The sequence below is a fragment of the Poecilia mexicana genome, unplaced genomic scaffold, assembly GCF_051168715.1.
Source record: "Poecilia mexicana isolate PSO_F unplaced genomic scaffold, ASM5116871v1 scaffold_7, whole genome shotgun sequence".
Taxonomy (NCBI): Eukaryota; Metazoa; Chordata; class Actinopteri; order Cyprinodontiformes; family Poeciliidae; genus Poecilia; species Poecilia mexicana.
In genome coordinates this window covers 3,275,156-3,563,513 of record NW_028263376.1, presented here as the reverse complement: position 1 = coordinate 3,563,513, position 288,358 = coordinate 3,275,156, and the positions used below count along the sequence as shown (strand labels likewise).

The window sequence follows — 288,358 nt, the reverse complement described above, 5'->3', positions numbered from 1 at the left end:
GCAATAAAATGGCACTAGGTGCCTAAAAAAAACACATAATACTACCCCTTTGAAGTTAAAAAGCAGGAGCAAAAAAGCTCCTACTTCCAAAGCAGTTTCACAAAAAAACAATGTCTCAACTAAAAAAACAGATAAAAGTCTACAAAACTAAATCAGAACTAAAGTAACCATGAGTAAAGCAGTTGTAGACAACAGCTTGAAGAATATCAGTTCTAGAGAATTAATGGGAAGATGAATGAAGAAGAAAGGCAACCCTGAATGTGGAGTAGGAGCTACAGTGTAGCATATTCTTGTGTTAAAATGAACCAGTCAAAGATCAAATGTTTGGTAGGAAATTGATTTCCACAGAAACTGCCCATCCAATCTGAACAGACTTGAGCTACTTGGTGAAGAAGCGGACGCTAATACACACATCTCTAGATGTGGAAATCAAAATAATACATAGCGGAATATGTGAAAAAGTCTGAATATTTTTGCTTGGTACAACTACGGAAACTCACTTCAAACAAGACATTTGAGAGTTTCATCTTCACCTTACTGTCTTGTAGCAGTGAGCTATCACAATAACACTTCTGAGACTCCAACAAGCCACTTTAATGGATATTTTACCTTATTTAAAACAAAGTGTTACCATTTTTATGTTTGCTTAGGCATGTATGGATACTTGTGCATTCATATCTGAAAAACAAGATATTCAAATCTTGTTAGGGATTTTCTGCTGAGAAAAAAAAACAAAGCAAGGAAATAAAAGACCCACAGTTAAAAAAAAACACATCTTTGCAGACGTACACAAATATGAATAATTAAATCAACAAATATGCATTAATGAATGTGTCGGTTTGCACAAATACACACAGATCTCATGAAACTAACCTCAAAGAACAACGCCGCATAAATGTGCATCAATAAATAATTATACTCTTCATTAGACGCTGCAGGTCAGTGGTTTGTGAGTGTGCAGCAAAGATTTGTGTCCAGAACGACCAGCGGTTTTTTGTAAAGCATGCAGTTGGCTTTTTGACCTACTTAAACAGCTGAAAAGAAATTTAAATTACCCTTTGGTAACATTGTTCCTCCATAGAAGACATCTTGGGAAATCATTAATTATACTTGACAGAGAAAGATTAGGTTTTAGCAAAACTGCTATTCTAGGTGTAATTCAATATATCTTTGAGAAACAAGTAGGATTCATTCTAAATGTGCAGCTAAAGTTCTCAAACTGAGGGATATGCGGAGGCTACTATTTTGTTTTTTCTTTTGCTGTTGTTTAGTTTTTGCCAACTCAGATTTCTTTCAGACTGCCGGTGGTTTTCTGGGAGAAAAAGGTCACTTAGGATCCAAGTCATACAGCTTAAAGGCTAAAGCAGCCACAAGCTGCAAAACACTCCAAATCCACAACAAGCCCACCCTCTCATGGGCCTTTTAGCGGCCATTAATCTATTCTGTCATGTGCTCTGGCTAACAATGACCACCACTGTTTCTAAAAAAAATCTGAGATTACAAGAACCGCTCAATCTGCTGGATTTAAGAAATCTTCCAATTGTGAGTGCATTGCTAATTAGGAGGGTTTCTAGATGTCAAATGTAGCCGCCTGAAGCTAAAAAAGCACTCAGAGGAAAACTAAAATTACAATAAAAAAAACATATGAGTGAGCTCTGCAGCTTAAATCACTGAAATGCCTTTGATTTGTGAGACATTTTGCTGTGTCATGCATCAAAATGTCACACAAGGCAGGAGGGACATGGTGGAAAAAAAGACCTCTTTGTCAAAAACTATTTCCCTTTTGCGAGTTTTGTAGAAAGTATTTGACAGCAATTTTGTGTAGAAGGTACATTATTTATCAGTGTGCTATAATAATAATAATAACAAAAAAAATCCTCCCCCAAAGTCTCTGAGTCAGAAAATCTTATATAATAAACAAATCTTAGTCACGTTTAGCATGGCTTTCTACAACGTCTATGAGAAGACAAAAAATGCACAGTTTAGGTTGTGTCTGGTTTTAAAGACTCTATTTACAGTAGGGAACAACTTTCTAATTATGTTTTCTGCATAAAACGATCCTTAGCTACCAGTTAAATGTGTACATTTTTTCTTCTTGTTCCATCTAAACTTCTGGTGATCCTGTTTTTCCCTAGCAAGATGTCCCATCCTGACATCTTCAGTAGAGTGTTATTTAAACGCCTCAGGGTTTTATTTTAATGTTGAATATTATCTTATTTTTTAAATGGCTTGATTTTGGCAAAAAATAAAAAATAAAAAGAAAATCATTCCATTACAATTTTACGTTTATAAAAATGTTTCATTGCATGAAATAACCATCTGTATGCATCTTGCAAATTTAAATTTAAAAATAAGAAATTTTTAAACCCTTTGACCAGTGTTGATCCCAAAAGGGGGCCAAAAGGGGACCATGGCTCCTCGCAGAGAATCATGTTTCATGCAAAGGCATACGAGGTAAAGTTGTTGTTTTTTCCAATCAAGACTTGCTGTTTTAGTTTTTTTTAAGTTGTGCCACCCTTAACCATTGTGCGTGCGAGGACTGAGGCAAACGTAGAGGACTATGACAAATGATACAAGTTTGTGGGGTCGGCTGGACCCCATTTCCACATACAAGGATTAACTTGTTCTGTATAGCAACACCACAGAATCTTACCAAGTATTTTTGATCTAGTTTCTTGTGTGAATATATCTTAATACAGTCATCCCCAAAAACCAATTGATACTGGGCCGCACAACAAATAATTAAATATTTCCATTTAATGTATTGTCTGAGTATGAAGGATCTTTTATTTTGAAAATCCTTTAAATAAAGGATTTATTTAAAGGATTTTCGTAACCGATTTTCTCGGTTACGTCTTGCGTGCCAACATTGAGCCCACAAGCAGCAAAATGAGTAAGAAACAGATGTCCTTGGAAAGTTTATTTGCGAAGGGGAAAAGGCCCAGAGAAGAGACATGAGAATGGATTTATCCCGGACTGGTAGGTGATTCCCACATCCCAAGCCAGCTCTGTATAATATGCGGCGACCGGCTCGCTAATGAGGCAATGAAGCCTTCAAACTGCTTCACCATGTAGAGACCAAGCACCCCGTGCTTAAGCAACACACCTCGAGTGTCATTGTCTTCCATCACTCCCAGGTGGGACCGTCTCGTTGCAGACAAATAAGCTCAGGGTTCCCATTGATTTATCATCGAGATTTAAAATTTTCATGAAAATAAAAGGTTCGTTTTTGTGGCATGTCTGTATCTTATTTTGAAGGGATGTGTAAACGTTACCACAGCGACCAGAGTTAGAGAGTGTGAGGGGAGTGGTCGAGAATAGAGGAGCAGAGCTGTGAGTCTTAAGTCTGGTTCAATTGGCATGATTTAAGAAATGTTGGCCGATATTCCAAACCTCGGTAAACGCACAAGAAACGAGCCGATAAAAGTACAACAGGTTCCATCGGTTGGTGTGTCCAGCCACGCAGCAGGAGCAACACACCACACACGAACCGATTCCAGTCACGAACATCCTGGTTGCAGAAGAAAATCCAGTAAAATCCCCAACATAACATGAAATTAGAATGAACAAACACGGATGACGATGTAGAAACAGTGATAGTTTGTGGGCTAATTTTAAGCGATAAAAGACGTAACAAAAAGATAAGGCGTTGGATAAATGACGCTGTGAGCAGCCACTCTATTTATTAAGCACTAGACCGGACTCTCAGTTGCACGATGTCAGCTGTTTGGGATTCCCCTCTGTGCTTAGGTCACTGCGCTGTCTGATTGGCTACCTGTCACATTTAACAGGTTCTCGCTCAGTCAGGGAAAACCCCACAGGCTGCAAAAACAATGTTGAATATACCCAATTTTAGATCGCAGCGGTCCCAACGTTCTACCGACTGGACCAGATCAGTCGTGACACACTTCACAGTACAGGAGGATCAGTTACGATTATTGCAAGCGATACTTTACGAAAATCGGGGGGGTGGTTGCAATTCTACTGCACACGCAAAATAGCGGAGATAAGATTTTGTGTTTTTGCAGTGTGGACACCTCTATGAAAATTTTCTAGAAGCACCTTTGCCTTTGACTAGATGTTTTACACACATTTTGTATTACTTTTTTACCAATGATTCTCACTGAGTTGAAATATTGTTTGACTTTGTAAAATTCAAATAACTGAACTATTTTTGCTGTAATTTGATTATACTTGTCTTGCAGAACTGCCTGGCATCTCCTCGAAATACCCTGACAACACTGTACTCCAATCACAAGGCTTTTTATAAGGTCCAAAAAAACAAACTAAAACGCATATGACCAATCCTCCAGTCATGAATGCATGACTGACTGCTGGTTTCCATTATTAAGGTTGATATTGCCATGTGTGATGCAAGAACAGCCATTAGAGCATAGATATTCTCAAACACAGCATGACAAAACCATGATGCAATCTGGGTGATCTATGCAACTGATATGACCAGAGTGACGATGTTGGGGAAAAAGAGACTGAAAGACAGAGAGAAAAATTCACAAAGTCTCCTGATCTCTGGAGGACAGGATAGAAAATGTTACAGAAATAGACTGTAATCCTGGTCAGCGGTGATCCATCCATCCATTTTCTTTACATCCTTGTCCCTTAGTGGGGTCGGGAGAGGTGCTGGTGCCGATCTCCAGCTAATGTTCCGGGCGAGAGGCAGGGTCACCCTGGACAGGTCATCAGTCTGTCACAGGCAACACAACCATGCACACTCACACCTAGGGACAATTTAGAGAAACCAATTGACCTGACAGTCATGTTTTTGGACTGTGGGAGGAAACCAGAGTACCCAGAGAAAACCCACCATGCACAGGGAGAACATGCAAACTCCATGCAGAAAGACCGGGGCTGGGAATCAAACCCAGAACCTTCTTGCTGCAAGGCAACAGCTCTACCAACTGCGCCACTGTGCAACCCAGCGATGATTAACAGGGATAAATATTAATAAACACTACCAATCTCTGAAAAATGTATAAGAAGTGATTGTGGGAAGTCCACTTATCTTGGTGGGGGCTGTGTTGGGTTGTGGGGGTGGAGAAATGGGGGAGTAATTGCATAAGCATCTGTTTGCTCCGGTGTGACATCTAACTTGTGTTTTTGCCAACGGTGCATCCTCAAGTGAGTGCACGCTCATTATCAGCACTTGTGTCTTTTGTCCTATTGTTTTCACCAAGTTTCTGAAAGCAACAACAACAAATGGACAAAAAAAAAAACATACAAATGAGCACTTGTTGAGAAAAATCACAATGCCAATGAGATAAAGTAGGACCTAAGCACACATGCACACACACACTGAAAGATAGCTTCCTCTGTCTTTCTGTCCGTCTGAATCAGTCTCATTAGCCATGCTAATGCCGTAGCTTCGCAGGGTCGGCCTGTATGCTGCGCTGTAGGGTTGGACGGCGGCCCAAGGCAGAGAAGGTCACCCACCACTCGGTTTAATTCCCACAAGACCAGCTATGGCCCCTTCCTGATAATGAGCAGGTATAAAATTGCGCAGGGTGAGACATGGAGCTCTGGACACACCCATCACAGCTTGAAAATATGGCAACAACAACAAAAAAAAAACAGGGACAAAGGGGTGGACTTCTGGAAAGTTTTTACTTTTAAATGAGAGAGGTGACTGATTTGTAGCTCTTAAAAAGAAGAAAATGCTCAAGTGATTGCTTAATATGAAAAAACTAACATAGAAGGACGCTGCATCACAACATACTGTATGCAGTGTGTACATGGCATGAAAAAAAAAGAAAAAAAAAAAGAAAGTTTTTAAATAAAATGGAAATAAATGGATCCTGACTTACTGTTGTGAGATTTATTTTCTGAAATTTTGCAACATCTCTTAAAATGTTTAATTTGTAAGTACGGGCCAATCTTGAGATGTAAGAAATATGACCACAGCTATGGAAGGCACACACACATCTACACACGATGATTTCGTGCACAGTGATGCAGTTGGTAGAGCTGTTGCCTTGTAGCAAGAAGGTTCTGGGTTTGATTCCCAGCCCCGGTCTTTCTGCTTGTTCTCCTTGTGCATGCGTGCGTTTTCTCCGGGTACTCTGGTTTCCTCCCACAGTCCAAAAACATGACTGTCAGGTTAATTGGCCTCTCCAAATTGCCCCTAGGTGTGAGTGTGTGTATGCATGGTTGTTTGTCTCTGTGTTGCCCTGCGACAGACTGGTGACCTGTCCAGGGTGACCCCGCCTCTTGCCCGGAACGTTAGCTGGAGATAGGCACCAGCAACCCTCCCGACCCCACTAAGGGACAAGGGTGTAAAGAAAATGGATGGATGAACTGAGAATAGTTGAAGGTCCAGTTCATTACTTCACTCTGGTTCCTTGCTGCTTCTCCACACTAACAAACGATTTAACACCAGGAATTCAAAACAGAAATTCATCACCCTAATTTAGCTCAAATACAAATGAATAATTCCCATTTTGTCCAAATACAGCCAAAACAAAGATCATAAAGTCCAGTTGGGTCAGCTCATTAGTTAACCTAGACAATATTAACAGATGTATATACTGTAGGTGGGCAGATTAGCACATTTTACATTTCAACCACATTTATGCTATTTTGATGGTGGCATAAGATCTCTTGTTACAAGATGCATGATTTATAACATGATCATTTGTCACCTGGCTTGTTAAGCAACAATCTCATTACACTGAAGATCCTCTCAGGTGACGTTAAAAGTTTAACAGCGTTGAAGTAAAGAGAAATGTCTGACTCTTTCCTCTCTGATTTCAGCACGTCTCTTAAACTGAGCTGGTAGAACAGTGTCCACAAGATGCTGGTGCAGGAGCAACGAGCTGTCACCGCTCTCGTCAGGATACATTGAACATGCCTGTACGACCAGATCATAAATTCATCACGGTGACATCCTGGAGCAAGCACCGCTGACTCGACCTTGATCGATCACAGGCAGAACGACAGATGGCCAGAAAGGACAATCATACTTTATGTATCTGTATGCCCATTAGCATAATGACATCCATATGCAGTACAAGCAACTGTACAAGGCCACATTGGGTTTAGATAATGTCAGAGGGTAAGTGTCAGAGACACTCCATTAGTTGTTTGAAATAGTAAATTAGTAGATAATTGCTTTTATGTGACAGATATTTAAGAACACAAAATTGCAATGAGAAAGCACCACTGATTTTCAAGACAGTGATAGTCTGATACCTGGTTGTAGTTGTACTAGTTCACAAAGCACATATTCACCACCTAAATGTAGAAGCTATTGCTTATTTTGTGTTCTCACTCTCTGAATTACTTTGACCTTTGCCTTCCTACGCAAATACACTTGATTCTCATTTCCTTTCAGTCGTCTGCGATTTTTCCCATTGAGTTTGATTTTTATGGTAGAATTTTAACCAGGCCAATAACGCAAAGTGGAGTTGTGAAAGATGACAATATTCTGCGTTGTTTTCAAATTATAGTCTATCTATGGTTGTAGTTTGGCAATGTCAGCAGAGGAAGTGAACAAAGCCGTTCAGTCTGTGTTGGCTACACTTCCAAATATTGAACAATTATAGTCTGAGCAAGAAGAATGTTTAAGATATTTTTTGTTAGCAAAAAATGCTAACAAAAAATGTTAGCATTTTTTGTTAGCTAACAAAAAATGCTACCTGTGTCAGGTTGATGTGACAGGTTGTCACGTCAACCCACATCAACCTATGGGTTGTCACATGGGTTGTCACAGGTTGTCATCAACCTGTGGGGTTGATGACAGTGCACACAAGTTCCAGCGTAGCTGGTGCATTACAAATGTCATGGCCAAACGTTAGCAAAATCAGATCCATTCATGGTCCAACCTCCAGCAAGTGCTTGTAGTCAAGGGTCCAGACCCTATGGACAAAGCAAAGCGTAAACCAGACTGTCTCTAACGGGAATAGTGTCCAAAACTAAGAAGTTAATAAGACCCCAAACTAACTATAATGACCTTCTACAATTATTGGAGCCCTAAATGGAAATGTTGTGGAGACTTGGTGAGTCCCAGAATACAACTATTTAAACTGTGAGCACTGGAGATTATTCTTACCTTCCTAAATACCCTCCTCACTGTATCTATTGGAAAGACAAACTCCAGCTTTGTTTGTCTCAGTTCCAGGTCTATTCGATTGATTAGTTATTACGAATGATGGCAGATATCAGATGGGGTCATATCCTGAATTATAAAACTCAAAAGACATCTGCTATACTTTTTGAATAGCAGCTAAGAGAAATGGGAGTCTGTGTCACATCATGTTTACCGCCAGGGAAACAATCAGGCAGGGATTATTGAGTAAAAGTTCAAAATAAGATGTAGGTCAACATAGTTTGCACAGATTTTACACAACAATTTGCAAACACAATCACCTAAAAAAAATAAAGCTGAAGAGAAGGTGGAAAGAAAACTAGAGAGAATCAAAGTCTTGAACGAGACTGAAACAGAAGCAGCAAAAGAAGAGCAAAAAAGAAATAGGTTAAAAGCTAAAACCTTGTGGTGTGCTGTGGTGGTGGAGGGGTTAAGCACAGCCCACATATGGAGGCCTTAGTCCTCGACGTGGCCGCCGCAGGTTCGATTCCTGACCTGGCGACCTTTGCCACATGTCTTCCCCTTCTCTCATTTCCCACTTTCTTGTCAATTAACTATCAAATAAAGGCCACTAGAGCCAATAAAACCTTAAAAAAAAAGCTAAAACCTTAAACACAATATTTAAAAACAGAGCAAGAAAGCAACTGATGAAATAAGAAGCACAGGAAGCTTGAGGTTAGCAAAATGAAAGAATTCTCCATGGAAATGATGGGACTGGGGTAAAAGATAGGAGAGAAATAGAAAATAGAACAGCAGAGAAAGCAAGAGGATATATGGAGGCAGAGAGGTGTGGAGTAGTCCAGAGATTTATGGCAGGTTGTTATGGAGCACCGACTGAATAACGGAGGGTGAGACCAGGTGAATTATTCATGACCATACTGGGGCTGAGTGTGTGTGTTGCGCGCCGGTGACAGGAGCAAGTGAAACACACAAATACTAACTTCACTCACAGACACCCCTAGGAAAGCTGAATGAAAGCATTGACAAGTCGTCATCAACTTCAGATCAAATTATATAGGGACACAACGTTCCACAGACCAGAGAGCAGAGAGATATCTGGACTACACTGAAAACCAGAATCAGGAAGGAAATTATAGTTTCATCCATCTGGGTCTCGTTAATATCAATGCTAATAAATGTTTATTATAATCATACAGTACATCACAAGCAGGAGTCAATTTATTCTGACTGAGTTAACTTTAGTTCTGACTCTGGAAGCGTCTTTCAATTTTTTCCAGTCTGTATGGCAGTCAGACTGGAAATGTTTCAATTTAAAGTAAATACATCATATGCCTTGAGCTGATTAAAGGAAACATACCCCTCTGAATAACTGGTGTTACCTTTAGCATTTAATACAATCTGAAAAGAATTTTTCAATGCTATCCTACTATCACAAAGTTCATCTGGTGATTTTTTTAATTTTATGCTTAAAATATCAATAATACCAAAAACTATTGTTCATACATGCACTGGGAAACAAACCAATGATGCGAAATGAATTATTTTCAGTTTGGAAACAACAATCTGCTCATAATCAGTGAACGCACCATAGATAAGAGCTTACGAGGTTGAAGTAACAACCTTCTTTTGTGTGGAAGTTGTTAATGGATAAAAACAACTCAAAGTTAATGACTCCTTTAAAATGTAAAAGTTATTTAAAAGAAAAATGTACTATTTGTCACATGTCTGTGTAAAGTTCACATAGTGAGAAGAAGAGAGAGCAAGACTTTTAGCTAGAGATGTACAGATATGAAATTTTGGGCCCAAATCAATACCTGATATAAACATTGCTGCTATGGCCAAAAACCAATATTTTTCAACAAGATGGAAACAAATTTCAGTTGTTAATATCAGCATAGTTTTATTTAGTGGCCAACAGTGGCGATATATCATGCATCCATACTTTTACCTATAGGAAGGCTGAACAAAGTTTTGAGTTTGAGTTTTTAACTGCTGTCTTTCAAGGAACATAATGGATTTGGAAATATTATCAGTCTTTGGGTCAATCACTACTTTTTTCCACAGTTCCTTATACCAAAAGACATCCAGAAAAACACAACAGCCTCATTTTACAAATATACCTTATTTTCAACCACCAACTGGACAAAGTAGACAGCAAGCCCCACAAATCTTTAACCGACCAAACAGAAGGAAGAATCTGAGAAACGCAACAGTGATGCAGTTCAGCATGCTTTGAGCTGTTGACTGCAGACTGGATAAATTCCTACCACAATCTGTATGGGTATGGATGAGCATGCAATCTATATTCAGATCACAGAAACACTTCTGGGAAATACTGTCTTGAACACTCACCGAGTTGATGCAGGCCAGCTCCTTGTTGAGCAGCCATGGCAGGGAGAGTTTTCCCTCTCCTTTGTAGCATGACTGAATCCTCTCTTTAATCTTTTCCTTTATCTGCCTCATTGTGAACAAACACAAAGCCGACTCCTTGGGCGGCTTGGCTCTGTTCTTCTGACCTTGGGCGAATACAGTGAACAGAACCTCCTCGTGCTCTCGAATACCAAGAGAACGTGCCAAGCGGGTTCCTGGTCGGGCCAGGTAGGCGTCCTGAACCAAGCGGTACTCCACTCCATCCTTAGTGCAGCCGATGGGGAATTCGACGTACGAGTAGAACTTGGGGTCGTCGACACACAGGCGGACGATCTTGGAGGTGAAGAACTGTTCGCTGCTCGCATCTGGCGAGGTGAGCTGGGTGTCAAGTTGTAAGGTGAGGTAATAGACAAACTGCTCACTGTTGAAGCCGTAGATGTAGTAGATGTCAAACGCCGGGAACTTGGACAGGGTGTCTGAGGGAATCTTAAGCTGCGAAGACACAAACTCATCCTGGTACACAAAGCTGAACATGTCGGCGTTCTCCTCATTTGACATCAGCTTGCGACTAGATAGCGTAGGAAAGTACTCTGATTTCCCATCGATAGGGGTGCCGACGAAGAGCTTGCCACCCCCGCCAAAGATGTCAGGGGGGATCACTACACCAGACATGGTGCCCGCCTCTGCAACGCTGGATAGATAATGCTCTTTACGGTGGTGTGGCTCGCCGAGCTTAAATAAATCATCCAGACGCAGGAACTGGCATATTCCCTGGGAAGTACTCCCACACGCAATTAAGCGGTTGTGGGCAGCATCCAGTAGCAGGAGTTTATTGACATTAGAAGTCTGCACTAGCTCATGTGGGCAGGACTGGACACCAGGAGGAGGGTAACAGCGAGGATTGTCGGTGACGGGCCCGGTGACGTGGCTCCGCAGCTTGGTGAGGTTGCCAGACAGCTTGTAGATCCAGTTGACGGCACCCAGGTAGACCTCTCCGGTTTTGTTGTGGACCACCAAATGTGTGAGACCACCTTCCGGCGGAGAGAAGGAGAGGAGAGAAGAGGTGGGGGGAGTGGTAGATGTGGAGGTCTTAGGGAGGGAGAGGAGAAGGAATAGCAAGGGGACGATGAGAAGGGGTGGATTAAGGTGTGAGGACATGGTAGTGAGGGGAGGGAAGTGGGTGTATGTTTTTGAGAGCGTAATCCGTTAAAGGGTCAGTCGGTGCCTTATATGACTGCAGGGTACAATGATGTAAAGGTAGAAAAAAAGTCTCAAAGTAGTAATCTTCCTGTTCTCTTTTATCCTCCTTTCTCTGGTGGAGATTTTATATCATCATCCCTTGATCCTCAGCCATGCCTGCCACCAGCCCTGAGAGAGAAAGAAAGCAAAATATTAGCAAAGATTTAAATTATTTTCATGCACTCTTCTTTTGGATATTTAGAGATCTAATCAGAATTACTCAACAAAAAATGGATGAGGATTTAAAGACAAGGCCTGGATGAAGAAATAAATCTAAAAAAAAGTGTAACAATAGAAGGGACTGCTGGATTTACTTTATTGATTTCTCTGCTCCTTGAGAATTGTTTGTTAAGACTGAGCAAAACCATGATCCTCTGTGTATTGACAGCTTAAAAGTATTAAAAGATTCAGTTGAAAAAGTATACACCAGTATGCAGACTTAGGCATATTTAAATGAACCCTTTTTATGTTGGGAAATTGTGATTCTTCTTTACAATGTTGTTACAGATCAGTTGGTGTTTGTGGACCACAGTCGTCTGCAATATGTAGTTCTTGTGTGACAACACTTCCATGAACTTTCTAACTGACAGCCATCTTGGCAGGCAGTTGCTAAGGAGTTGCTATGATAACAATAAACAATGTTACAATTAGCTCTTTCTGAAAAGCCTTCTTAAAGAAATTATTCATATTTTTTGGAGTAAGGTTGCATGTTCTGTTGATCTGGTATTTTTATCTTTTTATTATCTTTTTATTATCCTTTATGTCCTTTGATAATCATTATTGTTCTATTTTCTATTCATTTATTATTCTATTATTCTATTCATTATTGTTCTTTATAATTTGATCTTTCTTTGTTTGATAAAACTTATTCTGCTCAGGGTATTGTGCAAATTGATCATGCTGTAAGCTCATGCGGATCACGTGAACAGGGCGTGCTTAGCTCTGGTTGACTTGGGTTGGGCTCTGATTGGTCTGCTGGTTCACGCTCTCAGCCCATGATTGGCTCATGGTCAGAGAGCGGCTACCTCTGATTGGATGGCTCGCCTGCAAGGATGGAAATGGCCATTCCCCCTTTGCACGCGGACATCCCTTTGTTTAAGAGATAAAATACGAAAAAGCCCGCGGTTTGAGTCAGAGTCTGCTGTGGGTCGCGTTCGAACGCCCAGCTACGTTGATGCTTTTTTGTCTCTAGGCCGAAGGCTCTCCGGCCGCGTTTCACGAGGTAAGCGCTGATAACTTGAATGAATCGAGCATCACGTGTTTAGTCAGAGTGTTTTGTACTGTATTCTGTGAGGAATAAATCGAGCATATTTGTTCTAGCAGTAACAGTGTTTGATGCATGTTATTTTGCTGTAATCTGTGGGGAAATAAATCGAGCACATTTAATTCTAGCAGAAACAGCGTTTGGTTTCGTTATTGCCGCCGATCTCCTTCGACCCTGATTTAAAATTTCATAAAACACCTGTGTCCTGTATTGGAAATACAGCTTATCACAGTGAGTTTATCAAAGAGCGAAGAAAGACCAACAGAAGGATAACATCTCATTTTAGTCATATAAAACAAACTTGTGGGATAAAGTGCTGTATTGGTGGATATTCTCCATGTACACTTCAACCAATCATTGTTGACTGTCACCATTTTCTCAGGCAAACATCCATGTTACTATAATAAACAATGTTAAACTGTGCTATCAACCCTCCAAATGTATTGCAACATGCATGTCTGCTTCAAGTCTGCCAAAAAGAACTTTTCCATTAATTTGCAGTGTGACAGACTTTAATTTGCCATCACACATCATATCAGCGATGTGTCCAGTTGAGAAAAGAGCTGAAGATCTCTACAGTGACCTCTTGTGAAACTGTAAATGGTTTAAAAATATTTTTTTTATAAAGTTGTATCTTACACTTGTGACTATTTTCAGTTTGACTTGTTTTAAATAGCAAACGTGCAAACCTTTGGCTCAAGCAGTAAGCTTCCCACCAATTTTTTTCACTTTTTTTTTCAACTTAATGCAATACGACAATTTTTAGCTAACATGATGTATTACTAACAAGAACTGCACACAAACCCACTTTAACTGCATGATCCCTTTAAGATATAGTTGTTTGACAGTTTCGCCAGGTTTTTTTCAGTTCGAGGAATTGAATTGAAAAAAGTAAACATTTTCTTTATGGTCATTCTTAGCCACATGTGTAAATTTGTTGTAAATTTACAAATGTACAATAGATCCCTATTGTGTTGAATATGGAATATAATAAGTCAAAACCTAAATGTTGGAATCTAATGTTTCCAAAAGAAAAATTAAATCTCATCTCTCCACTTTAAAGTCATTAGAAAGCATGAGAACACAATGTGAAGAATTGGGAGATCAGCTAACTCTCCAAAACTTGCAAGCCGGATAGTATATAGAACCAAACTTATATTTACTTAGGAGAAGAAACAAAAGGGCTGTAAAGTGGCGCAGTTGGCAGCATACTGCCTTGCAGCAAGAAGGTCCTGGGGTTGATTTCCAGCATGTTCTCCCTGTGCATGCGTGGGTTCTCTCAGGATTCTCCAGCTTCCTCCCACAGTCCAAAAACATTACTGTCAGGTTAATTGGTCTTGCTAAATTCTCTTTAGGTACGAGTGTGTGCATGGTTGTTTGTCCTGTCTGTCTCTGTGTTGCCCCGCCTCTCACCCGAAACGTTTGCTGGAGATAGGCACCAGCACTCCTCCCGACTCCTCTAGGGACAAGGGTGTACAGAAAATAAATAAATAAATGAATGAATGAATGAATGAATGGATGGATGGATGGATGGATGGATGGATGGATGGATGGATGGATGGATGGATGGATGGATGGATGGATGGATGGATGGATGGATGGATGGATGGATGGATGGATGGATGGATGGATGGATGGATGGATGGATGGAAACAAAAGAATTCAGTCACTTTTTTAAATAACAAAACAGTGCTGGAGAAAACCATTCAAACTAATAAAGCAAAGAAATAACAGTGAGAGGGACAAAAGTGAAAGCTATTTGGTTTCACACCAGCACAATATAAAGGCAGTGGAGATGGTGAAAACAGATTGCTATGAAAGCTAACAAAAAGAGAGATGAACCATCCATCCACTTCTTATTACAACCATTCATTCATTCATTTTCAATATCTTCTTGTGTGATCAGAAGATAGTAGGCTGGGCAGGCTCTTAAAATGCAATTGAGGACAGGTAAAGTCTTGAAAACTAGCTTGGCTCCTCCACATGATAAAGCACCAACACCTTCCTGAGTCTTTTATACTCTTTGATGAGGACAGTGGATGTTGCTGAAGTTGACACTTCTTGGCAAAATAGAAATGGTAAAGTCTGAGAAACACAGAGAATTTAATATATTACCATTAATTACCCATTATTTCTAAGACCAAAACTCCTTTAATGTCAATTTCAAAACTTAAAATATTCACAGTTTAGCCACCAGCAACTGGAACGCTACTCATCACTCTATTTAGCATACAGTAATTATGTTAAACAAAGTTAGCATGACTGTTAGCATTTCTGTTGGTATAACAGAGTCTTTTGAAGGAGAGTATTCTTAGCAGCTAACCGCTACTAGCAAATAGCTAGCATTGACTTTTCAAGCTCTTAATAGTGCTGCAATGTAAACCAAAATGCCAAGACAAGAATCTATACATCACTGATGATTAGTTTACAAGCATTACTAAACTTTTATCTGGTCATAGTTACATATTTTGAATTAGTTCTTTAATTCTTTAACTATGTTTTAAAACCAAGCTATAGTCTGCCTGTTGGCATAGCAAAGAGCCCACAAACAGACAGCATTATTGGCAGTTAACCTGTAACTTCACTAAGTAATTAGCTAACATCAACTTTTCAAGCTCTTAAAAGCGATTCAAAGTAAACCAAAATGTCATAAAAGGGACAAGAATCTGCGCATCATGTACATTTAGTTTAGAAGTATTGCTAAACTTTTATATGGTGATAATTTTATATTTTTGTTAAGTTCTTCCACCACTGCGTCATTTTACCAAACATTTCACATCTATTTAATATACCAGCTGAAGAACCCAACCATACAGTATGGGCCAGAATGAGATTATCTCTGTTTAACAACTTTAAGTAAAAACAGTAAACACTGCTCATTCCATTGGTTTCCTAGATAAGAAAAAGTTAGAAAATAAAATAAGCAAATTTTGAGGAAAAAAAATGCATTTTTAAAGCCTTGTGTCAGTAGTTAGTCCATACCTGAATATAGCAGAGGCTAATGCTCTTTATTTGTACAGCTAGGTTCAGATCACAAGGGAAGGGCTTGTATCATAATAGCATTTGGTCAGCAAACTATTCTCGTCTCCAATTTCTGCTCCTTATTCTTCCTTTCATTACATTCCTCTCTCTCCCTCTCCTCTCAGACACTTTCCTCCCCGTCAATAGTGTCTTTCATCTCCTGGCCGGCCCTGATTACAGTGGCCCTGATGACGATGCTGCTGCCCGTCCCATTAGGACAATCCGGCCACTGTTGCTGTCTCAGACGCTCACACTGAAAGCATGCAACACAGACGTACAGTGTGCTGTCCAAAACCAATTCAAACGAGTACACTAGAATAAATTTACCTCAACAAAATCAATGCTTGAAATCTAGAGACATAAAAGGAACAGACTGAATGTATTCCTTTAAAACAAAGCATTATCCACAACAGAGAAAAGGAAATGTATGAAATACTTGTATTGGTTGATAAAAGGCATAAAAATGAAGCTATTCTTGCCACTTTCATTTCTCATGGTTTTCTGATCTACTGCAGAAATGCTATAAATAGCATGAGGGATGGACTTGGTAGCAATATAGACTTTATAACCAGTGAAACTGATCTGTGATGTCAACAGCTGTTTGACTAAACTAGGACAAATAGATAAGTGCAGAAGACGTCCAAGAACAGAGAAACAAGGTAGTGATTTAAAAGTTTTTCTTTGAATAGCAAAATAAGATCAAAAGGAGAAAAATGTTCTTTATTTGTAAAGAAATTGATAGAACAGTGACTGTGGAGAAATAAATGATAAAAGAAAATCAGACAAAAAAAATGGGACAGGGCATTCTAATGGGAACTAGGGCTGAAACGATTCCTCGAATGATTCGAGTACCTCGATTACTAAAATTCCTCGAGGAAAATTTACCTGCCTCGAAGCTTCGTTAATTTATGTTTTATTAGTTAGCGCACCGTGTTCCGGCCGGGACTTCATTTGCGTTGCGTGGAGCTCTCACTTCCGCCTCTGAGTTGTTGACAAAAGCTAAGTCTCAGCGGCATAAAGTCCAATCTTCAAGATTGGCGGGATTTTATTGATTGATGATAATGCCCGACTTTTTATCGTTTTTGGGGAACCAATAAGCATCCTTAAAATGACTGGGGGAATGCCTGGAGTACGGCAGCATTTCTCCTCCGGGGCTGCTGGTTGAAAGCGAACGGCGGGAAGAGCGCTGAGGTGAGCGGATAGACTGAACAGGGCGGGCGGCTGAGTAGCTGATGCTTACCGTGTAAATGTAGCTTTACCGACGAACCGCACAATAAATTTCATATCCCGGTCTGAAGAAACGGGTGGCGGAGCGCATCGTACATGGCTGGTAGATGAGTTTCTGAGTGTGACCAGTGAAGGTGTCGTAAATATCCCGTATTGCTTCCCCCCGTGTTCATCCCCCGGTCTAACGGTTCGTCAGTCCGCTGGTCTATTTCCTCCCCTCCACCCCATCTTACGTTCGTTCATTCGCCCTCTCCTCCCACTCCAGGCGTCATTTCCCGTATTTTCAAACCCAAAGCGTGACAGGTTAGGTGGCAAGGTGAGTTTAATTAATCTATTAAACTCACTGAAGATGAATACATAAACTAAAAGCTGGATTGTAGACATTTTTTATAAGCATATTTGTGAGCCTGCCTCTTTGTTATTAAATTCAATATAATTTCAGATTTTTCTATAACTTTTCTTCTGGTTAACTTAGAAAGTGAGCTATTATTGTTACAGGTTAGTTTTCTAAACTACAATAAAGCAACTGTTAGGGATGCTCAAATATGAAAAATTGGACTGATATTGATATCTGATAGTAACACCGGTATTATGCCAGATTTACCAATATTTCATTTTATAATTTTTTTTTATCCGATTACTCGATTAATCGTAAGAATAATCGATAGATTACTCGATTACTAAAATATTCGTTTACAACAGCCCTAATGGGAACAAATTTTCATCTTTGTACACAGAAAGATGCCCTTGTTTAGTCATAATACAGCCTCACAATGTTACAATATCTTACATAAAAAGCATTTTTTTATTAAATTGTATTATATGCTGTATGTATATATTAGGTTTGAAGACATTGCACTTTTAAAACTGCCAAAATTAGAAAGCCTAATGTTTTTAAATGACATCCAAGAGAAAGTGGAGTAGTGACCAGAGTTACACCTGGGTGGCAGCCCTGAAACAGGGCAATGAAGTGGAATGTTAAAAATAGTGCTATACAGTCTGTTTATGGGAAGGCAGGTGCTCTGCGTGTTCAATGAGACAAAAAAAATTTGTTATATGAAAAAGAACCCCCAAAAAACCTAAATCGACATTACAACCTTACCTACAGCCAACTCTATAGCCGTAGAACGGGACAAACTAGTTCCTGAAAACTGGTCAGGACTTTGCACTGTCCTATAAATGATTACTTTGAAACATTTGTGCTCACTTGAGTGCATTTAGGTTTCTGTGTTTGAAGTCAGCCTACCACATCGTATGAAACGACTGTCGCATTCAGGTTCGCCCTGAGTTGAGTTATTGCTGTTGGCATATCAGTTGCCTGCACAACCACAGATCCTGGCCAAACACTTAGGCAAATGTATACACACCACTTCTTTAGCATTTAGCTCACATGCCTGCTGGCCTCACTGTGATGGTCTAGATGCAAATGTGCATCCTTCAAATTTCAATTCTTGTTTTCTACCCAAACACAAACAGAAGCATGTCTAGGCACATTAGCCAAAACATTAACTCTGTGCATATAATACATATACTTAAAGTCAAAACAAATAAGTAAATCTAAAGATATGAATTCATACTGACACTTTTTCAGGTTTGCCCACCAGTCTTCTACACAAACGGCGAAGAAGAGTGAAGTCGATGGCGACAGGAAGTGGATTAAACTACTTGAAACTTTGACCTACTTTGGTTACCCTGTTGATTAAAGCAAGCAACCCTGGAGGGATGCATTCCTGCGTATAATCACTTGCATAATCAAGTCACAACACTTATCGCAGGCTTTGCAACTTACTCTTAAAGATCAAGTAATTTTTTTACACCTTGCACCAAAGGTAGAATTTATGTGAACTTTAAACTTGTTGGCAGGTGACCTTTCGAAGCAGTCAATTTACATCTAATCAAGACTTTAACCTTAAAAAATAGCATGCTAGCAATTAAGTCAGATGTACAAGTAAACATGTTTTTGCCTTTTTTTGAGACGACAGAAAAGGTGAAGACATATCCTTCCAAATGGGATTGATGGTATGAATTTAATAATAAAGGCTTACATCAAAGATCAGTAGCAATATGCCAAGAAAACGTTTAATGACTGGAATTAGAAGATTTTCAGCCTGGCGGAAGACTGACCAATAAAAATGAAGGTTATACTGACAACAAGAGTCTGCAACCAAGAGCAGAAATGTGCATTAAAACAATTACATGATGTATGATTTAATTTTAGCACAAAGCACGTTTAATCTAAAAAGGAACGACTGTCAGCATTTGGAAGGATAAGTTACTGATTTCAGCTTTCCAAAGGACTGCTGTGCACTGAACAGAGTCTTTAGCTGCAGGCAAGGCAAACATCTGCACCAGGCATGTGTTCTGGATCTGAGATGTTCAGTTCACTTTTTAGGTCCAGGCGTCTCGCAGCAGATGGTGGAAACATTAGTCCCAGTTCAGGTCAGATCAGGACAGAAGACAGGAAGACATGAGAGAAGGGCCAGAAGGCAGACACACGCTTGAACGTGAGATTTCTATTTGAAATTCATTTTATAAAAGGCATAATATTGACATGGGCTAATGCTGCAGACAGCTGTCCACTCACACCCAGCTCTTATTTTGTAAAAAAATAGAGAAAGGACGGATGAACTTTATGCTTCAAGTTCACAGATGACAGAAAAAAACTTTCCAAATAGATTTTTTATGTATTTATCCTATTAAGTATATGAACAAGCATGAGTACACTGATGTGTTTGGGAAATCATTTTCTAGAAAATGCTTAAGATTACAATACTTCTAACTGAAAAAGTTACCCAATACCTGCTGATTAGAGACTTCACTTAGTCTCTAATCAACTGTTTGACTTATTGACTTTTCCCATCTACAAACTTGTTCATGAAATCTGAACTATACTTCTTATTTAACAGCAAAATAGTGTGTGTGGGGGGTAGAAGGGGGTTGACAATAGATGAATATCAGCAAAGTTGTAATGGAAATACAGCAACAGATTCTCCTTTGCTTCAGTTCAAATCCACATCTAATCCCTGTAACTATACAGCTCAGCCTCATCTGACCAAACACGGGCATTTCCAGTTCGAGTTCATGAAAAGAAAATGCTTCAGTTGTCTGAATGGGACACGAAAAGGTAAAAATTCATATGAAGTAAATGTGTGATGTGAAGAGTATCAGGTCTGTGATCCAGTGTTTGTGTGAGGACATGTGGGCTGCAGCAGCACCATGCAGCGGGACACAGTGGTTCACTGGCAGTCACATTCCACAGCTGACACACTGACCCCGCAGACAGCTGCGTGGACACACTGCCTGGCCAGCAGTGTTAAAATGATCCAAATACACAAACACACACATACGCATACACACTAGGCCTCACATAATTTAATATCAAAGAACTACCTGTGGTCCCACCAAGTAAGAAAGAAGAACACACATACACACGCACACACGCATACACACCTAGACACACACACATTAACGCTGCCACCAATAAAGACAGAATGCATACTCTGCACTCATGAGCTCATTTTCCAAGCTAACAGCCGCAGCTCAGCCATCCCTCATTCTGAGAAAAAAGTATCCACAGCAAACCGAGTCGAGTGGATGAGCCTTAATCGCTGCTAATCTGACTGAGTGTCCTCTACAACACACTCCACAGCAGAAAAGGTTTAAGGAATTTTCAGATGGAACGTTTAATCTGCTGCATATTTCCATTCACATGCGACAAATTGCATCAAGGATACCTGCAGAAAGCCACCACTCCATTGCACAATATCTTTACAGTTATTGCAAAACTGAATAATATTTATCAAATCAAGTCAAATGTATAGACTAAAGGTGGATTTTTAGGATTTAAATTATGATTTATTTTAATTTGCCTGAAGGTGGAAAAGGTCATAAAGACTAAACCCATTTAGAGTTTTGCCAAAGGAAAGCAGCACAAATGCTGCCTCCTGAGGAAGAATAAATCTGTTATAATAAGTTGAAATAAATATTAGAAGTGAAAAAACTCCTATTTTTGTGTCTTTTATGCATAAATTTAGAACATAACCTGATTGGATTTATTTTCCACCTTCTTCTTTAATTTCTAACAAGAAAGAAATACCAGAAGCTACCATTACTCAGACTGCTGCAAAATTAATATATCTAATATTGGCTTGGGTATTTATTGTATGATTTATGTTATAAAAATTTCTTATCATGGTAAGAATTCTTATTGGTTAGAAAAAAAAAAGATTTAACCAGATTTATTTCACACTTAAACAGTGACAGCAACAATAGACTGGTAGTTCAGAGGCTTAGAGTTTGAGGGAATTTAATTATGTGTTTTCCAGGTAACTATGTAACTATGTTACTTTCAGTTGTTTTAAAAATGTTTTAAATATATAAAAAAAATTCCCCTTCTCACCCTCCGCGGGTGGTCTCTCTCATCCTCTGAGCTCGGGTCCTCTACCAGAGGCCTGGGAGCTTGAGGGTTCCTCCAGTATCTTGGCTGTGCCTAGAACTGCACATTTCTGGACTGAGATGTCTGATGTTGTTCCTGGGATCTGTTTGAGCCACTGCTCCAGTTTGGGGGTGACTGCCCCGAGGGCCCCGATGACCACAGGCACCACTGTGGTCTTCACCTTCCAGGCCTTTTCCAGTTCCTCTCTGAGGCCCTGGTATTTCTCCAGTTTCTCGTGCTCCTTTTTCCTGATGTTGTGGTCACTTGGTATTGCTACATCCACCACAACGGCTTTCCTCTGTTGTTTATCCACCACCACAATGTCCAGTTGGTTCGCCATTACCATCTTGTCTGTCTGGATCTGGAAGTCCCACAGGATCTTAGCTCGGTCATTCTCCACCACCTTTGGGGGTGTTCCCCACTTTGATCTCGGGGCTTCCAGTCCATATTCTGCACAGATGTTTCTGTACACTATGCTCACCACTTGGTTATGTCGTTCCATGTACGCTTTCCCTGCCAGCATCTTGCACCCTGCTGTTATGTGCTGGACTGTCTCAGGGGCCTCCTTGCACAACCTACACCTTGGGTCTTGTCTGGTGTGGTAGATCTGACCTGAAGGACCTCAGTGGTTGAAACAGGAGATAACAGGGCTTCTCAAAAATGCCTGACAGAATCAAGCACTCCAGATGTGTTTTTGATGAGGGAATAACAGTATAACATGGTGTAAAGCTCAAACAAGTTAATTTTACACAATACCACCACCTTAAGACGTACTTTCAACCAAAAATGTTCAGTGGGCTGAGCAAAATTGTTGTCTAGGAATTTGTTGTAGGTTTCCAACCTAATATATCTAACAATTTACATTTTGAAGGTGGAATCTCTTCAGAAAAAAGCAACAGTTGAATGGAAAAAACAAACAAAAAAAAACAGACTGTAATTACATCAGTGGTTTGGAATGCTTTTTGAGAGCCTCCACACAGAGGCATGTGGATTATGCTAAATTATTGTACAGTTATACATCTTCTACAGTGTGTTCTTTGATTTTGGTCCAGTGTGTCACTGACTAAAATGTCATCTGTTGGAACAGAAAAACAGCACTACAAACTACTAGAACACCACAACATATTTAAAATTTTTACAAAAGTTGTTGGATTCTTTGCCTGTAGAAATGTCAACAGGAAATTTTATCAGTGTCACGGTGTGAGTGTACCACCACCTCTGTGTTGTTTCATATGTTTAGATTCATCAACTTGTACCTAACTTTTGTGTGTGAGTGTTTGGCCCACTTCTGCTTTTCTAGTACTTTCCCTGAATAAAAGGTGGAGGAGTTAAAGCAGAGCAGCAATTCAAAGTACTTTTCTACAAGTACAAACAAACAAAACTGGGGTGTTTATTTTTTTTTTTTCTGGAGCCCTCCAGTTGGTCAGATCATCTGAAGTGAATAACAAAAACTATTATTTGTTGAAGAGGAACCTAATTTCTAAAATAATTATTTCTGAAAATAGGAAAATAATCTTCTTACTCTAAGAGCTGACATAAAATAATCATCCTCAGAACTCACTCTGGTAAACATGACTCCCATCTGGTCCCAGATAAACATGGATCTTGTTCTACTTTATCACTAAAAACACCTGCCGATCAGAGTCAGTATCTCCTGGATTAAATCCACACTTACCATTCAGAATTAAACACTAGAACATGGACTACTGAATCTACACTCAAACTGAATCCAGACAGTTGATGTAAATACAAACGGGTCAAGCGAAAACAACATTTCAGCTTCAGCTTTGTGCAACACACTTCTGAATCCAGTCACATGGTTCCCCGTTACTTCACCATAGTAACAGAAGAACCATCTCTATTTTACTGAAATCACCAACAAAAATAATTAGCACTGTAGGTTAAAAATATTGCAAATGGCCTAAACAATTGTCACTTTACATTGAATACCTGTTTTTATAGTTTTTGCAGTAATGTGTAGCATTCCTCAGTTTTTTCTCATAAAAACACTTACAGAAGTAACCAAAGCTGGGGTAGCTGTGTAGTTTAGAGCTAGCAAATGGTCTGTATTTGTGCTGCTTTTTCTCCTTTTCATGGCTGTTACCAAAACAACAAACATCCTCAGAAACAGTCCCAGTTCACAAAGACAAAAATTCTTCAGATTTCCCAGTTTGACGCAGCTAAAATTATAACTTGTCTGCTACAACAGACAAGATGCCACAGGATGTTGTCTGTGGCTCTTCTTTGGAGGTCAGTGAATTTAGGGCTTCAATGACATCCAAGACAACCATGCAAACAGGGGGCAACAACTCAAAGCAGGGGCATGCAACACTCATTAATTTGCAAATATGCTGAAGAAAATTCATTCAGTACGCAACTGACAGAATATGATATGTTTTTGATTTTTTAACCTGGTACTATTTGAACCTCTTCCTTCTACTGCCATCCTGGGTGACAGCCCATATTGCCTAAGATATGAAAATCACTACAGTCTGTGGGTTAATTTCTGTTCATGTGCATGTCAGAGACAGTCCTAGTTTGACTGGAGATTTTCTCCAACTGCAGCTGCGATTCTGTTACAAATATGATCAGAACTACGTCAATATTCTGCTACTGTTAGAAAAAATTTCTGCAATTTGCAGTGTTTCAATTATGCAAGAAACACAGTTAAAAGTCACACATGAATAAGTTTGTTCACACAATAAGCAATAAAAAGTCATGCATACATTAAGCAAATTTATTTTCAAAATGTCATATCCTGTAATTAAATGGTCAATGGAAAAACAACTTATGTGGACAACATAGTAGTACAGCGTTGTCCCCCAACCTGTTGTTCCACACTGCTGGAGCAGCTGAAAGAACAGTCCTATGATTTTTCCTTACAAAGAACAATGTTCTTCTATATTTCATGAAGTGACAGTATTATTATATAGCACTATTGCTAAATGATTAATTAAAAAAATCTAGAGATTTAAGCATATAGAGATAGAAAGAAGTAAAACAAAGTTATCTGAATGTGCTGACAAACCTTAGGAAACTAAAATGACTGCTCAGTCACGTCATTCCCATGGTGGTTGTTGAAATCACAGCAATTGAGTGCATGTGTGTTTGTGTTGGTTTCTAAAGAGAGACCCTGCAGCTAAAGCCATTTAGAAGGGCTTTGAGTGCCTGAATAGGCCCAGAAACAGCAGAAACAGTACTTTATCGGAAAATTTGGCGTGGATAATCGAAAATGGCTGCCCACCACACAAGAGCAATTTTGCAGTTTAAGAAAATTAAAAGAAGAGCGAAGAGAAGGCTAAAGAGAGATGGAGAAGAAAAGAATGAGGAAGGAACAACCTCATCATTTAGCACTTAGTCAATCTGTGTGAATGCAGCCATCAAAAAAAAAGGCTTTGTGTACATAAATACAGAAATATCCCTATAAACATGGAAATGAATGGTTCCTCAATGGTGATGCAGTGGGAAAGCTAAATTATTCACTAAGATCATAAGAGTGATTTTGCATGTGCGGGTGAGACGGCTATTTTCTCAAGCTGCATTACGCAACACTACTCATAAAATTCAATTCAATTCAATTCGCAGCCAAAAGTCGCAACAAAAAGCCATCTTGAAGCCCATTACATACAGTTGAGTAGATAATACCATGAGGCTTAATCTGAATCGAATTACATCCGATTGGATTCAATCCAATTTATTTCAGTCACCACTTCCAGTTCATCCAACCCAGCAAAAGAGTCAAGCTAGATCCAACAATAATGTAATTCTTAGGAAATCAATTTGTAGGCTAAATTACTAACCAAATGGCCATTAGTAATAAGTTACTAATTCTGCAGTTTAAGAAAATTAAAAGAAGAGCTGTTAGATTCCAGCACATAAATTTGAATAAAAAAAGAGAGTTGTTTGAAAAGTGGTAGGGTTCAGACGTAATTTGGAATCAAGTTTGACAATGGTATCCAAAATTAGCTACAGTGCTTTAATGATTGTTAATGTTTTAACAGTTATTAAAAACTGAAACAAAATTCATGTCAGTCACGAAAAGAGAGATTTAAGCATTCGCACCATTTGTTTCTAACTCTTCTGCTGTCATTCCTGTCGCTTTAGCGACATTATTTTCTCAACAGCGACACCTTGTGTTTAGGAGTGGCTGCAGTGACTAAAATGGACAAAAACAGTCATTCCTAGATGATGACTCTAAAGCATTTTTACAGTATACTGTTTATATTTTTAGTCAAGAATCTTTTTCTTCAGGTTTACATACATTTGTAACTTTTTTGTAAGAGTGCTTACTGATTTATCCTTTGCTTAGATAGCACTGACCCATGTTGTGATTTTATTGAAAACCAACAGCTGTTGCATTTTTAAGTCTAACTTACTTTTGTGTGCTTAAGTTTGTGTTTTCATGTTTTCCAAACCAGTCCCTGGATAAGAAAATATGGACTGAAACGATATGCAATTAGGTACTACATGTGTTTTTACATTTATCTTCTACAAAAAGCTTGTGTTTGACACCAAGATGTATCTTATTTTCTTGGCAGAAAAAAGTATTTTTATGCATTTTGGCTCAAAGAAGAACCTAAAAGTAATTAAATCTCACCTTGAGTTGGTTCCTTCTGACCAACAATGAAAAATCTCTACATGTGGTGCGGCTACACTGTAGATCATTTTCATTTTTAAGCCTCCTAGCTATTTACTTGACTGTAAAATTAATAGCACATTTGAGCCAAATGCTAGTAAACTTTGGTAATTTCTTAATTATATCCATGGTAAAACTGGCAGGTCAGAAACCACAGTTTGAATCTTTATCATATCCCAAAAAAGAAAGTAAATACCTGGTGGTATCCAAGAAAAAAGTTTTCATAGTTTGGTAAATTCTTGGTGGTTATCTACCAGCTCTTGCTGTGGCATATTTGATGGGAATTTTAGAGCCGATTCTATTTTTTTTTTTTTCAATATTAAAAAGTGACTTTTTCAAATGCATCATTAACTTTTGTTTTGACCACTTTTGATGAAAAACTGACAAGCGATGGCTAAACCATCTCACAAAAAAGCATATTCATAAAATTTGTATGGTTTCAATTCAATCTTAATGAATTTTATAAAATAAACAGTTCCCATATCCATATCATATCCAGATAAATCGGTCCAAATTTTCAAATCAATCTGCTTCCCTCATTTCCAATCATTTGAATTACTCCAATGTTCTAAATTCATGAAAACTCTATGATACAAACTTTTCTTCACCTGGCTAGCTTTAGTTAAAATTGGCTCTAGATCACTAGTAATGGTTTGTTTATTCAATCTGCGTTCAATGAAGCTCACAGCCAGTTGGCCACTAGTTTTGGAAAGAAATGTGTCAGCAGGCTGTATAAAGGAAAACATGCTGTTAATAAGAACCATTTACTGTCATTTAATAAAAGAAAAGAAGAAACCAGCCACAGGCTTTATATTTGAAAACCTACAAATCATCTGTAAATCACACTGCAGTAATCTTAAATTCAGCCTGCCTAAAATGATACAATTGACAGGTACTGTCAAGATATTGTTGCAAAACTGTGTGACTTTTTTCTGAATCAGCAGAAGTTTCATAAATAGACAGCAAACTCACATCTGTAAAAGTATCATCAGTGAAGCACTAGTCAAGAGAAACAAACCCAATAAATCCCCACTTCTATCAGGAAGTGACACTAACAGAAATGTAGACTAATAAAATAATACGAGAAGATGAGGAAATGACGTAGAGTTGATTCACGTCAATCCTCCTACGGTTCTTCATGACAACCTGGTTGTCCTTGTCTTCATGATTCCTCTCTTTTAATCATTCAGATTTAAGATGGTGACTCTTAAGCAATAAAACGACTTACCTCGTCTCTGTTTTTGACAGCCACTGCTTACAGCAGCTCTGAAATGTCATATTTAAAAAAATAATTTTATATGTATATATATATATATATATATATATATATATATATATATGTATATACACATACATATGTATATGTAGACCACACAGTCGCCCGAGACTGCAAAACCTGACTCATCAACCTGTGCACGGCTTGGATTGATTACAAGAAAGCCTATGACTCAATGCCACACACTTGGATCATTGAATGCTTAGAGATGTACAACATCAATAGGACTCTAAGAGCCTTCATTGCAAACTTGATGGGGATGTGGAAAACCACCCTTGAAGCCAACTGTAAACCACTTGCACAAGTGTCCATCAAATGTGGCGTATACCAAGGAGATGCTCTGTCCCCACTGCTGTTCTGCATAGGCCTGAAACCCCTCAGCCAAATCATCAACAAGATCCGATCTTAGTTGCAATCAAACACTTTAGCCACTCAACCTCTCGCAGCCAAGCTAAGCAAGGCTGGTGGCATCAACTAACTCACTTATTCTCTGGTTACCTAGCAACAACCTGCTGAGTAACTTGCGCAGCAGCAGCTTCAAGTTTCACTATCAAACTTTCCAAAACATTCAGAAAAAAATGCAGCTAAGGAGCCAAAATACGTCGATGCAATGTTACTTAACACGCCATTGGCTGGCGTTCACAAAGCAGAAAAACCAGGAGTGACATTAATTTTTCTTGGTGCTGATGGACAAGAGACCAGAGTTAGTGCCAAAATGGTTTGCGTATTAATGCAATCCGCAGTTGTAAGCAGTTTGTGGAGTGGGTGTCAAATATTTGCATGGTTTTGCTATTTGGTTTCTAGATGGTTGGCTGGTGGTCAAACCCAACATATTTCAAATTGCATCGCATTCATTTTATAGGGGAGTGATACAAAAATGTAACTTGTCTAAAATAACTTATGTTATGGCCACCTACTGGTAAATTTGTGTCATCCTCATGAGAGTCTCCACGAGAATTTTATGCATTCTTGAGTTTGCCTAATAAAATTGTTGTACCAACATCCCAATGTTGTTAAATAAGTATTTAATAAAAAGCTGTACCGACTTCTGTTGTCTCTTTTTCAATATGCATTTGCAGTTGCACAGAAGCGGCACAACAGCAGAAAAAATCCATAAAAAAAACTTCAACACTTCAGTTTGGCTGCAGAGGAGGCCATTTTGCAGTTTGAAAGGAAGTTTGGGTGGGTATTTTTAAGCTGCTTGTGGCCATGCAAATGTACTGCAGAAGTCCTGGATAAGTCCAAAGTCAACAATCCATTCCAGTATTTCAGGCACTCTTGCACTGAGATATGTTCAACACCTACATATGCAGAAAGGCAGGAAACAACGTGAGCCTAACTGGTAGTAAGAGACAATTAAAATGTTCCTCCACTGCAGTTTGTGTTGCTATTTATAAATCGCATCCTGTCTGTCTCAACTTACATTGAGATCAAATCTCGTCTGATTTTATAAATGAACCCAAACTATTACCCAAAGTCCTATGGGCACAACTCCCTTTGCAGCCAACATTTTATATTCAGAGCTTAAAAAAGGAAAGGAATATCACACTTGATTAAATGCTGCCACTCGAATGAACCACTCAAACACCTACGCAGACCTACACACGTTCTGCACGCACACATGAAGCTATAGCTTAAGGCGACTAAAGATAACGGAACACATGCTCAGAAATGCAAGCGGCATATTGTGTTTATGTGCGAGTGTGTGAGTGTGTCATTGTGCGATGGTGGGGATGTGTGTGGCTCCCACGTATGTCATCTATCCTCATGTCATCTCCTCTCTGATGTGACCTTTACACACAGATATTTTCTTTCCCGCCCTGCCAGCAACACTGCTAACACAATTACACTGAACTAATGAACAGAGGGGCCTGATTAAGTGTTATACACACTTAGGCAAAGACGAGCGTGCGTTTCCTCCATGCATATCAATCTCCACCCTATAAAGGCTACATTTGCATCTTTAATATAATTTAAAGTGCTTATTAAAGTGCATGCAACCGTTCAGATCAGATTGAGACAGAGCTCATCTAAATCCACAGTGTTTAACCCCCTCACACTTCTCCTCCTGCTCCCGTTACGTCCAAATCTCTCTTCTCCACTTCAGAGTAACTAAATGGTGAGACACGGTCCAGTCCAGTCACTCATGGTGAGTCTATTAAAGGGAAACAAAAAGTGAGCAATCTAGTCTATAGCCTTGCCACTTTGACCCCTCCACTGTGGCTCTTACTGCACCAAATAAAAAGGTTTTTATTGCAACAAGAAATAGTGATTTTAGTAGTCTTTTTCCATAGGTTCTTATGCACAATCTCCTTTTAATATCTGCAACAGGCTAGGGGTGGGCATTTATTGTATCATTTATTATTTCTCGTAAAAAAAATTTATAAGAATTTTGTCATGAAAATTTTCAGTAAATGATGGTACATAAAAAAAACCAAAACTGACAAATGGATGAATGGAAATGTAATTTTACTACTTTCTCCATGGTTTGTTCCACTAGAGCATCAAAAAATATCAGTAAATTCAAGAGTATGATTAAATGCAGTTAATATGTGAGGCGACACAGTATAAATCACACTTTTTAAATTAAGTGGTGTCCTGAATTAGCTTATTAATGGGAATGTTTTTCAAGAACAATATTTGTGTTTGTGCCAGTTTCCCATGCATTCACATAAATATTAAGGGGGTTTTATCAGAATTTGCATAATGATCACAATAGTACCACAAAATATTGCAATAAAATTCTAAATCCATATCTAAGTCGCGTTATAACTTATATAACTTATAAGTTATAAGTGAACTTATAACTTACAATTTATAAGTTCACTTTCACACTGCACTGTGTCAAATGAACCGAACCCTGGCGCTGCACCAAGAACCACTGAAAGAAACAATACCAAAAACCTCTGAAGAAGACAGGAGTGCAACTTCTTTTTTCACAAAATGCAAGAAAGAAGTGGAGTCATGTCAGATTGTAGCAGTTGTAGGATTTCTAATTTGTTTTTGTGAAAAAACCCTGACTCCTTTCTACCGCTCGTGCTACACTCGCATCTTTGTTTTGGTTGCATTTACCCAGAATGCTCTGTCCTCCAGTATACTTCCTGATTTGGAGCGGTGTCAAGTTCTCTTGGCATTCAGATATGCCTTCGAACCACATCAACCAAACTGAGACCTGAGTTTTAGGCTACAGTTAGCTGCTTTGGAGAGGTGAACATTCAGATCTCTCCAAATGAAGCAGCTTTTCTTGGCCAACAAAAAGTTTGATTAAAGCAGACTAAACAGAACTGGTGTGAATGAATCCTAAACTTCACTTCACAGCTGTCAAGTTATTAACCTGAAATGATCCCAATGTGACGTTCTGATTTATTTTCACACCAGTACGAACACATTTGCTTAATAAATACTGACACATTTGCTTAAATGAACTCAAAGGGCCTTTTTTCACAGATATACTAGAACTACACTCTTTGTGGGCTGACTGCCAGGATTTCACCAAGGAGAGATGCTGTTGGGAGATGTAGTCTAATATTTATACAAACATCTCCGTCCATTGTCAAAAGAATGAAATGAATGCTTAATGCAAATCAGCTACCCCCGATGCATGCTGGTTTAATGGGACTAGTTTGAATAAACTATTGTGATCAGAGAAGCTAATCCGATCTTGTAATTTATTTGTTCTGGTTAAGAAAATCCAAAAGAAAAACAAGGAGCAAAAATAAATTGCTTTAACTCTGAAAGTTTCTGTGTATGAACAGAGTCCACAGAAATCTTTTTAGAGTGGTCCATATAAGGCTGGCATCTCCCTAAAGGGAGAACTGGGGATGATGTGTTGAGACGGTGTTTTTTTCCTTCCTTTCACAATTTGAAAAAAAAAAAGTGTGTTTTATTTTATTTTCACCTCTCCATCTCTCTCAACACTTCAGCCTTCCAGTTAATAATTTGTGAACACATGCACACACGGCTCATTTTAATCCAGTTTGACAACAAATTCACAACAGACAAAACATTAACAAACGACAATACAGAGACTAATTTGTTTTTGCATCGGGGAGAGGGTGACTCCAGGTGCAAGATTAAAAACATTGGAGGTATGTGATTTTCCAGTTTCACAGCTAACCAAACCAGAACCTACGTCTTTTTGGCATGAGGTTCTAGTCACAGAGGAAGAGACGAAATTCCTGAAGTGTCTTTCTGGGTTGATTGTGATTGGATGAGGTCCTGGTTTGCTTGAGTCTGGTTTTGATTATCACATCACAGTCCAGACAGCATTCCAGCTCTGCTGCCAGGCCAAAGCTTCGCAGTAGTGAGGGATAGCGCTTGTCACTGTAATTTTCCATTGGTAAAAGAAGTACAGGTAAAGAAATGTAACCCTGACCTCTTCATGCTAAGATATATTAATGGGACAAGACAAAAGAGGAACTGAGTGGGTGATTAATTCTCACCAGGGGGGATGTAAAAGAAAGATACAGATGCTGGAAACGAGTCCATTCAAGTGACTTAACTGCTCTGCTGATGAACCCGACCTCTGGACTTCCTGTAGGGAAGTGAAAGAAACATTTTACTACAAGGGCCAATTAAGCACCACGGTGGTGTTACTGACATGTAGGAAAGCTAAATAACTGGCTTGGTTCATGTGCAGTTCAAGGCTTGTCATATCAGTGTTCACAGCTAATGTTGATAATCTGTTAGATTTGAACTCTTATCGATCCCTCTGCCGATTTAGTTGAAAATTACAGTTTTATATTTTAATCTAAAAATAGGAAGTTACCATATGACTGACTGATCTGACTAAGAATGGAAAATTATACTCATCTGATCACAACTACAGCTGAAAAATTCACCTCGACTCATTTGAATGTAAAAAAAAAAAAGTTTTTATGCATCATGTTTTGTTTGCTATTTTATTTAAATACAAAACAAGTTGAACCAAAAATGCTTGTATGTGTGCTTTTATTATTTGTAAACTTTGTTGGCATTTTATTAGCTGAACATTTCTCAGCGTCTGAGCCAAATGGAGAAAGTGTTTCCAGTTTCACTCAGCAACATTTCTCATGACTTTTTCCTGATTTTAAAACAATGCACAGAATATATCTTTGTAATATGAGCTCATATTAAGCTACGGAGTGTGCTATTACTGTTTTTATTTAGCATGCCATGTTTGCTGCGGAGTGAACTAAGACTTTAGCGTTCATTGCAATTCAACTTCTGGCTACGTTGTAGCATGTTTTTTTATATTTATTCCTATTTAAGCACTTCTTGACTTTGGACAAGGAAATTAAACACTACTTTAAACTGGGGACACACCAATGTGAGTTTGGGTTGATACTATTATCCAACGTTAATATTGCTGCTATGAGCAATAACTGATATTTACTGATACTTTAGACAGTGAAAAATCAAACATACTCAGTTACACACTCCCTTTGCTGCATCACTCTCACATGCTGTAGCAAATACCATAAGACCAAACACACACAATCAGCAATACGATGGAAACCGTACAGATAACTTTAAAACTTACTAACATGGGTCGATACCAATGCTAATGGATCTCTACTTTAAACAAAAAGTGAAAACACTGTTTTAACAACAACATTGTAAAGATCCAAATAAATACCTATTAAAATCAAACAGGTAACCATAAACCTAAAAAAAAAAAAAAAAAATTCCAACGTTGGTCTAGATTAATACACATTTTCTGATGGCTTCAACTCCAGACATGAATATTAAGTTTCCACATCCTGTGACTTTCCATTTCAGATACATTTATTTCATGAAGACTCTGAACTCAGCCTTGAACAAACTAATCACCTTCTACTGACACACATTTCACTTCTCAGCAATCTTCCTTTGAAGTTGCTCTTGTTCTTTAACCCAGACCGTCCAGCGACTCACTGACTCGTCTATGAGGACTGGAAGGTTAATTCTGCAGCTTGTTGCGTTTTCCTAATGCATCTGGAGATGTGCATGATTTGCTCTTGCTAACCTCAAAGCAATATTTCATCCAGGCGTGGAATCTCGGTGTAGATTTTGGCAGGCCTGCACCTTAAGGGGTTCATAAATAAGCAGCAGCATATGTTAGCTGTCTGAATGGCTGTGTTTTGGAACGTCAGAATGAAATAACTGCCCCAGAAGACAATTTTGGTTAAATGCTGGGATTTCTATTTGATTGTTTTGGCTTGTTTTGTTAAAAAACAAGAATATTACTGTTTTTTATTCAGTGATTACAAATCCAGCTAAAGTACTCATATGTGATAACTTTCTTTCGTAACAACAGAGTAGGATTATCCAACTTGGAGTCAAAGCTAAATGCTCTCTAAAGATGTTTCTAGAAGTAACTGTAGCTCCTGAAAAGAGTGGAAAAACAGACATGGTATAGGTTTCCCTAATGTTGACCTCTCAGAATGGATTACACACTGAGTCCATTTGAAAATGAAAACAGTATTAATAGTGAAATAACAGGATTACCGATATTATTCACTCACAAGACGACAACCTGCTGCTGCTGGATAAATATTAGGTGATGCCATGTTACAGTCCATGTCCTCGTGATACTGCGGCTCAGTGCTTTTTCTTTTCCTTCAGGCATGCAGATGGGACAACCCCGGGCCCAAGGGTCAGAGAGGGCGTGAGAGCATAGAAAAGCCCGGCAGGGGGATGCAGACGGACAGAGACGGACAGCGTCTCAGTGGATCTGCTTCGAAGGCAGCAATCTAATACTGTAAACATGTTGTGTTCCCCCTAACCTGGGGGACACAACCGCCCCCCCAAGGACGCTGGGAGGAGATTATCAGAGGAGTTCACAAAGTTGTCTCAGTCTCAGTCAGTCCTCTCTAACAGCAGAGTAAAACAGGACAGTGAAGGATTTTCAGACCTTTGCAGATCTAGATCGGTAGGTAAAGTTGGTTTCTCATACAAATATCAGTCAACTGCAGATGTTGCAAAATTAAGGAAATCGGGGCTAATATTAGTGTAAAGTTAATTCTTAGTTGAGTCCATTAGGTTATTTTTAAACTACTACAAAACTTGGACAAAGCAGAAACCTATACTCTTCATTGATGCTGCACAACTGACACAAAGTCCAAGCAAAAATCCAAAACAAGCAGTGAACATCTGACTAGTTAACATCAGCCCATCCAAGAATCTATTTAACTTCCAACTATCCTTTTCCTTTTAAAATTTTAAAATATCTGAACCCTGTAACTTTAAAAAATCAGTTTCACAGTATGTAATGCTTTATCTAAAGAAACACACAAACATCTATACTTTTGGATAATTTCTGTTTCATTTTTGTTTTTAATGTTGTAAAGTGTCCTTGGGTGTTTTGAAAGGTGCTGTCAAATAAAATGCACTATTATTATTATTATTAAAAATATAACTGTTTTGATTACTACCGTATTTTCCGCACTATAAAGCGCACCGGATTATAAGGCGCATCTTCAATGAATGGCCTATTTTAAAACTTTTTTCATATATAAGGCGCACCGCATTATAAGGCGCATAGAATAGACACTACAGTAGAGGCTAGAGTTACGTTATGCATCCACTAGATGGAGCTGCACTACAGGGAATATCAACAAAACAGTCCGACTCCGGTCGGTTAGGAGAGCCTTCCGCGACTAGGCCGGGGCGTGGCCGGACGATGGTCACCCTTCTCAGTTCACGCACAGCATGTTCGTGGAGAACGTGGTGCTAAATGACCTGCAGACGACCTGATTATAGACGATCGGTAGGTAGATAGGTCAGTCAAACTTTATTAACAAACCAGCATTCTGACAACTATCCCAGCATGCACCGAGCGCTGCTTCTTCTATGGGCGAAATGAAGTCGGCGGCTGCTTACCGTAGTTGCTAGACCTGTTGTGGCTCAATATTGGTCCATATATAAGGCGCACTGGATTATAAGGCGCACTGTCGGCTTTTGAGGAAATTTAAGGTTTTTAGGTGCGCCTTATAGTGTGGAAAATACGGTACATTAATAAGATACCAGTAGTTCTTTATATATACTGTGTGTACTGTCGTATCTTGGACATACCTTTACTTTGAAAATTTTGGAATTAACACTTTTAAATTAGATGTCACGAACATCACCGACTGAAGTCAGACTTCTGACTTGGAAAGTGTGAGTTTCTTTAACAACTTCAAACCAAAATGGCCATTTCACATGTAAAACATTACGGCTGTGGCAATATTAAGGCAGATTTTTAACACTTATAACAGTTTCTATTCCATTAAATCAATCATTTTACTGAAATGTCAGTCACACATTTCAGTAAAAGGATCTTAAACCGTAGAAATGTTATGGTATTGGCAACTAACATATCCCAGTTGAGAAAAATAGCAACCCATGCCAAAGTTATTGTTTTCCAAAATATTTTACAACCCTAAAGCAGAAATAAAACAGCACAACATTATTCACCCAAGTAAGAATGTTTCCATCAAACTTCAAGGCATCTTTTCACTTCTAGTATTGACTCTGGCCTACCAAAAGCACCCAGTCTGAATAAAACATATGATGAGCATAATTTCTGAGTTGGCATCTGAAACACTTCCATGTCGATAACAAGACTCATCACTTCATCCAAGTTGCTGAAGCGAAGAAGCCAATTTGAGTTAAAGATCCGGGCATGCAGAAGCCATAAATAGGGAAGAAAGATTGCTTACTGAGCTGCTAAGTCTGAAGCCAAACAACCACAACTTTAGGCCATAATATTAGACTAAAAACGTAGGAAAGACTGCAAGAAGCAAATCATTAACTTTGAGTTATCATGGTGACTAGACTTTACAGTTGACCCTCCTTGTCTTAATCAAAGCCATTGAAGACAAGGTTATGAGGCACATTCAGTTCGCCGAGCTGCTGGCTTGTTCAGAAATAGAAATATGCTGGAAACTGAGATAGTCTGCAACTATCTAAAACCATTTAGACTGAGAAAAATGGCTGCCTTCTAATAGCGTCGCCTGTTTCGAAATCTGCAGTCTGGAAAAACAAGCTGTTCATTTTGCCAGGACGTTCTGGCACAGAGCAAGAGACCACCTTTGGTACACGAAGTCGATCTTTTGCCGATGCCAGAGATAGAGAAGTAATAGCTTTCGTCAAAGCCATCCATCCCAAGTTTCAAATCTTTTGGACCGTTTTCAATCATGATGTATTTTTCTCAGTTCCCTGAGCTTGGCACTGACAAACTATTTAACTGGCTCAGTTTGTTTACTTGTTTTTGTCTCACCCCATAAGTTTTTTTCCCCTCTCATCATAGAACACCAGGAAAGTGTTAACACATTCAGTTGAATGTTTTTTTCTTCAGTCGTGTGGAAGGATTCTGCTTCAGTCTAAATATACTTCTGTCAGGTAGCCAGAGTTGCATTTTGTTGGGAGATTTTTTTTTTTATTAAGGATTTAACAGAAGGAAACAGAAATAGCCTCATGTAACAATATGTCCACTCTAAGTTGTAAGCACGTAAAAAAGAAAAATTGTGTCTGAGCAGGTTTTTAATTTTAGAGGAATTCAAAAAAGAGCAGTTCTAATACAAAACACATGAATCATAAGAAAAATTCTTTATAGACATCTTTCTGGTTATGTAGCGTTTGTTTTCTTTCAAGCTTATTGGCATTAATTCAGATTTATTTTTGATTATGTCTGAAATTAATTGAAGCTGTTTTCATTCAGGAAAGCAGGTTAAATTTGGCCCATTTCACATCCAACTGTCAAAGCAGCATTCAGCTTCTATGCGCCACATATCAGCAACAAACTTCCAGAAAACTGCAAAAAAAAGCTGAAACATTGAGTTTCTATGAGATCAATATGAAAGCTCACCTGGTTAGAATTATAACCACAAACAGTTTCAAACACCAATATGTAATAAGTTCCACCAAATTTTATTTTCATTAAACAGTATACATTAGCAAAGAAGGAAAAGCAATAACTAACTGTGCAGGAATACTAATTATGCCTGTGTATGCTTGCGTGCGTGCGTGCGTATGCGTGTGTGTGTGTGCGTGTAAAAAAACAAGAGGAAAGCTCTGTGGATTGCAAAAACTAGTCCTATTTCCAGTGATAAAATCTGCTAATCTGGCTCCGCCGCCCCCCCTCCCGCTGCATTAGCCCTGCTTGCTTTTCCTAAAGGACCTCTGGAGTGAAGTAACACTCGCTTTTGTAACTCACACACTCTGGTGGAGAGGGAGCCAGATGTTTGAGTTGATATAACCGCTGCATTCAAGTAGTAATCTCCTTCACCGTGTTATTGGAGCTGACATAGTCTTTCGCCAGCAGGCGCATGTTTCACATAAACAAGACATCAGCAGCTATAGCTGCAGCGTATAATCAACGTACCACTGCCAGCAATCTGGCTGCCTGACATGTATGGTCTGTTGCTAAAGCACTATGAGGCAAAACGTATCAAACTGACAGAAGGGTTGATGCATGTTCAAATGTGTCTGTATTAAGAGGTCAATCTACAGCTGGAATAAAAAAAAGTTGTGACTATGCGTGTGTTTAGAAGTGTGTGTGTTAAAACTTCTGCTCTGCTCTTGTAGCCTCTTTTTCCAGACCTGCAGAGTGTGGAAAAAATGCACCGGGACTCCAAGCGTGAAGGGAAGTGCGAGAAATGCTGAAATAGGAAAATTTAATTTCTCCATTAACCATGTTGTAGCTTAGCCTGGCAAATCTACGTTTGGTTGAAAAACACACAGCTGCAGCAACAAAAGCTTCGCCCCAGCAACCCCCACCCCTTTTCTGTCTTCCATTGTTGAAAAAATATGAAAATGGACAATGACAAGTAGATTGAAGGAGGATGACATCACCGATGAGTCTTGCAAAGATTACTTGAGTGTGCTAAAGTGTGATAGGTTTTGGATTTGGTCCACACATCTGTGACAGTTTACAGTGCAACAGTGTGAAGAACGGTCCCAACCAGAGAGGAAGGAATTTGACCTCTCACCCTTACCATTGACCCTCTGTGGCTGCTGCGGCAGCCTTATCTGATTGGTCTGTCTGGCGCTTTAATCATTTCCAGAACTCAAACTGTGCCTCAAAAACTGGAGGGAAGGAGGGGAGACGAAGCCGCTCTTTGAAAAGGAAAACTTAAAGCACATTTTGCATTATTAGATAAAGCTGTAAACACAGCCCTAGCCTCAAGTACAAATATGCAAACATCCATGATATCTACATCTGCACAGAAAGTGGAACGTAGGTAATTCTGCATCTTCCTGTCTGATTCATGCCTACACAGCAGCGAGCTAAGTGTGTGACAGAGAAAATGACAGTTTTTTATCGAGCGCTGCAGTTTAACCCCCGCTAATCCCTTCAGAGTGGCAGAGCTTTATGGTCAATTCACACTCTTTTCAAGCTTTTATGGTTCCCCTCTCTCCTGCCACAGCCTCCAGAGTAATCCCTGCAGAAGAGGTGGCCAAACATCAAACAAGAGCTCGAACAGACCTGTCGCACACGTCGACACCGACACAGATGTACCCAACCTAAAGCCGGCGAAACGACATGCTAACGGGGACAAGAGGAGTCTCTTTTAAGACCCTTGGAGATTGATTTTTAATCAAAATCCTAATTATGTCTTGTCAATTAGAGAAAAACACATTGGATAGTAGACATAACACTGCCATGGTTAAATTTGAAGGTTACGTTTGGGAGTATTTATCTTTATTATGCATTATTAGTTTGAATTTCTGTTTGATGTGTGGCACAAATATTTGCTACAAGCTTTCACACAGCAAGTGTAAATTATTTTGTAAAATGACACGTCTATAGCTGTCCTTTTAATACAAATGTGTGCAAAACTTTGTCAATATTCCATTAATGGAAAAAAAATCATTTTCACAATTGCGGTGTTTCCATTAAATAAGAAATGCAATTAAAATCACAGGTGAATAAGTTTATTCACATGATAATTCACTAAAAAAACATGCCACACCATCATCATCAACTACTTCCTGTTTTCTTCATCATGGTTTGCACCAATGACAACATCTGGTTGTTGATCATGTGACTCGTGATGTGAAAAAAGTGTTTCTCAACACAATCTAACACCAAAGTGTTTAGCAGATCTGTGGACCGAAACAACCCACCTTCACCCCACAAACAAAACAAAATAATTCAGTCTGAAAAGAACCAATTAGAAAATCCTAACAAACAGCCAGATGAAAGAAAAGTGTCTAAAGGTAAAACACTACAAAAAATTTGAAGCAAAACTAAAATCAACTCCGTATGAATTTTCCCCTTCAACATTTCACACCTATAAACAATTCATTTCACACCAATATGCTTATCCACTGGCTATCAGTGTATTTTTCTTGGCAGTATTTTGATAAATTATTATGATAAAAAAATTTATAAAATACTCAAACCTCACCAATGATTCACATTACATTTTCATTTGAATAATTTTTGGTACTAATTTCTGTTTGGACCAGTTAAAATATGATACGACAGATTCAAGCTGCAGTATGTGGAATACCATATAAAAGATTTTCTTTACGTTTGTTAAAACTATAAACAAGTCGTGACAGTATTGTATACTCCTAGCACTATTTGTAGAAATACAGTCAGAAACAACGAATCTTAGAGCTGTGAATCATGCTTCTTTTTTTTTTTTTTTTTAATAAAAGTTACATACTGCAGCTTTAAACCAAAGTAAACATGTACCAACAATGACTGGGTTATTTTAAACCTCACATGATAAAAACCAATTCAGTCTGTATGAAGCCTTCTGTAACAGGTAGCTTCTTTTCATTTCTGAAAAAGCCATGTACGGAAAATTTTAAAAATGTGAAAATGGCAAGTACTCCAAATAATTAGCACATGGAAAAGCTCAAAAAATAAAGTCACTCCACTGAAGGTCTCTCATAATTCACATTCAAGATTCCCCAATGTCGTCTTTTTCAATTAGTTATAAATTATTTGGTGATTTATTGGTTCCTTCTGAATATACCACTTTTCATTCATTTTCTGCATCTGGTTCTGAAATCTATACACGCTATATGAGAGGTTTTCCCCTCCAACACCTCTCTCTGACAAGTACTGTTGGTTTTATAGATCTCCGCAGACTGACTGGAGGAGGCTTTGCTGCAGGCGGCTCTTTCTCTTTAATGTGACAAAAGCAACAATTCTCTGCATCCATTGACTTTCACACTCTGAGTGCTCAGCCACAGCCAAATATCTCCTCATGTCTTTCTTCGACACAGATTATGTGTAACAAAACTAATTTAGGAAGTGTTTTTTTTTGTTTGTTTTTTCTTTCCTATTAGTTAAGATGCACATGGGAACTACAGATTAAAGTGCAGAGAAAAAGACTTGGATGCAGGCATGCATGAACTGGGAGAATGAAAGATGAAGCTGGATTCCTGCAGGAGAACACAGTCGACTACATCAGCACGCAGCGCGAAAATGAAATGTTGTGTCGAACCGCCACATACACAGCGCCGCTTCCTCGGTTTCACAAGAGGAAAGAATTCGAAACGGTGAGTGCAGGGGTAAGGCATGAAAAACACACACACACAGACACACACACACACACACACACTAATGCTCAAAAACAAACCTCCTGGCTATACTCACACACAAAACATGCTGACTTAAACACACGAGCAATTTCACCAAAACCACGAACACAAACTCTCACTGCATGCAGTAAGACACATAGAGCTTTGAAGTACACACACACACACACACACACACGCATGCAGACTAGATGTGTGTGGAAGTATATGAATGCGAGGAACTGCTCCATTTCTCTCATTAAGGAGAAGGAGCTGCCTGCAGCAAAGCCTCCACAAGTCAGTCTGCTGAGATCTGTAAAACCAACAGTACTAGTCGGAGAGAGACGGGAGGAATAAAACAGTCAAACACAGAGTCTAATCGGCAAAACGGATGAGGAAACTGAATGGAAGTGGATTCATGAATAGAGTCGCAGAAGAACCAGAACACCCTGAGGTTATTTGACTCTTAAAATCTGTGACTTTTTTTAATCTGGAATTGCTGGTTGATGGTGCCTCGCAGTGTTTGATCCCCGACATGGGCTTTTTCTGCATCTGAATGTTCTCTCCAGGGTACTCCGGCTTCCTCCCACAGTCCAAAAACACAACTGTTAGGTTAATTGGGCTCTCTAAACTGCCGTTAGGTGAGAGTCAGTGTGGATGGTCAGGGTAGCAGTAAGTCAAATTCAAGATTTTTAAAACCTTTTTAATGTCACCTTGAATGAATTTTAACCCTTGTGCGTGCGAGGACTGAGGCAACTGATTCAAATGATATGGGTGTGGATTTGGTTGGACCCCATTTGTAAACACAAGGGTTAAGAAGGAAAAAAAATAGAATCATAGGGTATGGCAGTGGGATGCGGCTGTATTTTAATCAATAGCAAAAATTATGACATTTCTGGGGTCTGTTTGTGGTGAAGCAGTGGTGAAAACGAACGTCATTGTTCAGTGCATCCCAGACTCACATCGACATCTAAAACAAGAAACCCCTGATGCTCAAATCACGTTTGGTCTGAACGCAGCATCAGACTAAATTCGATGGCCTTGACACATGGGAGGTGATGTTGCTGCCTCTCCATTCATTTCCTGCAGAACTTGCACAGTAACATGACTGATAGCCATTCTGCAGCGAAGCAACTGTAAAATGTTCGGGACAGTCATCACCACTCGGGATCCAACCCATAAAAACAAATAGACAATATCCCAATAATTATGAAACAAGACATGCTCTCAAAAGGCTTAGGTCCTTGCAGAAGAGCAGCAGATTGTAATCCACTCAAAACTAAATACAAATGTGTCTGCAAAATTAATTTAAACATGTCAGTTATAGCTTTGTTTCTCAATTATTAAATGAAAAAGTTGTAACATACATGATCTAATTTTAATTAGTCTGCTTTATTTCATTTAAAACACAATTTGACATATTTTGACTATTAGAAGCAAGAGAGAGACTTTGTTATCTCTTCTGAAAATCTTTGTGGTAGAAACAGGATTTTTAATAAACCTTTACACCAAGACGTTTTTCCTCACACTTGGAAACCCGCTACCGTACAGGTGCAGCGAGTCGGGCGACCCTCCCAGCATCAGCAGACATCATTTACATAAACACCACAGTGCACCAAAACGAATGCGACAAACAGCCCTCTAGAGAATGAGGGTTCAGGGTACACCTTGTAAGTGGTTTGTAGTACATGGATGGAGTTTAAAACGCTCTATACAAGTGTGGACCATTTACCATTCCACCTGTAAAACTGTGGTGACCGGCACTCTGCAGACAAACATCCTGAAGATTTACATTATGGCATACAGGGGTTGGACTGATGTTGCTGTACGTTCACATTAGCCTGAATTCCACACTAAACCTGAAGTGTTTTAGTGTCCACATACAGTACAGCATGGAATTAGTTTGTGACTTGTTGTTCAAGAGGACCTGATGTGGATAAATACTAGAAAATTGAGAGCATAAACCAAAATACTTCCTTTGAAATCAAGAGATTCAGAGGAAGTATTTGGGTAAATTAGACAATTTTGTGAACGATTTCTGATCTCAAGTTTTTTGTTCAGCTTTTTTTCTTTTGCAGTTACGAATTGTGGCTGATTTCAGTTTTGCTTTAAGAACCAAAAAAAGAAAGATCAACATTTAAAATACAAATTTTTTGTCTTTCCATATGAGCGGTCATTAACTCTTTGTATTATTAGCAGAAAGAACTGGTGTAAAACAGGGTTGAGCTATTTTAAAGCAAAATGAAAATTAGTACAGTTTCATGAATTTTAGCAACCTACATTAGCAACAAAAAATATCAATTTGTACACGAATCCAATGGAAAAATGTAGAGCCCCACATTTGCTCCCAAAATTTTAAAATCTAGCATCTTTGGTGATCCAGGCTAAAGGCTCAAAAAGATTAAACAAAGCAACTATGCTGTGTTATGTTCAGCCTTCCTGTTATATGATGGACTTGCTCTCTCTGGCTCCTTCACAGTCTAGATGAACCAGACATGTATTGAACTGTCATAGAAACTCTTTCTAAATAACCTAATATCTGAATCAACCTGAAAACAACAGTTTCAGTCAGCAGCTTATTTCTCTGCGGATCTTTAATTTTAACATGATTTCTTTTCATTCATTTGTTTTTCATTTCTTTTAAAACTAGCAATACTCTTGAATAAAGAAGAGCTTGATAAAAATGAATAGGTGAGAGGGCAAAGCAACTAGTGGCACAGTATCAACTCAAACTACTTGAGAATAGGAACAAAAAAACAGAGATGGGCAGAAAAACAGAAAGTAACAGTCCCATTGGACACAAGTTATTCAGTAAAGTCATTTCGCTAATCAAAGGTTTCTTGTGGTTGTGTCACTGCAGCTTTCCCCAAAAAAGTGAAATCCAACACTTTTCCCCCAATTTAAGTCCATTTGTAGCCCCTTGTGTTTCTCGATGGCTAAATTGCCTGTCTGTGTCGCCTTTATATTGGCTTCCAGAACATTGCAAGCTTATAAAAGTGGCAATTCATGGGGTAGTTTTTAAATGGCTAGGGAGATGCCTTAGCACTACTGTTTTGAGAAAGAGAAGCTTGCAGTGGCTTAAATGGATTGGAGTATGTTTTTGACCCAGCGATTTGCTTTATTGATGAGTGGAAGCATTTATATCAGAACTGCAGCAATCCTGTCTCTTGCGAGGCTCCTCCATCCAGCAGAGTCCAGATGAATATGAAGAGGGGAAAACTGAAGCTGGACTGACAGATCTTCACTTTTAGGGACTCCAGCAATCACTCTAAAACTATAAAAGCAAAGCTAAAGCCAGACACCTGCCACTGAGTCTTGCACTCTACCCCTTCCCGAAGCACGATTGTCCTGACCCGCTAACCCTATCGACGGCCAGTTTGTTGCAAAGTCAATTACCTGATCACAATCCAAAACAATCAAATGGGCTAAAATAAATCACATCTGCTTACTCTGCAGATGTTTCATTGGGACAACAGCTGCTACGTCCTTCAGCAAAGCGCTGAACCTGAGAGAAATGCCTCTGATCATGGAAAACAATATGCATCACATATGGCTCTCTGATCCCCTTTCTGAACGCACAAAGTCACTGGCAAAATATTATAGTAACTCCCCCATTCATATACACACACACACCCACTGTATGACTAAGCACTTAACAAAATTAGATGTGTGTGCGCGTAGAAGCATGTGTGTGATGATTAGGGGAGTGTCACTATAGGAGCTGACTCAGCGTTCCTGCCCGTCGTTTTACTGCGGCCTCCTCCTAGCAGAGCCAACAGGGATCTCTGAAAATGGTTAAAACATTAAATTGATGACCTGATATTTTTCAGCAGCTGGTAAATTGGTTTTGTCAGCAGCCTGGCAAATACACTGACATATTCCTTAGTTATAAGTTCTTTCTGCCCTCCTGTGTCCTTTCTTTGCTTGGGATTTGCTTGTTCACAAGTTTTAGTTTTGTCACAGCTTTTCGGGCCATAAATGTGTTTTATTCATTATGTGATCGCAATTAGTCATCTTGAAAACTTTTATGAAAGTTATCCAAAACACTGGTAACAAAAAGACTTGATCTTGATTTATACAGGTGCTGGTCATAAAATTAGAATATTGTGATAAAGTTCATTATTTTCCATAATGTCATGATAAAAATTAAATTGTCATATATTTTAGATTCATTGCACACCAACTGAAATATTTCAGGTCTTTTATTGTTTTAATTTTGATGATTTTGGCAAACAGCTCATGAAAACCCAAAATCCCTGTCTCAAAAAATTAGAATATTATGAAAAGGTTCTCTGAACGAGCAATAAAAATAATCATCTGAATCAACAAAGTAACTCTAAACACCTGAAAAAGATTCCTGAGGCCTTTAAAAACTCCCAGCCTGGTTCATTACTCAAAACCGCAATCATGGGTCAGATTGCTGACCTGACTGCTGTCCAGAAGGCCATCACTGACATCCTCAAGCAAGAGGGTGAGAAACAGAAAGAAATTTCTGAACGAATCGGCTGTTTGCAGAGTGTTATATCAAGGCACCTCAGTGGGAAGTCAGTAGGAAGGAAAAAGTGTGGCAGAAAACGCTACACAACGAGAAGAGGTGACCGGACCCTGAGGAAGATTGTGGAGAAGGGCCGATTCCAGACCAAATTAAATTTTCATCTCCATAAAACTTTTCAGCAGATGGAAGCATGAAGTGCTCCAAAATCTTCTGATAGCTGCTGCATTGATCCTGCCCTTGATAAAACCCAGTGGACCAACACCAGCAGCTGACATGGCACCCAGACCATCACTGACTGTGGGTACTTGACACTGGACTTCTGGCATTTTGGCATTTCCTTCTCCCCAGTCTTCCTCCAGAGTCTGGCACTTTGATTTCCGAATGACATGCAAAGTTTGCTTTCATCCGAAAAAAGTACTTTGGACCACTGAACAACAGTGGTCCAAAGTGCTGCTTCTCTGTAGCCCAGGTCAGGCGCTTCTGCCGCTGTTTCTGGTTCAAAAGTGGCTTGACCTTTGACCTGGGGAATGCGGCACCTGTAGCCCATTTCCTGCACACGCCTGTGCACAGTGGCTCTGGATGTTTCTACTCCAGACTCAGTCCACTGCTTCCCCCAAGGTCTGGAATCGGCCCTTCTCCACAATCTTCCTCAGGGTCCGGTCACCTCTTCTCGTTGTGCAGCGTTTTCTGCCACACTTTTTCCTTCCTACTGACTTCCCACTGAGGTGCCTTGATATAACACTCTGCAAACAGCCGATTCGTTCAGAAATTTCTTTCTGTTTCTCACCCTCTTGCTTGAGGATGTCAGTGATGGCCTTCTGGACAGCAGTCAGGTCAGCAATCTGACCCATGATTGCGGTTTTGAGTAACGAACCAGGCTGGGAGTTTTTAAAGGCCTCAGGAATCTTTTTCAGGTGTTTAGAGTTACTTTGTTGATTCAGATGATTATTTTTATTGCTCGTTCAGAGAACCTTTTCATAATATTCTAATTTTTTGAGACAGGGATTTTGGGTTTTCAAGAGCTGTTTGCCAAAATCATCAAAATTAAAACAATAAAAGACCTGAAATATTTCAGTTGGTGTGCAATGAATCTAAAATATATGACAATTTAATTTTTATCATGACATTATGGAAAATAATGAACTTTATCACAATATTCTAATTTTATGACCAGCACCTGTAGTTAAGTTCCAGCACAGGTTATTCGAGACTGAACACACCAGCGGCGTACACGCTTAAATCAAACTTTTATTCACAAAAGAATACACCAGACACCAAGCAAGAAAGAAAAAATGGATGCTTACATTGTTCAAGTCCCTTAACAAACACTTAAAATAACTTTAGATTGATTACATTTCCATAAATGGGGAGTTCCTGACCCAAAATGATGTATGCAAAATGCATGCAATTCAGTAAGGTCCCAACTGGCTGGAAGGTGTATAAAAATGTAAAAATATTACAGCACAATATATTTTCTTACCTTTGTAAGAAAACATACAAACTTACAGAATACTATATAATAAAAGTAAAACTTTTTCCTTTTACTATGAAGGTAGAAGACACTGCCCTCTTGATTCCCTTTCCTTTCTCTTTTGTTTTTCCAATTATCAGTTTGTTAACCTGACATGTTTTCGTCATTGCTCTACTGGCTTCACCCTGTTTTTCTTTACTGGTTGCATCCAAGATACTCAAAAGAAAATGCAGCTTAGGAAGCTAAAACACCTGGGCTCAATGCTAATGGATACAAACGCTTCAAATCACGCAGTGCTTGACATGCCTCCATATAGACTTTTGATGTAAACCAGACGCACCTGATGCTCAAAACGTGTTTGGTGTGAACGCATCATTAAGCTGAACAGTCTCCTGAATTGGTAGATTTTAAATACGTGTTATATTACATCAAGGTAAAAGTTTTTGCGTTCAAATGGCTTGATGAAAAGATGAAGAATAAAAAAGTCTTCATAGCTAATTTGGAGTGTTTTTTACATATCATCGTACTAATGGATGTGGTACCATTAAATGTATGAAAAGCCAAAATTAATTTAAAAGTTTCCAAATCTGACCCATTATTTACTGTTTTTTGAGGCTTACAAATGCAATGATGCTGATTTTGTCATTACTTGTAAAAATCTTGTTAGCCATAAGAAAGAATGTGGTAGTTGGCTTAGTAAGCCAACTACCACTACCAGAATGAAAACAGGGTTTTCATTCTGGTCTTCATCTTTATGATGCTGCAAACGTTGACCAAAACTAAAAGCCAAAAAAGGTTGTAGAGTCAGATCTATCACTACCCTTCCATTTAACCTCTTCACCCTTCCAATGTTCCAATTTCTTCAGCCTCCTTCATCTGGTCACTTCACCTCCCTTCTTCATTGTGCTCTGGCAGCAAGCAAAGACAGCACACATTACCGCTTTTCACAAATCCTTTCACCTTCACGGACCTCTCCAATCCCTCTTCATGGTCATTTCTTCTCCACCTTGACACAGGAAAAAAAATCCCATTGTCTTTAAATCTCTCGTTTCGCTGTGGAATAAAATTATTTTCTTGAAGCATATTGCAGCTCTTTCAGAAGCAAAGGCGGGTTTCACTCAGGTCAAATGCTTTCGTGATTTCTTTTGAAAGAATTGGGGAAAATTAAACTTTTCACAAGGTGTAATGTGACTTTGAGCCTACTTCCAAGCATTCAAACAGTTTGCTCTCTCTTAGACTGCAGCCTCCCAGAGCAAATAAAGCATGTTAAAATTAATCCTTGCAGCAGGTAAATGGATATAGTGTAATGTTCTTCATGGCATTAAATAATATACACAGTGTCTTGCAAATGTATTCATACCTTCTAACATTTAACATGTATGTCCCAGGTTATAACTAAAAACCTCTATGTATTTTTTGGGGGCATTTTCTCCTAGAAAAATGAAAAACCTAATCCTAATAATGGACCAGGAAGTGGTTTGAAAAGTGGACAGAAAGATTGGTTGAGTGAAACACAAGGCCATAATGGAAGTTAACTTGTCAAAAGTTTCACCTTCCACGGATGCTGTGGTGGCGCTGGCGTTAAGCACAGCCCACATAAGGAGGCTTTAGTCCTCAATGCCTCCATTGCAGGTTTGATTCCCGGCCTGATGATCTTTGCCACATGTTTTCCCCCTCTCTCGTTACTCACTTTCCTTTCTGACCATTTTCAAATAATGGCCACTACAGCCAACAAAACCTTAAAAATAAATAAAAAATAAAAAAATAAGTTTCACTTTCCAGCAGGACAACCAGAAATCCAATGGAAAGGTTCAGATCAGCCTGGTGTGGAAAATTACAGATGGAATCACAGCATTGGACTTATAAAACTGTAGTTAAAGCAGCAACTCTAACTTAGGTGACCCTTTGTGAACTCATAATGAAAGTGCAGCGAAAAGACTTTTTTTTTCTGTTAACTTCTGACAAAACATCCAACTGGAAGCGTAGAAAGTAGAAGAGAGATGTGCAAAAAAATAAATAATGATGCAATTCTGAATTTGGATGTACAAAAAGGGAACAAGCGTATAAAGAAGATGTGTGTCTGTGTTTATATGCAACAAACAAGGCAAGCTGACTTAACTTATGCTGCAAAAACAGGACATTCAGGGATTCTTTTTTCTACTTACTTATTGAGATATAGGTCAGGCATACACTCGTACACACACACACACACACACGCACACACACACACACACACACAGCCGGATATATGCAGTATAGAAACTGATTATTTTTCTGTCTCAGCTGCTCAGACAGCACAGAACATACGGCAGAAATTGGCCAATTGGGACACCAAACACAAGCTGCGTGCTCCACAGAAGCAGAGGAAAATTGGGTTGAAGAAATTCTTTTAATTGCTGACAAAACGGCAGAAATATCTCTCCTCTACTTGGACTCGGACAAGGAGCCACCTGCCCACATGGCCTCTGCCTCGCCATGAAAGCTCCTAAAGCAGGTGCTAATTACAATCAGAAAAGATCCTGCATTAGCTAACGAAGCAAAGGTTAGAGATCAAGGTGGCACGTCACCTCCATCCGCGGCCGCCCGTCACATCTGTGCGCCATCGAAACCGTCTTTTCCCTTTACAAGGTGAACTATTTGAGTCGATCTGCCCCGTTTGATCTGCTATGGCCTTTCAAACAGGGAGCTGGATCAAAAAGGTGACAGCAGCTTTAAAGCATCTCTACCTCTATACCTTGTTGCTATCCTCTTCTCCTCAATCCTCCATCTTCCTCAGCGTCACTCAAAAAAAAGTGGCTTTAAGTTCTAAAGAACACTGCATACTAGAAGTGTTAAGGTTATTGCAACAGGATATCATCTCTATGTCTGTCAAAGAAGATCAGATTAAAACAGGTATTTTCTCTCATATCCACAAGTCTAGCTTTAAAAAAATCTCAAGTTATGTATTAGTCTGTTTAATTGCAAAGAGGACATAAAATTTGCTATGAAATCTGAGAAGAGATTTAAACACACCTTCCCATGTAAATATGTAACATCGCTGGATTGCACTTGAACACATCCAGAGTGTTTATGAATGGAACTAAGTGCTAAAAGCAACGTTCTGTAGGGAAACTTTAAAAAAAGGCACCAAGACAAAATATGGAGGAGTCCCAGCTATTGCTAAACTCTGCTATTTGGGAACATTCTCAAGAAGCTACTATGGGAAAAGAAAGATGGACTAAGCCACTGACATGTCAGGGTATGCATTAAGGTAGACCTACCTACCTAGATACCTTTATCTAGCTCTGTGATTAACTGACATACTTCCCTGAAACTAGAAACTTATTTTAAGTCAATAATTCCAAAATGTTGATTTAAAAATATACTAGTTCCACTGGTAGATTTTTTTACACTTATAACAAAGCATTTTTTCTACACTATGCCAGTGCAACTAGTACATGTTCATCATTATTAAAGAATTATTGACTTAAAACCAATGTGAAAAGTTGTATGCGAGTTAGCTTAGTCTTATTTCACATGTACCGAGATATGTGCACAAGAAACTAGATGAAAAGTACTTAGTAAGATTTTGTGCTTCTGCAGTGCACTGGTGACCCTGGTTGATAACCTACCAAGAACAGCCGCTTTCGCTGCAGAGAGTGGACCAACATGATATTGATCCCCTTTGATTATGAATAGGATGTCACCTAAACAGAATAAGGTGTAGTTGTAACAGTCAGTGTTAGACTATTCCCAAAACTAAAAGATCAGCATAATGTAGATTCTGCATGTGCACAAAGGCATAAAAAAATGTATGGATATGAAAGGAATGGATATTACCATAAGCTTAACATTTTTGTTTTTATTTTAACTTTATAGCTATTTTTTTCTTCTCGCACTTCAAATCACCAGTATTTGAATATAAAAGCCTGTCACAGAGCTTGCTAATAAATGCATATCAAACCAAATGTAACTTGAGTTTATAATCAAATGTGCATTCATGCAAGGAAACCTAACATTGAGCAACTTTACTACATCTATTTTATAAAAAAAAGTCCAACGTAATCTGAGAACTGCTCTTCTGCAAAATAATCAGATTCCAACAGCAGCTAAATCAGACTATATTCATGTTTTGTTGTGAAACACAAATGTACCTTGCAGCCCATAGTCAACAGCAGCTCAACAGGAGAGAACTTGGCTCTCACATTGCTGGGTCGGCACTTTGCTTCCCACCGGGCCCCTAAACAGTACTTAAACGCAGATTTCTGAAAGTGCCGTGCATAAAAAGCTCTCGGTTTAATGTTGGTTTCATTCTGTCCTGTAGTAGCAGTTATGACGGTGCACGCCTCCTGTGGGCGTTTATCAGAAAGCGCTTTTATTGACATGCTCTAATTGTATATCTGTGCTGCTGCCTCCTCCGCCTCCCCACGTCTTTGTTTGTTGCAGCCTCTCTGGGTGAGGAGCAGCAGGGTTTGTGTCGATTCTCTGTGGCTCTCATCTCAGTCGGGGTCTGAGAGACCCCCGCTGCACCACCTGAACCCCGTACACATGCATGCACACACTTGCTTTAGCCTATAGCCTAAATAAAAGTTTCCCAAAATGTGAGCAAGGTGGTTTGTCCAATCCAACACATATATTTAGCTAAAGAAATCTTCAATAAAACATTTAAACATAAAAAAACAGCTGAACTTTAGATGAAATGTTTAGTTCCACTATCTTCACTTTTAATAATTCGCACGCTTCCTATGTGCGTGGGAAGCGGCAAACTTGAAGTCCCTTTGACGGAAATTAGATACAGCACCCACATATCTAAATAACACATTAAAAGATTGGTCAGAGCACAGCATGAAGAGGAGTTTCTATGTTCTAAGAACAAATGAATAATACAAAACTCCAAGAATAAACTGGGTAATTGGGTTAAAGGCAGCTCAGAGGGTGTACAGCTCACCGCTGTTGCCCGAGTCCGACAGACTCATTAGGGGTTGAAAACCTCTATTAAAAAAAGAAAAAAATCCCCCCTCTCTGCGCTCACAGGTGCAACAGCAACTCAAATGTTCCCTGTGGTCACGATGTCGTCGGCGCAACGACAAACGCCGTCGCTCTGGGTGTTACGCCTCGGCTCCAAAATGGAGGTGATGCTCAAGGATTCAGCCTTATCAAGGAGTCCCAGGGCAACTGTGTCATTATGACACATGTACTTAAAAATATATATTTCTCACATGTCCTTGCATTGCATCTCCTCCACATCAGCTCACTCTCACTCATCCTCCTGAGCTCAAACCCCGAGAGGGATGAAAGTAGAAAGAGAGGAGTGGGGGTAGGTGGAGGATGAGTAGGTATGTTCAGAATACGAAAGGGAAGGCTTTCCATTTTTCCCTCTCCCTACAAAACACACCACCTAAAGATATTTTTTTCATTCTTCCTCCTCCTCCTCTTTTTTTTTCCTGTGTGCTTGGCAGCCAGACCAGTGGCTCATTGCCCATATAGTCTTTCCAAATCAGCCCGCACCTACGCACATCACACAAGTCAAAAATTCATAAGGTGACACAAAACTGTCAGCGCATGTTGATACGACTCCCGAATGATGACAAAATGTTTGGAAGTGGGCGGATGAGGGGCAGAAAATACACACACACACACACACACACACACACACACACACACACACACACACGCACGATTCCAGAGTGTCTCAGACTCCGGAACACATAAACAGGGATGCCGCCAAAAAGTTTACAAAGGGGTGGTCGATTAAACGGGAGCGGGGAGCACAGATAATTCAACATGAAAAGCTTTTTTACAAAGGTAAAGGTTGTGTATGGGGTGGTGGGAGCCAGACGAAGGTGAGGAATTTAAAATACTACAAAAATTCTTTTTTGTAGTATTTTACAAAAAAATTACAAAAAATGTATTTAATTTAACAGAGTAAATTAAATAAATCAGGGTTCAAGCCAATTTTAATATGATGTCGTGACCTACAGGAATAAAATCAAAAAATAAATATAAAATAAATCTATTTGTACACGTTTAAACCAATTTTTAGGTTTAACGTTTGGAAATCATTCTAGCCAAATTTTGTGATTTCTAAAGGCAGTTCAGCAGGTAGCTTAACATCATTTCCCAGAGCAAATTTAAAAACATCTTACATCTTAGTTTGATGTATCCCAAAAAAAATGATGGAAGGTATATATATATATATATATATATATATATATATATATATATATATATATATATATATATATATATATATATATATATATATCTCAGTGACGTGCGGTGAGGTTCATTGCTGGTGAGGCACTGACTTACAACTTAGACACCATGCATGCTATTGGACGTACGGAAATTTCGCGCATGCATACAACGCTGGGGGGCAAAAATGATGGAAGGTATATATATATATATATATATATATATATATATATATATATATATATATATATATATATATATATATATATATATATATATATATATATATATATGCCTCCCCCTGCCTCCCCTGACTTGCGGTCAGGGGAGGCAGGTGAGGCTCTCATGGAAAAATAATAATAAAATCATTTATATTGCTATTTTCACCCTGTGGTGATACTATAAAGTATCTATTTTTTACTTAAGTTAACCAATTCTGATTATTTTTTCTTCAAAATTGCTGGATTTTCACATTTTCCCATTCAAATACTCAGAAGAGAAGCAGCAGCGAGCTGAGCCTCACCTGGGATTGTGCAACCTCTCGCTAACTGCACTGGCTGCCATTCTATGAGAGCATGTTCGTCCTGTCTGTATGCCAGCAATAAAATGGCTAAAAAAAACATTTAATATATGGACTGATTTTCCATAATTTAGCTTATTTATATAATGTACAGTGTTTTTTGTCACCAACTGTGTGTGTATCGTGTTTTGTGTGCGGAGGAGCGATCAGAAACGGCAGAGAACAGACTTGAGGTGACGCAGGCAGTTCTCTTGCCTCATGGCAGGGGGCGCTCATGATCCCAGATATTGTGACTCCACAACTGCAGAGTAAGAGACAGCAAGCTAGCCATACAGTAAATAAGTCAAGTACAGCAATATATTTGTTTTCTCCTCTCTTCCGACGTCAACATGAAAGACTACATTTCTACACTTTAACAGTTTTCTAAAGTGGATTTTCAGTTGAAGCAGGAGATAATAACTAAAGGAAGACCAACACCGGAGCTGAAAGTTTTGCTTCGAGACAGTTTGATGATTCTCAAACGGAGTAGAAAAGACTTGCAGAGGATAGACTTGGCTTTAGATGAACGGATATTTTTGTGCAGAATTAGGGGTGCATGGATTTCATGGATAAGTAAAGGTTAGACAGCAATAAGATGTTTTTATTTAGTTTAATGAAATGTGCGTTTTGTGGGCAGTTTGTATGTCTAAATAATTCAGCAAAGTAGAAGCAGTAGCTAATCTACCACAGCAATTATTTATTAATAAAACATTAAGCCTAAAATGTACTACAACAACAGACTGAATGTTCTGTTCTGTGTGCAAAATTCTTGAATGTTTTTTGGTGTTAAATCCTAAAACATGAAGCGGCATTGTTGTCAGTTGCTATGGCAACGAGTCTGCGTAGCTTGGTGAATACAGATCACTTTGCTGTGGATCATAGCACGAAATTAATACCTACATTTCTTAAGTTTCACTGAGTTAACGCGGCTATGGATGACATGTAAATGATTAGTCTTTTTGCCCCCCAGCGTTGTATGCATGCGCGAAATTTCCGTACGTCCAATAGCATGCATGGTGTCTAAGTTGTAAGTCAGTGCCTCACCAGCAATGAACCTCACCGCACGTCACTGAGATATATATATATATATATATATATATATATATATATATATATATATATATATATATATATATATATATATATCTGATGTGGAGGAGATATATAATTAATTATGAAATTCCCAGTTCTTCCCAATTAGTGACAAATTAGTTACACAAATTCATTGGGGTGGTCACCCTGCCTGCCCCTCATCTTAGCAGCGCCTCTGCAAACAAAATAGAGAATTAATTTAGGGTTTCCAAGTTGGCTGGATGCCTTGAGTGAATTTCCATTTATTCAGCAAACCACAAAACTACTTCGATGCACCAAACTGACACTAAACAAGCCCTAAAACTCACATCCATGCATTCTATATTAACACATCCACTTTGCATCCAAATTCCGCATTGTCCTTATAGCAAAATTAAAGAGACCTCTCTGCGTCCTGCAAACTTGCGAAATTCCAGTTAAAACAAAACTGGAGATGTTCACTCCTGTGGAAGATCCGCAACCTTCCAGCGTGCGTTACTGGCTGCTTTCGCCCCGTGTGCGCAGCGACAACCTGGAGCTGCTCGTTCAAAGCGCCAAAATGCAAAATGTTAAAAAGAAAAAAAAAAGAAAAGAAGACGAAAAATGCTCCATCGGAGTGGTGCATGTTGGTTCAGGTGAAAACAAGGAAGCATCGCTCGGGGAAAAAAAAAACATAAGGACAGAGCAGAGGTATGGGTCGGAGGTGGTAAGGAATGGAGAAATTTTAAAAAATAAAAACAAAAAAAAGTAGAGGGTGGAAAAAGTTTGCATGTACTTACTTATTAAGCCGTGTTTTATATTATCCCTGCTTGGCATTATTTCTTCTTTTCTTTAGGATGTCAGAGTTGCAGCAGAGGACGTTTCCATTCCCGCTCGGCTCGTCAGAGAGCAGCAGCAGCAGTTCAAAAAGCTCAGCTCTGCAGATCCGTGCGCACAGGAGAGCAGCGCTCAGCATGAATGAGACAGGAGCTGCGGTTGGACTCCGGCATCCCCATGCTACATACGGATGAAGAGGGAACAAGGAGAGAGAGAGAGATGGAGAGCTTAGTGAACATGCGCCCCCCAGTGGATCCGGTGCGTAACTTCGGGGGTTGCACGATGCACTTCTGCCAGTCGCGCATTGGTGGCAGCATTGGACCCGTTTCAGTCTGCGGCTTCGTGAGCTCCTTATCCCCTCCTTGTACTCCGGTTTTAGGCTGTCTGACAACAATCAGGGTCTGTGATTGAAGATGCTCCCGTTCAGCTTGACTGATTGCACCTGTCATCTCACAGAGCACAGATGTGTGCCCCTGTTCTCTCTTTGTTTTCTTTGCCTCTTGTGTTGTTTTTACATCATACTTTTCAGGGGCGAGGTGTGGCTTGAGCTTCTGCTTTTACAGTAAAAGTATAAATACCTAGTCATTAACAGCATATTGCTAAAGTATTCATACCCCTTGACGTTTTTTCTAGTTTGTCATGTTGCAACCACAAATTGCATATCTATTTCAATGGGATTATATTCTACATAATTCAACCAAAAGTAGTACACAATGATTTAAACCATTCATACCCATTTACTCCAATATTCCCACCTACAGGTTTCACCAACTCAAATTTAAGAACCACTATAAACAGAATTTAAGACCAACATCTATGGGCTTTACTCTGCACAAATATGGTTTATGAAGAAACTGTATGGGAAAAAATAGTTGAAGGAAAGCCACACCTTGGTCAGAAGGTCAGGCCAGTTTTGGTCTCAGGTACATGCTGTGCTGTGGAAAACTGCAGAACATCACCATAAATACAGCATTCCCACAGTGAAACAAGGCAGTGGCAGCATGCCTGTCTTCAACTGGGAGAGAGAGACTCAACGAGGGGTAAATACAAATGTATGCCACACTTTAAAGAGTTTTATTCACAAAACATTTTAAAAATCATGTATGAGTTTCTTTCCACTCAACAATCATGTACTTCTTTGTGTTTTATAAATTCCAACAAAATATTTTGAAGTCTTCACTTTCAACGTGACAAAATGAGAAACATTTCTAAAGCTCTGCTTGAACAGAAAAATATGTGCAGCTCGGTGCTCGTGAGCATGCCCACGCCATGTGTGTGCCTGCTTCTTTTCAATAGCATTTAATGCTGAAGGTCAGCTTCCCTCGTTGAAACTCGACAAATCATCTCCATCGGCAGTGCTGGCCTTGTCTCTTACCTCGTCAAACATTTGCGGTTGGCCATGTCTCATTTAGAGCAAGATGACTTTTTTTTCAGGCCATGAATGTAATGGGAAAAATCTTGGGAGCTTACATTAAAAAAGTAATATCTGAATTTTCTTCCTGCACATGCAACATTATCTACATTACAGGAATTAATATTTCTGTTGCTTGTAAAAAACAGACACAAGGTGTTTGATTGTCGGTTTACACCGGCTTCTTAGGAGACATCACCAGGATATAAGGCGATTTAATTGTCCACAAAACAAACACTGCTTGTTCACAAACATCTCCACTTAAGTCCAACACTCAGCAGCTACAGCCTCACAGAATACAAATAAATCTACAGTTTATCTTTAATTTTTAAACATGTAAATTATTTTCAATGTGGTGTTTAGAAACATTTGGGGGAAATTCAGAAGAAGGCTCTTTCTAGATGAAGGTCCTGGGACTGTACCGTCATGGGGGCCAGCTCTGTGAGACAACCTGCATATTTTACAGATATTCATCCTTAATGCCATCTTAATTAGTATAGTTGAATTTTAAGTGCAGGTTTTAAGACATCTCTAGTATAAGTGCAAATGAATGAATCATGATCAACCTACCCATTCAAACCATGTTTTACAGTGTTTGGGGTCATCAGGGTGTGACCTTGTTTCACCATCAAAGTGTTAAACCTTCAGATGCACAAACTGTTTGGCCATTTAGAAATATGGAATCTCCAACAAGAACAGCTCTGGAATCGTCTTGCTGCAATGCATAGGTAATTAAATATTTTTAATGACCTATTCCGATTTATAAACAAAGTAATTATAAATCTGAGACTCCAGCAAAACAGAGCTGTGTAGATTCAGAATGGAAATCTTGAACCTAGAAAGGAGGATGGACTCCTGCTGTGTGCTCAAGCCGCAGCATTTCTATACAAGCACAAGATTTTGTTTTCCAGCTTCTCCTCCCTCCTTGGACCGGACTTTGACCTTTGCGGTCCCCTTGTGAATATTAAATGCTGATATTCCTGCCCATATTAGTGATGACTGGGGAGTTTTTTATCCAGGACAATGGTGGTGTCACATTCTCTTCTCTCCACACTGAGGAAGAGGATGTGGTTACACAGACGATCCATCGCTGCTCCGATTACTGCACGTGTACATGCTCATGTGCATGTGTCTGCTTGTGTGAACATCCTTTCTTGCAAAGTCCCAAGATTTTCTCTTTTTTTTTCTTCCTTCTTCCTGGTTTTAAAATGTGGCATCGCCGGGGTCTCAGGGTTCATCGCCCAGATTGGATTTTCAGACTCAGTATGTCATCAAAGGTGCATCTTAAGGTTGGATATGTTTCATGCATTGATCACAGTTATTAACCTGCCTTAAGAATAAATGTTATTCTGAAAATAATACGTGTTGAAATATACTAACTCGGAGTGGTTTAATTAATCAAAAACTCTTAAAGATAATACAAAGATACAGAGTGTAAGATTTAAAACAATATGTTTCATTTTAGGGCTGTTGTAAACGAATATTTTAGTAATCGAGTAATCTATCGATTATTCTTACGATTAATCGAGTAATCGGATAAAAAAAAATTATAAAATGAAATATTGGTAAATCTGGCATAATACCGGTGTTACTATCAGATATCAATATCAGTCCAATTTTTCATATTTGAGCATCCCTAACAGTTGCTTTATTGTAGTTTAGAAAACTAACCTGTAACAATAATAGCTCACTTTCTAAGTTAACCAGAAGAAAAGTTATAGAAAAATCTGAAATTATATTGAATTTAATAACAAAGAGGCAGGCTCACAAATATGCTTATAAAAAATGTCTACAATCCAGCTTTTAGTTTATGTATTCATCTTCAGTGAGTTTAATAGATTAATTAAACTCACCTTGCCACCTAACCTGTCACGCTTTGGGTTTGAAAATACGGGAAATGCCGCCTGGAGTGGGAGGAGAGGGCGAATGAACGAACGTAAGATGGGGTGGAGGGGAGGAAATAGACCAGCGGACTGACGAACCGTTAGACCGGGGGACGAACACGGGGGGAAGCAATACGGGATATTTACGACACCTTCACTGGTCACACTCAGAAACTCATCTACCAGCCATGTACGATGCGCTCCGCCACCCGTTTCTTCAGACCGGGATATGAAATTTATTGTGCGGTTCGTCGGTAAAGCTACATTTACACGGTAAGCATCAGCTACTCAGCCGCCCGCCCTGTTCAGTCTATCCGCTCACCTCAGCGCTCTTCCCGCCGTTCGCTTTCAACCAGCAGCCCCGGAGGAGAAATGCTGCCGTACTCCAGGCATTCCCCCAGTCATTTTAAGGATGCTTATTGGTTCCCCAAAAACGATAAAAAGTCGGGCATTATCATCAATCAATAAAATCCCCACGGGCCAATCTTGAAGATTGGACTTTATGCCGCTGAGACTTAGCTTTTGTCAACAACTCAGAGGCGGAAGTGAGAGCTCCACGCAACGCAAATGAAGTCCCGGCCGGAACACAGTGCGCTAACTAATAAAACATAAATTAACGAAGCTTCGAGGCAGGTAAATTTTCCTCGAGGAATTTTAGTAATCGAGGTACTCGAATCATTCGAGGAATCGTTTCAGCCCTATTTCATTTATGACCATTTTATTTTTAGTATATATCCATGCATTAATCTTAAAACAGAAGATCTAGTTAGAACCCAGACTTTAAATGCAACACTTTGAAAAATATTCACAGTACTTTTCAAACATTTTGCATTTTTCTCTCTCTTCCTCCATTGCTACTTACATATTAAGTAGCAATGGAGGAGGAGACCCTTTAACAAGAGGCGTTAATTTAACTATTAATTTACAGTAATTTTTTTGTTAAATTACTGTAATTTTTCAACTGACATGTGAACTTGTACTTATAGCTTGCCAGAACACGCCAGAATAAATTCTTAGCAGGTCCCTGTTGCTATCACACCAGTAGCATTTTAGCTAGCGCTTTGCCAGCTAAAATGCTACTGAGATGCGCGTGCCCTCTTGTGAGCGATGTCCTGGAAAAACAGGGGTCACTGTCAATAAAAGGAGTTTATTTCTATGGGTCAAAGTATCAACTATTTTCTGCTTTAAAATCGGATGAATTATCTTTGATTTTTTTTCAAATGGGAATATGTTACATTACAAACATGACATATTTAGATAAAATTAAATAAAATTAAAATAATTTTATAGACTGTGTTTCTCTTCTCTTTTTACCCTTTTTCAACAAAGGCTGTACATCTAATACTTTTTGTTGTAGAGATATAGTAATCTCGCAACAGTTTCTCTGACAAAGAAACCAAATCCACCTTTTAAATAACATTAAAAAAAATCAAAATTTTTCTCAAAAATATGAACTGTTTCCTTCTTTATTATAAGCTAGCTGGTGTTATTTCTTAAAAGGTCTTTCATAAGAAGATTAAGTTTAAAAAATTAAATTCTAATTAAAGAAAAAAACTAACCCTATTCTCTTTAAAACTGTTAGAATATCCGTTTGTACTTGCCATGATTATCAGAGAACGTTCAATGATATCTGCAGGTCCATCTATCCATCCATTTTCTATACACCCTTGTCCCTCAGTGGGGTCGGGAGGATTGCTGGTGCCTCTCCAGCGAATGTTCTGGGTGAGAGGCGCAGTACACCCTGGACAGGTCGCCAGTCTGTCGCAGGGCAACACAGAAACAGACAGGACAAACAATCATGCGCACACACACACCTAGGGACAATTTAGAGAGGCCAATTAACTTGACAATCATGTTTTTGGACTGTGGGAGGAAGGTGAAGTACCCAGAGAGAACCCACGCATGCACAAGGAGAACATGCAAACTCAGTGCAGAAAGACCCCAGGCTGGGAACTGAACCCAGGCCCTTCTTGCTGCAAGGCAACAGCTCTACCAACTGCTCCACTGTGCAGCCTTATCTGCAGGTCACTAATCTTAATTTTACCAACCAAATTTGATTATCAAGTCTACCCAATGTATGACAAGAATTAGTAAAGCTATGAAGTTCATTATAAACCAGTGAATTGCTGTCTCAACTCCAGAGTCATGACTTTTGAACCTGGTCAAACTAAACAAGAAAGCGACCTAATGGCTTTTGCTCAGCAGATGAGCTACGAAAATAACCCAGCATTTCCAAGATTAGGTAATCAATCGGAACTAAAAATGAAATCTGAATTTTTTTTCTTGTTAGTAGAAATAAATGGAAAAAAAGACACATATGTACTGCATTCACTGGCAGTAGGGGAAATGTTCCTGTTTCTTACAGCTTAAGTATAAATTCAGAACCTCTCAGTCGTTCTGCTCCCCAACGCGGCTCTCATTGTGCGTGGCTCGTCAGCGAGCAGTCAAGCATGGTGTGAACGAAAGCGTTTTCCACTTGCTTCACAATCTCTCTCCTTCATTTTCGCGCTTGGCTTCCATCTTCCTCCATCTGAGCCACCTTCCAACAGAGCCTTGATCAACAATGTCCATTTCATTTTACAATCGCCAACCGATGCCAAATCATAATTAAAATCTCCACAGAGAGAGCTGCCTGCAAAAGAAGCTAATTAGAAGTTAAAATAAAAACTGTTTTTCTGCTGCAGATTTTTTTTCCTTTTTTCTCTATCTCTATAGAGAGAAAGAGAGAGAGAGGTGGTGAGAGGAGAGCCTTTCTTGACATGAAATCAACTTCCTTTAACTTTTATGTTTCAGAGTCGAGGCCTGTGTGTCCGCATGTCAAGCCTACCTCTCTTTTTGTCTTTGATCAATGACAAAATCCTGAATATTTTTGTGATGTTTGATTCATCTGCTCCAAATGCAGCTGCAATTATAAAGACCAAAGGAAAAAGATGGAAGACATGGGCTGAAAGGGAATAAAAAAGTTCCAGAAAGAGTGCATGCAGAGAGGACGTTGGCAAATCAGAGACATAAGAAAAAAAAGGGAAAGTGGGTGGTTTTACTGCTGCATCTCAAAAGATGACCAGGCGCCTGTGCTCCTGCTTTGTCTCCATCTCGTGTGTTGCACACCCACGCTCACAGCACAGGTGTAGTCACACACACACAGAAACACACACACACAGGGTGAAAAAAGGCCACGCTTCCTTTGCGCTTCCTCCTTTTGTCTTTTCTGGAGGCGTCTGTAATTACAGCCAGGCCAGTGATGAGCAGCAGGGGAGGCAGCTGATGTTACGGCTAACTGGGAGATTTCAACCTTTGAAACTGTACGTGTGCGCCGGAGAGAAACGGCAATAAATAGAAGTCAAAGAGAGAGCCGTGGAGACAGTCTTTGGTTTAGCTTGTTTCAAATAAATCACACAAAATAAGAGTTGTTGCTGGAAGTCTGTAGCATCACAAGTTCTCTGTGTTGCTTTCTTTGAGCAATATATGACCCCATAACCATACAACCCTTCAGCTTTGCATTCACTGGCAGTAGGGGAAATATGAAGTAACTAACTCTGAGGGTTCACATGATGCTCAAAAGAGGCTTTACCACACAGGTGGATCATGGGGTGAAGTGGAGGTCACCCAGAACACTTTAAATCCTCTGCAGGACCAACCTAAATGCTTTCCCAGTTTCCTTTTTTCATCTGATGGTTGTCATACCTGGTGATGTCAACCCATGGCTTGGGGTTTACTCAGAGTTCTAAGTCTCCTTGTTTACCTTGTACTGTTGTTGCATTTTCCACACTTGCCAGAGCCACATGAAAACAACCTGAGCTTTGGACCACAAATCAGAACCTGCAACAAACTTCCGCACCTCCAACTTTCTGTTTCAATTCAGTTGCCTCCTGCCTGTCCACCCTTCAGTATTTATCGCTCAGGTCCCACCCATAGTCAAAGCAAACACCCGTGTACCCCATCGCCCCACCATGAGGAATAGGCGTCATTTACCTCAGACATCATCCTCAGCTCCTCTCAACAATATACTTCCCTGGTTCCTGGACTTGTACAATAAATGTGTAATAATTTTAAGAAGTTTTTTTTACTGCATCTCCATGTGTGTCAGAGAGATTCCCTTAAACCTGTCAAGGAGACTTTATTTGAAAAAAGCTGCATCCAAGATATTTTTTATTAGAGCAGGAACTATATGACCAATCATATACTTTATTAAAGGGACGGTACGGTGTTTTGCAGGTACATACTGCAATATCTAGTTGTACAGTAGATATGTTCTAAATTGAAATGCCTACAAAGGAACCAAATTATGTTTTTACTATGAAATGCCATATTCAGTATTTTATGCATTTTATTTTTTCAAATTTTACTTTTGTTAAACTATGCGGAGAGAAGGTGAATAATGAACAAAAAGGGAACTAAACTAGATGCAGAGGAACTACAACAAACTACGTGGAAAAAGACAGACACTGAATGATAAATAAATTGTAACACTTACAAATGCTACAAAAGCAGCATCAGAAGAGTGTCCTTTTAAGGAGCCTGAGGTGTGAATGAAAACAGGAGACAATGCTTTTAGTTTTGATTATATATATATATATATATATATATATATATATATATATATATATATATATATATATATATATATATATATATATATATGTATATGTATATAAGTGATTTGAATAAAAACAGACAATTACAGCAGCATGATGAGAGACAAGATAATTGACTCAGAATAAATTAATTCCAAAAATCATAAAGTCCATCGTCCTTTTTCTAGCTCACCATCTTCAGATCCAGATAAGGATCTGATCCAACGGAAAAAAAAAAAAAAACCTCGACCTAAAAGGTCGGGTTTTATCCAAAACAATTATGAACAAACATTCAAAGGAAATAAGTATTAAATTTAGGAATTTGGTTTATGCACATTAAATGCAAATGCAATTATTAAATTTCTAATAATTTTGACGAGATCAAACATTTCAATAATCAGGTTAAATTAACCATAATTTAAATAAAGTAAAACAAAAAGATTATCCATCATATTTCAAGCTAATCAATTTAAAGTTAAAGTGCACTTAAAAAAAAACAACAAAAAATAAAATAAATTGTCAAATACTCAAGCAGAGTGAGAGAAAGAAAAAAAATTAAATAAATAAATATTCTGCTCAATATCAAACTTAAGTGTAGCTACATTCTGTTCTGATCAATTTCATTTTAAACTTCACTGCCTCAGCATCAATACAAACGTGCCAGAACACGCACAAAATCAGGTTACCTTCTCATTGAGAGTGGGGCATAGTTAGTCACAATCAGCTGTGACAGAATCCAGGTGACACCACCAACAATTCTGACAAAACAACGCTCCAATGAACAATCAAGCAGAAGTTTCACATGTAAAAGCAATACTGCTGTCAAATAACAGACTCACCAGGGAATCAAATCAGTAGGTTCAAAGATTTGGATCAGTTTGTGTGGAAGACGCCAGCAGCAACCCGCAGTGGAAACAGGTGAGGATGTTCAAACTGCGCGCTGGAGGCGGGGCTTTAAAGAAGCTGGCAGAGTTTGGGGCAACACATGAAGTGGGCCCACAAAAATAAAAGTCCTTGACTAATTATGGGTTACACAATTAAAATTGGCAAAACCCAAATGAAAATAATAAACAATGGGATATAGCAAGACCTTTCAAACATTAGATAAAGAAATTCTCAGAAAACCCCAAACACTCATGGATCATGACACTAAATTGTATATTTAAACAAATTACAGAATAATATATATACAGTTTGATTTAAGTGTTTAATACATTTTAAAAAGTGATCTGTTTTTGTCAGACTTTGAAATAAAAATAGTAAAATTATATTTAAGAAGCATTGTGTGATTGTATTTCATAATTTATTTCTTTTTCTATAGATAATATGTCGATGTGGATAATCTAATGTATGAAGTACAATGCTCCTCTGGGTTATTGCTGTGCCCATAATACACTGTACAGGTACAACCAGACTCAGACATGGAGAAGCAGCATTCAGTTTTTATACTAATCATCCAGAAAACCGCAAAACTGCCAAAACACTGAGTTCCTGTAAATCAAGGCTAAAAACCCACCTGTTCAGAGATGCATTAGAATCACAATAATTGGAACATTGATCAGTTTGATGTAGATTTGATTGATGATTTTGATGGGATTTGACAAAATGTAATGTATATTACTGTTCCATAACCAGTTAATGATGTTTTTATGACTTAAAGCATTTGAACTGCCTTGTTGCTGAAATGTTCTATAAAAATAAACTCAGCTTGATATCAGCTGAACTGGTGGATTGTCCATAACTCCATAGTGGACACTCAGCTGTGCTGCTCATGTAATGGGAAAGGACCACTGTCACCTGTTATTGTGCTGGATGAGGAAATTCTCAAAACATTTACTGATCTCCACATGCATGCTTTTTATGGACGATTACTTATCCACACCTTCTCCAAAAAAACACATTTAAGGTATCAGAAATAAGTCTCAGCAGGGTATAGAAAAGCTTAATGGGTTTATTTACCGTCTCTAAGTAGCATGGTCACAGATGTCACTTCCATTGCTAATGTTGCAGGTGATCCTATACTTACACAAGTCTGAGCCTGTGGGTGGATAACCAATCAAAACTGTTGCAGGACTTTTAAAGGGATTCCCAAAACATTTTCACTTTAAAAGTGACACTGCTCATGTTTTGTATTAAAAACAAAACATGAGCAGTAAATGTATGCACTGCTCTGCAGAGCAGATCTCTTCTAAATTAGAGGTCAATTTAAGACTTTTTATTCACCTGGAGGGATGCCGGTCCATTTTTCAACATCCCCTGGGAGAAAAGGTTATATATTTTCTTGATTTTTGTATTGGTACAAGCTAATTAGCAAGCAAAGTTGTAAAGAAGTTGATAGTCACAGGATTTGTGCACCTTGACTCATCTCACTTAGATCTATCAGCCAATATATATTCCTTGCTGAGTTTAATTGCGTTTAGATTCAGTGACAGCATAAGGCCGGATGAACTTCTGTTAACCTTATCTTGTGTGTTGTTCTTCTTTCTCTCTATTAATTACACAAAATGCTCAGAAATTGTAGGAACTGAGGCCCCACCAGCCATATTGGTTCCACAGGCTGCACCAGCTCAAAACCCTTTTATGAAAATTATAAAAATATTTTTTTCCATATTTGTTAAAACTGTTACTGTGTTGTGAAAGGATGGTATGAGGCAGATAATCTACAGGGGAAAAAATGACAGATTATCTGCTACACTACAGCTTCTTCCTGATAATCTGCCAGGAATGCTAAGGCTAGTTAGCATAGCCACAGATGACGACAGATAAGTGGTAAGTTGTTTCTCCACCATTAGCACATCTAACAGCATACACAAGGATGATTGACAGCATAAGATCCTCCTCCTTGCCTGTTTTTGACCAAAAGCATTGCATTTCTTAAGACAGCAATAATAGCACTGGGGCAGGGCAGAAGATGTAGGTTTTCTTTTACAGATTATCTGTCTCATATTATACTGTAATGTTATAGTGACAGTTTTAACAAATATGTAAAAAAAAAAAAAAATATATATATATATATATATATATATATATATATATATATATATATATATATATATATATATATATATATATATATATATATATATATATATATATAGGTTACATACTTTTATAAGTATGTACCTTGTAAAAGTTACATACTTTTATAAGCCCTCAGATTCCTGAGGGCTTGTCCCCAGGAATCTAAAAAAAAAAACATATTAGAAAAGAACTACGTTTACAGACTTTGCATTGAAAAATGTTGCCCCTCTACAAATATCAGTGTTCTGCTTTGCTACCAAGGCTATGGGTGATTGAGCAACAAATGAAATATTCAGCAAAAACAACAACCATGAACTGGCCATGGTGAAGTTTCTTTTCAAATGAAATTTCCCTCATGTTTTGGTCCATCTGGCCTCCGACACATGTGCAATTATTTCTTCTGGAAGGATTCAGCAAGCAGTTCAATACCATCCCCAATCTCCCACTCCTCCTTTTCCTCATGTAATAATGCTCCTCCTCCCTGCGATGCCATGCTTCCCCCTTTCTCCCTGTCTCTTTATCCCCCTCCTCCTGCTCTGGACCAATTTGGGGTGGCGAGGCGATGGTTATCTAAATGCAAAGTGATGCTGTAATAGCACTCAGTGAGAAGGCATAAACGACTGGTGAGATAGAAGGATGGGGGTGGGAGGGGATACAAGAAGAAAAAAAAGGTGGGGGGAAGATAAGAAGGCTATGTGGAAAAACAAAATAAGAGAAAGAGGGAAAAAATAAGGAGAGGGAAAGGATCTAAATCAGAATATCTGAAAGATGTATGATGGGAAGAGGGGAGAGAAAAGTGGGAGGCTGTGGGGGGAGTGTAATACCAAGGAAGAGCCGTGGGATAAACATAAAAAAAATGTATGAATTATTCGCAAATATAAGAAAAAAAATGGGGAGTAAAATAAGATTAGAAGGAAATGGAGAAAGGCAGGAATGGGATGGAAAAGCATGAAGAGTGAAAAAATAGAAATGTTTGTTTAATTGCTGTCAGTTAATGTCTCCTCAGATATTTTAACTCTCTTAGTGTCTTCATTAAGCCCTGATTAGTCTAGTTCAACACTAAAGTTGACTTCTACTACCTTAAAACCACCATAGTCTCAAAAACATTGTTGCAGTCTATAAACATGTAATTTTATGATATTTTAAACCACTGCCACGTTTGCAGCAGGTGGTTATTTACAAAGAAGTCAACAATTACAGAAAAAAATAAGACAAGAGAGAAAACAATCACCAGCTGTGTTTCCATTCCAAATGTGTGCAAAACTTTGTCAATATTCCACTAATGTCCACAAGACGCAATTTCATAATTGCAATATTTCTATTTCATAACACAATTAGAATCACAAGTGAATAAGTTTGTTCATGCAATAAGCCACTAAAAACCATAACACACTTGATCCTCCAACTACTTTCTGTCTTCTTCTTCATGGTTTGTGCCAGTGGCAACATCTGGTTGTTTATAATGTGACTTATGAGGCGAAAAAAGGGATTCCATTGCAGTTTAGCGGACTAAACCAATTTTGATAAATCCAAGAAAAAAAAAAAAAACACATCTTAGAGACAAAACTTATCGACAAGTTTTTTTTTGTTGTTGTTTTTTTAATTGACGCATTTACATTAAGCCAATTTATTTGCGAAATGTCAAATTGAACAATTATGTGGTCAATGGAAACCAGCTATCAGTGGAGGTGCATTACTGATGCACCTCCAGCTGGAGTAACCATCTGATATGTTATTAAAGCAGTGCACAAAGCAAAAATAATGTGAATGGTTTTAGTGAATGCTATTCTTGTATAAAGATGATTCACTTGTTCCCTTTTCAGTACGTGTTTCATACAGGAAAATTAGTGGAGGTGCACATCCTCCAACTTTTAATTCCTGTCTCGATAAATATTAATGTTTTTCAAAGGTATTTCAAATCAACAAGAGAAATCATGTAGAGTATGAAAAACTGCAAAAACAGAGCGCAGCATTTTCAATCTTAAAAAGCACGCAAGGAAAGCAACTGAAAGGAAAGGAACAAGTATCAATACTGAAATCAAATGTTCTCCTAAATCATAAATGAACTCTCTGAGAAAGATTTTCTGTGATCAAGTGAAAGTGTGTTAAATCAATACTTTTAGAGTTAGATTCGAATCCTGTTAAGTAGGGAGTTAGTCATGTGAAATCTCTGCGACTAACTGTGTGTACTCCCCTTTAGTCCTACAGACTTGAAAACTGGCTGTAAGCCTATCTGCTCAGCTGGATGTCTCTCCTTGATGAAGTGATACAAGAGCTACTGCTGCCTTTAAGTTTTTACTTTTCTTCAACATAGAACATATTAACTTCTGTGTTTCTTTTTTTTTAACAATTTTATAACAATTCGATGGGTTTCCTTAGATGGGTCAGGTCAATACCTGACATTGAATAAAATTAGAACTTTAACAAAATAGTCAAAATAAGGTTAGCATTACACTTCAAATCAAGCTAGCTTATGTAGCTTCAGGAAGTTAATGCACCTTTGTACATTTTAATGTTATGGTAATTTTTGGCAACATGTTGGTCATTTAGGAAACTAATCATTGACTTGAGTCTAGTATATATTTTTGAAAACATTGTTGTTGCAAAACATATTATGGGTGATCCATAGCTACTATTGTGACTATCTACTGACTGTTTTTACCCTTTTAACCTTAAAATTATTTTTCAAAATCAAAATAAAGGAAACATGTAAGTGAAATAGAAGATCAAAGTGATAAGATTTTATATCTAAAGCTGACTTCAAAATAAAATGTTTCCTTATTGTTTACATTTGAGAAATTATTGACAGGGAGTCGGACAAAAAGGAAGCAAGTAAAAAGAGGATTTTCAAGTTAAGTCTGAGTTTAATATCCTTCATTTCTATGCACTTTCCTCAGTTGACCCTTTACAAATAATTCTTACTCTTACATCAGAGAAGCAGAATTTTATCAGAATTGAAGATTAAACATAGGAGAATAAAAAAGGAACTGAAATGAGGTGCAAAGATGACAAGACTTAACAGTTCTAGACATATGAAGGCTGAGCTGCATTATATTTTATTCTTCCACTAAAAGAAAAATCCTTGCAGAAAGATAAAACAGTCAGCATTTTGGATGTAGTGTGTCTAAGAGGGACTCCTATGAGAGCAAAGCTATGAGAAAGTTCCTGGTGTTTGTTAGTTTGGGGGTAGCAGAGAGTGGGTGGTTATGAGTCGGGGAACATTACCAATATTCTCTGGAAGTGGAACTGGACGAGATGAAAATGAAAAGAAGGGGCAATACGATTATTAAAGTCTTCTGCACAATATTTAGCCTTCGCCTAAATTGCCCTTCACATCTCGAATCGGTGTTACAAAGCCAACTCCAACAGGAAAATAAATTTTTCTTTTTTTTAGTTTACTACAACTCAAGCGTCACCTCTTAGCCTCTTCTAACAGGCTGCTTTGTCAGTGTACATCGCCGCCAAGATGCCAACATTAAGACCATTGATTTCTTTTTTTTCTTCTTCGATCATTCCTTGGGATTAATCCAAAACATTCCCCTGCGTTCTGCTCTGCATTCTTAATTTCACGCCTGCCTCTTACAGACGGGGGCATCAGGAAGTCTCCGCCTATCGACTGTTTCTCCTCCGCCAGACGTACAGCCGCTGCTGTTCCGCATTTTGACGGGAGGCGATTTGACAGCAAGGTCGTACTTGCAAATAAGCGCTTGTGCTTTTCATTTTATTTTTGGCATTCTGGGGGGCATATTTATGAGCTGTGCAATGTCCTGACGTAAAAAAGATGCTATCGATTTCCATCAAAGCAGAAGGAGAACAGCTGAGCGGGAAACCGACCGCACTCTCTAAGGGAGCGGTGCGGCGCGATATATGATTATCTCCAGGTTTAATGAGGTTTATCAGGATATGAATGGATATAAATTTTCATCGAGGACTATGGGAGAAGAAAGTGTGTTGCTGAAGGAGATTGTTCATTTTTCCAGAGGAGGTGTCACATTTTTCAAGCAGTCTGTGACATGAACTCTTCTGGTGACTTCTCAGCTGTAAAAGGTTGTGGAGAACACTTTTGATTTACACTCCCCCCAAATACATCTCCTCCTCCTGCTACTTTATGTTTCCAATCCTCTTCAAAAGTGTTGCAGCTTTAGCTTCCTGGAGTAACTTCCTGGAGCCCAAATTGTGATTTGGGCTCCAGGAAGTTACACAGTTTTTTTTTTTAAACTTTCACAAACTTTTAAACTTTTTTTAAACTTTCACAAAGTTACTACTATTTGACAAGTAGATGGTGTTGAAGTTTTTCATTTAATTCGTTTGGCTAGACAACAAATGTAGCTTTTAGGGAAGGGTGGCAAGAAAAACTTTCATTGTTAAAAGAAAGCCAAAGTTCAGTTAGCTATTTTTGAAATGCTGTGATGGGAACACTGAAAATGAAATATATGACAGAATGTATTCAGAACTCAGATGTTAAAGAAACAGATTTGTTTCCCAATAATACTAAAGTTTGTGGTTGTAATTTGTCAAAAATGCAAGAAGTTAAGAGCTTGAATGTTTTTATTGTTTAAAACATTTTAACTGTTTTAAACAATAAAAACAAACTTTATAGGTTGAAAGAAAATCCTTCATAAAACTTTTTTTTTCATATGAAGCTAACAGAGCCCTTGTAACCTTGCCAAGTATTCAAGAAATGTCCTCCTCCATTACTTTTGAACAAACCTCAGATTTCAAAGTAGGAGTTTCTCTTATGCACAAAAAGATTGTGGTTTTAAACAGAGCACTAAAACCTTCCATTTTTTCCAAGCTATCTGTTTCATCACAGTTTTAACCAATGCTCTTAAAGAAATTCCCAGTAGTGTATTTTGACTTCTATTACTATTTGACACTGGCTCAGTGTTTTAAGGGCTAAAACAAATGCTTCTAGGTCTGAGGTGGAGGATGTTGGTGTAAAACAGAAAATGTGTCAGTTTTAAAATTAATAATAGTTTTTATATAAAAAAATTAACTATCTACTAATTAAGATTAACAAGGCCTCTCATTACAGTTTGAGCAATTGTAAACAATTGTAGTATGATGGAATTTGCTAATCAGCTACTCTCACTTATGTGTCAGAATACTTTTGTTTTGAAAAAGCAAAATTTGTCAGGAAAGTTTGACTTGCACATTTTTGACTGAGTTTACAACTTTACAAAACTAAACGCACAATATAGTTCCAGTTAGTTTTCCCCATCATAAAAATGTCTTCTCAGTTTCAGTTTTTGTTATTTTGTTAGTTTTCGTTAACTGTAATAAGTTAACGAAAAGTTACATACACTTTTACAAATGTGTTAAAGTAGGTAGACATGACTTATACATGTTTTCCATTAGTATTTAAATATTGTAAAATTGTTCACCCAGATCTTGATGTTTTTCTTTTTTTTTTTGTTCATTAAAATTGTTTGTTGGATCATCATTCCATCCTGGAAAAACATTTTAAAACTGTTTAAAGCCAAACTCATTGACATGCACGTCCGTGAAGAGCAGGTGAGATTCTCTCAGGATCTGTATCAGGCGTCTCTGTCAATCTCCTTTGATTTCCACTCTGCATATCAAACACCTCTGCAACTCTGTAAAGTAAACGATTACACCCCAAACAGCAGCGGGACTTACTAAAGCTCAGCTACAACTCCTACATTAACAAGCAGATAGGAAAAGAAAAAATAAGAGGAAAGTCTGATCCTGCTTAGTGACCTGAAACTGACTCGTCTTCCAAAACTGCCTATTTTAAACCTGACAAAGGAGGAAAGGAAAAAAAAACTGAACCTCTCTCTGTGTTCTCTTCCTGTCCTTGCCTCAGTTTTCCTGCGGATATTTAAGGAATGATTGGGAGTTGTGAGATTTTAGCCACTAAAATCACTTTGGGAATCTGAGAGAGTGAAAGAAAAAAATAATAATATCCCCCTAAGGACAACCCCTGTGAATTGTTGCAGAAATTAATCCCGGTTTTCACCCACTTCCACCACTTGCCCCCCAGCTTGCCTTTTGGAATAATTCCCTTTCAATTATTTCTCCTTCCTTTTCTAATTCTTAGTCCACCAATGCTTCCAAGAATATATTGGAACCATCGGCGGCAGCTTGAGAAGAGAGGAGAGGAGTGAGTGCTCCATTAATTGCTCTGATGTGGATTAGATGTGAGCATCCTCCAACCTCTATCCCCCAATCACATTTCAATTAATAACAGTCAGCCAGGCATCGCCTCGAGATGTGCGAGCAAGATGATTGGCCTGTCACTCAGAGCTGCTAGAGAGCATTTGCAATTTGTCACTAGTTTCCTCTTTCTTCCTTTGCTTTTTGCAATCACTCACTCTTGTTTGCGTTTGAAAACATTTTTCTCTTGCCTCCCTTCGGTCCTCTCCCTCCTCTTTGGACATTTTTAACTTTTTAAATTATAACATGTGATGTGACAGCTATTAATTTTTTCCCCACAGTAAACCGCAACCTGGACGTCAGAATCTGTGAATCCTGTGTGTGTGTGTGTGCGTGTGTGTGTGTGTGTGTGTGTGTGTGTGTGTGTGTGTGTGTGTGTGTGTGTGTGTGGGGGGGTGTGTGTGTGTGTGTGTGTGTGTGTGTGTGTGTGTGTGTGCGTGCGCATACGTGTGTGTGTACACCCAACAAACTTAAAGTGAGGAGCTTTTTTTTTGCTGCACAACACAAATATGCTGAAAAGAGAAAAATATATTAATTCAGTGGATTTTTGAGAAGAATATACCGAGATTAAGCTTTGGTAGCCTTTTCAAGTGTGGCATTAAGGATCTAGGGAATATTATTGATGCTTTTTTCCATAAATTTTTCTTTTGCGTTCCCTTGCAATATGATGGTCTTTTGCTGATCTATTTTGCACGTTGAATTGCCTTGTTGCTGAAAATGTGCTATATAAATAAAATTACCTTACCTACAATTAAAATTACCTTTTGTGTACAGTCACAAATGTCAATTTAAATTTTCAAGTGTAAACACATTTAAACTGAAAATCAATTTATTCACTGCATGTTTGTCTATTTGTGTAAGGTTGAGATAGAACTGCGCATGAAAACATCCCTTTAACCATTCAGACCAACACAAGAGACACTCAAAACCTCCAGATGACTTATTATTGTTTGTATTTCCTTTTAATTCATGTAAAGCACTTTGAATTGCCTTGTTGCTGAAGATGTGCTATATAAATAAAATTACCTTACCTTATGACCCAGTGATATATACAGCAAAAAGTATAAGAAAGGTTTAGAGCATTCAATTATGCCACATTAACTAATCAGTACGAGGGAATGCAATACTTTTGCGAGGTAATGCTGTCTTTGTCTGTCTTTGTTCTCCTCCCCTTTGCAGGTGTTGCTGATCCCTTGATTTGGAGTGCAGAGTATTTGAACTTGGCTGTCTCCATCTTCCGGGTCGCCTTCAGCGTCCACTCTGCCGCTTGACGCTTGTGGTGTTTTGTTGCCAGGCCTCACCTCCCCTCCTTTGCACATTTGTGCTTGTCTTTGTTTTTGCACCTCAACACTTCCATATGCACTCATACAACACATCCAAAATCAAATCATATCAAATCAAATTTTATTTGTATAGCACATTTCAGCAGAAAGGCATTTCAAAGTCCTTTACATTATAACAAACACAAAAACACAGTCATGCAACATAGAATCAACAATCAAAACATTACATTAAGACAAGTGCCATCACTGAATTTGTAATTGATTATGTTTCAAATACAACTCTAAACAGGTGGGTTTTTAGTCGAGATTTAAAGGCACTCAGTGTTTCAGCTGTTTTACAGTTTTTTGGAAGTTTGTTCCAAATTTGTGGTGCATAGAAGCTGAATGCTGCTTCTATGCTGGTTCTGGGGATGTAGAACCAGAAGACCTGAGGGGTCTGGAAGGTTGGTACAACAACATCCAGCCATCCATCCATTTTCTGTACACCCTTGGCCCTCAGTGGGGTCGGGAGGGTTGCTGGTGCCTATCTCCAGCTAATGTTTCGGGCAAGAGGTAGGGTCACCCTGGACAGGTCGCCCGGCTGTCGCAGGGCAACACAGAAACAGACAGGACAAACAACCATGTACGCACACACTCAGGGAGAAAAAATCTGTTCTCTGAGCTACAGAGAGCCAGTGTAAGGACTTTAAAACTGGTGTTATGTGCTCTATCTTCCTGGTTTTAGTGAGAATGTGAGCAGCAGCATTCTGGATCAGCTGCAGCTGTTTTATTGATTTGTTAGTCAGACCTGTGAAGACGCTGTTGCAGTAATCAATGCGACTAAAGATAAACGCATGGATGAGTTTCTCTAGATCTCGTTGAGACATTAGTCCTCAAATCCTGGAGATGTTCTTCAGGTGACAGAAGGCCAACTTTGTAACGGTTTTTATGTGGCTCTGAAGGTTCAGGTCAGAGTCCATCACCACTCCCAGGTTTCGGACCTGATCGCTAGGTTTTATTTGTAATAACTGAAGTTGTGCATTGACTTTAGATCGCTCCTCTTTAGGTCCAAAAATAATAACTTCAGTTTTGTTTCTATTCAGCTGGAGAAAGTTTTGGCACAACCACACATTTATCTGTTCCAAGCATTTGCATTACACCACTAATACTGACATCCACAACCCATTGTTGTTTTTGTTAATAAATATTCCTTTTTATGCACTTTAACCACTGCATGGTCTCCTGTTTTGTTATGACTTTGAGCCAGTCGTAACAAGTGTCACGATGAAGCTTTAGGTTTTTTGCAACGCCTTACCTGTAATTAAATTAACCTCATGTCATTCATTGTAGCATTGTTAACAATCTGAGCAAAGGGATTTAAAGCATGGAACTTCAATTGACAGAAGTGTTGTGGTAAAATGAAGAATCTTATGGAAATTTTAAGAAGTTCCGTTCAGACGGTCAGATTTGGGTCATGCCTTGTAAGGCTTTAGTACCAAAATATCATCAAACTTTCTCAGTTGTTAATTTGGTTAAATTTTGCATTAAAGTTACACAATAAATTAGCTTATGTCCCTCGTAGTCCTCTATAACAATAAAAAGGAGGTAAAGCCATCAAACATAACTTTCAGACTTCCTTGGAGCTTTTGCAGTCATTGTTCAAACCGAAAACATAACATTTTCTTCCTGTATTTGGAATTGTGCATCTTGTCATTTGAGTATGTGAATATGTTTTGAAAAGCTTCCGCAGCATTTTTATTTAATTCTGTACGTTCTCCTGCTGCATTTGGTTTGTATCTGCTTTGCATATTGCTTTAAAGCTAGTGCTGAAAACAAGGAAACTTGGCTGTGTTACCGGTGTGATGTGTCAGAAGCCAAGCAACACTTTCTGCAGAGCGCTCAAGTCAAATATATTAAGAAGATCAACGCTTCATGTGTCAAAGGGGTCTGAAGGCCATGTCATGTTTACTTTGACTTTACCGGTTTCAATAAGTGGTTGAAAAAAAAAAAAAAAAGAAATTTGTCAAATTTAATTTGGTGTAACTCTGGGGTTTTACCATTCTGCTGACATTGCACCCGCAGCAGTAATCTTTCTGCTCTCCATTTTCCTTCTGCAGAATTGCAACAACAGCCAGCGGCGGCATCCGCGGAGGTAAAGAACGGTTTTGACAGTCATTCTAGTGAACATGCCTAGGAAATGGATTTTCCCACCGAACTCAAAATGGAAATGACACAGAGACAAATCAAGTTTTTTTTTTGTTTGTTTGTTTATTGAAACAACTACCCACTTGTGACCAAAGCTGTACGTTTTCCTACTGCAGCAGATAATCACAAGACAGACAGGAAAAAATATCTTCACAGTCTAATTGGATAAACTAAGTTGGAAAAGTAGATTAGGCTTAATTAAGTTGATTCTGTCAACAAATCAGAAAGAAAATAAAACTCAAAATGACGAAAAAACTAGCTTGACTTCTAGTGATATTACCATCTGATTAATGACAATGGATTTCAATGTATCAATAGAGTTCTATTGTCTGCTATTGTCTGTTGTTTCCCCATTTTGAATAAGTATTTCCTGTGGGACCATAACAAACATGTACATTAACAACAATAATAAACATATATATTCCGTAGAAATTAGATATAATTTTTGAGTTAATTCTAAATTTCTACTTTTCAATTTCTCATTAGCAAAAAACATTTCTCAAGTTTATATTGTAGCTATTTTTCCCTGCTGTAGTAATGTTGTCTAGCAACATCAAGGTCCTTGGTTCAAATCCTGGCCTATCTGGAGTTTGCATGTTCTTCTTAGGCTTTTAATGGCACTAATCTGTTTGTTAGATGTAGCTTCATATCACCATATGGATGTCTCCCCAGTATATTACTGTAATAAATTAAACATACAGGACAAAATTAACTGAACTTACCCCCAATGTGGAGTTTTTAAGTTCACATCAGATAACTTCTTGTTTGCCACTCTGGAGTATAAAGGGCAGCACCCTCCATGATGGCTGCAGCCTCAGGCACCTGTTCACCCATGTCTTATGTTGTCTTTTTTGTTCTTTGAATAGGTTGTACTAAACCAAATGTTATGCTTCTGTAAAACAACAATAAAGGGTGATTTTGATTAAGAATATGAGAACAGAGTCAAAATCAGGCACTGCTACTAGAGCAACAAAACGTTTTTGTTTTTTTTTACCTAAATTTAATCTTCTGGGTTGTTGTAAATTAAGGCAGTCAGAGACAAATGGATGACAAAAAAACCATTCAATCATTTGCTGGGCTCAATTACAAATTGGGATAAGTAAACAGGATTTAAGGCATAAATGATCTGGTTCAAACATCGTGTTCTGTTTTATGAAAACCAGCAGACACTACCAGACATCAGTGTCTGCTCATATCATCTCGTATCAGATTAATATCCATGACTGTCATATTTATTGACTGAATAGTGGAACATCACCAGGTCAGTGTTTGGGCTACATCTATTCCTAAGCCCATGAATAGAGATTAATTTTATTACGCCATTTTGTAGTATTTAGTGCATCAATACCAAAAGTGACCATATTATTTCAAAATAAACTACAATGGTTTTTGGTTAATATAAGGACTCTGGAAGCATGTCACTATAGCATGTCACCTCTAGAGTTATAGGGCCCCACAAAGATGAGTTCCTTCCTCCAGTTGTCCACTTAATGCCAGCTGCATTAAGTGGTATTGCTGTACCACTTAGTCTTATATTTATCACCTCATGAGCTGTTTCTGTGCATTGCTTACAAACTTTATTTGTGGACTTTCTGTGAAAGTTCAAGCTTCAACTTTGGAAGACTTTTTAAAAGTCAACTTATTCATAAATCAATGTTAGCCTTCTTTAAATAATAACAGTAAAGTACAAGAGGTGGACTGAAGGTAGAAAGACCTGATGGCCAAAGAAAAGATTGATTTTCTCCCCTTTTTAAAAAAAAATTACAAGAGAATCCATCTTCTTGGAAGAAAAGTTTCACAATGCTGTACATTATTATTGATTTTTAAAGTGTTCTTCTTTTCATGCAAATTAACCACTTCAGCAGGATTCTTGCATCCAGTTTCTCAGGAATAGTCAACTAAGTAAATGTAGAAGTCAAACAATTCTGTAGTGACTAGATGTGTTCCTGAATAATTTAGCGAACTATAAAATCAATAGCTCCAACATTTCAACTCCAGTCCTCTTCTTACATTTATTAGATGTAATCACTGCATTAGATTAAAATCTTCTGCAAACATCCTACCAATCAAGCTTCAATGGTCTTAGGGAGTGAGTGACTTTGGCAGTGATCTCATTCAATGTCTAATATTACATCCATTGTTTATACCTGCCTACGTCTGTTCAAGGACAGAATGCCCATCTGCACCAGTCAATAGGTGTGTAGAAAGGGTCACACCTGGGGCAGATTGACAGCCAGTCTCAGGGCTAACAGAGAATATGAAGTACTGCACTACAGTTGTAAATTGGACATCAACAGCTCCCTTAAAAAAAAACTTTGTTAATGCCAATGTGTTGAACAGATTTATTGCTACCAGTGCAGAAGATTATCTGAGCAGGAAATGTTGGTGAGCTCTGTTGAAGGAATTGGATGAAGAGCAGAAATTTCATTTATTTCACTGAAAGTAATCCCTCTCAAAACACTTTCAGGATAAACAAACAAATGCAACAGTTGGTCAAAGGGAAGAACCAACCCAGTAAGAACCACCTACATCATCCCCTCCAAATGCTCCTCCTGCAGGTTTAGTTTGACAGAAGTTAGTTTTTCTACCGACTGGTACTGACATGTCAAATTCCAGGTATAGATCTTCAAGAGTTATGCTGTTGATTTTGTTGTACCTGTATGTTTTTTCCTCAATCTTTTCTTGTTAGCTCTGATCAGAATTTTGGCATTTTCTTTCAGATGATCTATGCTGATGAAAGATGGTAGAAGCAGTAGCTTCTTTTTCATGATGCCGTTCAGCAACTTCCTCCAAGAAGCTGAAGATCACGTTTTTCTTCTCCAAATAACATCTTACACTCAACAAAATGAATATAAATGGTTTTGAGAAATAAGATAATGTTCCATTTTTTAACTTCCACTTCTTCTGCCTCATGTTTCACATTAGCTTGGATATACCGCCCAATACATTTTCACTTAGTGATATTTTATTCTGGTTGGGATTTTGCTTTTACTACTTTGGTTTTGGGTATCTATTGTGTTATATACCAAAGGCAAAGTTTGGCAATCCAAATATAACTGACTTGTGCTTGCCGTTTTTCATCCACACTTATATATTTCTATGTTTTGGATTATGGAAATGAATGCAACCATCATGAACAACAAACTGTAACAAAAACTAATTGGAAAAGTTGTAAAAGCGACAACTGACCATTAAGTTTACCAAATACAGTTTAATCTAAAGAACAGTATAGAAATCTCTTGACTGAATCTGGTTGTTTCTTTCAGAGTAAGAGGCCAGAGCTACAATACCAGCCTGACTGTCACAGTCCGAAGACACCAAACCGTTTGATTGACTGACAAGCCAGATGTTCCTTCCGGCTCCCCGTGAAACAGCAGACACTCGATTCAGCTGAGGGAAGCAAGACCGTGAGCAGAAACGGAAAAAAGCCTCGGCCTATCTCCTTTTGGCCGTTCTCTCCCTCTCCCGCTCTCTCCTTTCTTCATTTAAAAGAAACACATGTAGTGTCGGCTCGTCCAAGTATGAAATTCAATTCTCATCCCCCCAAACAGTGTTTTTATTAAAGCCTTTACTATCAAGGCAAGCAGACGGGCCTGCCCAGGCCGGCTTGGCTCCCCTCACTTGTGCAAGTACATACTGTACAAGCAGGGAAGACGTGACGGAGAGAGCATTAGGGCAGGAGGATGAGAGACAGAGAGAGAGAGTGTGAGAAAAATACAAAGAGATACAGTGTGAACAAGGCAGCGAAGGATTGGGGCAGTCAGCAGTAGGACGACAGAGGGGCTTAATTTGCCCAAAAGGCAGCTCAGCCTGTTATGCAATTTAACCAGGATGTGCTTGACTTGAGCTTGGGTTAGCGCCCTGGCACGCCCTGGTGCACTGAATCAATTGCACACCGGACAGAGAACTGTGCTGTTTTTGCCCCACGCGTATTACTTTTCATCACTGCAGTTACATTATTAACAAATTTGACATTGTAGCAAGAAAAAAAAACTGAAATGCTGGAGAACTGTTTAACAATCACTAAGTTACTAGTTATGTCATCTAAATACATTTGCCATATTACATGAAAATATATTATTTACTCATCAGGTATTGCACCTGTTCAAGAATCATCCAATGTCTTCCACTGATCATAGATCAGGTTATGGAGGTAATAGACCCAGAAGGAGAACTTAGAGAAAGTTAATTAACTGAGTTTGCACAACACTGGTGAAAAAGATGCTAACACATGCTATTGACGAGCATTATAACATCAAAATGGTCACATGCTACCAACATTTAGGGAGTTTTCACGCCTGATACTCTGGTAAATTTGGTTTGATTGGGCCCAAAATTGCAAGATTTGTTACATTTTCAGCTGCTGCAGTTCACATTGCACTCAAATGATCCAAACTGAAAAACCTGTTCCCGCCCTCGTCTGTGGAGGCGCTGCACAACGCATAAACCTCCAGAGAAGACATAAGTGCAACTTCCTCCTTCACAAAATATAAACAAAAATGGAGTAGCAGCAGATTTTAAATCTTGTAGGATTTGTCTTTAGTCTTTGGCTAAATAGCATGAGCCATTTCTCCCACTAGCAGTAGACTCGCACAATTGTTTTAGTTGTATTTACCCAGGATGCACTGTGTTACAATCCCCTTCCTTCTTTTGGAGCAGTCGCTGAACTTCTTCCATGCCCATATTCATTTGAACTGTGCCGGTTTACTTCAGCCCAGTCAAGACCAGAGTTCACCTAAAAACCCAAGTCTTGGTTGGGTTGCAGTGGACCAGAATTCACAGTTTTGAATCACATCAGAGTTTGAGCATTCACACCTCCACCAACGAACCAGACTTTCTAGCCAACTGCACTATAGTTTAAAAAAGGTGGATGAAACAAGGCTGGTGTGAATGCACCCTTAATCAACCCAGGTATCTATAAAAATGCTGTCTGACTGTTAGCTCGATTTACATAGCTCCTTAGATGGAGGAACACAAACTATGTACAATAGATCGATTCTAATTTACAGCAGTGATGAGCTTCCCATTAATATTAGAGCAAAAACATTTACATTAGTCTCAAGTTCTGTTAGGTGATTCTTAAAGTATGTTTCTTTCCATCCACCATTGTATCTCATTGAGTAAAAATACATAAGAGTTAAAGAAAAGTCAGACGCTGATTTTAGATCATTCTTGTATGAATCGCTTCCGTCTTTCTCCTGACAGTAAATACACAGCTGGGGTCAGCTCACCCTGTCTGCGCCTGGGAGAAAACAACGCTTTGTGGCTAAACTATTCTGACAGGCCTGCCCTTTTTACACAATGCAGATGAAGAAGAGAGGGGAGGACGGACGCTCTGACTGCCTGTGTGGCTTGAGGTCGGTGGTGGTGGGTTATGAGGGGGGAATAATGCAAACAAGTGAAGAGGAAGAAAAGCAGCAAGGGATTCAGGAGAAGTGAATGATGACAGAAGCTGACATTAAGACTTTTTCCTGACTTTTCAAGACATGGCTTGCAAATTGCATCATTGTGTCATTGGTGGGCTGATTTCCAGCCTTGTGGTGACGGGTTGAATTTCTGATCAACTGGGTAAATTGTTGTTATGGTGGCTACAGATGCATGATGGTCCGGACTGGCTGACAGGTGCAAAGGTTGGCTGGCTGTCTCTGTGGACGGCTACCTGGCTGGCTGTGCATTCATTATTCATCTTCTGTTTATGATGATGTGGGTCAAGCTTGCCTTGAGCTAACGGGGGCTACAGACAGACAGCGAGCAAAAGCCTTCAAGCTACAGCCTGCAGCAATACAGCACAGGCTGCAACATCAACAGAATCCTAATATAATGGAGTTTTCCATCGTATATTCTTTGTGTGTTTGAGGTACTGAAGTGGATTCCTCCTCAGATGAATTATGGAACGCAAACAGGAATGGAGTAACCTTTGGGAAATTGTGGCTTGGGGTATGAAGTGATCATTTCTGGACAAAGAACTGCTGGAGTGCATTCAACTCAGAATGAAGACTCTTTAACGACATTTGTTACATAGCTGTCCAATTTACAGAGAGGCAGTATTGTGCATTTTCCAGGCACAATACTGGAAAATGCACATTTTCAGCTGCTGAACTGCAGCAGCAGCTGCAGTTCTGTTACCTTCAGTAACTGTCACCTTCAATTGTTATTAAAAACATTGCATATATCAAATATGACTTAAAAGAAATTTGACTTTGTAATTTAGTGCCTTGAAATTAGGCCTCTGTCTCTTTAAGAAGCTCCTGTTCTTTCTAAAACTCTGCCTTTAGGAAGTCATCTCAACATTTCTCCATTATCCTGTTAACAGCCTCTCTTTCACTAAGTGGTCTGTATGATAAGCTCAGCAGATTTGCAGTTCCACCAGTTGCTTGATAATTGTTCCTGCTGCTGCTAGTCTGAAGGAGCTGAGTGGGGAAGCCATGGGAGAGAGCCGAGTTGAAAATGTGAAAGCTCACAATTTTCATCCTGAATGGTTGCCACAGGAGATTAAAAGATTTCTCAAACATGGATGAAGAATCAAAACAACCCACCAGGTATGTTTTTGATGAACATTACAACATGCTTTACTTAACATTACAACATGAAGTAAAGCTCAAAGGCAATTTTACATAACACTGCCCCTTTAAGTTTCAATACATGATTTTTATGCTTTTCCACTCCTAGTTTAGTCTTCATCTGTCGGTTCTGTTTTACACTCCAAAACATCTAACTCTAAAATTGGTGGTAGAGTTGTGCTGAATCTCTGGAAGGTCAAAGCAGCAAGTACCTTCAAGGAGAGGAACAGCTTCAGTCAGGTGGAATGCAATATGCAAAACCAATAATCAATAATCAGTTCTGCATTAAAAAAATGTGGGAATGAAAGAGATTTAGTTGCATTTAAATAACAAAATTAGAATTTGATCACTTATTTAACAAAATCGTGTGAACTAATATGAGTTTTCCATCTAAAAAATATAACTCTACCCCCTACTGGCTGGTGCTACATGAGACATTGTAGACATCTAGCAATCGGTTTGAGGAACATTTCCCAAGCGCTTCCCCGTCAGCAGTGAGACGTCTGAACGGCTTTGGTACTGCAATGCTAACTGTAGGATGCTACAGTTAGCATTTGCTTCAAAGTCTTCTCTCTGTGCCAAGCTAAAGAGATCGTTGACAGTTTAATCAGTCTGGACTTCATTTGATCACTGGTTCATCTAAACCTCTTAGAATTATCATTCTACATTCAATGGAGATTATTTAAATTATTTTCTTTGTGAACTCACAAAAAGGGATCATTTCCAATGCTTCTTTGGACCATGTTAATTTATAATGTAAGGGGAAATCTGGACTAGAACATTCAACACTGACAACAGTTTATTTAAAATAAAGTTTGGAAATTTAGAGATATTTATTGTATTTTTGAAAAGAAAAGCAGGAGAATTATTAGCTTGAACAAAAAATTTGACCTAATTTTTGGGTGGGCATTTTTTGTGTTATCATTTAATGTGAAAAATGTGTAAGTATGATAAGAATTCAGATTTATCACCATAATTTCCAATTAATTATGTTTAATCCCCCCAAACCTACCCATATTGTCAGGATTGTTTGTTTTACTGTTTTTTCCGCTGTTTGTGGAATAAAAGGATCAGTAAATATTAAAGAAATGGTTTAATGCAGTTACTATGTGAAATCTAGTGATACAAATTACACTTTTTTATGTGACTGGTGTCCTAATGAAGTGTTCTACAAATGGGAATGTTTTTCAGGAGTATTTGTAAGCACAGTCCACCTGAGCAAGTGTGAGGCTATGGTTGCTCTGACATGGAGTCACAGTCAGTTACCTAAAGAGTAGTAATAAATAGTTATCGTCACTTTTATTATCACAATATTACCACAAAATATTTTGCTAAAACTTTAAGTCCATATTGCCCAGCCCCAGCTTAAATCTTGTCTTATTCTTGTAAACGTATTATGTAAGCTCCATATAGCAAGACGCCCTTTTTTACCGTCTGTTTTTTTAGTGCATAGTTTAATATTTTACAGTGTGAATAAATTTGCCAAGCTTGCACTATTCCTGTTTTTATAAGCATACCCCTCTTTCACCTGTCCACCTTAATCGAATATAATAAAAAAAAACACATGAATTCAAGTACAGTATGTGCTCACTATGTCATTATGTAGTACATGACATAAGCTGAATTGCATGTATATGCGTTTATGGCAGACCACCATGCTACCTGGAGAATACTGTAAATTCTTAATGTGCAAAATTGACTGTATCTCCATCTCCCTGCATCCTTATTCCGTGACTTGACTATCCAATCGTGGCAGCTCAGAATTTCTCATCCTTCTCTGACATCCTGCATTAATTCAAGATGAAGTGAAGAGCTGCAACAGAGATTTCCCCTGTGGCAAGATGGAGATGTTTTGATTAATACCAGAGAGACCACGGGCTGAACGGGGGAGGATGCAGGAGAAGAGGACAAGGGGTAAAAAAAAAACGAGAAAAAAAAATGGATGGAGCTGAAGAAGAAAAAAACATGACAAATATGACAGAGGTTGAGGTGAGCCTACCTTACAGACGCATCACAGGTGGCATAAACATAGAATTAGGGTGTAAAGAGGAAACCACATGTTTACATGGCAGCTTTATTCAGATTTTATAATCTCTCAGTTCTTGTAGTAAAAGTATCCATTATATGCCTGTTTGATGTTTACATAAATGTGAACATTAAAGATGTCTTTAACTAACTAAACTAATCTGGTGGGCGTAAACCAGGGGGCACCGAAAAGTATATCATTCCTCACACAGATTTATTGGAAAACTCATATTGAGTAATTATATCACATTGCAAGCACGTGCGGGGGGTGGAGAGGGGGGTTGAGCACCTGCCCCTTTAACTCCTTGCCCTCAAGTGCCCTTCTGGTCAAATTTTTTATTTATTTATTTATTTATTTATTTATTTATTTATTTTTGTATTATTATTTCCGAAGCCCTCTTCTGACACATAACATGTACTAAAATTATTTGGTTTTGTATTGGGGTTTTTAGCCCTCCGGTCACCTTGTTACCTTTGACCTTTTGCCCGTGACGCACTACGCAATTGCCTCTCGCACAGTGAGATAAGGCGGCTAACTGGAGCTCAACGTAGTAAACGTTTCAGATTACAGAACAGTTTTTGGTGAATTAAAAAAAAAGGTTTTTGGTGAATAAAGTGGAGTAGACTTGCTACTTGTCAGATGACGGAAAATGTTGAACATTGTGTCATTTCTGCTTCAGCACAGAGTAGCAGTTTAAGCAGAGAGGTAATGAAATACAAGAGACACTGACAGGCCTCTGCGTCTGCTTTTCTCTGAAGAACTACTGAGGGGAGGAGACAGCCAGGTGAGGAGAAACTATTATCAATCGATTCAGTATTTTTATCATACATACATTAGGCTGTTGTTGATGTGCTATTAGCTAGCTGCTAGCGAAGCAACATAACTAAAAAGCTTCTTCCCTGTATCGTTAATAATAGCAGTCATTCTTCAGTATTGCTTATGCAATAGGGGCACATCGCCCGTCCAAAACCTATCTCCATAATGGATTTATGTCTTCTAATTTCCTTTGCTGCAAAATGTTGAACATTGTATCGTTTCTGTTTAAGCATGGAGTAGCGGTTTAAGCAGAGAGGTATTTATTCTAGAGGCATTTATTCTAGCGTTAGGTAAATGTATCTTGAAGGAGAATGGCACTTAAATAAAAGTCCAACAAGGATGTTCATTTTAGAATTAAAAATAACTCACCCTGAATTACCATGATAGATATAATGCATGTAATAAAAGTGTATCATTAATGAAGGGGAAAAAACTCAGTCCAGACTTCAAGTAAGTTTAGGGTCTGGTTCGCAGAGTATGAAATTAATTTTTTTCCCCAATTATTCAATGAAAAAAAAAACAACCTCAGTTAAGTAAAATAAAATTGTATTCAAAACTTTTGGAATTGTAATAATTTTTTTTTTTTTTAACAAAAAGTTTTGTTTAAAAAAATTTTTTTAATTAAATAACTCATTTTTGTCTTGTGAACTTAACAAGTTATTTGCCAAACATAAACTTTTATTTGCACATATCAGAAGTCTTTTGTTGCAATTTTAGGCCCCGCCCCCGACATCATGTTAGAAAACTGAGTCAAACAAAAACTTATAGAATAGCAAGAAAAGATTTCTGAGATGCGCAAATAAGTTTGTTTTGCAAATAATTTTTTCACTTCATGAGACAAAAATGTGTGATTTTAATTTTAAAACAAGTTTTTTTAAGCAAAACTCAGTAGGCTTTCCTCATGGTGACATGCATTAACAATTACATTTTTGCTTTTTTTTGCTTTTTTCTGCAGTTTCACATTACTGCCAGTTTGCCAGGTTACTGCTTAGAAACACAATCCATTAAATAAGGTTTCTCCTACTAAACTTCACTAAGTCTGTTTGGAAACTGTTAGTGATTTAACTAGGGGTACACTGATTGCAGTTTTCTAGCAAATCTTTATAAAGCTTGACCTGCCAATTTGGACTTTGGTCGTTTCTTCTTAGTGACACTGTCAGGTCTTATAAGGTCATAATACATCTTCAATGTCCCAATCTAAATATAGTGACAAACTCACAAAGTTGGCAACAATGGGGCGACTTTTACAAACTGAGCACACGTAGACGTGACTTGATGGGCGAGTTTTCATTGAGATCTCTGTAAAGGCAGAACAGAAGGGAGCAGTGGCTGATTTTTAGACCTTTGCAGAGGCAGAAAACATTGATGGATAAGTCCAGTTTCACATGCAAGTATCGCTTTATCACCTAAACTAAGAAAATCAGGGCCAGTTCGGTCAATCTCCACGGTGTAAAGCTGTGCCTTCCAAAAACATTTGATCCTGAATTGTAGATTAAATAAGGAATGTAAAATGACCGGTGCAGTTATTAGGTGAAACACATTTGGTCATTTTGTCAGTTTAAGTGTGCTGACTGGGTAACTGGTTGCCTATAAAAAAAGTTGTGCTGAATCACTACGGTGATTAATGATGGATATCAGGTGTGGTGGACCTCACCACAAACACATTCTGGTTAAAATCCCCATAAAACCTCTAGAATCTTAACAATACACACGTCAACATGCAACATCATGTGTGGTTAGACAGACTCCTTTTGTGTTTCAGGATTTATAGTGCTACAGAAACAATTAACTGGTGGATTATACAAGATTAGGCTGCATTGTGCATAAACGATGCGCCGTATAAAGCTATTAGTGTCTTTCTTGGTTTGTTGCATGGATAATGTGCCTATGAATACAGCAATAACTACACTCAATGTGAGACTTTTTCATTTGTCACGATGGAAAGTGGAGATTACATGGAACGCTGGGTTTGGTAATGACTTTGTTGAATGTGGAACTATGAGTCCAAGTAATTAGATTTCCTGGAAACTGTGGACTTCCGTTTGACAGATAAACATCTAATACTCTAAAACATCAGAAAAGACAGAGATTTAGTATTACTGAATAAAGACATGGTGAGCAATCTAAGATGTGCTCAGAACTTTAGCAGAATAGTTTTCCATAAATTTTCAGAATTTGTAGATTAGATGTCACCATCTGTCACACGTTTGCAAACACATAAATGTCATAATGAGGTACATGAGGTACAAAACAGAGCACACAACGTACTGAAAGCTTTCTAAAAGATACTTGATCTCCAACCAGAAAACAATGAACTATTTTAGATTTCAAATCAGGATTTTCATCAAGTCTGTAATCAACAGTGATATACACCAATAACAGGACAGGATGGAGCAGAGCTAGAGCTGCGAATGCATTACAACCAGCAGCCATAAAACTTTACATGGTTCCTCTCACTTTTTTCATGGTGGATTTTTTTAACATTCAGATTAAGTAATTTTACAGCCTTAAATTTTTGACTTGCTCTACTAAGCTGCCTTTCATTTATGCACATTAGACACTTTGCAACATACTTGATAAATAGCTTTTTAACATCCATATTAGCTGACATTATACTGTAGCATACCTAATATAATCTTCAGCAGTGCCAGGCTAACATGGACTTGTGTGTCGATGAAACAGAATTTCCACAAATCTTAAAGAGGACCTGGGAAGATTACTTAAATCTCATGCTCCTCTATGCAGATGCTCTGTCTATGCTGACAAACACTCACTTATGTTTGACAAACACTCACTTATGTTTGACAAACACTCACTTATGTTGACGTGTTGAATGCTTCGACTTAAGGAAAGCTTAAATCAAAGCTTTGACTAAAGCTTAAGTCAAAGTCAAACCCACTTAAGGGCAAAACCCTTTAAGTGGGTTTTGCCCACTTAAGTCAAAGTGGGCAAAACCATTACTTGTGAAAACAGAAAATAAGATTTGTTTTGTTTTCTTTTTAAATATGTTGTTAAAATTAGAATATTTGTAATTAGTATGTAACTTTTGCTTTGCCATAACCTCTGAATGTTTGTTCAAAGCCCAGAGCTGCGTGACAAAACCAGCAGTGAGCCTTGGAAGGTGATTTTGCATACCAACATAACCGACCCAGAAACCAGTTGGTTCTGCTGGTTCAAATATTCCTGAAAGTCTCCCAGCAGTTAATTTTTCAGCCAATGCTTTTCTTGATTCGACTGTGTCATGAATACGGTTCTGGATCTGCCTGTCAGAGCCAGAGTGCTCCATCTCCCCCACTTCCAGTCCAGCTCCAGGGGAATGCCAGGTCGAGTTTTCAGCCTGAGTGAGTTGGATGTACACAGTGAAACCATCAGTGTCAGCAGAGTGGAGTAGCTGAAGGAGTCTCGGTCAAAACGTTGATGGAATGGAGAGATGTGAAGAAGAATCAACAAGCTGTGTGAGCGGCTAATCAGCTCACACTGAGTGTGCATGAATTATGCTGCAGAATTGTATTTTTCAACCTTTTCCCTGTTATTTCTCCCAGTTTGTTGGACAAGTGGATAAAAATACTAAAACCACTTTGTGATAAATATTTAGATAGGATTCATTCTGTGCTTTTAATAACACATTAATTACAGATCAGCCGTAGACACACAGAAAGTTATGGCTCTTTTAATAAGGCAAGGCAAGTTTATTTGGTTTATTTGGTTCATTTCTGAGAAGACCGTCCTGATGTTTGCTGGACATTTTTGCCTTCACAGTAAAGCTAAGCTTTCTCTTTGACATGCATGACAATAGCCATGCATGGCATTACCAGCTAACGCCATGCATGGCTCTTGTCAGGCAAAGCAATAATGGCCGCACGCTGTTCTTCAACAACAATCCTTGCGAACGCAGCAAGACAGTTTAGAGCACATCTGGCTCTCTTTATTGCAATCAGTTAAACTGAAATCAATCAAATTTTAGCTTAAGTGTTTCCCAGCTGAAACACTGACTGGAATTAAGCTAGCTGCCCAGTTTTGTTCTGGACAAAGTATGGAACTTTTTTATATACATTATGAAGCTTTGAAAGCCAAAACAGCTCATTGCCATCAGTTAATACACATCTAATCACTTCAAATAAAAAAAAGGAAAGCATACATAAAAAATGTATTCAATCAATTTAAGACCAAATATGACTAGTTGATTTTCTGAAATCACTAATTTTTATTCTTTTAGGTCACTGAGTACCAAAATTATTTCCATTTTCTAAATAGCAGAATAAGAAGATATGGTTTTTCAAATCATTTTTTTATATTTGATACTTTATTCAAGTTCAGAACTTTACATACGTCAAGATGTCTTTAAATAATTTGGGAAGGCTACATGATGTTCTACGTCTATGTATGCTGCCTAATTGGAGACAAAGTTTTGCATGTATTTTAAGGCAACACTTGTGACATTATGCACAAATCAAAAGACAATATTGAGAACTATATGAATGAATCCCAGAGCAGGAGAGAAAGACAATGTGAAGATGAATTTAATAAACACAAAATGCGCTGTAAAGCCAATCAGTCCAAAAGAAACATCGAAAGCCAGAATAGTTTGCAGATGCACTCAGGGGAAAGATATCTTAAGTTTTTGAAGATATTTTCCTGTGGCATGATAAAATTTGGATTCAAGTGTTTGACCATAATGACCACTGCTGCATTTGCTTTCCCTTCTTTGTAGCATGGAGTCTGGTGGAAGTATTGTGTGAATGTTTTGCTGCGTGAGGGACTGGTGCAAAACTAAAACACATTCTCTCATTATTTCGGCATTTTGTAATTAGAAATAATGTAAGTAACTAAATTATTAGTTACTTAAAATCAAAGAGAAAAAAATAGTCAAATTTTCACAAAACACCACAGGACTCAGAAATCCTTTTCAATGACAAGCAGGAAAGTGAGGTTGCAGATTAAATATGAAAAAAATAAATAAATAAATAAAAAAAAATAATAATAAAAAATATATATATATATATATATATATATATATATATATATGTATATATATATACATACATATATTTGTTATGTTTGATATGTCTACTTGCTCAGAGGTGGCTCATTGCAGGTTTATAATAATGTTAATAGAATAAAAGGCTACATCTTTTTAGAAGGAGAACATACATTTGTTTTTAGCTTTATGTTTTCTAGTTTCTTAAGCAGAGCTTAAATGTTCCTCTTGATGAATGTCGTCTGGATAAAAGTATCTGATATTGAGATTGAGAATGTTAAATGAAAATAAAGAATATAAGATAATTAACACGCTCAAGTGAATAACTGAAAATGTCAAAAAACAAAAGCTCTGAATGAATAAATAAAACAGGATGAATAAATAAAACAAGATTTCAGATGTCCACTCATTTTAATTAGACTTTCAAACATGTCAAATAGTTAAAGATATCAGTGCAGTCTACAGATGTTTGAGGATTTTATTACTTTTTAAAAAGCCAATGTTTGTACATAGACCCTGATCATTGTCTGGAGCGGGTTCTACTTTTTACGGTGATACAATCCCAGTAAGACATTAACCAACACTGACACTGAAAACCGTCTTTGTAACAAATGTAAAACCTTATCCATTACATCAACAACATTTTCGTCATGCCGTTTTTTTAAAATAATGTAAGCTTTCATAAACACACACAAGCTGTAATAGCAGTTGTGATGGGGAGCTTTCGGAGACTCCACCCCACAAATAGACTCATTTGTCAGACTTATGAAGGAACAAGTTCCGCGAGGCAACAGCATGGTGGAGTGTGGGTTTTTAGTTAAATCCTACTGCCAGTTTTTATCCACAGTTATCCCCGTGAGTTAAATTTGGTTTTAGCGATCAGCTCGGAAAAACAAGCAGCTAAACTGCCTGATGTCGACCATGGTTTTCTCGTCTTCAAAAGCTGCAAATAGATGAAATGTAAACAACAGATGACGCAGGCACTGATGCCGTGGATTGAAAGACTACAAGCCAAAAACTTGAATGACGTAAACGTGATCTCCTTATTGCTGGAGGTTTTAAATATATGTTGATCTGAAAATGCATGAAATTTGCCCTCCAGTGTCCAGACTTGATCATTTTGCACTTTTTTGTTGTTAGAAGTGTGGTTAGTTTTCTAAAAAAATAATAATAATAATAATAATACAAAAAGAACTATTAGCAAAAGTCTATATTTGACATGTTGGGCTCATTACTGTCATTCTATCCTGGTGCTGGAAGTTCTGGCTACAGGGAATTAATAATGGGCATATAAAGTGCTTCCAGGCAAAGCAGGTGTACCTATAGCCAGTATGTCTCACATGTAACCATTAGTGCGTTATGTCTTTTGGCTTTCTTTTTATGCCTCAAGGACATGACACCAGTAACTTTAGACAAGCAGCTGGAGAAAGAAAAAAAACTCTTTCCATTATAGAGGAGAGCATGAAAAAGTAACAGGTGGAACTAGATATACACCTTCTGTTTCCATATGAGCTAGCATTAGCTTTGTAGCACAGTTTGAAGTGACAAGATGTTAGAAAAATTGCCATTTCGTGCTGCGTTCCAGTTTCCTGGGAAGTCAGAACTTGGAGCTGGATTTGATGTCAGACTCGAGTTTAAGACATAGGAAATTCAACATGGCGACGCCCATAAAAATTGTCCGCAGTACCTCTCACAAACATCATTTTAAGATTTATGTTCCATAAACACCACTTTTGATTTGTTCGGTCAGAACGAAATGTTCAAGAAAAAAAAATTGGTTCCACATTTAGACCTGCATAATATGCTTTTGTTTTCAATATGTCAACACACGGTCAGACAGAAAGCTGTGTGAAAATAGCTTATCAATTTTGTCTAAAATTGGTGGTCAATATATCAAATGAGTAATTTTTGTAACAAGAGATTAGCTGTCAGTGTTCATTGGATGGACAGGTCTGTGGAAAGTTATTGTTTCCCTGTCGTGGACATATGCAATATGTAATTATACATATATTTTATATTGGTCAGAATCTGGTCAAAATGTGTACTTCTATTGAAAACAAGCTCAACAGAAAACACCAAAAAGATCCAGAGATCAGTTCCACTGCAGTATCCAACACTGAAAATCTTTCAGCTTTTCAAATAGCCATTTGATCTTTGTTTTGTTTTTTTAGTTTTTTCTGAAGAGTTCTATATAACAACATAAATCTCTCGTTAAAAACTCACAGTAACTGGCAGAGAGGATTTAATCCCTTGCAAATATGAAATGGGGCATCTGTGACTTTCAATCCGTGTAGCTGTTATGAAGAAGGCTGTGTAAATAAAACTAAGTAACAGCTTATGAGTTAAAAATCAGTTTGGGTAAACAGATAAATCATTCTAAATGTTCAAATGTGTCCATGGAAGACTAATAGATTAGTTAGCATGCAGCTCTTTGAACTAAAATTTTTTTTAAATTCTATTAACTCTTTCTTGGAACACTGTCAGACATTTCCATACACAGTATTACAAAACATAACCTCTTGACTGTTATGAACTTTTTCTGTTTATGTTGGCTAGGATTACTAGAACATTTTTTCTTACTTTCTGCAAATTTTGAACTTTACATACTCTAAGGCCATTAAAGTATATATTCATACCTGACAGTCTGCTAGACTTGGTTTAATTGGGACCAAAGTGGGAACATTTTTAGATTTTCAGCTGCTGCAGGTCACTTTTACACTGCGATGTTACCCTTACAAAAGCCTGTTCCCCTTTTTGCCTGTGGGGGCACTGCACCAAGAACCACTGAAGGAGACATCAAAACCTCTGTAGAAGACACTGAGCACAAACAAACAAAAATTAAGTATTGTTAAATTTTAGCAGCTGTAGGATTTTTCTTTTGTCTTTGACAAAAGACCATGAACCATTTCTCCAGCTAGTGCTAATCACATGTTTGTCTTGTTTATATTTACCCACAATCCCATGCGCTATTTTTCATCTTCTGCTTCAAACCACATCAGGGTTCACGTCCGCATCAAACTTGTCTTTCTCAGAAAATGATCAAACTAAACCAGACTGGAGTGAATGTACCCCAAGATTATTATGCCTGTAAACAATTTGGAATCTTTTAGTATTTTTTAAATCAGATTGGATATAAAGTCAGCTCTTATGAAGTTTTTACCCTTTCAAAGAGTCATGTCGTCGTCACTGTGATTGACAGATCTGAGGAGATCGCTGAGCAATTTCCTCAGGTTTCTCTTTCCACTCTTAGAAATCATGCGTTTCAGCATTTTTCCCTGCTCCCCATTAAAACATGTGTCCGACAGCAGTTTCTGCAGATGCAGTGATTTTCTATTCCTCCTTTGTTACTTCATCCTTGTCCTTTCTTTCAGTTACATCAAAACATCACAAATGCACAAAACCACAGAGTGCAACTGCGCCTCAACATTTTAGTTTTAGTTTATTATGTATTTTCCTAGCTTTTTCCCTCTCTTCCCTTTCCCAGTTTGCCCATCTCAGTTCCTTCTTTTTTCAGCTTTCTTCCCCTAAGAACTCCCTCTCCCAAAACAATAATAACAAGCTTAGTGATTCAGCTCGCTGACCGGCTCATGTGCCAGAAGAAACTGAATCCCACAGCTCAACACCGACAGATAATCCTCTCTGCAAAGCCAGCCTTGCCCCTTCTGGAACAATGCTTTCATTTACACCAGAGTGACCATAAGCACAGTGCAAGAACAGGCTGAAAGGAGGGTGAGATTGAGAGAAATATGTTAAAAAAAAGAGAAAAGGAAAAAAAACCACAGCAAGCTTAGTACAAAGAATATTTTTCAGGAGATTTTGGAAGCTTGCATAAATGCCAAGAAAAAAAAAGTTCTTGGTCACAACTCGCGTGATCGCTGCATAAATTTGAGTCTCTGCATTGCTTCCCAGTCTTTCTGCCTAGAAACTAGCTGAAGTCTGAGCTTGAAAATGATCACGCATCCGGAGAAAAGTACAAAATGTGACGAAGCTCATGGCTGAGTGTTCGTTGTCAACCTCCGACGGCTACTTGCCAAGACAAACAACAGCAGCTGTGAGGCCAAAACAAGAGGATGCATTTTTAGGCTGCTCTTCAAAACCGTAGCCACTAGCTGGACTTTTATCAGATCACACCGGGGCGCATATGATCCTGGCGGTGAGGTCGCTCTGAGGTCTTATCAAATAAAAATCTGTCAGGAGAAGAATACTCACAAAAAGGAATAAAAATAAACTCTTCCTCGTGCTTTCAGTCACAAGCCAATGCGTGATTGGAACATTACGAGTCAATGCTTCATTATCAATACAATGGGGGCAATGGTTACATTGCCCCCATTAAAGTGAAGGTTGTGTCTGGTAGAAAGAAATCTCCATGGAGAAATGCACACAGTTCAATTTCGAACAGAAATGGCATAAAACTCAACTCCACGTTTATTATGAAATCTATACATAACTATCACTCAACACTAAAACATGCAAGGGAGGCTTTCTTTGCAGATGTTGTAAACAAAAACATTAACCAAGTTCAAGCTTTATTTGCAACAGTTGACAGGCTCACAAACCCTCCTATGACGCTACCACCTGAATTTCAATCTAATGCCGCCTGCAACAAGTTTTCCAGCTTCTTTTCAGAGAAAATTTAAAAAATCAGAGGATCAACTGGTTTGAATCTTATATAAAGAACAGGGATTATTTTATTTCAATTGGAAACTTCTCATCAGAGAGGTCAAAGGTTACATGTGAGGTACCCCAAGGTTCAATCCTAGGACCCTTCTTATTTAACATCTACATGCTCCCACTGGCTCAGATTATAACAGGAAATAAGATTAGCTACCATAACTACGCAGATGATACACAGCTCTACATTACGATGTCACCGGGTGACTCTGAACCCATCCATTTATCTGTTTTAAACATCTATGTTTAGAACAGATAAATGTGTGGTTGTGCCAAAACATTCTTCAGCTGAACAGAAACAAAACTGAAATTATTATCTTTGGACCTAAAGAGGAGCGATCTAGAGTCAATGCACAGCTTCAATTATTACAACTGAAAACCAGCGATCAGGTCCGAAACCTGGGAGTAATGATAGACTCTGACTTGAACTTTCAGAGCCACATTAAGTCAGTCACAAAGTCGACCTTCTATCACCTGAAGAACATTTCCAGGATTAGAGGACTAATGTCTCAGCGTGATCTAGAGAAACTCGTCCATGCGTTTATGTTTAGTTGCATTGATTACTGTAGCAGCATTTTCACAGGTCTGTCCAACAAATTAATCAAACAGCTGCAGCTGATCCAGAACACTGCTGCTGGGATTCTGAGTAAAACCAGGAAGACAGAGCACATAACACCAGTTTTAAAGTCCCTACACTGGCTCCCTGTAGCTCAGAGAATAGACTTTAAAATACTGTTGTTAGTTTATAAATCACTAAATGGCTTAGCACCACAATATATTAAAGATCTGTTGTTGCTGTACCAACCGTCTAGACCCCTCAGGTCTTCTGGTTTTGGTCTGCTCTGCATCACCAGAACCAGAACCAAATGAGGAGAAGCAGCATTCAGCTTCTATGCACCACAAATTTGGAACAAACTTCCAGAAAACTGTAAAACAGCTGAAACACTGAGTGCCTTTAAATCTCAATTTAAAACCCACCTATTTAGAGTTGCTTGTGGAACAAACAACAATTGGGATTTGAATCCCATCCCAGGTTCAAGCACTAGGGAGAAAAGGGGTGTGGGTTTAGAGTACCCCCCACTGTTGAAAAATGGTCTGGGTTAGAGTCCTCCCCATTGTTGAAAATGGGTGCGGGTTGGAGTCCCCTCCTACCCCCCGTTTTAAAAGGGGTGGGGGTTGGAGTCCCCCCCCCGCGTTTTAAAAGGAGTGCGGGTTGGAGTCCCCCCCTTCCCCCCCGTTGTTTGAAAAGAGGTGCGGGTTGGAGTCCCCCCCATTGTTGAAAAGGGAAATAGGTTGGAGTCCCCCCCCCCCCGCCTCCCCAAGTTTTAAAAGGAGTGCGGGTTGGAGTCCCCCCCATTGTTGAAAAGGGGAATAGGTTGGAGTCCCCCCCCCAGTTGTTTTAAAAGGGGTGCGGGTTAGAGTCCCCCCAATTGTTTTAAAAGGCGTGCGGATTGGCAGGAAATGTAATGTTTTTGTAATGTTTTTGATTGCTTATTCAATGTTATATGACTCTGTTTTTGTGTTTAATGACGTAAAGCACTTTGAAATGCTTGCTGCTGAAATGTGCTATACAAATAAAATTTTATTTGATACAGTTAGTTGACCTTGCAAAAGTATTTATACCCATTACACACCTTTAAAGATACTGTTCATAGAACTTATGCTACATACTAAAAACAGCATAGGTATCAACAGGAAGAAAAAGCACACAAGGTATTTTAAAAGAATATTCCGAACTTTGAACACAGACCAAAAACCTACCAAACAGAGATGCAAAAAATTTATCAACTAATGAAAAATTGTCTATTAATGGTTTATTAAATTTAAACGAGTTCCAGTGTGTTTAATTAATGTCTGATTAGATCTTCTTTCAGTGTTGTAGTTTGGCAACTATCCAGAAGAAGGCGCCGCTGATCATCCAGTTGATACAGAATTAAAGATGGTGGCGGCACACCAGAAAGAGAAAGACAGACTGTACACACAGTTTGCTTTGGAATTGATTCAATAATTTTGCTGTGTTTGCAAGTCTCCAGTGAGGGTCAAAAGTGCATTTGCATTCAACAACATGCTATAGTCAACGCCATTTCGTAGCCTGGCATAACAACAACAGCTGACTCTGCAGTGTTACTTAAACGTGGAACTTTTTCCGAATCAACATCCAAAAATACAGGCAGTCTCCAGGCAGAGGGCTCATGTAAACAGAGCCAGAATTTGTTGGGAGCAGTGATAGTTACAGACCTTAACAAGTGGAAGGAAGGACTTATGAAAATGCTGTTTTATGCACTTATAATGTTGCAGGTAGAGCTGCATCTCAACCCTGTGGGACATATCCAACTCACAAATTTAATCTTAAACATCTAATTTTGATTGTCCAGCTCTACCTTAAAGGGGAAAATAATCTGAAACTGCTTTCTAATCCATTGTATGGTTTGGCCATTAGAAACAATTCCAGGTGTGAAAAATGGTACAAATGTTGCTGTGACTGATGTGTTTTTATGTTCTTTCTACAAGAACAAGAGTTTTATAAATAGACATAAATCCTGTTGGCTCACAGTGTTGTCCAAGTTTTTTGTTTTGGCCCCTTTTGTGACTGAGTTTTACATCCCCCGTATTCACATGCAAAGCATATTCATGTGCTAGAATTGCCTAGTCAAAGACACACTATGCAATCTGAACTTGAGTCAAAAAACAAAATAAAAGTTTTTAGGTGTGATAAATCTAGTAGAAACATGACAGAGTTGGAGATTAAATCAGAACAGAAGGTTCTACAAAGAATTGACTCAGGGAGGCTCTAAAACAAACGCATGTTAAAAAAAAACATGCATCTTATCTCATCAAATTCACACCTATGTGCTTCTCCATGTCGGTCTATAACACAAATGTATGTTACAATTGATGGTTGTAATGTGACATGTAAAAATAAAAAATGAATACTCTGCTGCAGCCAGATAAATTCTACCATCCAGCCAATCATTTTGTGTTTTCATCCTTAAACACTGTGGGCTTTTTTGTTTGTTTTTGTTTGTTTGTCTTAGATTTCAGTACATTTGCCCTTGGCACTTTTGAATGAACTCTCATCAAAAGCCTGAAAACATCTTTCTTTGAGATGCAGACTCTTCTCTCTCCACCTTTGTGCAACTCTCACATCAGAAATCTGCTCTGGCCTGGTGAATAAAAGATGTCTGCTGTTCTTCCACCGCCTCTGATAGACATGAACTAAAGACACAGTCTTGCTGCAGCTTAGGCTTTCTGCAACTTTTATTTGAACCCATGGCCAAGAGAACCTCAGTGATGCCTCCATTTATTACGGAGCAAATGTAAGTGCATAAAAGTCATGTTTTTTATTCATTCACCACCATGACAGTTGGCGTTTTAAAGTCGAATCGAGGTAGGAAACACCTGCCGAGAGCTTGCTGATTAGGGAAGTGGCCGGAGGCTGCAGGAGTTGCAACCTACAAAGATTGGCAGCAGGTCTATCTGTACTCAGCGCTGCCTCTGCAGCGTAATGGGGGATGTGTGTAAGATTAATGCGGGCTTTAACACTTAATGCCAATTAGGATCATACGTAATCCGGTGACAGCTTGTCACTTGACAGGGCTGGTCAGGGGGAAATCTTTTGTGCCTGGAAAAAGGTTGGCTCAGGATTTGATCGTCTGCTAAAATCAAAATCCCAAACGCTGCTAAATACCCCGATACAGGAATCAGAGGAAAAACAATCTTGCTCTTGTTTCGCCCGCTGCAGTGTTATTACTGATGCTGCCATTTTGATGTATTTATGTGGCTCAGTGGGTCACTTGCATTCAAAGCCAGCAGTGTTTTAATAGAGCACAGCAGGGGGTTGGATGGAAAGCTTTCATTCCAGGAGCAAACATCTGGTTTGGTCTGTAAATTTAATGGCCTGCAACATCTGCAACCCAGTAAATCAGTTTTTGACAAATAACTGCTTTCACTATTGGCTTTCACATGTATGGGATATTTGACTTTAAATTAAAATCACCTGAATGCACCCACATAAAATAAGCAATACGAGTCCTGACAATGTTTATGAATGTAAAATCATTGCAGTTTGACCAAATGAGCTTCAGGAGAACAACAACAAATGTTCTAGTGTGAACCAAAGCTTTTCTGTAAGGACCAGGTGTTTGCTGTAACACTACAACTGTACAGCTGTAACATGTGGATTCAAGGTTGTCTTAAATATGTTAATCTTTTTTCTTTTTTTTTCTGATTTTTAACAAAACAATGAGCACCATACATAGACATTCAAGTCATATTTGAGACAGTACTTTGGAGAATAAACAAACTAATAAATGACAAGAACCAAAAATAAAACAAGACATGCAAACAAAAATCCAGCAATTAATTCCATAAGTACATGGATAAAAAGTAGATAACTAAAAAATAAACAAGCAGAGGTAACGGAAAGAAAATAAAATATAAATTAAACAGAAAACAACTAAAACCTGGCACTTAAATTTCTTAATGTATTCTGTGCTACCAAAATTGATATGAGACTTAGATAAAGGGTGTATGCCATTACAACTGGCAAGTAAGGGGAGCACCACTCATGGGGTCGCATCGAGTGTCAAAGACCTGTCATGGTCCAGAAACGGTGACCAGATTCTTGAAAATGTGATTTCAGAGCCTTTGACAGTATGCCAAATTTTTTCCAGTTTCATGAATGAAAGGGCATCTTTTATCCAATGAAAATGTGAGGGTGGGAGAGGATTCTTCCAATGCATCAGTATGATACGTCTAGCCAGTAGTGTGAGGAAGGCCACAAAGTCAGCATGATGGGTTGGCAGTAACTGGTTTTTGGGGAGAACCCCAAATAAAGCAGTGAGTGGAGATGGCTCTACTGTGGTCGAGGTGATTACAGAAAGTGAGTCAAAAACAGATTTCCAAAATTGAAATAGGGAGGAATAGGTCTGAAACATATGACCGAGAGTGGCTGGGTCCAAACCACACTTCACACAGCTTGAATCCACGTCTGGAAAGATTCGAGCCAGTTTGCTTTTGGACCAGTGTACTCTATGGACGACTTTACACTGAATAATTTTATGTCGGGCACAAATTGATGATGTGTGAATGCGTTCTAGAATAGTTTGCCACATTTCATTATCAATATCTGTGTTAAGATCATCAGACCAAGTAGCTTGTAGATGGCCAAGCCCAGGAGTCACGTTGGATGTCAAGAGGTTGTATATTTTTGATATTGTACCCTTTGGAGTAGGACGATTTTCTAGCAGTTGATCAACCATATTGGGGGCAGGAATTATTGGAAAACCTGGGAAACGATGACGAATAAGGTCTCTAACTTGTAGAAATCTAAAAAAGTGGACAGCTGGTAAGTTAAAATTTGAAAATAATTGAGCAAATTAGGCAAAAGTGCCATCTAAGTATAGATCCTTCAGAGAAAAAAGCCCATGGCTTTTCCAAACTGAAAAAGTTTTATCAATGAGTGAAGGTGGAAATAGAGGATTAGAGTTTAGTGGTGACAAAAGAGGTATTCTCTGAATCCCAAAATGTTGCATAATCTGAGCCCATATTCTAAAGCAGTTCTTAACAATTATATTGTTAGTCAAAGTTATAGGAGATGTTGCAGGGGGAAGAGAGTACAAGGAAGCAGAGCTATATGAGGCCTCTTCTATCGGTAACCATTTGGGAGTCTCACAGTTCGCATTGCACCAAAATAACATTGTACGAATATTAACAGACCAATAATAACATAAGAAATTTGGTGTGGCAAGCCCTCCCATTTCCTTACTTTTCTGTAGGACACTCTTTCGTATTCTAGGAGGTTTTCTGTTCCATATGAACTGGAAAACTGAAGCATCGAGTGTCCTAAAAAATTTTTTGGGGATAAATACTGGTAAGCACTGGAAGAGGTACAAGAATTTCGGCAAAACATTCATCTTGATACAGCTGATCCTGCCTGCTAAAGAAAGTGGCAGCATGGACCAGCGCTTTAAGTCCTGAGTCAGCTGGTCAAGTAAGGGAGTAGAATTAGCTTTAAAAAGTTCTGAATAATTCTTAGCTACATGGATTCCCAGGTACTTAAATGCTTGCAGAGAGATCTTGAATGGTAAGCTAGTGAGTGGGTAGGCCGTAGCTGCATCATTAATTGGAAATAATTCACTTTTATTAAAGTTCAATTTATATCCAGATATTTGTCCAAACTTTTCAAGCAGGTCTAATACTGGAGGCATTGAGGTCTCTGGGTCTGAGAGAAAGAGTAACAGGTCATCAGCATATAAAGAGACTTTATGGTCCAGATCACCTCTTGTGATGTCGTGCATGGGACTGGATCTAAGGGCTGCAGCTAGAGGCTCTATAGCAATTGCAAACAAAAGAGGGGAGAGTGGACAGCCCTGGCGAGTTCCACGGCCTAGATGAAAATATTCTAAGTGGTCATTATTTGTGCGGACACTGGCTAATGGAGAAGTATATAACAGTTTGATCCAGGAAATAAAGGAACAGCCAAAACCAAAACGTCATAAGGTGTAAAACAAATAGGACCACTCTACTCGATCAAAAGCTTTTTCGGCATCCATTGAGATAATCACTTCTGGGGTATCAGCTGATGTAGGTGAATGTAATATATTTAGCAACCGCCTAATATTATGAAAGGAGTGTCTGTTTTTAATAAAGCCTGTCTGGTCAGGGTTGATGATTTTGGTCGTGATTATCTCCAGATGTTTTGCCAACATCTTTGCCAAAATCTTGACATCTGTACAGAGCAATGAAATTGGCCGGTAGTTGTTGCAGACTCATGGATCTTTATCTTTCTTTAGGATAAGGGAGATAGTAGCTTGTCGCATTTTGAGAGGGAGAACACCAAATTCATAAGCTTCTTTAAGCATGTTAAGCAGAAGGGAAGATAGTTTGTCTGAAAAGACCTTATAGAATTCTGATGGAAAACCATCAGGTCCAGGGCATTTTCCACTCTGCAATGATAATATAGCACTCTTGACCTCAGCGAGCGTAAAGGGTTTGTCTAAGTCAAAGGCAGTTTCTGAATCAATTGTAGGGACAGAAAAATGATAAAAGAAACTTTCACAGTGAGCTTGATCGGGTGAACATTCTGAAGTGTATAAAGTGGAATAGAAGTCTCTAAACTGATTGTTAATAGTTTGTGGATTAATAGAAGTCCCATAGGAGATGTTAATTTCAGTGATGTGCTGGTGTGAAGCTCTCTACCGAATCTGATGAGCAAGAATTTTGCTGGGCTTGTCACCAAACTCATAATAACTATAACGGCTTTTTAATAATAGTGCCGCAGCTGCGTCAGAGGCTAGAGTGTCAAATTCAGCCTTTTTTATCAACAAACTTTTTATAAGGTCTGGAGCAGGGGACTCTGCACATTTTGTTTGCAGGTCAGATATAGCACTAGATAGGATAAGACTTTTTTGTGTGGTTGTTTTTCTAAGATATGCTGAGTAAGCCATTATCTCCCCCCGTAAATACGTCTTACATGTCTCCCAAACTGTTGCTGCAGATACATCTGGAGTAACATTAGAGGAGACAAACAGGTCTAAACGGTCATTCATAGTTTTGATAAAAACAGGATCATTGAGTAAAACTAAATTAAAACGCCACGGAGGCCGTGAAGCAGGTCTACCCGGGAGAGAGAGATCCAAGATGGCAGGAGAATGGGCTGAAATTACGATGGGATTATAACAACATGACCTAACTGAAGAGAGCAGTTTGTTATCCAGAAGAAAGAAGTCAATTCTAGAGAAAGTAGAATGCACTGGGGAGAAAAAGGAAAATTTTCTGGTGTTAGGGTTGAAATAACGCCAAACGTCTGAGACTGCATATTGCTGCATAAATGTAAAACTTTGGAAGACTTAGAGACTGAATATGACTTGCTTGAGGAACGGTCAAGCAAAGGGTCAAGACAGCAGTTAAAGTCACCCCCAAGAATGAGCTGGCTGTTATTCAGATCAGGAAGGGAGAAGAAAATGTTTTTGAAAAAGTCCTCATCATCCCAATTCGGACCATATATGTTTACTAATGCCAAATTGCTACTGCCAATTCTTCCCAAGACAATAATATAACAGCCGTTAGGGTCAGATATGACTTTGGTCACAGAGAGGGGAACAGATTTATGCATTAGATTAGCAACCCCACGTGCCTTGCTATTAAATGATGAATGATGCACCTGGCCAACCCACCCACCACGAAGCCTGAGCTGGTCTGATAGTTTTAAATGTGTTTCCTGTAAGAAAGCAATTATTGTGTTTAAGTGTTTTATGCTTTATAGGAGAGTTCAACCCTTTAACATTCCAACTGACAAATCTTAACGAATCCCCTGGTGCCAATGGGGCATCAGTACTTGGCATAGTACCCTGTGATAGATACAAAAAAGACAGTGAGCTATGAACTGTAGCACATATGGAATGAGTAGCACCAACACATGTAGATAAGGAAGACCCACAAAACACACATATAAAAGGAGGAAAGAAAAAACAATAAAAATAACAATGGGAAAAAAAATGGTGTCGCAAAAGGCAGGCACCAGAACTCTGATAAACCTATCAGCATATTTTAATACTTCCTTTTTTCTAAATCCCAACTCCTTGCAACCGCATTATGGAAAAAACAGATACATTAGAACCCCACTCCTTATATCTTAGAGTGATCAAGCTGTGTATATGTGTAACGGGTATTAGATATACAGATGAAATTCCTGCTAAAATATGTTTCACAGTTATTCTGTAATTTGTGGTTTTTGGCGCCCCCTACTGGTTACCTATAAATTGGATGAGAAACCAAAAATTCCACACAGTTGGTTCAGCGCTCTGTTGTGGTAAGTCAACAAATCCGGTTCTCTTCCAAATGATGTTGGAGGTTTGTTCAGGAGGGTGACTGGAATCTTTGTTGCATTGCACAGAGCCATAGGTTGACCGGTAGAGAGGCTCACTGCGCCATATGTGTTTTATCAACCACTGATTACAGGTAATTATATTATATTAAATGTCAGTAATTTATTTTGTCAGATATGTGTATCAGTTTGTCAGTTAGTTTGTTATATTTATCAGTTTGTCAGTTGTGGTTGCCATTCTGTTTGTTTGTTGGGTTCTATGGCAACATGACATGTTCTTTTCCACTAATCCCCAGAGAGCTTTTAATGACTGTTGTTGTATTTATTATTCATATTTTTATTTGTATTCTAAAACTATACGATCAAATGGCCTAGAAAATATAATGTCGGAATTCACTATAATTGTTTGTAAATTACACAGTTGGTTCAGCGCTCTGTTGTGAGCCATAGGTTGACCGGTAGAGAGGCTCACTGCGCCATATGTGTTTTATCAACCACTGATTACAGATTGTAATAAATCATCTAAAAACCAACCAACCGGTCTCCGAGTGTGCATAACAGGACGGAGGGGTAAAGACAGAGCTGTTACATATGTAATGTAAATACAGTATTATTCACTAACAAATGGGCCGAACAAGCCGCACTGAATTAGGGAATTAATTGAACGCAATTGAAAAAAGAAAAGAAAAAATGTTAGATTTCCAAGGCAACAAAGAATGCTACGCTTTTTTTTTTTTTTTTTTTAATCCTGACCCAAATCCTGGACGAATTTAGCCGCGGCCGACGGGAGCCACTTCTTATCTCCGTTCGGGAGTGTGATGCGCAACTTCGCAGGAAATAGCAACGCCGGCTTGTAACTCCGCTTGTGCAGTTCAGTCATGGCACCACTGTATTCGCCGCGCTGTTTCACAACCTCTGGACTATAGTCATCATAGAAGCGGATCCTATGCCCCTGATAAGACAGTGCGCCCCTCTTGCGGGCTTCGCGGATAATCAGGTCTTTCTCTTGGAATCTATGGAACCGCAGGATGACAGGGCGAGGACGGGATCCCGGGGCGGGCTTGGGGGCCAGGGTGCGGTGCGCTCGAGCTATCTCAGGAGGGGAAGGGAGCGTATCCTTACCTAAGACTTCAGTCAAAAGCTTTGAGAAAAACGAGGATGGCCGGGGACCTTCTATATGTTCTGGTAAGCCGACAATGCGAATGTTTTGGCGCCTGCTGCGCCCCTCCAGATCCACCACTTTAGCTCTCAGCATCTCATTTTCTTTTTGAAGATTAGCACACACTTTCTCCACCTGCAGCAAGCGCAGTTGCATTATCTTCCAATGAGCAAATACGCTGACCGTGATATGTCATAGTAGCGTTGCTGTCCAGTGTGGAGTTCAGAGACTCAAAAGACAACTTGAACTCCGCAGACAGGGCCTCTTTCTGACTGCTAAGGAGCGAGCTAATGTCCGCGATTGTTATGCTAGCAGTAGCCGGCGGCGCATCTCTTTCTCGTTCAGAGGATTTTCCTTTGGTCTTGGACATGACGAAGTAACTTTGAAAGAAATATTAACAACAACAAAAAAATCTTTATAAAGGAGATGGGGTTCTAAGAAGGTATAAAAAGCACAAATGTAGCAGCAGTCCAAACGTGTGTCTACTCCTCATGCATTCCACCCGGAAGTCCTGATTTCATTCGTTAGTCATTGTTTTAATGACTTCCTTCATGCAACTAGATGAGTTTATGGCTATTTACTTTGTCTTCCTATTTGTGGGCATAAAGAGTCAGGCTGAAGCTAGTCTGAAGGAGCTGAGTGGGGGAGGAGCTGCTCTGTGATGGAGAACCTGGAAGCTTGGAAACTGCAGCTTTGATGCAAAGCTTTGTCCTGGATGGCAGGGCTACATCCACCCGTTTTGCACAGGTGAATGGTTGCCATGGAGATAAAAGGATTTTTAAAAAAAAAAAAAAAAACATGCATCAAGGGATCAAAGCAAAACTCCTGGTATGTTTTTGATGAAGTAATAACAACAAAATGATGAACAGCTCAAAAAATGTTATATAATACTGCCCCACTAATAAGCTGCAGAAGGAGTGAGCAGTATTTAGTATTGAGTTTTTCCTGAAAAATCCTCATTTTCTTCAACTAAATTCTAACGTGTTACACAACCCAAGCTAGGCTAAAAGGTTTTTATTGACAAATATGTGCAAGTTGGTCAGCAACAGCGTCCTGGGTTTCTAATCAGATTTTATAAAGGAGATGGACTGGTAAGTAACCGGCAGACGAAATGGGAAGAAGTGCGTAATCAGAAAGAGGATGATTACCTGACAGAGGTGGTTTCTCTAGTGACCCTCTTTGGAGATTTGGACCTTGATTAATATGGAGCCTCTGGGCATGGTGGTGACAGGTGTGACCCATATATGGAGGCCTTTCAGTCCTCGACGCAGCTCCTGTTGAACCTCCAGGACTTCATTGGGAGACACACAGAGGAGCTCCTCCTCCGCTCCAAGGCTGAAGTAATTCAGGACTTCAGAGTGAACTCCTGTTCTGGTTCACAGTGGTGTAGTAGAGCAGCACAGGAAGAAACAGCTGGAGGTTCTTGTGGGAGCCGTAGCATTTATTATCCACTCTGCCACATACAGGTGTCACTGTTCAGTATCAGCTGATATTTTCCTCTGAAAAAACTGTTTCAGACTACTATCTTATTCTTTGCTACTTCTCCATTCAGAAACCACACGCCTGCCCTCTGCTGGCATGGCAGAGGGCAGCAGAGGGCCCTCTGCACGCAACAGTCCTGGCTTGTTGACTTTTCCTGTCTGGCCGCTGTTAAATAAAGGCAACTAGAGCAAAAGAAAAGAAATAAGAAAAAAGTGGAGCCTCTTGGTTGTAACAGGATTGGTTAATGTCCTTTTCTTTTACCAGGGACTATATTGCCCACAGGACCACCTGATAAAACCACTATACATGCTGAAAACCAGTAATGTGGTAATCCAGTGATTGGATCTCACCATAGAGTAAGGGGGGGACGATGGCTTGGTCTAAAACAGTGGTGCTCAAAGTGGGTCCTGGAGGCCTGGCATCTTCCATGTTTTAGTTCTCTCCCTGGTTTAACATACCTGGATCAAATGATGGCTCATTAGAAGGTCTAAGAAGAACACTTACGTGCTGAGAAGGTTGTTACTACCACCAGAGAGAGAAAGAAGACAGGATGCCGGTCCTCCAAGACCCAGTGTGGGCATCACTGGTCTAATCTAAAGTTCAGTAGTCAGGTAAACAGACCATGCTGGTAACGGGGCAGATCCAAAAACATCTATAGGGAAGTAATCAGGGTTCTGGTACACAGAGCAGACATGGGGCATTCAAAGGTCAGGAGGCAGAAAACAGGTCAGGCAATTGATCAGGAATACAAACATGTAGTGATGGGTCCAGCAACACCGACGCGTCGGCGCATGTATCAAGCCCACAGACCAACACTCGTGTCAGTGCGCGTATTGGTTTCAGCAAGTCACATGACCAATACAGGAACTGTTTCGAAATGACACTGGATGCCAAACTGTGTTTATAAGGAAGCGAATCTGTCAAAAGCATTAGCCAAACAAATTATTGATCTTTTACAGCGTCAACTATGGAGCAGCTTCAAAGGAAAGGTTTCCGCAGTGTGGGACCATTTTGATCTTATACTGGAAAATGAATTTGTTTTCGTTTTTGTCGTTTCATCCGGTTCTTGTCAGTTTCTACTTGATCTATCTGAACCCAAATTCAGCTGAAACTGACTTTTAGTTTACTTTCATATTATGTTCTGCATGTTAAGTGTCGCATTTGTTTAACTAAGCTGTCTTATTTAAATAAACCCACCTTTTCAATGCTGAGGCATTTTGAGGCCAGGCATGAGATCTGAAGTCTCAGATACACCTAGATAAACTCAAGGCTACAGCCATTCTACAAATTACTCAGTTGCTTTTTATAAATTATTTCATATACAGTGAACCCTCGCTATGACACGGTTCACTTTTCACGGTATCGCTGCTTCGCAGATATTTTTGTGCAGTTTTTTTTTTTTTTCCCCACAGTGTTCTTCGTCCTAATTGACCATATGATTGGTAAAAACAGTCTCCGCGCTACCTGAGTGCCAATAACATTACGGTGTTTAATACAGATTGGCCACTCAGGAGATGGAAACTGAAACTTTTGATGTCTCCTGGAACAAAAAAAAAAAAAAAAAACTGTGGCCAGAGGCAGCGCAAAACCCGACCGGAGGCTCGTTTGATGAGATCCATCGCTCTGCCATAGATCCAGCTGTGGATCTCACAAAGCAGCTTGGAGGAGACGCTTTAATGACATGACTGTGGATCACATTAAGGCCCGATTGATGCACACGCACATCCGCTGACCTGAAAACAAGCTTTGTTCTTTGGTTTCAATGTAGAGTATTTATTTATGCTGTGTAACAACTGTAAAAATGAAGGTAACTATAGAGGAATATAATTATACTAATAGTTAAAAGTCATGTTGTTGGTTGATTCACATTAAGATATGTTTTGACTGAAAAGAAATGTACTGGGTCAATCTGACCTAGAAGTCAGAAAGGAACTCATTTCATGAGTAGAGCACCTTTAAATTCCTCTATAACCACTTCACGAATTTCGCCTATCACGGGTTATTTTCGGAACACAACCACTAAGAAAAACAAGGGTTCGCTGTAAATGTAGTGTGTTTACTTCATTTTTTTCGACAACAGGAGAAGTTGTCAAAAAAGCGTAACAGGCTACATTTAAAAAATGTTGTAAAAACTTTTTTTTAAAACAAAAATGTGTGGGAAAAAAACAGTCCACAAGCATCCTCATTCCAAACACATTCACTTAAATTTTCACTTTATGGTTCATGTTCACATTCTTTATTGACTGTATATCAAATATATTTTAAATGTAACTGAAGATATGACATAATATTCAATAAAATACAAAGACTTAAATCTTTGTATTTAAGTCTTTACATACAAAAGACTTATGTAAGTCTTTTGTACATAATCATCAAATCATGATTTGATGATTTGATTAGGTCATCAAATCACTCCGTTGCCTGTAGGAATTTTTAATGTCCAGCAGGTGTCAGTATTGAGCGACACAGTATCAATACAGTGTTGCTATGAGTCAAAACGCCTCATGACGCCTCATTTACCCATCACTACAAACATGGCCTGATTGCAAGCTGGACTAAGTTTTGACAGCAGATCTCCCCACACTGACTGAGTGGAGAGGAGGAGTTTATAGACAGCAACACAGGTGGGAGCAATCAGCAGCCACCAGGAGCAGAGGCAGGTGAGAACAATGAATTAATCAGCAGGTGAGGGAGGCGTAGTGAGCAGCAGCAACATGATACAGCCTGAGTGAATGCCAAACTCTTACTGAGAATCTGGGGTGTGATTTGAAAGTGAAGCATTGAGAGTTAAAGAATGAAATGAAGTTAATTTAAAAAAAAATGAAAATATTAGTCCTTCAATATACATCCAGCAACAAACACAGAAGGTCTTCCTAAGAAAAACACAGACTGTATCTTTCAGGGTTTTGATAGTGATAAAGTTAGGAATGTATTATTTTCTAGCACTAACCAAGTTTATTGATACTTTGGGTCTGTCTGCCATGTAGAATCAGTGGTCGAATGTAGCAAAGTATAAGTACTGTGTTACATTTTACATTAAGAATCTGTACTTTCTACTCCAATACATTTTGACAATATTGCATCACACATTCATGTCATATTGCATATTTTCAACTGTTTATTAGTTTGAAAGTAATCAATTCAAGTTAATCTGTTCAAACAGCAGCTTTCAGATCCACACTTTGAAACCTGAATACTAGAAAATCCAAGTGTTCTTGGCTCATTAGAAGGATTAAATCTACAGGGTTTTTTTTAACCTTGGAGTTAATAACAAAGCAGAAAAACAGGCACATTTCTTGTGCCCATTTCTTGTTAGCTGTGTCTGATGTCTCTTTTTTCAGGCAGACAACTTTTAATTGAATGTGTTTATTGCAGTTAAATTAACACATTGGTTTTGCTTTATATATTCTCTCATCAAAAACAAACCTGGGGTTTTGCTTTGATTCCTTTATGCATGTCAAGGAAATCCTTTAATCTCCATGGCAGCCGTTCAGCTGTGGAAAACGCCTGGGTGGATCTAGCCCCGCCTTCGAGGTGCAGCTCCTCCTCTGAGCTGCAGTTTCCAAGCTACTGAGCTGCCACCTCACAGAGCTGCTCTTCCCCAGGACTCCTCCGCTCAGCTCCATCAGACTAGCCTGCTGCAATTAGAAAAAAACCTGGAGAAACTACAGATCAGCTGAGCCCATTATACAAGTTACTCCTCAGTGAAATGCTGGTAAAAACATTGTTAAAGAGTTAATAGAGGAACAATGTTGTGATGACATCCTGAAGGCAGAGATTCAGAAAGACCAGGAGTTTTTTAGAGACAGAGGCCAAATTTCAAGCCATTAAATTAAAAAGTCAAATTTCTTTTAAGCCATATTTCTTCCATCCTACATATTTCTATCCATATTTTCTGTGACGCATTTTTAGAAAAACAATGTAACAAATTTCCTTGATTGTGTAAAATGGCACTATGTGCCTGGAAATGCATAGTACTAAAAATAAAATTAAATTAAAACTTTCAAAGGCATAATCAAAGGATTAATCACCCCTCTTTCTTATTTTACATAGTGGCATTTGACTCTGCCTGTCATACCAGATAGTATTAATTCATTCTTTAGTTCAATTTTCCTTTGGGATCAATAAAGCATTTTTAAAATGAATTGAATTAAATTTGAAATCCTGATGCACAGAATCACAAGTTCAGTAATCTCACAAGTAATCTGTGAGGGCAAACACAGTAAAAAGATGCATTACCTACGGTACACTACTGATTAAACCAGGGGAGGGCAATCCAGTTCCTCGAGGGCCGGTGTCCTGCAACTCTTAGACGTCACCCTGGTCTAACACACTTGAATCCAACAGCTGAATCACCTCCTAAGTGCAGTCAGGTTTTCCTGAGTCCTGCTAATGACCTCATTATTTGACTCAGGTGTGTTGAAGTAGAGATCCATCTAAAAGTTGCAGGAGACCGGTCCTTAAGGCCTGGAGTTGCCCGCCCCTGGATTAAACCAAAAAGACCAAAGAAAATATAAATACAGTATATATACACAGATACATACATACATATACATACAGCACAATAAAGACCATTGCATTTAGGGCTGTTGTAAACAAATATTTTAGTAATCGAGTAATCTATCGATTATTCTTACGATTAATCGAGTAATTGGATAAAAAAAAATTATAAAATGAAATATTGGTAAATCTGGCATAATACCGGTGTTACTATCAGATATCAATATCAGTCCAATTTTTCATATTTGAGCATCCCTAACAGTTGCTTTTTTGTAGTTTAGAAAACTAACCTGTAACAATAATAGCTCACTTTCTAAGTTAACCAGAAGAAAAGTTATAGAAAAATCTGAAATTATATTGAATTTAATAACAAAGAGGCAGGCTCACAAATATGCTTATAAAAAATGTCTACAATCCAGCTTTTAGTTTATGTATTCATCTTCAGTGAGTTTAATAGATTAATTAAACTCACCTTGCCACCTAACCTGTCACGCTTTGGGTTTGAAAATACGGGAAATGCCGCCTGGAGTGGGAGGAGAGGGCGAATGAACGAACGTAAGATGGGGTGGAGGGGAGGAAATAGACCAGCGGACTGACGAACCGTTAGACCGGGGGACGAACACGGGGGGAAGCAATACGGGATATTTACGACACCTTCACTGGTCACACTCAGAAACTCATCTACCAGCCATGTACGATGCGCTCCGCCACCCGTTTCTTCAGACCGGGATATGAAATTTATTGTGCGGTTCGTCGGTAAAGCTACATTTACACGGTAAGCATCAGCTACTCAGCCGCCCGCCCTGTTCAGTCTATCCGCTCACCTCAGCGCTCTTCCCGCCGTTCGCTTTCAACCAGCAGCCCTGGAGGAGAAATGCTGCCGTACTCCAGGCATTCCCCCAGTCATTTTAAGGATGCTTATTGGTTCCCCAAAAAACGATAAAAAGTCGGGCATCATCAATCAATAAAATCCCCACGGGCCAATCTTGAAGATTGGACTTTATGCCGCTGAGACTTAGCTTTTGTCAACAACTCAGAGGCGGAAGTGAGAGCTCCGCGCAACGCAAATGAAGTCCCGGCCGGAACACGGTGCGCTAACTAATAAAACATAAATTAACGAAGCTTCGAGGCAGGTAAATTTTCCTCGAGGAATTTTAGTAATCGAGGTACTCGAATCATTCGAGGAATCGTTTCAGCCCTAATTGCATTAGGGAAGACATTCAACTTTCAATGCTTTAAGTATTTTCAAAAGCAAGTACTCTCATTTACCCAAGTGGATTTTTGTCTCTTCGTACTTTTACTTGGATGAAGGTGTTTGAGTGCTTTCTCCTTCTCTGCATAAAATCCTAATAAGATACATTTATTTCAGAATAAGTGAGATAATTAAGAAAATATTAAAGGAACAATAAGATACACAACATGCCAGACAACTTAATTTACACTAGTGCAATACCCGATTATTCCATGCTCCAGTTTGGATCCAGTTGCTATGCGAGTCGCCACATTTTTCCACTGATGTTCTTACGTTTTTCTCATCTGTACCTGCAGCCACCGACTCCATTAGAAAGAAGGGGTTGTCCATGCTCACACATAGACACATAAGGCTTTGAAAAGGTGAGTCACAGTTATGGCTTGTGTGTCCCCATCTGTCAATCAAGTCTCCATTAGTGGCTACTTGGCTGGGTGGCTTGGGGTCCATTGCTGTGGACATGGATAGAAAATGACGGCTGTGTGTTCCTCTCTCTCTCCCTCTCTCTATCGCTCTCTTGCTGCGTTTGGGCCTGTGTGTGTGTGTGCATGTGTGTGTCTGTTTTAGACCTTTTGATGCTCACACAGAAGGCACAAGGCCAAATTCGCCCGTGTACCGCTCTGGTGACAGAGTTTCACTCAAAAAAAAAAGTGTGGATTTGAGACACTTTTCCTCATTTTCTTATCAGTTGAGCCGGTGTGCCACGCAGCGTCACCCCAAGCGGCTTCACATTCCCGCTGAATTCAGATGCAAAGTGTAAATCGAATTTCTTTCTGGTGACTCAAAGCGTTCTAAGTGTCTGCGTGTGCGTCCCTTGTTGCCAGCCTGGAGGCAGGTCATCGTGAATCACGTCAGAGCAAATATGCTGCTAAAAGGAACTCTCTGCTCTGAATGGAAAGTCAAACACACACACACATGCACACACACACACACACACACACACAGTTGCCAGTGGCTGGTTTGTTGCCAGCAGTAGTGAATCACAGCGGTCATCGCTTGGTGTTTCATATGTGGAGCATGACAGACACAGATTAGTGGTGCGCGGTTGTATAGCTGGCATCTGCTCTTCCCTCCCATGGTCCTCTGGGTTTCCTGCTTCACCTCCCTTTGGGTGTCTCTACTCCTGCTCCTCCTGTTGTTTCTCCTGCATCACCTCTCCTTTTTCTTCTTCAGCTTTCATTTTACTCAAACTTTTCTTTCAAATCAAATTCATAGGAACTCTATGCACCTGAATTTAACAAGTTTTTTAACAAGTTAGACTAGATTTATTGTCTATATAAAACATATTCATTACATTTTTTGCACAAAATCATTCTTAGATAATGAGATTTCAGTCTGCTCAGGTCTGCCTTTTTTCAGCTCCTTTCAGAATGAGCTGAGGACCTCTGTCACTTTAAATCTAAATGAGACCTCAACTCAACATTTACGCTGCAAGATGTGCAGTTATACAACCAGACAACTTTGAAATTAGTAGAGGCTCCTGCACAACCAGTGGTTCCTGGATGGTAAGACAGAACAAGCTAAACCAGCTGACCAAAGGTGCTGGAGCTCTGTTTGGGTTGCTGTGCAACAGGCTCTGCTGGGGTTGCTAGCTGACACCAACAACAACTTAATGTATATGCAAAAAACGGCTGGGTGGTTTTGTTATTGGGTTATTTTTAGAAGCAGTTGAGACCCAAGTGGAATTACAAAAATGGGCAAAAAGTAAGTTTTCCTTTAATAGTTCTCCTTTAAGGACAGTCAAAAATCTCCAAAGCTCACTGAAAATTGCAGAAGAGTTTCATCCTGGGGTCACTCAGTCTCCAACTATTAGATACTAGCACAGTTTGGCAGTCATGGCTTACTTGAGAGAAGAGTGGTCTTGCAGGCAAGGCACTGAACCCAAGTTGCCTACCAATCTGCCTATTGGTGTTTGAATGTGTAAGTTTGTGAGTGTGGTTGAGTGGAAGCCACATTCTCAAACACAAAACAATAATAATAAAACAAATAATGCGAAACTATATTACTAAAATCCCACATGAATAAGTTTGTTCACGTGATAAGTCATTAAAAATCACCGCGTCCTTGTCCTCTAGCTACTTCCTGTTGACTTCTTCGTGGTTTGCTTCAGTGCCAGCATCTGGTTGTTGATCATGTGAATCATGATGCAGAAAAAATGTTTCCATTGCAATATGGAGAAATAAACCAATTTTGATACAGCTGAAAAACCACCTCTGCTCCTAAAACAGAGGTTAAAGATCATGCTTTCTGTATCCTTCAACTACATGAAATGTTAAAGGAGACAACTAAGTGCTGCAGTGATGGTAAGAAGAAGCACAAAGTATTGAAAGGAGGAGTCCTTGTAAATGTTCCCCAACTATTTTTTATACAACCGCAACCTTTCTCTCTCTCAGCTTTTTCAAGGTTTACCTCTACAGAAAAAACTGGGCTATTAGAATGTTTCATACATTTTTTTGCTTTTTGTCTTTGCTTTTATGTAATCCCTTGATACTCAATTCATTTCTTGACTTCTTTACTCTTGAATGCATAAACAACAGATGAATTATTGGTTCACATCTCCTACATTAAAACAATGAGAGTTCAGTTGGAAAGAAAATAAACCTTACTCAAATCGGTGCTAAAAGCCATTTCTGGATATTATATTGTCATAACTTTAGGCGTTACTGTATATCCTCAGTTTGTGATTCATAATTTAAAAATGTGCAGCTATGCTTAGTTTTTGAGGTAATTATTGTCCATAAAAAAAGCTGTCCTGTGAAAATTATCAGGTAATTATTACTTCCCAGATTCTTATAAACACTCCTCTCCAAAGAACTTTGGAAGTTCTGAACCCTACTGTCCATCCACATTTGAAGAGAATCTCTGGAAACAGAAAGCTGATAATTTAATAATTATTAAAAAGTTAAGGCCTGTGTAACACCTGCAGGTCATAAACCTGAAACACTACAATATATGATCATAACATAATCAGGATTCCAGCACCACTGAGTGATCCAACTACAAAACGCTCTTCACATCACTTAAACACTATATCCATGAAGTCATTCATTTAAACATATCTATTTTTTTTTTTTTCTCAACAGATAATTCACTAATTGGCTCTTATAATTCTTCTTCAGACCCCTCGTCCATTGGAATGGACATGATATTTTTCTGGGATTAAACCAATAAAAAAATTAAGAAATTTGTAATTTGCATGATGGATCTTACAGATTGGTTTCTTATTAAATAAAAACAATTAAGTTTAGACTCTTAACTTGATACTAACGCGTTTCAGGCATTAGACAAGACGAGGATGTATATGACGTGAGAGACGGGGAGGAGTAAGCATCTGTTTTCCATCAAAAATATTAATTTATGTTCATAGCAGCTTAAAATAATTACTGTCAGTATAATTTTAAGTATTTGCAGTCATTGTATTTGAAGGTATTTTAATTTTTATTTTCTATCATGAAATTGTAGGATTTTTTTAAAAGTTGAGTGTCCATCCCAGTGGACATCAGGAGTTTGTATATGTTGTACAACACCTAATTACTCAGTGTTATTGCGCAAAGAAAGAAGCATGTATGAGCATTTCATAGCCAGTTTGTGATTTCTAAATGATTTTATGGTTGTTGTTTTTTTTCAATGATGGAGAATAAGCTCCCAGACTTTCTTGAATTGAATATACATTGAAAGATATCTGATCTCAAGTGCTTGGGTTTAGGAAATAAGCCATATGAGATTAGGAATTAGATGGTAAACTGAGAAGTAAAGCAGTCCTAGTTTTTCAAAGTGTCTCATCCAGAGGTGGTCAAGCTATACTGTGAATGAGTGGGTGGTGTTGTCCTGCTAGATGAAATTATCAGTCTGTACCACACAAAAATCTGGGATTTTCCCCGGGGGTCCACCTCCGGCACCATGGTCGGCCTCCAGACTGTCGATGGCATGTCCCACCCTGACCGTTCTTTGAGTTTGTGGACTGAGTTTATGGTGTTTTGTTTTTCTGGAGGGGGGGCTAGTTTTGTGTTTATTTTTGTCTGTTCCCTCTGAGTCTCTGATGTCCTGTCTCTCTCCCCTTGATTGTTTCCCAGGTGTGTCTGGTTCCCAGTAATTACTCCTGTGTATTTAAGTCCACCTGTTGTCTTTGTCTCTTGCTGGGTCCTTGTCTAATGTTGTACAGAGTGTTGTATGTCGTTTGTCAGTAAGCCGTCACAGTCGAACTGGGGAGTCCTGTGTCGGCATTAGCTCGTCGTGTCAGTCTTTGTTGTATTCAGTTGCTACCGGTGCTGAGCCTCTGTGTTTCTGCTCTGCCATGCTGCCTGAATCTGGACTGTTTTTGAGCTATTCTCGTCATTAAATTAATACAGGATCTACATCCTGGGTTATGCCTGCATTCTCTCTCACCACCAACACCGCATCATGACAATAATACACAGGAAAAATGCACTTCTATTGTAACGCATGTAAAATCCAGCTGTGCTTTGTGGCACACTGAAACTGCTTCAAGGGTGTTCATCAAAAATGAGAGATTTCATGAAAATACCCTATGGGAAAAGTAAAGAAGTTTTCAAGACATTCTATGCTCACTTAGTCGAGATGTCCATTACATTGGACATAAAAAAAAAAAAAAAAAAACATTAAAACATGAGCTAGGAAAAATGTTTCTTCTTCCCTTTATTTCTAAGCTTAAGTGCAGTAAAAATCAGCTGATTAAAAATTTTTTGGTCCACTAGAAAAAATTCAGATCTGAAGGGGTTAATGAAAGGGACCGTGCATAATGAGTAGTAAGAGTTCCATCAGCCATGTCTTTGATGAGCAAAAACTGCAAAAACACATGATTTTGTATTATTTCATATTCAAATTATAATGCAAAGTTATTAAGTTATATTACTGACTGTTGTTACATTATTGGTCTCTACACCCGTCTAAAATTTTTCTTAAACAATTTACATGACTGGTTAGGAAAAATTAAATTAAAAGTGAACAGGTTTCTCCTACCGTATCAGAACGGACCCAGCGTATGCACAGATTCATAATCTAAAAAAGTCCATTATGATTTGCAAACTGCACTGAGAACAAATGGGTTTTTACTAAGAGGACCCATGTCTGCATAAACATTGTGTTTTTTATGAATTTACACATGAATCTGACCCTTGACCCTGCCCTGCTCCCTGTCTCTTAGAAGCATCTCATTTGCTTTGTTCTGCTTTTTTTTTTTACACTTTTGCATGAATTTTACATGTTCACCTCCTCTTTAGTTATTCCTTTTCTTCTTTTCATCTCCTTTTGTGACTTTTTTTGTCTTTCCTGTGCCTCTTATTTACTGCATTCCCCGTGCTCTCCATTACATTTGTCCTTAGCTTGTATTTACTCTAAGTTATTACTTCTGCTCTTCTGTTTTTAATTTCCAACTCACAGCCCTGCCGTTTTATTTTTTCTCTCTCAATCCATCATTCCGTTTTCTTCTTTGTAATTCTTTGTAATTTTTATCTTTACATGATAACAAATGAACAAAAAAATTTAATATTTGTATACTTCTAATCTTTTCTCTGCCATTTTTTCAAGCATCGCTGTTCATTTGTTCTTTCTTTACCTTCCTATATCTCACTGAAGGGTTCCCATTTCATTTCTTCAGTCTCTCCTGTTATTGGTCCATCCTACCTCCAGCTTTCATTTTCTCAGTCTCATTGCATGTAAGTGAACAGAGGGGATTTTTTTTACAGTAGGTCCCATAATTGTATGATACTGCGTGAACAAACATGGTGAGTTTATGAAAACTCCAGTGAAAATCTTGCATACAAATAAAAATAACAGACCAATTCACAGATTATGTTTTTGTGATTGTGAAAAAATATATTTTAAATATTTCGCATTTAAATATGTCACATTTATGAAACAGTGTAGCTCTGTATGCTCCCATCAGGCCTGCAGGGAGGCTCATGTGTGAGCTGGAAAGTGAAGCCAAGGCTGCCATCTATTGTTCCCACTCTAACAGACTGCACTGCGCTGCTTTAATCAGTGGAGCCACATTCAAGGCCAAAGCCTAATTATTAACTCCATCCTAACATCATCTGCAGTATCTTGCAGAAATATTCACGTAATGTGAGTGGAAGAGAAATGATAGATGGTTTTCAAAATTATTTTACATGTAATAATCCCCAAAATGTGACATGCATCAACTTTTTATTATTATTACAGTAAGCCCCGTAAATAAAATTCGGAGCAACAAATTTAGGTCACTTAATTGGTAAAATAAGTCCACCTGTTTGTAATTTAATCAGTATCAATACAGCTGCTCTGAGTTTCCTTTATCTAAAAAGTGCAAGTAGGAAGCATTGTTGAGGGAAAGCTTTGACACGAGCCATGAAAGGAATACAGTAAATACGTAAAAGAAGTTGCTCCGGTATGATGAAACCAATATTTGACATTTATGGAAAACACTGTTATAGAAAATTAACACTTTGCATCACTCTAAAATCCCTGCCCACAGTCGGTGGTGGCAGAATCATGCTGCTGAAGATCCTTTTTGCATTTGTTTAACTTTCCCAGGAATACCAGACAAGCCCCCAATCATACACTGAAATTTGTAGGCGCAACTAGATAAGTGGAGACGTTTAAGGGGTGTAAATATTTATGCAGTGATCACGCTGTTATAAGAGGGATACTATATAAAAATGGACTTAAAATGGAGCTCGACATCATGGTCTAATGATGTAATTTAATTATTCCCTCATGGAAAACACATCTGAAGTCTTGCTTTGATTCTTTAATGCATGTTTGAGAAATCCTTGAATCTCCCATGGCAACCATTTTGGGGTGCCTAAATACTTGGTCTCACAAAGCTCCGCCTATTTCAATAAAGCCTCCATCCGAGCTTCTGTCACGCAGAGAACCCTCCCCCCCAATTCCACCACTCAGCTCCTCCAGACTAACTGCCAGAAATTAGCAAACATCTGCTGAATTTATTATATGATCTACTTCTAAGTGCAACACTCCTTGTAAAAGGCTTGATGGAGAAATGTGATGACTTCCAGAAGGTGACGTGTCAGAAAGAGCAAAAGCGTCTTAAAGAGACTGAGCCCCAATTTCAAGGTGATAAATTGTGAAGGCAAATTTATTTTAAGAAATATGCAATACAGACAGTATTTTTGTTTTTATATGTATATTTTATATTCTTATGTGCTGGGAAAATACATAATACTGCCCTTTTAAACATAAACCATATTTAGCTTTCAAACACACATGAAGATTTACTTAAGATATACTTCCATGTTTTTAACTCAGAATGATGTTAGTGTTGTGTCCAAAGCAGCTTTTCAGTTAAAAGAGACATGATCTCTCTGCACGACATTTTTTAAACATGGGAGCCAACGAGCTAAACTAGGAAAGGCAAGTGATTAGATCCCAGGTGTAGGACGTGGTGGAAAATCCTCCATAATTTAGCAGTGGACAGAAACTTACTGTACTTTCATACAAAACTAATTTAAAGCTACATCGCAGCTCTGGGTAATTCACTGTGGGGAAAATAACTCAGAGAAAAAAGTTTTTCTCTCTGTTTTTGCTCAGATTTCTTCAAAGCTCTGCAGTGGAGTTGTTTGCCTACAGATCTGATATGAGCTGCAGGATCTAACTACAAAGTGTAACGTGATGTTTGGTAAAAACTGAGCATCTGAGTTAGGAAAAACAAAAAAACAAAACCCCAGAACAGCTCGTCGCTGCGAGCTCAACAAAGTTCTCCAGTGGAAAATCGCAGCCCTGCACCATGTGTTGAAGGTAGAAATTATCTGATGAGTTTTGCTTCATATTTCCTGGCTTATATGGCAGATTTGGTTTGAACAAATTGTTTCGGAGTCATGAAAAAAGTTATCTCAGGGAGCCTGAATAGAAAAGGCTTTGAGCGTGTGATTATTCAGCTATTAAAGAGTCCTTTTGGTAAGTTTTATATTCATAAAAAACTAAGAATAACAGACACACGTTTGTGTTCTGCCAGTTTTAGCTTTAAATTTGTTTACAAACAAAGAAAAAAAAAATCCAGCTCATTAACAAGTTTCTGAAGTCTGTTCCGTGTCTCCGGCTTCGTGGATGTTTTTCCTATTCCTGCCATCTCTGTTGCCTGCTGGCACGTTGCCATAGCAACCTCTAGTTAGGCTCGAAGAATACTACAAGGTTTTGATAAGACTTAACTCCAATTTAAGTCAGCCCACACAAATTTAGAAGGCCAGGGTGGAAATTACAGAGCCATTCTTCCCATAGGGCTGCTTAAGCCTGAAATTTAATATTGCAATATTTGTCTGAAGTAAGACTTTAACAAAGTATAGCCTAACGTGATTAACTGTTTGAATAGATTAAAGCAAAAGCTGGTACATTTATCTGTACCTACAGCTTCTGTGTGTTGGAGGGAAGGATTATAGGACATCCTGTGTGTGTGTGTGCGTGTGTGTGTGTGCGTGTGTGTGTCATGATAGCTTTTCCTCATTGCAAATAATAAAAACCTAAACAGACAGGTTTTCTATTTCCCACCACAGCATACCTGGACAGGTCTTTGCTGCATGTATAGAAGTATAAATCCTCTTTTCTGCAGCTCCATATTTCCTCTAATGCATCACTGTCTCTTTTCATCCTACTGTCCTAATTATATTTTAATATCAATACCAACTTATGCTCATAAGAACAGTGACAATCCATTTAATTTGGACTTTTTTTTCCTTCAGATTTATTTAGAAGTGATACAACTTTGAAAATGCAGTTGTCACACAATACTATCAATACTAGACTGCATTGAATTCTTATTTTGTATTCATGTGACTTTAGCTAAAAAACAGACTGTTAAAATGTGTGTGAATGACGATGGTGTAATTGAAAGTAATATTTTTACCACTTGGAGCAGCTGATTAGCATCTCGTAGCTCAAATAACATCTGAACTATGACCCGAAGGAAGTTCAAACCATCACTTCATAATGATCCATGATCCAGTAAGTTTCTAAAGGATGTTCTCCATGATTTGCCATGTGCATGTTGTTGTAATGGATGCTGCAGGAGAGAGGAGAAGAAAAAATGAGTAAAAACACCCACAATATGTTTAGAACTGTGAATAAAGCTTTGTTCCATAGTTCCAAGGATTAGATCTGGTAAAAAAAAAAAAAAAAAAAAAAAGAGGCACTCTAGTGGAGTTAAAGTTTAATCTATCCATTCCTTGTTATTACAGGTTAGTTTTTTCAATGTCTAGTTTGGTTTTTATCTTTAAGCTTGTACACAAAGTCAAAATAGACCAACTATTTTAACTGAAAAAAGCTTACATTAACTCATTCTTTGAGTGCAGCTGCGAGGGACTGCTGGGCGAGGACTGGATCAGCTGTAGGACGTTTGCCACAGAGAAGACAACCAGCAGCTCTTGCTACTCATTAAAACAAGGAATAAGTGTTTTCACTTCATTTTTGTCTCCAAAAGTCTCTAATGGAGAAGAAAGTCACTGTTTTAAAGGTAATATGGCTTATTCCACACGTAGCCGGATATCTGCCCCTTTCAGCCTCACAAAAAGTCTGTTATATAGCATTAAAAATTATCTTATAATTCTCAACAACTTCATATTCTAATATGCTATTTAAAAGTCATTCAGCCTCTGTCAGTCCACTCAAATGAACCAACTGGTGCCATGTTTCATTCCTAACATTAAGTCTTGGTGTTTTTTGAAGCAATTTGATTGGTTGACAGGTTTTAGCTTTATGCTACACTGCCCCCTATGGGTCTGACTTGTTTAAAACAATAGTCCATTTTGATGAAAATTTTTCTTTTCTGTACATGTGTGCAAGGCAGGGCCGTGCAGAGACCACTAAAGGGGCAGGTGCTCAAAAAAAAAAAAAGGGCACATCTTACCGCATTCTAGGACAGAATATTAACAAAGCCACACAGCTTTCAGAGTTTAATAAACAATGATAAATTACAAAATTGTGAAATATACAATCAAAGCTAAGGAAAATCTCTATACAGAGCATACAACTATGCATATGTAAGATATTTTATTAGTAATTTCTTTCTGCAGGTCTATTTTGTTATAGGAAAGTATTGCAATATTCAAACCCGCAATTCAGCAAGATATGTAAATCAGAGCTGGTGGTTTAGCTCCGATTTACATATTTTGTCTTTACAGAATTACACTATTAAAAATATAAACAAGGGCACAATGCAACCTTTTAGTGACTGTAATCTATAAAAAAAAGAGCTGCCTGTTTGCTGCAGTGGAGATGAAGATGGTCCATTCAGGAAAGCAGAGCTGCATCAAACTTTAAGGTGGAACTGCAGAAAAAAAGAAAAAAACAAAAGCAAAAATTTTATTGTTAATGCATGTCACTATGGGAAAAGCCTACTGAGTTTTGCTTAAAACTTTTTTAAACATTTAAATCACACATTTGTCTCATGAAGTGAATTTTTTTTGCAAAACAAACTTATTTGTGCATGTCAGACATCTTTTCTTGATATTCTAAGTTTTTGTTTGACTCAAAGTTTTGCTTGTGATTCTCACATGACATCATGGGCAGGAGCCAAAATCACAACAAAAGATTTCTGATGTGTGCAAATAAAAGTTTATGTTTGGCAAATAACTTTTTAAGTTCACAAGACAAAAATTAGTTATTTAATTTAAAAAAAAAATTTAAACAAAAGAATTTGTTTTTTTAAAAAAGAAATCATTACAATTCCAAAAGTTTTGATTACAATTTTATTTTACTTGACTGAGGTTAGTTTATTTTTTCCCATTGAATAATTGGGGAAAAAATTTAACTACATACTCTGCGAACCAGACCCTAAACTTAAAGTCTGGGTTGAGTTTTTTCCCCTTCATTAATGACACACATTATATCTATCATGGTAATTCAGGGTGAGTTATTTTTAATTCTAAATGAATATCCTTGTTGGACTATTATTTAAGTGCTATGTTTAACGCCAGAATAAATGCAATGTGCATTATGCAGCAAAGGAAATTAGAAGATCGGACATATATTCATTATGGAGATGATACGTTTTGGACGGGCGATGTGCCTCGTACACAGGGAACAACTTTTCAGTTATATAGCTTTGCTAGCAAAGTCGTAGCTAGCAGCTAGCTAATAGCACAACAACAACAGTCTGTATGATAAAAATACTGAATCGATAGATAAGAACAGTTTTTCCTCACCTGGCTGTCTCCTCCCCTCAGTAGTTCTTCAGAGTAAAGGCAGACGCAGAGGCCTGTCAGTGTCTGTTGTATTTCATTACCTCTCTGCTTAAACCGCGACTCCGTGCTGAAGCAGAAACGATACTTCAACATTTTCCGTCATCTGACAAGTAGCAAGTCTACTCCACTTTATTCACCAAAAACGTTTTTTCTTAATATATATAATTCACCAAAAACTGATCTGTAATCTGGAACGTTCGCTATGCTGAGCTCCAGTTAGCCGCCTTATGTCACTGCGCGAGAGGCAACTGCGTCATGCGTCACGGGCAAAAGGTCAAAGGTAACAAGGTGACCGGAAGGCTTATTATGTTGTACAAAAAAAATAAAATAAAATAATTTTAGTACATGTTATTATGTGTCAGAAGAGGGCTTTGAAAATAATAATGCAAAAAAAAAAAAAAAAAAAAAAAAAATTGACCAAAAGGGCACTTTGGGGCAAGGAGCAAAAAGGGCAGGTGCTCAAGCACCCCCAGCTCCCCTCTCTGCACGTGCCTGGTGCAAGGCCTGAGTCATCATGTATTAAACAGGCTAACTACTGGGGCAGCTAATGTGGCTAATTAAAAATAGACTAGAAGTGGCTTTCAAATAGTAAAACATCAGTTTGTTTCCACGCATGGAATCATTGAATCTGGGAGCACAAGATAATATAACGAGCCACAAGTTTTTATTTTTATTCTCTTAACACTAATAACAGCATTTAAGCTAAATTTAGCATTCTAACCAGCCCTGGCTCCAGACGAGTTTAACAGGGGGGCAGCAGCTTATTTTGGGGGTGCAAAATGAATCTACGTAGCAATAATAATATTACTCAAGTAAAAGAAAAAGGTACAGTGTCGTAAAAAGATACCTTTTTTCCAAAAAATGTTGCTCAAGTGAATTTAACAAGTACTACCAACTTTTGAACATAGATAACATCAGTAGCCTACAGGCTACTTGTTAACAAACTTAAGGTGTTGTATTAGCTAGTATTAGCTAGTCATCTTTTAGCTAACATTACCTGCTGTATCCAACAGCATTACTGAACTCAGTCAGTTAGTTTGGGGGATAAAACTGTGCAAAACATGGCAGCAAAGCAGCAAAGTTTGCTGCTTTGCTGCCATGACTCTTAACACACACCTGTGCAGCTTTGCATAGCAGCAGCAGGTTTCCTTCTCCGCCACACAGGTGTAAACCCAGTTGTGTTTAAAGGCGGAAAAGGAGGTTATGACGCGTTAACAATGGATTAAACAGTTTAAATCCGCTGAAAAAAGTGACAGAAGGCACAGATATGAGAAGTGCGGATGCCCCTATTGTATCAAATTGATATAGGAATAACAGAGAGTTGGCCGCGGTGAAAACAACAAATAGCCTCCAGTCCAGGGGGGGCACGGCTGATTCTGTGATCAGGCAATGTCTCCCAATGCCCACCCATGCCGCCTAGCCTGATTCTAACTAATTTCAATATGAATGCTAATGTTAGCTTACTGAACGGAGTGAGTCAAGGTTAGTCAACCTGCTAGTGATAGCTCACACAATATTGACATAATTGTAACTAAGCTTAGGATTTTAGCTAAGGTTAGCTCATATACTGTTGTTTACCTATTAGATGAAGTATGCTGCTCCAGTGATACTAAGAATGCTACAGATAACCCATATTCTCCTACTGACAGAAATTTAGCTAACCTTAGCATTTAAGCTAATTCCAGACATTTTCATGACATGCAACAAACACAGACATAAACAATCTGTTGTTTTCTGTTTGTTCATTGTTGCTGTTAATTTTTCCATCCGAGATTTTTATCACTGACTAAGACCCATCTTTATACACACTCTGGAACACCAGTGACATTAGCGGGTTCAACAGTTCAAATATAAAAACCTCAAACAAAAACAGACTCATTGTCAAAGTTTATACAGAGACTGGGAGAACGAGTGAGGAATAAACAGCTAGTTTTGCTCTGAACATGATGTCAGGTTCTTTTCTCCTAATCAAAAGACCATTGGTAGAGGTGAGTCTGATACCATGTCATACATCTTTAAACAGAGACTGTGAATATAGACATAAAAAATGCAGCGTTGCCTTATAATTGGGTAAATAATGATATGTCCACGAGGCAGTTTGAGGGAGCTTAAGACTGGCTGCCAGCAAATAAATAGTGATTTTAGCTACTGGCTCAACGTAAAATTTTTATTTTTATTTTTATTTTTTATAATGCAGCTAAGCAGACTCAATGTCCCTATACTCTTGCTTTTCATTTCACCATGCAATATTATTTATCATAGAGTCAAATTTAAGATTTTCTTCTACTAATAATAAAATAAAAGATTCCCCATCTGTCTGTCTGTTCATCAATCCATTCATCCATCTATTTGATTTTTTTAAAAACCCATTTTAAATTGACTTGAATCAGCAAAGACATGCATTAAACCATCAAACCCAATCCTTTAGAGCTAGAAAATAACTTCAAAAAAAATTATTTTCTGGTTGTTTGAGTTTTGTTTGTTATTCACTGAACTTACAACATTTCTCACACTAATTGAAGTTAACAGATGTGCAGTGAGACTGGTCAGGTGATAACTTTTATGGAGTCAAATTCTACAAATACAAAATACAAAGGAACATGAAATAGAAGCTTTTATCTCAGCTTTGAACATAATTGAGGCATATAATTGTTTTAAATGTTTTTAAATATGTTTAAATCATTTCCATACTGTTTAGTAATACAGTGACAAGAAGTTCAAATATCATTTTTCAAAACATTTTTCTTTTTGTCTTGTTTGTCCTTTTTTCAAATTGCAAACTGTGTAAGCTCTAATCTATATTTGTACATGAATTATGTGTGCCCGTCCTCTATGAATATATCTATGTAGACATGGGAGAGATGACTTGCTGAAAACACATTTCACGTCAATGTCGTTAAAGTCAGATAAAATGCAACATGACTGTTCAGACAGCTTTGAAACGCTTTAACGATCGGATACGTATCTAACTTTGCCGTTCAGACTACAGTGAAAAAGTTGGGTATTTGTTGCATATGGGCAAAAAGAAGTGGCTTTGGGTCACATTTACCTGATGTGTGAATGTAGCCTATGAGGAGCAGACAGAGAAAGTCACAAATTGAGCTTTCAAAACCCCCATTATATGAAGGAAGGTCCTTTTAAAAGATACATTAAGAAACATAAGGTCATGTAATGGAATTTACTGCACATCTGTTCAGATGTGAGAAACATCTTCATTCTCTCCCACCTGCTGTCCTAACTTTAATTTTTTAAGACTGGACTAATTCATTTGTCTGGTTGCTGGTAGCAACTGATGTGATATCATGCTGGTTTTATTTCACCTCCCCTGGCAACGTCTTCAGGTGATTCACATCAAAAATTTTCCTTAATGGTTCTGGTTGAATAATAAGCAAAAAGCAACAGGAAGTCTTCAGCCAAGAGTCCGCTCTTACATTCTTCCCTACTCTCATTTTTTGGGGTTTCTCATTAAAATGATTGAATTAGATGAATATTAGGATCAAAGGTAAGCTTGTGAAACCTCATTGCTGTAGATGTGCTCCAGTGTAGTTTTTGACTAACACAGACTTGATTTTTAACATCTTTTATTGCTTGTCTACACTTTTATAATGACTAACAAGACTCAAAAGCTTATTTTTTCCCCTTTTCAAAAGGAAATTCAGTCAAAAACTTTGAGTTTTCACCATTTTCTCACACCAAAACCTCAGTGTATTTTATTGTCATTTAAATAGGTCAACATCTGAGCAAATAATTGATTTTAATGGTCTTACCTCTTCCACCCACTGAACTGCTAAAAGCAAAGCAAGCATTTCTCCTGTATACACTGAGACTCCATCACTGATCCTTTTTCCTACTTTAATTTGAAGCTGTGGCACAATAAATGCTATCCCTACCTTATTAGCTGTATTTTTTGATGCATCTGTGTAGATTTGTATATAGTTATAATATCCATTTAAGTATTCTTGTATCATATATCTATTCATAATGTGAAATTTATCTTTGTTGTTCTTTTCTAAAAAAGAAAAGTCAACCTCAACATCAGGAAGTATCCAAGGTGGAACTGCAGATAATGGAACTGCCTGACATATATCTAACTGATTGAAATTAATTTAATTAACTTTAGAGTTTATTATCCATCCAAGCTCTTTAATTGTTTCTTTTCCTTTTCCCAGCCATGTTTAAGCACCTCTAATGTTGGATGATTAATTCTTTGTCCCTGTAAATTTGACCAATAATTTAAGGATAATTGATCCCTTCTAAGTTTAAGAGGCATTTCTCCCATTTCAACCTGTAATGCTGCCGCTGAAGATGTTTTAAAAGCACCGGTACATAGTCTTAAAGCCTGATGTTGGATAATATTTAACTTATGGAGGTTTGATTCTGCTGCTGAATTGTAAACTATACATCCATAATCCAAAACTGACCTAATTAACCCAGTATAAATTGCTTTTAATGATTTTCTATCAGCTCCCCACTCTGTTCCAACTAAACACCTCATTATATTTAATACTTTCCTACATTTATCTATTATTTTCTTAATATGCACTCCCCATGTCATTCTTTCATCAAACCACATTCCAAGAAACTTAAATTGTTTAACTCTTTCTAAATCCTGTCCATATAATTCTAATTTAGTTTTTCCATCAACTCTTTTCCTTGTAAAAAACATTATTTTAGTTTTCTCTACAGAAAGTTTAAAACCCAATTTTTATGACAATTTTTCTACAGCTAAAATTGCTCCCTGAAGCTTTTTTAACAATAAATTCTAAATTTCTTCCTCTTTTCCACATTGCTCCATCATCAGCAAAAAGTGAAAATCCCATTCCACCTTCTACTTCTTTAAACATATCATTAACTACCACTGAAAACAATAACGGACTTACTATACTACCCTGTGGTGTCCCATTTTCTATATTCATACTCTCCGAATACTCCTTCCCTATCCTCACTTGTATTTTTCTTCCTTCTAGAAAATTTTTGACCCATCTAAACATATAACCATTTATACCCATTCTTCTAATTTTAATTAATAACCCCTCCCTCCACATCATATCATATGCTCGCTCAATATCAAAAAACATAGCCACAACACTCTCTTTATTCACTTGAGCCTTTCTAATTTCATGCTCTAAACATAAAACTGGATCCATTGTACTTCTCCCTCTCCTGAAGCCACTCTGATAAGACAATATAAGTCCCTTATTTTCCATATAATATATTAATCTTTCATTTATCATTCTCTCCATTATCTTACATAAGTTGGATGTTAACGCTATCGGCCGATAATTTTCTGGTTTGGATTCATCTTTCCCTGGTTTTCGGATTGGAATAATCACTGCTTCCTTCCAACTTTTTGGTAGTTCCCCATCCTCCCATATCCTGTTGTACATTTCTAATAAAATATTTTTAGAAGATTCACTTAAATTACTAACCATAACATAACAAATTTGATCTTTTCCTGGAGCTGATAGCTTACATTTTTTAAGTTCCCTATTTAGTTCATTTATTGTAAAATACATATTCAATGGATCATTTGTATCTTCCATTTGCTGCAATAAATTTTTGTTCTCCAATATTGTCTTTTGCCTTCCTTTTTTCCCTTCTTCGCTAATATTTTCAGAACTATGGATTTTAACAAAAGTATTTACTAACATTTTTGCCTTTTCTCTGTCAGTAACTGCTGTTATTTCTCCATCATTTAGTATTGGATATCCACTCACTCTCTTAATCCCATTCATCCTTTTAATTGTTGCCCAGACCTTAGAAATATCTGTCTCTTTCCCTATTGAATTACAAAAACTCCTCCAATAATCTCTTTTTGCATTTTTAATAACCCTTCTTACATTTGCTTGCAATTTCTTGTATTCATTCAGATTCTGAAAATTATGATTTATTTTTAATAATTTGAAAGCTTTATTTCGTTTCTTTATTACTTTAGTACATTCTGCTGTCCACCATGGCACCAACCTTCTGCCCCTTCCCCCGCCTTCCTTCCTTATAGCCTGATCAGCTGCTTCAAGGATAGCATTACATATAGAATAATTTAAATCCTCAATACTACTGTTCATGTCTACTTTTAACATTTTTGTTTCACTACTTTTCCGAAAGTAGTGAGACTTTTCCGAAAGTAGTCCCCAGTCTGCGGACCTAAAAGACCACTTCTTTATCCCTTTTACACAATACCTCTCTATATTTAACTTTATTTCAGTCCTAATAGGATAATAGTCACTTCCTATAGTTGTTTTATTTAAAACTTGCCATAAACAAACACCTGCTAAAGAATTTGAAACTAATGTTAAATCAATTGCTGACTCTGTGTTATCTCTAAAATTAATTCTGGTCCCACTTCCATCATTTAAACATACCAAATTTTTAACATCCATTATTTCTTCTATTATATCCCCATTTTGATCATTATGATGACTCCACAAAGAGCTATGCCCATTAAAGTCCCCACACCAAATAACTTTACCCTCTAAATATACCCCAATTTCCTCCATTAAATCTAATGATAGTCTTTTACATGGATTATAAAAGTTGATTATTTTAAATCGTCCATTTACTGTCCAAATTTCAATAGCAATATATTCTAACTCTCTTCCTTTAGCTAATAATCTAAACTGAATTCCTTGTTTAATAAATAAACACCCTCCTCCAGATCCTCCCTCTCTGTCTCTTCTAATGCTTTCATATCCTTTTATAACAAAATCAAGATTTGGTTTAAGCCATGTTTCTTGAATACATATAATATCTATATCATCTTTACAATCTCTAATAAATCCTTTAAACTCCTGTCCATTTGCAATAAGGCTTCTAGCGTTCCATTGTAGGATGATCAGTTTTTATCTTCCTGACCTCCGACCTTTCCTTCTGCCCCTAACCTCTAATTTATGTGTTCCCAAGACATGTCCTTAATACCAAAAAACCTCTCTGCCCCTTTCACAAGTATTTAGATTTTTTTCTGTTTTGTGCTTAACTTGATCTGTACAATTAATTACATATACAATGAACAACAGAATCTTTTCAACTGTTAACCCAGTTTCAGTCCCACTCTGTCTCTGTTCTGTTGTTGGATTCAGTTGAACTTTCCTTATAACTTCCTTAGGTTTCACTCTTTTAACAGCTTCAGCATAACTTATATTATTAGTGACTTTGACTTGTTCCATTTCCATTGCTTTCCTTCTGACTTCACATCCTCCATAAGTCACCCTATGTTGCCCTCCACAATTACAGCAATTATCCTTCCCATTTTTACATTCATCATAATTATGCTCTCCTCCACACTTTGGACATCTTTGTTTTCCCCTACATACTGCTGCAATGTGTCCATATCTCTGACATTTATAACACCTGAGAGGAGGAGGGATATGTGGCCTTACAGGAAAGCACACACACTCTACTCTTACCCTTTCAGGAAGAACTTGTGTTTGAAACTCCAACATTACTGAGAGACTTTCCACTCTTTCACCTTCAGCTGTTCTCATCAATCTTTTGATTTTACTTACTTCACTTCCATTAATACTGTGTCTGAGTTTTTCTAGATCTTCACCCATTGGAATTCTCTTACTACTTTATTCTCTCCCAAAATCTTTACCTCAGTAACCAGTTTTTTACAAATACTGTGGGCGATCATCACTTTGTTTTTCTGTTCTTCATTCCTCACTGTGATCAACAGATTCCCATCTCTAAGAGTCTTAGCAAGTGTCAGTTCTCCAAACTTCTTTTTTAATTCTCTTGACAGAGCTAGCGGACTAAGTTGTATTCCTTCATCCTCCTTCCTAAACTTTATGATCAACTTAGTTTCCTGCCTAACAATCCTCTTGCAAACTGCGTTATTTTCATCCGAACTATTTTCTTCTAGACTCCGTTTGCTACTTTGTGTCTCCAACAACCTTTCTTCTTTTCTACTTCGTTCTCTTCCTGATCCTCTACTAACACGTACTGGAGTCCAGTCACCAAAATCCATTTCATCATCTCCCTCATCCTCAACTTGAGTCGCCATAGCAGTCCAGTCACAAACCAGTTTATGCCAACCGCCAAGATCAGCTATTTTTGTGTCAATCCTGCTCTGTCAACTCCGCGATCTTCTGGAGTTCCGTAGTCTACCTAGTGTCCCCCTGCGACGCAGTTCTTCTTCTACCTCAGACAATTTGAACAGTCAGCCCTAGACTATTCTCTACTAATAGCACAATATTTAAAACCAAGTGTGGGATTTGTGAAACTTCAATGAAGGGCGACTTCACAACTTTTATGATTTTGGATAACACTAGAATTGTTCTTCATTGAAGTTTTACAATTCAGATAAAGGTTTCACAAATGCCACACTTGGTTTTAAATATTCAGATATGAGTTGAGAATAATCTAGTCCCGATTTGAAGAGTCTAGGTGTTGTAGTTTTTTTAGCGACAGTAAATTAAAGATGCTGATGGTAGTGAAAAATTAGGTGGAATTGCCCATTAACCATTTCCCAAATTGGAAACCAACTTCAGCTTCATCCAAGCAAGAGGGGCTAACATACAGTTCTCTTAATGTATAAGAAGTTTATGGTCGGCATAAAATTAATCTCAAATGCATCATTTAATCAAATACTCTCACAAATTATGGTGTGTTGGCTGTAGGAGTTTGCTTTGCAGTCGGCGGGTTGCCAGATCGATGCCTGGTCTACTGTTGAGATTTCAGTTTGGTGTATTAAAAAAGAAACCAAAATATCACACCAGCATTCTGTTATTTGTAAAAAATTACTTTTGCAGTCTCGTTTACGGTTTTACATTGTAGATATAAATATCAGCAAAGTTTGTAATTTTGGCTGATTAGTACTGTTAAGTTTAGGGTAATTAACTGCTGGCAATATTACAATATTTTTCTATGAACTTTACAATTACTTATATTTTTACAATATATTTCTGTATTTTCTACATTCATGACTGTCAAAATTACTTAGGATATATGTTTATTGAGTTATGATAATTCCACGTATTTTCTACGGTAGTATAATGTTTTGGATACTACAGTCAGTAACTGTTGGTATTTTACCATTTTTTTTACCATAGATTTATGGATTTTATTTTTTTTGCAGTGTTGACTTACGGTAATTCCATGTATTTTCTGCGGTAACAAAATGTTTTGGATATTACGGTCAGTAACTGTTGGTATTTCACAATTTTCTTACCGTAAATTTACAGAGTTTTTTTGCAGTGTTGACTTACGGTAATTCCATGTATTTTCTACAGTATCGGTCAGTAACTGTTGGTATTTCACAATTTTCTACCGTAAATTTACTGACTTTCTTTGCAGTTTCGACTTACGGTAGTTCCATGTAATTTCTACGGTAATGAAATGTTTTTGGATATGACAGTCAAAAACTCTTGGTCTTTTACCGTTTGTTACCGTAAATTTACTGACTTTCTTTCCAGTGTAGATGTAGAGCCTTAGAGTACGTCTCTCCCAGCTACACATCTGGAGACTGTTGAGAAAATAAATTTAAAATAAGCTAGTTTTAAAACTTAACATGTCTTGATTCAAATGGCCTAAATTGTGGTTTTAAATCAGTAACTTATTCTGGCCTATTGACCTTTATTTTACTTGTAGTTACAGCAGATGGTTTGCTAGGATCGTTTGAACTGCCTTTTGTCTGTGGGAAAACAATACAGGAGAAGTTGTAGCTTTTCACACTCATTTGTGAAAGGCCGTAAACACGGCAGGGGTTTTAGGCTTCAGATAGAGGGTCAGAGATAGCTCCTGGTTGGAGGAGCAAAGATACGCCTTATTTGAATAAATTAAAGATAGGAATACGCCTTTTACTATAAAACTTTCTACACAGAAGTAACAGATTAGATTTGCTCTTGCAATTCTCCAAAGATGTCTTTGCACATCTTTGCTTTTCTTTCTTTCCTTCTTTCCATTTATGTCAGGTAAATGAATGTATGTCTCCGTTGTTCTGCAGTTTCTGGTGTAAGTTTGTGCATTGTCTTATTTCTAAGTTTATGCATTGTCTTATATTGGATTAAACCCTGTAATTCTGTGACGTCAACACGCATTGTTGTTTTCCTTGTGGCTACACGTGGCCCGCCGAGAGGACCTGGGATCCAGAGGAAGAGAGAGCCAAACTTTTTTCCAAAGTTAACCTATTTATAAATTTCTTCCTTAACAAGACTGAATCTTTGCCAATTATTTTTTGCTAAATAACGAGCTGAGTTTGGATAGAAAGCTTCTGTAAAAAATCCACTTCAAATTCTTGCTACAGATTCTCATTTGGACTAAAATATGTAAACTCTGGTGGCACCAGATGGCTCAATGGTAGCATCTACTGTTGAGTAAAGACCCACCAAATACTTTAAAGAAAGAATACTTTGACTGGGCCATTTTTATGTAAAATCACCTTTTTTTAGCTTTACATTATATTATAAAGTTGTTCTCATACGTGGAGTGTTGCTTTGCTTCTTTCATGCATAATTGAGAAATCCTTTAATCTCCCATGGCAACCATTCTCTTTACAGAGATGTGTGACTTTCGTATGTGATTGTTTTAACTGTGTTTTATTTAGAGGCATCAGTCAAACAGGATGAAAACATACACATGCTATTCTTTTCAGCTGAATTTCAAAAACCTGTTAAAACCCTGGCAATTCAGGCTGTACCTTGTTATTAGGATGTTATGTTTTGAAGCAACACACTGAGGTTTACGGCAACGTAAACTTATTGGGTTGTGAACACCTTAGCAAAGCACCGGCAGTTACCTGTCGGTCTTCAGAGAAACCCAAGGTTTATTTTTTTGTTCTGCCTCAGACAGCCCAGCAGACTCATGGCAGAATTATCGGACCGTGTCTCAATATCTCTGGGAGAGAGCAGCTCACAAGGATAAAGTGGATGCAGCGGCGATCAGCTGTCCCCGCCGGACGCAGGGTCACACAATCAGAGCATGAGCCTCTCTGACAGAAGCGTTGCACAAGCCAAGGATTTCGCCATGCCTCGTGGGGCAAGACACACCATGATGAAAATTCCTGGTAGTTTTTGACATTGAGCATTTGTTTGTCCCCATAACAGGCGACTGAACGAATAGCCTGTGTTACCTCGAAACATTATTACTGCAAGCTTCATAAAGCATCGAAACAAATAGAGGAATTCCTGAGGCGTTTTCACAATGTTGAAAGAAAAAAATACATAAAATACACACCTCTTCGGTACAGTCTGATAAAGATTACAGTGTGTGAGAACTACTTATATAGACGGTCATTTTCTATTGATCTGGCAGTAATCCATGCGTTGCAGAGTGTGATGGAGGTGTGCTGAACCTTTCAGCTACATGAGCTAAGTCCAAATATGCAGTAATTTACTAAAGACTCAGGCAGAGGTCTTCCTGACTTTGGGTTCATGGTGTAAATAAAGCTTCAACTAACTTGTAGAAAACATTTAATATAAGTCTATTAATTCATTGTAATGAATTAATACATTACATTGTATTAATTCTAGGGCTGTAATGATACAATAATCTCACGATACGATACACGACATTCTGCTCACGATACAATATATATTGCGATATTCAGCAAACAATACAATTCAATACACTTTTGCGATTTTCTGAAAGATTTTAGAGGGACAGAGTGATTTTGGTGACATTTTGTGACTGTTATAGAGTTGGATTGAATTAATTGAATTGAAAACTGATTAAAAGCAAACTACACTATACCTGGCTCTGATTGGACATGGACACAGACTTAAAGTTGACAGCTGGACAAAATGAATCAAAGAAGTGGTGAGAAAACATGTTTCTTTTAATTGAAACAGTACAAACTGTAGCTTACATGCATTTGTAAAGTAAATAAAGTGCACCAAGTACCCTGCTCTGAATAGTTTGATACCTTTTTAACCTTGACACTTAACATCTGAAGGAATCACTCTAAGCCCGATGACCTAATCACTCTCCCGGTGAAGCAAGCAGTGAGTGAGCAAGGTGACAGTTGGATGTTATGATACTTGCGGATGAATATCGATTTTTTTCTAGGAAAGAAAATATCGATATATATCGCAAAATCGATATTATTACACAGCCCTAATTAATTAATTGTAATGTATTAATTACAATGAATTGTATTGGCAGTTCCTGCCAATACAATGTTTACATTACTAATAATATTAATAATAATAACATTATTATTAACATTATTCATAGTAGGGGTGTGTGATATGGACATGAAGTTTAATCACAATATTTGAGAGCACTATTGTGATAACAATAAAAGTAACAATAAGAAATATTTATTACTTATTTTTTTACCTAGGTCCACTAATACTTCTCTTGGAAAAAATCTGTAATATGTGTTTTTTTTGGACAATAGTCTCACAAGGAAGTGTGATTTGTATGACTAAACTGCTCAAGGTTTATTCATATTTGTAACTTTATTGATATTTATTGATGCCCTCAATGAAAAAACAGTAGAAAAAATTTGTAAAATTAACAGTCCTGACAATTTTAGGGGGATTTCAAATACCATTTAAAATTTATCATGACGGAATTATCATGTTAAGAAATTTATTGCGATAAATGATAAACGATATGATGAATGCCCACTTGAAAATAACACCTAGTGTTTTCTACATACTATCCAAGTCATCAGCTGAATATTTTTGTGCATTTTAAGCTTTTTGTGCTTTACTTTAAAACACTGCATCATAAACCTCACATCTTCATGGACAGGCTGCATTCTAAGTAATTTGTGAGGCTTTAATTGCGCAGCGTTAATGAGAACAGTTGTTATTGCCTCAAGAAAAAACATTTTCTGAGAGTTAATCAGGAGACATTGTTTCCATTAGCTCCACTCTCTGCAAGGTAAAAGGAGTTGAAAAAGCTGCTGGAGCCTGACTCATACAGCATTTTATATCCTCCTCTCTCATAGAATTACTTGATAATAAAAAACACAATTTATGGGGAGCAATAGGACATGAATCAGGATGTCTGTCAACAATTTAATTATAAGAAAAAATGTATTTCAGTTTATCCACTCAAAACATGAAATTATTTACCCACAGTAACAAGCATTTATTAGTGTAAATTTGATTATTCACATATTTTCTCCAAAAATTAAAAAGTAAGAAAAACAGAAACCATGAGGTTATGTTACAGTATGGCCATGTTGTGGCCAACCAACTTAAAGTTAAAACTGATTGACAGTAAGACACAGCAGGGTTTTACCAAACAGATCCAATAATGTTGGTGGAAGACTGAGTGGAAAGAAAAAACTGTGTTAGTGGCAAAACCCATTCAAGAGTTTGAAGAGTTGGTTAAAGGCATCTTCTACTTTTAGGTATGGGAGGCGCCACAGCAACACTTCATATTTGCAGAGAAAAATTGGAACAATAACATCAGAAAATATGCAATATTTGTCATTAATTGCTACTTCAGGAGTTCATTGCACTAAATATAAGTGCTAAAATATTTTGAGCAAATCAACAGTTTTGGTGCATAATCTGGGAAAGAATACAACAATTGGAAATGCTTGGATATGAAATGGTGAAGAGTATAAAAACCAACACTGCATTAACTATAATCATAAATTAATGCACAACTCCTCCAGATTAACTTTTAAATATTTGAAGTAAAATGTGCAATGATGGATTCAGGTGTCTTCAGAAAGCATAAATCTTGCTTATGCAACCCGAGTCTTGAAAACTCCTACATAAATGCAGCGTCTTTGCCTTTTGTTATTTAAGAGTGAAAGACATAAAAGCAGTAAAAGGCCCCAGAATATTGTAATTATAATCATTTCTTGCTGAATTGTTTTGAATAAACTTTAATGTCTAAATCCTTCCAAGTCGCTATGCTACAATGATTTTTCTAGGAACAACAAAATCTATTTTAAATGTTTTTCTCCCTGAACGTAAAAATTATGTAAAACAATTACGAGTTAAGAACCTCATATGAAAACTAAATGCTTTCAAATGTGCTGTTATGATTTTGTTTGCAGTGTTTTTCTTGCTGCTGTAAATAAAGAAACCAATAAAAAGTTGACTAGTTTAAAGCTTCATGGGCAAGAAATAAGAAGACATTCAACAGTTTTATAATTTTTGGAAAAAACCCAACTTGTTACAGTTCTGTGAACCTAAAAGTGATCTAAATGCATGTGGGGCAATCTGCTGGTGTTCTGCGTTGGAGCATGTGACTCCAGTGGGAATCGCCGCAACCCAGACATTCGCAACTGGTTCAGATTTAACAAGCCTGTTTGATAATGTGACTTTTCTCTTGTTGACTTTTTTTATACCTGAAAAATCTAGGTCAGAATAATAAGGACACAGCAAATCTGAATTCCCTAACAAGGTGAATTTCATATATAGTGAGCAATGTGACAGTGACTGTGAGGGCAAATAGACTGACACCAGGTGAGCTGGAGTCAGTTTGTTAAAAATTAACAAGGCTGTTGCACTGGCAGTGTGTCTCCAGTCATCAGTCCATCTGTCTACCTGCATGTGACAAAGATCATCTCAGATGCCCCTGATCAGATTGTGACAGACTTGATGAAATAATGTCCCTCACCAGCATCCCACTGAGTCAAAAAAGTTGTACAACCTAGGAAGTAAAACATGACTTTTGTTCAAACCAAACTGATATTTTGTCTCTTGTCTGTTGATACAAAGGAGTTCCAGCAGATTCCCCAACGTCTTCCAGATGTTTTCATATTCATTCAAGCTTTTGGATTAACCATAATGCTACAATCAGGATATTAAGCTGCCAAAATAGTGTTTACAATACTAGTTTATTTACTTTCACAAAAAATCCAAGTGGATTTTTTTGGTTACATTTTCTTCACAATGTTCTTACTGTCAAGTGTTCCTAATGCCAAAAAAGGCAATAAAATGTTTCTTTGTTCATAAGTAAATAGATATGTTACTCATTGTAGATTATCATGAACCACCAAACAGCCAAGGTGGCGTACCACTAGTTTCTGTAGATGCATATTTTACACAAAGCAATGATGGTATTGAATCCACTTTGTCACCATCTAGTGGTCAGAGATTTACTCAGTTATGTCTAAGAGAGAAGGGAAGATTGATCCAAAATATTGATATCGATACCAATTGTGTATCAGTATTGGATTGATACTAACGTGGTAAGACCAATACTTTAATTTCAGATTTCCACTTGAAATGTTAGTTTTGGATCATTGTTTCTCAACTCTACTGTAAAAAAGATTTTGCATTGATTTGCTCTTAAAAGCTATTTATTTCCTCTGTTTATTTAGAAAATAGTGCATACAAAATTGTTCTGTTTTTCTGTGGTTTCTGTTTATCATGTAAATATGATAATATATTATTTTGTAGACTGCTACATACTTTATGTAAATGCTGTCATAGGTTCTATCAAAATAATTCAAAAGAAAAACCACAAAAAACGGCTAAATATCAAAAGTTTGATGACAGTAACTATTGGTATCAGAATTGACTGTACTGGTTCGACATTTACTTAGTATTGGATCAATATCAAAATATGCAGTACTGTACACATTTAATGCCTAATTCCCTAATTCGGGTACTTAACACCTAATCTGTGTTTTGCCGGTGCTATATTTAAATTAACAATTTTTACTAAATTTAGAATATGCTTAGCAGCAAAACAAACAATAAAATATTAAATTTTTTAATTTTTGTAAATAAATTCAGGCATTAAGAGCTAAATCACAGTTTCATCTGAGATTAAAAAAAAAACATTTGCCACTACAAATCCAAAATCAAATTCAGCAGGATTTGCCATTTGAATTGGATGGACAGATTTTCTTACAATCTCCAGTCCTCATTGTCTGGACGCCACAGAGAGCTATGAAAAAAAAAATAATAATTTTGAGACTAAGTAACATTTTTCCAGGGTCCTTATACCATCCCCAGAGAGACCGACGCCCTGGGCGGTGAGCCATGTCGACCATATTAAAAACTACCTATGATATTGATCAATCATTTTTAAAGAACATAACAAAAATGACTTCATAATGTTTAAGATGGAAACTTGAATATTCATTACATATCTCCAAACTTCCTACATGTTGACTGGCTAATTGACAGCAATGAAGTTTGACGTTGAGCCTCAGCTTTATGCAGTGAATGCACACTGATGTCTGAACCATCGCTCTGCCAGGAAGCTTCACTATAGGAATCCTTTGTCCCTAATAGAGAATAATGACAACGCTCAGATAAAGGGAAGTCGCCACATTTAACAGCATTAAGTCACTCTGTACCAGATGAATTAAAGCAAGAGAAAGAGAGAATAAGAAAGGGATAAAAGGGGAGAGAAATCGACAGCGAGGCTGGCAGAGAAGAGCAAGGCAGTGAGAAATCAGAGGATTAATCCAGGCTACTACAGGGGATTAAATCATCCTCTCACTGAACATTTTGCTGGTTCTGTGCAGCAGCTGGGGTTAAGCACACTGTTCTCTCCTGACCACCGTATTTCTGCCGCTCCCCTCATCTCAGCCACTTTTCCTCCTCTTTTTAGTGGCATTAAAGACACAGAAGTCTTTAATTGGTGGAGCAATGTAGTTGGGAAAGCCTTTGCAAAGGATGGACACAGATTCAGACAGAAGTGCTGAACAGATGGAGTGTTGGGCTAATAGATGTCAATGTTTCTGATAATCTGTTGTAGAGAAGAGGTAGCAGAAACTATCATTGATTTCCCATGTGGCAAGCTCGTGTGAGTGTCTGAGTGAGGGTAAACTTGTGGATTTTTGGAGTGTGGGGATGGATGTATGCACACACACATACGCACGCATCCGCACAGAGATGCGGATGACTCACAAGTCAGTCTTGTGATTCTAGTCACAAGACTGACTAGAATCAGTCTTGTGATCCTGTATCAAAATCAAAAGTGACAAATTCAGTTTCTTAAGTCCCCAAATAAGCTGGTTAAGCTGTTTCAGTAAATATAGTTTTACATCAGTACATGGAGTTCGAAGTCTTTTTACGCTAAACACCATCAGATTTGACATGATAATTCGATTTATGCTGTTGTGATGCTTTCCAGATTGGATTAGATCCTGCTGTTAAAGCAAATGTCTTCAAAGTCCAATAGGAAACAGAGTGATGAACAGTGAAAATTGTTTTATCAAATTTCAGTTTCAGAATCAAATATATTGGCTAAATATTTTTACACACAATGAATTTGACTTGGTTTTGTTGTGGTGCAGAAAAAATTAAAGCATAGAGAAAGAGAGAAAAAATTGAAGTAAAAAGAATGCATACAGAAATAGAGATCAAAATAAAAATAAGTATCAGTAAATAGTAAATAAACTAAAGAATTAGGATCTACAGACTAGCAGTGTAAGAACAGAGTAGACATTAGGTAAACATCATTGCAAATGGTGACATTTCTGTGCAAATGAACATTTCCCTAAGTGCTAAATATTAGCTAGAAGTCAAATTAGCTTTATATGCAAGATGAATATAGAGACAAAAACCAAGAATTAAGATAAAACTGGGAGGTAAGGAGATTGGAAGAGTACCAAACCTTGATAATCCAATAATTGGCAATTTTATTTTAAAATGACTTTTTTTGCAGAAAACATGAGTGAAAAGGTGAGAAACACAAACAGCAGATCTAAACATGATGAATAACAGTTAATTCCATCCATTCATTGTTTTCTGTCTGGCATGTGAAAGTAGTTTTAAATTCTTGGGGGTACTATGACAAAAAATTCTTGCAACGCGATAAAAGCTTATCAGAAAAAGCTTTTGAATTGCTACAAAATGGAGCTGCATTTCCCTCAGCCTATTGACTGGCAATGTTGACACCGCGAGAAGCCATGAGACCTACATTCTGAACATCATGGCATGGAGTGCATTCCAATTGTCCTTGTCTGGCATATAACCATTCATTTTAGCCTTTAAACTGGTTATATTGATCACAAGATCAATATAACCAGACAGAGGGATAATCAGAAGGCCTAGTAGTAGTAGGCCTGTTTGTTCTGAAGATCCTGCAGCTTCCACTTCGTCTTCCTGACATGGCGCCTCTTCAACCTGACTCTCATACTGACAGGATGAACCAAAAAGCTCTGTTAAGTTAAAAGCCACATCTTCTGAAGTTGGGATATTTTTCCTCCAACAGGTTCCAGTGCAGTCATGAGTTTTTTCCAGCAGACAGCCAGTATTTTCACCCCTGCTCATCACCAAATATAAATAATTGAAACAGCAGTGGAAACATGCATAGAAGTCAGTCAAGAATTATATAGATACTGTAACTCCAGAAAAGATTTTCACATTTATTATTGAGAAGGGTAAAAGACATTTTTAGCTATTTTTAAAGTGTAAATAAAAACATCTCTTTCCTCTCTTTTGTGAGACTCCAATAATGAGTCTCAGATTCTTTTGGAAACAAACTTCTTGGTTGAATGAACATGATTCCAAATGGCTTAACTGTAAGTAGAGGCATTAACATCCTGGGCCTTGGTCAACAATGCTGCAGGTCTTTTCCCATTAACTAAGGTTAAATAAATAACCGAGAGAGCAACCTGTGAAACCATAAAATGTCACATCACAGAACAACCCTGTTTTCTTCTCCTGTCATTAAAAGAATATGTTTTAATCAAACATGTCTCTCAAAACCCTAACAGCGACAGAGCAACAAAGAGGTGTGCATTCGGAGCTGTGTGCGTGTGTTTTCCATCCAGAGACCTTCTCCTCCAAACATTTCCATCAGACTGTGAAACCTTCACCAGCTTTACACAGATTTTCCTTCAAGCTGCAGATAGAGAGATATTTGGCACAACCTTCGCCTACTTAAACAAGTAATGACAGGCGTGGGTGTTAACCTCAACACACGCACGCGCGCGCGCACACACACACACACACCATGCGGCATCTCTCTGAAAGGTGTGCCTCGACACCTGAAGGCTCCGGTCTCCTCTGTATTCTCCTCGCGCTCCCTCCTCCTCCGAGCCGCGGCGGTAATTGGGTATGACATGGGATCAACAGGGAGAGCGCGAGGACACATTTGAATGCGTCGGCCGTCGTCCTCCTCGCCTCTCCTTTCAAACCTGCTGCCTTGCAGCTCCCAGCCCGAGCTCGCCGCTGTTACCGTAGCAACATCTGCGTGACCGCATCCTCCCCCCCACTCTCTCCCTCCAACGTGTCGTTTCTTTTATTAAGATTGGCCGCAAGTGCCCAAATGAATGTGTGTGTGCGCGTGTGTGTAGCGGGCCAACTCTAAGCTCCAAGCCAATTACCACGAGCTCGGGACGGATTTTAAAGCTACAATTCAAAGAAAAACTACGTTTAGCTGGAACAAACGTGAGTCCAGCTTGTTACATTTAGTCAATCAAGAACATTATTGCACACCTGGGTGCGTCTCATTGTTGCTCTCAGTGGACGTCCGCAGCCTGTCCATTCAAACGGTTCCGGTTAATCAGTCCATGCAGTTTCATATCATCACTACTCTTCTTCTTCTCTAAAACAAGATTTATTTTGTTGAAAAAACAAAACAAATTAAAAAAATGTAAGCCTGAAGGACAAAGTCATTGTAATTACTACTGTTTCATTTTGTGCAGAGTGAGAAACAAATTTTTGCGGATGTTACTGTGACTTCTACTTGTTCAAGTCAAGATCATTTGTAGTAGTAGCAGTAGAACACCTAGTTAGGGCTCATAGACGACTATTTACAAAAGCTGGAAATAGTTAACTTAAAAACGACCCAAAGCTTTTCCCTCCCATGTGTTTGTTGATTTGAAGAAATCGCAAATTTTGCCTGAATTCACACCACATGTGTGGGGATTTGAGTTTTCCTGTGTGTTTATTTTGGTTTTGTTTCTGAGTCTCTCTGCCATCCTGTCTTGATTGTTCCCAGGTGTGTCTCGGTCCCTGATTACCCTCCCAGTGTATTTAAGCCCACCTGTTGTCTTTGTCTCTTGTCCTTGTCTAACGTAATAGTTGTCGTAAGTTGTAGCCGTGTCTACTCAGTCATACTGTTAAGTCCTGAGCCAGCGTCAGCTCTCTAGCAGTCGTTACAGATCTGTTGCTACCAGAATTGCAGTTTTCCCCGCTCTCTGTGCTGCCTGCCTTGCCTGGACTGTTGAGCTGTTTCATTATTAAATTCATAATTTCTTATCTACAACCTGGGTCTGACTGGATTCTCCCTCATCACCAACACCACACATCTTGACATGAGGACCCGACTGAAGTACGGTGAGGATTACGCCGCTATGGCCCACGAGGCGTGGATCCAGCAGCAGTTGGAGTTGGCACAACGAGATCTCTACAATAATGTGGAGATCCTGCCTTCTCCACTGCTGCTGGAGGAATTGGGTCTCGCCTCAGATTTGGATAAGGCGAAGAGACGGTCCCGCCGTTACTGCCACCCTGAGCTGCTGGAGATTGTGGCCCCTGGGTGCAGGGGCGTGGTATGGGGGGGAAAGTGATGACAATTCTAGGGGCTCTGACCAACAGGACCCCACAATAATTAAATTGTGGGGTCCCTCCACAATTTAATTATTTTTTGTTCTTAGAAATTAAAAAAAAAAAAAAATCGGGGCCCTGTCAATTACAAAATTAATCATATTGTATTAAACACACATCCATATTTGCCCTTGAATATCCCCCAATCTGTGTTACATGGTTCGTTTCCTGCTTGGCGCGCTTGAGAGTGATGCTGTTAGCAGCAGTCAGTGGAAGACACGAATTAAGTTACTAAGCCGCTAAGAAAAGTTATAAAATCAGGTTTTCCAAAAAAAGAGAGGGAGAGAAAGAAAAAGGCAAGAGTGTTAATTTATAACCCAGTTTTTCTCCAAGAGAGGTGGGTAGACTGTCTGAGATTATCAACCATTTAGCATAATTACCTTAGGTACAAACTATTGTTTTCCTCCTTTTCACTAGCATTTAATGAAATAAGGAAATAAATTACCAACATATTCATATATTTAACTTGTCCCTTGTACCTTTTACCACTTAACAGCAGATGAGTTGGTCAGCAGCAGCTCTAACCCACGTCACCTCCTGCCCGTCCTCTCCTGAGTGAAATTAAAGCTGCAGTATGTAACTTTTATATAAATATTTTTTTTCCACATATTTGTTAAAACTGTCATTATGTTGTGACAGTATGGTATGAGAGGTAATCTGTGAAAAATATATTTCCTCTGCCTTCTCCCAGTGCTCTCTAGAAATAACCAGTCAGTGGCAGGAGAGTTTTAGTGCTGTCAATCACAATCTCATGTGGTGTTGCTCATCCTTCCTCCCCCTCGATTTGTGCCGTGCTGCAGCTAGCATAGCACAGAGCTGTGCAGATTCAAACTGTGAATGCTCAGTTTAGTTAGCATAGCTACCAATGACGGCAGATAAACGGTTTCTTGTAATGATAAGTTGTTTCTCCACCATTAACACATTTAGAATGAGACTAATCGACAGCGCTAAGAGCGTCCTACTAGTTCTGATTGGTTGTTTTGGTCAGAACTGTGCATTACTTTAACCAGTAATAGTAATTCAGGAAGGAGATGGAGGAGATTGATTTTCACAGATTATCTGTCTCATAACAAACTGCTACGACATTGTGACAGCTTTAACAAATATGGAGAAAACATATTTTTTATTAAAGTTATGTACTGCAGCTTGAATAAAATGCGACTACATAGAAGTTTAATTGAGTCTGGATTGCTTCATGTATATTTTGCACATTGCTTTTGACTGTTGCTCATGGGGAGAGACATCAGTAATCTAAAACTTTAGAACAAATTTAAGCAACCTACTTGCAGATGTGGACTGTTGGATGTTAAATTCATGAGTAGTAAATATTGTGCTAATTATTAGTATTGAACCAAAGAAAGTAAGGCAGATGCAAGCCTTTAAAATTGTGACACTTTTTATGGGTTAAATAGACTCAAAAAATTGTAACAGCAGCTGCGTGGGGGGGCCCAAACAAATTTTTTGTCAGGGGGCCCACGATTCCTGGCGGCACCCCTGCCTGGGTGTAACCTCCGCTTACCTCAGCTGAAGCCAGTTCCTGTGCCGAGGCAGAGTCTGACCTAGTTGCCGCCAGTTCCTGCACCGATGCAGCACATCCCTCCCTCCTGAGTTTCCTGAGTCCATGCCTGAGTTTCCTAGTGCCTCCCCTGAGCCTCCTAGTGTTCCCTTAGTGCCTCCTAGCGCTTCCTCCGAGTTTCCCACAGCTCCTTTCGAGTCCCCGCCTCCAAGCGCTCCTTCAGAGACTCTGCCTCCCTGTTCTCCCTCACCACCAACACCACACATCATGACATGATTTTCTCTACCATGCCATAAGTGCAGTCTCCCCCTTACATCAGATCTAAAAGCATACTAAAATCTAGATATAAGGTTTTTTTGTGCATGATGGCTACATGATGGTGGGGCATTTTCTCCATCATTACTAACGATTAGATGTGTGCCTTCCCCCAAATACAGTGTTTGACTGCATCTTACTAACCATACTTATGAAGTTTATGAAAGTTAATCATCTTACACTGAAGGCTGCCAGTTCCTACGACTGAAAGCTGCCATCCATCACCACCTTCTTTCCTCATCAAAAGGTTTATAATAAAGTGACAAGTTTGCATTGCATCCTTGTCTGTTTGCATGGCACCTCGGAAATAAATACACTTTGGGGAAAAAATTCTTTGATAGTTCACAGTATTTTTCTTTTGTGATTTTATATAGTTTTTATATAAATTCCACAGTGTACAGTGTAGCTTAGTAGTTCTATTTCGTATCAGCTTCGCCCTTTAAGGCTATCGCTAGTAAGTTTATCCCTCACGCACAACGCAGCATTGAAAAAAGCTTAGTCCACGCCCACCTACTGGACCCACCCCAGTCGGGGGGAATGTGTGTGATAATGTGAAATGTTTTGAATTAAAACACAAACATATCGCTGAGAGCAAAATTCCTGCAGGTTCCAACTCTGTCAGATCAGCTGATCTTACAGCAGCTTCCTCGCACACATTCCCCACACACAGCGAGCCGGCGGCCTCTAGACAGCTGTTTAGAGAGACTGTTTTTGTTATATGCGAGCAGATGCTTCATGTTGGTGGTCTGGATGGACCTAGTGAGGCATAGACTACAGCCTGCTTCGCCTTTAACCCACTAGCGATAGCCTTAAAGGGCGAAGCCTATACTCATAGAATCTGGGGTTCCAATACATAACCAATGATTTGTAAAGTGAAATCAACAATATTAGGTGACAAAGTCTCTGTTTTTTGACAAATTTCGCAGAGTCAGTCTGTTTTGACATCATCCGTCCTGGGGAGTGGGACGCTTTCTGAAGAGCGTAACGTCACATACAAAGACTCATTTAATCCAAGAAATTAAATTTTGTTCACGCAAATGAACCATCTTAATACACCACAGTTAGTTGTGGGGTACCACACGGTTTAGTGCTCAGGCCAGTTGTGTTTAGTAGCTACTGAGTAACAATTTTATGAGGTTACACCCTGGTAATAATGAGTTGAACCGTATTTCTCTAATTGCTCCTGACGAAGGTTTCACAAAATGTCAGACATTCCTCTCAGATATTATTCTGAGAAATGACATTATCATGTAGTTACTGCTAAAATTTTCAGCAGCAGCACATCCTAATGAAAACTTCCTGATGCATTACATCCCAGAGTTGGTCCATTAGAGTGACATCTGGAAGACACATGATGAGTTCAGTGGAATCATTGCTCTTATGTGATGCTTGATAAATCAGTTTGAGTTGATTTCATTCTTTCGTCATGGTGCTTCATCCAGCAGGAAGCAGCCAGCTACACTGTGGTCATGAAATAAATGGACATGGTTAGCAATGACTCAGGTGACTTTTAAAATGACATTACATTCCAATGCACTGTATGTAATTACATCTTAATGTGAATATAGTTGATGGAATGAATTGGAAATCGCTTTGAGACGACATTTTCTGTAGGTTGGTACGGCATAAATAAACTGAACTGATAAAACTTCAGCTGTCCTCATATTCAGTTCATTTTAGTTCAAAAATACAAAAAGAAAAAATTAAATGTAAAAACTCAATCTTCCAAATGCCAGTTGCTCGCAGTTGTAAAAATAACATTTTGCTGACATGGTTACACATCATAACTGTCCAAAATACACTGCTCAAAAAAATGAAGGGAACACTCAAATAACACATCCTATATCTGAATGAATGAAATATTCTCATTGAATACTTTGTTCTGTACAAAGTTGAATGTGCTGACAACAAAATCAAACAAAAATGACCTCCAGCAGGTCATAGTTGAGTTATATTGTGTTGTTTAAGTGTTCCCTTTATTTTTTTGAGCAGTATATATAAAAAATAAATAAATTTAAAAAAGAGCAAAAAACCTTCCAGCTGCATAGCATGTAAAACCAGAGGAAATTATTGTCCACACACACACACACACGACCAAAAAACAAAGATAAATCAGATCTAACTTTTTCCAACCTGCTGCCACCATGAGCGACGCAGTTCTACAGTATACTAAAGAATGGTTTATGATAATTAACAGCCCACATGCATTCAAAGCTTTGCATTTATACAATCCGACAACTAAAAGTCTCAACAAAACTAGTTTTAGATTTATTAACGACAACAGCAACAAGTTTAATCATCCATGTTAAAAGTTCCTCAGGGCAGCCAGGCAAAACTTCAAAGAACTTTTTCTTCTTTTTTCTCTACTTACAGGTCGGCTTAATTAACCTGTAATTTGCCTCGATCACAGATTCCTTTTGTTCCTCATCTTCATGCTGAAATAAAAACTAATGCTTGGTAAGGACAGAATTTTCTGATTACTGTAAACAGGAACAAAACTATAATGGTTTTATAGATACTAATCAGACTTTTGTACAGTTTATGTTGGACACTTTAAGTAAACTTAGTCACCTATAAAAAAACAAAAACAAGATCAGTTCTATAATTTCTTTGCAGTTTGTTGCAAACTGTGAAAGAATCTACAATTTCAAAAACAGTTCTGCTTCTTCTGTGGGGTATAAGTAGTTTATGCCAAGCTGTGGCTGTTTGCTGGAACTTCCTGATAATGATCAAATGAAGTGAAATAAATTTTATATTAATAGACTTTTGGTTGTTTCAAAAGCAAATAAACTTCACTTACCTCAAAAATATTGACCATTCCCTGTTAAGTTGGCATCAATAAATACACTTCTTCTGCTTCAAAATGAATTCAAAATGAGCATTTCCTGTTGAAATTACTCAGAAATTTAACAATATTTGTGTTATTCTACTTGTTTTCTTCCAACATAATTTCATGTTTATATATTTACCGAGGTACATAGTATATTTTATACATTTTCTGTCAAGATCCGTGTTTTTGTGTGTTTATATTTGAGTTTTCTGTGTTCAGTCCCGTTTCCCTGTGAGTCTCTGTCCTGTCCTCCCCGTTGATTGCTCCCCAGGTGTGTCTCATTCCCTTAATTACCCAGTGTGTATTTATACCCACCTGTTGTCTGTGTTCTTCGTCGGGTCCTTGTCTAAGTTTGTCAACTGCCGTCGTGTCGTTGTCGTAGTTTGTCACTCGCCAGTTGAACTGTAAAGTCCTGGTTTGTGCTTGCTCCCGTCGAGTCTGATGAATCAGTTGCTACCGGTACTTAGCTGTGTGCTAGTCTCTGCCGTGCTGCCTGCCTCGGACTGTTTGTGTGCTTCACCATTAAATTCATCATCATCACCATAACCTGGGTCTCAGCGTTCTCTCCTCACCACTTCAACCCCCACCGTATGACATTTTCAAAGTCATTCACAGCATTTACTGAGATTTCTGCATGTTGAATCAAATGTTTAAACCATAAAAGTCACATTCCAATATGGTAAAATATGCCAAATCTATAGCGGTTCTATGTTTTAGGTAGCCTGGATCACATGTACTGATATAAGAATGTTTATTTCATAGATTTGAGACTTATTCTGAAATTGAAAAAAAAAAAAAAAAAAAAACTTTTCAGACATATTTGTACCAGGAGGAAATAATGGCAGCCTTCATTTTGCACTAAAAGAATTTTGTAATCAACAGAGTAGCTAACAAAATTCAAAGCAGAAACCTTGGACTCTATGCATAACTTTCAGTAATTCCACTGTTAGCTGAAGCAATCAGGACACTGCAGACATGCACAATGCAGATATTTCAGCAGGAACTTCATCAGGGTTTCATCAGTACCCTTTGCTCCTCTAGTGCATCACCACGCTCAAAAGTGTTACATCCTTCAACCCCTTCTGTTTCCATGTAAGAGGCCAGATGGGGGAAAAAGGAGGAGGAAGAAAGTCAGAAGGTGGAATACATGAGATACTTTGTAAATAAAAGAAAAAAAAATCCACTGATGGTTTAACAAAAGGACAATACATGAAATCAGTCCTGCAGGCAGCAGTCGGTGTTTTCTCAACTGAAGATGGATTGTTCTTACTGGCTGCTGAGGCTCCTGTCCAGCCAAGACTGCACTGGTGTTCATCCTAGTCTTCAAAGATACAGGTTTTATCTATCGACACAAAACGTAATAAAATCATTGAACACGTTTTGAATGACGTGTAGATTAATAAAATCATTGAACACGTTCTGGCTGTGAGTCTGAAGAGGTAAATAAAAGTTTTTTAATTTATTGACCAAAGTTTCTATTTAAATGCATGTAGGACCGACATGTCAGTAGAAGTGTGATGATTAGGATGGACACTAAACAGTTTGTGATATTTTATCACATTATGTGATGCATTACTACATTATCATTTCTATTTTTATTATTATATAAAAATGGTGAACTTCTGCATTTTGTAATAATTTGCACAAAATGCAGAAGGACCCGACCAAAACCGGTGAGGAACGCCATCATCATGGACCCAGCAACCACCACCACAGTTCCACCCGCCTACCCGTTCCTCAAATCAAAGGACATTTACAACATAGAGTATGAGGAGGATTTCCATTATCTACGCCACATGTTTCACGCTGACCCGTTCATGCTGGACCTTATTCAGGAACTCTACGAGGAATTTCTGCGCAAGCAAGTATTCACCACACCTGTCAGACCTCCGCCAGTTCCAGCATCCGCTCCAGCCACCTCCGTCCGCCCGTCTCCAGCCACCTCCGTCCGCCCGTCTCCAGCCGCCACCTCCGTCCGCCCGTCTCCAGCCGCCACCTCCGTCTGCCCGTCTCCAGCCACAACAGTCCCCATGGTGATGGGGTTCCAAGCAGCCAGGCTGGCGCCCGGGCGGCAGGCGGCACGATTAGTGGCGTGGGCCGCTCCTAAGTCCCCCGAGTCTGCTGCCGGAGCGCAGCCGCCCGAGCTCCCCGAGTCTGCTGCTGGAGCGCAGCCGCCCGAGCTCCCCGAGTCTGCTGCCGGAGCGCAGCCGCCCGAGCTCCCCGAGTCTGCTGCCGGAGCGCAGCCTTCCCCCGAGCCAGAGCTCCCCGAGCCTGCTGCCGGAGCGCAGCCTTCCCCCGAGCCAGAGCTCCCCGAGCCTGCTGCCGGAGCGCAGCCTTCCCCCGAGCCAGAGCTCCCCGAGCCTGCTGCCGGAGCGCAGCCTTCCCCCGAGCCAGAGCTCCCCGAGCCTGCTGCCGGAGCGCAGCCTTCCCCCGAGCCAGAGCTCCCCGAGCCTGCTGCCGGAGCGCAGCCTTCCCCCGAGCCAGAGCTCCCCGAGCCTGCTGCCGGAGCGCAGCCTTCCCCCGAGCCAGAGCTCCCCGAGCCTGCTGCCGGAGCGCAGCCTTCCCCCGAGCCAGAGCTCCCCGAGCCTGCTGCCGGAGCGCAGCCTTCCCCCGAGCCAGAGCTCCCCGAGCCTGCTGCCGGAGCGCAGCCTTCCCCCGAGCCAGAGCTCCCCGAGCCTGCTGCCGGAGCGCAGCCTTCCCCCGAGCCAGAGCTCCCCGAGCCTGCTGCCGGAGCGCAGCCTTCCCCCGAGCCAGAGCTCCCCGAGCCTGCTGCCGGAGCGCAGCCTTCCCCCGAGCCAGAGCTCCCCGAGCCTGCTGCCGGAGCGCAGCCTTCCCCCGAGCCAGAGCTCCCCGAGCCTGCTGCCGGAGCGCAGCCTTCCCCCGAGCCAGAGCTCCCCGAGCCTGCTCCGCCCGAGTTTCCCGAGTCTGCTCCGCCCGAGTTTCCCGAGTCTGCTCCGCCCGAGTTTCCCGAGTCTGCTCCGCCCGAGTTTCCCGAGTCTGCTCCGCCCGAGTTTCCCGAGTCTGCTCCGCCCGAGTTTCCCGAGTCTGCTCCGCCCGAGTTTCCCGAGTCTGCTCCGCCCGAGACCCCAGCCGGCCTTCCTGCCGGCCCGGCGGATCCGCCTCTACGTCTCGGCTTTCTGCGCCTGAGACGCCGCCCGCCGGATCCGCCTCCACGTCTCGGCTTTCTGCGCCGGAGACGCCGCCCGCCGGATCCGCCGCCACGTCTCGGCTTTCTGCGCCGGAGACGCCGCCCGTCGGATCCGCCTCCACGTCTCGGCTTCCTGCGCCGGCGGAAGAGACCGCCGGACCCGCCTCCACGTCTCTGCTTCCTACGCCGGCGGAAGAGACCGCCGGACCCGCCTCCACGTCTCTGCTTCCTGCGCCGGCGGAAGAGACCGCCGGACCCGCCTCCACGTCTCTGCTTCCTGCGCCGGCGGAAGAGACCGCCGGACCCGCCTCCACGTCTCTGCTTCCTGCGCCGGCGGAAGAGACCGCCGGACCCGCCTCCGGGACTCCGGTTCCTGCGCCGGCGACGCCCGCCGGACCCGCCTCCCCGCCCACCCTGGTGGGTTGTTTTCTTTGTTTTGGACTGTTTTTTCTGGACTCTAGCCCTCCTGCCGTCGTTGCCTTCTCCGCCCACCCTGTTGGGTAGTTTGTTGTTGGACTGTTTTTTCTATGGACTCTTGCCCTCCTTCCCTCGCCCCTCCACCCACCCTGTTGGGTTGTTTTGTGTTTTTGGACTTTTCTGTTTTTGTGGGCGTCTGGTATCCGCCCTTGAGGGGGGGGGGTACTGTCAAGATCCGTGTTTTTGTGTGTTTATATTTGAGTTTTCTGTGTTCAGTCCCGTTTCCCTGTGAGTCTCTGTCCTGTCCTCCCCGTTGATTGCTCCCCAGGTGTGTCTCATTCCCTTAATTACCCAGTGTGTATTTATACCCACCTGTTGTCTGTGTTCTTCGTCGGGTCCTTGTCTAAGTTTGTCAACTGCCGTCGTGTCGTTGTCGTAGTTTGTCACTCGCCAGTTGAACTGTAAAGTCCTGGTTTGTGCTTGCTCCCGTCGAGTCTGATGAATCAGTTGCTACCGGTACTTAGCTGTGTGCTAGTCTCTGCCGTGCTGCCTGCCTCGGACTGTTTGTGTGCTTCACCATTAAATTCATCATCATCACCATAACCTGGGTCTCAGCGTTCTCTCCTCACCACTTCAACCCCCACCGTATGACATTTTCAAAGTCATTCACAGCATTTACTGAGATTTCTGCATGTTGAATCAAATGTTTAAACCATAAAAGTCACATTCCAATATGGTAAAATATGCCAAATCTATAGCGGTTCTATGTTTTAGGTAGCCTGGATCACATGTACTGATATAAGAATGTTTATTTCATAGATTTGAGACTTATTCTGAAATTGAAAAAAAAAAAAAAAAAAAACTTTTCAGACATATTTGTACCAGGAGGAAATAATGGCAGCCTTCATTTTGCACTAAAAGAATTTTGTAATCAACAGAGTAGCTAACAAAATTCAAAGCAGAAACCTTGGACTCTATGCATAACTTTCAGTAATTCCACTGTTAGCTGAAGCAATCAGGACACTGCAGACATGCACAATGCAGATATTTCAGCAGGAACTTCATCAGGGTTTCATCAGTACCCTTTGCTCCTCTAGTGCATCACCACGCTCAAAAGTGTTACATCCTTCAACCCCTTCTGTTTCCATGTAAGAGGCCAGATGGGGGAAAAAGGAGGAGGAAGAAAGTCAGAAGGTGGAATACATGAGATACTTTGTAAATAAAAGAAAAAAAAATCCACTGATGGTTTAACAAAAGGACAATACATGAAATCAGTCCTGCAGGCAGCAGTCGGTGTTTTCTCAACTGAAGATGGATTGTTCTTACTGGCTGCTGAGGCTCCTGTCCAGCCAAGACTGCACTGGTGTTCATCCTAGTCTTCAAAGATACAGGTTTTATCTATCGACACAAAACGTAATAAAATCATTGAACACGTTTTGAATGACGTGTAGATTAATAAAATCATTGAACACGTTCTGGCTGTGAGTCTGAAGAGGTAAATAAAAGTTTTTTAATTTATTGACCAAAGTTTCTATTTAAATGCATGTAGGACCGACATGTCAGTAGAAGTGTGATGATTAGGATGGACACTAAACAGTTTGTGATATTTTATCACATTATGTGATGCATTACTACATTATCATTTCTATTTTTATTATTATATAAAAATGGTGAACTTCTGCATTTTGTAATAATTTGCACAAAATGTAATAATGCTATTAGCACAATAAATTATGGGGTATCACAGGGTTTAGTGCTTGGGCGTCCCATTTATTACATTTTGTGTTGATTATTACATAATACTGTTTTAAAAATGTAGTCTTGCATATTAAAACCTGACTTTATGACATTGTTATATCCTGTAGCGTTATCACATAATGTGGCATCACAAGTTGAGACAATGTTGGCACCACAGCCCTCTCTTAACAGTTGTTTTCTTTTTCTTAAGTTTACTTTTGGTAAACTTGTGGGATATAAGTAAATAAATATTTTTGACAAATTATGGTCAGAAAAGACAAACAGGTTGGTTTTGCAGTTTGGAAAGAAAAATACTACAGTCAGTTAAATGATATGAACGGTTTAATGAGCTCATCTACTCAGTCAGACGTATGACACGTTAAAGTTGATTCCAGGATTACCTGAGCGTTCTCCCATGTTGTTGGAACAATACAAAACCATGCAACTCAAAAGCAAAAATCATCCCTTCTCTCAGGTCAAGTTCAAAACATGATTCCTACACACTGCATTCAGCGCACATATCTGATTTTTTTCCCCTTCTTCCTTTCATGACTTCAGAAGCAGCAGAGGTTTGGACGTGAACTGACTCCTCGATTTGGCAGATGGAGGAGTGACCCTGAATGAATCCCTGCACCACCAAGCAAACACACGCCGTCATTTTAAAGCTTCCCTGCAGCAGAGCAGTGCAGTGCTGGAACACATAATACTGTAGATAAATAGCATAATAAAAGTTTATGGACAAGGCATGCTAAAAGCAAATCATTTCTCTTCTTAGTCCAAGCAGGAGCAAACCAAACGCTACTCATAGTGGCTAGAAAAAGTCTCCATGGAATACTACTTTTCTTCTTCTTCTTTCTCTCACTCTTCATCCATGGTTGACCAGCAGGTTCTACGGGAGAAAATGGGGGAAAAAGAAAGTTAGAATTGTTGCAACCCTACAACGCCATCTGACCTTTAAGATGCTCTCAGGGGGAATGGCTGTGACTTTTCTATTCACACTTTTCCACCTTTAACCGGCCACATCTGAAAGGTCAGATTTAGTAAAGGTAGAGATTATCTCAGTAATGGAGAGAAGGAATCCTCACTGACCCTTCAGACCATTTTAAAATCGCAACTCAGAGGAAATGTTTTACAGTCCAAGTACTCAGACTTTCCTACATGTTTTCAATTTGCTCTGTTTTAATGGAGTTTTATATGATAGACAAACAAGAGTTTTAATTCATTTATCCTGAAATACAATACAATGAATTCCAGCTGAGTCTGCAGACAAACTCATAAAAGAAAATAATAACCATAATCAAGCCTTATTGTATTTATTCAGCAACTAATTTTTATACATTTTTAAAGAAATTTTCAAAGTTGAAAAACAGTTTTAACTGTTAACACCATGTACTAACTAGTGATGGTCTACATCCAAAAATCCCAACAGAAACCAATAATATCTCTGGCTGTAAAGGGGAAAAAAAAGTTTTGCAAGGTGGTGCATTTCAGCTGATGATAAAGCTTTTAAAATGAAATGGATGTAAAGTCTAAAAGTAACACCTACTATTACAACTTGTTCACTTTAACATAATCCAACTCCTTCCATCAAAATGACCAAGATCTCTGAAAAGAATGATGACTTTGTTCCAAAATGGCAAAGTGATTCTGAGAAAAGCTTTCTAGATAAGAAGCCGGTGTGACAGGAGGTGTAGCACCATGGAAACATTCAACCATACAAACTTTAGGAGCAGCCTATCAAAATGTTGAACTGGAGCTGGATGATGTATTTTTAGAGCAGTGATTTATTCAGAAGGAAAAAGAGTTTGAGAATATGAGGAAAAGGTTGGTTTCTAGAGGCTGGCAGGCTGTCAATGGGAACGTCTCTTTATATCTATAGATCCATATAAATTAGATGGAGGCTTTGAATAGAAACAATGTTTAACATGACGGTTCATGGTTATGGTGGAAGATCTCAGTAAAGAAAAAAATTTCCAGCAGAGAAAAGCAGCAAATGATGAAGCAGACAGGTTGCAGATTTTCACTTTGCCTCTGGTGTTTTTCACACAAAGATGATATTCTGTCAGGTATATTATCAGGTTTAACAGACATTATGGCAGCTGCTCCCATATTAAAACAAACATACGTTGAATGAATACAGTCGTATTAAGGAAGACCGGGCTCAGAGTCAAATTTACGTTTTGCTGTTTTCATTAGACACTTTTTTTCAACTGGTGTGAAAAACAATCACTGATTGACCAAGTTATTATTACTAATTTTGATATTCAAAGCAAAAATATTTGCACTTCTATTTCCTCTCAAAGTCAAATTCCAATAACTGATACTTGATCAAAATAGATTTGGGTTCTGATTATGTTTTCTGAAGGCCAAAAGTAGCACAATTCATCAACACATACAGTACCTGCACAAATGTAAACATTTAGAAATGGAGGTACATTTAACAAATACTGTACATCCATATACTAATAAATATGAAATTTGAAAAACTGCATATTATATACTAAATATCTATGAAAATATGTAAGTATTTAATTTGTTCATTAGATTTCATAGTCCTTTGGTTGAAACATTAATTTTCAGCTTTGTTCAAAGTCAGTGGGCGGGGCTAACCCTGCTGTGTTAGTTTTCAGTTGAGTTGATGAGCAGCCAATCAGATGTTGGGATTTATTTGACTAACTATGTCATAATATATAGCAGAACGGCAAACATTTCAGGGTTTCCCACAGAAAACTTGCTAAGCCCGGTGGTCGGGGCGTCGAGGCGGTCCACCGTGTTTTGTATTAAAAGATGTTAAGTTGACAGGAAATGTAAAAGTATTACTGTGTAATTTATATGTTACAGGAAAAGATCTCAAGTGAAATGCTATTTAAACCCACAACTAGTCTGAAAACAACAATTTTGCACTTCTGTTTAATCCAAATTAAGTCAGCAGCTCCATCAGGCTCCCAAGAGCTTCAGGGGCCCCATAAACGCTAATATTTTAAAACAGACCACAGATACATAAATGTAACACTTGTTTATTGAGATTATCAATGCTGTTAAATTTGATTCAATTGTTTAGGCATACATAAATTAAATTATTTTAAATTGTTTAACATTTAAATACAACATTTTAAGGAGCTGGCAAGTTTACTTTGTAAAACTTCAAAGAACAATATTCATAGTTAATTGTTTTGTTACCATAGCAACAATCTGATGCCGTGAGTTTAATCTTTGAATTTACAAATCCAATTTAGTAAACTGCGATTATAACTTATTGCTTTTTAGACTGGGCAATTAAACTACTCCCTTTTCCCATATTTCACTAAATCTAACACAGAAGCTGTTAGAGGTGCTGATATTTTTAGGAACAAAAGGGGCCCCTAAGTCAGATTCTGCTCCAGGCCTCATACAGCCTTGGACCAGCCCTGCATGATGAGGTAATCCGCTGCACTACGCAGAAATGCGCAACAAACGGGAGATTTAATTCAATGCTGCTAATGTGGCTTTAGTAGCTGTTCCATTTCAGTGTCTGTTGAGTTTTTAATAAGCGTCACAGAAACTATTCTGGTTGGTCGAGTTTATGGGACGAGTTTCTCAGATCTCCGCGCGCATTATCTCTAAGTAGACAACGCATTGATATGGTTTGATGCATCGTGTAACCGGAAAAATAATAATAAAATAATATAAAATCAGCGTGATGCGTGACTCCGAGGAGAGCGCAAAAGCTCCTCACCGGGCTGAACCTGCATGATGTGGTTAGCGCTGCTCGTTATCCACAAACGCTCCGGCCAACCGGGACCACAGACATAAACTTTACAAGGAAGACAGACACAGAGCCACACGCTGGGCAGCATGTTGAGATGTAAACGCCCCATATACTTGTTCGTTCACAAAGATAAATCATTCTCACCACTCCACAACGCGCACCTCTGAATACGCTACAACTTATTCCTGCGGTTCACATAGAGCTGCGCAACCAGAGCTAACGAGGCGGGTTTTAAACTCTTACCTAGAGTTCTCCAAAGGATCATAATTCCTCACAGTAGGTTGATGTAAATGTCCATACAGGTCAGCCTGAGTCCAGTTTGAGAGAAAGGAGGCGCGCGCGATCCCGCTGAGGTAAAGCAGCGGCAGCGCGAGGCAAAGCGCAGAGGCGCCAGCTGTGTGATTGGTCCGCGCGCTGTCGGCTTTTAAATGCATAAACTATAAACCTATCTATTATAAACCTATCATTTAGGAATAAATCTGCTCTGCTAGTGAAATGCTAAGAGCAAAAGAGACGCTTGCAGCCAGGCTTTTAAAGACAAACAAAAAAAACCCCGATTTTTCCCCCCCCTCCTTTCCTAGAAAGGTAAACAAGCAGCGCTTAGCCTGGCGGCGGGGCTAGTAAAGCATGGCGGGCCGCCAGGCTTATAATACACTGGGGGAAACCCTGCATTTCAATAAATACCTTAGTGATGCTAAATGTTTCAACACAATTAGATTAAATTGAATGATTTTTACATTTGTTTAATTGTATATTTATTAAACACGTTAATTGTTGCACTTATATAACAGTATCTAATGAATTACATTATTTGAATAATTTATTTGATTAATCTTCATAAATGATGATAAATTGCTATTTATTTATATTTACTGTGTTACTTTTAGCCCTCTGTACTGCAGGACTAGGAATATTTGAGAAAGTATTTTAACAGATTATTATTTAAAACAGAAAATCTAGAAATGCATTGTGATTTTCCAGATTAAAAATAAAAAAATCAAAAGATTTTCAATGTTTTGAAATGTTAAAATAGATAGTGTTTTGGAACCTTTGTGTAGATAAAACAGAGCTCTGACTCTCAGATCCTCCAGCTGTGTTACAGAAATCATTAAAACCTCACAGTGATCAATCAGCTTAACTCTTTTAAACCTTCTGCTTTGCCGTCTCACCACTCATTCACCTTCCTGTTATGCGTTTCCTTTTGAACAGCTCACTGTTCCTATGAAGATCAAATGCAATAAAATAAATATAACTCAGAGAACAGACTGGACTTTTAGCTTAATTATGTTTAGACCAATAAACAATATGTAACTAATTCATTTTAGTAGTAGTCACAGTGTAAGTGTGAAATTAAAGTGAATTGAACACAAAGTCTCTTGCAAAAGAACAGTTAAACTTTCTTCACACTGTCACATTAAACCCACAAACATCGATGGGTTTTGACAGGATTTTGTGTGACAGACCAACATAGAGCGGCACCAAGTGAGAAGCAGAAGAAAAGAGAAAAAGTTTTCAATTCTTTACAAACGAAAAGTTTGAAATGTTTGGTGTGCATTTGTGTTTAGATGCCCTCAGTCATACTTTTTGTTTCTATTACAGTCTGTTGGAGTTTGTCTCTACCAGGTTTGCTGACATTTTTCCATCATTCTATACAGAAACGATGGATGGCCAGTGTCCATTACAGCAATTTTGAAAACTTTTGCAAGGCAGGTTTCTGTTTATGTTCAAATATATCACCAAATGTTAGAATGCATGTGATTAATCTAAAACCTTCAATGTATTAATGTTACATGATGCGGATTAATGGTATTATTACCTTCTCTCCTGCTGTGGGTTACCTAGTTCATAGTAGAGCATCACACAGTCTTGTACTGCGGTCAACAATGCAGAGTTACAAACAAGAGTGAAAAGATGAGGAAGTTGAGTCTGACTGGTCTGCTCAGCGGCAAACTTTACTTTAAAAGCATGGCGGTTAGAGCGGGCGCCATTCCGAGTTCAAATCCCGTTGTTGGTTTCTTTGTCGCTTGTCTTTCCCCACTTCCTGTCAGATTACTGTCAACTAAACGCCACTAGCACCGAAATGTAGCTTACTTTTTGCAAAGGTGAATTGTCCTTCCACTCAGACACAACCAGTGTATAGTTAATATTTCTAAATTAAGTTGAAACAAAATTACTTCTTTTAAACTTTCCTGAATATAAAAACCTGAAAAACTGAAATGTTTAGTTTGAGGCAAAAAAATATTTTCTTGAACATGTTTTTGATAATGTGCATTTTTTGCATTTCAAGGTTGTGATTAATAGTGATTAGACAGCACTTGTGTGATTACTAAATATATATTTACAGAGTTATAGAGAATGCAAGATCCAAATAAAACGTATTATCCTGGATGAAAGTACCTTTCTGCTCCTTCATATTTATTTTTCTGTATTAGGTGAAAACTTGAGTCAAAGAGGGGCGCCAGTCGTGAAAAGTTACCGTGGTTACCGCGTACTTTAGCAGTTTGAATGCGGTTTTCTTACAATGAGGCTGTTTCCATTTCATGCGGCTCTGGCCAGAAGATCAACACACTACACTGCAGGGGATGCAGAGAGGAGAAGCGGGACAGAGGGCGATCAGCGAAGATAGACAGAGAAAAACAAATAACTAGCAAGAAGTCGGTAAAGGCAAGGGAGCAGAAGAAGTCAGTCCCCCCCAACCACCAACCACCACCACCTCAATTCTGCAGAATCCAGCTTGGGAGCCTTGACTCAATTGGAAATCCATTTTATCTGATGACTGGCAGGCAATTGGAACTCCCAGGTGATGAGCTGAGGTTCTGCGGTTGATAGACCTGACCAATCCACTGCTGAGGGATGGAGGGATGGAGATGGAGGACAACACGCACTAACAAAGTTCCTGTTAGGGTTCGACTATCAGCAAGTTCACACTTTGGAGGAGAAGTAAGGAACTAGAACAACACGAAGGGAAATAAAAACAGACATCTGAGAAGACGTTCTGAGTGAAAAGCTGTTTTTACCTGGTGTTAACATTACTCTTCTGTGAATTAAAGACCCTAAACATCCAGCCAGAGCTACAACGGAACCAAATCAAAGTATATTTGTGTTAAAATGGCCTAGTCAAAGTTAAGTCCTACAACTGCTCTAAAAAGTCTGCACAACTGGGTTAAAATGTCATGTTTTTGTGATAAGTAAAACTGAATATTTCTGAATAATTTCAAAAACTTTTCAGCTTTTAATGTGAAACGGTAACACTTTATTTGAAGGGGGTTGAATAAGACTGTCATGACACTGTCATAAACATCAATAAGTCTTCATGAATAGTTATGACTGTTGTCATAAAGCGTCATTCGGTAAATAATGACACTTTTAATACAAAGTTGACATTATTCAAAATGTCTTCGTTATGACAACTTGTTATTAACCAAGAAATCATGATCTAACATAAATTTGTCATAATAGTAGTCATAATGATTTAATTATTACACTAGCAAAAGCTTTAACAAAACAATGATTAATATTTCCACTCCCTGAAATAAAGCAAAACAAGTAGGACAAGCAATAAAGATTTCACTAAGCTTTATTACACGGTCAAATGATTTAATAACAGAATCATTAGCAATTTCTTTTACATCAACGAAAGTGGAACAAGTAGCACCAGTTATGAATATGTCATTAAGTATTATTACAGTGTCATTAATATTAACTGTTACCTCAAGTAAAGTGAAACAAGTAGCAACAGCTATGACAAAGTCATCAAGTGTCATTACAGTGTCCTTAATATTAACTATTACCTCAAGTACATTGAAACTAGTAGCAACAATTATAAAGATGTAATTTAGTATTATAGTGTCAAATGCAATGCTAACAGAGTTATTGATATTAAGTCTCACCTCAAATGAAGTGAAACACACTGGACTACTTATAACTACCATCATAACTGTAGAACAAACCCTTTGTACATTGGAATAAAACAAAAGATAACTTGTTCTAAGATAACAGAGGGTTTAACGTCTGGTCAGTATATTGTTACTCTGAAATGCTGATTGAAAAACTAAAACAGAATTACTTATTCTTTAACTTAAGAAAATAGGTTCTTTCAACAGTAACATTTTTGGCTTTGATTATGTCAGCCATCTCCTTTGTAATAGTCTTCCTGTAATGCTCTGAAAACAGGAGATCTTCTTCTTGTCTTCATTTCCTGGAAGCAGCTCTTTGAAGGTGTCCAGAAATGCTCAGAAATTACAGCTGTTCTTGCAATAGTTAATCATGGCGAAAGCCTTTTCATGAATTCAAACTTGGTGAATCTCTTCTGGACATTCTCATAGTCGGTGATGACTCAATTCATTGTGGACACTTAAAAAAAGAACAAAAACAAAAAACAATGTCATCATATTCCAGCATTTATTTAAATACCATTTCAAAAATGTCCCTTGCTGCACACTGTCAGAATGGTAGACTGGCAGACAAATGCCTAGTTAACATGACTGGCTGTTATAAAGTGCAATACAATTATTACTTAATACAAGTGGAATAATAACTGGAGCTGAACAAAATTATTCTGATAAAATATTTGTCTGGCAGAAGTTCAGACAGACTGCCACTGTTATTCGAATGCATCATTTAACATGTAGTTTTAGGCACATGAATGCATCTTTTTACTTAATGAGCATTCTAAATTATTTCTAACCAGATACTCTAACTTAGGGTTGTTTGCAAGAAGCTTATTAATAAATAAATAGATTTAACATCAGTTTTAGTTGTCTAAAACGTAACTTAACTCAGCTGGTGAATGTTGATTCCTGCTCCCCATTCCCCACTTATCTGGCTGTCCCACCCCACTTCACATGGTGAAAATATTAACACAAAAACCACTTACCTAATTTTCTTGGGGAATATTTCATCTGCTTCTTTCTCTTTGGTCAAATAGGAACTTCTTTCTCTGGTGGCTGGTCCTTATTATCATCCTCCACACTCAGCATGTCTTCATTAGCCAACTTTGTCCTCCACACCATGTGTCCTTAGGCTAGCCTGGGTCTTCATGTGGCTAAACTTGCCAAAGCAAAGAACACAAGCACTGTGTCACATCAGCCAAGACGCTAAATAATGCACATGAAGGATAACTTTGACTAATATATTAGCTTTTAATTTGCTAGATTAAAATTGGAGGGGGAAAAAACAATTTGCCTGTCTTTAAAATATATTTAATATTAAGGGCTAACGTTACAGTAATTGTGTTTAATAACTTTAGCTAACATTAACTTACAGCAAGGTAGGATTGGCTTGAATTGCTTATAGCTAACATTACAGAGAAAGAGAACATAGTCAATGTTATTTTCTCAAAGAAAATGTAAAGTTAAGACACATACCTCATATGTATTAGGTATCAAACTTCGGGTTCTTTTTAAACAGGAGGTCTGGCCGTTATAACCATAGACATAATATAAGAGTAGACCCCGCATTGGCCGCTCCGGCGCAGGAAAAACGGCGGCCATCTTGGAGCGGTATACCCTCCTACTTTGCTCGATCAAAACAGCAGAAGATGCCTCAGCACTGAGGGATATTGTTGTTCGGATCTATGGATTATTCATGTGAGGGCTCCACAGACAACATTTAACAAGTAAGATGGACATATTATTGTGCATATTTTGTGATTAGAATATTACTTTACTGTATTTATGTCCACCTGTGAGATACCAGCTAATATTAGCTACAGTGCTTGGTGTAATACCGGGTTCAGCCCCGCTATGAAGGCTAACTGAGATTCTGTAAATCTAAAAAAAATTAATTATTCTCTAACATTGACTTAGATTATCTGACACAAGAGCCTATATTAGAAATGAAACAATATAACACATATTATAAAACTATTATTATGTGTTATAACATTCACCAGCAAAGTTTACACAGGTGGTAAAGACTATTATTTATATCCTTTCACTCTGTCAAAAGTAAGATACATCCTAAATCTTCCGTTTTTGTTTTGAAAGTTTCATAAAGACACGATGTGAGGAAGAAGAGGGAGAAATCTATAAAGAGAGACGGATTCACTGCAGCACGGATGAATCTCACATCGGATTTTGGATTCGTCGGCTGAAATAAATACCTACCTACCTACCTACCTACATACCTACCTACATTTATTTATTTATTAGTGTTTGTACAGTTATATAAATATGTATTGATATTACTAAATAATTTATTAAATAAATTATGAACGGCTGTGTGCTTTGTAATATGCTCTTCATACATCGATATTCTATTGTTATAGCCACTAAGCATATTTAAATATGATGAACTATGTATTAAAAACATACTTAAAAAAATACAATTGCTTATAAATGTAGCTTTGATAGATGTTTGAATATGGTTTCCAGTAACAAAAAAGTGTGTTATGATCGATTAAATGCGCTGATACGTCATTGTGCCTGCTAAACACATAAGGCTGAGTGGAGTGGAGTACCGCTCCAAGATGGCCGCCCTAAATCTCGTCAGCGACAATAGGCGAGAGCGGTCCATGAGGCGTCTATCCTTATATTATGTCTATGATTATAACTTGTGTTAGGTTTGCGCCAGAATATGGAAGATTTCTTCTTCACCAACACACTGCACGCCTGTTTGTGCACTGCTGCCTCTCACTGGTGGAGATGGTGATTGCACTACTTAGCCCTTGTGTTTAGAAATGGGGTCCATACCAACCGACCCCACACACGTAAAATTTTTATTATTTGCCACAGTTCTCTACGTTTGCCTCAGTCCTCGCACGCACAAGGGTTAAAACAGCCTTAAATAATGTTTCAAATGCAAAGTTCATAAGTGCTTTGTAGACATCTTGCTGTAAAACTTTAGGATCGATTAAATTAAGAAAATTAAGACTAAACAACATGGCAGAGCTTTATAATATTACTACATAAAGCTAATTTTTAAAGTTTAATCGGTAATACTTTTATAACAAATTTATGTCAGATCATGATTTCTTGGTTAATGACAAGTTGTCATAACGAAGACATTTTGTCTAGATTAATGACAAGTTGTCATAATGAAGACATTTTGAATAATGTCAACTTTGTATTAAAAGTGTCATTATTTACCGAATGACGCTTTATGACAACAGTCATAACCATTCATGAAGACTTATTGATGTTCAGGACAGGTGTTATGTCATGTTTATGACAGTGTCATGACAGTCTTATTCTACCCCCTTCAAATAAAGTGTTACCTGTGAAACTTATACAATAGAGTTCCAGATGAACAGAAACAAAACTGAAGCTATTATTTTTGGACCTAAAGAGGAGCTATCTAGAGTCAATGCACAGCTTCAATTATTACAATTTATACCTAGCGATCAGGCCTAAAACCTGGGAGTAGTGATGGACTCTGACTTGAACCTTCAGAGTCATTTAAAGACAGTTACAAAGTCGGCCTTCTATCACCTGAAGAACATCTCCTGGATTAGAGGACTTATGTCTCAACGAGATCTAGAGAAACTCATCCATGCATCTTTAGTTGCATTGATTACTGCAGCATTGTCTTCACAGGTCTATCTAACAAATCAATGGTTCAGCAGCAGCTGATCAAGAACGCTGCTGCTGGGGTTCTGACTAAAACCAGGAAGACAGAGTCACTGGCTCCGTGTAGCTCAGAGAATAGACTTTAAAATACTGTTAGTTTATAAATCACTGAACGGCTTAGCACCACAATACATTAAAGATCTGCTGCTGTTGTACCAACCTTCCAGACCACTCAGGTCTTCTGGTTCTGGTTCTGCTCTGCATCCACAGAACCAAACGAGGAAACGCAACAGTCAGCTTCTATGCACCGCAAACAGCTGAAACACTCACTTCCTTTAAATTGCGGCTAAAAATCCACCTGTTTAGAGTTGCATTTGAAACATAATCAATTACGAATTTAACGATGGCATTTGACTCAATGTAATGTTTTGATTATTGATTCTATGTTGCATGACTTTGTGTTTTTATTTATGATGTAAAGCACTTTGAAATGCTTTGTTGCTGAAATGTGCTATACAAATAAAATTTGATTGATTGATTGATCGAGCTCAACTGAAAAACAAGAAACATATTTATTTTTTAAAGGCACCGTCTGTCATTCAACATCATGACCCAGCCTTCAGGTTGTCCATTATAGGGAACCTGCTGAATCTAAAGTAAAGTTCAGATGTTCAGGTTGGATTTTTCTGACTTTTACACACTTGCAGCTAAATGACACAAATCAAACCCATAAACAGCAGAGAGATTACAATTAAGATAAAAAAGGATCTTAATGAATTTAGCTGTATCGTTTGATAAACAGGATCAGTTGGAATGTATGTGACTGAATTCAAATGTTTTTCTTGTAAAGTTCTTTGAGACAATATTTATTGAATTGGTGCTGTATAAATATACTGAAATAAATTGATCTGACTGTATCAGTCAGGAGAAGAGCCCTAGAAAAAATCTGCAGCATTATATTTGCACAATGCATGGAGAAGGTAGTCACCAAAAACAGAGTGTGAGTGTGTGTAATGGTCTGATTACACTAAGCTTTAACTTTTGGGAGATGATTTAAAAAAAAAAAAAAGTACATCTTTGGCAGAAAAATATCTCTGTGCCTACAATGAAACACGGTGGTGACACCATCATGATCTGGGGTTACGTCTGTTAAGGTGAACCTCATATTTTTTTGACAAGGTGAATGAAATTATGAATCATTACAAAAACAAAAAAAATGAATGAAAACATTCTGTCTGTTAGAAGTGTGAGTAAATCCAAACACAGAAGAAAAAAAAGATCCATAAGTTTATTCTGAGTTGTAAATTAAAGTTATGAATATAACTTATGACTATAAAGTTAAATAGACAAGAGGATTATTAGCCATAATCCTCTTTCGCAGAACAGCATCTTGAGGGACCCTTTGGTCATGTAAAAAGAAAACAAAGTGAAAAACCCACTTAAATCCGACATGTTCCTCCAGAACATCAGTTCTCCTCTCACCCAACTCGCATCTCAGATACTGAAGCTGGTTGATCCTTGTGACAGTCGGCATTAATGTCAGAATTCTGTCTTTAAAGTCTGAATTATTATTTTTCCTTCAAGTGGGTTGAATCCTCTTCCTTATCCAAAAAAACAAAAGTTTTAGAGCGACCTAGCCAAAGTCCAGAGCTAAACTCAACAACCTGTGAAGTGGGCCGTAGAGAAACGTGAGACTAAAATCTGGTAGATCTTCCAGAACTTTTCCAGGTCAAGATGTGGGATGTTGATTAACTCACACTGACAAAGACTGAACGGTGAAACTCAATCAAAAGTTACCTTAACACCTTTTTAGTTTAAGATGTGAACGTCTGGAGCTTTATTGCTTTTATACAGGATTATTATGACATTGTGTTTAAGTTGGGCATGTATTGTATTGTTTATCGTGATAAATTCCTTCCCATGATAAAGGTTTTGATTCATTCTTGTCGTGATAAATTTCAGTAAATGATGTTTAGAAAAACCATAAACTGTTTTGTCTGGATCATTGTCTGGATTTCTATTTTCACATTTATTCCCATTTTATTCAATGAGTATCTATAATCATCAATAAATTTGAAAATATTATTAAATGCAGATACTGCGTGCCATTTAGTGATTTTAAAAATCACACTTCTTTATGTGACTGGTGTCGTGATGAAGAGTTTAACAAATGCAAATGTTTTTCAAGAGCAGTATTTGTATTGTGTTACTATAATTGTGTCATGTAGTCACAGTTATACAGTTACCTAAAAAAGTGATATTGATCACTTTTATCAAGTACCACAAAACATTGTAATAAAACTTTAAATCCATATTGCTCACCCCACTGTATGTTGAAATAGTTCAGAAATGATTTTATTGAGAGCCACTGTAAACCCAGTTGTATAAAAACTTGAAAGCTGATGTTGCAGTCTGACTGAGCTTCCAGTCTCTAGATCTACAAAGCTGGAAAATCAATCGCACAAAAAACTTGGAGCTCGAATCGCACTGAACTATTTCTACAAGGATTTTTATTGAAAACCATGAATTATTTTGCATGTATCTGTATTTTTGCAAGGTTGAATAACTGTAGCAGATGCCTTGGATAGAAATGCACACTTCCTTCACAACACGTGAAGGAAGTGATGGAAACCTTGTGAATTCAACATTTGGCTAATAAAACACAAAAACCTAGCCACCTTTTGAAAAATCTGCAAGATAAAAACACTTAAATAGCTGCAGCATGGCTCTAAAAAAAAAACAATTTCCAAAGTTCCACATGAAAAAGAACTTGTCAACATACCTGTAAGGAACAAACAATAACACACTGATATTTATTTACAAAAAGGCCAGAGAAGAAAGAGGAACACACACGCGCAAAATAAAAAAAAAAAAAAAAAAAAAAAATTTGATCTCCTTGGGAGTACTGCATGTGAACTGGAAAGCAATCACAAAGGAAAATCATGCTTCAAATCGTCAAGAAAAAGAAGCGGGGAGGGACAAACGGATTGACTGACAACAGGACACAAAGAGGCTGGTGGAAAGTGGACTGTTTCGATAATGTTGTGGCTGTTTGAAGGCGACAAAAGCTAGAGAAAAACCCACCTAAAAGCCCCGCTGCTTCCCTCTCTTATCCCGGCTGGTGGTCCGGGTTCCACAAAAGTTCTTCCTGAGAACGCACAGGGGGTGGGATGGTGAAACACTGACTAGAGTGTGCCCCGAAAGCCAAAAAAAAGAGAAAAAAAAAAAGGTTAAAATAGACGTGTCAATCCCTTATATAGTTGAGGTTGCTTTCAATACAACACAGTACAGGGCGTCGGCGAATTGTTCCCAAGAGCCCCTGCTGGAGGAGACACCGAGGGGGGGCAGAGCAGGGGGCCCAGCTGGCGCGAGCCGATAGATTGGCAGAACTAAGAAAGGTCAGCGTACGGCAAGCGAGAGGACACAAAAGCTGGGGGATAAAAATCCTCCAGTGGGGGAGGAGTTCTCAACATGGAAACCTCTGATTTTTTCTGAGACTGGAGAGAGAAACCATAGGCTGAAATTCAACTTCGTGTTCGATCGAGAACCAGAGAGCAGCGACAAAAGCAATGAGAGAGAGAGAGGATGAACAAACAAAAAGTGAAAATTATTTCAACTTTCAAAGTGGAAAAAGTTCAAAAAGTTTGTAATCTCTTCACACTGAAAAAAAAGATGCTTGAACATCATCAGGTATGAAAAAATAGATTGGCATGGCTTAATGTAGGTTGTTCTAATGACTTCATTCTATCATTACTAAAAATATTTAATAACACCCACCTTAAGATATGCATTGTTCCTCACCTTTATTAACACTTTTCATTTCCTCAGTTAAGTGTGACTTCTGACACTCGAGGCTCAGCTGCATTCAACAGTACATTAAGTTAATGAAGAAGTTCAGCCATCCTGAAACATCTATGAAATCAGTCTGAGCCAGTATTCTTAATTAGTTTCAGAACTATTTAAAAAGATTGCCTATATGCTATGAAAATAGTAAGAAAAATATAAATTTTTTAAGCATCTATTTTATCTGACATATTTAGGGTTGCATGATACATTGGCACCAACATCGGTATCGGCCGATACTGATAAATAAAGCTGGATTGATATTAGAAACTGATATGCCTAAACTGGGATGCCTTTGGGGGGCGTTTGGTCGAAGGTAAACTTTACTCCTTAAATGCACAACAATCCCAGTTTAGACTTTGAGCAGCTTGGTAAAACTGTATTGTGTAACATTAAACCATGCTTGGCTGCAATTGTATCAATGGCAGCTCTTCTTCTATTCAGTGTTTGTAGCTTCTTGGCACAGCTCTGTTCTGCTACTGGTAGCTAAAATCACGATACCCTCACTGTGTATCCCTATGAAAAATGAACCCATTTAAATAAAGAAATAAAGAAATCCCTCCATGGTGACACCACGATAGAGAGCGTTCATTTTATAGCGTTAACATCGGTGCTGTAAGTGTTCCGGTATGAAACGGGGGTGATGGAACACAGCACTTTTGAATTTCAATAATTAGACTGCAGAAATTGTTTCCGTTGTTTTAAAAGGTTTATGTCAGTCTGCCTTTTCCCCATCGACACGTTTCCCAACCGCCCTGCACTTTAGGGTGTTAAAAAAAAAAAGACGCGCACATTGCGCACAACTCTGAAACAGGAGAAGCGGGACATAAAACGGAGTGACGAACTAGATGTGAATTATGGCATAAAAACAAAGAATCCGACGTTGAACAGTGAAAAAATCAACACATGATGTGAAACACATGACAATTAGACGGAGCAGCAGGTGATGAGTGAAGATGGAGAGCGATGGTAAACGATAAAATAAATCTAGCAACAGGAAAGAAACTAAAGTGGACATCATAACAGTAAATAACTTATCACTTATTTATGTTTTTAATTAGATTTGATATATTTATTTCTTCAATATTATTTTTCATGTCAGTGTTAATGTCATGAGGCTGATGAGTCCATGACACTTTCAATTTGACTCATTAGGATTTGATGAAGAACCAGATTTGTTCTTTGTAATTTCTGTCCAGTAAAACTATTAATCTATAAATCAGTGGACAGGTCTATATAAAGATATAATCTATGTTTCTGTCTCATATTTGTATGGCATTAAAAAGACCTGGAACTTTTATTTTTCCACTTAAAGCTCTGGTTTGCACAATAAATGCCATGTGGGTGAATTTTTATGGATGATACTCTGATGTCCCATTCTCCTGAAGGCAGCACAGACCTGCGCCACCAGAAACCTACAAGAAGAGCTATGATTAATGTAATAGACCCTTTTCACAGTGACGTCAGACAATGGCCGCCATAACTCAAACCTGGGTATCTTTACTTCCGGTGTGATTTTGCCTTGGGAACCAAGCTGAAAAATTCCCGCATTCTCATAATCTTAAGGACATAATAAAAGGTAAGTTTAATAATAACAGCATTTAAGTGTTAGATAGCTGTTATTAATTATTGTAAAATCACCATTCTCTAACTGTGTGTAAAATAAACAGCCTCCGATCGGAGAGTAAACCACCTAGCAGCAGCTTTAGCCACATTTAGGAAAAAATATACTCTCTGTCAGCGCTGTAACGTTTAGAGGTTCACTTTCTATATTTTATAAAACAGTGATTATGTGTTAGATAACCGTTATTAGTCATTGTCAATTTACCATTCTCCAACAAGCCTCCGATCATGAGTAAACCAGCTAGCAGCAGCTTTAGCCACAGTTAGGAAACATATACACCGCCGCCTGTCAGTGATGTAACGTTTAGAGGTTCATTTTCTGTATTAATGGAAAATAAAGGACATAAAAATAACTTTAATCTGATTACTGGATTTGAAATACGAGCTCGTTAGATTATTCGTTACCGGAAAAAGTGGTCCGATTAGAGCACATGTGTCAAACTCAAGGCCCGCGGGCCACATGTGGCCCGCCATGCCATTTTATGTGGCCCCCCCAGCATTTTATAGGCCGATGATCGACTTTTTTGAGCACGAATTGACTACAAACTACATTTCCCACAATGCATTCCGATTGTTACCAGCCAACATTACGGCTTCTCGCCACTAGAGAGCAGCAGAGTCACCTCAAGCTGCTTATTGATTTTCCCAGCGAATAAAACTGAGATGTCTACAAGCTAACATCAAAACGTCCAAGAAAAGAAAAGTCGATTTACAAGTAAGACTGTGAATGAAGATGTGTGAGTTGGTGTCAGGGCGGCAAGTCGCGCTAGACTTTTTTGTTATCCGTTATCTTGACCGACAACATAAAAAGAATCGGTCATGCACTATTTTTATCCGTGAAATTACAATCATATTAACATCGGCTATTTAGTCGCATTTTATGCGGTTTAGTTAATATTCACCGTGAATCCAGATCCCATCACAAATTAAGCAGATAAATGCATCTACATCTACATCACTTAAATTAATGTTACTTCACCCGCTGGGGTCTGAACGCACTTCCTCCTGGTTCCCGGTCTGCAGAAAAATCCGCCGCGTCCGCAGTGGTTGAGCAGCGGACTGCGCATGTTACAGTCTAATTAACTTTTGCATCGTCATTTATTTCCTCAAGATAAAGTACCGGCTCCTCAAATGGATCCTCAACGTTGCATTCTCTTTAGTTTTCTCTGTAATGGAGACTTGAATTTAACGCGCCATTTCAACCAAAGGTTTGTAATGCGCTTCCTAACCAGACGCTCCAAAGCGTCCGGTCCATAATCTTCAACACGCTGAGCTCCCGGTCAGAAAGACGCATTTAGTTCAGAGACCATGAGATGATATTCAGAAATGATTTTTTTAATTAATTGATTTCAGTTGCCTCTGAGACTAAATCTTTGCGTAAAGTCTATAATGTCTGCCCATGTGACTTGTTTTTATTATTTGTTTGCTTACCTTTAAACACTGATTTAAATATTGTAATTTTTAAACTGAGCAGTAATTTTACATCCATGGAAACTCAAATGTAATATTTAAAACTTCAATACATAAAATCAGTTATTCAACTATATGAGATGTTTAATTTATTTTTATCATTGTATTTTATACATTTATGCTAGGGCTGCCCAAGTCTAGTTTTCCAGAGCTACCATCTGCAACTTTAGATGGTTCCTTCTCTAACACACCTGGACCATTGATAAGCCTCTACAGAACTGAATGAGGGAAGTCAACCTTTTGTCTGGGGTGTTTTAGCAGGGATGCACTCCTGATTTGTACCGTCAATGTGGCCCGTTGAGGGTGGCCAATATGCTGAAGTGGCCCTCGGTGAAATTGAGTTTGACACCCCTGGATTAGAGGAAGGCATTACAAAGCAGCGGCGGCACCGGACATCTCTGCTTATAACAAACAAACCCCTATTTTATGGGATGAGTGGCAACTCCAGTCTATAATTTAAGAATCTGATCAAGATTAGAGCCTAAAACGTTATAGTTCAAAAACAGTAAAAAGTTCTGGTTAAGGAACAGTTATGTCACGTAGTTAGCTAGCTAACAAAATTCACTAATGCTAAGCTAACGGTTACGCAAAACAAAAATACCTACCTTCATAGTCAAACAGGTTTTGTTCGGTGAAGAATTTCTAGCCTTTGTCTAATTTAGATTTTATTGTCAGAGAAAATTGGTTTGCAAATCGTGATCTATCTTCAAATCTTATTTTAGGCAAATGTTTTAGAGACTGTGTAAACTCCATGCTCCGGTGTTCTGTCTGATCAACATATGCTGTCAGATATATACATATATATATATATATATAAATATCTAAATTTCTATTTCTATATATATGTCTCTATGTAGATATACATAGATATATATGTGTCCATTTTACATATATGAAATAGACAACTTTATCGTTACTTACTATGTACACCGGAACTAAGGATACACAGCTTCGAGCCAAAACGGAGGTTGTGTGACGTCATGTGAAAAGGGTCTATTACGGTTCTATCCATGTTTTAATGTTGCAGAGTTCAGTCGTTTTGCAAATAGTTCAAAGTTTAAACTGGCATGTTGTACATCTTTTATCTGGTCATTTTGTGCAAGATTTAACAACTAGAAAATGGCACAAGAATATTTTTTCCATTGATGGGCTGCTCTTAGGCCTACCAATTTTAACTTGAATGTTCATTGCATTTTTCATAGACGCCTGTGAAAATAATTTCTATTCCCATGAGTTTTTTGTTCTCTGGGAAATTATTTTTGATGATAAACACAGAAACAAGGATAAAAATCAAAACATCTACAATAGTGATAGTAATATTAATGATAAAATAATGGTCAGTGCAAAGTAGCCTGCAAATTCTTTGGTGGGGGGCGGTGAGGGACCTGGATAAAGGCTGGGGGGCGCTGGCCCAAAAAGGTTGAGAAACACTGGTCTAAATAACAAAACAAGCAATTACAGTGGATAAAAAATATTTAAAGAGTTGAATAACAGAGAGATTATCTATCTTAGAAAGTGAACCACAAAATGTGATAAGAAGAAATACCTTAAGATTTTTTTATAACAATGGATGGTGGTGATAGTTCGCTTATAATTGTACAAAAAGACTTAAAGGAAAAGTACAGTTGGTAAGTGTTTTGTACATCCCTAGATTGTTTTTGCTCACTTCTCAATAAAATAAATATAGAAATAAAAGGATTAAAATTATTTTTTTTTTCACTTGCAGATAACTTAAAATTTTGAACAAATTTGTTTTGATCAATTTTTTGATTTGCTTTGATCAAACCCATTTGTAAAAACAAAAATAATTTTTTTTGCATAAAAATGAATTAATTTGCTGACATTCATTACTTTGCTTTAATGTTTTTTTCTCATCAGAATAATGCATTCAGATGCTGCATTGTTATTTCTTTACATCTAGAACTCACCTATGGTCATGAGATGCATGTATTCTCTAAAGGAACAAACTATGAACAACATAGGCTGAACCAAGCTGCCTCCGCAGGATGGTTGGACTCTTATTTAGGAGATTAGCTGTTTGTTAGCAGCTCAGTGTAGAGTTGCCAGTTACTGGAAAGGTGCCAGTTAAAGTAGTTTAGGAAACGGGCGTGAAAGCCCTCCTGTAGAGGCTTTTTTAGTTGGAAGTGGTCTGGGAACATAGTATATCTCACAGCTGGTTTGGGAGTGATTCTGGAATTCTTTAAATAAGTCTGATGAAGAGTAGAGAAAGGTCTTTGGATCTCAGCTAAAGTCAATCTCACAAAAGATGGACAGATGGACAAACAAAGGAACAGATTTTTTACTAAAGTTTTTATGTAAAAGTTGTGATTTCACCCAGTGACACATTGTGGCAAAACACGAGGACCTAACCTAAAAAAACAAGACAAAAGAAGGGGACAGAAATAACGAAATGAATACCAAAATGAACAGCCCTGTTATTTTGCCAAATCTTTGAATAGCCCGATTGAAAAATATACTCCACAGAACAGACGATGCAAGACAGATAAGCAACAAAAGAGAAAGAGTAAAAGCAGATAATGATGCCTTGTGGAGATTGGTTGTGATTGGCTGCACAGTGATCAATGCCAGCATGAAAGGAGGCAACACTGATAGTTTATGACAAGGGGAACAACTACCAACAGTATGAAAATAAAATCAATAAGTCAACTGCAGAGAAGGGGGAGGAAAAATGAAAAACAGACAAAAAAGGAGAGAGGGTACGGAAAAAGTCGAACAAGAGACAAAACAGAATACAGCAAGAAAGACAAAGACCAAGAGCAAAAATAGAGTTTTGGACAGAGAAAGGAGGTAAATACAAGATGATGGTAGGAGGAGAGGAATTGTCAAAAGATCTCAATAAAAAAAGCTCAAAAAAGGCAACAAAAGAGCACTAAATCTGACAAGGTATTGAAACTTTCAAACGAATCCTGAGCAGTGACGTAAGAGTACTTTTAAATGTGTCCCTTACGATATTAACACGTTCTTAAAAGGTGTAAAAAATCTACAAGAATCACCTAGATAGGTGTGAGGTGGATTGTTTTAACTCATCTTCTGGTCAATGCAGCTTATCTAGGGTTTTTAGCAAAGCACTGTGTCCCTTTTTTATATTACATGTTCATTTAAGATTTAATGTGTTATTTTGATAATTTGATAGCTATCACCAATTTCTGACCTATGGGTGTGGGGCATGTCCACTTCTCCCTAATCTCTGAAAAGCCTCCAATCATTTTGATCTACCATCTTTAAGATAGCTCATAGTCATGAGAAGCAACAGCAATCAGAAGTCAGAGTTTTGATTTTGTGTGATGGTTTGACAAAGTCGATAATTAGAGCCAAAAACATTGACTGCAATTTATAAATTAAACAAAAGTTATTGAAAAATCAAAATGATAAAAACGCTCCACAGTGAGACACTGGGATAGCTCGCTAATAGACAATTTGCTATCTGCAGTATGTTTTTGCTTGTTTCTCTCCCTCAAAAGTCCATTACTCCCAACAATGCTGATCTTATTTTTCCAAGTCAACAAGTGTAAAATTCAGTTTGGAAAACAACAACAAAAAAAATAAAAAATCAACTGTCGTCAAAAAAGTAAAAAAAAAAAAAAAGAATAAATCATGTTACTCTGATTGGATTGGAAAGCAGAAATATTATCCCTCTGATCACTGCATAAGGTGTGTAGACCTTCAATGGGAAGTGCTCAGCATGGTTCCTAGAAGAAGAATAAGAAAAAAAAAAAACCCTTGCTATGGCTAAACTGTCCCAATCAGAGGTTTAAGCTTACCGTGCTGCTGGCTAACGAGCTGTGGAGTGTGGCATGGCACAAGTAAACCGGGCTTTTCAGTTTGATTTGATTTTTGCAACCTTGGATTGTGATCAATGTGTTCAAGGAAGATATCTGATAAATTATGAAATAAATCCTACTTGCTGGAAAGCTTAATGACATGAATTCTTTTGACTGCAGCAACAAAGAAAAGCTAAAAAGGTTGGACTTCATCAGACAATGCGCAAAAATGTTATGTCACTTAAAGTACCGACAGTGTACATACACAGACTTTTACCAAAAAAACATCATGGAAACTCATCATCTGACGGCTTGTTATGCCTAAGAGGGATGCAAATCTAATGGTAATTGATCATGCACCCAAAATAAATCCAAAATAAAGTGCATAACCATATCAATATGACGGGTAACAAGATCTCACATCTCTGGTAGATTTAGAGACGTTTGTCATTTCAGCTCAGAAAACAACTTCTTTGCTGAATGAAAATAGTTTTGAATTCTCATTCAAGACATTTTCCAGAAATGTTTACCACAGACTTCATGAAGCAACTGAGATATTCGCTGGGTTTGTGAATTCTTTGAGTTGATCAACTAACGGTGAGAAGTACTCAACATCACCAGAATGTGCCAAGGTGGTTTTACAGAAACACACTTCCTGTGAAGAAGAATTGCTTCTTCACCATATTCTCCAAGGACTAGGTTGTTTTGCTCTTTTAATATTGTGGATGCAGCTAAACGTATCAACCATGTAGCAGCAATCAATGAGCCTGCTCTGAAATTCTCAAGGTAAACTAAACATGTTCCAGAGCACATTTTGCTCAGGTCTGGTGTTCCGTGGATTCTACCCAAACACACCTCACTCTCACTCCAGCTGTGAGAACGAGACTCTAGAGTAGACGTCCAAATTATGTTTTTCATCAATATGGACAGTACTGATGAACTGCAAATTGTTGCTTGGATGGAATATTTAATGGCTTGTTAAACTTTTGTTACATATCTAAAATTTTTGGTATTTAGCTGAATAGGAAAACAGAATTAAATTTGATTTCAACACTTAGTTCTCTAATTCAGTGATTTGCAAACACAAAGTACACAACGTTTTATCCCAGATTCTTCTGGACTTTGACAAGACTATTCTAAAATATGAATATCATTTTATGTAAACCAGGGTTTCCCCCAGTGTATTATAAGCCTGGCGGCCCGCCATGCTTTACTAGCCCCGCCGCCAGGCTAAGCGTTGCTTGTTTACATTTCTAGGAAAGGGGAAAAAAAAAAAAAATCGTTTTTTTTTTTTTTGTTTGTCTTTAAAAGCCTGGCTGCAAGCGTCTCTGTTGCTCTGAGCATTTCACTAGCAGAGCAGATTTATTCCTAAATGATAGGTTTATAATAGATAGGTTTATAGTTTATGCATTTAAAAGCCGACAGCGCGCGGACCAATCACACAGCTGGCGCCTCTGCGCTTTGCCTCGCGCTGCCGCTGCTTTACCTCAGCGGGATCGCGTGCGCCTCCTTTCTCTCAAACTGGACTCAGGCTGACCTGTATGGAAATTTACATCAACCTACTGTGAGGAATTATGATCCTTTGGAGAACTCTAGGTAAGAGTTTAAAACCCGCCTCGTTAGCTCTGGTTGCGCAGCTCTATGTGAACCGCAGGAATAAGTTGTAGCGTATTCAGAGGTGCGCGTTGTGGAGTGGTGAGAATGATTTATCTTTGTGAACGAACAATTATATGGGGCGTTTACATCTCAACACGCTGCCCAGCGTGTGGCTCTGTGTCTGTCTTCCTTGTAAAGTTTATGTCTGTGGTCCCGGTTGGCCGGAGCGTTTGTGGATAACGAGCAGCGCTAACCACATCATGCAGGTTCAGCCTGGTGAGGAGCTTTCGCGCTCTCCTCGGAGTCACGCATCACGCTGATTTTATATTATTTTATTATTATTTTTCCGGTTACACGATGCATCAAACCATATCAATGCGTTGTCTACTTAGAGATAATGCGCGCGGCGCGCGGAGATCTGAGAAACTCGTCCCATAAACTCGACCAACCAGAATAGTTTCTGTGACGCTTATTAAAAACTCAACAGACACTGAAATGGAACAGCTACTAAAGCCACATTAGCAGCATTGAATTAAATCTCTCGTTTGTTGCGCATTTCTGCGTAGTGCAGCGGATTACCTCATCATGCAGGGCTGGTCCAAGGCTGTATGAGGCCTGGAGCAGAATCTGACTTAGGGGCCCCTTTTGTTCCTAAAAATATCAGCACCTCTAACAGCTTCTGTGTTAGATTTAGTGAAATATGGGAAAAGGGAGTAGTTTAATTGCCCAGTCTAAAAAGCAATAAGTTATAATCGCAGTTTACTAAATTGGATTTGTAAATTCAAAGATTAAACTCACGGCATCAGATTGTTGCTATGGTAACAAAACAATTAACTATGAATATTGTTCTTTGAAGTTTTACAAAGTAAACTTGCCAGCTCCTTAAAATGTTGTATTTAAATGTTAAACAATTTAAAATAATTTAATTTATGTATGCCTAAACAATTGAATCAAATTTAACAGCATTGATAATCTCAATAAACAAGTGTTACATTTATGTATCTGTGGTCTGTTTTAAAATATTAGCGTTTATGGGGCCCCTGAAGCTCTTGGGAGCCTGATGGAGCTGCTGACTTAATTTGGATTAAACAGAAGTGCAAAATTGTTGTTTTCAGACTAGTTGTGGGTTTAAATAGCATTTCACTTGAGATCTTTTCCTGTAACATATAAATTACACAGTAATACTTTTACATTTCCTTTCAACTTAACATCTTTTAATACAAAACACGGTGGACCGCCTCGACGCCCCGACCACCGGGCTTAGCAAGTTTTCTGTGGGAAACCCTGTAAACCATTCCATTATGGCGGTGACTACTGGTTTACGCCCACTGCCCTGCTGGGAAGTAGACCTCTGCCCCAGTTTCAAGTCTTTTTTGGCCTTTAACAAATTTTCCTGCAGGATTGCTTTGTATTTAGCCTCATCCTCATCCAATCATGAACATTTTCCCTGTCCTTGTGAAAAAACAAACAAACTGCTGAACATGTTCAGGGTAATGTATGGTGTTTGTTTTCCAAACAGACACAACCGTTCCAAAGTAGGTCAAAGAATTTTATTTTGATCTTATCTGAAAGGAGCAGCCTCTCCTACGTCTCTTCTGTGTCCCCTGAATGACTTGTGGCAAACTTTAAAGGCTGTTCTTATGTTATCTTTCAAAAATGACTTTCTTGTTGCCATTCTTCCATAAAAAGGCCAGATTTGTAGAGTGCATGACTAAGAGTTGTCCTGTTAACAGTTTCTCACACCTGAGCTACAGAGCTCCTCCAGAGTGTTTTTGCTGTTTCTCTCACTGAAGGTGTATTCACACCAGCTCTGTTTGGTCCACTTTAATCAAAATCTAGTTTGTTTCTCCAGAAAGCCAGGTTTGTTTCATGCAACTGGACTCTGATGGAGACCAAAAAAGCAAACTCTGGTGAATGCCAAGTGGACCAGAGACTGCTCCAAAAGCAGGAAGCAGACTACAGCATAGGGCATTCTTGGTAAATACAACCAAAACACACCTATGCGTCTCGCGCTAATGAGAGAGAACAGGCTTTTCTAACGGTTTGGTTCATTTGACTCAGTGTAGTCTGAAAGCCAACAGCTGAAAATGTAACAAATGTTACAATTTTGGTTCCCAACAGAACAGAGTCTACCGGACTATTAGATGTGAAAACATCTTAATCCTCTTCTGAAAAGGCCGGCTAGTTTTGATTAAAGGTTGTTGGGTTTCCAGTTATCTGTACCTTTTCCATTTTAAGATAATTGACTGAAATTTTCTAAGTTTGGATAATGCTTTGCAATTAACATCTACCCATCTGCTGATCAGCTTTTTGAATATTTCTGTTGGCATTTAGAAATTTTTCTTTGGTGTTGACATCAGAGTCTTTGAGGCTGGAAGTTCTTTGCCTCCTGTTTTTCATCTTTTTTGGAGTAAACTATAAAGTTCCTTTCCAGATTCTCTGTCAGATTAGAGCTCCAAAATATTCTCAAAAACATTGATATTAACGACAGAAGAAACTTCTTGTTAAAATGAAAAAAAAAGAAGAAGCTTTTTTTGATGTAAATCTACAGGATGCACAAATACTTCCACATGACAAGGTATAAAGTTGTATGCTGCTACATTATGACGATCTATCATAAAATGCAAATAAAATCATTTTAATGTTTCGTGCTGCAATGTAAAAGAAAATGCAGAAATACAATGGGTAGGATTACAAATATTTTGTCATTTCTGGATGGCAGCAGTAGATTAAGAGAAGAAGGGAAGCAGGAGAATTGCATGCAGGAAACAACTCATCCCTTTTATTCTGTTTGTTATTCCTTTCATTAGCAGGGCAATTTCTGCAATGGAAAGTAGAAAACAAGAAACAGTGGGAAGAGAGTGGAAACAGATGGAACATGCCTCCCCAATTAAACATCAGAGCTTTGTGGTATATCTGTAGTCATTAAGAACCTACAGAAGTTTGTCACATTTATTGCTTTTTATATAGAGGAATCCTGGCATCCCATATTTGTCCATCATTGTTTTTATCTGCTTTTTGTTCGTCTTCCCCTGGGATAATGTTGCGCAGTCATGGCTGACTGGAGTCAAATCGCCAGATTTTTCACCTAATTATTCTAAACACCACAACATTTTGAGGAAAAAAGAAAATAAAGCGTCTGTCAAGTATCCATTTTTATTAAAAAGCCAACTGGGACAAAGTATATATTCCTTCTTTTTCCGTTTTTTGGTGTTGTAGAGTCCAAGGTTCACACAGACTTCTAACAGAGAGCATGTCAGTGATACGAATGTGACAAAAGGGACCAAAAAGGAATGTAATCTTCAAAAAATATAATCAATTCAAAAATGTTTGCAAAGAAAATATAAATAAATAAAAACAGCCTACAAAATGTAGTTTTAAAGTTTTATTACTGTAGTTTTGCTGGAGTCTTAATGGCTCAGTGTTACAAATGGAAAGTCTAAAGATAAAAACTACACTATGCTCTGCTGTATATTGACTGGGGAAAAAAAAGCCAAAAACAAAATGTACTCTGCAAATATGAAAAGAAAACAGATATGGTTCTGAGGTTTTAGCCCCAATTAAAACAACCTAAACCAATTTAGGAGCAGGAAGTTGGACTCCTCTGAACACGGTTTGACTTCTCTCTGAACAGCTAAGACAAATCTAGTAGATAATTAGGCCTACTTTCATGAAGCTCCAAGACACTTTGTAATATTTATTCATGCACAGCAATATGAGGCGAGTGGAGTTCAGCTAGTTGTACGCTTCACAGATTTTTGTGTCAAAACTTGAGGTGAACATAAGGGAAAAATGTGCGTGCGTGAGTGTGTGTGTGGACAGCAACAGAGGCCCCTCATTCTTCTTCATTAGTGTCGACCGCAGAGGGGCCAACTGTCTACTGCTGTTCCTCTACACGTCTCTTTATCCTGGACCTACCTCTAACCCTTCTCCCTATACGGAAGGCATTTCACACAAGTATTCACGCCCCCTGAACTCCTTCATATTTTGATACATTATAAGCACAAACTTTAATGTACTTTTACTGGGATTTTTATGTGACAGAGCAACACAAAGCAGTGCATGAGAACGTTGTTTTTTATATTTGCCACATTCTCAATAAGTTACTTTAAAACAAAGAGCATCAGTAAAAGAAATGGAACTGCTGCATAAACAGTCCACTTCAAAATAAGAGCATGAATATAAATGTCAAACTACTTTATTTATAGGGCAAAAATTAATTTAGGGGAAGCTAAGTGCCGCTAAACATTTTCAAATTTAGCAAAGACACCAAGCGAAAAAAAAGCTCAGCTATTAGCACATTAGCAGAAGTGTGCTCAGTGTTTAAAGCATCCTCCCAGCATGATGCTGCCACCACAGAGTTTCATTGTGCGGATGATGCATTCAGGATGGGTACAAGAAGGGCTCTGGAGCAAAGTAGCAAATGGAGAAACTCAATGCCAAGTTTGAAAAGTGGAGGAGCTAACGTACGTTTCTGCTCTGCCATTCTCTAAATCTTAATTTCCTTAAACTTTCCACACTATCATGTGATTTACCAGTTAAAGCTTGCTTTATACCAACACTATCTCTTTAGTCACAGTTACATCCATGAAGACGAAAGGCAAATAAATCAGATTTGGCTTTTTAAGTTTGTGGAATTGCGGCCTCTCTTTACTGAGTGATGAAACACAGCAGACCAATATAAATATCTGTATTTGTCTGTATTAAAGTTGTTTTTACATGTTTGACCAAACTTGTGAAGTTGTTGGTGTAAGTCAGTGTGCTGTACTTGTGCAGAGTTATCAAAAACATTTAGTACATTTATATTAGTGTTTTTTTTAAAGTCTATTCAGAACTTTTTTCATGTATCAGATTGGTATGGGCCGATGATAAACTTCAGATATCTACATTGGTTGGAAATGAAAAAAGTGGATTGGTGCATCATGAACTGAACCTAACTGTAAGTTCTTTAAAAATAGGCATATTAAATAAGAACTTATCTAACACAGCAAAAAGTAGAAAGAGACGGTGTATCCTTCACCTCTATCTCTTCTTTAATTCATCTCCATCTTTCTGTATCCTTAACTGTTCTTTATTCACTTCCCCCTGCTCAAGCTGCTTCTCATCACCATGTTTATCTTCCACTTTTCTGACATTTTTTTATTTTTGTTTGCCCTCATCTTCTTTTCCCGCCTCTGCCTGCTCGCATTTTGCACTTTCGTCTCTTTTATCCATTATATTCTTTTTATCATTTATGTTTTGTACTATTTCACTTCTAAGTTCTCATAACAAGTACCGTTTTTTGCTTTGTCACCCTCTTGCTCTGCCTTTAGATGAAGCCTATTAAAATATCTGTTTCTTTGAACCAATTTCCAGCTTCCACCTGTCAGCACTTCATTTCAGCTTTCACCTTACAGCTAACTGTTTCTTCTTTATTGTGCTCTTTGGCTTTGCCTTAATACTATGAAACCTTTCTTTATCTTTCTCCTTTCTCCACTGCTTTTAGTTTTTCTCTAAAAGCCTTTCATCTACCACTATAGCCACTGAATATAGTGGCTATATTACCCAACCAACATGGGCTTCATGTTTATCTTATACTCTTCAATAATCCAGTTACTTACTCTCCACATCTCCTTTGTGTTTCTCTTCTTGCTTGTCGGTACTGATATATACCATTGGGGTGACTGAGCTGTGTTGATCTTTGTTCAATCAGCAATACCACTGAGATTAAAGAAAATAGAAAAACAACAACAAAAGAACCTACAGGAAAAATCAATATTAGATTTTACAGCATTCCACTGATTCACTGGCCTTGCTAAAAATCAGCCAACATTCAGACTGAGGCTACAGAAACATATTTATTGTCAGTCTGTCAACAGAGTTTCTGTCTGAAAATACCCTCACCAAAAGTTGATGAAGCAATTATTTTTAGCCCCTACTTTCAGGTGTCTCACCACAGAGCCTTATACAAATATACCAAGCACAACACAGCCCATCACACGACCAGATGATATTTGTTACAGCTACAGAAAAGGAGTTGATGACACTTCCCCTCCAACGCCTCATAATAAAGTGACAAAAATAAAAAATAAAGGTGCAGTAGTTTAGCGGAAGAGCTGAATGTGTGTGTGGAGAAGAAACTGGAGAAGTTTGATCCAAGACCTCTCTATCTCAATCTTTCTCAAACAGTGGTGCCCGGACCACTGGTGGTCCGCCCCCTAGTGGTCTGCAGGTTCAGTATGAAAATTTGGGCTGATATCAATATCCAATATTTAATATGAATATTGCAGTTATGCTCAATAACCAGTATTTACAGATATTAAATATATTTTACTAATGTTTTGACACCTTTGGGGAAAACAACCAACCAACAGATGGCAACAAGATAAAAATAAAAATAAACTGTTTATATCCAGTAATATTTATTTATTGACCAATAACCATGATACTCTAAGTTTGATTCAATGAAAAATTTAGTTCACAAGATGATAAATGAGAGAGGGTTCACAAGAAAGGAGAAGATTAGATTTTAATGAAAGTTGAAGTTGTAAAAGAAGAATACAGTTGTGCACTTCAGTAAATTTAGTAGTTTGAACCAAACTGCTCTCAACTCCTCATTTATATGCGAAAGCATGAAATCATGTGCAGATGAAAGAAAATTTAAAAAAAATTAAGTTTGCAGTGAAACAAGATTGGAGCACTGAAGGTAATACCTGACAACGTCACTTATATTTTTAAAAAAAATTGTATCTGTCCAAATCAGAATCGCCAGATTAGGCTTTTGAAAGCAGAAAACTGCAATTGATGCACCTCTAAGTCATACTGGATCTTCATAGAGAAGATCTCTTGACCTTGTAAAGATACTAGGTGAAGCTACTAGGTGTCATTTTTCCAAAGAGAAACAAACCCTCTACCAATATAAAATGCCACTCATAGAGGAAGAAGAAAAATATGTTTAAAAGTCAAATTACAGTTCACAAACTCAAAGACCTTAATTTTGAGACATGTGTAATGGTTTGATGAAAAAGAAATTAAAGTGTTCAGCCATAATGACCATCATCACTTCAGAAGAAAAATTAGGAAGATTACAGGTTTGTCTGATTTAGTGAGAGAAAGGTTATTTTTCTGCTGGTAAAATGTCTGGTTTAAACTGCAGGTCTAAGTGTTAACAAGGTTTTTAAAAAATCTATTCCCAGCTAAGCTTCAGCAGCCAATGCCTGCCTATTTTACGACTTAATAAAGTTTCCAAAAACTGGTATCCTCTCAGTATAAATATAATCAGTATAAGGAAACCTGGTCAGGTAGCTCCTACATAATTTTATTAACAAATCACCAAAAGAAGAAAAAAAAAATCATAATTTCAACAATCCTACTTCCTGATCTCAGTTTTACCAGCAACCAGAAGACACCATTTTCATGTTCTGCTGTAGGATAATTATTTAGCTAACTATTTTATGCTAGCTTTGGTCGGTCTCTAAAATTTATGTTTTGTTTCCCAGAACAAAGTCGACTGCTGTCCCCTGTGTCTTACAGTGCAGTCTGCAGGCTTAGTGCGGCCACAAATATCCACATACACTGAATCTCATTCAAATTTTGGGCTTTGTGAGAAACTGATAACCTCCGTAAAACTATTACTTTATGGTTTAATTAAAATGTGCCATTCTGTCAGAGAAAATTTTATAGTAAAACTTCAAACTGAATAAGAAGTGATTTCCTCCGAGTGGGAAAAGAGCCAGATGCACAAATGAAGAAGTGTTTCTAAATCTCCGTCTGGATCCCTCTGCTGTTTTTAACTGAAATGTTTTTCTGCTTTCTGATTGTCTCTCTCACTTCTCTCTGTGTGGCTCTGTTTATTTCCCTCCTCCTTGGTCTGATGGGCAGCTTTAACTTCAGGAGTAACTCCCTGGGTGTTAGACCAAACCCTGCTACACCTGTGTAACCCTCAGCAGGGTTTTGGATATAAATGTGAACGTGTGCATGTGTCTCAGCGGTTGGCCCTGCTTAAGGAGGAAAATAACGGCATTTGAAGTTTCTAGAGGTGTGAACTTGGAGTTGACCACAGTCTGGTCTTGCTGAGGCTCCAACTTGTCTCTCTCGATGTTGGAGAGTAATTACTTATCTCTTACTTTTTCTTTTCCCCTCCTTTTCTTCTTTCAGCACTTATATGGCGCTGAACACGCCATCTCTCAATGAGTTTTTATAAATTCAATCAGATTTTACTTTGAGATGCACGATAAACTTTTTTTTACTTGGAAGCTGATATTTGAGGTTTAGTATTGGCTGGTACCAATCCAATACAAATTAAGTTTAACTGACTAAAAACATTTCTTTTTTTAAACACAGACATAAATGTACTGGATTACAAATTTATTTGGTAGCTCTGCACCAGCACAGCTCACTGAAACAGAGATGGAATACATCTTCCATTATAGATTGGGGGCATTGTCATAATACACAATCTGGATTTCTTTTCAATATTGGCACTGCTTACAGATATTGATACCAGATTGATGGATCTCTAATTATAATAACCCCACCACTGCACAAACTAATATGATATAATAACATGCATCATTTTGTTACATAGTAAAACCTGAAACTGTAGATGTAATTCCACTACACTGGTTGATAATGTCATTAAGATCACATGTACTTCAAATAGCTCCTTATAAAGATGGATCTAAGAGAGTGAGTCTTAGTGGGTCATGATGGAATGCAGTTCATTTCCTCATTATATTTTTCCCACTTATTTTCACTCTATTGTCTCCTAATTGATTTTTCCAAACTTCTCCCACAGCGTTTTATCCTTCCCCATGTCAGTGCGCCTTATTTCCTTCATCTATTTGCTCTACTGTAAACCAAGTCTCTGAAACTGATCACAACCTGGCTGTTTCTAAGTCTGACACTAAATAACTTAAGAATCCCACAGTGACTGTAGAAATTTGGTGCGTTTTGTGAATATGTTCGCCTCTGAGAGCTTAGATAAATGACTACAGAAACCCGCCGAGTGTCTGGGCAGCGTGTACGCGTTCCGCGTAGCGGTGAGCATGTCGAGCCGCGCTTCCCAGCGGATAATGACTAGAGGTTATTTGCTTCCACTCCGCCGGCTCCATGGGATCCTCCCCTCATTTTTCATCAAACTCGCATGCATTTAAGCAGACTATCACACATACACACACGTGTGTGTGTGTATGTGTGAGTGTAGGAAGATGGTTGCAGAAACCCAGCAGGGAGACATCTGTGATATGAGGCCTGTCCACTGACCCGCTGTGACACTGATCAAAACACATCACAGTCGATTCCTTGGAATGACAAAAAAGAAACAGGACCGATTTCTGTTCTAGTTAAGTTCTCTTTCATCCATTTAACACATAGAAAAAGAAAGAAAAAGATTATGGATCAAAAGAGCACATCTGTTTTTTCTTACATGATGTGAATGTCTGAGAAAATAAAGATTGATGTTGTGTGATCATACAAAAAATAAAACAAATAACTTAGTTTAAACAAGATGAAAACAAAAAAGTTGCATTTTTTTGTCACCGGATTGTTCCATCAAAAAAAGAGCCTGTCTATTTCACAAAGAGTGAAACAGGCCCCATTTCAAAGTGCCAAATTGTGAAGTCAAATTTCTTTTATGACTTAAAAGAGGCAAACGTGAAGCTATGTCTGAAAAGTTTGATATATACAGAATTTTTATAACACCTGAAGGTAACAGTTACTTGATTGTATTATAAACTGGAACTATGTGCCTGGAACAAACATAAAACTGCCAACATGTTGAGCAACTGGATCTTAACTGTGGACTCAACATCTTAATTTACGCATATAAGAAGGTAAAGTGGTGAAGTCATTAAGAAATTAAAGTCATTAAGTTGCCAAAGAAAGACATCAAAAGGTTTTCAATCAAATCTTTTTGAGATTAAAATAATACTTTTTCCCCAACAGCTTGCTAGACAAATTATTAATTTGAGTCTAGCATTGAGGAAAACTACTGCATGTTTTCCTAATGCTGTGCAGCTCTATCCAGAATCTGCTTCTATTCAGGAGGAAAAGTTGTCAGTAAGAACCAAACTAACAGCAACGGCTTTTAAAGGCACATAATCAGGAAGAAGTTTCAAAAGTTTCCCACCGACAGGAGTGAAAGTTAGCGATGTGCCTCTGGGGCCAATCAAGATAAAAGTCCCGGCTGTGCGGGGTAAAACATGCAGCAATGAATCAAGCTATTTTCACACAACAAACACACACATACACACATTCTCCCTGATCAACTGTAGTAGTGTTTCTCTTTTTATTTTTCACTTCTCGTTATCTGACATGATAAGCAGCTATAGCTTCAAAATGCTTTTACAGCAGAAACCTTAGAAGTGCAGGATACCAATACTCTTTCAGCTTCTCATCACTCTCCTCTCATTTTCTCTTTGAGTTTACGGGAATTTTAATCTGCTGGAGTTGGGAACAAACTTAATTTATCTGCAGATGAAGAATAAAGCAGAGGTTCTAACACCATTTCAGACCATGCAAGAAAAAAAGCAGCTAAAAAGACATCAGTGTTAGTAAAAGCATGCATAGTGTAGCTAGATAATCCTATTTGGTTTCCCTTGATGTTTTAAATTAATTGCTTATTGGCTGACCACAAATAACAAAAGCAGTTTCAACGGACAGGTAAAGTGAGGATTTCTCTATGCAGCTGTTTGTGGAAGTAATTATGGATGCAGCCATGTATGGACCGATTTTAAAGTTTGTTCAGCAACTGTCACAAAATCCTAACATGAGGGCAGCTAATGAAAAGAAAGAACAACTAATTCTCCATTCTGTGGAGAATTGACTGTAACTTCTGTCTGTCTGGATGCGTAGACAGAGCCATGAGTGGTGGGAGTGTTTACCTGCTGTGTGGACACAGCCATAACAGCAATAAGGCATTTCTACCAAGTATTGACTCAGGAGGCTGAAAACAAACTCATGCCAAACATTTTGTACTTATTACAAATTTGAAAATCATTTTATTTTCCTTTGTGACAATTTTGCTCTACTTTGTGTAAAAATACCACAGAAAATCCCAAGAATACACATTGGGATTTGTTTTAGAAACTGACAAACAGTTCAGGTGGTGTGAATACTTTCACAAAGCATAACACCTAATATAATGAACAAAAGTTACTTGGAGTTGAAATATGAAGCACAAAAGAATAATTTCTGGCGCCTGAGAACGACTTTCTGGTCTCTAAATGAGAAATAAAGTTTTTATAAGCCGTTTTAGAGATTAAAAAGATTAAATATGCCAAAATATCAATCGGCAAGGCACATAATCAGGCATTCTTATTAGAAAATCCCATTTGTATTCAGATAATATAGAACATAAGCAATTTGATTTAATATCTTTATACAGTTCACATGTAGAAACTGAAGCTATTATTGCTGCAACCATCATTACATTTGCTTCAGTCCCAAAGCTCACATACTCACTTCCAATTCTAATGGAGTTGAGATCATATTCAGAATTTATCAAAAGACTGAACACCACTATCTGGGGTTTATTGTTTTGTTTTTCTGACTGTGCCTTCTTGCGATTCCCCAAGTTTTCTCAAAATTAGCTCTCTGGTGACAAGGTGAACTTATCTTAAAGCAACACCGTCATTCTGAAAAGCTGTCATTTTCATGACTTTCAGAAGAAAACAGCACAGATTCTGCTGAGGAAACTTTGATTTTGTATTTTCACATCAGATATTCGCTCTGCAAGCTGTTATCAATGACATTTTCCAAGCACACACTCTGACAGCAATTATTATAACTCGCAGTCTTTCACTTCTCAGGAATATTGTTGGAAAACACACAGGAAAATGTGTCTGAACTAAAAAAGAACCCCAAAAAGTTCCCCAAAAGTTCATTAAGGTACCATTGGAAACATTTTTATTCTTGTCGTCCCATTTCTTTGAACTTATTTAAGAAGGATGAAGGAATTTCTTTGCAAAAGAGACAATATAAAAGCAAATCAACCTAAACTAGTTCACACAGATGATGAATACAGCATGGATGCAGATACAGTCCTATTCTATATGCTCTTCTGATATTCCTATTTCTACCTGTTCCAGATTTAGAGAGAAAAAAATCTCACCTTCTTTGCAGCATTTATACACTGCATGTATTCTTTAGCCAAGTCTGAACACTTTAAGGTCTGGTCTTTGTTGTCCTTGTAGCAGGATAAAATCTGAGCCTGCAGGCCAGGACACACAGGAGCAGTGTTACGAGACCTGCAGAAAAAATAACAGAGTCAAAAACACAGAGACGGATTTATGTTTAGAGAGACAAAGAACTAAATTTCTCTCCTGTACATAAATGTGACTGACTGCTGCAACATAAACCAGTAAAGCTGCAGAAATGAGTTGTGGACTTTATGGCCTCTCTGTCTGATAAGTGCAGTTGTAGGGGGCAGACATAGCAACTCGACTGCAGCGAGACATCGTTCCTACCAATTAAAATGACTTTTCACTACCACTATTGGATATTATTTGATAAATTACTCCCTACCCCAGAGGTTCCCAAACTGTGGGGCGCGCCCCCTAGGGGGGGCGCCGTGTCATTGCAGGGGGGGCGCGGGAAGCCGTCTGGATGAGAAACAAATAAAATATGAATCTGTATGCGCTGGGTTTTTACCTTAGAATGGCCAACTCTCTGTTATTCCTGTCAATTTGATACAGTAGAGGCTTCCACACTTCCCATATCTGTGTCCTCTGTCACTTTTATCAGCAGTTAAAACTGTTTAATTCATTAACATGTTGTAACCTGTTTTTCTGAGCCGCCTTTAAACGCAACTTGAGCGCTACGACGCTCGCGCTGGGTTTACAGCTGTGAAGGAGACCTGCTGCTGCTGTGCGGAGCTACGTAGGTTTGTGTTAGAATCACGGCAGCAAACCAGCAAAACGCAAAGAACTTTTCACAGTTTTTCCCCCAAACTAACCGACTGAGTTGAGTAAAGCTGTTGGATGTAGGTAATGTTAGCTAAAAGATGACTAGCTAATATCAATACAGAACCTTAAGCTTAACAAGCACCTTGTAGGCTACCGATGTTGGTGTCTATTTTCAGCTACGTACATTCATTTTGCCCCCAAAAAAGTCGATGCCCCCCTGTCGTTTCAACCAGACAGCCATTTGTAATCCATGGGGGGGGGGCAGAAAATGTTTGGAAACCACTGGGGGGGCACAGAAGAAAAAGTTTGGGAACCACTGCCCTAACCCAAGTCAATTTAGGGTCATCCAGTTTCTAAAACACTGATTTCAATGTTTAAATCTCCATCACAGTCAATGAATCTAATGTTCAGAGCATCCAAAATTAAAATCCCATCTTCAGTGTCTTCAAAATGTGCTGAAATTTCAAGGTTTTCTGCAAAGAGCTCCAACTGTTTTATAATCAACTGTTTACAGAAACTGGGTAAGGGGTAAGGTCGGTTTGGCATCTTAAATTACAATTATTTGCAAACTGATTCTACTAAAATGTGTTAAGGGCTGGTCAATATGCATCTATGCAGAGAAGTGAAACCATGTAATATGGACTAATCAATCACAGACTGGGTTATTTTACGAAGGAATTTTAATTTCCTTAAAAATTTCCTTGTTTAAAGGAAATTTCAACTTGTTGAAATTTCCTTTAAACAAGTTGAAAACTGCAAACTTTTAACTGAGAAAACAAAAGAAAGATTTTTGTAGTTTTCCAACAGACACCGTCTTGTCTCATTGTGAAACCAGTGTTGTTTTCATCTTTGTCTTGTCAGCTGGATTAATCATTAATCGCTACAACTAGCGCTAACTTTAATTCAAATTGCTTGACAGACTACCCTGAAGCCCCAGTTTAATTTTAGCATACAATTTACATGTTCTATACACGAGAAGAGAAAATGAGCTGCAACATAAACAGTCTTCACCCCCTTCAAAATAAGAGCATGAATAAACGTCTAACTACTTGAAGAATTCTCAATATCTGGCAACCAAAACTTTAAGACAAATGTCAAACTGTTTTCAACTTAATTTATTTGGAAATATTAAACTAGGGAAACTTTAGTACACTAAATGTATTCAAAGTTAGCAAAAGAGCTAAATGAAACTGCAGCATTAGCAGAAGTATGCCCTCCATTAATTATAACATTAGGATTAATGTTAGGATTAATCCTAACATGACTTAATGTTAGGATTAAGTCATCCTAACATTAAGGATGGCTTAATGTTACCAATTAATGGACAACACTCAAGCCTGTGATACAAATGGTTTCTATTATTTTTTAAAAGATATTTAGGATCTGTTATGATTCGTTTTTAAATGTCAACCCACACTCAGCAAGACAAGAGTTGTTTTATATTTAAAGTTTTTAAAGCATGTTTAATCTCACTTCTTCTAGTGTAACAATTCTTCAAGACCTAAAAAAAGATCTGCTGAGAATTGAAGTGTTTAAACAGAAAAAAAATGACAAAAGAAAGATGAAAAACAAGTCACATCTCCACCGATGGGAACCTGTTTAACAACGAGTGGGGTGGATGGTACGTGCTTCACTGTAAATCACACAATTAGCTCTAAATCACACTTAATTGAGTGGGTAGACTCATTCTGATCAAATACAGCAGAAAAGTGAGCTCTGAGAGATTGAATTAGCTGAGCTTAATTTGATATGTGGGCTGTATTATCATTTTTTTTCTCTGGCTGTCTATCTGTGTGAGTGTTAAGGATGACGGGCTTTGCTGCCTTGACGTTTTGCTTTAATAGATCCTGACTGATTGAAGTAGAGACAAGCAAGCTATGTACGCCCACACAGGTACAAGGAGGCACGTGCACAAATGCACACACTCTGTCACACTTTAGACATCAAAAATCACACACACACACTTTATGTGGTAACTTGTTAATGCTTTACTAATCGTACACACACCTGCTCTGAGAGGAGTGTTTAACGGCACGTTTAATTGAAAGAAAAATTAAAGACTCATTTTACTTTTGACTGTGGAGGAGATCTGACCTCAGTCATTTCAATTACAGCATGCCTGTATCTGCTCGGATGCTAACGATAACAGAGTTTATCTGGGTGGCGATGCTTAGAGAGGAAAAATACATGTAAATGATGAGAGAAACAGGAAAAAAAACAAAAACAAATTGAAATAAAACGATGGAGAATGCAAGAACAAAGGATCCAATGGCGTTCCTTTAGATAATTGTTTTAAAAAGATGACAGCCTATCAGATTCCCCTGTTCGTCCACACAAATGCTTCTTCTTTATGTTGCCCGTTTAATCTTCCTTCTTTCACTCTTATTTATTTTTGTCTTCCCTCCAACTCGGGTCTTTTTTGCTTTTCCGACTCTCCTCCTCCTTCGTGGTCACCGCATTAACTACACAGACAGTGCGACACCAAAGCATGCCGTCTTTATCTCCCCCTTACCCCCCTCCTATTTGAGTCCACAGAAGATAAGGAACTCTCCTTTAATTTGAAATAAATGGCCTTCATCAGGGAAGCTGAAGCCTCCTGATAGTGCTACGAGGTTTATTAAAGGCGCTTGAAGCATAAAATTGGTTCAGCCACAGCAAAAAAGCTAAAGCTCTGTCCACATGCTACACCAAATTGAAGGTGAAGCTTTAAATCAACAGTATTAACTGAAGCGCTTGCAGAAATAAATAATAAAAAGCGAGCTGGATGTGGCGAGGGTTTCTTTTTTGCCCCTCTCAGCTCAGGGGCGTACAGAGCCGTAGTTGTTAAATGTTTTAATGCGTGAGGAAGCATTTGTTATTTGTAGGGGAGGGAGCTCTCCACGCATCTTTAAGCAGCAAATATGACAAAACATAAACAGCTAGATTAGTTGCTTAATTAATGGCGTGGTAGTGTAGTGGGCGGAACAGACGAAGCCTCAGACTTCTGGACCAAAAACCAAGAAAAAACAAAAAAAAGATGGAAATGAAATGAATGAAGACAAACTGGAGAACAGAGAAGACACAAAAACACCCAGAAAACTACAAAGTCATCTGGCAAGGCTACAAAGCTGATAAGGAAGATGCTTTTATCACCACCGAGTCAAGCTACGGATGAAGAGTGATGCTTTTGTGTCTCCCTTAATGGCTCTGGCTAAACATATAAAGCACTGTTTTTCACCACGCACCATTTTATTTCTGTCCTTTCAACTACAGAGGACAGGAATCTGTACTGTGTTTTAGAGTAATTAGAAAATCTTATTAACATCTCAAAGAGTCAGACCCACACAAAAGGCAAACAGAGAACAGACCATTTCAGACTTATGTTACTATGACAGGCTACGAATTTGGGTTTCTGGCTTTATATTTTATTTTCATACAGTAATCAGACTGTGGAACATTAGTGAAAGAAAACAGTAGAAAAAGCTAAACTCGTGCACCAAGTTAAGTTGAGAACACTGACAATTAGATGATTTAAACACATTTAGCTTAAATAATTGTCCATCTCTGATTTTGCTGGACGATAAATTGTCCCAGAAGTTATTGCGATGAATATTTGTTTTGAGAACATTTTCAACTAATAAAATGGTTATGACATAATTCTAAAACACATTCTCAAATATCAACTTTAAATTTTAATGAACATTTAAAAGTGGAAGAAATTTTAAACATCTAAAATAAATAAAACAACAGAAACAACAAATAAAATAAACTATAAAGTCTCTAAACAAAATTTTTAAAAATCTAGTTGAGACCAAAGAAGAGACTGAAGACTTTTATCCTCCAGTTTTTGGTAGAAAGAGATAAAAGAGAAAAACAATAAATCTTTCAGATGGAAATTATTGACCTCGTTTTAATTCATTATGATTGATTTATTGCTTGTTCTGATTGGGAAGCCCTAGTAAAGATGTGGATATTCAGTTTTTATTACAGTAACAGAATCTTGCACTGAAGAATTTAATTTGAGTACATTTGATCTACAAAGAAAATAATTGTTCTGAATCAAAACAATCACTGGTGGAGCAATTACTGGTTCCCCAAACAACTCTGAATTTGTCCACCGTGACTTTTTGTTTCCCTGGGGTATAAATAAGCAATGACACAGAAGCCCATTTCTTTTAGCTGCAGGTCCAGGACAATTATCTTCTCACCACATATAGTGAGCAGGAGGGTAAGAGGGATAGAAACAACTCAAAAGCTCCCTATTAGAGAACTGTGGCAAAGAGTGGTATCCTCAGATCACCATAGCAACCAGTGTAAAATTGTGCTTCGGTCAAATGAGCAACCAACACTAGTCAGGTTTGGCATGAGGCAAGGCCCGAATATGTTGAAAAGCTTGTTGGATAGTATGGAGTCATGAATGTCTGGTAGATTCCAGAAGAAAACTGAAAATGGGTCGGCTCTATCAGAAGGATAATATACAAAATCTATGGCAAATAGAAATAACTTACTGGACATAAAATGGACCTTTTGTCATGACCATGTCAGTTTCCTGACCTAAATCTTGTCAAACACCTGTGGGATGAGCTGAAGAGAAAAGCAGACTCAGACAGTCTACAGAGAGATTGTGCAAACAGAAATGGTGCAAAAGATGCTTCTCTCTGTATGCGTCCAACTTGTGAAATGTTATAAGCTTTGAGTACAGCTGGCTAAAAAGAGCTGTACAAAGAATTTTTAACAATATAATTACCATTATTATTCTACAACAGGATTTTTGTTTCCTAAATTAAAAAGTTGTACTCCAATTAATGCTTGAATTATTCAACATGTTCTGTATAAGCAGCAGCTAAAGTGGACATAATGTAGTTTTATCATTTTAACTCTCCTGCAGTGTTAGAATGATACTCAGGAGGAGAGCTGCAAATGTCATGGTGGGACAGCCGGGAAGCAGGTAGGATTGTCCTGTCAGACCATCAGTTCCCGAAACTACACAAAAAAAACTTGTAAAAATGCACCCAGTTTGATCTCGCCAGACCGTGCACATGGTGAAAAGATCAGAGTTTAACTGACCTCATCTCTTAAGACGTCAGGAGGGTTAAAAAAATCATTAAGGATGTTTCTAATCTCAGGACATAAATTTGCTAGTGTGTGATTTATTTCACACTAAACAACTCAAAGGGTCCAAGCTAAGTTTAAACACCAATAGAGTCGACCATGTTAAGCAACAATAACTGGACTTATGGATAATTAAGTCTTGCTAATGCTAACTAATATTTATCAGGCTATTAAAATGTTACAAATTTATACAACTGAGAGTCATCTTCATATTGTTAAAGCCCAGTTCACCAGTCAGTTAAAACTAGGATCTGCCAGTCTGTGTTTTGTGTCCGTCCTCATACACTAAATCTGCTGAATGTATGGCTGACTGCAGAAGCCATACATCACACCTTGCTCACAGTTCCAGTTCACACCAGCCTCCTTTGCTCCTGTGGGTATGTACTGTATGTGTTACAGGGCTTGAAACAATCCACGTCTGCTCTGCTTACAGTAATATATAACACTAGTACTGCTGAGTACGGTTTTTTTGTGTGTGTGTTTGAGAGACGGTTAGACAGTTGACACCTTAAAACCCCAGACTTAACAAGGAGCAGAGGCACTGAGGTTCTGTCTCAGGTCTTTGCTTAGATTTTGTAAAGGCACAATTTTCAGATCGTATTGACACGCAGAGCAATTTTTATGGCTCACACTTCTTTGTCTGTTGTGAAGTTGCAAATGAGTGAATAAAAAGCCAGTAAAAAAAAAAAACTTTAAAAACCTACAGAAAGACTGCTGATTGATTCATCAAGACTACTTCAAACTAATACAAAAAAGTCTCACTGCTTAGATCAATTGTGCCCAAAGTGGGTCCTGGAGGTCCGGCATCCTGCATGTTGTCGTTCTCTCCCTGGTGGTAGTAACAACCTCGTCAGCAGGTCAGTGTTCTTTTTAGGCCTTTTAATGAGCCATCATTTGGCCCAGGTGTGATAAACCAGGGAGAGAACTAAAACATGCAGGATGCCGGCCCTCCAGGACCCACTTTGGGCACCTCTGGCTTAGATTAAAATAATAAAAAGAAGATTGATAGAGAAATTTAACACCATGCTGTTCCTCCTCTTCTCCTAGTAATTTCAGGTGAAATTAATCCACTTGGTATCTTTGAGTAAATCCATACAGATTTAGGCCAGTGTTAAAAGAGCAGGAAACCATATGCAATATTGTTCACCAAAAGAAAAGTCACTTTTTTCCTTGAGTTCTTTAAACTAACTGCTTAAAGTGAAACAGCACATACATGCTGAACCCAGTTTCTGACCCAAATCTTAAATCTAAACTTGGGAAACAGTGAGTGAAAATCATGGAGATCCTGTTAGTAAAAGATAATTAAAAAAATATGAAACTCTCCCTGGACTACAAGCAGAACCTTGGATGGGATCAGCTGGAAACGCTGCATCCTGCTGCATGGTGTGTGCAGACTGAATAAGGTAGGCTGATCTCTAACATAACCCAACATAATAAGGACGTGTTGGTTCTGTAACATTTAGATAATTTAAGTAAACTTTTCACTTGTTTGTCTGCGTAGGAGTTGCTTAGATTGTTTTGTTCTATGATGCTATTTCAGGAAATTAAAAAAGTAAAATAAAATAAAGTCTGCTGAAACTACCCTAAATTACACACAGTAATTATATATCACTAGCCATTTCTAGTCAGACAAAAAATGTATATCCATGTATTCTTTAGGGAGATTTACAGATATAAAAAATTGGACTTGGCTCAACTCTCTTACTGACAAAGAATCAGACAGAACAGGTGAGACGATCCGTTCTCCTGATGAAAAAAACAAGACTCTTCACCTGTGCATAATATGAACTGGCATCAGCAGGTGAACGCAGTGTCTCCTGTACTGCTGCTGAAAAAATACTCACATTATATTATAGACAGTAATGTCCTTGTTGGATTCACACACTGATAAGTACCGTCATGTAATTGTGACCAAGCCGTTTTTCTTTGAAATCAAATGTCACCTGAATGTTTCATTGTGTTCACAAAACCATTAAACTGAAAATCTTGTTCTGTATTTTTTAATCTTTGCTTTGTTGACTTTGTACTTTTAATTAAAAGGGGATAACAAGGAATTACAAACAATGACTTTTTATTGTTATTTTCTTTCTTCATGGCATTACAGAAGTGCGTAAATTGACTAATTACACGTTGACAGATTTAGCCTCTCGTTAAACTGGGTTAATTACCTGCTGGCTGGCTCTGACCTTAGATTGATTACTTTTAAATTATTTTTCAACTTTTACAAAAGTCAAATCTCAAATTTATAGCAGATGCATTTTTTTTGTAAATTCCAATTTGCTGAGTTTGAAAAGGAAAGAATGTAACATTTTGTACTGATTTGTAAAAGCCAAGATGTGCAAACTACTAAATGGATCCGAATATAAAACCATATGGCCAGGCAAACAGGCTCCGTCTTATCTACTGAGGCAGGAATTGACTTTTGACATGTTAGATGCTCAGGATTCCCAAGCAGACTGCTTTACCATTACTGGTTTGATTAATCCCGGTGCTGTGGTGAAAAAGAGAAAGGGAGAGATGTTAACAAGAGGGAGTGCAGGAAAGGTGAAGTAGAAAACAGCTAGACAGAAAGGGTTGCTTCTTATCTTCAGCTTGTAGCTTGTATGCACCTGCACCTTGACAGCTTTTCAATTGACTGACGGTACACATCCTCTTCTCCTTTATCTTGTATCTGTACACTCCTTCAATCATCCTCTACCATCCCTCCGTACTTATCGCATCCACAGCCAGGGAAAGAGGGTCTTCTATATACTGGTGCTCAGTCCTCACTTTGCCCCTTGTAAACGTATACGAGGAGATCACAGCAACGGCTCTGATGAATGAATGTGCCCGCATTTAACGAAACAAATCAAGTTCTAATGTTTTTTGTATTCTGTCCCACTGACATGAGGAAAAATCAGAAAGGGTTGCTGGTAATTTTCCAAAACGATAATGAATTGTTGAGAGCAACTTTCAAGGATCATTATTCTACCATTAAAATTCCATTAAATATTGATTATCCAGCGGGATCTAGTTTTAAATTGTATGGTTGGTTGTTTTTAAACTGTAAGAGTTGTTTTTTTTATTGTTACGTTGTGTTTTAATGTACAACACTTTGTATCAGCTGTGGTTGTTTTAAAGTGCTTTATAAATAAAGTTGGTATGGTATGGTGTGGTATCGTATCCAAACTGTGTGCGCATGAAAGCGATCTCGTAACTCCACACAACCTTACAGACGTGTACAGGCCTTTGGGCTTAAAAATTAGAAAATAATTTTAGACAGTTTTTTTCACAAAACAAAAATTTGGGGAAAAAATATAGGAAACAAAAAAGTTTAAATAACCTGGTAGCATAAGGTGCAGTCCTTTAAGTTAACACTTTAATGAAACAAGTGACTCAATTTCATAGTCTTTATTGTAAAGTTTAAATCCTGCCTAAAAAAACCATCCAACCTGAGCCAAACCCACAGTCATTGTGTCTGAGCCTGATGCGACCCGACTAACTTTAATTAGAGGCCCGAGTCCAAAGTAAACCAGACATATTTTTTTTAATTAAGATTTTACTGCCTTTGTTTTCAGGCTCTAATTTGAGTAAGCAGTGTAACTTTTTGGATAATTCAGTTTTGTTGTTTAACGTTTTCCATCTCCTTTTTGGCCGTGCAGGGTGAGTCAGGTGCAAATCTTCTGGGATGTGTGATTGATAGGAGCGGAACAGGGCGCAGGCTGCATGTGTTTTGCGCAATGCGCTGTGCTTGTCTAATTAACTTCTGCACCTTAATTTCTTTAGTTCTTCAAAAGGGCAAACTCTCTACTCCTCTATATAGACTATGTATAAGTAAATTAACATAACTTTATACTGTGCATTCCTGCTTAATTTTCTCTGTGCTGTTTGTTTTCTAATCTTAATAAATGTGCCACAGAAGCCCAAGTTTGACTTAATCTGACCATCAGGCAAATAATTTTGGCCTCGCACAAATGACAGGTGGGGTTTGGGTCAGGCCTGGGCCATAAGCCTAAAATCTACTTCTTAGATAGCATCTATTAGCATCCTACATGTTGACTTGATAATATTTTCAAAATTCTTCTAAATTTATCAGCTTGTGGGAACTTGTGCTGTCAAAATGTATTTGTAACTTTTGCTAATTTCATCCAATGTTTTCTGAGCCCCCAGTTCCATCTGAAGAAAAACAACCCCAGATTGTGCTGATATTTCTATCACAGTCTTTTACTTTGGTTATCCCTTGATCATGCCTTGTTTTAATAACAATAAGCTTGGTTTAACCAAACCACAATACATCCTCCCACAAAATTTTAAACCATTTTAAACAATTTTAAATAGGTACAGATTTTCTCTTAGAAACAATAATTCCTGCAGCTTCTCCCGTGATGCTGTCAATCTTCTGAACACTGTAACACCTTATCTTTTTAGAAATTGTGGAGAATAAAAAAAAAAATAGTTTTTTTTTTTGCTCTATGAAAGCCACTGTTTTAGCTAACATACTGCAATTACGTTAATGTCTGGAGAACCTTCCTGAGACAGTAGTTCTTCATTGCAGATTATTTTTTTTAATTTTGGTTTTGATTTATAATTGAATTGTACAGAATATATAATACATTAAGCTGGGAAAAATATACATTATTTATCATGTATATTTGAAAGGGTGACTTTAAGTTACATCTAAGACTTTTGAAAACTTTTACAGTTTAATTTTTAGTTAGTTAATTCTTTACGCATCAACTTTTTCACCATACAATTCAAAAGTTTGTAATCGCATACAAATTCCAGTTTTTTCCCCGAAGATAAGCACAATTTCATGCAATACACAAACATTTAATCCAGTTTAAAAACATTGTAGAAAGATGCATTTTTTCTTCAGAGACTTATTATCAGCATCTGCCAGTCCTCTGCATCAATAGTGATACTGCTAATCACTGATAAGCTAACTGATTATTAGAAAACCCTTCACACAGCTGAAAACTGGTGCATTAATGAGGGAGCAGCAGGGGTGTAGCATTCTGTAGGTTAGCTTAGTGTCTGAATAATCGGGAGGTGTTTGTTTGTTTACAGGCTCCAAGTGGCAAAAATACAGAATTAACTTTGTTTGGGGAAGAAGCAGTTGTAAGTCTTTCTAAAGGAGGTTTCAAGTATTCATAGATTTCAGTTAGATGCTGGCAGTTCCATGGATGCCAGATTTTCCACTGGACTCCTTTCAGAAACAAGTCCAAACAAGTACAAAAAAATGGAATCGTTATGGAAATCTGCAGTAATATTTTCAGTTCTGACTCAAAGAAATCAGCCGTTAGTGAACACTTAGGTTTCCGGGAGTTGCTTCCAGAGCTGAGGAGAATAAATCACACTCATACAGTAAATACAAGACCTCGGTAAAGATGCATTGTTACATTGTGACAGAAAATTGTTACAATCCAACATATAGGATCCCACTCAGGAAACCGTAACTCAAAATTTCCTTCAAAATTTATAACTGAAGCATGTTGTTAGATTGAATCATAAGTAGAAGGCATTTTTTAACCAGGGCTGTTGATTTAGCTTGCCGATGTTTGCAGTGTTTGCGGAGCTACTGCTGTACAATCGTATCCTTGACAGAGGCTGGGAGTCTATCTGACAAAGGCTGCTAAGCCTTACTCAAACACCAGTATAACAGACAGCTGGTTTAGTTAGGACGGCTCGGATGATAACCTGGCCAGTATGACATGGGCATCTGCCCAACTCATCTTGGCCTCATTCTAATGCTTTATGCTGTGGAGAGAAAGATTTCCTCCTGACACATTCACATGCAACACATATCTAGACTAGAAACATAACAGAAATCGGGCAAGTCAATTCCTTTTATTTTGTAAATCAACAGCTAGATGTACTTTGTCATCTTCACATGACAGATATTTCTTAAGGAGAGAACATTCTGAACCAGATCTTTCGGGGATTAATGGTTGTTGTGTCAAATGGCAGAACCACCACAAACTATTTCTAAAATGTGTTTTCTATGGTGTTAGTCTGATTTTAAGGTATTTGGTTCAGTCAGCAGTGAGTGACTAGGCAATCTGTACATGTAGCATTAAAGGCACTGACTAGGTTTTTTGGGCTGCCAGGAAGATGAGAAAAAATATATACAAAAACAAAACAAAAAAAAAACTAAATTTTTAATCAGAAAATATACATTTTTAATAAAATCTATATTTCATATCATATATACACAACAAATTCAAAAGTGTTAGATTTCCAGTGTTGGTGTTGTATGTTAAATTCAACACTTGTTTAGTCTAATTCAACAACATGAGTGTTAGGGTGCGTTCACACTGCAGCCTGAAGTGACCCAATTCTGATTTTTTGGCAATTACAATTATTTTGCCAGGGCCGTTCACACTGCCAGTAAATGCGACTTGTATGCGTTCTGCAGTGTGAACAGGCAAACGACCTGAAAGTGTCCTGCATGCGCACTACAGGGTGCAATAGCATCAGCATTCTCAGTGTTCTGCAAACTGCCATAAAAAGAAGTGCTCAGTGTTGGCAGACGTAAACATGGTTGCTGACGGTGGAGCATAGCTTACATATTTGAAATTATTGTCTGGCCGGAGCAGCATATTAACAACTTAATCCTCATATAGTCCGTCATGGTTGTTGTTGTTGTTGTTCTTTCCGCTTTGCGCGTATCAGGTCGCACAAGAGTGAGGTTTGTTGAGAATCAGTGACATTCAGTTCGGATGAATGCGACCTGAACGTTAAGTCGCATTTGAATTGGATGTGTCGGATATGGGTCACATTCGAAAAAGAATCCGACCTGTGGTGTTCACACTGCCATGAAAGGTCAGATACAGGTCGCATTACGTCAAAAAAATCGGAATTGGGTCACTTCAGGCTGCAGTGTGAACACACCCTTAGTTTCCCTAAAGGGCTGGTGTTATTCCAGAGAGTTAAATGAAAGCAATTCTGTTTGGTGTTGATTTCTAAATTAACACCAACACCAACAGCTCCTCCCACAACTGTAACGTATTTGTGACGTCACGTTTGCCCGAGGAGACAGCAGTATGGCGTCTTGTCTGGAGCTTATAACAAGGTAAGTTCCATTTTAAAATGATCATGTTTTTGACCATATTTTATGGATGCATTAATTTTCTATTTGCGCAAGAGTATCGATTCATATACATAGTTCGCTTAACATACAATTAGTTGTTTGGACATCACGGTATATATGACTGTTTATTTTTATTAGAAGCTAAAGCTAACCAAGCATGTAGCACAAGGTGCCATTAAAACTGTCAGAAAAATCTGAAGGCCATTTGAGTTGACATTTAGCTGCGGGGTCATTTTCTTTAAGTTTTTGGCTTGGTCCTATTGAGTTCCTCCCACACATACAAAAAATGTCTCTCACATACAAAACCGAGTCTTTCACATACAAAAGAATTAGTCTATATTTTATTAGTTTATATGTGCAATCTTAGTCTTAGTGTGAGAAAAAAAATTGTTTGCGTGTATGATATTTTAGTAGTGTGTATGCATTTTTTGTGTTTTGTGTGTGTAAGAGAGAAAAATTGTATGCGTGTCTGATATTTTAGTAGTGTGTATGCGCAAATTTAGTATTTTGTGTATGCATGAGAGAAAAACTGTATGTGTGTGTGATATTTTAGTAGTATAAATGTGCAATTTTAATATTTTGTGTGTGTGTATGAGTTTTTAGTAGTATGTGAGAGATAAAACATAGTTTTTGTCCTAAACAGCCTCTCATAAAAATGGACCATGCTCATTCAATTTGTGGTCACAGTGAGATCTGCAGAGAACTTTTAGTTACATTTCCAGGAGTAAAATAGTGGACCATTTGTCTGTCCAATGTTCTGTGTTTCAAGGAAAGGGTTGGTTATAGAGACAGTCCACTGTGACAAATGAAAAAGATCTGCTGTTTTTAATAGAAGATCACAATAATTTCTAATAGAAGACTGACTTTAATCATGTAAAAACTATAAAGGACTTTGAAAAACAAAAACTAAACTACTTTGTTTCTATTAAACCTCCATTTCATACATTGCATGTCCACTGAGAAGAAGAATGTAAAATTCGCTCTGCATAGAGACAAAGGAAGTCACTTTTTGCAGTCAAATGAGTGCTTGACCATCATTTGACTGCAAATGATGGTCAAATGATGTTCAGTGCTCCACACTGAACTTTCAGTGTGGAGCACTGAAAGTTCAGTGCTCCACATACTAAATGCCTCCTAGTTGTCAGATAATAATTAGTTGAGTTATTCAGATAAAAGGTTTGCAGTTTGAAGCAGCTTCAAGCACTCAACGTGCAGAGGTGAGCGAATCAAGTTAAGTTATGCGACTCAGATATATAGGCAGCAGCTACAGGAGTTTCATACGATATGTGCTTATTTGTGGTATATTTGTTGTCTCTGAATTGTGACATTTTTGCCACATCATTCTTGCAAAGTATCCGAGAAATGTTTGGCAGCATAGGTTAGCTAGTGAATAAATTGTGTTGCAGTACCAAATGTGCATTAAGGCAATATTAGAACACTGTTTACTTAAAGTACTTTCATTATGATGTATAAGAAGGTGCTGCATTTCAGTCTAAGTTTTAATATACAAGTAAGTTTATTAATGGTTTATTCATTTCTTCTTTCCTATCGTTACACAATTATACATTTAAAAATATGAGCCATTCAGAAAAGGTTAGGGATATTCTAGTTTCGGAAGAAATGTCAGGATGAACCTAAAATACATAAAACCTAATGTGACCTTCTCTAAACTTTTAAATGGGCATGTCCTACTGTTCAGTGTTTCTGTATTTTTGAACAACTTGTTGTTCTTTAACAAGGAGATAAATGACAAAATTCACAAGTGTTTGATACACAAATCAACCAATAATTTTCCTGGTTCAATCGGAAATGGTATTTAAACAGTTCTACTCATTATCACATTCTGACATCATCAAACAGGATGCTCTCAGATGGACCAGCCCTTTCTACCTGAATAACACCATTAATCCAGTCATTATATTCCTGCATCAGCAAGACAGGCCTAATGTCATCTTCATGGAGACAATACTCCAGCTCCATTTTTAGGGAACGTCTGCTGGAGACTGGGGTACCGGGTATGGAGTGGGCCGCACCTTCTCTAGACCTGAATCCTATAGAAAACCAGTGGGATCAGCTGAGTCATAACTCTGGACCCCAGAGCCACAATGACCCTGAGGGCCCCCTTCAAGAAAAGTGGGATGCCATGTCTCACCAGACATGAGACAGAGGCATTGACAACAACAATGGAAGTATACCCTCCACCATTGAAGGCTTTTCTTCCAGTTACATTGTTTGAACTTTCAGGAAATCCTATTTGTATGCTTCTCCTTAAATGCTGTACTTTTATGCTATAATAGTAACATATCGTCTTTATTTTATCCATAAATGTAATGCCATAAGTTTTAAGCCAAATAACTTTTTGTGAGTAGTGCATATACTGAACTTTCTATTGTTTCATACTTTATCTATTAAGAAATATGGAAACAACTAAATAAAGAGCATTCAAAGTCACAGCAAAAAAAAAAAGAATCAAAAATTTAAACAGAAGCAAATTAAAAATCATCTCTGCTTAGCAACATGGGGAGAACTTCATTAATATAAAGTGAAAAATTAACCCAAAAGCAGAAAAGCCTGGCCTCAGGGATGAGAACACTTCCTTGTAGTTTCTCTGAGGACTTCAGCTTTTTGGCTTTTTTCATGTTGAGGGCTCTTGTCGTTTAACAGCAAGTCAAGGTTTGGTCTCTAATGACAATTAAATTTGTGTGTTGTACACTCTGCAGTGACAATAATTGGGTATCTTTTTTCCGGCTGTGGCTCATTACACTTCCAGAGTGAGAAGTGAGGATGGTGAAACAGGCTATTGTTGAATTCTGTTTAATTAAAGCAACCAATTAAAACATTTATCACACGGGTTAGTTTGCTCCAGAGACTGTAAACATTTAAGTAGGTAAGACAAAAAAAATTTGCTGCCTCACGCTATTCATTAGTCTGTTGGGTTAATGCAATTCTGCATGCGGAAGTTGGTAGACTGTTTCCAGAGGCTGCAGGTTGTAATATTTCCCAGCTTTTGTAGCTACAAATTGGGTTTGTGGTTGTTAAAGTGCACATAGGCAGGAATGAGTGTGTGCATGCTCAGACACATTTGTCAAACTTTGTCTGTTGGGATGATGACTCAGGAAAAGCGAGGGCATATTGGATGATTTGTGTGCACATCTCACCTGAAGCTTGCTTCTGTCACGGAGGCGGTTTGGTGGAATTGATCTTTACTCTCCTTGAATCTCTCAAAATTCTACAGAGATTTTTGTCAAAACAACAAAACAAGACAGAAAGAAAAAGATTGTTAGTCAGATTATTAGATATAAATTTGTTTGCCTTTTGAACATGCAGAAGGGAAATAAAAGCATCACATCTTTTGACGATTCGTGCAGATAGAGCCCTTGAGGTGGAAGTGTTTGCCCAGTAAACAATATTAATAACATATCAGATAAAATATTCACCCTTTTTAAAAACAACTCACATTTTTTAAACTCATAATTCCCTTGCCTTCACTCATTTCTACCTTTTATTTTGTTTCCTTGAAATTTTCTTTTGCTCATCTACAGCTGCTTTCTTTAATCTCTCTACTCCATTTTTCCTCATTCCAGACTACAGACCAAAACAACTCAACTTAATATCCATCCATCCATTTTCTGCTGCTTATCCGGGGTCGGGTTGCGGGGGCAGCAGCTTCAGAAGGGAGGCCCAGACTTCCCTCTCCCCAGCCACTTCTTCCAGCTCCTCCGGGGGAACCCCAAGGTGTTCCCAGGCCAGCCGAGAGACATAGTCCCTCCAGCGTGTCCTGGGTCTTCCCCGAGGCCTCCTCCCAGTGGGACGTGCTCGGAACACCTCACCAGGGAGGCATCCAGGAGGCATCCTTACCAGATGCCCGAGCCACCTCGACTGGCTCCTCTCGACGTGGAGGAGCAGCGGCTCTACTCTGAGTCCCTCCCGGATGACTGAGCTTCTCACCCTATCTCTAAGGGAGAGCCTAGCCACCCTGCGGAGGAAACCCATTTCGGCCGCTTGTATCTGTGATCTCGTTCTTTCAGTCATGACCCAAAGCTCATGACCATAGATGAGGGTGGGAACGTAGATCGACCGGTAAATCGAGAACTTCGCTTTTTGACTAAGCTCTCTCTTCACCACGACGGACCAGTACAGCGCCTGCTTCACAGCAGACGCTGCCCTAATCCGCCTGTCGATCTCCTGCTCCCTTCTTCCCTCATTCGTGAACAAGATTCCCAGATACTTAAACTCCTCCACTTGAGGCAGGACGACCCCCCTGACCCGGAGAAGGCACTCTACCCTTTTCCGGCTCAAGACCATGGTCTTGAGCCGGAAAAGCCTCATCCCAGCCGCTTCACACTCAGCAGCGAACCGCTCCAGCGAGAGCTGCAGATTACAATCTGATGAAGCCAACAGGACCACATCATCCGCAAAAAGCAGAGATGCGATCTCAAGGCCACCAAAACGGATCCCCTCAACACCTCGGCTGCGCCTAGAAATTCGGTCCATGAAAGTAATGAACAGAATCAGTGACCAAGGGCAGCCTCGGCGGAGTCCAACTCTCACCGGAAACGAGCCCAACTTACTGCCGGAAATGCGGACCAGACTCTGACACCGGTCACACAGGGACCTGATAGCCCGTATCAAAGGGCCCGGTACCCCATACTCCCGGAGAACCCTCCACAAGGCTCCCCTAGGGACACGGTCGAACGCCTTCTCCAAGTCCACAAAACACATGTAGACTGGTTGGGCGAACTACCATACACCCTCCAGGACCCTGCTGAGGGAGTAGAGCTGGTCCAGGGTTCCACAACCAGGACGAAAACCATACTGTTCTTCCTGAATCCGAGGTTCGACTATCCGACGGACCCTCGTCTCCAGGACCCCTGAATAGACCTTACTAGGGAGGCTTAAGAGTGTGACCCCCCTGTAATTGGAGCACAACCTCCGGTCCCCCTTTTTGAACAGGGGGACCACCACCCCAGTCTGCCAATCCAGGGGAACTGCCCCTGATGTCCATGTGATATTGCAGAGTCGCGTGAGCCAACACAACCCTACAACATCCAGAGCCTTAAGGAACTCCGGGCGGATCTCATCTACCCCCGGGGCCCTGCCACTGAGGAGCTTTTTGACCACCTTGGCGACCTCGTCCCCAGAGATTGGAGAGCCCAACCCAGAGTCCCCAGGCTCAGCTTCCTCAACAGAAGGCATGTTGGTGGGATTGAGGAGGTCTTTGAAGTGTTCCGCCACCGGCCCACAGCGTCCCAAGTTGAGGTCAGCAGCACACCATCCCCACTATAAACAGTGTTGGTGCTGCACTGCTTCCCCATCCTGAGACGCCGGATGGTGGACCAGAATTGTCTCGAAGCCGTACGGAAGTCTTTCTCCATGGCCTCTCCAAACTCCTCCCACGCCCGAGTTTTTGCCTCAGCAACCACCCAAGCCGCATGCCGCTTCGCCCACCAGTACCCATCAGCTGCTTCTGGAGTCCCACAGGCCAAAAAGGCCCGGTAGGACTCCTCCTTCAGCTTGACAGCATCCCTCACCGAAGGTGTCCACCAACGGCTTCGAGGGTTGCCGCCGAGACAGGCACCAACAATCTTGCGGCCGCAGCTCCAATAAGCCGCCTCTGCAATGGAGGTACGGAACATGGTCCACTCAGACTCAATGTCCCCCAACTCCTCCGGAACGTGTTCAAAGTTCTGCCAGAGATGGGAGTTAAAGCTCCATCTCACAGGGGACTCCGCCAGACGTTCCCAGCAGACCTTCACTACACGTTTGGGCCTGCCAGGTCTGATCGGCTTCCTCTCCCACCACCGGAGCCAACTCGCCACCAGGTAGTGGTCAGTGGACAGGTCCGCAGATCCGATGAAACGACAAAGTTGATCATCGAACTGCAGCCTAGGGTGTCCTGGTGCCAAGTGCACATATGGACACCCTTATGCCTGAACATGGTGTTCGTGATGGACAATCCGTGACAAGCAGAGAAGTCCAACAACAGAACACCACTCGAGTTCAGATCGGGGGGGCCGTTTCTCCCAACCACGCCCCTCCAGGTCTCACCGTCATTGCCCACGTGAGCGTTGAAGTCCCCCAGTAGAACAAGGGAGTCCCCAGGAGGGGCACTCTCCAGTACCCCCTCTAAGGACTCCAAGAAGGCTGGGTAATCTGAACTGCTGATCGGCCCGTAAGCATAGACAACAGTCAGTACCCGACCCCCACCCCGTAGGCAGAGGGAGGCTACCCTCTCGTTCACCGGGGTAAACCCCAATGTACAGGCGCCAAGATGGGGGGCAACAAGTATGCCCACTCCTGCCCGGCGCTTTTCACCGTGGGCAACTCCAGAGCGGAAGTATGTCCAGCCCCTCTCAAGGAGACTGGTTCCAGAACCAGAGCCATGCGTCGAGGTGAGGCCGACTATTTCTAGCCGGAACCTCTCAACCTCGCACACTAGCTCCGGTTCCTTCCCCACCAGAGAGGTGACGTTCCACGTCCCAAGAGCCAGCTTCTGCAGTCGAGGATCAGACCGCCAGGGTCCCCTCCCTCAGCTGCCGCTCATAACACAATGCATGTTATGAGCATTGTGTTATGGTGGTGAGCCCATTGGAAGGGGGACCCACGTCTCCTCTTCGGGCTGAGCCCGGCTGGGCTCCATGGGTAAAAGCCCGGCCACCAGGCGCTCGCCATCGTGCCCCACCTCCAGGCCTGGGATCAGAGTGGGGCCCCGGTGACCCACGTCCAGGTGAGGGAACGCCAGATCCAAAGATATTTTCCATCATAAGGGGTCTTCGGGCTGCGCTTTGTCTGGTTCTTCACCTAGGACCTGTCTGTCTTGGGTGACCCTACCAGGGGCATAAAACCCCAGACAGCATAGCTCCTAGGATCAATGGGACACTCAAACCCCTCCATCACGATAAGGTGGCAGCCCAAGGAGGTCTCCCTTTTAAAACAGGGCGACCACCACCCCAGTCTGCCAATCCAGGGAAACTGCCCCCAATGTCCATGCGACATTGCAGAGTTGCGTGAGCCAACACAACCCTACAACATCCAGAGCCTTAAGCCCACAAAACGTGTTTTGTGGACTTAATAGCATTTCTTTATCATAAAACTAACAGAATGTTGAAAATTTCTACATGCAACCTGAATAAGTTTTACAGTCCCTTGCTGTAGAACTAAATCTCGGCACTGATAAGCTGCATTACTCATACATTCTTATTCTTTTTTGTAGAAAAATGAAGATTTCTGCCTTCGCAGTCTGTCTGGTGAGGACCAAAACTTGTGCATGCCGGCAGTGGTATTATGAAAAAACAATCAGCTAATCCACAACAACTGCAGCCTCTCCTCTGCAGATCCCCTGAGCTTAGGCCTTTCAACACGTGGCATCCCCCCAAATATTTACCCAGCAAACTGCACCGTCTTGGAAAGGAAAATGTGGAGGAAAAATCAAACTGAAGGCACTGCAAGGCAGGTATTATAAGAGAAAGAGGAGAAAAAGTAATGGCTAAGGGTTGAAACTGAATTAATAAATGTGATGTGTAAATATTAATTAAAAAATTCATGTAAAATAAAAAGATTTCTGTGCTGGTAAAAGATTACAATGTTTTATGGGGAAGATTATATTAGATAAACTTCACCAGGTTTTAACTATAGGCAGAAACTGAGTTGATTCGTGTAAATCATTCATAGGCGTCCTTCTCGGTTTTATATGAGGGGCCGTTTAGGACAAAATTTACGTTTTGTCTCTCACACACTACCAAAAAGTCTCGCATACTCCAAAAAAGTAGCCTCGCATACTCAAAAAAATTACGTTTTGTCTCTCACACACTACCAAAAAGTCTCGCATACTCCAAAAAAGTAGCCTCGCATACTCAAAAAAATTACGTTTCGTCTCTCACACACTACCAGAAACTCTCGCACACTCCAAAAATTACGTTTTGTCTCTCACACACTACCAAAAAGTCTCGCACACTCCAAAAAAGTAGCCTCGCATACTCAAAAAAATTACGTTTCGTCTCTCACACACTACCAGAAACTCTCGCACACTCCAAAAAAATAGCCACGCACACTCAAAAAATACTAAAATGTCACACACACAAACGTTAACTTTCTCGCACACATACACTATCAGCTCGCTCACATACACTGTACTAACAGCTCGCACATTCACAAACGTTAACTGTCTCGCTCACATACACTACTAACAGCTCGCACATTCACAAACGTTAACTGTCTCGCTCACATACACTACTAACAGCTCGCACATTCACAAACGTTAACTTTCTCGCACACATACACTACTAACAGCTCGCACATTCACAAACGTTAACTGTCTCGCTCACATACACTACTAACAGCTCGCACATTCACAAACGTTAACTTTCTCGCTCACATACACTACTAACAGCTCGCACACACACACAGACGTTTATCTCTCACATACACAAGACTAAAGTTGAACATACACACACAGTACTAAGACTCGTTTTTTGAATGTGTGAGAGCGAGACTTTTTTTGAATGTGTGAGAGTTGTCACGGAAGAGGCGGGGCATAATTTTTGGATCAAACTGCGCATGCGTAGATCCTAAACTATAATTTTCCATTTTTGACTCACTGTATGTTGTATTACTTAGTATATTTGTGCTTTTAAATATATATAAATATATTGAAACTATCTTTCAATAGCTACCTTATATTAAACTATGTTAAGGACAAATGTCAAACATAGTGCAAATATTTTGAAAACAAAGTAAAAGATCTTGCAGGTATATTAATCTCCTTCCTCCTTCATCAGAAATGAAAAATTATAAATGCACACTATGTGTTGGGAACCTGTGTTTGTTGACTGACTTTTATTTGTCAGGCTTACGAGACAAAAGCTGAAAAAAGATCGATTTTCTTCGCTTTCAAAATAACACAAAACAGCGAAAAAAGACCTCCACACCAGACCTCGTTTATTTATGTATGTATTTTTATTTTGATAGCTGCCGATTAAACTGAAAGTTACACATTGACATGATCATATGAGTAGTTTTTAACGAGAAATCGATCAGAAGCGCCGTGAAAATGGTCAGATTCACCGGATCCACGTCTCTGGCTGCAATGCGCGCTCCCGTCACAGAGGGAACAGATTTTCACGGGGGAACAGAATTTCTCACAAGACCTCTTAATAATTCCTGTAATGCTGGCACCCAGTGGACAGATTGTACTACAGCAATTTTGCTATTTTTAATCAATCAATCAAATTCATTTATTTCTATAGCACATTTAATCTACAAGAAAGTTAAACGTTCTATATATATTTAAAAGCACAAATATACTAAGTAATAGAACATACAGTGAGTCAACAATCGAAACTTATAGTTTAGGATCTACGCATGCGCAGTTTGATCCAAAAATTATGCCCCGCCTCTTCCGTGACAACTCTCACACATTCAAAAAGAGTCTCGCTCTCACACATTCAAAAAAACGAGTCTTAGTACTGTGTGTGTGTGTTCAACTTTAGTCTTGTGTATGTGAGAGATAAACGTCTGTGTGTGTGTGCGAGCTGGTAGCAGTGTATGTGAGCGAGACAGTTAACGTTTGTGAATGTGCGAGCTGTTAGTACAGTGTATGTGTGCGAGACAGTTAACGTTTGTGAATGTGCGAGCTGTTAGTAGTGTATGTGAGCGAGACAGTTAACGTTTGTGTGTGTGTGACATTTTAGTATTTTTTGAGTGTGCGTGGCTATTTTTTTGGAGTGTGCGAGAGTTTCTGGTAGTGTGTGAGAGACGAAACGTAATTTTTTTGAGTATGCGAGGCTACTTTTTTGGAGTATGCGAGACTTTTTGGTAGTGTGTGAGAGACGAAACGTAATTTTTTTGAGTATGCGAGGCTACTTTTTTGGAGTATGCGAGACTTTTTGGTAGTGTGTGAGAGACAAAACGTAAATTTTGTCCTAAACGGCCCCTCATAGTTTTAAGTTACTCAAGGAACACCTCAGGGCTCCGTGCTCAGACTACTTTTTTAGTTGATTATACATGCTCCCTCACAACAGAACCACAAGGAGGTGCTGTGTGAATTTTCACCATTATGCGACACAAAGCTGCATCTGTGTGTTAAGTAACTAGATACTTGATGATGTACTAACACAGACGCCTGTCTAAAATAGTTGAAGGTCTGTACCACAAGTACATTTTTATTTTTCTATTTGTTTTTTGCAGAAAGCATATCTAAAATATTCAAAAGCAAATGCAGCATGGGAAGCTGGATTACTTGGCTAAATGCTAGTTGACACGAGTATTTAGCCAAGTTAGAGGCACCCAAACATTTTGATCAATAAAATGCTTAAAACTAGTAACGTTTCCTAGATCTAAATCTTTATTGCCTCAATGCATCGACTAAAAATAATATTCCACCTGCACCCCATTATTGTCTAATTTAAGCATAACATTTAGCCATTATACTGTAAGTAGTGTGAAATGTTTGTTCATGCATTTTTTTGCTTCTTTTGCCCCTAAAAACAAACTAATAAACCTTTCCTAAAGTGTCATTGTTATCCTACACGATGTCTTTTAACACGAAAGTTAGCTTTAGCATTGTAGCAGCCCCATAGGGGTATTCATTTATCCGTTTCCCTTTCAAACTCCAGACTACGCAACAGTGTTGTGGTTTTTGACGCGCTTTGGGAAAAAATAAGACGCTAATAAGTGGAGCATCTTAAAAAGACTGATTAACAGCAAAGACTTTTTTAAAAGGAGGGGAATTCAAAGGCGTGGAATATTATAAACAAGTACGTGGAGCCAGGGAAGAACAAAGCTGACATGGGGAGTCAAGAAGCTCGTTAGATGTAAAAAGGTGGAAGCAGCTGTACTTTGCATTCATCAGCCATCAATAGCCAAACAGATTTCTGCTTCCCCACTGATTATGATTGCAAGCAATAATTTTCACCAGCTGTCTACACATGTTTGCAACCAACCTACACCTACAGGGGCACGCCTCTGAAATGTTATACACGGGGAACTCTGGCATGGATCCCCCAGTTTCTAAACCAATTAGACATATTTGTTTCTTCAGTTAATTTCTAATAATGTTAGGAATTCATCAAAAATTGCTGCAATTACTGTAAAAAGGCATACCAATCAAACAAAATAAAGCCCGTCACACAGGTAACAGAAAGGAATGCTAATGAGGTTCCTAATATAAAAGCTTATGGAAGAACAAAAAACAATAAATTAACAGATTCCTGCTGAAATCTGGGATAAAACTTCAGATTGAACAAATGATGCTCTTCAGGCAGATCCAAAAACTCTCAAGGTCTCATTTCTCTCGCTCTCCTGTCTGTGTTCTTCCTCCGTCTCTCCCTCTCACATACATATGCACACGTTCTTTGATCCTTCGGAAACCGTTGCAAAGGCGTGTAGAGGCTTTTAACCCCCACACACCCACCTTTTCTCTGCTTGACCTGACTGCAGCAGCAGCGCTCACTGAACAATACAAAAAGAGGACATGTTTGTGTCGTTATGTTGTTTTGCGTCCTGTGTGATATGCTTGCACCGTGTTATCAAAAGTACTGTAGCTATTCAAGGTCATGTAAACATCTGCACTCATCGAGCAACATTTCAGCAACTTGGTCCATTCAGGTGTCTAGGCTTGGTGAAAACAAGTTGCTGAAGCTCAAAGGGAGCATCAGAATGGGGAAGAGGATGATTTGAGGGGCTTGAAAGCTTCTTCCTACTGGCACTTTGCACGTCACACCACACTCTTCAGAAAGCCATGACAGGCGTCCAAACAGCTTTTGATACTGTTTGATACCGTAAATATTGTTATAGCGTGCTGCGCGGTTTAGTGTACAAACCAAACTTCTCATTTTATTGTAAACCTTTTGATGAGGAAAGATACGCCGACAGATAGCAGCTATCAAGACTAGCAGCCCTCAGTGTAATCACATATTGACAGAGAACATTTTTACTAGGTAAGGAAATTACTAGTAAAATTTCCTTACTTACTTGCATAGTAACTAAAGTAAGCAATCAAATATTGCCTTGTGGAGAAGGTACGGGTCTAATCATTAGTAACCATGGAGAAGACGGCCCACTAAGTAGTCAGCTATGTATGGAAAAGACTGTTTAGCATCTAGAGTTTAGTATGCTTTTAAAGGGCCAGTATTATATAAAATGAACTTTTTTTAGATTTATATCATATTATAAAGTTATTCCCTCATCAAAAACATACCTGGAGTGTTGAATTCTTAGTCTCCATGGCAACCATTCAGCTGTGCAAAATGCTTGGGTGGACCTAAGTCGACAAAGTTGATGATTTGATGAAATCAACAACAACACTGCAGACTTGAAGTACCCAGGAGAGGTAGTTTTGGAAAAACTCTGTCACCTGGCCATCACGATTTGATCCCTGTAGCTGTTGCACTGACTAACAGACGCTGAGATGAAGAGATAACAGTTTTACTCACTTTCCATCATGGTAATAATGTTATGCCTGAACGGTGTGTGTAAGTACATCATAAGGTAGCAGACAAAATTGGGAAAGGTATTTTTCATACAAATTCACATTAGAATCAAAATAATTTTCAAGTGCTTTTATTGTCTCTCAGCACCTTCTTCTGGACTCTTCAGACTTTAATAAATGCTGCTGCAGAGACTTCACTGTGGGTGTTTACCACTGTTTGAGGAATGCACAAGTACTTCTTTAGCCCAGGACAAAATAATGAGGCAACAGTAATGTTAGTGGCAGCTCTGCAATGTTTAGTACCATTAACTTATTATGAAACTCATATCTTCATCTCCAGATGGGGTGCAGCCTCGGTGGAAACGCTGCTAACAAGCTAAACTAATAAGCAGATCCGAAGCTTTCGGTGCAGCATATTGAGCAGATAGCTTTTTGCGGGATGAAAGCGTTCAACTTTGACTTGGTGTGCATAAGGCCCAGAGTGGGTACATTTCCATAAGAAAGTGCAGCACAGCAGAAAAGTCAAGTTTTAATATGGTACTTTGGAGAGGGGGTGGGGGGAAATCAAGGTATTGATCAAAAGGCCAGAATGTCTCCATCTTGTCGGGATCACACAATATCTGCAATATGTCATCAGTATATGCATAAATATATACATACACATGAGGATGTGAACTAAATTTTCGTATTTTGCGTGGGAGGATAAGTCGCCAAAGTGTTTATCTCTTCGTTTTATAATGAAGACATGATTTAAGGTTAGCATAAAACATCTGCTAGAACAGAATGGAAGTTAATACCACAACCTCCCAAATGTTGGAAGCTCAACAATAAGGAAGTGCCTGCACCTTTCCATGCAGGAATTCCTACCAGCCCCCTTGCCGCCTGGCCACGAATAAAAGCAGTGCCACTGTGTTTGATTTGGAAGAAAGCAGTGGATGTGTGTTTAGTGTGCAGATATTTCCAGTGCTCTTCGAAGAGGCCTTCCTGACAGCCTGTCAAGCAACCTGTCAGACTTGGAGGAGGATTATTATCTCTTTCTGTACGCTCTATTTCCACAAGCTTCAAAATACGCTCCATTATGACAGGAGTGTGTGCAAAAGAGTCAGAAAGACAGCAAGACCACCAGTGAGAGAAACAGGAGAAAATAAAAAAAGAGGGATTAGATATTAAATGGTGGGGCCTGGAAGTTAGAAAATGTTGACAACTCATAAAAACACCAGTGCACGAGGAAATAAGGAGTAAGAAATTTAAAAGAAACGTGCTTTTATCCGACTGGTAATCCAAGACAGACCTCTATAGCTCAACAATAGGGCTGTTGTAAATGATTATTTTAGTAATCGAGTCATCTATTGATTATTCTGATGATTATTTAAAAAATAATAATAAAAAAATAATAATAAAATGAAACATTGGTAAATTCTGCTATAATAGCAGTATTAATATTGGATATCAATATCGGCCCAAATTTTCCATATTTGTGCATCCCCAACAATTACTTTTTTGTAGCTTAGCAAACTGACCTGCAGCAATAATAGCAATTTTTTTAAGTCAACCTGGAGAAAAATTAAACAAAAATCAGAAATTGTATTAAATTTTAATAATAAAAATAAAAAGGCTGCAGCTCTCTGTTGTATTCCACGCATCACACCAGATGCTTAAAGGAAGCCTGTCTGTCCCCAACATGACGAACCGGAGACATCGGCGGGAAAAGATGACATCAGGTCCCTCTGCATTGTGCCAATAGCCAGCAGCGATCAGCAACTCATTGACGGTGCAATAGGACTTATCAGAAAAAGTCCTATTGGACTTTTTCTGATAAAGATACTGCAACTATCAGTATAGAGCATACACAGTCTTTGATTATAGTGGTACAGATTTTACATTGTTTTACATGATATATTTTAAATAAAATCAAAATGCCTTTACCATGAACTGTCCAGGACCAACTGGGCTGCATTTTGAGCAAAGGAGTCCATGACTGCAAACAAACTGAGCGCTCAGAACGATACATGAATCTGCCCATACTGTACATGCGCACCTGAGTACACAGTATCGATGCAAACAACATCTCACTCCATCTTAACACACGCAGTCACACACAGACACACAGAGAGGTCTGTCTGCAAACATCCTAAGCTCCATAGCAAACACAGCTTGTGCCACCCATATGCCAGCCTGCCAGCCACTGACTTGATCTCCAAATCCAACCTGTTACTAATGAGATGAACACAAATAGCCGCCCGCATGACACCAAAGACCTGCATATGACTCTGCCTTTGCATAAGCATGAATGTGATGTGGCAAAAGAAGGAAATACTTCTTTGAGTTTTTCCACATCTTGTCAAGCTACAGTGGGGTCTGTGTTTTCCACACCACCAGCCGCTCTACAAAACTTCACCAAAACATTTTTTTAGAAATTGCCTTGTTTCTATTGAGTAAATTTATTTTCGTAATTTCAATTATGCTATTTGAAAACACAGCTTAAGTCAGCCTCTCGATTTAACAATTACCCAAATACACAGTTTTTAAAACCACCTAAAGTTCATGGTGCTTTATGTATTTTAGGGAGTTTTCACAAATGATAGTCCAGTAGACTCGGTTCAGTCGGGAGCCAAAATTGGAACATTTGTTACATTTTTAAGTTGGCGTGGTTCTCTTTCACGCTGCACTGTCAAATGATCCAAACCTGTTGAAAAACCTGTTCACCTTCTCTCCTGTGGCGGCGCTGCAACAAGAACCACTGAAGGAAACAACACAAAAATCTCTGAACAAGACACTGAGCGCAACTTCCTTCCTCACAAAATGTATACAGAAATGGAGTGGAGTCTATTGTAGGATTTCTCTTTTGTCTGTAGTAAAAGACCAGGCGTTCCTCCCTGCAGTGCGAGGCTCGTGCATTTATTTTGGCTCTACTGACCCACAATACCCTGTGCTGTAGTTCACTTCCTGCTTTTGGAGCAGTCTCCAGTCCGTTTGCTTCCACATATGCATACAAATTGCCCCAGAGTTCACTTCAACCAAACTGAGACCTAAGAGTTTGCTTTTTCGGTCCTCATCAGAGTTCGATGGTGCATTCACTCCTCTCCAAATGAAACAGACTTTGTAAGCAAACCAACCTGAGTTCAATTAAAGCTCTGGACTAAACAGGGCTGGTGTGAATGCAACCTTATTCTAAGGTAGCTAAAAAAAATTACTGGTGTACTGAACTTAAGGAGTCTGCCCAAAGACTGCTGGCTGATTAGAACACAGACTCTCCATTTACTCTGCATGCTGAACAGGCCTGAATTAACCAGGGTAAACAGAACACAATACTTAGGTTTTCCACATAATGTCCTTTAAAGGTCTTTTCTATTTGAGAAATGGAAGACAGCTTTCCCCGGAGAGCACATTGTAAAGGTTCTCCGCATGGCGCCTGGTGAGACTGAGACTTGACTTGAAACTGCACCTTTCCTACCCGGCAAATGTCAAACAGAAGATGAAAGGAAATGGAAGGTCTTGTAAAGGCTCTCCGGAGATGATCCGGCTGGCATCAATCTTTGCTGCCTGTTGAATTGCACCAGAAAGGCCTAAGGGAGACGCTTCTTCTACGTAATGTTTAGTTGTGAACCTATTTTGATGAACAAGCTTGTTTAAATGTACTCTACATTACTTTTTCACATGGGTGGGAGGAATGTTTCAGACCATTTTATTTATCGCTTTATAGCTTTCTTTGCTGCACAAAATCACCTTTAAAGCTTATTATTATGCATGCTGTGGAGCAACCTGCTAGTGCAGCTTATAGCTCAACATTCCCATTGGGAAGACTACAAGCAATGCATCACACGTTTTGCCATAATAATGCTGTAGAGAAAATTTGCATGAATCCTTTAAATCATTATACATGCAAGTACGTTTGCACACAGAAATGCAAAAAGCCTGTTTGACCTTGGGATTATGTGACTACAGTTGATTATGCATCTGCTGGAATGTGCACATGTGAAACAGCTTTTCCTGTCCAGATTTTCGGTGTTCTTCTGCGATATGCTGCTCAGCACAGCAGGCCGAGGCTTCTGTAAACGCTTTTGAACAAGGCAGGTTTCTGCAGGTCTGTGAAAAATGTGCGGCTCGTGTGAATGTCGTACCCTCTGCTCCAGCTGAGCCAGCTGCTCCTTGTAGAAGGCATCCAGCGCTTTCAGCTGCGAGTCTTTCTTCTGGAGCTGCTGAGCCTGCAAACGGAATACACACAGAGACAGAGCGGTCGGCTGAAAAGGCATCGGAAAAGGTCATGTGGGTATCATGCGGTTGGTTCAAAACACAATAAAGTTTTGTTTTGCTTTTATTTAATTTATTTTGTCCCTATCTGCAATTTCTTTTACTTGGTAATGAATCTAAGTGTTGCTTTGCAGATTTAATATTCAATAAATTATTGTTAAAAACGTAGCGTAACGCTAGAATACAATTTCACGACTCTCAACTGTTCTTTTTTAATACATCTTTTCTAAATCAAACAATTTCCTAAAACACTCTCCATGTGAAATGGTTGAAGGCTGGATGACGGTTGATTTTGTGTCTGCTGAACCATTAATGTGTTGATCATATCCTGTCATTGATCTGCTGAAACACCCCGGAACAACCATTTCAGTTTTCTGACAGAATCCATTAAATTTTTATTATTTATTCAAAGGTTTCATGTTTGCATGCACTAACAAACCTTTGAAAGAAAATCAGGCCATAGATCATAGATCCTCCACTAAAGTGGTGTTTTTACACACTAACCCCACCTGCTCCAGAACAAATAAGACAGAATTACAGTGGACTGACTATTATAGTAGTTCAAACCCCAAATAAACCCTAATGCACATTAATACCCGCTGTAGAGACTGTCCTAGAACTACAGCAGAAATGAACATGGATGGTCTTCCTTGCCATCCATTTTTAAAAATGAATGAATGCGTGTAAATCCAGGTTGATAGAGGCAGCCGTGCTGCATGAAGCAGTAACACCAAGAAGGTCAGCCTGGAAAGTCATTTGTATTAATCTCCGTGGCAACTACTGGGACGAGGAGACGTAACTGCACCGTTCCCAAGCCTCAACAGGTGATCTAGCAGCTTCCAAAGATAGCATCACTCGATAGACACAGCTATCTAGATGTGCTGTGGTAGGAAAATCTGACAAGGTAGAAGAAATGTCATAAGTATGTTTTTTACCTTTACTGGTATAGTTTTAGCATCAAGCCAAAGCATCAAGAGATGTTCAGTGAGGGAAATCCATGTAATATCCTGTATTAAATGATTCATATTCACATCTGACCTTTACCACAAAAGAATGTGGTTTGAATACTAGTGTGGTCTGTGTCCCGGCAGATCTTTATGCACAGCAGCGGATTAACATTGGATTAAAAGAGTTAACACTGGTTCCTTTCATGTCACCGCTGGTTTTAAAAATCCTGCTTCAAAGTCTCTTAAAAAGGCCATTTACTTGCAAGAATGCAGTTTTTATTTCCATCCAGCATTTTGTTGAATTCAAGGTCTCCAAAAGATTATGTATGGCCAATGACTTCTCAGAGGTTGGACTCCAAAGCATGGCCGAGCGTTGGAAATTCACACACCACAAAGGGAGAAAAAAGCCGCAACCTTCAAATCAAAAGTTTGCTTTTCCGCCTCCGTCTCTATCTGATAGCGCATCTCTACATATCTATTTCGTGCGCTTTAGTGGGTGGGTGCGTGCTACAATTACCCTGTTGTGCTGAAAAGGAACACAGAGATTCACAAAAGCCAGCACATCTGCAAAAGAACGCCAATAAACATTCAACAAGCATGCAGGACACTTGACAAAGAAGGGAAACTTAGATTTTTTAAAGAAGAGTCTTTACACATGCAATATGGAGACATACTTGGAAATGTTGAAAGAAGCCATGAAAAAAGAGCAAGGTCAAACAAATTAAGCATGAAAGATGGACAGGAAGAAATAAAAGCAGCCAGGGGCTTCATTTGATTCCAATTGAATCTGATCAGTCATTAAGTGAATCTTACACAAACATGCTCCATATTCTAGATATTTTACTCCTCTAAATGTTGGGATTTTCATTCCAACAGAAATTAACAATTACTACAATCAGCATATTATGAAAAGCAGTTTCTTTGTTGTTTTTTTGCCTGTCTAGCCCCACTACATGTTGAAGAGGACGATGAGAAACAAAGAAGGGTGAGGCGGAGATGAAAAGGCCAACAGAGCAGGACTGTCATAAAACTTACCATGGCCTCCATTTCATCTGCAGACTACAAACGGAAGTAGAGAAAGAGCAAAGAACAGCAGTGAGAGGAAGCTGCCTGCCACACATTTCAGCTTTTGGGTTGTGCATATTAAATGCAATACAAGGGAAATTAGTACTATAGACCAGTGGTCCCCAACCCCCGGGCCGCGCAAGAAATAATTAAATATTTCCGTTTTATGTATTATTTGAGTCTGGAGGATCTTTTATTTTGAAAATCCTTTAACCGGATTCTCTCAGTTACTTGTGCGCCAACGCTGAGCCCACAAGCAGCAAAATGAGAAAGAAACAGATCAGATGTCTTTGGAAAGTTTCTTTGCAAAGGGGAAAAGGCCCAGAGAAGAGACAGGAGGATGGATTTATTCTGGACCGGTAGGAGACTCCCACATTACAAGCCGCTCTGTGTAACATGCGGAGATCAGCTCGCTAATGAGGCAATGAAGCTTCAAGCTGCTTCGCCACGTAGAGACCAAGCAGGCTGTGGAAATAAGCAACACTTCATGTGTCATTGTCTCTCATCACTCCCAGATGGGACCGTCTCATTGCAGAGAAACAAGCTCAGTCATTATCGTAAGTTAAAATTTTCACGAAAGTAAAATGCTCGTTTTTGTGGCGCATTTGTATCTTATTTTGAAGGGATATGTAAACGTTACCATAACGACCAGAGTCAGAGAGCGTTTGGGCAGTGGTCGAGAGGAGATGAGTAGAGCTTGTGAGTCTTAAGGGTTTGTTTTCGGATCCACCTGAATAATATGTAGTTGCGCCCCTGCCGATATCCACCGGACTCACAGTTGCGCGATATGTCAGCTGTTTGGGATTCCCCTCTGTTCTTACGTCACCGCGCTTTCTGATTGGCTACCTGTCACATTCAGCAGGTTGTATTCTCGTTCCCAGTCAGGGTAAACTCCACAGGCTGCGATAAAAAGGCCAAGACAACCCAAATTGGGTATATTCAGGATTTAGCTGGAACACCAACATGCAGAAGCCTCATCTGACGGTTAACCACTCCCCGGGCCGCAGCAAAATTTTCAAAGACTAGACCGGTCCGTGGTAATAAAAAGGTTGGGGACCACTGCTATAGACCACACAATCTGGAATATTTATCCAGACCATGCGCTGGAGAATTATTCTAGCGTTCTTATTAATTGGGTAGTTTGCATGACAGGGATGTCCAGTTGATTTACTGATTAATGTTTGACTAATTTTGAGCACTTGTTGATGGTTTGAAAGGGTTTAAACTTTCAGCCCAAGACAGTTAGGTCATCTTCAGGCATTTGCAATGCATCATTTTAACCCAGTTTATTCAGTTTCCAGACATCATTGCTGACAGTGACACATATACTTCATAGATGTGACCGAGCATAATGTTTCTCAAAAAGCGTTCCACTATTTTGCTCTAAAATCTGCATAAGACCCATTTTCAAACATGCCAACCTATTCAGCAAAATAGAAAACAGCTCTGGTCCTCTTATAAACTGATTTTCCTGTCCTTACAGTGAGTGTGACAAGATCAGAAACAAAACGGGGTGTGGACATAGGAAAAGAATATTGTGGTAATTTCTGGCCATTATTGCACATGACTTTTTATTAAGTGTAAAAAGTTGCTATTAAAGAGTGCATTTACTGTAGAGCTTTTGTTGCTTTGCAAAACAATTTAACTCAGAGTTTCCACATGAGCCTTGCTGTACCTGCATAGACAAAGCGCTGATTGTAGAAGAGAGCAATTAAGGTGATTGCAATGAGGAAATCTATCTGAATTCTTAGATGTGTGTAAACAACATCAAATTGGGAGCTTTTGTTACACTGATTGTGATCTATTTTACACTCCTTAAACATGCAAGGCAAAATTAAAAGATAAGGCTTTAGTGCTTTATTGTTGTTTTATTTTTTAACACTTTGGCATGCTAGAAAAAAAAACCTTAATATATTTTATTGCAAAATAATGTGATAAACCAATCCTATGAAGTTGAAGGAAAAAGGATTTTGTGTGTGTGTGTGTGTATATATATATATATATATATATATATATATATATATATATATATATATATATGTGTGTGTGTGTGTGTGTGTGTGTGTGTGCGCGCGTGTGTGTGTGTGTGTGTAGGCATTTAAGTTCTGCTCCATTTAATCCAGTACCCATAATTAAGATCCAATCGCCGATACAAATTCGGCCCACCGCAGCACAGGTGGTTGATGTAGATGAAGACTTTATTTTTAATTAGGACAAAATCAATACAGACAAATTAAAAAATTTTATAACAAAAATAATAGGTACAATACAAAATGTTTTTCTGACCATGGTTTGTTCAGTCTTTTTAATTTCACAGTAAACAGGAACGCTACTATGCAAAAGCAAATTGTTGTGCATGTAAGTCTGATTTAATTCAGTTATTTTAAATTTGAAAAGATGACCCAAATCATGTTGTAAGAATTAACTATTTTCTTTATGTTTTGTTTTCCTCTATGTCCCCCCCCAGCCCCTCCCAAGTAGATCCCAAAAAAATGTGCAAACTTGATGTCTTAATTTTAATGAAGCTAGAGTGCCAAACCCTTTTTAAGCTGATGACCTACAGTGAGTCACACAACCCTTTGCAGGAAGTAAAAGTCTGCCTACTTTTAAATAAAAAAAATTGCATGCTTAGTTCACAGTTGTGTATTGAAAAAAGGCTATTTAATTTTTTTCTTCATTAAAAGAAAACTTGGCCTTCAAATACTACTCACTTGAGAGCACTGGCCCAAAAATGGCCATTGTCCTCAGTTTGTCCAAATTCTCAAGATAGTCAGGACAGGTGTGAACAATTACCTTCAAGTAGGACAAAAACAACAGACTTAAAACGAGGAATGCACTGATAGTTTGGCCATAATTTACTTAATTTTGGGTACAGGTGAACAGACAATGCTTATATATGAAAATGATCTTATGTACCTCTGCAAATATCTGAAAAGAGAACTGACTGACAGAGCTGCCCACCGGATCACACGGTCAGCAGTAGTCGCCCCACTGTTGCTAAATTTGTGATTTTATGACTTTACTTAGAAAAAAAAAAAAACATGCATCAGCCAAAATATTTTTTTTAAAGATTATTGTTTCGCCATTGGTGCAGCCCTATTTACAAAGTCATGGCATTTTAATGTATTTTCATATCAAAGTCATGACCTAATTCAGAGGTTCCCAAACTGTGGGGCGCACCCCCTGGGGGGGAGAGGGGGACGCTGTGCCATTGCAGGGGGGGGACGCGGGAAGCCGTCTGGATGGAAGGAAAAAAAAAAAAAAAACATGAACGCTGTATGTGCTGGGTTTTTACCTTAGAATGGCCAACTTTCGGTTATCCTTATGTCAATTTGACACAGTAGGGGCTACATTTCCCATGTCTGTGTCCTCTGTCACTTTTATCAGCAATTAAAACTGTGTCGTAACCTGTTTTTCCGAGCCGCCTTTAAACGCAACATGAGCGCTACGACGCTCACGCTGGGTTTACACCTGTGTGGCAGCGAAGGAGACCTGCTGCTGCTGTACAGAGCTACGCAGGTGTGTTAGAATCATGGCAGCAAACCAGCAAAGTGCAAATAACTTTTCACAGTTTTCCCCCAAACTAACCGACTGAGTTGAGTGAAGCTGTTGGATACAGATAAAGTTAGCTAAAGGATGACTAGCTAGCTAATATCAATACAGCACCTTAAGCTTAAGAAGTAGCCTGTAGGCTACCAATGTTGTCTATGTCCAGCATTCATTTTACTCCCCCAAAAAGATAGAGACAGGGAGTCTCTAAGAATCCTCCCCCCACACACACACACATCGTTCAACCAGACAGCTATTTGTAATCCATAGGGGGGGCCCAGAAAATGTTTGGAAACCGCTGGGGGGGCCCAAGAGAAAAAGTTTGGGAACCACTGACCTAATTGAAAATGGAAATGTGTAGCAAAGTCTCATTCCTATCTGACAGAGTTGGAGCTATTTTGAAAAGAAAAATGGGCAAATCATCAGCACAATTACAGCTACATTCCACATAAAACCGAATCGTTAAGGAGTATAAATAGTTTTCTGTACAATCCAGTGTGCCTACAAAGTCTCATCATCAACACTGAATGCTTTGGGAGTCTTTTTTTTTAACTTGTTTTTAATCACACCTGAAAACTCCATATAGAGGAGAACATAATAACTTCACAGCATCTCTTATACAGACAGCCTGTCACCATTTGAAGTACCCTAATATACTAAAAGTTGCACATCTGGTACTCTGAGGAAATTAATGCCAATCAATATTTAGAAAGCTCTAGTGTTACGGGGAACACAGTGGCACTGAAAGGCAGCAGCAATGGCAGAGCTGAGCAACTGAGGTGAGGACTGTCTACACGCACAACTCTCCCCCCCCCCCCCACACACAGAGCGAGATTCATCATCATCAGAGCTGATGAACGGCAAATCAAATTGCCGCCAATCGTTTGTGTTTCATAAACATAAGTGCGGCAAAGAGCAAGAGCGCTTCTGATGTTCGAGGCAGCTGCTGCAAGTTAAAGCCGAGAAGAAGCTCAAATTGCTTTTTTTTTTTTTTTGTTCATTTAAGGTGCTGGAAAAAGTATCTGTTTGGTAGGGATTAGGCAGAAAAAGAGCAGATTTAATTAAGGCGAGGGGAAAAAATTAACTTCCCTTCCTATCTGCGTCCGTCTGAGTTGGGCCAGTTTTAATTTGCAGTCACAGAAGAAATTGCAAGTGAATCAGATGACTTCTCTTGTGTCCCTTCAGGGACCTGTGAGTCTGCGATAGATAACAGCCGGCCAGGCGTGACTTTACACACAATGCATCACACCATGTAAGCACACCAAGGCACGGCGGAGGACGACAGCCTGGACTTACATGCTCAAAGCTATGATGGCATTAGGGCCACTGTAGGTAGAAATAATTTTAAAAAAGGAGTACATTTCTGCCAAAAACTCAGAAATTGTCTAGAAAAAGCTGGTAACTGTACCACAATTACCACATTATATCATAATGTGGTAATTATGGTACAATTACTACATTTTCTTGCAGTTATTAGTGTATCTGCTGAGCTAGATACATCCAGACACATTTTACTTTATCTTATGATAGAAAAGAACAAAAAAAAAACTGTAGTTAATCCAATATTATGAATGGAACGGTGCAGAAAGATTGTAGTTCAGAACATTTTCAATATACTTTAAGAAAATCTAGCAAATATGTTTTCTTTTTCCTTTTTGTGTTACTTTAAAGTGACAGAATTTTATTTTTTCTGTTGATTTCACAATATTGTAAAATTTCAAACAGTGGTCTATGTAGAGCTGGCTGGAGATTAGGTTTGATTTAATCGTAATTATGGATAAGTGATTCAGGACAGTGGCTGAACAGATTATACAACAACACATACAGTTGAGGAACAAGTCAGTGTTAAAGTATTTTTTAACGAGACTCCGTCAGTATTTGAGCATGAAGAAAGTTTTTAATTCCCTTTGGAGTTGTTTTGATATACAGCATAGATAAATAGTGTTTTATCTTATTTCAACCCACTGAAGTAATAATCTAAAAAAAAAAAAAGATAAGTTTCACAGCACTCTTAACAACTCGGCTTTTAACTGTCCACAGATAAATTTTAATCTTACTGAGTGACAGAGTGAGGTATTTGTTATTTTGAATGTTTTTTTTTGTTTGTTTTTTTAACTGTGATGATATCAAACTCATAATGAGCTTATTTTACTCAATCCAACCACAAAGCAAAGCAATTTGCTGAAATATTAAGTCACAAAGCAGAACACAAAACAAAAAAGTATGATCCATTTTTGTTTTGCCTCAAACCACATTGCAATTCAAACCTCAGGCTTTACACAAGTAATCAGACTTGCGCTGCTTTCACACTGGGTATAAAATGACTTTTCTTGCTTGAATTTTCTTATAAATTATTGAAAAATAAAGCCTCATATGGTTGAGTAAAAAAAAAAAACCAGGGTGGAAAAAAATCATCTTAAATTAAGACAACAAATTATATAAGAAACTGAACAGCAAAGCAACTTCACGTTATTAACATGAAGTCTAATTAAATACAACAGCTAGTAGCCATGAGCTAAACAGCAGATTAGCTCAAAAATGCATTACCATATATCTTTCCCTCTTTAGGCTTCTTCTGCATATGAATCGATTCAGTGCACAGCTGGAGGTCTGAAGCATCTATTTAGAAGCCGGAGACGGGGAGGAAAATGTGCAAAAGTGCTAAGCACAAAAATCAAGCAAGAGTGAGTGAAAGAAAGTCAGAATGAAAAACGACGAAGGATAACGGGAGACATGTCTAACAGGTTATCAAACGGGACAAAAATGACAAAAGGAAGACAGAAGAAGAATTAGAATGAGACAGGGAGTGCATGTGGGAGCAGGATCTGTTAAAGCATCTGGCAGCTAAACTAAATCTGCTCACTTGTTAACTGGAAATATTCTGTTTTTATATTAAACAGGACAAAAACTGCAAAGAATTACGGAGACCAAACAGTGGCCCCATAAGGAACACCTATCCTATGCAGCAAATGGATAAAAGGGACTTCAGCTAAAATAAACTAAAATCTATAAAAATAAGCCTAACTAGTGAATTGATAAATTATTAAAGGGTCAGTGGTATATAAAATCATACTTTTTTAAACTTACATATTATAATATCTAGAGCGTTACCTTGATTGTTTCATGCATGACTGAGAAATACTTTCATCTCCATAGCAACCATTCAGCTGCACAAAAAGCCTGGTAGGACCAAGCAGCGCTGTCGAGGAAAAAGATCCTCCTCTGAGTTGCCATTTCCAAGTTTCCGCCTGACAGTGCAGCCCTCCACCATGTCTCCCCCATTCGGCTCCTTCAGACTAGCCTGAAGCAATTAGCAAACACCTGGCAGAACTGCTTATCTGCTGAGTTCATTATAGGAGATACTTCTCAGAGCAACGCTGGTAAAAAACGTTGTTAAAGGGTTGAAAGAGGCGTCATGTTGTGATGACTCCCTGAAGGCGGAGTTTTTAAAGAGACAGAAGCCCAATTTCAAGGCATTTAATTACAAAGTTAGATTTCTTTTAAGTCATACTTATATATATATATATATATATATATACACACATATATATATATATATATATATATATATATATATATATATATATATATATATATATATATATATATATATATATATATATATATAGCGGCTAAGATAAGCGGGCACATGGATAAATACATGAGCACGGCACAGAAGGGCATCGGCATAAATAGCAGAGGAGCCAAATACCAACTCCTTGTAGACCACACAGTCGCCCAAGACTGCAAAACCTGACACACCAACCTGTGCACGGCTTGGATTGATTACAAGAAAGCCTATGACTCAATGCCACACACTTGGATCATTGATGTGCAACATCATTAGGACTCTAAGAGCCTTCATTGCAAACTCGATGGGGATGTGGAAAACCACCCTTGAAGCCAACTGCAAATCACTTGCACAAGTGTCCATCAAATGTGGACACTTGTGTCCACATTTGATGGACACTTGTGCATCAAATGTGCACAAGTGTCAGAGACAGAGACTGCAGAGTCTCTGTCTCTGCAGTGGGGACAGAGACGCTCTGTCCCCACTGCTGTTCTGCATAGGCCTGAAACCCCTCAGCCAAATCATCAACAAGACTGGCTATGGATACCAACTCAAGAATGGGGCCACCATCAGTCACCTCCTCTACATGGATGACATCAAGCTGTACGCCAAAAGTGAGTGAGACATCGACTCACTGATCCACACAACCAGAAACTACAGCATTGACATTGGGATATCATTCGGACTAGAGAAGTGTGGTCGGATGGTTACAGAGAGAGGGAAGGTCATCCATACAGAAGGGGTCTCAGTCCCAGAAGGAACAATAGCAGATATTGAGGAGAGTTACAAGTGCCTGAGAATACCACAAGCAAATGGCAACCTCGATGAGGTCACAAGGAAAGGAGCCACAGTCAAATATCTCCAACTGCTCCAACTCCAACGAATAAGGCAAGTCCTGAGAAGCCAGCTCAATGGCAAGAACAAGATCTGTGCGTTAAACAGCTGTGCCTTACCAGTAATCAGATACCCTGCAGGAATAATTAACTGGCCAATGGAGGAGATAAAGACCACAGATGTAAAGACTCAGAAGTTACTAACCAGGCATGGAGGGTTCCACCCCAAATCCAGCACCCTGAGACTGTACACGAGCCGTAAGGAAGGAGGCAGAGGACTAGTGAGTGTGAGAGCCACTGTCCAGGATGAAACATCCAAGATCCATAAATGCATCAAGGACAAAGCCTCAACAGACAGTGTGCTCAGTGAATGTCTCAGACAATGGGGAACAGAGGACGAGGTGCTGGAGGTACCATCATGGGAGGAAAAGCCTCTACATGGGATGTACCTCTGACAAATAACTGAAGTGGCTGATATCAGGAAATCCTTCCAATGGCTGGAAAAAGCTGGACTCAAGGACAGCACAGAGGCCCTCATCCTGGCTACACAGGAACAGGCCCTAAACACCAGAGCAATAGAGGCTCAGATCTACCACACCAGACAAGACCCAAGGTGTAGGTTGTGCAAGGAGGCCCCTGAGACAGTCCAGCACATAACAGCAAGGTGCAAGATGCTGGCAGGGAAAGCGTATATGGAAAGACATAACCAAGTGGCGGGCATAGTGTACAGAAACATCTGTGCAGAATATGGACTGGAAGCCCAGAGGTCAAAGTGGGGAACACCCCCAAAGGTGGTGGAGAATGACCAAGCTAAGATCCTGTGGGACTTCCAGATCCAGACAGACAAAATGGTAATGGCGAACCAACCGGACATTGTGGTGGTGGATAAACAACACAGGAAACAGTTGTAGTGGATGTAGCAATACCAAGGAATTGCAAAATCAGGAAAAAGGAGCACGAGAAACTGGAGAAATACCAGGGCCTCAGAGAGGAACTGGAAAAGGCCTGGAAGGTGAAGATCACAGTGGTGCCTGTGGTCATAGGGGCCCTCGGGGCAGTCACCCCCAAACTGGAGCAGTGGCTAAAACAGATCCCAGGAACAACATCAGACATCTCAGTCCAGAAATGTGCAGTTCTAGGTACAGCCAAGATACTGCGCAGAACCCTCAAAGCTCCCAGGCCTCTGGTAGAGGACCCGAGCTCAGAGGATGAGAGAGACCACCTGCAGAGGGTGAGAAGGGAATTTTTATACACACACACACTCCCCCTTTAGCAACACCATATTAAAATAATACAGTCAAAAATTATGTCCAAATATATGGCTAAAACAATTACCATGTTTTTTTCAAAGTATGTGACTCCTCACTCAGATAGCAAGGGAATAATATTGGGGCAGGTCCTTAATTAGATGTGGAAGGAGTCAGTGGGACGTGTGTCAGCGCTGCTTGGTCATTCCTTGCTCCCCTGAAACAACAAATCTATTTGTTGTTTCCAACAGACAAGGTACAATATCATAATTTTCATTCCAGAAAAACGCTGTAATGCTTCCACTAAATTATACTAAGGCACTAAGGAAGGTGTAAAGCTTGCACCAGAAAGTGTCTCTATGAGGCTGTTTCCAGTGTTTTCCAAGACTTGTTTTTCACTGGGGGTACAGGAGCACAGAGAAATTAGCTGGTGACCAGCCTAGCCATCGTGTTTTTGTGTAATTCTGCTTGATTCAAATCTCGCTTCACAGCACAGTCTGGGCTTTCTCCCATTCAACTGGATTTCTCTGGTAGAATTTCAACCAAGCCAAACAGCAAACTGGAGAAGATGACTACGACGTTGATTTTCTATGTTGTTTTGTTGTCTGACTGTTGCTTCAGCGGGGGAAAGTGGACGAAGCCGTCAGTCTGTGTTGGTCATGCTTCCTGATACTGAATTAACATTAGCAGCCACTCATTCAGTTCGACACTTCTCTCCTCACAGTGAAGAACGGTTGTTTACAGTGAGGGAATTTCCTTTAAGCTTCATAGGGTTGAACCTGCACATAACATACGTCACAGGCAAACGTTGGGGACGTTTGCCCGTGATGAGAAAAGAGTATAGCCAAATTGCTCTGTTTTATCCCTTGGAGCTTTCAAACCTCAGTCACTGAATAACAGGGATTTCGAAATGTTGGAAGTCTTTCAAAAGAGAAAAAAAAATCTCAAGTTTAGGGTAAATATCTACATTCACCGGAGATTTTAGTGAAACTCCAGACAGGGTGAAATATTAAGTCTGTAATCTCTTTGTCTTTGTTTAAAACTGTTGTTTTAAACTCTGTTATGCAGCAAATGCTCCCTCAAAACTTGACATGGCCAAAAATGTAAGCATTTCTATTAATAAATACTGAGTGACACAATAAGACTGAGATTCATTTGGCAATTTGGTTAAGGTCTTGTGAGATGTTTACAGCTAGAGTTTTTGACCTTTTATTAATAAAAGATCATAACTAAAGATACAAACATAAGGAATTCAGAAAGGGAAAACCAATCTTTTTACAGAAATTCATACCTACAACAGGCATACTATGCAGCAGTTTTGAGATTGAGCTGTAGTGACAACAGATGGTGGATGGTTGAGTTGTTAGTCTGCGTGTCTGCCGGGTACATGCCACAGTGATATCAGCTACGGAGGGCCAAATACCAGATCCAGTCCAGAAGGAACTGATGACGAAAGCATCAGTACATTAATGTTAAACTGTCCAACAGATCATCAGTACATCGCATGGCCACAGAACGTTAATGTTTTTGGCTCATGAGTACGGCATGGGACAGACCCATATTAATATAAACTAATAAATCTCTCTCTTCCCGTGCGGCTAGTTTGTGTGCTGTGATGCCATCTGATAGCAGCGGCAGTCTGTTCTCCCACTGCATCTTTCTGCCCCACTATCTATTTACTCGGCTGCATTTATTTAACACATAGCTCCCGGCGAGGCAGTGAATTAGCACTCAATAATAATCAAACTGATAATTACAGCCAGGCAGCTACACAGAAAACACAGTGGGATAAAATGGGCCACCGGCCTCTTCTCCTCCTCCTTCCTTCCTGCTCCTCCTCCTATTCATCCGTACGGTTCCTGTCTTTAACTGTTCTTCATCTGCAGAGATGAAGCACACAATGACACAAACATGTAGACAAGTAAAAAATGCACACTTTCTTTAAGTTCACATACTGGAATGAAAAAAAAAACTGAACTGTAAAGAGTAATCTTTCAAAAATGTTCTTTTTTTCTTAATATGCCAATTTAAAACATAAACCAAGATCAAAATTCCCCTGGCGTCTGCCTTCCTTTTCTACTCTTCAGGTCGCCTCACCTCCCTATCAGATGTTGCAGTTGTAGAAAATGAGCTTTTGTGCACACAGTCGCCCTAATGGCTTTACATGCAAACCCATGTCAGCTCCTGCAGATTACAATTACTGATACAACAGCAAGCTTATCTGCTACCTCAGCCTTCTTCACCTCCTCCTCTTCCTCCTCGTCCATCCAGCCAGTCACTCACCTTCTTCACGCTATTTGCTTCAGTGCCGCTGCTGCCATCTCTTCTTTCAGCCTCAACATTTCCCTTCCTTCTCCAAGTCTTATCAGTCTCCTTTTCTCTTCTTTATCACACTTGACTTTTCGTACTTATTTTTCCTCCAAATTATATGGCTGTAAGTATGTGCTATCTGTTTCAGTTCCTTCTAAGCTATCCTTAAGTAGAAAAAAAGATTAGTTGTGCAACCAAATCCTTGGCTTAAATGGACATAGCAGCAAAATCAGCAAAATCGGTCAATCGGGATCCATTCTGTGGGCTGTTTTCAGAAATGCCTGGCACAACAATCCTGAATCAGTATGTTGAAATGGGCCTGGAAAAATCTGCATTATTTTAAGGGGCAAGCAACTATTATGTAATATGGATGTAATGATGCATCCTGTTCACTAGACGAGATATTGGATTTTTAAGAACAAAGCAAGATGAGATTTTCACGATATTTTGGTCGAAACCTCAAGATGGAAGATTTTAACAAATACAGGTCTCTGAGTTTTAAGTAATCTATAATCAGGATAAAATACCACATGCCAAAAATAAAAAGGACTGAAGTTCTTTCTTTTTTGTGTTTTCACCAATATATTTTTTTGTTTGTTTTGTAAATGTCAAAGTGTGTTTTCAAGAATTTTTATTCCATCTAGAATTATATAATTATCCAGTTCAGGTTTCACCATGTAAAAAATCATTACGATTTTCAACCTGATTAAAAAGGTTCCATAAAAACTAATCCTTCAGATTAGCACCAGTAAGATGCTAACTCTTGTGTCATTAGCAGATACCAACCAGCTAGTTGTTATGTCACAATTGTCCTTACAAATTCATTATTATCAATATTATGACACTTGTGGTGAAATTAGGTATGGGTCATTTAACGCTATCAAGGTACAATGTCTTCAAATATTTCAATGTCAAAATGTCCAAACTTTTCTGGCATGCTCCTTCTAAATGCTTTTAAAGAGATGACAAAGAAATTACACGAGTGACCAGTGTACAGGATAGACACACTGGACTATTAGGAAATTTTTCCTGATCACAAGAAACACAGTCATAATGTGTAAATGCTACTCACTCTCTGCCAAGCAGCTGACTGCGAGCTAGCTAACTGAGCAGATACTTTGACTAATTAGCCAGCTGATATTGGCCTGCTAGCAAAAAGTAGAATAACCCATGGAACAAACACTTACAGTAATACTAATAGCAATATCAAAAACATAAATGATTATTACAACTATAAAAACCAATATATTTATGGCAGCAGTAGGTTGCTTTTCTGTTTTAAATAAAAGCAAATCGTTTTTTGTTGTTTTGTTTTTTTTGCAGATTTCTGTGCAAATACCATGTTATGTTGAAACTGTGATATTTTTTCGTAACAAATTAAATCAAAAATCAAATCAAACTGTTTTAGAATAGCATATTTCAGCAACAAGGCATTTCAACGTGCTTTACATCATAAAAACATAAAAATACAAAGTCATAGAACATATTCAACAATTGAAACATTATATTTTACCGTCACTACACATCAGATTATTGATTAATGTTTCACTGATTATGAAAACTCACTCTGGTCCAAGCCATTAGGTTGGATTCTAATACCACATACCCACATAAAGAATAAAAAAAACACTGCAATTTTATCTGAGATGAACATTTACTTTCCTAAAGTTTTCCCGTTTCTAAAATGACATACTTGTTAGTAGCTTCCTTTGTATTGCATGCATAAACATTTTAAATTACTTTAGTGTGTTTAAATGTTCTTGACTGACACGAAAGCAGAACACGTGCTTTTACACAGCTCGTTTGACCTTTTTTTCACTCACCTAAACGGCATAATAGCAGCGTGTTGCCATATGTCGGACTAAATAAGCAGTCTGAGGAGTACATGATAAGACATCAAGCAATTCACCAGCTCATATGTAATGCTATAATGAAGCGTGTCCCATCTGTCTCTGTTTGTATCAATTCTGTATGTGCGTGTGTGTGTGTGTGTGTACGTGTGCAGGCGTGTGTGTGTGTGTGTGTGTGTGTGTGTGTGTGTGTCTCAGTGCAGCTGTTTCACAACCAGAGACTGAATGAGTTTCTCTAGAGTGGTAGGGAGACACAACAATGTCGCTCCATCAGCAGGAGAATCTTTAACTGATTATTTGATTTCAGGTAAAAACACAAGATGAAGGTTTGTCCAATCAGAGGAAACAACTGTCTCATTCGACAGAGGCTGGCAGGCAAATGGAGAGCAAGCTAACTTGAAAGTAGAATCACCACTGTAGAAACCCAATTTAACAGCAGGAACAGAGTAAAGTCCTTTGTCAAACAGGAATGTTAAATACAAGGCTGGGACAGATCAAGCAACAGTCACAATGATACAGTTCAAATCTAAAAACAGAACATTAGACCTTCGTCTATTTGCTGATCAGTATTAGCAGATATTTTTGTTGAAGGTATATAACATATGTGACGAAAAATGCAGCTTAGGAACCTGCTGTAGTCAATCTAAGACCACCATTCGTCTTCTTTGCTGATTGGTTGTAACAACAAAAGCAACGGTAAGGAAGACTGTGGATGTTGGCTTCTGGGGTAGAGACAAGATGGTTTTTGTTGTGCACATTAATGCATATAAAGGTCTGTTTGTTTTTTGAACTTTTAAAATATAAATACTAGGTTAAAAACTGAAGAACTAGACGTAACATGGGTCAGGATTAAACAGGTGCAAGCATGAACCATCTGCACATAACAAAATTTACACAAGCAGCAGCAAATAGAAAGAAGGCATGATAAAAAAATAAAACAAAATATAAAGTAACATTCTGTATGTACAAACTAATATTAGTACTGCAGCTAGGTGCAATAGGAAGTTAGAAAAGTAGCTCCTTAAAACTCATGTGCCATTGTTTCAAAAGTCATAATAATGATCCGTTACAGAGATGTTGCTACCATTATGGCAGAAAAGTATCCTGCTAAGTGTTTTAAGTACAATTTACTGTTGCTTTACAAGTCAAAAAGATGAATGGACAAACAGTATATCAAACAAGGAGAAATAGTGGCATGTATTCAGAAGAAAGCAAGGTGAAAACCAAACAAACTTGGTTAGAAATAAGCCATACTAGCATGCATTGCACAGATAACTAGCTCTGAACTTTGAGGCAAAAGGTGTCATTTATTGACATTCTGTATCGATATTGAACAAACTCTCCACTGATTAAACCGAAAATAAAATATGTAAAATATGCGGAATTTTAAGACTGATTAACAGCTGCATAGAAACTAAAACACAAAGTCTAGAAATTCAAAGGCGCCCACTGTGAAGACTGAAAACCCCCTCAGTCAACTGTTGCAAATGGGCCTAATTACTTCCTGTGTAACAATACAGCAGTACTCTCACAAGCCGTCAGAGAATAGGTGAGACAAAGAACGCCAGCATCTATTTTATGTCACTGAACATTATGACACAAAGTTACATTTCACTGTGTCAGTCCAAGGCCAATTACAATAGAATGAAAGCAATGGAGACAATAAAAGGTTACTGTAAAGGGTAAGGTGATAGAGAAGACATTAATACGTTCCAGGAATATTTCAGGCTTTATTTTTCTCCTGATAATATACATGATCAGAACAAAGGGAAGCACTGGAAGGAAAGGAAGGAATACAAAAAAAAGACTGAACATGGTTTTGCTGCCATCTGGTGTCGACTAATGGCACTCCACAATTTTCAGCTAGGGTTAGGGCTAATTAAAATGTCAATCCTACTAATCCAAAAAACCCTAAACCAGGCTTGAATTCAATTAGTGGACTTGCTTTGTTGAACTGTTATTAAACCATTAAATTATTATTTGAAAAAGCTATAGCTTCATTAAACAACTGAAGAATCCTAAATGGACTTTTTACCAAGAAGTTGCAGTTCATATAATGAAGCTTGACAAAACAAATTCAAAAACATAAAAAAAGCATGGATGACATTTTTTTATTAGCTGAATCTCCATCTGAAGAAGGTAAAGAGCAGTTAATAAAATAAGCTTCCTAATTGTTCTGCGAGAACAGGGAGAGAAATTTACCATATGCTAATATGACTTATAACCTTCTTTTGCTTTCAACAGGCACCAAAAGGCCATTACCACACTGGAAAAAAAGAGAAAATCCTTCTTAGTTCTTCTCTTCGGCTTCCCTCCTTTCTTCTCATTCTCTTATTTCCTGCTCTCATTCTGAAATTAATCTACAAAAAATTTGCGATTAACAAAGAGCATTCTGGGAGCCGCGCGGTGGGAGAGGTCCTTGGCTCATGATGCAGAAAAGGACAGAGGAATGAAAGGATCAGGCGGTTCAACGCGAACACAACAAAAGACAGGAGGAAGTGATGGAGAGAAGGGAGGAAGCCAGTAAATAGCACATGCCTCGCATCATTGTCTGGCTCTCTGACTTGTGACTCAGAGCAGCACACATCCACAAAGGGACGGAAAGAACTGAGTCACCTGAACATTTTCTCTCTCCCTTCACCTCTCATTTTTATTCAAGCACTCAAGGGTAAACTCTGTTTGCTCTGCTTTTCAATTTCATAAGGAAGTACAAAAAAAAAACAGTGAAGTAACAAGGGATCTTACTCTGGGTGAATTCAAATCTTTGCTACGTAATCCCTTTCTTAAGTTTCTTACCCAAAAAACATTTTATTGACAGAATGTCATGTGGATAAAATAAAATATGGTATTAAGATTCTGTCCATTCAACATTCAACTGAATCTAAAGAATTTTAAATTCAGTTGACAACAAAAATTAACCCAGTTTTATTCACTGAACAAAAGTCATAAACAAGTCAAGCAGCACTGAGGAGCTCCTGCTCTAGATGCCTCTCAGGCCTTCTCACTACCATGAATTTTCCTCATTGCCCTTCTACTCATTTAGTGAGCCTTACATGCTGTTCATGCATTTAGCCACTAGGCGGCAATTAAAACAAGACTTTGAAATTATGTTCAGTTCAACCTTTCTGAAGGAAGTTGTAATCGCCTGCTATTCTGTGGTGAAGGATTATTGAAGACCCCATGTAGTATTTGGAATAGGTAATTTGAAATTATCATCTATTAAATGGTTCAAAACATATACAGACTGTCACCACAGAAATATGTGATTTTTTTTTTTTACTTAAACCCTGCATACGGGCAATGTCATCAAGTTACTATATAGGCTTGGTGTGGATCTGATGCATCAGGAAGGTACATCGTATCCACAATACTCAATAATAAATATTCTAAGCGGCACAGTTGATTCAAGCTATAGTGCAGTCCAATTGATCTGATCTGACTGTAGGTTGACAAATATTCTTATTCGGTTTGTTGCAAATGGCATCATGTTTAGAGCCAACCATATGGGAATGGTGAGATATCAAAATTCAGTGTGCCCACCCGGCCCAGTCAATCATAACTCAACTTCATCTTGACAGGTTTGTCAGCTACAACCTTGTGTGTGGAAGTTTTTGAAGTTTCATCTTCCATGGTGAGAAGTCAGATGTTGAGGCTTGGTCACACCCGCCTGCTGTGATCATTCAAAAAGCTTTTGATAACTTTCATCATCAATGTCTTAAGACTACACTGACAGACTGGAAATCTGTAAGTGGAAACATGTAGAAAGAGTTTGCTTACTACAAAACAAGAAAAAGACAAAAACAGATCTGGATCAAATTCTTTTGAGATCTTTTTTAATCCCTTACCAGACACCTAATTCCAATCATAATTCTGAAGGCTTCAGATTAACATGATGTTCACTCTGAATTCAACAGTTAGGACCACATCAAGACTAAATGTCTGACTCTTAAACAGAGAAAATCTCAAGTAATGTTCTCACCGTGTGCACCAGATGTGACATACATATGCCAAATCTTAGCCATTTTAGATGGGAAGAAATATAGAGTCTAATTAAAGCCTTACCAGAGATTTACATTTTTGATTACATCCCACAGACATTTTAAAAAGAGGTGTTTTAAATTTATATAATATTTAATAATATTCAATTTTGCTCCCTCATCCACATCTGTTAATAAGTGGAAGCTAACTTTCTGGGTTTCTCTGGCAGTTATACCATCTGTCATTTTATTCAGTCAGTCTCTTTCCTTTCATCCTTTTCATGTTATTTGTCTGATGCTTCAGATTTTGCTCCATCAATCCGTCTCCTTCTCCCCCTTCCTTCCTGTCAGTCTTTTCCAGCAACTCCTAATGGTGCAAAATGTTTAATCATCTTGCAAATTTCCTTTTAATCATATAGCAATACCCTCTTCCTTTCGAAATCCAATTGCCTAAAGAAACATTACAAATAGGTACTCCCTTCCCTTTTCAGGCCCGTTGTTGCCAATCTCTTCACCTCCCCGTGATCCTTCGGGAAATGTTAAATCACTTTTAAAGACTTCTTATTCATCCACTGGTTCATTCCCTTCTTTTGAGGAAAAGTGCATCATCTGCTCTTTCAATCCCATTCATTCTTGCCTCCTCTATATTCTTCATTCCAACTCTTCACAAAATGTTCAGTCACATCTTTTTCATCCTTACATCCTTCTTCCACCCAGTTATATAGTAAATGCTCAATCATTTACTGGAAGCTTGTGTTTCCAATCTTCCCATATGGTCAGTCTTACTGAAACTGTTCCCTGTTTCACTGAATGTGTTTGCCACATTCAAATTTGAATGTTGACAGAGTAAATATGTCTTAATGTTGACTACATGGTCCAAAGACGTCTTTTTCTTGACATATATTTTAAGGTATTTATCACAAGTTTAGGTGTAAGCTTGTCTGAGCCAGGACAAAAAATACTAAATAATAAAAAAACAAAAAAACAAAAAACTGTGAAATGAGCTAGAATTGAAATTAATGACTTACTTATTTCAGATTATCTTTCCTACATGAGCAGGGTATTTCATAATTGCTATAATAATAATGTATATTTAAAACAACTTATATGTATTTTTCATTTTGCAAATATCTGGTTTGTGAGAAAATGTTGTTCCTTTTATGAAATTATGATTTATCCTGGACAGGAAACACTTTATTTCATTTTTTGAAAACAGACTGAATGTTGAATATGGTCAAACTAATAAACTGCCTGTTGTGAGTTTGCTGCCTGTTCTACAGCTAAAATAGTTAATGACGCAAATTTAAAATGAGAATTGTTTTCATCCAGCGGTATGTAAAAACATCATCATTTTTCACTATTACACCATCAATTTTTCTTTTGAATTATTGTGGCTATTGTGGCTCTACAAAATTAGTTTTGTTTATGTGGGACATGTTAACATCATACAATGATGTCCAAGTTAGAACCCCATTTAGACTCAGCAGTTTAGCTTGCTCTAAACACTGTCAAAATATCTACTTGCAAATTTAGGATTAGCTCTCGAGACTTAATGAGTCATGTCTAAAGTTCCCACATAGCCTTTAAATTGGGTCTACTGCACAGTGATTACTTATGAAACATGCTGGATTTAGAAATGTTGGCAGCCAACCGATCTCGTGGAATGTAAAAGGTCTTGGTACTGCAATAAAGAGGGGAATAGTTTTTCAACACCTTAAGTCCTTAGCTGCAGACATTATTTTTCTACAAGAGACCCATATTAGAAAAGATGCACAACATAGACTGAAGTGTAGCTTGGTGTCTCAAATATACCAGTCACCTTTCACCTCACATGCTCGTGGTGTGGCCATATTATTGAGAAAGAATGTCCCATTTCAGACATCGTCTGTCGTCAGTGACCCAATGGGCAGGTACGTGATGGTAACTGGCACCATAAACTCGAAACCATTAACTCTCCTTAATGTATATGGGCCAAACCCAGATGATCATAATTTTTTTTAGAAAAGTTTTTGACCTACTTCCAGATAATAATAGCATATAGGTAATAATAGCAGGGGATTTGAACTGTTATCTTGATCCCTTTCTTGACAGATCATCTAAACGACCAGCATCAGAACTGGCACCCACCAAACTTCTAAATAATCTTCTCAAATCTAGGAATATGGTTGATATTTGGAGGGCTCAACATCCTACAAGTAGAGACTACTCATTTTACGCTCATGTGCATAAATCTTACAGCAGGATCGATTATTTTCTAATAAGTAACAATCTCGTCTCTCAAATTGCTGATTCTAAATATCATAACATTCTGATTTCTGATCATTGCCCCCTAGCTATGTCTTTAAATCTCTCCCTTCCCAGGCAGGCTTACTCCTGGCGACTTAACGTAAATTTTCTCAATGATGATAACTTTATTAAAAACATAACCTCTAAATTAAAGGACTTTATAGAAATAAACGATAATGGCCAAGTGTCAGATTCCATCTTATGGGAAGCATTAAAGACAGTTTTGCATGGCGAAATAATCTCCTACACTTCAGCCCTTAAAAAAGAGAGAGAGAAACGTCTGTCTGAAATAATCTGTGCCCTCTCCAATTTGGAAAGGAAGTACCAAATCTCTGAATCACCCGATGACTATAAGGAAATACTTAAACTCAGATATGAATATAATGGAATTATGAGCAGCCAGGTTAGTAATCTGCTTTGGAAACTACGACAAAAGAATTTTGAGCTCGGAGATAAGCCTGGTAAACTGTTAGCGCTACAACTGAAGGGTGGCCAAGCCACAAGGTCAATCTATAGCATTAAGTCAAAAACCGGCACACTCTTAACCAATCCTGCTGACATAAATCGCAGATTTAGAGAGTTCTACTGTTATGCCCTTTAATTTTATGTTAAGAGTAATAAGGCTTTTATTTTGAAGGTCAAGCTAGGTCTAGGACAGGAAGTTACGGAGCCCCCCAGGGGACATGGGGAATTTTTTTTCTTTTGCGTTCCCTCGCAATACTTTTGCGTTCCCTCGCAAAAGGTTTTGCGTTCCCTCGCAAAAGGTTTTGCGTTCCCTCGCAATAATCTACTGATCAGTTCATGCGGCATAATTGATACTATAAGCCTTTTTTACGGTGGAAGCCGTACTTTCTGCTTTAATACAAGCTTATAAGGTTTTTCCATGGGCTATTGAGTTATTGTCGCGGGGTAATCAGTCATCTGATTGTGTCTCTATTGTGTTCGTAGTCTGAATTGTTTAAAGGGCTGCTTCCAGTGCCGTTCCATCTGAGCCTTAACAGACATAAACATGCAGTAAATAAATCGATTTTCAATCAGTTTTTTGCACCAAAGCGTTAATAATAATAAACACGTTTTCACTGAGGCTCTATAAGAGCAATATGAATGAAATAAGTAATTATTGATATGACAGGAGCAGCGGCTTTGACACCTGGTGGTGGGCGTGTCGATGTGGGAGTGACTGTCATGAAGTATGAATGGGAAGGTGACGCTGCTGGCTGTGTGTGTGTGTGTGTGTGTGTATGAGGCAGCGGGTGAGCTGGGGGGTCAGTCCTCGCAAAGTTTGGAGCGAGGACTGACCTCGAATTAAAAAAAATCGATAATTGTGACAGAACAAAGAAGAGGTTAGGAGTTGATTGATACACGGACAGATGAGAATCCCCGAGTTAATCCAGTGCGGCCGTCTACCACCATTAGTTTGCTGTGTTTTATAATATAAAACGTGTTTATTATTATTAACGCTTTGGTGCAAAAAACTGATTGAAAAATCGATTTATTTACTGCATGTTTATGTCTGTTAAGGCTCAGATGGAACGGCACAGAAAGCAGCACTTTAAACCATTCAGACACGAACACAATGGAGAAGCAATCAGATGACTTATTACCCCGCGATAATAACTCAATAGTCCATGGAAAAACCTTATAAGCTTGTATTAAAGCAGAAAGTACGGCTTCCACCGTAAAAAAGGCTTATAGTATCAATTATGCCGCATGAACTGATCAGTAGATTATTGCGAGGGAACGCAAAACCTTTTGCGAGGGAACGCAAAACCTTTTGCGAGGGAACGCAAAAGTTTTGGGAGGGAACGCAAAACCTTTTGCGAGGGAACGCAAAAGTTTTGCGAGGGAACGCAAAACCTTTTGCGAGGGAACGCAAAAGTTTTGCGAGGGAACGCAAAAGTATTGCGAGGGAACGCAAAAGAAAAAAAAATCCCCATGTCCCCTGGGGGGCTCCGTAGGAAGTCGTTAAGTTTCGTTTTGTTTTTTACTGTCACACGTGAGGAGGTGAATCGGTTGCAATCAGCCTTTTGTTTACGCCATCGACATCACCGTCTGTAAGTTTTCATTTAATATTTAAGAGTAGATTTTATTTAGTGTCTTATTTGTTAAGAATGTGTTTTTCGTTTGAACTCTTTTGTACTCATAGTAAATGCAGCTGTTTTATTTATGTTACAGTTTACTCCATGTTGTACGAGTGCTTGGGACACCGGAATAAAGCAGACGTAAAGAACCTGTATCCTGATTCAAGTGTTCATTCCAGTGGAGTTAAGCTTACTGCTGAATAGCGTTGTAAACACACAAGGAGCGCAGAATATCTACGCCACGCTGTATTCGTCCGAGAATAATGCAACACAATCCGATTTTAACAATTTTTTCGAATCCCTCCCGCTGCCTAAACTGAATAAGCCGGTGTTCTGTCAGATAGCCATGCGTTGTCAGATCGTCATACGCGTATGACAAACTGATGGCTATATCTGTCAGATCAGCATACGTTGTCAGATAGTCATACGCTTAGCTCAGACATGTATACGTTGTCATTACCATATGATTTTATTTAATCAGCAACATAGAATCATGACGTAGATCATCATACACTTTGTTATTAACAGTTATATGGCATCCTGACTTAGCGGTTAAGTAGGTTAATGAGTTTTACACGGGCCTGTGTTGTAATTGACTGCAGCTGCAGCCAGACCTGCTTTAAATACACTTTGAAACCATGACAACGCATGTATATTTATCTAGTTATCATATTATGTCATATTATAAACAATTTAATGACTTATTTTCGTCATAACTTGTTGCGTATGCTGAACTGACAACTCCACTGACGGTCGGACTTCTTAATGCGCATGCGCGGGCATGCGTACTGACTGCATGTGTGCTATCCTGACAGCGTATGGCTATCTGACAGAACACCGGACAGAGACTACCTTGAGTCTGACTTGACGCTTCAAGAGGTCAGAGAAGCTATAAAATCCCTTCCATCTGGCAAAGCTGCCGGGCCGGACGGTTTTGGTTCGGATTTCTATAAGAAATTCTGTGACCTTCTTGCACCACTCTTGTTTAGAATGATGTCTGCTTCAAAAAAGGATGGAAAACTGCCCAAAACTCTTTACGAGGCTAACATCTCTCTTTTTCTTAAAAAGGGGAGGGATAAAACAGATCCAGCTAGCTTTCGCCCGATTGCACTGCAAAATGTTGATCGCAAGATAATCATAAAAATCTTGGCCACTAGACTGAACAAATGCTTAACATCCATTATACATCCTGGTCAGACTGGGTTTATCCCTGGCAGACTGTCTTTTTTCAATGTAAGACGATTACTTAATACAGTATACCTCGACCATAGAAACATTAATGCCTCTATTCTGGCCCTTGATGCACATAAAGCTTTTGACCAGGTCGAATGGCCGTATATGTTTGAATCATTGCGCAGATTTGGTTTCGGCGAGACTTTCATCTCCTGGGTGCAACTGATATATCAAGAACCCATTTGCTTCATCCTGACAAATAATGATCGGTCAGCTCCGTTTCGCCTGCAGCGCTCAGTTCAACAGGGCTGCCCGCTGTCTCCAGCGCTTTTTGCTATTGCGCTGGAGCCACTTGCTGTGGCGATAAGGGTGCACCCGCATTTTGAAGGCCTTCGAGTCGGTGGTGTTGAAACAGTCATCAGTTTATAAGCTGATGTGATATTATATTTACATGACACAGTAAAATCTGTCCCCTTCCTCCTCAGCTTGATTACATCTTTTAGTAAAATCTCTGGATATACAATCAATTGGTCAAAGAGTGAATTGATGCCTTTATCCAATTCGTACCCATTAGGATTTCTACAAAAAGTCCCATTCAAAGTGGTTGAGAGCCATGTTACTTACTTAGGCCTTACTGTACCGAAAGACCCAAAACTTATATTTAAACTAAATTTTGCAAAGTTTATATCAGGATTAAAGCAAAACATTGAGTACTGGAAAACTTTGCCCCTGTCAATGATTGGACACATTAATTCAGTTAAAATGATCTCCCTACCTAGGTTCTTGTATTTATGTCAAAATCTTCCTACCCATCTTACAGCAGCCTTCTTTAAAGAACTGGACTCGATCATTCAATCCTACATATGGAATGGGAAAAATGCTAGGATTTCTAGAGTACATTTACAGAAGCCGAGGGAGGAAGGAGGGCTGAGCCTACCTGTATTCAAACACTATTATTGGGCTGCCAACATCAGAGCACTAACCTTCTGGCAGCAGGGGTTCCCAGACAACCCAGCGATTGATACTCCCTTGTGGGTCAAGATGGAATCCAAACTGGTGAATAATTCCTCCCTACCAGCCATGTTGCTTGCCTGCCTTGAAAAGCTGGAAGCCTACCGAAACCTGAGCTTTGTGTTAAAACATGGAGTCAGAATCCTAAATCAGATCAGAAGTTTCCTTGCATTACCAAATACATCTGTACAGACGCCGTTATGTTTTAGCCACAGTTTTCTGCCTCCTTGGCAGGATAAAGCTCATCACGACTGGAAGGAAAGGGGGTTGGTGTCAATTAAGGACTTGTATATTGGCAACAAGTTTGCATCATTCAGCCTACTGAAAGAAAAAGATAATCTGCCCCATTCACACTTCTTCCAATATTTGCAGGTCAGGCATTACGTGAAATCAAAGATTCAGAACCTCGACACTCTTCCAATTGAGCACGGCATTGTTGACATCCTAGGGAGTCCCCCCGACGCAAGACATCTTATTACAAGAATTATACATTTATTTGGTGACCGAATGGTGGCACACACCACAAAAATGAGGGAGGCCTGGGGAAAGGAGTTGGGGTTAACAATCCCTGAACCCTTGTGGAACAGGTGCCTTTCTAAAAATCAGCTCTTGTTCAATAAACAGCAGGCATCAGTTAATTCAGTTGGTAACACATTATTTGAAGGGGGTTGAATAAGACTGACATGACACTGTCATAAACACATGTCATGAACATGAAAAAGCCTTCATGAATATTCATGACTGTTGTCATAAAGCGTCATTCGGTAAATTATGACACTTTTAATACAAAGTTGACATAATTCAAAATGTCTTTGTTATGACAACTTGACATTAACCAAGAAATCATTATTGATATAAATTTGTTATAAAAGTATTATTGATTGCACTTTAAAAATTAGGTAACTTTATGTTATTAAAGGTAAAGTTTAAACAGTAATGATTTCCTGGTTAATGTCAAGTTGTCATAACAAAGACATTTTGAATAATGTCAACTTTATATTAAAAGTGTCATAATTTACCGAATGACGCTTTATGACAACAGTCATAAATATTCATAAAGACTTATTCATGTTCATGACAGGTGTTATGTCATGTTTATGAAAGTGTCATGTCAGTCTTATTCAACCCCCTTCAAATAAAGTGTTACCATTCAGTTTAAAATCACACATCGGTTACACTATTCAAAGGTCAGATTGCACAAGATTTACCCCTCTGTCTCTCCAATGTGTGACAGGTGTAACATGTCTGAAGGCACAGTCTCATGCTTTTTGGTCTTGTCCAAAAAGACCAAAAAGTTAACTTTTTGCTAACTGGTCTTTGGTCAAAAATATTTGATTGGTATTCCAAGGCATATAAGACTCTCTTACAACCTGAACCAGGACTTATAATCTTTGGATGCCCTCGGGTGCCCGGGTCTGTACCTGCTGCAATGCGGCAGCCATTGGATCTGGGACTGATTATTGCCAAGAGACTAATCTTAAGAAACTGGAGGTTCTCTGCTCCTCCTTCCTTCCACCTGTGGGTGACGGACATGATGTCCATGATACAAATGGAGAGACTTCAGAAAGGCTCTAAAGACACTTTCTTATGTTACTGGACTCCCTTCTTGGAACACTTTTCGAAGATCAGACTAAGCTGATCAAATCCTTCTATGGTCTCTCCCCTCTGTCGTCCCCCTATGCATGTGTACCCTTGTATGTGACTAAGTATATGTGCTGTGTGGGTATATATGTCAACCGCAATGTTTTATGCTTTGACCTGTGCATCTGGGCTTTGTTTTGTCTTTTTAACTGTATGTTCTAAACTTTGAAAACTTAAAATAAAATTAAAAAAAAAAAAAAAAATGAAATGTTGGCAGCCTTTAGGGGATCTCAGCATAAGTTGCCCACATTTTCTAGGGAACACATAAAGGCCATTCTCTTTAGCTTATAGTGCTAGTTGTTGCAATACTTGCTAATGTTAGCCATGAGATATGATAACCTTGAGTAAAATGTCCAGTTTCTGTGGCTAACTATAACAGCTGACTGTTAGTGCTGCTGCTCACAGAGCAACACTGAAAGCTAACATTAGCAGGCTAATTAGTCAGGCTTTGCTAGCTAGCCTGGATCCTGCTAGGATTTCAGAATCCCAACTTTACCTTTAAAGGAGTGTGATGACAATAACAGAAGTAAGCAGTATAATTTAGCTCTCAGCACATAACTTTCGAAGAAGACAGCTGCTTTTCGTGTGAATGAGAAATGAGTGCAAGTGGGCCAAGACAGGGAACAGATCGGTGACTACTCCAAGCTCCAAAACTTTCTCTAGGATTTTATTAAAGGGTCTTTAAACCACAGGAACTACATGACAGAACATTTTTAAGGTTTTTAAGATAGCAAGTTCTTAAAACCGTGGTAAACCTTGAGACAAGTAACTGGCCCATGACAGGCTAATAAAACTCTGAACACACTTTGGAAACTGGACAGAAAAGTCTGACTGACACTTCTCATGTAAAAGTCTGAAGCCTTCTCTCATGAGTGGATTTGCTCCAGCATGTTTCATGGATTCAGCACTCAAAGTTACACATCACTAAAATAAAACTTCATAGGTGAGGCTATATTTATGTGTAGATTTTTTTTTTTTTTACAATTTTGAGGAAACAGTTTATAGCATGTACATAAAATGTGGAAAAAGGGAAGCACTGCATACTTCCTAGATGTGTTGTAATTTTAAAGACATAACTCTTCTAAAGAGATAAGAAAACAACAAACAAATTAATAAATACCACTCACAGACAGACAAATTTCTTCTGAGCAAGACATTTCATATTTCACAAAAACTCAAGTGCAGAACTATTAAGAAGTCTTCATCGGTTCTGTCCTGTTGTTCTCATACAGCACACATGGAAAAAGGTTCTGTGCAGATTATAACCCAAGACCATCCTGAACTTCAAAATCAGGATTTGAAACAACATAATGATACAATTTTGTTCTTGAAACTCTGGAAGAGAAAACAAAATTCTACTTTCTTGAGTTTGTCTTGGATTTAAAGGATCCGATTTGTGAGACTGGATCTCCAGAGGACAAATGCTTTCTGATCTGCTACCGGCTTCATAAATAATGAGTTAAAAATATGAAAGAAAGAAAATCTACCCGCATGTCATATATGCATTCATGGCACCGGACAAAGTAATTACAAGGAGCTCTTAGCATAAGGACGTCCAGTCCCGCACAACCGGTCATTCTGCTCACGCCGTCCCTCCAGCAGGCTTTCTATTAGAAGTAGGAGTATGTTGGAGTGAAGATAAGACGAGCACTACAGCACGTCTTAACACAGAGGGTTGGGGTGGAAGTAGGGGAGCGAGAGAGTCGCATGAAGGCAGCAACTGGTATGTACAACAAGCTCTCCCCTTTCCACAACTACAATTCCAAGGCTGCCCCACTCCTATCTGCAACCCCAGGAAACTCTCAGGGTGCAATTTACCGCGTGCACTTCGCTGATAATACTGTCTCCAGGGCAGAAAGGAGAGAATGATGGGCTGGGATAGAAAACAGAATAAAAAAGACAGAAGGAGATGGAGGTGGTAAGGAGGGAGGGAGGGGGAAGCTGAGAGAAAGAAAGACAGAAAAGCAAAAAGATGAGGAAGGCAGAACACAGTGTAGAGGAAGAGATGGAAAAGAAACAGGGAGGTAATAGGTGAGGATAAGAAGGGAGGAGTGAGGCAGAGCGAGCATCACCATGGAAATTACAAATGCAAACCCGAGAAGCAATTTGTGTCAGTACAAAACACTCCAACGTGCGATTTGGCTGGAGCAAAAAAAAAAAAAAAAAAAACCCAGCAAACTGAATCATGACTTGACTCCACAAAAACATATCTCCTCCGACTCACAGACACTCAAGTTAATTAGTTTTTTTTAAAACAGTTACACCACTGAACTCTTGCAAAACCTTGAATCTGAAGACAAAAAGTGAAAAAGAAAAAAGAAAAAGGAGAACAGAAACTAAAAACGCATTCCTGCAAATTAAAGACAACAGCTCCCCCTACAGGTTACCTCTGTGATTGTTCTAGGATGAAATCCATCACATTCACAAACATGTAATTTCTAACTGAATGTGGTGATGTTAGAATATTATATTAATAATAATATTTTATTTATAATGCACTTTACCTGAAAATCTTAAAATACTGGAGAATTAATGTCAATGGGAAGTTTTGATTGTTGCACCATAAAAGACAACAAATACCTTCTGCTTCTTATGTTTTTCTCAAAACTAAGACTGCTGTTTCTATAGAAACTGAAATAACACACAGATTATCTCAATTATTATGAAATCTGATTAAGTTAATTTCTTTCTGAGTTATAGAAGTATTTTTAATTGAACTGTATGGTGTTTTACGGGATAAGTCAATAATAATGCAGAACAATGAAGGCGAAAGAAAATAATACATTTTAACATTTTTATAACTAAAGATCAGCTTTATATATAAAGAGACTAACATTTCTGTCCATTCCCATTAAAAAAGGCTCAAACAGGGTGCTGTGGTGGTGCAGGGGCAAAGTACGACCCACGTATGTTGGTCTTAGTTCTTGTGGCGGTAGCCGCAGGTTCAATTACCGGGCTGGTGAAATTTGCCGCATGTCTTCACTCTCTCATTACCCTCTTTCCTGTCGAACTACTTTCAAATAAAGGCCACTAGAGCCTACAAAACCTTTTTTTTTTTTTTTTTTAAAAGTCTCAAACTCAGCCTGACTGGACAGAGAGGATCTGTGTCAAATGTTCGAATTCTTTTATCTTCTGCGTAAGGAATTATTCTAAGACAGATTTCACTAAGGGAAAGATTTCTCAGGAGGATGGGCTTTGGGTACTGTGATGTGATTGAGAAGGTGTGTCCAACAAAGAGAGAGACATTGTGAGCTTGATGTGCGAGTGCGTGTGTGTATGTGTACCAATTCTTTGGCCTTCTCTGCTTCCTTTCGTGCTTGTTGTCGTTCTCGGCTCATGGTTTTAACCAGCTCCTCTCTCACTGCCTCCCTCTCTCTTTCCGCCATCTTGGCCAGCTTATCCTTCAGCATCGTCTGCTGCTGCTCATACCTAAAAAAATGACAACATAAATCATAAATTATTGCAGAAAAGGCTCCATTTTCTTACAATCTGGCAAGTGTTCCACTCAACCATTTGAGTGTTATTGTTACACTCAAATGGCTGAGATGTCTCCACAAGTCAAATATTCACAGTTCAGGCCATTTGTGAGTTTTTTTCAAAGGTGTAACTAGTTATAGTGTAGTAAATTAAAATTAAAATAACAAATAACTAAAAACTAAAATGAATGAATGAATGGACGATATTTCTACAGTGGTCAAGCTTTATACGCATAACCACAAATTGAATATTATTCATTTCCCTAAGTATTTGTCCAGATTGGTTTAAAGATGGAAATATTCCATATAGTTCTAGTCTGCATTTGACATCTGCACCCCTATCAATTTTCCCGTTAGATACAGTGACCAGTGCCAGGCAACAAAACTACTTCAATAATTTATCAAGGAACAGAAAATATGGTAACACTTTATTTGAAGGGGGGTGAATAGGACTGTCATGACACTTTCATAAACATGACATAACACCTGTCATGAACATGAATAAGTCTTCATGAATATTTATGACTGTTGTCATAAAGTGTCATTCGGTAAATTATGACACTTTTAATAAAAAGTTGACATAATTCAAAATGTCTTTGTTATGACAACTTGACATTAACCAGGAAATCATTACTGTTTAAACTTTACCTTTAATAACATAAAGTTACCTAATTTTTAAAGTGCAATCAGTAATACTTTTATAACAAATTTATATCAGTAATGATTTCTTGGTTAATGTCAAGTTGTCATAACAAAGACATTTTGAATTATGTCAACTTTGTATTAAAAGTGTCAAAATTTACCGAATGACGCTTTATGACAACAGTCATAAATATTCATGAAGGCTTTTTCATGTTCATGACAAGTGTTATGACATGTTTATGACAGTGTCATGTCAGTCTTATTCAACCCCCTTCAAATAAAGTGTTACCGAAAATGTCAATAACAACAATAGGTACACTGCAAAAGCAGAAAATCTTACCAAGGATTGTTGGTCTGGTTTCTAGTACAATTATCTTAGTACAGTTAAATTAAGACAAAACTAAGTTAAAAGTAACCGTCCAGCAAGGTATAGGAGTAAAATAAGAGGATTAAATATCTTATTATTGATGAAAAAACAACGAGTTCCATTGGCAGATTATTTCATTTGTAATAGGAGAAAAATTGTCTAGTCATAAGTTACCGACTGCAGACTACATAGAAGACATCATTATCTCCTCTAGCCAACTAATAAGTGAGGTAGTTACAATACATAAAGCTAAATGTGATCGTGAAATGCTGCATTTGTGTGCCAGAAATAAATGAGTTTTGGATTTGACCGTCTTACCTACCTTCTCTGTTCATCTTTAGCGAATGTCTTCCCGGACTTGCTGCTGGGCGGGGCCCGGTGAGGGGGGCTCTGGGCCTGAGAGGCTGAGCTGGCACTGCGAGAGGCACCTGGTCACAAAGCCAAACATTTTATATGAGAAACGGTGACAATACAGCAATGCAGTACTTCCTGTTAAGCTCTTCTACATCTTGAAGAGCATGATTCATATTTATAATTCATATTTATAATTCATATTATAAATATGACTGGCTTTTTTCATATTTAACTATGAAACCCCTTTTAGATTTAATATTGGCATTTGATTAAAAAGATCTTTTACTTTCCAGGCTTCAATGTTAATCACCAAAACACTGGTCAGTAATTGAGGCCTTTTAACTAACTTATTTTATTTTTTTAGGTAGTAGGGGAGACCATCAGATGCACATTCAATCAGAGCAAAATGATTACAAACAAATTTAAATTTACTATAACAGAAAATATTAAGTACAAAGTATTTGACTTTTAACAACCATACTTTCTGATTTCTCTTTCATCTCATAGTAAATAGAACTACATTTGTCAGTTAACTTCTACTTAGGAACAGACTTTACAAAACTCAAATCTGCCTTTATTTAATGCATTAATCCTTACTTAATACAGCTAGTATTTTAGAGACAGAGTGATCCAAATCCTGTTGTTATTGCTGAGAATAGTCTGAATGGTTTCCATTTTTTTTATCTCAGCCCAAAAGAATTTGCAAACTGGATGTCTTTTTTAAATAGCATTAAAAACTCTTTACGTTTTGGATGTGCAATCATTAAAATTTCCTTTCCTAAAAAAATCACTTCTTTATTTGTTTAATTAGAATGTATTGTTGAGAAGTGGGGGGGTGAATGCAAATTTTTTTGGAGTTTCAGATTTCTTTTTGGTCTACAAGTCGTTTTGACTTGACAATTTTGGCCCGCACGACAAAAAGTTTGGACTCCACTGCTGTCAGAGGATGTAAACAACTTGAAACTAAGGCAGAGATTCACCTTCCAGCAGGAATGCAACTTTAAATGTACAGCATGACATACAAAAGAACGGGTTATGATGAATTCTTTCCAGGAGAGGTAAACCGATAAATCTGACTGACAAACCTGTCTAAAAGGTGACAACTGCACACACATGGTCACGAGTCACTCCACTGCTTCCAACTTAGTGATTTAGTTGCTGTATTTAGCAACTTATCAGACAAGAAAAAAGAAAAAGGAGAACAGAAACAGAACAGGAATGATCCCTCCTATAAACAGTGCAATGGATGAAGGACCAAGCCAGGCGACGGCATGGCGTCAAAAAATTATTTGCATTCAATTTAAAAATGTAAAAATATTTAAAAATTCACAGCAAATATCATTACATGCCACTTTCAAGACAATGTGGTCTAAACTGTGTTTGAATCAATCCAGATGTTTCAGCTGATCATAAAATTCTAATTGCTAAAAAAAAAAAAAACATTGATCTGAGGAAGCTAGCCAATTGCACTGAGTCTAGACTTTGTAGTAATCCCTCCTCCTTACCAAGCGTGCGTGCGTGCGTGCGTGCGTGCGTGCGTGCGTGCGTGCGTGCGTGCGTGCGTGCGTGCGTGCGTGCGTGCGTGTGCATGTGTTTTTAGGAGTCTGTTACTGACTGTAACACACTCTGCTTCTTCATGCTATAATTAGAAATGATCGGAACACTGAAGTTTTTCCATTTTAAAGTTCAACATCAACAAGAGAGTAAAGTTCAGATATGATCATTTGCTAATGACCAGTTAAAGTCAATTTTTTACCTTTTTCTTTCTGAGGACTTGTGGCTGAAGATGAGGATTCTGGAGGAATGTTAGCCACTCCTCTCATCCTCTGGAGAACATCCTCTGACAGCTGCCAAGGGGAAAGAGACATTTAAGAGCCGGAAATGGACAGGCTACCAACAACTTCATATATTAATCAATAGACAATAATATGGAACACAATACACAATATTTGGTGCAGATTTATTCAACAGAAACAGGTAAGAGCAATTTAAATCTGAAAATACAGGATCAGGTCCCACTAATACAGCCGTTTGTATGTTTCTATGGAAAATGTTTAAACATAGCTACACATAAAACCGCAGAGGGCAGGACCATTCACTGACACGCTCTATGACTCATTAAATCTGAATGTGCTGCCAGAGTTGGCAAACACAGTTATCACTGACTTTTAGATCTTGACAGGCATTTTTTGGACAACTTAAGAGAACATAACTCCTGAAAAAGTTAGAATCTTTTAATTCCAGCACGTCGTGAGTCTAAATTCTGAAATAAGTCTTAAAAACAATCATCAAATATTAATGCAGCAATTGCTGTGATCCCACAAATGCATGAAAACAATCCCAAAGAGAAAACTCTGGCTGGACAAAAATGGCACAGAAACTCTGGTCGCAGATGCTTGTGAGTTCACAAATTGGATGGAAGATGTCGGGGAACAAGAGAATAAACTTACATTTGTTGTCAAAGCAAAAAATAAATAAGAAATAAAGCATATTTAAAAAAACAAAAAAGTAGTTACATTAAAAAAGGTATTTGCATAAGTGTGACTGGAACATGTGAAATGTTTAGTCTCCTTTGGTAAACCAAAAGAAACGTTTAAAACATGAATATAGAAGTACAAAGCTACAAAAAGGAAAAGTGACACATTTTACATTGTCCAAACGTCTTGCCATAATGTACCACAAAAATATCCCGTCCCTTCTTACGTCTGGTTAATTATAAAATTCCGACATGCCCTCGAATGCAGCACTGCTATGCTTTATAGCAGGGGTCCCCAAACTTTTTCCTGTGAGGGCCACATAACTGTTCACTTTTCTGGTCGGGGCCGGTCTTAGTTTTTCGAGAAAGAAACCTTAGAAAACTTTGAGTGAAACTGTGGACCGGGGGGGGGGGGGTCCTGCCTGGTTTATTGCCGACGACATATTCGCGTTTGTAGATAGATTTTTACCCAGAATGCAAATGGAAAAAAACGGTGACTGATACTGACTAGTATATATTCCATTGAGGGAAACTATATTTCATATCTGCTCAAGAGCCCCCCTGGTGGTTGAAGAAAAATCCACATATATATGAAAAAAAAAAACACTGAATGCTCTCTGGTATTGTTCAGGGGGCCGGATCCGGTATTGTTCAGGGGGCCGGACCAAATGAGGAGGCGGGCCGGATCCGGTATTGTTCAGGGGGCCGGACCAAATGAGGAGGCGCGGGCCGTAGTTTGGGGACCCCTGCTTTATAGCCTCTCACCAAACTCCATTCAAAAACTAATCATTTTAAGCCCTCAAAAGAAATACAAAACAGGCTGTGATGACATTTACTTCTCTGATGAATTCATGACAAAACAGCAATGCAGCACGCAAGTTCATCTACAACAGTGAACGTACTTTACGTTCATTTCGCATCATAATTAGTAAATGTACTACAACGCTCAAAGTAATAAGGTGTCATAAGAAAATAAAGCACATTAGTCTAGATAGAAAGTTTTTAAGCTGATGTTATCCAAATACCTTACATATTTCCACATTGAATTGGCCATCGGCTACGTTAATGAGTTTGCGAATAATTGCGTTGAACTGCTACGGCCCTCTTGTATCCAATGAAGTCTGGCGAAAAGGAAAAGTGACCCTCCAGGGCTCGTGAATCAAGCTGTTCCACCGCCTCCGCAGCTCCTCCATCCTCCTTCACAGGTGGTGCACCTGATGTTCCCCACAGTCTGAGGGTTTATTGTGTATGTGCTCTGGAGCAACAAGCTTCCAGCTGGCCAGCATTAAATATCGTTAGCATGACTTATCGGACGCTAGCTAAATTAGCATTACCTTTATCCCGCGGAGAATCCTGACTCTGTCTTCATCATCCACGCCGAAGGATACTTTCCTGGTCGTACTCTCCCCCGAGCCCATGCCTCCTGGTTTCCCCTTTTACCTTACTTATTAGCTGCTAGCTGAATATTGGTGCTATCATAAAACAGTGTCCTGCCCAATGACAGAATGAGTGACAGATGGTAGTACGGGTTGCCAGTTTTCTGTATTATATCCTCCGTTCTTTATGGTATTGCAAACCTGGAGGATAGATTCCTACAAATGAATCAACCCAAAGAAGCGACTAACTGGACAGACGTGTGTTTTTCAAACTGCCAACAGATAAAATTTTGTTGGCAGAATTTTATCAATATCAAAATTAATGTTTGATATTTACGGGATTATATCTAAACCTGGCAACCCCACTGGCAGTTCATTCGTGTAAAGCCCGCACATGGCCATGGGCGGCCAAATGTTGTATGAAGTCCTGATGGTAAATCTCATTTGGGGCCCCGGTTCCAGCTAAGCTAATCAAAACTATAGAACATTTTGATTTGTTTGATGACCTAATGGTTTTTAAATTTCATTTTTAAATTTATCTTTTTAATTTTACCTTATCTTTTTTATTAAAAAGATAAGGTAAAGGTGAGGTAAAGTTACACTGTTAACTTTTACTGGAGTGTATCAGTCATCAGTTACTGAACTCGGCTGCTCAATTATGTCTGCGTTTCTTACACATATTTTTTTAGCTTGAGGAGCATTTTCTTCATGTATTTCCAACTGTTTTTCTGTAACCAACCTGAAACATTTTCTACTACCAATGGACTAGTTAAATAAAGTTTCCTGTACATATTTACAAAAAAATTAATGTTACATGTTTCAGAAAAAAAACAATTAAGTTTAGCTCAATTTTATTTTATTTTTTTAAAACTCAGACCTGGTCACAATTCAATTATGCAAAAGATACATGTCACCAGGACCAGCACAAGGTTGTGTAAGGACTAACAGATATTTGAGGGCTGTTCTGCAACCAATCAGGATGATAGTGTGTTTGAGTTTACTCATATGCTGGTTCTTGAATCTGTAAATAATGTAAAACTCAAGTAAAGATAGGATTCAAATTCAGCTGTAAATTCTAATTGTAGTTCTTTTGGCCTCAAACTCGCCATGGGATAAACACACACAAAGTTTAATTATACCTCAGGCTGGCTCAGAATGTGACAATACATTCTACGCAACAGTGACAGACAGTGACAGACACAACCATTTCAAACTTTGTGTGTCAAATAATTTATTTAAAACATGTCTCATGCTAAATGTCAGCAGTCTCGTGTTTACTGTATGCAAAATAAAAAATCCAATCAAATCAAAGGGCAAACGCACTTAGCTTAAAGCACCTACATCACATAAAGGAAACCTGGTCAATGTTAAAAAAAAATAACCTGAGAAGTACAAAACACCTGTGTCATACTGCACGTACTCCACAAAAACACCCTAATCATGACTGCTTTTGTAAACCAATCACAAATCATTTTGTATGATTAAATAAAATGCTAAATAACGTCAACTTAGTCATGCTACTTTATATAAATTGTATAGTAATAAGAACAATGATACCTAAGATCTACATAGTGTCTTTCAAGAAACTCAGGGATGTTTTATATAGAGTGCATAATTAAACTCAAGAGGTAAAGTCAAACAATGTTTTGAAGAGCATCTTGTAACTTAGATGGGAGAGAGGTTCGTGCAAGCGACAGAAAATAGACACATAGCTGAAAACTGCTGTGTCTGGCTAAGTGTGTTTAATTGAAGAAGGTCTTGGACACTGAGGAATTTGCAGGTGAGAAGATCTTGTAAGTGATGTGGTATTTGGCAGGCAGCCGGTGGAGATTTGGGAGACAGGGTGATATGTTGATAAGGCTTAGTGTGTGTTAGTCGACTAGCAGCTGAGCTTTGGACCTGCTGAATCTGGTTTCCATTAAATAAGTTAAATATTATATATATCATATATAATATTTTCTCCTATTGCATTAAATAAGTAACACATTTAAAACCAAGTGAATAAATTTGTTCACACAATAAGTCATTAAAAAACGTGTTGTACCATGATCCACCAACTACTTCCTGCTGTTTTCTTCTTTGTGGTTTTTGTCAGTGGAAACATCCTGGTTGTTAGTAACATGACTCGTGTGATGCAAAAAAGTGTTTCCATTGCAGTTTTGTGAAATGAACTCATTTTGATAGTCCCAAAAAACACCTCATCGTAGTGCCAAACCATTTCGTCAAAGTTTTTTTTTTTTTTTTTTTTCTCAAAATTTGCATGTTTCCATTAAGTGAATTTATTTTTGAAATGTCAGATTGTGCAGTTATTTGTTCAATGGAACATAGATCTACATCTAGGTTGCAAACATTGCTGGGCAGTGAGATGGGTCAACCATCCACGTAAACTAGTTGGATCTCAGTAGGTGTCAGTAGGTCTTTAGGGTGCACAGCATGTTTTAACATGTTTTAATTCCATTCAGACTGCTAATAAGTGATTGTTGGGGTTGCATGGTGAAAGGTTTTTGAGATTCAGTTGTGTGTCTTCCGCATAGACCATGGCAGTAGATTATCTGTGATGGTGAACAGTAGGAATATGAAACCTCACGTTTGAGGCAGGCCATGGTTAGTGTTTTCATGAAAAAGTAAAACATGATCTTCCAGTTTCTGACACTTAGTTTTGGTTGCTTTGTTTCTGGGACAAAACCTGGACTACTTTAGTTACTTACATGCAGGGGCGCGGTATATGGGGGAAAGTGATGACAATTCAAGGGGCTCTGACCAACAGAGGGCCCTTCACAATTTATTTATTTATTTATTGTTCATAGAAATAAAAATCAAAAAACAGTGCCCCGTCAATTACAAAATTAATCATATTGTATTTTTGAAGATTGTTTTTAGCAGTAAAAATTTAATGTTCCCACTCCCAGACCGAAAAACACACATCCATATTTGCCCTGAACCACCCCCAGCTACGTTAAATGGTTCATTCCTGCTTGGAGCGTTTCACCGTGACGCTGTTCTGCTGCAGACAGTGGAAGACACGAACGATTGTGGCAGTTACTATGCTGCTAAGAAAAGTTATAAAATCAGGTTTTCAAAAAAATAAAAATAAAAAATAGAGAGAGGGAGAGAGAGAAAAAGGCAAGAGTGTCAATTTATAGCTCAGTTTTTCTCCGAGAGGTGGATAGACTGTATGAGATTATCAACCATTTAGGATAATTAGCTTAGCTAGAGACTACTGATTACCTCCACTTCACCAGCATTTAATGAGTTAAGGAAAAAAATTACCAACATATTCATATATTTAACTTGTCCCTTGTACCTTTTACCACTTAACAACGGATGAGTCAGTCAGCAGCAGCTCTAACCCACGTCCCTCCTGACCCGTCCTCTCCTTAGTGAAATTAAAGCTGCAATATGTAACTTTTATATAAATATATTTTTTTCCACATATTTGTTAAAACTGTCATTATGTTGTGACAATATGGTATGACAGGTAATCTGTGAAAAATCTATTTCCTCTGCCTTCTCCCAGTGCTAGAAACAACCAGTCAGTGGCAGGAGAGTTTTAGTGCTGTCAATCACAATCTCATGTGGCTCATCCTTCCTCCGCCTCACTCTGTGCTATTCTGCAGCTAGCATAGCCTGTTGTAAATGCTTAGTCTAGTAAGCATAGCTACCAGTGACAGCAGATAAACGATTTTCCTGTAACAATAAGTTGTTTCTCCACCCTTAGCACATTTAGCAGAGTGAATGAGACTAATTGACAGCGATAAGAGCGTCCTACTGGTTCTGACTGGTTGTTTTGGTCAGAACGGTGCATTACTTTAACCAGTAATAGTAGTTCAGGAAGGAGATGGAGGAGATTGATTGTTTTCACAGATTATCTTTCTCATAACAAACTGTCACGACATGGTGCCAGCTTTAACAAATATGGAGAAAACACATTTTTTATTAAAGTTATATACTGCAGCTTGAATAAAATACAACTACATAGCATTTTTTGAGAAGTCTGGATTGCTTCATGTATATTTTGCATGTTGCCTATGACTGTTGCTCATGGGGAGAGACATTTCAGTAATCTAAAACTAATAGAAAAAAATTAAGCAACCTAGCTGCATACTATATGCAGACTGTATGCATACTGAATTTTACTCTTGTATGTAAAATTCATGAGCAGTAAATATTGTACTAGTTATCAGCATTGGACCAAAGAAAGCAAGGCAGTTGCAAACCTTTGAAATTGTGACGCTTTTGATGGGTCAGATAGACTAAAGAAATCTGTGTGAGGGAGGGCCCAATTAAACTTTTTGTCAGGGGGCCCAAGATTCCTGGCATCGCCCCTGCTTACATGTCAACACTGAAACAAACTTGGCAAGAACATAAGTGTGAATAAAGATCTAAAAACAGGAATACCCCAAATATATCTATGCACAGGGAAAGTTACAGACTAAATGTTGATGTCACATCTGACTATGTAGAGTGATCCAAGACTCTGATGTATTTGAATGTATGCTAAAAGCTGGGTAAACAGGTTCCTTAAACACAGTCTTAAAGGTGTAAAGGTGTTCTCTGCGCGATTTGATGGTGTGGAAGGACAGGGTTCCACCTTCACAGTCAAGCACAACCTCAATCTTAGATGGATATTGGAACACCTCCCCCAGCATAGCATTGCTAGATGAAGAGCACGCAGTTAGCTTGCCATTTTTCCACTGTAGTCTCCAGGACACCAAGTTGTGCCCCAGGCGGCTGTGGTCTCCACGGCGAGGGATGCTCTTGTAGCATGCGCCAAGGGACCACATGCAGTTGCTGCCCATTTCTGCCACCCAGATATGTGTTCCTCTGGAAAAGCCCTGGCTGCACAGGATCTGAGGTGCACTAAGGAAGCGCTCCGGGTGCTCTACGTAGGACTGCTTTGAGCTGGTGCATCTGACTGTGTGCAGGTCGTTGGACACCAACAAGCTGGGGTGGGCAGTACAGACGTTGAAGGTGACCTCCAGAGGATTGAGCAGGATGTGAAGGGTGTCAAGGAGACGGACTATTTCTGTGCGGAAGTCGTTGGTTTTGAGGTCTGTCTGGAGTCGCTTGGTGTTCAGGTCGACCTTTGAGGGAATCGTGCTGGGAAGACTGCCTGTGGCAGCATCTCTCAGTTTCTGTTCAATCATCATGAATCTGATGAACAAAAAAAAAAAGAAAATTATTTCATATCCAGTCATAATGCAAATAAAAATATGTATGAAAACCTTAGACTTTTAATAAATGCACACATAGATATCTATTTTTGTAAGTAAAACTATATTTCAGAGCATATCCAGCTGAATTGTACAAGTATTTTGAAGTTTGTCTCTCCCAGCTTTGCACATATAAAGACTGGAATCCTAACAATTCTTCTTAGTACAATAAACCAAGTTCAGTCATACTAGATGGAACCACAATTTTCAAGTCTATATTTATCTAAAACAATACATTGCTGATTTGACTGCATGTTTCATTCAGCCACAATACACATCTCCACCTCTGTATCAAATCAAGTTTTCTTACAGGTTTGCACTGGATTTACCACTATCCATCTTCCCATCAACCCAGAAAAACCGTATTTGTCCCTGCTGAAGAAAAACATTCCAATAGTATGATGCTGTCACCACCATGTGGCAGCATCATACTAGTCATGTGCAGTGTTAGTGTCCCTCTATACATCATATTTTTATACAAAGGGCTGATCACTCCCTTTTTTCAGTCTCAAGTTGAGGATTATCATGAACCAAAAAAATCACTTTTGGTTTCATCTGACTAGAGTATCTTCTTTCACATGTTTGTAGAGTGCTTAAGGTAAGGTGCTTCACTAGTAGTTGTCGAGTTAACACACAAGACTCCACAGCTGGTTGGGCTAGATTTTAGAATGAGATATTGGATCAAAGAATGTTGAAAACCTATGCTCAGCACCATTTTTTAGAATAATTTATTTGTGAAAACTTTAAAAAAATTTAAATGTCCACCCTGTTTATAGTGATACATTACTTGATGTTGGTCTATCACATGACATTCTAATAAAACACATTAGGAACTTAAGGGTTGTAAATGGTGAAGACATGAAAAATCCTAGGAGTACAAATATTTTTGCAAGGCACTTTAAGAATCACTCAGTAAAAAGTAGGACAGATTATGTTTGTACCTGTGTATGAAGGCGCATGTGTCTGTCTCACTGAGCGCCTCGGATGCACTTTTCTGGGCCTCCTGCAGCTGCTGCTGCTGCTCCTCCAGTGCACTCACTCCAAGCTGCCAGCTTTTGCGCCGCTGCCCTCTCTCCTCCTCCAAAAGCAAACGCAATCGCTCCCTGAACCTGAAAACAACATGTTTCATTTCATGTCACCAACAGGTTGTCGTCACTTTAGGTTAGTATTTTAAAAGAAAAACTCAGTGAAAACTGTAATGCTTTTAAGCTGGACACCAACATTCTGACATTATTGTACCACCTGATGTTATATAAAAGATTTAAAATCAAGTAACTAAGTCCTTCCTTTTACTGTCTGCTGAATTAACTAATAAAAGGGTTTATGGGTGGATCACTGTATCACTGTCATTACCCAAATTAGAGAAGTGCCAAGATGGGTGTGCATTTTTTTCTACCAAAGTCACTTGCTAAACCTGCTTCTCAAGTTATTACCAGAAGCTAAAGACTAGATGTACTCGTGGTAAATTGGACAAAGCAGTACATTACGCAAGGTCCCTTTCATTTTAAAGTGAAAGAAAAAGTCCATCTCTCCTGAACATATTGCAAGCTGATACACAAATGCTATCCCAAAAATGTTTTAGTCCTGTATTTATGTATTAGTTTAAAAAGTCATTAATGGTTCAAAAGTAATTTTGGCATCACTATATAACTCTTAATCCAGAAATCCAGGAATCATCGTGTTTCTTCGCCACGTAAAAGTTTATCATTTTAATTTGAGCTTATGCAAGAGTAAAGATTGCTGAGGATGCAGTTTACTATTTTGTTTTACATATATTTTCATTTATATATGAAAATATATTGATATTTACAAGCATTACTATATAATGCTAAAAAATTATATAAGCTCTAGAACTTATGTAAGTTCTAGAGCTTATATAAGCTCTAGAACAGTCCTGCTCTTTAGCACAGAGCAGGACTGTGCTAAAAATAACTCACCTGAAACCAAATCACCAGTTGTTCATGTTTACTAATGAGCTATTGTTATCAGTGCTGCAGCACAGCTAGCTAACACCGGAAGGCAGAAAAATAGCCATTCAAAGTTGTGTAAATGAGTTTCTTCAACAGGCTGTGAGATTTGTTTTGAGCCTGTTCATTTGTTCTCACCCTGTACATAACATTAAGACATGTATTATTGTGGTGAGTGCCTGTAGTATTTTAAATTCCGAGGACCATGAGGATGTCGTCATCATTTGGTCAGTAAAACTTTTACAACTTTGGTTTGATCATATCTGAAAGCTGTTGGCTTTTATTCTGAAGGCATATATTTGCTGTACTCCTTCCTAAAAAAGGTGGCAGTTGTGGTGTGTTATGGTCCTCTGGGCGTTCCGTACCAGAGGCGGGTTATGTACATGTATGGTGTCCGGTAGAAGGCACTGCAGAAAAAAATAAAAGATGCCTGCCGGCTAAAGATAAGCTGTTGTGAGTCCTCAATTAATGGTCTACAAATTACTACATGGTGTCAGAAGTGGTGACTCTTCAACGTTATGCTGCATTCCCAATGCACTCGCAACTAACATCAAGATAACTGAGCAGAGGAGATTCTCATTGAGTCGTATTTGCGATGTCCAATACTGAGAGGGAACGCGCTAACTCCACTACAGCAAGCAACCCTGCTGCAGCTAGCAACGTTGGAGAGGGATTTCGCCTAAGCCCGCCAGCAAAGTTTGACTGCAGAGATGTCCAAAACTGGCCCAAATGGATCTGATGGTTCGAGAGGTACAGGATCATATCGGGACTGGAAAAAAGGGAAGAGGCTTTTCAAGTGAATACGTTAATATATTCAATGGGAGATGAATCCAAGGATTTCCTTAAAGAGTCAGAGCTAACGTCTGCAGAAAAGTTGAACTACAAAAAAGTAAAAGAGTGCTTTGATGAACATTTTATTGGCGAACACAATATAATTTTTGAAAGGGCGAAGTTTAACATGCGTAAACAGGAACCGGGAGAAACGGCCGAGAGCTTTATTACTGCGGTTCACAAACAGGCGGATCATTGCAAATTCGGGGCTCTCAGAGATGAACTGATCATGATCACATTGTTGTCGGCATAAGAGATGCCACGCTCTCCGAGAAGTTGCAGATGGATGCAAAACTGACCCTAACTACAGCTGTAACACGGGTCAGACAGAGTGAAACTGTGAAACAACAACAAGGTTGGCTGCACGGTGCGAGTGGCCCTGTATCCATTAAGGAGCCCAGTGAAGAGATGCATGCCTTTAACTTGCATGCAAGACAGAGGGCAGTGCACAACAGAGACCAAAACTGAACAGGTATCTTCTGCCTGTTATAAATGTGGGAGGGCTCCATCACACAATTGGAAAGACTGCCCTGCCAAAGAGGCTGAATGCAGGAAATGTCACAAACGAGGACACTTTGCTGCTGTCTGTAAGTCTAAGCAGCCTGTACACGAGATGACAGAGGAAGAGGGACTCTATCAGGACAGTCTGTTCTTGGGTGAGGTGACGTCAGACAGCAATGGCTGGTACTCAGACATCAAACTAAATGGGGCAGTAGTTTCCTTTAAACTAGATACAGGGGCAGCAGTGACCGCCATCCCTACCAGACTGTACACTACAGAAGAGTCGGCCCTCTATTGCACACCCACAAAAAGCTGTATGGCCCAAATAATACCAGACTATCGGTGGTAGGTCAGATTCAAGGCAGCCTTGAAAGCAAGGATAGAAAGTCCACTCAGTCAGTGTTTGTCATTGATAGCTTGGCTAGGCCACTGCTGGGTTTACCGGCACTTACAGAACTATATCTTGTGGAGCGAATGGAAAAAATTGACACACTGGAGGAGAAGGGGGACCCGGCAAGAAAATTCAAAAAGAAATTCCCAAAGGTGTTTACAGGATTAGGGAGACTGGAAGGTGACTATCGTATCCGTGCAGATGACATCCTTGTGTCGGGAAAGGATGAAGCAGAGCATGATGAACGGCTCACAGCTGTCCTGACGCGACTCGAAGAGGCAGGACTAACACTAAATGAGAAATGCACCTTTGCACAGTCGGAAGTTCTGTTTGTAGGACATAAAGTCAGTGCAGCAAGCATTGAACCAGACCCTGAGAAAATCAGAGCGATTACAGACATGCCTGTCCCACAGAACGAAGCAGATGTTAGGCGGTTTTAGGGGATGATGACGTATGTTGCAAAATTCCTCCCTCACTTTGCAGATTATACCAAACTACTCAGAGATCTGCTGGTAAAAGACAATGATTGGACCTGGAGTCATATGCAGCAGACAGCCTTTGACAAGCTCAAGAATGAGCTGGCATCACCAACAGTCTTGGCTCAATACAGACCACAAGCCAAGTCAAAGGTGTCAGAGGACTCCTCGTCTTTTGGCCTTGGAGCAGTCTTAATGCAGAGAGAGGAAAATATGCAGTGGCGTCCAGTTGCCTACATTTCCCAAAGCCTCTCCGAAATAGAGCAATGGTATGCCCAGGTTGAAAAAGAGGCACAAGGCACTCATCGGAGTTCGTACCTCATCGGAGTACAGTTCACAATAGAAACTGACCATAAACCCCTCCTCGCACTCTTAGGGACAAAAGCACTGGATGACTTACCTCCCAGGATTCAGCGATTCCGGCTGCGACTGCTTAGATTTATATACACATAGTACATGTACCTGGAAAGGTCCTCATCACAGCAGATACACTGTCCAGGGCCCCGATAAGGCGTCCACTGACAGCAGAAGAAACACAGATGGAAGGGGAAGTACAGATTTTCATTAACACAGTACGTGATAACTTACCTGCATCTCAGTCCAAACTCCAGCAGATAGCTGACCATCAGCGGCAGGACGCCATCTGCAGTCAGCTGATCCACCAGTGCCAAAGAGGCTGGCCACGACAAGAGGAGCTCTCCCAGAAGCTGAAGCCTTATTAGATTCACCAAGGCAAGTTAAAAATGAATGGTGTTTTTTTGATTAAAGGACGACATATTGTCATTCCAGAGACATTGCAAAATGAAATGCTTGCCCGACTGCACAAGGGACATATGGGGATATCCAAATGCAAGCTGAGGGCTCAGCAATCTGTGTGGTGATTAGGCCTGAGTGCCCAAATCACAAAAGTTGTGGGCCAGTGCGAGACATGTATGAAGTACCAACAGCTACACCCAGAGCCAATGATCCCCTCAGAGCTGCCTAAGTGGCCTTGGCAGAAAATTGGGGCAGATATGTTTTACTGGGAAAATGACTCGTATTTACTGGTAGTAGACTACTATTCAAGATACATTGAAATAATGAAGACATCTATAACTACATCAGCAGGAATTATTACTGGCTTGAAATCTATTTTTGTTAGACATGGGGTGCCTGAAATACTGATAACAGTTAATGGACCTCATTTTTCCTCTAGCTCTTTCTCCTCTTTTGCCACAGACTATGACTTTAGACATGTCACCAGTAGTCCATACTTCGCTCAGAGTAACGGGGAGGCAGAGAGGGCCGTGAAAACGGTGAAAAGCCTCTTGAAGAAGAACACCGAGCCATACAAGGCCCTGTTGGCATACCGGGTCATGCCACTGAATCAAGGCCCTTCATCGGCTGAGCTCCTGATGGGCAGAAGGTTGCGCTCACCCTTGCCACTCTCACCCAGTCAACTTAAACCACAGTGGCCAAACCAAAAGAAAGTTGCAGACAAGGACAAAGAGTTAAAACAGGCACAGACACTGGCCTACAACAAAAGACATAGAGCTGGGGTCAGTCCAGAGCTAAAAGCAGGTCAGCGCGTCTGGATTACAAACACCCAGGAGACAGCTACGGTGCTGAGAGGAGCAGACACTCCTTGTTCCTATGTCGTGGAGACCGATTCAGAGGTGGTGAGGAGAAACAAGGCACATCTCAGACCCTTACCAGACATTCATAGCCCTACAGAGAATGTGGGGGACACAAAACAGACAGCAGCACCAGACATTCAAAGCCCTACAGAGAATGTGGGGGACACAGAACAGACAGAAACACCAGAAGTGAGGGTGGCAGAGAATGTGAAAAGGGTTCATCCAAGGAGGGAGGTGAAGGCACAAGCATGGCTCAAAGATTATGTCCAATAATGCAGAACATTTAAAACCTGTTTCAAATGTTATTGTTATTATGTGTGTTATTTTCAGTATTCAGTATTTTCAGTGATCTGTAAGTGTCAGACAGACTGTATGCTGTTAGTTAGGTAGTCCATGTTTTGTTTAAAATTTTATCACTACTTTGGGGAAGGGGAGATGTGGTGTGTTATGGTCCTCTGGGCGTTCCGTACCAGAGGCGGGTTATGTACATGTATGGTGTCTGGTAGAGGGCACTGCAGAAAAAAATAAAAGATGCCTGCCGGCTAAAGATAAGCTGTTGTCAGAGTCCTCAATTAATGGTCTACAAATTCAGGGTTTCCCCCAGAAAACTTGCTAAGCCCGGTGGTTGGGGCGTCGAGGCGGTCCACCGTGTTTTGTATTAAAAGATGTTAAGTTGACAAGAAATGTAAAAGTATTACTGTGTAATTTATATGTTACAGGAAAAGATCTCAAGTGAAATGCTATTTAAACCCACAACTAGTCTAAAAACAACTAATTTGCACTTCTGTTTAATCCAAATTAAGTCAGCAGCTCCATCAGGCTCCCAAGAGCTTCAGGGGCCCCATAAACGCTAATATTTTAAAACAGACCACAGATACATAAATGTAACACTTGTTTATTGAGATTATCAATGCTGTTAAATTTGATTCAATTGTTTAGGCATACATAAATTAAATTATTTTAAATTGTTTAACATTTAAATACAACATTTTAAGGAGCTGGCAAGTTTACTTTGTAAAACTTCAAAGAACAATATTCATAGTTAATTGTTTTGTTACCATAGCAACAATCTGATGCTGTGAGTTTAATCTTTGAATTTACAAATCCAATTTAGTAAACTGCGATTATAACTTATTGCTTTTTAGACTGGGCAATTAAACTACTCCCTTCTCCCATATTTCACTAAATCTAACACAGAAGCTGTTAGAGGTGCTGATATTTATAGGAACAAAAGGGGCCCCTAAGTCAGATTCTGCTCCAGGCCTCATACAGCCTTGGACCGGCCCTGCATGATGAGGTAATCCGCTGCACTACGCAGAAATGCGCAACAAACGGGAGATTTAATTCAATGCTGCTAATGTGGCTTTAGTAGCTGTTCCATTTCGTGTCTGTTGAGTTTTTAATAAGCGTCACAGAAACTATTCTGGTTGGTCGAGTTTATGGGACGAGTTTCTCAGATCTCCGCGCGCATTATCTCTAAGTAGACAACGCATTGATATGGTTTGATGCATCGTGTAACCGGAAAAATAATAATAAAATAATATAAAATCAGCGTGATGCGTGACTCCGAGGAGAGCGCGAAAGCTCCTCACCAGGCTGAACCTGCATGATGTGGTTAGCGCTGCTCGTTATCCACAAACGCTCCGGCCAACCGGGACCACAGACATAAACTTTACAAGGAAGACAGACACAGAGCCACACACTGGGCAGCATGTTGAGATGTAAACGCCCCATATAATTGTTCGTTCACAAAGATAAATCATTCTCACCACTCCACAACGCGCACCTCTGAATACGCTACAACTTATTCCTGCGGTTCACATAGAGCTGCGCAACCAGAGCTAACGCGGCGGGTTTTAAACTCTTACCTAGAGTTCTCCAAAGGATCATAATTCCTCACAGTAGGTTGGTGTAAATGTCCATACAGGTCAGCCTGAGTCCAGTTTGAGTGAAAGGAGGTGCGCGCGATCCCGCTGATGTAAAGCAGCGGCAGCGCGAGGCAAAGCGCAGAAGTGCCAGCTGTGTGATTGGTCCGCGCGCTGTCGGCTTTTAAATGCATAAACTATAAACCTATCTATTATAAACCTATCATTTAGGAATAAATCTGCTCTGCTAGTGAAATGCTCAGAGCAACAGAGACGCTTGGAACCTGGCTTTTAAAGACAAAAAAAAAAAAGATATTTTTTTTCCCCCTTTCCTAGAAATGTAAACAAGCAACGCTTAGCCTGGCGGCAGGGCTAGTAAAGCATGGCGGGCCGCCAGGCTTATAATACACTGGGGGAAACCCTGAAATTACTACAGCAGTGAAGAAATTTCATATGGAATTCACACAACTGGAATCCATGTTGGCAGATGCCTCCATTACATTGTCCATTTCTTATAACCACTAAGTTCAATAATTCTTTGGCAACAAGTAAATAGTCAATGCAACATTGGTGTTGTGCTTTTGTACAGCATTTAAATAGACCTAATGTACAGTAGCACCATTTTAAGCTTCTATCAATATACAGGGCCTTACCTGTCCACTATTGCAGCCATACTATCCATCAGTGAGACTGCCTTGTTGACCATTTTATCTCCAACAGCCTCGGAGGCTCCCTGGTCCTCTTGTGTCTTCTGAAGGAGGCACTCTGTCAGTTGCAGTCGGCTGGAAACCACCTGCAGACATGCAGTTAATGTGTTGACATTTACATTGTATGGACAGAAAGAGAATCTGGAAAAACAGGATGCAACTTTCTTGCACAGCATAGAACAAGTCCAAGAATGTACACTGATGTTCTTTTCTAGATATTTTCTAATAGATGTGTTTCCTCTTCACTGAATAGAGATTAAGATCAACTGACTTGGCATTTTTAGGGCAGTCATGCAGAACCTAGAACTGTGCATGACTTGCCAGAAGTGATCACACTGTTCTCATCAGCAATAATCTCTTTTGTCTGCTTTTGCATTGTTCTCAGTCATGTTTTACAAAACACTGCATGTGAACCATATTGGGGCCAGGAGTTTTTCTTTCCCACCCTCATAGAGGTCATGTGTCCCCGTCTTTATCTCTGCCCAGAATATTATTGTCATTCCAACTCAGCAATCTGATAGAAAGTCCAGAGTAGTCAGTAGAATTAAAAAAACTGATGTGTTGACCACTGAACTGAGGGTAATGTCCTTAGAACACCATAAAAAAACTTCACATTGTCCTTTCTTTTGTTTGCCACCTGTACATCATAGTAAATATGTTGTCTTGTGTAAATCTGCCATTTCTTGCATCCTAAAAACAGTAAATGTAAGCTTGTGTCAGGTACATCAAAAAATACCTTGCTACGGCTCTCCAAGGCTCGTCTCATCTCCTCCTCTGCCACACTGAAGGTGAGGACGTCGTGGTTCTGGTCATGGCCTTCCAAACATGTGATGCACAGAGACCTCATGTCATTAGAACAAAAGTACTCAAGTGGAAGGTTATGGACGGGGCAGGCCCTGCTCCCCAAATCCTTCAGAGGTTCCACCAGAGAGTGTGTCTTGAAGGACTCCCTCTCGTTATGCTTCTGGAGATGCCTGAAGCACAGCGACACCTCACACTTCAGACAGGTCTTCACTGCCGGAGTCTTGTCATCTATGCATTGGTCACAGAAAATGACATCATCCGCGTCTGGGTTCGTTGGTTTGATCACATCCTGGATCTCTTCGTAAATGTTTTGGGAAGAAGCTTGGAAACCCTCGACAATGTTGGAAAGTTTGAAATTTTTCTGCAGAGTATCGACCCCATGATAGGCCTCGCGACACTCTGGGCAGCGTAGAGGTTCTTTGCCACTGTCTATGGAGTCAGCAGACTTAGAGATGCAAGCTCGACAGTAGTTGTGCCCACAGGGTAGAACAACTGGATCGTTGTAGAGCTGAAGACAGATGGGACAGCTTAGCTCCTGGGCAAGCTGGTCCTCTTGCTTTGATAAAAACATACTGAAAGTTGAAAAGAATTGCAGTTTTTTTTCTCTTCTGGTTGTAGTTTCTTTCTTTATTCTTGTCTCTCTTCTTGACAAAACTTTCATCCATCCAAGTGAGAAACTAGTATCTTATCCTTATTTCTCATTAAGAGAATCCACAGGTGGAGAGACAGGTACAGCAAAGAGCAAACAAGAAACAATGCTGTCAGTTCTTATCGAAGTGAGAGGTAGGAGGTGCCAAACTTGTTTGCAGAGCAACATTCCAGAGTCAAGATCATCCGTGGTGCTTGGAAATCACACCAGCATCGGGGTTACTATTGATGGGAAAATACCCTGCCAAAATCCATATAACTTAAGGAAATGCATCCTAAACACAGTAAATGTAAGCTTGAAATGTCAGCAATTTTTCTTTCTGGAAACCACCAGCTGTGATTTTAAAGCAGTGATGTAAGAACAAATACATCCAGCTTCAGGAATGCCCTTGTATTTTCCAAGACTGGCTCAATTAAAACACAATATACTGAGCAAAAAAGAAAATCTTCATCAAAATATATTAAATGTATTTGGAAACTTTATATCTTCTTGGTGAGAATAAAACAGCTGTTATTGCTTCCGTGTTGATATACAGCAAAATGGGGAAGCTCATATTTATGTATGAGGAAAGTCACATCCTCTGCAAATTCCTCGTTTACTGTAAACATGCCAACAAACAAGAGAAGGAAGAGAAAAGGTGGTATCAAAGTTTCCGTTTGAAAAAAGGTCAAATGTTGAGAAAAATGTCAAGTCTTTCAGTGAAGATGACAATTCTTTCCCTATAATTAGTAACCTGACTGTTTCAGAGGGCCGGCTGCAACTGTTTCCAAAATAAGAGGCAACCTATTGCTAACTTGTAGCCAAAATCTTGTTCTTTTTCTTCTGTGTTTGACGAAAACAATAAATGTAGGACCATGAGTACTTTTCAGCTGACATGCCTTATTCCACTTGGTGATGTGCAGAACAGCAGGTACACAGGTTCTGCAAGGGCAATGACATTGACATGTATATTGCTTTTGACTGTTTTGTTGTGAATCTTTTATTTGTTGATTAATTATATGCTATTGCTCATGATCTAACTCCTGGGCATTCCTCTGAGTGTTTTTTTTTTCTTTTCTGGCACACCTTCCTCTGTGAACCAGACACCCGGTTGAACAGGCAATTCAAGCCTTTAGAAGAAATGGTACGTTGAAATGTCATTCACTCTCATGAGATGCTGGGACTTTTCTCTCACAATTGATTTACAGAAAATAGAAAGTGGTAAAATAAAACTTTACCACTTGTTGAACTTTTTGGCACAACAAAAATTTCAGCAAGTTCATCCAACTTGGTGATGGTTCATCTAACTCAATTACATTACAGAAATAGACATTATTTCTATGTTTTGTAGACAGGGTAACTAGTTAAATGTAATAACATTTGCTAAGTTTTTGAATAAAAATACTTTACATGGTGGAGTAGTTTTACTCCGCCATGCTTTTTTCTTCTACCTGTTAATATTATTTTGAAGTAACAGTACTGTGAATCAATTCTGGCTACTCATTGCTTCACTGAATAAAGAACAAATACCTTTTTTACTCTTACATGAGTCCAATCTTTAGCTTCTCTGGTTGGAGGTCATGTTGCAGAAATATAAATCACATACAGCTTAGTAAAAGATACTGTGCATCTATTGTCCTCAATAAGCATTACATGTATATACTGTTGAAACCATATTTTTACATATACTGCAGTGTTTCTCAACCTTTTTGGGCCAGCACCCCCCAGCCTTTATCCAGGTCCCTCACTGGCCCCCACCAAAAAATTTGCAGGCTACTTTGCACTGACCATTATTTTATCATTAATATTACTATCACTATTGTAGATGTTTTGATTTTTATGCTTGTTTCTGTATTTATCATCAAAAATTATTTCCCAGAGAACAAAAAAGTAATGGGAATAGAAATTATTTTCACAGGTGTTTACAAAAAATGCAATGAACATTCAAGTTAAATTCAGTAGGCCTAACAGCAGCCAATCAGAGTGGAAAAAATATTCTTACTTTGTGCCATTTTCTAGTTGTTAAATCTTGCACAAAATGACCAGATAAAAGATGTACAACATGCCAGTTTAAACTTTGAACTATTTGCAAAACGTCTGAGCTCTGCAACATTAAAACATGGATAGAACCGTAACTACATTAATCATAGCTCTTCTTCTCTTCAGTGTTTGTCAGTTTCTGGTGGTGCAGCTCTGTGCTGCCTTCAGGAGAATGGGACATCAGAGTATCATCCATAAAACTTCACCCACATGGCATTTATTGTGCAAACCAGAGCTTTCAGTGGAAAAACAAAAGTTCCAGATCCTTTTAATGCCGTACAAATATGAGACAGAAACATAGATTATATCTTTATATAGACCTGTCCACTGATTTATAGATTAATAGTTTTACTGGACAGAAATTACAAAGAACAAATCTGGTTCTTAATCAAATCCTAATGAGTTAAATTGAAAGTGTCATGGACTCATCAGCCTCATGACATTAACACTGACATGAGAAATAATAGTGAAGAAATAAATATATCAAATCTAATTAAAAACATAAATAAGTGATCAGTTCTTTACTGTTATGGTCTGTAAGATATATTTATTCTCAGTACTAGATATGGTCTCAACAAACCCATGACATTTCAACAATATTATTTTACCTTTTATCTGGAAATAGTGTCTGTTTATTCTTGCCATACACTCCTCTGTATTAATTATTGCTCGAAAGGTCTTGCCATACCAGTTTATTCCTCTGTATTTACTTTAGTTTCTTAGTTTATTCTTGCATTTTCTTCTTCATTCATTTCCATTTAGTTTCCTTTGATTATTATCCTCTCTTGGTTTATTGCTATGTCCACTTTAGTTTCTTTCCTGTTGCTAGATTTATTTTATCATTTATTGACGCTCACCATCAGTAATCTTCACACATCACCTGCTGCGCTGCCTAATCGTCATGTTTCACATCATATGTTGATTTTTTTCACTGTCCAGCGTCGGATTCTCTGTTTTTATGCCATAATTCACATCTAGTTCGTCGCTCCGTTTTATGTCCCGCTTCTCCTGTTTCAGAGTTGTTTTTTGTTTTTGTTTTTTACCCCCAAAGGTGCGCAGCGGTCGGGAAACGTATTGATGGGGAAAAGCCAGACTGACATAAACCTCTTAAAACAACGGAAACAATTTCTGCAGTCTGATTATTGAAATTTAAAAGTGCTGTGGTACCGTTGTTCTATCACACCCGTTTCATACCGGACCACTTACAGCACCGGTGTTAACGCTATAAAATAAACGCTCTCTATCGTGGTGTCACTATGGAGGGATTTCATTTAAATGGGTTCATTTTTCAGAGGGGTACAAAGTGAGGTGATTTTAGCTACCAGTAGCAGGAGAACGGAGCTGCGCCAAGAAGCTAACAGAAGCTAACAAACACTGAATAGAAGAAGAGCTGCCATGTATATTGTTGCAGCCAAGCATGATTTAATGTTACACAATACAGTTTTACCAAGCTGCTCAAAGTCTAAACTGGCATTGTTGTGCATTTAAGGAGTAAAGTTTACCTTCGACCAAACGCCCCCCAAAGGCATCCCAGCGCCCCCCTTTTGTAAAAATGTTCGCCAGCGCCCCCTGCCGCTAATATACTGTATAGATAGATACATACTTTTTCCTTTCAAACTAAAGTTGTTCTGTTTGTTAAAACTATGCAACAGTAAAACCATTTGAAAATGGTCAGAGTTGTTTCAGGACTTCTGAATAAGACACTGCCAACATTTGATGCTTTAATCACTTTGGAGGTGTTTGGATTTATGGACGTTCCAGTGTGAGTTCTACTTTAGTGCACCACAGAATCAGACCTGGGAGATTAGGTGAACTTGTTTTGACACAGTACACAGTGTGTTATTGCACAAAAGCCATTACAAAGACTCTTGGCATTTGGGGCTGATAAAATGCCACAGACAGTAGCAGTGCTGTATTTGGATATTAGTCTATTTTTCTCTGTATCTGTGATTTTAACATTCAGTTTGAGTTTGTTTCTAGTGAGGAAATAAATTCAATGTTGAACAAACTACACAAAGTCTGAGTTTGGCATTTTGTACATTTTTTAAATGAACCATTCCTCTGGACTCCAGTATTTTTAATAGCTACAATTATTTATGTTGAAATTGTGCCCTTGCTATACAGTATGTTTATTCTGGCAATATATATTTTATACTGTTTTAGTGTGAGTCTATTTGCTGCTGTTACACAGAAATGTCCCCATTATGGGACAATAAATGATAGTTCTATTTTATTCTATGCTGTTTCCAGGACAACAGCATAGAATAGATTTTGCTTATTGCAAGATATTGCTTACAATTATGCTTATTGTAATGTCTGATGAATACAGAACTATGTCACTGTTCATATTAAACCCCATGGATAAAGTTTTGGATGTCACTCAAGTTTACAAGACTATTAAAGTAGATGAGTGAATACTGTTGTCATACATCCAATTCTAAATATTCTGACAAAACAAAAATGTTGAATCCATCAAAGGATTTTTCTATTACATCTACAATATAAATATGATTTAGAAATATGCTAAACTGCACAGGAATTTATTATATTACAAGTATTATAGCATGGTAGTGATGTGTATAACTTCTGGGTTAATTTCAAAGTTGACCTTCATGAACTTTTGATCCATTATGTGAAATTTTCCAAAATACAACCTGGTTTGTGCTCTGGTCTAAGTTAGCCGTGTTGCCCATATTTTCTCTGGAATAACCGCATGACCGACTCAAGACTTTACAGGATTCTATGAATTCAGTCTCTAAGTTTTCCACCCTGTGAGCATGGCCTGTTTGTTTTCTCTGTCCTTGTATTTCCACCTGTTCATGAACTCCACCCTGCTCTTATTGTCTCCTCCTTAAGCATTCCTTCTGGACCAGGGGTCCCCAAACTTTTTCCTGCGAGAGCTACATAACTGTTCCCTTTACTGGTCGGGGCCGGTCTTAGTTTTTTGAGAAAGAAATCTTAGAAAACTTTTGTTGGGGGGGGGAGTGAAACTGTGGACCGGGGGGGCTGGATTACTGCCGACGACATATTCGCGTTTGTAGATAGATTTTTACCCAGAATGCAAATGGAAAAAAACCGTGAGCGAAACGGTGACTGGTACTGACTAGTATATATTCCATTGAGGGAAACTAAGTTTCATATCTGCTCAAGAGCCCCCCTGGTGGTTGAAGAAAAATCCACATATATATGAAAAAAAAACACTGAATGCTCTCTGGTATTGTTCAGGGGGCTGGACCAAATGAGGAGGTGGGCCAGATCCAGCCTGGGGACCCCTGCTCTGGACTGTCATCATGTCCATCTGTCTTGAAGATTCTCATTGTGTGAGCACATTCCAGGCTAATCCTCCCATTACAGTCATTTGACCTGATTAAAGTTGTTTTTGAACTGAATCATGAGGTTGACTGCTGTGTTTGTCACCTTTTATGTCTTGATGATCAGTTTGAATGCTTAGTTAAGAACAGTAAGCGTTGTATTGCTGCTATTCATTCCTATGCTATGGAATCAACAGCTCTAATGAAAGAGAAAAGACTGACTGACTTTAAAGATAACACATAGCTCTTTTTGCAGTCAGTAGCTGTGTTTTATATTAGCTATAGAATTGTGCAAAATGGATTTACAAAAATACATTTATTTAATGGGAACAAATGCCAATTTGAAAAAAACATTTTTAATAAAAAGTTTTTGCAGAAAGCTGAGATGGTTTTTCCAGCTGTTCAAATTTAATTTATCACAAAACTGCAATGGAAACACTTTTTCTGCATCATACAAGTCACTTGATCAGCAAACAGATATTACTACTGGCAGAAAAGGTGAAGAAGACGAGGAAGACATGGCATGCTTTTAAAGAAACAAGCCTAGTCACATGTGATTTTAATTGTTTCTTATTTAATAGAAACATCACAATTGCAAAATTGTGCTTTTCCAACATTATTGGAACAAAGATTTATGCACATTTGTAATGGAAATGCAACAGATTATTTAAGGGTATATGAGAGAATGTAAGTGTCTTAGTAGCATTTACCATTAAGGTGTTCCACCAGAGGATATGTAGTCTTATCTGTTATTTGTTGTCTGGAGTTGGTCATGTCAGAGTTAAAGTCATCTTATTCAAATGTTGGCTTTGATGAAAAGTAAATCGGTTAGGATGTTCAACAATCTGAGAAGCATCAAAGTTGAAGCCTATTGTAAACTGAAAGTTCCTGAAGCACTACTGCGATTTTTCCCCGTCTAAGCAAGTTTATCATCAACATGGAGTAAGAGGAAGACAAACCGAGAAAGAAGTGCTTGTTCCAGGGTCAACATCTATAAGCTTGAGCGTCATTTGCAGATGCCTAGATGGACAAGCCAAATGCATTCTGGGCAGAGTTTTATGACCAGATGAGACAAGAATGGAGAATCACATCTGATCAGCACAGAAAGGAATGACAAGTTTTCATATGCCATGCTGCAAAATTCAGGAACAAGGAACAGGCACCAAACTTTAGTGGAAAATCTTGAAAACTGTATTTAAACTCCAACTAAAGCCATATTCTGATATTGATTCACCCTGTTGTGTCCTGATGATGCTAAACACAAAAAGGCTTCTGACATTGAATGTGGCAGGATTGTTGAGCTTCACAAAGAAGACATCATAATCACCCATCACTGCAGAGTATGAACATAGTAGGCTAGTTGGTGTAAAAAAAAAAAAAAATCAATGGTAGACCCAAACATGGATTACCTTAAGCTTAAGCGGGTCACAAGACCTAATTAGGTGTCCATGAAAAGTCAAGCTGATTTTGACCAAAATGAACATCTTTCTGATGTTGACTCTATTAAGGAATCATAAATGGCATCTGAGTGGAAACATCTTAAAATGAATTTTTATGTCTTTAAACACTGAGACACTGAAAAGTAAAAAAAAAAGTTATGTTCTCTGAAGAGAATATATGCCATGACACCCTTAATGACTGTCTACATCCAGATTCTTCTGGAGTTTCAGGTTGTGCGGGCAGCTCAAACCATGACCTTCTTCCAGGAGAACAACCTGCCTCATTTGGATCATTTTGTGTCTTCCTCTGATCTAAATCCCTTTGAAAATATAGAGAGGTGGAGAGCAAATGTGTGGGCGTGGGTGTGTGTGTGTCAGCAGCTACAGATGGCAGCTTCCAACCTGCAGCCTGCTCTAAAGGCACAAATATCTCAGTACACTTAAAATAGGTCAAAAGTAAGTTACAAATAACTTTTAGTCTGCTATATGATTTTGTTCAATAGGCACAGTATTATGTAAAGTCAACTTTTTTGAGCTTTACATCATGCTATATTGTTATTCCGTCATCAGAAACATGGACTGTTACCTTGACTCTTTCATGCACGTTTGAGAAATCCTTTCATCACCCCTGGCAACCATCCAACTTAGCAAAACGCCTGAACCTTTTTGCCTGGAGAATACAAAACACTGCCCTGGCAATAATTCTTGAAAAGTACTAGTTCAATTGGCAGATTTTTTATTAAGGTAGGTAGGTTAGGTAGGTCAAAAGAGAGTGATTTTTGAAGTGTTGCTGTCTTCAGTGCTGCTAACCTCTTAGTTTCTTTCCCCCTGGGGCGTCTTCTGAGACTGCTAGAACTCACCTTCCACTCACCTGTCGCTCCGCCCTCTGCCTGCATGACACAAGAACAGTGAGGTGCGGTCAGGGGAGGCAGGTGAGGCTCGTCATCATGGAAAAATAATATATAATAATAAAATCATTTATAAAGATATTTTCACCCTGTGGTGTGTACTATAAAGTACCTATTTTTCATTTAATTTAACCAAATCTGAAGATTTTTTTTCTTCAAAATCGCTGAATTTTCACATTTTCCCATTCAAATGCTCAGAAGCGAAGCCGGTGAGGCAGCAGTGAGCTGAGCCTCACCTGGGATTGCGCAACCACTCACTAACTGCACCGGTTGCCATTCTATGAGAGCATGCTCCTCCTGTCTATACGTCGCCAATAAACTGGTTAAAAACATTTAATGTATGAACTGATTTTCCATAATTTAGCTTATGTATTTAATGTACTACGTTTTTATTGTCACTAACTGTGTGTAACGTGTTTCGTGTGCTGAGGAGCGATCATAAACGGCAGAGAACAGATTCAAGGTGAGGCAGGCAGTTCTCTTGCCTCATCGCTGGTGGCGCTCATGAACCCAGACATTGTGACTCCACAACTGCAGAGTAAGACAGTAACAGCGAGCAAGCCATACAGTAGCTGCGCTGATACAGAGAGTGAGAAAGACGTGGTTTTGAGTTGTACTTTAATGGTTTCTCCCTTTGCTGTTAAGCACAGCACGTAATTAATAATATCTACATGTCTAAGTTTGACTGAGATAACGGAATTATTCTGCAACGGCGGCGCAGCTAAGCATCACATGTTATAGAATAGTCTTTTTGCCCTCCAGCATTGTACGCATGCGCGAAATTTCCTTAAGTAAACAATAACATGCAGGGGGTCTAGATTTGGAAATCCGATTATAATTAAGTCGGTGCCTCACCAGCTATGAACCTCACCGCACGTCACTGTACAAGAAATACAAAGAGCACACCACAAGCTCCCGAACCTGGACCCCGTCAGGTATACAGCCCCTTCTCCGCCACAACTTCACCTTCAGGATACATTTCATTCATAATCTCAGCAGATGCTCTCCTCCAGGAAGGTATCATAACCAAATAGAACTCCAGCCAGATGTAGCTTCAATTCAATTCAAATAACTTTATTTATCCTCAAGAAGCCGAGGCATGAGTATTAAAAATAGACTTATAACTGATAACTGACAGTAGAATTAATAATATATATATACACACATAGCAAAAGTCCTTCATTGAAGAGAAAAAACCCCAGAAAAAAATCATGATGTTAACAGTTGAAATAACAGCAAATTGCAGAGAGCAGTAAAAGAAGAAATAAGTGAGGTCAGTTTGTCCTCCAACAACCTAAGCCAGTAGCAGCTTAACTACAGAGATAACTCAGGATAACCTAAACACTCAGAGCCATTTCATTAAGAATGAGCCAATAGTTATGAAGCGACCAAATATCATTTCCAGTTGAAGACATCTGAAATGACTAAAACAGAATACAATGTTTTAAATCAATTTTACATTTATGTTTTGATTCTGATTCTACCTTTTCTCCAAGGTTATAATGTTTAGTAATTTTTTGCAGCAGTTTTCCTCCTCTTTGTTTTACCTTGGTTTTGCCAGCAGAGGGCACTGTTATCTTTTTTTTTTTTTTTTTTTTTTTGCAATTGCATGCAATTGTCACGCATTTGCATGCACAGCTTCATTCATGTTCAGGAAACCAGGTCACCAAGTTCCTGAGCTCATAACTGAAAAACATTTACGAGATCTGCATTGTTTTGTCTGGTTATGTCATTAATTGTATGCTTATTTACATAACTTTACTTGTTTCTTCTAATTAAGGTGAGCAAAATAATTTATGGACATAAACTTGTATATATTTTCTTGTCTCCAATGTAACCTATGTTACATCTAGGAACATTAGGATAATTGAGTTATTAATCCAAGTTAGATCCAATTGAAGTGTTGCTGTCTTATAGTACATGTTTAACAATAAGAAATTAATAATGGCCAAGCTCAGGACTGGATAAATTAATAATTACAGGTGGTTTTTTTTCACCATTGTCTCTGAATGTGTTCCACCCTGTTATGAACATTTACATATAGACCACAAATAGTTAAACATGTAAATTTAGAAAAATAATGACTTTTTCTTAAAGAGTGTGTCCCTTTTACTATACGTTTTATTTTTGAAATTGTAACACATCATGCAGTTACGAATCATTTATGGCTGTATTGTAAAGAAAAAAATGTTTTTTTACTCATTACTGACAGCATTGAAAATATTGGTAACTTAAAAAATTTATATCAATATGTGCATTTATTGGTCTTCAATTCCCAACATGGCACAGAAAAATTCACAGTATTTAATGTTTCTGTAACAATATTTAATAAAAACATGTGTGGAATGGAACATAAGATGCTGGATTGTCCCATAACAGGGTGGAAAATTGTCTTTGATTCTAAAATCTGACGATTTTCATCATTGGTTGCAGAATTGCCTCTTTCAAGTCAAAGTATAGGCAGAGTATTTGTCCTGGCTCTATTTGGCAAAAACAGGTGACATCCCTGTAGTGGATTTTCCCATGACAGGTACTCATTGTTCCCTTCACAGGAGTCAATGGGGGTACCAAGTGAAATGAAAACAGACAAATGGCAAAGACATCTGTTAATACCTCAGACTACTCTGCAACTCTATTCCATCATCTGAATTTTTTATTTTACTTAAAATGATTACTTTTCACCCTAATTTCCACCCTGTTTGGTTCATGAACATAAGAGGGTGGAACTTTTCTAACTAATCTACCTGTAGCTCTTTGTGGTGAACATTTAGCTAGTTAACCTTCAACAGAATAACAAACCTTTAATGACTAAATCTAATGTTTTTTAAATCCTAACAGGGTAGAACTTTAAGGTTTACTCATACAGGTTTAACATATTTAAGATAAGAAAAAGTACAGAGATAGTGACAGTTGAAGCTTACTTTGTTTTCCATGGTTGAATTTACTTCAAAACCAATTGATGTCACTTACATTAAATGGTTTTTATGGAATTTTAGACTTTTCTAAGGCAAAAAGGAAAAATCCTAACAGTGGAAAGTTAGTACTGGGACATGTATAATATGAAGAAAATATCAAGAAAAATAGTTTCAACAGATTCAATTGCATATTAAAATAATGTTTAGTCCAGTCAATCAACTTACTGAAGAAAAACACAAAAAATATATATATTTTATAGTTTAAACTTCATGAGGAAGTCTATTACATTGCTCTGGGGACACAATGAAATTGAGCATGTTGGTCACCAAAAAGGTGTGTAAAGAACAAAATATTTAAAAGGCATTTTATTTATATTTGAATAATGGCAAACATATAAATATATAATTAAAATATTTTGCTGTAAATATTTGGTACATTTTACAAAAAATAATTGTAAGCAAAACATGGGGACATGGAATGTTGCCGCAAAAAAGAATCACCCTCTTATTTACATATACAGGTTACTCAAACAGTATTGTTCTCGCTTGGTTTAGTTTGTACTGAATAAATTAAGGCAGAGGTTCCCAAACTGTGGGGCGCGCCCCCTGGGGGGGGAGAGGGGTGCGTGTCATTGCAGGGAGGGCGCGGGAAGCCGTCTGGATGAAAAAAAGAACAAAACATGAACACTGTATGCGCTGGGTTCCACACTTCCCATATTTGTGTCTTCTGTCACTTTTATCAGCAGTTAAAACTGTTTAATCCGTTGTTAACATGTTGTAACCTGTTTTTCCGAGCCGCCTTTAAACGCAACATGAGCGCTACGACCATAGACATAATATAAGAGTAGACCCCGCATTGGCCGCTTCGGCGCAGGAAATACGGTGGCCATCTTGGAGCTTTATACCCTCCTACTTTGCTCAATCAAAACAGCAGAAGATGCCTCAGCATTGAGGGATATTGTTGTTCGGATCTATGGATTATTGATGTGAGGGCTCCACAGACAACATTTAATAAGTAAGATGGACATATTATTGTGTATATATTGTGATTAGAATATTACTTTACTGTATTTATGTCCACCGGTGAGATACCAGCTAATATTAGCTACAGTGCTTGGTGTAATACCGGGTTCAGCCCCGCTATGAAGGCTAACTGAGATTCTGTAAATCTAAAAAAATTAATTATTCTCTAACATTAACTTAGATTATCTGACACAAGAGCCTATATTAGAAATGAAACAATATAACACATATTATAAAACTATTATTATGTGTTATAACATTCACCGGCAAAGTTTGCACAGGTGGTAAAGACTATTATTTATATTCTTTCACTCTGTCAAAAGTAAGATACATCCTAAATCTTCTGTTCTTGTTTTGAAAGTTTCATAAAGACACGATGTGAGGAAGAAGAGTGTCATAAAGTGTGGTTGAAGTGGTGAGGAGAGACGCCGAGACCCAGGTTATGGTGATGATGATGATATTTAATGATGAAAATAAAGCTCAGTCCAAAACAGGCAGCACGGCAGAGAGACAGGCACACAGCCAAATACCGGTAGCAACTGAACGACAGGACTTCGTGCGAGCGAACACAAACCAGGACTTAGCAGTACAACTGGCGCGACAAACGACAAAAGACACTGACTACGACAAGGACCCGACGAGGAACACAGACAACAGGTGGGTTTAAATACACACGGGGTAATTAAGGAAACGAGACACACCTGGGGATCAATCAACGGGGAGGACAGGACAGAGACTCACAGGGAAACAGGAAAACTCAAAATAAACACAGGAAACCACGGATCATGACAGTACCCCCCCCCAAGGGCGGATACCAGACGCCCACAAAACAGAAAAGTCCAATAACCAAAAACAACCCAACAGGGTGGGTGGAGGGGCGACGGAAGGAGGGCTAGAGTCCAGAACTGTCCAAAACAAAAAACAACCCAACAGGGTGGGCGGAAGGGCGATGGGCGGAGGGCAAGAGTCCAAAAACAGAATGAAATCCAAAAACAGGAAAACTAGTCCGGGGGCCGCCCACGGCACAAGAGACGGGGCTTGGGCCACGGTGGGCGGCGTCTCCGGCGCAGGAAGCAGAGACGTGGAGGCGGGTCCGGCGGTCTCCTCCGCCGGCACAGGAAACGGAGACGTAGAGGCGGGTCCGGCGGTCTCCTCCGCCGGCGCAGGAAGCGAGCAGACCCTGGAGCGCCGACAGGACGGCCGGCAGAGGGCTCTGGAGCGCCGGCAGGACGGCCGGCAGAGGGCTCTGGAGCGCCGGCAGGACGGCCGGCAGAGGGCTTGGGGAGCTCGGGGACGGGGGGCTGCGCACCGGCAGCAGACTCGGGAAACTCGGGGGGCTGCGCACCGGCAGCAGACTCGGGAAACTCGGGGGGCTGCGCACCGGCAGCAGACTCGGGAAACTCGGGGGGCTGCGCTCCGGCAGCAGACTCGGGAAACTCGGGGGGCTGCGCTCCGGCAGCAGACTCGGGAAACTCGGGGGGCTGCGCTCCGGCAGCAGACTCGGGAAACTCGGGGGGCTGCGCTCCGGCAGCAGACTCGGGAAACTCGGGGGGCTGCGCTCCGGCAGCGTACTCTGGAAACTCTGGGGGCTGCGCTCCGGCAGCGAACTCGGGAAACTCAGGGGGCTGCGCTCCGGCAGCGAACTCGGGAAACTCTGGGGGCTGCGCACATGCAGCGAACTCTGGAAACTCTGGGGGCTGCGCACATGCAGCGAACTCTGGAAACTCTGGGGGCTGCGCACATGCAGCGAACTCTGGAAACTCTGGGGGCTGCGCACATGCAGCGAACTCTGGAAACTCTGGGGGCTGCGCACATGCAGCGAACTCTGGAAACTCTGGGGGCTGCGCACATGCAGCGAACTCTGGAAACTCTGGGGGCTGCGCACATGCAGCGAACTCTGGAAACTCTGGGGGCTGCGCACATGCAGCGAACTCTGGAGACTTCGGAGCGGCCCACGCCACTAACCGTGCCACCTGCCGCCCGGGCGCCAGCCTGGCTGCTTGGAACCCCACTGCCAGGGGAACTGCGGCGACAGGAGACGGGCTGATGGCGGCGGCTGGAGAGGAGGCAGGAACTGGTTGAGGTGACGGGCAGATAGTGGTGGCTGGAGTGGATGCCTGGACTGACGGAGGTGGCATGAACGGCGGGGGTGACGGAGCTCTGACAGGTGAGGTGAATATTTTCTTGATGAGGAATTCTTCATGCATTTCTTGAATAATGTCCAGCATGAACGGGTCGGCGTGAAACATGTTGCGGAGATGACTAAAATCCTCCTCAAACTCAATGTTATAGATGTCCGGAGATTTGAGGAACGGGTAAACAGGTGGAGCTGTGGCAGTGATTGCTGGGTCCATGATGATGCGGTCCTCACCGGTTCTGGTCGGGTCCTTCTGTCATAAAGTGTGGTTGAAGTGGTGAGGAGAGACGCCGAGACCCAGGTTATGGTGATGATGATGATATTTAATGATGAAAATAAAGCTCAGTCCAAAACAGGCAGCACGGCAGAGAGACAGGCACACAGCCAAATACCGGTAGCAACTGAACGACAGGACTTCGTGCGAGCGAACACAAACCAGGACTTAGCAGTACAACTGGCGCGACAAACGACAAAAGACACTGACTACGACAAGGACCCGACGAGGAACACAGACAACAGGTGGGTTTAAATACACACGGGGTAATTAAGGAAACGAGACACACCTGGGGATCAATCAACGGGGAGGACAGGACAGAGACTCACAGGGAAACAGGAAAACTCAAAATAAACACAGGAAACCACGGATCATGACAAAGAGGGAGATATCTATAAAGAGAGACGGATTCACTGCAGCACGGATGAATCTCGCATCAGATTTTGGACTTGTCGGCTGAAAAACATATATATATATATATATATATATATATATATATTATATATATATATATATATATATATATATATTATTCACTATTAATCATTATTTATTTATTTAAAACGCACCGCTGCATCAGTAATAGACCAGTTTGATGTACCTGAAGATGCCTTGGAAGACTGGGGTTTACAGTTTTAGCATTTGCAGGAGGTTTTGTGTCCTCGTGTACCCACAGCAGGCTGTGAGCAACCTTCATCAGCAACACTTGCCAGAGGAAGCAATTTTACAGAGGTTTGGAATCTGCTTACAGAGAAGATGATAGAAGAATAGGTTGTGTTCATATTTGTGCATTACAGTTTGCATAATATGGATATTTTTTACAACCATTTATTTCTTTATCTGTCTTTTTGAGTCCTTTGTATATCTTGTTATTTTGTCTATACTTTACCTTTTTGCATTGATAAAATGTCTATGATATTGGATGTGTCTTGTTCACAGATGGCTAAAGTAATGCTCCGGGATCGCATTTAGAAAACAATGTGAAACATACGTACCTCCAAAAGTAAAAAATGGCATATGCTAAACAAACAGTCAGATTTACAAAGTCATGCAAACACACCAGAAAGCAGCACTTCAACTGCTCAACAAGTTACCGCCTTAATATCTGACCCCTACACACCTGCATTCAACCATAAATAGCCAATGCAAAGTTCCTCATGCACGTTAAGGTGTATTTAAATGAGCCTGCAGATAAGTTTTGCTTCATGGTCACCAATGGCAACCACAGAGAGGAAAGAAAAAAATTTCACAAGACAGAAATTGGTGTGAGTAAGGTGGAGAGTTGGAAAAAAAACAACTAAATTTTGGTATCCACAGTAGTGGCGTGACAAAAGTTACACATTGCAGATCTCACTAAAGTTCCACACCGCCACAAGCATTTTAGGAGGCCAATGACACACTCCTCAGTGGTGTGAGCGGTATTAGGGGCCAGCACCTGAGGGAGAAGCCATTGTCTCCTCCAGGTTAAATGATGAGTATTATTGTGATGATGTGCTGAATGCCTGCGATGGACTTACAACCTGTCCAGGGTGACCCCACATCTTGCCCAAAATGTCTCACTTGAAATAGGTCAGCAGCCCTCTGGACCCCGCTAGAGACAAGGATGTAAGAACATGGATGGACGGATGGATATGCGTGTCGAAGAGCAGGATCTTCTTAAAGAGACAAAGGCATCAAATTGTAAAGTCTCCAAAACGAGCGTACACATGGCTCAGAGTTTGGGTGAAGGACTGCACATTCTCCTGTCATGTTTGTTTCTAGATCACAACCTATCTGTAGAAAGTGATGTATAATAGTTTCAGACTGTTTTGTGTGTATGAAAACATTGTAAATTGAGATTAACTATTATTAACCACAAATATTAATGGATGATGGTGATGTATTTTAGATCAAACTGTCTATTGCAGATGCAGCATGACTATAAAAACAGAAGAATGTTTGAGCTTTATGTACAATGGTTATTGGTAGAAAATGTCTTCTTATTGTATATTTTCCATTTCAGTCAGCTTTATCCTGACTGATATGGAATATGAAAATGTTTCGTAAGCGAGCAGAGAATCCGAGCAGGGACTAAGTATGGAGCAAGGTGAAGTTTTGAGTGCAAGCATTACAAGCTTCGAGAAGACATGAAGCCCTGCTTTCAAAATAAAAATGTAAGCAAAAGTATTAAAAGTTTTGAGAACAAAAGACATGAAATCCTGTTTTCAGACTGAAAATGTGTGCTCTTGGATTATGCCAGGAAAATTCCTCCATATTGTCATGAGGTGGGGGTGTTGGTGGTGAGGAGAGACGCTGAGACCCAGGTTATGGTGAAGATGATGAATTTAATGGTGAAAATAAAGCTCAACAGTCCATACAGGCAGCACGGCAGAGACTAGCTCACAGCTAAGTACCGGTAGCAACTGATTCACAGGACTAGACACGAGAGCTGACACTTCCAGGACTTAACAGTTCTACTGGCGAGTGACGGAAACAAACACAAACCAGGACTTAACAGTTCTACTGGCGCGTGATTCAAAGCAAAGATGATGACGAACGACGACAAGGACCCGACGAGGAACACAGACAACAGGAGGGTTTAAATACACACGGGGTAATCAGGGGAATGAGACACACCTGGGGAGCAATCAACGGGGAGGACAGGACAGAGACTCACAGGAACACAGGACTGAACACAGAAAACTCAAAAATAAACATACAGAAACACGGAACATAACAGTACCCCCTCCTCAAGGGGCGGCTGCCAGACGCCCAACAGAAAAAGTCCAAACACAAAACCAAAAACAACCCAACAGGGCGGGTGGAGGGGCGACGGAAGGAGGGTCAGTCCAGAACAGGGAAAACCAGTCCGGGGGCCGCCCACGGCACCAGAGGCGGAGCCTGGACCGCGGTGGGCGGCGTCTCCGGCGCAGGAAACGGAGACGTAGAGGCGGGTCCGGCGGTCTCCTCCGCCGGCACAGGAAACGGAGACGTAGAGGCGGGTCCGGCGGTCTCCTCCGCCGGCACAGGAAACGGAGACGTAGAGGCGGGTCCGGCGGTCTCCTCCGCCGGCGCAGGAAGCGAGCAGACCCTGGAGCGCCAACAGGACGGCCGGCAGAGGGCTCTGGAGCGACGACAGGACGGCCGGCAGAGGGCTCTGGAGCGCCGGCAGGACGGCCGGCAGAGGGCTCTGGAGCGCCGGCAGGACGGCCGGCAGAGGGCTCTGGAGCGCCGGCAGGACGGCCGGCAGAGGGCTCTGGAGCGCCGGCAGGACGGCCGGCAGAGGGCTCTGGAGCGCCGGCAGGACGGCCGGCAGAGGGCTCTGGAGCGCCGGCAGCGGGCTCGGGGAGCTCGGGGACAGGCGGCTGCTCGTCAGCAGCGGGCTCGGGGAGCTCGGGGACAGGCGGCTGCTCGTCAGCAGCGAGCTCGGGGAGCTCGGGGACAGGCGGCTGCTCGTCAGCAGCGGGCTCGGGGAGCTCGGGGACAGGCGGCTGCTCGTCACCAGCGGGCTCGGGGAGCTCGGGGACAGGCGGCTGCTCGTCAGCAGCGGGCTCGGGGAGCTCGGGGACAGGCGGCTGCTCGTCAGCAGCGGGCTCGGGGAGCTCGGGGACAGGCGGCTGCTCGTCAGCAGCGGGCTCGGGGAGCTCGGGGACAGGCGGCTGCTCGTCAGCAGCGGGCTCGGGGAGCTCGGGGACAGGCGGCTGCTCGTCACCAGCGGGCTCGGGGAGCTCGGGGACAGGCGGCTGCTCGTCAGCAGCGGGCTCGGGGAGCTCGGGGACAGGCGGCTGCTCGTCAGCAGCGGGCTCGGGGAGCTCGGGGACAGGCGGCT

General features: G+C 39.0%; 3 protein-coding genes and 1 long non-coding RNA gene across 5 annotated transcripts in view; all 4 read right to left on the bottom strand.

The window, feature by feature from the left end:
- The window catches only part of plxna1a (plexin A1a), a 311,405-nt gene extending 246,800 nt beyond the window's left edge, over positions 1-64,605 (bottom strand). The window contains exons 1-3 of the mRNA XM_088006887.1: positions 64,306-64,605; positions 55,562-55,778; positions 10,415-11,800 (exon numbers count right to left, since the gene is read on the bottom strand). Of these exons, the coding sequence (XP_087863013.1) occupies positions 10,415-11,590 (1,176 nt within the window). The 5' untranslated portion in view covers positions 11,591-11,800; positions 55,562-55,778; positions 64,306-64,605. The remainder of the gene's footprint in view (positions 1-10,414; positions 11,801-55,561; positions 55,779-64,305) is intronic.
- Positions 64,606-154,304: 89,699 nt separating this feature from the next.
- LOC106906934 (MICOS complex subunit mic25a-like) lies at positions 154,305-255,659 on the bottom strand. 2 transcript variants are annotated; one of them, XM_088006885.1, is made up of 9 exons: positions 255,463-255,659; positions 253,409-253,499; positions 251,621-251,726; positions 250,098-250,242; positions 219,143-219,226; positions 205,753-205,823; positions 189,642-189,777; positions 168,321-168,421; positions 154,305-154,869 (listed from the first exon to the last, which is right to left on the bottom strand). In XM_088006885.1, the coding sequence occupies exons 1-9, from the start codon at positions 255,544-255,546 to the stop codon at positions 154,839-154,841; spliced, it is 849 nt and encodes a 282-aa protein (XP_087863011.1). In that variant the 5' UTR covers positions 255,547-255,659; the 3' UTR covers positions 154,305-154,838. The 2 variants fall into 2 exon arrangements, with proteins under 2 accessions (XP_087863011.1, XP_087863012.1); XM_088006886.1 differs by lacking the exon at positions 168,321-168,421 and having other exon boundaries at positions 255,463-255,656.
- On the bottom strand, positions 161,290-164,725 carry LOC148158242 (uncharacterized). Its single transcript, XR_015763708.1, has 2 exons — positions 162,605-164,725; positions 161,290-162,081 (listed from the first exon to the last, which is right to left on the bottom strand). It is a non-coding gene; the product is annotated as an uncharacterized LOC148158242 (long non-coding RNA).
- A 1,059-nt stretch (positions 255,660-256,718) lies between the features above and the next one.
- Positions 256,719-270,653, bottom strand: LOC106906933 (E3 ubiquitin/ISG15 ligase TRIM25). The gene is made up of 4 exons (XM_014972407.2): positions 269,808-270,653; positions 269,018-269,157; positions 261,659-261,826; positions 256,719-260,658 (listed from the first exon to the last, which is right to left on the bottom strand). Exons 1-4 carry the CDS (start codon positions 270,534-270,536, stop codon positions 259,950-259,952), a joined length of 1,746 nt encoding a protein of 581 aa, XP_014827893.1. The 5' UTR covers positions 270,537-270,653; the 3' UTR covers positions 256,719-259,949.
- Between the last annotated feature and the right edge of the window lie 17,705 nt (positions 270,654-288,358).

Bases quoted from the DNA above. Each gene is read 5' to 3' on its own strand.
- LOC106906934 (XM_088006885.1), bottom strand. From the start codon at position 255,546: ATGGGCTCGGGGGAGAGTACGACCAGGAAAGTATCCTTCGGCGTGGAT. The intron at 251,727-253,408 runs GTAAAAAATTGA...CTTTGTGACCAG, and splicing joins AAGTCCTCAGAAAGAAAAAG to GTGCCTCTCGCAGTGCCAGC. The intron at 205,824-219,142 runs GTACGACATTCA...AAATCTCTGTAG, and splicing joins TGGCTCAGCTGGAGCAGAGG to AATTTTGAGAGATTCAAGGA.
- LOC106906933 (XM_014972407.2), bottom strand. From the start codon at position 270,536: ATGAAAGTTTTGTCAAGAAGAGAGACAAGAATAAAGAAAGAAACTACA. The intron at 269,158-269,807 runs GTATTTTTTGAT...GCATGTCTGCAG, and splicing joins CCTTGGAGAGCCGTAGCAAG to GTGGTTTCCAGCCGACTGCA. The intron at 260,659-261,658 runs GTACAAACATAA...TTTGTTCATCAG, and splicing joins ACATGCGCCTTCATACACAG to ATTCATGATGATTGAACAGA.